Here is a 288,358-nt window from a genome sequence, read left to right as displayed (position 1 = left end):
GAAGGGGCAGAGACAACCATGTGTGACTGACAGCTGCATAGCTGACTCTGAAATCCTCCGCTTAAGATGGAGGTCAGGATACCTGCTTTCTCTCTTGGATGATTTTGGTAGATATTTAGGACCACGACCATTGAGGATCTTGCACCTAAAATCCTCTGAAGATAATGCCTCTTCAGCTGGCTTCTCACAACTTTTCCCTGAGCCTCTAGCTTTAGAAATGTCCTGAGATGATATTTAATCTTACCTTAGAGGCTTTATTTTTGCCTGCAGAAGAAGGTCGTAGCACAAGCTTGGAGGAAGAGAACACATAAGGCACCAAAGAATAGCTGGCATATATTCTCTCATCGAACTGATCATAAGTTTCAGCCTTATACAGACAAGGGAACTGGTTTCGGGAGGTTTTGGTGAGACCCAGGGCTTAAGTAATTTTGTTTGGGTTTCATATCATTTCCCAGATTGAAGGAGGAAGTCATTCTTCCATTTATTTTTGAGGCAGTATTGCCCAGACAATGTGACAACTAAAGGGATTATGCAGTATTGCACAGTCATTTTGAATGTGAGGCTATTTTACAAGCCCTTAGAAACCTAGACTTGGCAAAAATCAGTGTTCTCATGTAGAAAGAAGTGGTCATAGAGAAGGTGCTAGCCTCAAGTGGCACGGAAGACAGGAGATGTCAATAGAAAAAACTTACTGGACAAACACAGGAGATTGTTTATGACCAGGTGGAAGAAATGTCCGAGAGTTCAAAACACAAAGATGCAGGGTCATGGATTTAGAAACAAGTTTTATTTTTAAGAACTAGAGCATGAATCATCTCTGATGATGCTTAAATGAGCTACAAGCTGAGCAGAGGAGAAAAAGACAACAGCCAGCCTACATGGCTGGTGGGCACAGAGACTTTTGGAAGGATTTCAAAGATATATAGATGTATGTTGATTGATACCTTTTTTATTTTGTGAGTTTTTAATATAACATAAAAATCCTTTAAAAAACACTTAAATGTTTGTGAATTTTTTATTTGTACATATATGTTTGTTTATTGCATTCAATTATTCATAGCACTCCCCAAGCCTGTATTTTTATAATCCAGAATAAAGAGGGTTTAAAAAGTATTTTATTGTGTTCAGTTAAAAAAAATACAGAGACGAACATTAGGATTACTGAAAATTGTTAATATATTAAACTGAAGGGTACGTGTAGATCAGAGGGCATTTTGAGGGGCCAGAAGAGAGTGTAAGGTTCTTCATTAAACAGGTTGAAGAAATGAAATAGTAAAATGTACATATTCATGTCCAAGTGTCCTTAGAGATATAGGGCTCTGGGAAAATATTGATTATAAATATTGATCAAATGAATGGAAAAATCCAGTTGTTTATTTTTCCAAGTTCAATACAATAAAATATATTTCAGATCAACCATTAAGGCAGGTATTATTCAAGAAAAAGTTATAAATAGGTATGGGGTGGTGAAAGGAGGACATCAAGAGGTCACAAAGGTTGCAGACAATAGTTTATACAAAAATATATTTATTATGATGCATTGAGTGACTTATAAAATTGCCGGAAAGGCTGCAGAAGCAGGTTCTAGCTTGTGACTCCAGGGACCTGTACCAGTGATGGGGAAGCTTCCACCTGAGCTGCAGCAAGCCATCAAATTAGGAAGCTGCTAACCAGTTTTACATGGCCTCTCGTAATTTACAAGGGCAAAATGAATGCCTCATGCCTCTCTTCCCATGTAACTCCAAATATCAAACTGCACCAGGTTGGTAGAACATAAATCATATATGTAACTCTAGCTGCAAGAAAATTAAGAAATGGAGCTTTTAGCTTTCCAGCCTCTCTATTTTGTGAAGACAGAGAAGAATGGAGTTGGAATGGATGCCAAAAGAGCCAGTGCATAGAATCCACCAGAGTTGGGGTATAGAAAACCCACTTCATCTCTTACCTTATATTGTTTATTTATTCATATTATAATATTTATTAAATGCCTGCTATCTTTTAAACACCATTCCTTGGTTCAAAAAAATGAACAAGATAAAAAAATAGAAAACACTTGGGTCTTTTTCTCTTTATTTCTTTCATTTCTCTTTGGAAGTGGAATTTGGGGTAATATGATTTAGGGCAGAGTGTGCCTTCTGCAAGAGGTGGCTTTGTCCCTGGAAAAGAAAGGCATGCCAAAGAGTGGTCCAGACCAGGGGAACAAGGGGCTGAGTGGGAGCTGGCTGCTTAGAACTGGCTGCATTCTCAGCATTAAGGGTGGAAGGTGACAGGGATCACGAGGCTGCTGCATTTTCCAGCTCCATGCACCAGGGTGAAGAGAAAGAGATTTGGACATAATCCTGCTGAAGATAAAATTTATTTGTCTATAATATCCCTTTCATTTTATCTCAGAAGCTAAGCTTGGCCATAGCAGCTAAAGGGAAGAAACTGGAACACTCAATTGAGAAGAAATGCCATGCAAACCCTTAGATGGCAGGCTGCATTCCTGAAGGAATCAGACAGCAATTGTATATCTACCCCAGGCTGGGTAGTTTGGATTGCTGTGAAAGGCAGTGAGGAAAATCATCTGGTGCCAGTAATTCACTGATACATTCAAGTGGACACAGTGTCTCAAAACATAAAAGAAAGCCAACTATTTCACAAGAAGATTTTTTCCTATAAATGTTTCATTATTCTAGTTTCTGGCTTAGGCTAAAAATACTTAGTAGAAATTTGGATACTATTTCCAGAAAATATGTGGCAAACTTAACAAAAAATAGTCAAAGTTTGGTCATATTTTAGGGTTTGGGTGAAATAAATTATTATTTTTAAAAGACCAGCTTATTCATTAACATCCAACTTAAATTTTCTTTTTCTTTTTACTTTTTGGCCAGAATTCTTAAAGAACTCTGTTAAATGGAATTGTCCAAAATGTCACCAAAGTGCTGAAGCTTAGTAACACCTTCACATCCCTTTTTTAAGATAATGGAGATCTTGTTCTCACTGTATAGCTTGGAAAACTATGGAGACGGAGAGATTCAGTGGTGGGTCTAGTGTCACACAGTAATACTCACTAGCTTTTACTGATAAGCTGTCATAGGGTAGGTGTTGAAAGTCCTTTACTTTCATTATAGTTAATCCTCATAACCCTGCCATGGTAGACATGTCTGGCCCCTTTTATGAATTGGGAAACTAAGATAGGGAGATGCTAAAGCAACTACCAGCACTTGCAAAGCTAAGTACTAGAGCCAGCATTTAAACAGGCTTGTGTAATTTCAAAGCCCATGATTTTTTTCAGTGCACCACACAGCTATCACCAAGACACAGCACAGTTGTCACCAGAACACCACTCTGCTATCACCAGAACTGCTAATAGAACCAAAGTCTTAATATTTACAGCAGCACTTTACTGACTTGAGCATAATAAATACACACATAAGCATTCATATATATATTTTTTGCACTTTCGTACACCACCTAGTTACGTCCTTCTCTCCTTGGAGTTTCTACTCTCTTCATATTCTTTCTCCTATTTTCCTCAATTATAAATTCAGCTGCCAGGCTGTTCCTTGCCTTAGAAGAATATACTGTAGCCATTTGGATAGATGAGACTGTTCTCTCAGAATACTAAACTTTCTTGTTGCCTATTAATGTTTATACAATATCTTGATGCATATAGCCTCTGCTACCAAGAGCTGGCATGAACAATGAACTCCAACATCATACTTATTGCAAGTGGTGGCCTCCCTAGGTGGATAAGTTTAGACCCACAAGATCATATTTAAGTCATATAGTTGGAACTCAGAAACCATTACTTTTTTGTAAACTGATATTCAACTGTTGTCAGTGGTCAAGGGCAGGGATGGGAAAGAATAGCTCTTGGTAGAGCAGAAGAATTGCCACGCCCTATGGTTGGTCCCAGTGCTCCTTCAGTGGGTCTTCCCTGGCTTATTCCAACAGCAAAACCACATCTCCAGATTCTCCATGGAAGGAGACTGTCCAAACATCTATCTAACACCCCAACTATTATAGCTGCCATCCAAAGGACTGGCTCCCAAATCACCCAGCTCTGGGAGCTGATTGGGCTTGACATTCATGACTTTCCCAGGACCACACAAAACAAAGAGGTGGTTCTATTTGAACACTCTAGCAATTCCGGTAACTATTTCCTCTGGCTCAGCACAGACTGAGAAAGCAAAACTAACCAGCTCTCAGTTTCTCTCTGAGAGGGGTGAGGCTGCATATCTAACTCCTGACTTTCTTTCCCCTCTGCTCACTGAAGGTTGAGCTTCAAGTTAGTCTTCACTGGAGAGCAGATAAGTCAGGCAATAGTCACTTAGGAGCCTGAATGGGCATATTGGCATTTCCCATGCCTTTGGGACACTGAAGGGCCTTGGCACATCTTTACCTACTGGGAACCACTAAGGACAAAGATGGCGGCTTAGGCAATCACAGAGGTTTGAGGGCCATCAGAAACTCAGCTGTGCTGACTGAAAAGGTTAACCTACATGAGGCCAGTCTGTAAGATTAAGAAAGGTGGCTGTTTTATCTAATGCACAAAAGCATACAGAGTCGAAAATAAAAAATATAATAAAGAACCTAACTTTATACCTCAAGCAACTAGAAAAATAACAAACTTAGTAGAAGGGCAAAAATAACAAAGGTCAGAGTTAGATAAGCAGAGAATGGAAGGACAGCAAAAAAGATAAATGATGCAAAGAGCTGACTTTTTGAAAAAAACAAACAAATGAAATTGACAAAACATTAGTTGGAGTAACTAAGAAAAAAGAGAGAAGACAAATAAAATCAGAGATAAAAGGTTAGGCATCACAAGTGTAACACAGAAATAGTAAGGATCATAAGAAACTACCATAAACAATTGTATGCCAATAACTTAGACAACCTGGAAGAAACTGATAAATTCTTAGACATGAAATGTTGCCAAGAATAAATCATAAAGAAATAGAAAACCTGAACACACCCATTACCATGAGGAGATAGAATCAGCCATCAAAAACCTCCCAACATAGAACAGTCCAGGACCAGACAGCTTCACTAGTGAATTCTACAAAGCATTTAATGAAGATTAATACCAATTCTTTTCAAATCTTTTCAAAAAATAGCAGCAGCAGAAGAAACACTCCAAAACCATTTTATGAGGCCAGCATTACCTTGGTATCAAAGCTAGATAAGGACACTACAATAAACATTTACAGGCCTGATGGTCACAGCTGTCATGTTCCTGAAGACTACAAAATAGATGTAAAGCTCAAAGCAAGCAAAACTAAATCATTTACTCTTTAGGCATAAATACACATGTGGTTAAACATTATTTGAAAGAAGGGGATTGATATACACAAAGTATTGAATGAATGTTATGGAGAGGGAGTAGAATCTTCTGGGCACATAGATATCGAGGTAACTGATGAAGTCGTTTTCTTTTTGGTGGTTGGTGAGTACATAAGTGTTTGTTTTAACGTTATTCTCTAAACTGTTCTTGTGTTTACATATATTTTTTATTTAGTATTTCAAAATAAAGGAAGTATTCCTGCAACAACAATTTAAGAGATTAAATGCGGCTAATTTTCATAATAATGAAAAATCTACAGAATAAAGAACAACATTATGAATTACAGGAATTTGTCTGTTTCTATTGTTTCATTTATTTTATACCATTCAGATGTCCTGAATTATTTTTTCAGGTTTTGTTTTTAAATTCTCTTTCTCAAATTCATCAATCCTCTCATGTTCTGACACCTATAATTATGGCCTAAGATGTATTTAGTTTCAAAATAGCAATTAATCCAAATAGGACTATATGTGCAGATTATCTTCCAAATTGCTGCTGGGATATTTTCATTAATCTTTTCTCTAATTTTGAAGCTAGCATTATTTAAGTGCCCTAAGCCAAAGATATTATTTGGCAAAGTTTTTCATAACCAAAGATAGCTTCATCAACAAGAAAAATCACAAGGGTCCCAAGGCTCAAAGACATAACTAATTAATCTGTCGAATGTCATTGCCTGGTCTCCCAAGTAACGGTGAATTTCACAATGAGATACTGGCTGGCCTTCTAAGCCTGATTTCCAAACTCTTTCCTACATGTCTGAATTTACTCCTTTAGCAAGGAAGGCACATGGTTAAATGTTAAAGTTACACAGATGCATTTATTTTTTATTTTAAGATTATTGTATAAAACACATACACATTATCTAGCTGACTCAGTGGCTTCTCCTCATTGCAACATAAGGCAAGAAACAAGTTTTTTTAAAGTGATATTCACGACAAGGTTTCATTATGATGTTTGTGAAAAAAAAACCAGGGGAAGGAAGCTATTATAGGAGGTTTTGTCTGAAGAGTGGTCACTGAAAGGCTATAAAGCTGACCAAGAACACCTGCTTCAGTGACAGTGATTCAACTTACTCTCTGGCTCTCTAATTGGAAACAGATGCTAAGATTGCCGGAGCCAAGCAGCAGATATGTTCACTACTACTCTTAAGTTTTTTGAAAGTGCAGCATACAGACACTTGCCCTTCTTTGAATGATTGTCTTGTTCTCCATAACAGTTATTTAGCAAAATCATCAGGGAATTGTAATAGCTTAAGTTCAGGACACACATGGTAGTGTGCCAGGAATACTAGCCACAGACTAAATATAGCACGTCATTAAGGAGTTTTAATTTTACCCAGAAACTTAGAGGTGAAAATTTAGATAATTTACTCTGTTATGAAACTTAAATCATTTTTACAAGAAAACAAAGACATATTATGGGAGGGTAGTCACAATTTGCATGCTTTTTTAAGGATAAAACTTCAAGTATCAAATGAATTTTATATTTTTATCCAACCCCGTTAGGGCTTTCAGACCCTGTAAACTATCTCCTTTGGTAATGTGTGTACCTTCCCCTGCTCTGTTGGAAAAGATTTGAAATACACTTTCCTAAGTTATTACTGAATTAGAAGACACTAAATCACCTTCAATGATGAGTCTGTGTTAGTATATAAAGGAATAAGCCAGGGCACTCCAATTGACTGTTATTGGGGATTGACTTTTTACTGGAAAATAATTCTTCATTTTCCTACATTGGGAAACATTTTACTTCGAAAGTTCTGTACACTTGTGCTGATAAATAATTAGTGGGAAGTGAGAGAAGCTTTTTTACCTAAACAGTGGGTATGGAAAAAAGGAAGAATTTTTTTACTCATTGACGTCAAGAGATAACCGCTCTTCTTAGCAAATGAGTCCCTCCTCATAGATGAAGTCAGCCTTTGAAGCACAGCGAGGCATCCCATGATATATTCTATGTGGAGAGAGGGGTGGTCTGCATCAGTGTGGTGGAGGCAAGAAAATAGTTTATTTGGATGAACCCATGGTTGCCACATGGTGGGGAATGGCAAGGTGTGGCCAGTTACTGGTCAGGGTTGAGGAATAGATGATAAAGATGAGCTGAGATGCTACCTGTGGATCAACTGGACTGTGGATCAAGAGGACTGACTGAAAGAGAGGAACTAGCAAGAACAATTCTTATTTATTTAAACAAATTATTCAAGACAAATGAAATGGTTTGGGAAAAATTTTGAAGTAGTGGTGCCTATGTCTCAATTTCTTCATTTAAAATGGGATAATGCCTCCTTTTTGGGACCATGTGGGTTTACAGAGATAATTCAAGTCATCCAGATAATGTCTGATATAAAGCAGACACTCCATAAACAAAAGCTACTGTTACTGTCATTGATATTTAATTGTATGAAATCTATATTGGCTTACATGTGGCAAAATAAACCCAAGGGTTTAATGACCCACGTAGAAAAAAGTGTGCAAACTGTCAATAAGACACCAGCTATGAGATGTAAAATTCGATGCCATGAGGACCAGTCAACGTGCCAGGTCTCGCGTGGGCCAGTGTGCAGCCACGATCAATCAGGAGATGTTTTCTTTTCCTTTTTCTCACCTGCTCAGTCCTCAGGTGGTTTCTAGCAATCACCTCCACTGAACTTCGGTGAAACAGATGTTCATCCTTAAAACTCTCAGAAATCTAAGAGTGATTTTATTTATAACAAAGTATCCCTTTTACTAAGGATACCTACCTATCAAGCTATATAAAACCCTGTAAACTCTTTCATGCTGAGAAGGGCTGCTAAATTGTTAATGGCTCACATCTGCTTTGCATTTGCTCCCAGTCACAGGTCATTATTCCAGTCTTGATATTTCCTCCCCAGCCGCAAGGATAGCTTTAAAAGCCCAGGCTTGTAGACACAACGTTCTTATACTAATACTTTTCAGAATTTAATGTATATAAGAATTGCTTGGACATCCGGTTAAAATGCACATTGTGACACAATATGTCTAGGGTAGAACCTGCGAGTCTACCTGGAGAGCACACTTTGAAGAGCAAGGACTTAGACTAGAAGAAGGCAAGTGAGTTATGTTTCAGCCTCATCAGCTACTTTCTCACTTCTTGAATTTTCTATTACCTATGAGTATCTCAGTGAAGCTCCTACATTGGCCCCCAAGAGAGTCTTACCTAGCTATAATGTTTTATGAGTATTTAAACACCCCAAAATCCAAACTCACTCATGCTTCGGGGAGTTCCGGACGCACACTGGGTCAGTAAGACCATTATGTGCATTTTGCTGATTGGTAAGGTCTACCCTTATACCTGTTTATAGGGAAAATAACATGCATATTTTATGGAAACACTTTGAATTTTGTGATTACAAAAGATTAAGAAGAAAGTCAAATCCAAAGAAAATTGTTTGTCAGCTACTAAGAATTTAGCTGAATCATTTCTTCATTCTTCATCCCTTTCATCTTTTGAAAAAACTTGCCCAGCTAACCACAAAATGGCTCTGGGAGATTCAGCTCTCCATAGAACAAGGAGACAAGTATTCTCCTCTTTACAAAACTGCCTTTTCTTTCAAAGGTATTTATTTAAAATTTCTCTTTGCTATTTACGCATCAACCCTGAAGTTATTTTCCAGCAAGTGTATATACATTTTAATCAGCATTATCTCAAGAGGAAAAGCTATACTCTAATTAATGGCTCAAGCAAGTGTGCTAAGTATAACAATTGCCTGACAGTCATAGCTTCGTGTTAACTATATGATTGCTGTTTGTGCTTTGTTTATTCAAAAGTCATGTTATTATCATCTTCAGATAATCAGAATTTACTTTCAGCAGTCAGAACATAAGTGAGGTGGTTCCATATAGGCCAGTGACTTGGTTTAACATGACGCATTGCAGCATTTTAGCCACCAGTGCAAGGAGGTCCTGCTTACTTGGTATTACTCTGTGTGATGGAGATTAAGATGATGACAGGTTACATTTTGTGACGCTTTAGGGAAATGTAACAAATTAAAGGGAAATGATGGTATGCCCAATATATTCTACAAGACACAGTACTTTTCCTGTCTCTATTCTCATTCTTCCTATATTTCAGCCTCACATGAGAGAAACCACCTCTGGCTTATACTGAATATGGCATGCGGAAAGAATATTGAAACATAAAACATCAGAAGGCAATATCATTTACCAGTGCTGTGCTGAAGCCTAAGGCAAAAGGAGAAATCAGTAATACTTATGCTGTCTTTATTTAAAATTTTCACTATGGATTTTTGGCTTTAATTTTGATTTTAAAAAATATCGTATTAAAATATTATCTTCAGTACCAGTTTTTTAACACCCTCCCCCCAAATTTTATGCCCAAGATCAGCAGCTAACCTAAGTCTTGGCCATTGGAGAGGAGATAATCTATTTAACAGCCAAGAAAAGAGGAAAACTTATAAAGAAAAGATTGAGTTATGTCACTACATGTTGAGCAAGGAGAGAAAAAAAGATTGGGTTTTCATGAATTGGAAATCAAAGCTAATAGGGTGTGCATGTTGATTTCTGAAGCTGCAGCAAGGAGAGGAAATGTTTTGAGCTTTCTCAGAAGGCTCTTCTGTGTCTTAAAATCATCACATAAAAAAAGCCTTTGTTCAGATCTGACTTTATACGATAGTTTATATGTGTCTTCTTTATCTTAATAGGTCTTCTATGTTGTAATTTGCAACTTTCATCAAAGTTGAACTTTTAATGCACATGATTTAAATGCTGAGAAGCAAGTGTGGTAGTTACAGGAGGTAGACATTCTACCCAAATGCTAGGCATAGGATTGTTGTGTGCTTACTTTTCTTTATTCTGGCAATTGTTGTCTCCTTTTTTATTTTCATCTTAAGATGTTTCTTGGCACAAACATAGCTAGTAAGTTGTTTGGAGGAGAAAGCACAGGTTTCTGACTCACAGTTCTCATGATGCTGGACAAGTTAACCTCTAAGCTTAGCGAATCTTTTATGTTATATAGTGGGAGTAATGTGACTGACACACATGGCTTATTAGGTTGTTTCCAAAATAATTCACATGATGTTGTTTGGAAAACATACACAGCCATATTATCATACGCTGACCATTAATTTCCTAAGGTATATATAGAAAACACTCATCTAGATTTATTCATATGTAGGAAATTATAATTAAGAAATACACATAGTTGCAATAAATATATAATAATTTTACCTGCCATCTCTCACCATCTCCTCTATTTAGTCAATTAGAAATATAGATGGGCCCAATCAAGTTTAGTCAGTCTATACCCGGCATTAATTTAGTGACCAAGCCAACCCTCCACCTCCCAACTGGATTATTGCAATGGCCCCTCCCTGCTCAACCTGGCTTCACTCCTCATATACATACCCTTCCCCTCACCTCACGTCCCCATCCCTGCTTATGATTTCTTCTCAACCCACAGCTGGAAGAATGAGTTTTTAAATGTAAGTCAAACCATATTATTCTTCTGTTCAAAACCCTCCAATGGTTTACCATCTCGCTCAGCATCAAGTCCAATTTTTTTTCAATGGCTTGTAAAAATCTCTGGAATCTTCAGTCTCGTTATTTCTCCACATTCATCTTCCATCACCTTCCACTTGTTTCTACATTCCTGCCACACTGGGTTCTTCACTGTTCTTTGTCTTTGTCCTCCCTGTGGGCAAATTACTTAAGTTCTCAGTGCCTCAGTTTCCTTATCTATAAAATGGGCATAAAAATAAGAACTTCAGAAAATTTTTGTTAAGATTAAATTAGTTAAAATACTTAGAACAGTTCTAACACACAGTATTAAAATGGTCAATATTATATTATTGTTATCATCATAATTTGTATTACTTTCATTTTATTTTTTTCAAAGTCTCTAATGATTTGGTTCCTGAACCAATAGTACTCTTCGAGAGGGTCATGTTACTTTGTTGCAGATTCATATGCAACATATTTAAGGACTTTTCCCTGCTGCCCCATCTTTGCAGAAAAGTAAAACTCAGAAACCTCAAATACTATAAAGTTTTCCTGGCTTTATTGCTATGTCTTATGGGCTTACAGTTTTCCCTGAATATTCCTTTCTTTATTCTTTGGGGAAAATTGTTTTGTTTTTCTTTTTTCTCTTATGTTCTTTCTCTCCATTTCAATTTAATGGCATTTTCCATTTGCCTTTATATTCATAATTCAATTTCACCCCACACTTGGCACTCTACCTTCCACTCTGTCTGCAATTCTTTCCCCAATTTTCACTGTGCTTTCCCAATGCTCTCACATGGCAGCAAGGGCAAATTTCTTTAAATTTTTTAGATATCCTGTGTTTTGGTGGGAAAAGACTGGCTTTCTAGCCATGCTGAAAATACAGCAATTCCTTGAAAGAATGTATGTTAGGGCCAGATAGTAACCCCATGAATGGAATTTGGATACAAGCTAAAGATGTCATCATAAGGAAAACAAAGACTCACTCACCTGGTCCAGGGTACCAGGTCAGAATAAGTCCAGTAGCTGGGCTCACTTGATTATTAGCTTCAAACTGCAGATCCATCAGTCTTTATGTTTTCTTAGACTGGGAGGGATACTAGAGTTTAGGCAGGAACTAAACATGTAGGTGGCAGTAAAGCATCCCCAAAAGTGGGATTGGCAGGACTGGGGAGGGTAGTAAGAGTTGGTAGGGACAAGGTGGGAGCATTGAGCTAGTATGTTCACTCATTGTACTGTTCATCTTTTAAATAGAAAGGAGAGAGCTATCTTATTCAGTTTCTATTTTGTGAAAGAATTTAAGTTCGATAATTTTAATACTCAAATCTGCATTCAATTTTTCAATAGCACAATTAAATGGGAAATAGCCTCCTCAGTGGCTCATACCTTTAAGGGGCCAAATGGTTTGGATCAAAGTACTTTTAGCAAAGCACCAGCAATAGCCTGTACCAATAAAATCATAAGGACAGGAAAAGCAATTGAGAGAAAAGAGTGTCTCTTGGAGACAGGTTTTACAAATTCAAATGCAGACATACCTTGGAAATATTGCAAGTTTGGTTCTAGACCACCGTAATAAAGAGAGTATTTCAACACAGTGAGTCATAAGGTTTTTTTTCTGATGGAGGGTTTTGCCTTCCATTTGTAAAACATGCAACACCTGTGAAGCACAATAAAGCAAACTGCTATAAAACAGGGCATGCCTTTAAAGGAGAGTGAAATTTGCAGTATTCAAGACACCAGTCTTTGCTGCTTCTTGCTCATCGAGCCAGGCTTCAGTTTTCTTGTTCCAACAATGGACATAGTAATTACCTAAAGGGTTGCTGTAGGCATTAGATAAGAAATGTCTCCACTATAATACATCCATGTGTTGGATATTAATTTCCTATCAATATGTAACAAATTGCCATAAACTTGGTGGCTTAAAATAACAGACATTTATTATCATACAATTCAGTCGGTAAGAAACCCAGGCTAGTTTCTCTGCGCAGGGTCTTAGGAGGATGAAATCAAGGCATTGGCCAACTGAATTCCTCTCTAGAGACTCAGCTAGAGAATTCCTTTCTAAGCCATTCAAGTTTGCAGAATTCAGTTCCTTATTAGCTTCAGCTGGGTATGGGCTCCTTTCTAAGCCCATTCAAGTTTGCAGAATTCAGTTCCTTACTAGCTTCAGCTGGGTATGGGCTCCTTTCTAAGCTCATGCGAGTTTGCAGAATTCAGTTCCTTACTAGCTTCAGCTGGGTATTGGCTCTCAGCAACTATAGGCCATGCTTACATCCTTTTCACATGGTCCTTTTCATATTCAAAGCCTACAACAAAGAATCTCCCTCATATTTTCGATGTCTGTGACTTTAGAAAGGGTCACCTGATTAGGTCTGGACGACTAGAATAATCTCCATTTTGGTTACCTCAAAGTCAATTGATTTGTAACCTAATTACAGGAGTGATATTCCAGCATATTGATAGCCATCTTAGAATTCTGCCTACGTCAGTCCCCATTAAATAATGGTTATTGCTTTTTGTTACAGGGACACAAATTAAGTAGACTCCCTAAATAGGGATGACACTTCTAGTCAATAAGAGTTCTATATTGTATGATGAGGTATTCCATAGAAGTAAAACATTGTGTATAGATTCTCATAGGAAAGACCACCTGGAAAAGAAAAGGGAATTAGAACTTCTTAACTCAGAGGTCTGAGAGGTGGCTTAATGATGACCCAACAACCGCATGTGAAATCACAATGGCTTCAGATCCACTCTGCACAGAAAAGGAAAAAACATTTACACTAGAAAACATCATTATGGGATTATCTAGAAGGAAAAATAAAGTTCAATATAAAGATCGTAAAACTAAATTTAGTTGCCAAGGGGGCTATTCGGTTTCTGTGTCTGGAAATTTTCTAAACCAAGGTAAATTACCTATATTAGAGATGGTTTGGATCTGGTCCTGCCTGAAGCCAAGGGGGACACTAAGTGTTGTACTCGTTCCTTCCAGGTCTAGGACTCTGTGCCTGAGGGGGCAATCAGCCTATTGAATCAGTGTTCTCCCCAGAATCTATCACGCTGACCTGGATCTGTGAGAAAGACTAGATTTGAGTCAGGATTCCTTGATTCAGACCAAAGTAAACACTGAAAAGCCCATGTATTGCCAGCATAACTTTTGACAGCCATAACAGAAAGAAGAAAGAGTTATACTAGAATAACCACAAAAATAACTTCTGGCCCTCCCTTCTCCCCACCCTCTCAATCCCACTTGGTGATATGAGGATCAGAATTGTGTAGTACTTGGATGTTTTACTCTCACATGTTATTATTGCTTGAACCTTTCCAGGCATGTACAGAGCTCACTGCTCAGGAGATTAACTTTCCGAAGCCAAAATGCTTGACCAACTTGAAATCTACTTGTGGAATTTATTATTTTTATCACTGAACCATGAAAAATAAATTCCACAAGTAGATTCCTAATACCCTCACCCATCATGAAATATCTCTAACTTCTTTAAGTGCCCAAGAGTTAGTGAGAGCTGAAAGATGTATCATTAGTTTAGTCTATTTACGTATATTCTCCTTTTTTATATTTTGGATTTTTTATATCTGGGATTTTTGACTTGAGAAAGAGAAATTGTTATGTTATGTTATGTTTGTTATGTTTGTTATGTTATGTTATGTTTGTTATGTTATGTTTGTTATGTTATTTCTCTGGATAATGTGGTTTTCTCACCAGAATCCTTGAATACTTTTTAACTTGATAGCAAAGAGAAATTATGGTAGTTTCCTTTGACATCACTTAGACCACACATATATAAAATATAAACCAGTGGAACCAGAAGACACTGTGTATAAAGAACAAAACAACTACATTCTTTTTGCAGGGGAGGGGAAATAAGTGGATAAGAACAAAGAACCTAATATGTTCCTCCTGAGAATTTTCAGCATTTGGAAAATTAATGGCAACCTTTGGATAAATTTTGAGAATGATCTTAAAAGTGAACTTCTTATACTAGTTATTTCATAAATAACATATATACAAAAGATGGAAGTATATACATATATACATCTTTTATGGAAGTATATATATTTATACTTCTATCTTTTGTTTATATACAGTTGTTTTTTTCAATTGAGATATAATTGACATATAACATTATATTAGTTTCAGGTGTATAACATAATCATTCAATATTTGTATATACTGCAAATTTATCACCCCAATAAGTTCAGTTAACATCTGTCATCATATCCGATACAAAAAACTTTTTTCTTATGATAACTTTTAAGATCTATTCTCTTGGCAACTTTCAAATGTGCAGTATAATGTTATTAACTATAGTCATCATGTGTATATTATATTTCCTTATTTATTTTATAACTGGAAGTTTTTACCTTTTGACCCCTTCAGCCATTTTCCTCATCCCCCATCCCCCTCCTGTGGCAACCAACAATCTGTTCTCTGTTCTATGAGCTTGGTTTTCTTGGTTTTGTTTGTTTGTTTAAGATTTCACATATAAGTGAGATTATGTGGCATTTGTCTTTCTCTATGTTTTTGATTCTAATGAGGTACATGATTTTCTCCTACCACTGAAAATTCAAACATCTGGTCTTGAACTTCAACAAGTATTTATGACTTGTTGATCTACTTATGGGCTAAAAGAATATTCTAAGAAATGTTGTCCCTGCCTTTAAGTAACTCATTAAAGAGTTAAAGAAAAAGGAAGGTTAATGTGAACATGACAGTGAGTAAAAATTTGTGAATACTGAACAAAAGTCTTTAGATAAATGATCCAACAACAAAAGGAGAGTTATAAATATATCTCAGACTAACAATTTACTGTGTGTTCTAGAATATATTTTTTGGACAGTGGGTCCAAAATGGAAAAATTACTAGCTAGTAGTGGTAAAAAGTTATAGCTTGTAAAATATCTTTTACTTAGATCATCTTAATGGAAAAATGGTAAAGTCAAGAAATGTTTATTGAGAGCTAGCGATGTACAGACACATTGTGAGGCACTCTTCAGGTACTGTTAATTTCTCATATTGATCCTGTTAGGGCAATGTCACCTTAGTTTTATAGGTAATCTCCCAAAGCCTCGAAGTCTTTAAGTGATTTGTTTTTCTGATTACTATTGCTGCATAAGAATTTGTCCTCAAATTTAGGAGTTTAAAACAACTTGTTCTCTCTCTCTCAAGATTTATTAGGAATTTGGAGGGGTTAGCTGAGCAATTCTTACTTTGTCTCTCAGGTTAGTTAGCAGCCAGATGTCAGCGAAGCATCAGTCCTTTGAAAGCTACACTGGGCTAAACTTCCCAGTGGCTCATTCATATGACTGGCAGAGGTTACTGGCTGCCAGCTGAGAACTCAGAGAGGATTGTTGGCCAGAAGGCCTACATGTAGCCTCTCCAGCATAGTGGTCTCAGGACAGCTGGACTTCTTACAGGATGGTGGTCCTCTCCCAGAAGAAGTGTTCCGCAGGACCATGTAGAAGTGATGTGACCCTTTCTGACTAGCTTCAGGAGTCCTAGCATCAAGTCTGCCATACTCTATCAGTTGAGGTAATCAAAAGCCCACCTAGACTTTCCTGAAGGGGACATAAACCTGTATTTTGATAAAAGAAGTGTCAAAACATGTGGGGGCCATGTTTTAAAATCACCATACTACCTCAAAACCAGTCATTAAGAGCACATTAAAATTTATTATAAACCACAAAAACTTCGATTGCAGCTCAGTGTATGAGTAAAGGAGTTTTTATATTTGCAAATGATAGAAACTTTATGCTAATGAATGTGAATTAGACCTCAGGAAACGCAGGATAAATCTGGCTTAGGCAAAGTGATACCAGGTACCCCTGAGGGAGTTTTATCCTTTTAAACTGCAGCTGCTTCTCTCTGAATGTTGGCTGCTTGTCATGCACTGGTGGACCATTATCTTTACAGTAGTCCTAGCACCAGCCAGTGCCTCCCAGAAGGAGGGACTTTTGTTCCTCGGTTCAAATTTGACATTTTGTAGAAAATGTTTGGATGTCTGGGTTTTGTCACATAGACACACCTGTTCAATCCCTATGACAGATCTTACCTCGGTCATGTGGGTAGATCATTCAGTTATTACTAGAAGACTGAGAGTGGGATGGAGAAAAAAATAGTGAAGAAATGTTCACTGTATAGGACTCAAGAGAATTTTTAGTAATTAGTAAGCTACCAATTTCTTTCCCTAAGAACTGCTATGGGAAACTTCTGTAAACATTTCACAGAAATGAATCGGTCTTTAGCTCTCTTTGTTGTCTAGACAATCCATGGAAAACTGACTGAGAGCTATTTGATTTAGCTGATAGTGTAATAAGCCAGAAGTCAAAGCTAACACACACACACACACACACACACACACACACACACACACACCTATATATTGCTTATTGAGTATTTTCACTTGATTATTTCATTTATCCACAGAATAACTAAGTGTTATAGGGCAGGTTTAATCTTTGCTTTGCAGATAAGAAACCTGAGATCAGGGAATTCTAAGTGACTTAATCCCAAACACTCAGGGACAAAGTGGTAGAGCTAGGGCTTAAATGCAGAGTCCCCTTCCTAGTCCAGCCCACTTTCTACTTTGCAGCAGATTCTCCTGAAGTAAAACTTCAGGTTCCTTAATGGCACAGTAGATGGGAAAGCTCTCCTCCATGGGTGTGTGTGTGTGTGTGTGTGTGTGTGTGTGTGTGTGTCTACATGCGTGCACACACACATGCGCAGCCACTCAGCTATTTCATCTTGGAGTAGCTATCAGTTGGAGCATTTGGGCTTCCATAGATTAAATTAAATCTGCCATTTTTAAAATGTGATTCATAAGAATAAATTTCTCTTGCTAATATTATCCTTTTGGACATGTCATCCCCTCTCACAGATGCAGTCAATGGCTTCCCATTGCACATAGGATAGCGTTCAACCTCCTTAGCACAGTTTACAAATCCCTTCATGATCCAATTACAAACCACCATCAGTCTTGTTCGCTTATCCTCACCTTACCCTCTCCAACAGGCCAATCACACAATCTAATGTCTCAAGGGAAACTCAAGGCTTGGTCTGTATATATTGTGTTTACCTCATCAGCTGTACTATTTAGGTAAAAAGGGCCTCGTATAAGTCAATAATTGAAATGACTTCCAGGACAAATATTGGGCACCATGCTTTCAGAGCTAGAAAAAAAACAATTTCTTTCATCTTCGAATACTTTCTATATGGTAATATTTCTCTGGAAAATGTAGAAGCAGTCAGATTCAGAGAAAAAATGTAGCAAAGAAGGATGCAGCAGTTTTCATTTGTGGGCTGTTTATGATTTCAGACATCCAGTACTTCAGTGGGCCCCAGGCGGTGGGGCAAGGATATACTCCAAAACTGATTAAGGCACCTTTATATGTGCATAGCTCATATAAGTTTTCTGAACATATGAATCAACAAATATTAAATAAATACAATGCATAAGCTTCAATTTTCCTGGTTTCCAACAGTACCAGATTTGGTCAGTTGGGTTCCACAGCACAGTGAGGAACTGGCCTTGGATAGACCTCATGAGTTACCTGCAGCACCTGAAGTCAGATGTGGTAGGCTCAAAGCCATTTAGTAGGTTCTCCAGGCCTTGGTTAAAATGAAGCCAAGAGGTCCTCAAAGTTTTCTATGCTCAAATTGGAAAACAAGCTCTAAAATATTTTCTTTTCTGTGAAAAGAACATATAACCACTTCTGTCTCAGTCTGGACTGTTTTCTTGAATGGAGTTGATAGTCTTGGAAGTAGTGGAACATCTACCTTCTCTGTGAGCCAATCTACAAAAGGAAAAATATGAATCAGACATGCAGTGGGGAACAGAAATGCATGCGGAGAAAAGTGTACTTCTGAATTTCCATATCACTTTTCACTTACTGGTTCTAATCCTTGGCTGAACCCCTGCATTTGTATCAACTTAGCATCTTCACCAATATTTACAGCCTATGCTTAAATAACTCTAACAACAGACAACTTACTATATTTTTTTGCTGCCATCGCTGAAAATTCTTATTATTTTCTGTTCTTCTGAAACTCTCTGGGTCCAAAGAAAGACAGGATTTAGGAACTGTTCCCCCTTCCTCTAACTGGTAGAAGAAGAGATAAGGAGGAAAGAAAGAGTATTTTTCTGTATTTCTGCCAGCTTCTTTTGAATTCATTTCTTGCTGATGGCATATTGTTTCTTACTTCCTTTCCAGGATGACTGTCACAGAATTATATCCATTCTCTGCAGTATTGTAATAGAAAATGTAACAACACAAGCCTACAGCCTAATTGGTTTGGAAGTAGTCTCTAAGTAGAAAGAATGGATAATTTAAAATAGAAATGAATGCTAATATTTCCTCATATTTCCAAATTTATGCCTTAGGCTTTCTACTTAATTGAATGAATCTCTTAATTTTTTTAGGTTGTGCCAAAGAATGTCTTAAAATCATGGACTTTCAGATGAAATCAAAAGAAGAACATTATTTAAAGTGTACACTATTGTAAATAACCCCTTTTAGAGTCTCCTGCCTGATGCGACTTTGAAATGACTCGATAAAGCCTGAAAGTGGGTTTTCAACCAATAGCAATGACACCTTACTGGAGTCTGCAAATTTAGTTCTCAAATAATGTTGTTTCATTCAACACTATTTCATTATAACGTTGGCGAGAAAAAAAAATCAATTTTTGGCCTGGGCCACTGTCTGTGTGGAGTTTGCACATTCTCCCCACGCTGGTGTGGCTTTTCTCCAGATCCTCTGGTTTCCTCCCACATATCCCAAAATGTGCAATTTAATGGGAGAGTCTTAATTGTCCCAGTCTGAGTGAGAGTGGGTAGCTGTGAGCAGCCCAGAGATGGAAGGGCCTCCTGTGCAGGGCGGGTTCCTGTCTTGTGCCCTGAGTTGCCAGTCATGACCCTGAACTGAAATAAGAGGGTTGGAAAAGAATTCTACTTGTTTATATTCATCTTCCTTAAGTGTATGTACAGGTCACATTTATTTAAATGTTTAATATTAGGAGCATTTTGGGTCTTTATTTAGAAATTTCATAAGTTTTTGTAATCAGAAAAATGCTGTAAGAACTTAACTCTTCTTTATATCAGTTAACCTATAGTAAAAATTGGTTTCATCATTTTACTTAAAATTTGTTTCCAAGAACCTATCGATGATGTTGAGTACTGACTATACTTACCTCATGGTTAGTGAAATATCCTTTTGCCTGACTTGAAGTGAATTGTCTCCCTCAGCCCTGCTCCACCACCTCCATCCCTTCCCAATCTCTCAGGGTGAACTAGGAGGCCAGATCTGGGTGGTAACATTGTAGGAAGGGCCTGAGTAGCACATGAATGAAGGACGTCCTGGAAGGTGGTGGACAGGTAGAGAAAGCTCAAAAGAATAGAGGCCTCTGGAGCCAAATTGAAATTCAACTTCATGTCACGGTTGTGCCCTGCCCTAGAGCATTGAGATGGGCATTGGAGCCCCACTGTCCCCCATGTCTGTCTAAAATGGGTCATCTTGTACTGGATAATGGAGAACTGAGGCTACCCAATGTGAATAATGATGTCTTCCTTACTGATGCCTTTTTAAAAAGACAAAGGGTAAGAAATTAATTTTCAACAGCCTTCTCAGAATACACTTACTAGGTGACCTTAGTATTACATTTCCTTCACTCACTCAGCTCACCAAAACCATTTCTCTTTAAATGAGTTCCTACTATGGGCACTACTATTGGCTTATTATTTATAAAGCTGTCTCTATAGTGGTACTTAGTGTGGTCCCTGCATCAGCAGCAGCCCTATGATATGGAACTTGTTAGGAGGGAAAATGCTTGCCCCCACCTTCAGATCTGCTAAATCAGAAATTCTGGGTTCAGGGTTACAATCTGTGTTTCAACAAGCCCTCCAGGTGATTTTGATGCCTACCAAAGTTGGAGAACCACCGCTCTGGAGACCATAAACTTGAGTCGGGAAGTCCATTTAATCTAGTTCCTTGAAATAAAACTCTTCTCCTTTAGCAGGCAATGATGAACTATACTGGAGCTTAAGGCAAAAGTTAGAATCAATAAATTGATTCTGCCTTTATTTAAAATTTAGATATTTTGTTTGTCATAAATCTTTTGGCCTTAGATTTGACTTCTAAAAATATTTGTTCTGATTATTGATTCTTTTGGTGACCCTCTAAATTTTGCACCTTGGGGTGAATGTCTCACTTGCATAACCTGCCCCCACCCTTTGGGAAACCATTCGCAACAGGGAGAGAGAACAGACTTTCAGAGCAGTCAACTTAATGCCACCCTGGATTATAAAGGACAGCAAGATGGTCATTCTGGAAGTGGCTTGAAAGACTTGCACCCCAGTTCCACAGCCTAGAACCTTGTGCCCACAAACCTCAGATGGCCCTCAGCTGTGCGCAGTCAGGGTGGAACTTCTGTAGAATGGCAAGGTCAGAAAATATTTTTTCAGGAATTTTAACAATACTTTAAAAAGTGTTCATAACACCTCTCAGACCTCCCTCCCCATGAGCACAATTACAGCCAGAGGTGATTACTAATTCATTTGCTTCTGAGTGAACTCATGTTAATTAGAATGAACTAACTTGATTTAATGTGAGGGTCATGTGTACCCATAGTTACTCTCCATTTTCTTCTGCAGTCACGGCTGATTAATCACTGAACTGTGACAAGGAGGAGGTAATTCATGCTGCAGGCCCGAGACACATCTCCACTTTTAGTTTTATCTACAAAAGGGCAGAGTTGCCAAAGATAGGGACTGACACTCCAGTGATCAATAAACCAACGACCTTATTTCTTGTCTTCCTCCTTTCCATTCCTCTTACATCCCAAATTGCAGGAGAAAGGACAAATGAACTAAATGACTCTTTCTCAGTAACTTTTTATTTTGAAATAGATACAAACTCAGTCCCTCCTATACCCGGGTAAGCTCATTTCCAGGCATTGAAAACTTTGAACCTATTAGCTTGTTCAAGAACCAATTAGGATTCAGGCTGATAGCATATTTAGCAGGACCTGACTCAGCAGCTACTAGAGTAGTAAATACTGTGATGCTCTTCCCAGATTTTTTCTTTCCGTCTGATTCACTCAGTCCCTGACTTCTGGGACAATCAGCTCTTGATAGCTCAGCTGTGGCCCTTACTGAAACCACTTGCGGTCTCCAGGATCACCTTGCTCAAAATTACCCTAGCTCCCAGAGGGTATCCCACAAAAAACAATATGATGGAGTATGTGGACAAAAGGCCTAGTCACTTTGGGGCTCAATTTGGGACATAGTTAAAGACATCTCAGCTCCAAAACTCTCAACAGAATCAGCTAAGCCCTCAATTGCAAGTCAGCTGCTGCTTCTGCTCAATCCTAACTTCCTTAGTTCCTTAAAATTATGTCTCCTGAGAGTCTCCCACACCCACCCCACCCAAGTATTCATCTCAGTATCTGCTGCCAGAGAATCTGATCTAAGATCAGAAGTGGTTCTAAGAAGCAGACTGTAAAGGGGATTTGGGAGACACCATTTGCTGGCTGGCTGGCAATGAAGACCACATTACTAATGGTAGGTGGAGAATGAATAGCCCCTGGAATACTGTAGCAGTACAGTAGTTAAAATTCTCCTGGTGGTGATCTGGGATAGATTTCAGTCAAAGAGTATGCATTGGCTGATATAATATTTCTGATGCTGAAGAACTATGAAGAAAATGATAGCTCTAAGAATCATGGAAAGGAGTGATTGGTGATATCCATCTGACTTTATCACAGGCCTAACTGATGAGTCTAATGGGAATGTGATGGATATCAACACCCTGATGTTTTAAAATATTTCATGGTGAGAATAACCTCTAAAATTTCTAGAGATGAGGCATTGTTTCTAGTTTACTATTTTGACAGGTAAGGGCTGTTACAAGGGCTTTCACTTAAGTCATTCCTGCCATAATTACTATCAGCCTATGGTTAGAGAGCCAATTTGGGCATAAACTAAGCCTATTGGGAGTCCACTTTGAACTAACTCTCTATATAAATGATCACTGTGAGGCCCTACTTTGACTGTTAGGTCATAGTAGCCTTCTGAGTCCCCAGAAATTAGCATTAATTCAGAACTATTATCTAATAATCCCTCAAAGACCAGGGGATCATCCCTCAGTACACTCTCATGCTAGCAAGTGCCTATAGGATTCTTTATACAATAGGTACTTGTAACAATGGCACAGGGTTTGTCCTCAAGTTTACTTGGCGTAGCATTCAGTCAAAGGGCTCTGAATCTGTGAATTGACAAAGATCTGGAAACTCACTGAGAGGCCATGGTTCTTCACTGTGGTGACTCAAGACAGGTTTTAGGTTCTGAATCTAGAGCTTTTTCTATTGTATCAGTCAACAAATACTTTAGTAAATTACCATTCTATTAAATCCTAGGGATAGCATGATCAACTAGCCCCCTGTCAAATACCCTTTACAGGTCAAAGCATTTTGATTGCTGGTACATCTATGTTACCCTTTGTGGTAAATATTTCCACCTTGGCTTTGCAGCTAAGTGTTCCACTTGGTCTAACATCCTTAGAAGTCACTTCTACATATGTTTCCCAGGGTTTCTGTCCATGCGAAAAAACAAAGTCATGCAATTATTTCAGTAAGCAAGTTATTTTTTCCTGGGTTATAATATATTCTTGCTTTTTAGTACATGATGAGATTTGACTATGGGTCTAGTGGCCACAGGCTATGGTTTTGGTGTGTTGGGAGGAATGAGAATCCATTTTCAAGGCTTCTGCCTCAGATGAGGTTGTCACTGAATTTTCAGGCGAAGGTGGATTATTCTCATATACTTGAGAAGAAGCTAATTCTCTTGGTATGGAAGGCTTAGAATGACATGAGGAATGAAGATTGTCAGCTTCATCTGGGTCCAACCAGTTGTCTCATTCTAAATGTCATGATTCCATTCTTTCCTAAACTATATTGTAAATTTCACTTGAGAAACTTGGTGAGACTGTGAATTTATTGTTGTAAGTCAGCAACCCACATAACTAAATGTTGCATTTTATTTTAAGCAATTTTAGCTCTGTGGCTGTAAGAAAAAAGAGACCCATTCAAGACTGTCAGAGAAGCTCTCTGTGCTTAAGCTAAGAGTTAAAGGAACTAAACATATTGTTTTCTTTTTGTAAATGCTAAAGTGCTTTGAAAAAAATTATTCCCAAATCACAGTCTTTGTAGTCATTATTACTGCCATAAAATTCAAGTGCAGCAACCTCTTGGGATCTTAAGGCACTTGTTTCAGTTGGTGCTTCATCAAAATCAAACACAGGTTACAGTTTGATTAATTATGATGCTACTGTAAGCCATGGATTACTATTATCCTGCTCTCTATTTTCAAAGAGCTTGGCACTGCACTATAGCACAACGACAGGAGAAAACCAACCAATCCTCAAATCCCTCCACCGATTCTTTATCAGTCAGGTTCCAGTTTGGAGACTGAAATCACACAGGAAAAGTTGAAAATAAAGCATTATTCATTCTAATGGGGAAGTAACTATATATATGTAAAAAGAACTCTAAAGAATTCCCTAGGGCTGAGAAAGAATACCTAAAGAAGAAAGAAACCTAGAAGAGAGGCTCTCCCTGCCAACAGCTGAGACAGAGACCTTGTCAGGGGTTGAGGTGTGGTTTCCATCCACTGCATGAGGAAGCTCACTGGGTTGCTCCAAGACCAGGCAATCAAGAGACAACCCTCTGAGGTATGGCTGGATGATGCCAATGATGGACAACAGAGAGAGTATGAGGTGGGAGCCCACTTGCCGTCAGGGCAGCACAAGGCCTGAGGAGCATGTTGTCTACATTGAGAGGTCCATGAAGAGACAATTGCCTGGTCAGGGTTAGGGGTAGACCTGCAAACTTGCCGGGGGTCTGAGTATTCCAGGAGGGTGGCTGGGGAAGAGTACCACTGGATTTTCTTCACACACATCACTGGCAGATTTAGAGCTGAGAGGCAATAAATTGATAATTGGTAAGGATCCCTGTCTTTGAGTCCCCTTTCTTGCTTTGAACTTGACCTTTCAAACTTTCCCTTGCTTCCCTCTTCTCCTTAACCACCCAGCCACACATACAACTATACACAATCACTGCTCTAGTTTTCTGAGTTCAATAACTCAGTCACCTGAAAAGGGAGGTTAGAGGGAAAGTAGAGGAAGAGAGTCCCAACACATTAGCATATTATTTTTTTAACATATAATTTCATTATGTGATATTGAGACTAAATCCAGTGGTAAAAAATTTAGCTGTGATCTAATTATCTTTTTCCTCTATTCCTGTACTGTACCACAGATAATACAATTCTAAAAAACTGAAGATGTATCTTTTATTCATTCTGATTTTTAGCAGCAATGATTGGAATTTAGCTCAGAAATATTGTTACAATTACCTGGTTCCCCCATGCCCTGTTGGAAATGTTATCAATTTAACAAGAGCAATTCTCCTAATACTGGCAGCCTGTTTATGTAAGTCCCAGAGGACTGGTGGGAGTATTTGCCCACACAAAATCTGCACTTGAGCTTGTCCTAGTGCAAATCACTTATTTAAACCTTATAACTATTTTTGGGAGATCATCATCAAGAAGAGCTTGCAGAATATTTCTGTGACAAGTCTTTTCTGTTAAATTGTGTTCATTTTGACTACAAATAAACATTTTTCAATGTCTGATTCAATAAGCAATATGGATTTTTTAGCCATGGAAACCATTCTCTTGGACTCTCAAGCCGAACCCCTGCTATTTCTATGTGAGCAAATTGTATAGCAATTGCGGTGTTACATCAGGAGATGATGTCTGACAGAGTTGCCGTAGCAGGTAAAAAAAAAAAAAAAAATACTGGGCTCAGTGTTCTGTGTTGTGGCTTTTATGGCTGTGGTACCAGTGAGGGCTAAATGCATAGACTTTTTTTTTTTCTTTCACTGTTCTTTCATTTTAAATGATTCACACAATTTGTATCAGCTAGAGTTCTTGATTGTAATTTACAGAAAATGTCCCGCAATCTTAAACCAAAAAGAGAATATATTAGAAGGGTAACTGGGACTCCAGAAGACTGGAAACCCAGAGTGAGAACATTGGCAGAGACCAAAGGAGTTCTGGAGGTTAGCAGCAGACACAGTTGATCTACTGCTGCTGCGAAGATAACCTCCAGACAGCCGTGAGACCCCATGTCACTCACTTCAGACTCACAGTTACAGGAGAGTGAGTCTGATTGACTGAACTTAAGACACATGCCAGCCACTGACTCAGGGGAAGTAGAGAGAGCAAATGGCTTACTTTGGAGAGAAGGGCACATGCTTATTCTAATCCTCCAGAGTGTGGGATTTCTAAGAGATTTCAGGAGCTAAGAGGAATGAAGGACTGAATGCTAGTTAAAGAACAACAAACAGTCCTTCAAATAGTCCTGTTCATTATACCCCTTTTTAGGTAACTGGGAAATACAAGTTCCAGAAATTATTCATCGAAGTCAAAGGGTGGTATGTATGCAAAAGGTCAGCTGAAGTAAACACTTTCTAATTGCTTATTTATTCATTCAGTCAGTTATCTCTTCAACAAACATGCAGTCAACATAGATAAAGAGCCAAACCTCTTCTTGATTGTTTGAACCTCACTGGCACCAATTTACCCACATACCTGCCCTTCTTCCCTCACTCCTCTCATTCTTAGTTTTAACAATTTATATAATGGAGCTGAAAACTCCTCAGTTCTCAGTCTCTTGTGGACATCTCCCTCAGCACCCTCCCCTCAGCCTTCCCGTTTCCAGCCATGGTCATTTGGGAATTGGTTTAAAACCATGTTCCGGGAAGGACAGGAAGGGAAATGAAGTAAACTCAGACACATTTTTAGGACTTCTTTAAACAGTTCTGGCAGGATATTTTAACACAGGACATTGCATAAAATATATTTTACAAATTATTTTCAGATTCCAGTGACCTGTGTTCTCCTTGGCCCCAATTGTCAGAGCTAATTGAAAACTGGTGTTGATGCAGTGTCTGTTGGTTAAAGTGGCAGCCACAAGCACTCAGAAAGGCAGCCATTGTGTCAGGGAGAGTGTCGGGCCTAATTCAGCTTCTGGCTGTGCCTTGCATGAACTGTGTGATCTGTTTTCTCGCTTTTTGAAACACAGTAAACTATAATGTGCACATATAAACATTCACATGCATATGCACACACATGCACATATAGATAAAAAGCAGTAGTGGATAGCAGTTAAGCATGTGGACTCTGAATTCAGATGGGCCTGGAGTTTAAATCTGGCTCTTATTCGCTGCACAACTTTCAGTAAGTTTCTTACCTTATTTACACATTTATTTCTGCAGATATAAAATGGGAATGATTATAGTACCTATTTCATGGGGTTATTGCAAAAATTAAGATAAAATACATACAAAGCTCCTAGTAATTGCATAGTATATAACAAGCACTCAATAATAAACAGTAGCTATTATTACGTAGATATATATTCTTGAACTAGTAGCTTTGTAACCTTGAACAATCTCCTTACCTCTCTGAGCTGCCTTTACAATTTAATATTAATAATCGCTTCCCAGGTTTGTTGTCAGGATTAAAGAAAAAGAGTAGCTAACATTCATTGAGCTGTTATTATTGTATATGAAAGGGCTTTATACAATATAAAGTACTAGGAGATAGAAGATTTTACTGTGCACAGCATCTAGTTAGAGGATTCTCAACAGAAGAATGAATTCACATTCATTTCACAATCATCTCTGATTAAAATGTCACTTGGGAAGTACAGACCTTTCATTCTGAAACAATCCACATCACAAACAAAAGGTTAAAAAGCAAGTCACCACTCTGACTTCGCAATCAAAGGTAAGATCAGTCTGCCAGCCTGTATTTATGAGGAAGACAGGGAGCAATGACAACACTCTGAAATGAAGTTCACCTTGTTCAAGAGACACTTTCCTGTGGAACATTGAAAACCAATACTGTGAAGTCTCTGGCACAGCTGAATTCTCTCTCCATGTGAGAGGGGACACAAAGTCACTTGGGAACAATGCAAGGGTCTGAGTGGGGCGAGGGCAAAGAACCTGAAAGGAAAATAGTCATTCAGCCAGTAATTCAACAATGATGAAGTACAACTAAATACCAGGTCACTGAGCTGGCTTTTGGATTTGTGGGGGTTGATTTAAAGAAGCATGAGATACAGGAACATTTCATGAAAAGCTTGTGGATTAAAGGGGCAGTTAAGAGAGCTAAGTAATAACTGTGGAGGGCCAAGAAGCAGGCCACACAGTACTGGGAGAAATCCACAGGGATTGCTTGTGTTTACAGAGCAATTTCTTCTGCTTGGGAATAGCGTTAGGAAGCAAAAGACATACCCCTTGCACACCTAGATTTTCCTTTCTCTCTGTCCTGAAGAATAGGTCGGTGTAATTGAGCAGAAGCTTCCTTCTCTTCATTCCCAGAACAAGGTGGATGCTGTGACTAACTTGGAGCCATTTTTCTCCTGTGAGTTGTCCATCATCTTTACTCTAAGCCAAATAAAAGTGCTGGTGTGTTAGTCAGAGCTCTCTAGAGAAAAACCAATAAGATATGTCTGTCTGTTTATCTAATTATATATATATATATATATATATATATATATATACACACACACACACACATAAAATTAGATAGAGAGAATTAGGATACACACACACACACATTAGGATATATATATATATCCTAATATGTATATATGTATATGTATACCTAATATGTGTATATGTGTATATATGTATATATACATACACACACACACACACACACACACATATATACATACACATATATGAGAGAGAGAGAAAGAGAAAAAGATTTATTTTTATTTTAAGGTATTGGCTCATGTGATTGTGGGGGCTGGCAAGTTTGAAATGTGTAGGCCAGCAGTCTGAAAATTTAGGTAGGAGGTGATATTGCAGTCCTGAATCTGAAATCTGCAGAGTGGTCCTGCAAACTTGAAACTCAGGCAGGGTTGCTTTGTTGCTGTCTCAAGGCAAAATTCCTTTTCCTTTAGGAAACCTCAGTCTTTGCTGTTAAGACCTTCAACTGATTAAATGAGGCCCATCAATATCCTGAAGAGCAATCTGCTTTATTTTAAGTTAACTGATTGTAAATTTGAATCAAATCCACAAATATCTCCACAGAAACATCTAAACTAATTTAACTAAACAACTGGGCACCATAGGCTCATCAAGTGAACACAAAAAATTAACCATTATAGTGGGGAAGAATAGGGACTAATTTTGCTTTGGGTGGTTAAGAAAACTCATAAAGAGAGTGATTATATGAGACTTCATCTTTAAGAAGTAGAGTATAATTTTGTTCTCTAAGAAAACACACAAAAAAAATTCCTGTCAGAAGGAGTCACAAACCCACAGAGGCATGACAAAGAGAGTATGCTCCAGGAAGAGGCAATTTCTTGGTGTGGATGAGCAGTGCAGCCCACAAGGAGACTAGAAAGGTTGTGTGGCACATCCAATTGTAAGAAGGCCATTTTCACCGGTTAGAATTTGTTTTACACACAACTGAAAATCATTTAGTCTTTAAGTATGATTGTGCTTAGATGTTACCATATAAGTCCTGGAATATGGGTCTCAAACTTGAGTGCATACAAGAATCACTTAATAGTTAATAAAAATGCCAATTCTCAGGACATTCACCTACACTTTCGTAGTCTAGAGCCTCTGTTTGAGCTCAAGCCATTGAAGAGATTTTTAACAAGGATCTAATTATTCTTATGCAGATATTTTGGGAACCATACTTTGAGAAGTACTGTACTAGAAAGATAACTATGGCAGCAGAGTGTGAAATGAACAGAGGGGAGCAAGACTCAATGGGCTTTACTCCTGGGCATGACATCTGCTTGGATGTCTTAATCCACTGGGGTTCAAGGGAGCCACCGGTGGCATTATATGGAGATGGAAGACATATGGGCTCACAGTCTCTCTCCTCACCTGGATATCATTCTATTACATATTAGTGGTATAAAGTAATGTTTCATTGCTTCAATATCTTACAGAATCGTCAGGAAAACCATCATCTGACTTTTTACTTAGAACTTATCTGCTCAGGCATAAGTCCATAGAAGGGCAAGGATGGATGGCAAATCCAAGGAACAAAATATGCCAAAAGCAGATTTCTTACTCCTTATCCAACTCTGTCTAAGATTTTGTGAATGGGTAGAACTGAATGCCTTAAGTCTCTTTTTATAGAATGAGTTTGCTCCCAGATTCCTTAGCTCCTGATACAAATAAGTCCCTGATATTTCCTTTCTACTAGTTTATCTCAAATAACTAGATGTTTCTTAATCTCATTGAGGAGTAAGGTTTCAGCTCTAGTGATTCCTCCAGGCCCACATAAATGCCAGTAATTCTGTATAGTATGTGATCAGTGGATTTGTCTTCCTGTGTTTTCCCTATATATTTTCCTGTCTTCTTTCTTTTTTAAGAGCGAATCTGGTCTAAGTATAAATCTGAAGGCTCAGACCCACCATCGAAGTTGGTTTGCTACCAGTGTCCCTAGGATGAGACCTCAGTATAACCTGACTGACCAAGTTTGTCCTCTCTCATTCCTAACATGGTTGCCTACTTTTGCTTGGGCCATGGTTTGCTGATGGGCTCTCTAATTTCTTCCTTGAGACTAGAGCTCTGCCTTGAACTATATCCACTGACTTATGGCCCTAAATCACAGTGGCGCACTCTCCAGCTCCCTCTCCTGGATTCTATTTTAAGCCATGGGGGTCATCCATCAGAGTCTCCATGCTGTGATTTGCCTCACTGTGTGCCTAACACCTGTCTGGAGCCAGACCAGATCAGAGCTCTTGGATGGTGATGTTGGCCTGAGTTAAACCATTTGTTTATTTTATTCCTTAAGATATTGTAATTTGTGCTTCTAGTGATTCCACTTTATGGTTATAATAGTCCCTAGAACAAGCTCTGCCTTTTCCCAGCTCTGTCCATTACAAGACTATGGGAAAGGAGTTAATGTGTTTCCATTCTAAGACTTAATATGACATTCATTACACGAATGATCAAAATGCTGTGCTAGTTCAAAGATATTAAAGTTTAAGATAATATTTTAAGGCAACTCACTATTCAAATCTACATAACATTTTACAAAAGGCTTTAAAGAAAAGTCAAAGTTGTAGGTTGTTTTTCTGGGAAGACTTGATCAGAGCTACCTCTATTCCTGCTTTTCCCTTTAAACTGGGCAGCGTGTCAGTTCCTCTGCAAACCAAACAATCTTAAATTCAAGGGAGGGGCAATAGGAAGCTCCAGTCAGGCTTCCTAGTCTGGATCATGTGCTCCAGCACAGATGTTGTTAATATCCTCCCTGTTTAGAGATTGTTCCTTGTGCATCTAGCTCTTTGGGTTAGGATCCCAGAGAGATGGGGTCAGTGGTAGGATTTGGGTACCAAAACCTCACTCTGAAATCTGAGTATAATTTGTGAGCCCCAGAGCACTCTTCAAATTGTGATGTCACAATTGTTTCAGACTCAGTGTAAATGCACCAAGAATGGCCGAGTGTCCTTGATAACATCGCTTCTTTACTGTCTCTCTACAAGGTTTTGGCTGTGCCCCTTAACTCAGTTTTTAGGAGAGAAAAGATCACTTTCAATGCAGTCCTTGAGAGGATATGGAGCAAGGAGACATTACTAATAAATGCTATGAATTCTTTGGCAAGAAGCAACCATATAAATACTGAATTTCATTATTACTTTCCAATGTTCACATTGGGAACATGTCTGCCCTATCACCTTAGGGGCAGGGAATAAGTGACCATTTTATTAGCATTTCTTATGCTCTGCCAGAGACTCTACAGAAAAGCTGCTGCATTTTGATAGACCATCAATCTCAGCTCTTGGGCAATTTCCTTCCACCTATGCTGATGTGGAAAATCAATCTTGATTCCCAGGAGGCAGAGCAACTGTTACCAAAGGTCACAAAACAATTGTGGTTGCTTTTCTGCAGCAGTGAGTGTAAAAGGACTTCTACCAGCCTTGGAAAAATTTATTTCCCTGCTCTGCCTTTAGCTCCTCTCCTGGTCAATTTAGGAGAAGGAATGATGGCGCCTAAATCACTGATGGTAGGAAAGTCAAACAAAAGGGCTGTCATTTTTTAAAAACTGTAACAGAGGTTAAACTGAACTTAGAAATATGGAAAAATATGCTCTTTCAAGTTTTTCACATATCTGCCATGGGTTCAGCTTAAAGCCAAATCCAGTATATTTCAGCTCTCTTAAACACCCTAATTTCTGACAATAGACAATATCATTCCAGCAGGGCACTTATAATTAATTGGGGCTTCATCTCCATGCTTCCTTTACTCAATCCAGTAGGTTGCCAATTTCTGTCATTTTTTCCCTTTCAGAACATCTCTCCTGCCTATCCTTATTTTTTCTTCTTTCTGGTGAAATAAAAATAGAGAATTACACCTAGAATGTTGAAATAAATTGCTTTAAAAATCTCTACTTCAAGACTCTCCCCCTCTAATCTGTTCATTTAACTCACCATTGTGGGCCAGCTTTGTGTCACACATTTTTTCACACACCTCAAGAAGTACATATTATATGACAGTTTAACTGAGAAAAATATCGAGGCTCAGAAAGGTTAATATGTAGAGCACTCAAAGTCACACACTTAATACTTTGCAGGTCAGAATTTGAACATAAATTTGAGGATTCCATGGTCTGCTGTTTTCCATTCGACCACAACTATGTCCCTTCCAGTTGACTTCTCTATTGACCTCCAACAAAGTGTTTGTTATTTCATAGCTCTCTCAAAAAACTCCAGTAGCTAACCCATTGCCAAATTCTTATCTACTATTAATATAAGCTGGTGCCAAAGCAGCCCAAAAATCTTATATTCTTTTCCTATTGCTTAGAAACTTTTCATCTGAAAATCTGGTCTACGAATTGCCACATTGGACAGTTCATGTATTTTGCCACTTCTAACTATTGTTCTTATTTCTCCTTAACTTGAAATGCTACTTTTTCCCCAATGCTTTTCTACTTATTCAATTCATACTTATCCTTGAAGGCCACGCTTCATCCCCAATCTTCCTAGAAAGTTTTATGATTTTCCTATTCCTAATGACGTTTCCTTACTCTGAACCCTGGAAACACTATTCGTGCAAATGGCTGGATTCAGTTTACACTAATTTAGTCTCATTGTATATGCCCTCTTGGGTTGCACCTTGATAACAAATTCTCACTTCCTATAAGGCATCACTGTCTGGACAGCTTGACATTACTTGTTGATTTCCTAAGCATTACTTCCTGCATTTATACCACTTCCTCCTTTTCTCATGGTATATCTTTCACTGATTTCCATGAGGCTCACTCATATGGAATCTCTTGAAACATTTGGAAAGGAACCCTCCTTCTTTTGTTCCTATTCCAATTCATCCTTAAATTATGATTTTTTCTTTATGTTTCACTCTACTTGTTCCTTCTATCTTTTTCCAAAGCTCCCATCCTATTTAAGTCATTTTTACTTCACCTAGATACAGCATCCAGCATCTAATCTCTATTTTAATTTAATTTTTCAGCATATACCAGTCAGACAAGTTTCCTTCTGTGATGCTATATTCTAAACAGTCCTTAAAGCATGGCTCAGCTCTTTATTTCATATTCTCTGGTTCACCAGTTTGAACATGTATGGCAAGTCTCATTTTGATAAGACTGGGTTATAACTTGCATATGACCTTTTGCTCCTTTTACTTCAAATGGTTCATGCTTCATAGAAACTTGTTGCTTGGATGAACACCATTCTCATCACTTTATTCCTCTTCTTGAAGTTCTATATAATACTCATTGCTCATTTTAGTATCATATTTCTATTTTCTCAGGCTCATTGTTAAAATCTAAAATCAATTCTCTGTCTTGATGTTTCTCAGTCATGCTTTGCCAAACCCCTTCCACATTTGGCCTTATCATAATCTCACTGCTCCCAAAAAGTGAATTTGTATACTGTAATTTACCCTAGCTCTATATTTTACCTAAGAGATCCTGCATTTTTTTCTCTTCTGGATAACTGATTGCTATGAACTGAATACTTATAACCCCTCAAAATTCATATGTTGAAACCTAATCTTCAGTGTGATGGTATGAGGAGGTGGGGCCTCGGGGAGGTGAGTAGGTCAGGAAGCAGGAACCTGTGTGAATGGGATCAGTGCCCTTATAAAGAGATCTCACAGTGATCCCTCACCGCTCCTGCCCAGTGAGGATACAGCAAGAAGATGGCCACTTACAAGGAATGGCTCTCACCAGACACAGAAATCCACCGGTGTCATGATCTTAGATTTCTCAGCCTCCAGAGCTATGAGAAAAAAATTTTTGTTGTTTGTAAGCCACTCAGTTTATAATATTTTTATTATAGCACCCCAAATGGATTAAGACACTGAAGTTCCAGTCAGTATATTCCATAGAAGTTGTGTGTTTATCGTACTCAGTGCAAAGAAAAATGATTGATTACAAACCAGAGTGAAAGATGATAATACAACATAAGCTCACAAGAACAAAAAGTGACGGAATTTTTATTTTATGTATGTTTCCTGATAACTCAGTTAGAAAATGTCTGAATTGATACTTGGCTCATGAATTAAATCCTCAACCCAAGTAGAGCAGAGGCATATTTTATACAGGGGTTAAATTTTAGAGACAGTAGTTAAAGTGGAAACTATGCATAGCATTTCTTAGAAAATGTTGGACTGATACCTAATCCCTCAGGAAGTTAAACATGGCCATTTTTTTCTGTTTTGTTTTGTTTTGTTTTTCAAATTGGAATCTAGGTGAAGTGTTTGTCTTGCATTTAGGACGCATGTAGAAAAGTTGTAACTTTAAATAACTAGCATTGTTTAGCTCTGCAAACTGCTCACATTAAGAAAGGCACCTGAGAAATGATACTGGCCTTGGAAAGAACAGATTTACATTTGTCTTACAGTATTGTCAGGAATGGCGAACTCTGCTCACTTGTAACACCACGCAGAGACTTGGCTGCTCCTTTTTCCAACACACCATGTAGAGCACATAGCAGGTACTCAATAAATGCTTGTGATTAAATTCATTAGTGTCACTCTTGGATATGAGAAATAAGATCCCTCCCTGATCTCTGCTTTTACCATTTTCTCACCTTCGTACCATCAGGCACCTGACTGTAATAGAGACTCCACATTGCCATGGCCCACACAGCGTTGCAGAGCGCTTAGGGCCCAGCCAGGCAGGAGTATTTCCTGTGTGGTCTGGGATGATGGGGATGTTTGCACTTATCTTCTTCATTCAAAGCCAGAAATGTAGAACTGAAGGCTCATCCAAATAGATCCTGTAGGAAAGTGCTTGCTAAGGAGAGGGTAGTTTATGGAAGCACTGCCTGTGATAAAGCTCTTTAATGTTATCACAATTTTATAGGTCTTGTAAAAAACACATTACCCCCATATGAGTGATAAAAGCTCATGGAATCTTTAAATTTCCTAACTCTGAGCAGTATTCATGCAGCGATCATGCCCTTAAATTTTCATTAAGCTAGAAAGAAATGTATACTCTCATCATGTCTATATAGGCTGTCCCAAATTTATGAATAGAGGAGTCCCAAATACTTACTTGTAAGTCACTTCTTTGAAATTTGGAACTTTCCCCATAGGAACAATGTAACCAATGATAGTTCAGGTCCCAGGCCAGCAGACAATGGCCTTTTTAACAGATGATGTAGGTGAAATCACACAGATTAAAAATACTAAGCCTTGAGTAGTGCTAGACTCAGCCTTAGCTCTCTGGGACAAACACTTGGCACCCAGCCCCTAAACCCCTGTTCCTAAGAAGAATTAGAGGCTGGGAGGTCTCTCAGTTAAATCTCAAGGCATCAGGATAAAAGGCTCAAAAAGAAGCTGGAGGGTTGAAGAAGTAGCTAGGGAGGACTTGGTACAATGCGACTTCTCATGCATATATTTAACAGATGCTCAAAATTGCACAGTAGAAGGACTTTTCTTATCTTTTCATGTTATTTTATTCTCTGGAAAGAATAGAGACTTTGAAATTTTCCCTTTCTAGTTGGGCAAACTTTTCTTTCTACTTACCTTTTCTTCATATGGTGCTTGCATTTCCTCATATGGCAAGTTGTAATAAATAAAATTTAGTTGGGGCACAGTAGTCTTTTAATACATTGTAGCTAAAGTTATTATTACAATGATGCTTTACTTACTAAACTATATAAGGATTTTAAAACCTAGGTAGTTTTCATAGGCAGGCAGCTTCACTGTTGTAGTATTTCTTTAAATTTAATGTTCGATATTAAACTAATGTACAGTCAGCTCTGGAGAGGAAAGAACAGAGTCATTTGGAATGCAGAATATACATATGCACCACCTTCGCTTGAGGACAAGTCTGCTGACCTTGCTAATGATAAGCAGCTTCTTTAAATAAAAGAGACTGCCCTGGTCAGAGTACAGGCTCTAAGTTGTTCCTCCATTAGGCGCCTGGGTTAACCAGAACCCTCTATCTTCATGAAGTGGCCTATTACTAAGATCATTTCTGAGATGAAGGCACTGAAACTGTGACTTTGTCTCATTCATCCTCAACGTGATCTTGCCTCCTCCATTGACCTGCTGGAGATGCTGCCCAGACCTGCCTTCTACACGCTAAATCTAGTTTTACGGAATTTTCAGCATAGCCTCTTTGACTCACAGGATTATCAAAACTCTCCTATAAATAAAACTCTTGGTTTCTGATTGCGTTATATCTGGGAGTCATAGAAGCTGCATTTCCTGTCTTGCACTATGTCTGCTGTTCAGGATTCTAAGTCTGACTTTCTTAGTTCCCTGCCAATCTGATCATTTCTACTAACCTCATAGACAGGGCTATCGCAAGAACAACAGTAAGAACCTTAGGAATTGACAAATCAGTGTAGCTGAAGTCGATGCTTGTGATCCTCCTTCTTTTGCTGTTTTAAACTTTTACAGTTGGTAAGCAGGAATCTCCTGTGGCCCATAGATGACAGATCTAAGTCATGAGGTGGTATAGCATTGTAGACTGCCAACTGCCTACAGCAAAGTGGACTCTAATCCTACTATAATTTAGTGTGACCTTGATCAAGTATTTGATCTCACTGAATGTCAATTTCATTATCTGAAATAGAAATGATAATACCTCCTAAACCCATCTCTATGTTGTTACCTGGATCAAATTAAATAATAGATAATAATGAATTTTGAAAAACATGTGGCATATTAAGCAAACACAAGGAATTATAATGTTAATCATCACCATCATTACAAACCTATTCCATAGCCTTTCAGTTGCTCTGAAGAAAAATGCCATGCTGACCTCCACATATGCCAGTTACTTTCCCAAAGGAAACACTGACCTTTTTGAAACAGTTTTCTATTTCTTGGTCTATTGCATTCCCTGTCTAATGGCCTGTGTCCTTCATTGTCAGCAGTAATCAGCTTTTAGCTTTGTTTCTAAACTTCTAATTCTATTAAATTTTATTTTAGTATATATTGACATCAAATGTTCATTGAGCATCTGTGTATGTGTAAGACACTTTACTAGTTCTTGGGAATGCAAAGATGACTAAGGCATGGTCCTTGAACTTAAGGAATTTATAGTTGCTGTAAGGTTGCTATAGGAAAGGGCATAAAAATAGGAGGTTCATTGGGATATTCTCAAGGGTCATGTTTGGGAATCACTTCCACTGCTTTCATTTCACTCTGTTGGCTAGGATCTAGCATCTGACCCCAGTAAAAGAAAATAATAAAGAAGACTGGGAAGTATATTCTTTCTGTCTGTCTACGAAAAGAAAAATGAGATAGAATGTGCTAACTGCTTAGCATTGTCTCTGTCATATGATCCTTTAATAAATATGGCATTAGCTGTAGTGTGTACATATAGAGAAGGCAGCAGAGAGGATGCAGTAATTTAAATCTGTTGAGGGATTTGGGAAACTGACATTAAAGTTAGCCTTGAAAGAGTGCCCTTTGCTAGATGAGCAAAGTAGAGGAAGGGTACTTTTCTTTTTTCTTTTTTTTAGATGAGATAAATCAATTTTATTATCTATCATTATGTTATACAGAGGAAGAGCACTTTTCAGAGAGGAATAATGTGGGCTATTTCTGAGGCATGGAAATGCACATGCTTTTTGGGAAGACAGAAATTTGTAAAGTTGAATTGCATAGCTTCATAGAATATGGCAAAATATAAAACAGGAAAGATAGGTTGAAAGTAGATCTCTAAGGCCCTTGAATGTCAGGTTAGAATTTGAATTCATTTTACCATGCCATGGGAAACTATTAAAAATTTTTAATGAGAAACTTTGACATAATTTGAAGAGAAAAAGTCCTCTGATGGCAGAGTAGAGAGGAAAATTGTAGTTGGGAGACAAATTAAGAGATAAGAAATATCAATGATTTGCAAACCTAGCTGCACGCTAGAATTTCCTGAGGAACTTCTAAAATACACATATATGTACCCTCCACTGGACCAATTCAATCAGAATTTATGGGGCAAACACTGTATTGTTCAAAGCTGCTTACATATACTCCTGTAAAGCCAGGGCTGAACATCGCTGATCTATATTAATAAAATTATAAATGTTTTGAGAGCAGTCCTGTTTATTAGATATTTTAAAATTCTGAATTTGTCAAATAATAAGAGATCACGATACTTTAACTGTTGACTAATGCATACTTCTGGTCACAAATAGAGTTTTCCTAGTGCAGGCCAGTGTGAAACCTTGGTTTGGGCTCCAGGCAGGAATGACTGACTCTGGAGAACGGTTTATGCTGCGTAGAGGAGCACTTACTATGTCCAGACACTGCATTAGGTGTTTTCACACACTATTGATGTCATTCCCAAATGCAATTTTGTGTGTGCATTGTTTGATATTATTAAATAGGGTTCATTAACAATATTCAAACACCTTCTAAACTCTTGTCTATTTCGATATATCTCCTTCAATAACATAAAAAAAACCCCACTCATCAGTATACTTTGAAGTCATTCTTTAAAATTCTGTCACGCCTTCCTCCTCCAGGAATTTATAGGGTTGTTCCAGTTTTCATCCTTTACAACTCTCCCAGGTTCTTAGATCCCCAACCCTCCTGGTCACCCTCTCCTTTTTCCTGGTGGCACGACTGCCACCCTACCCCAGGATGATCACAATCAAGAAGACTGATATGCATTTTCCCTTTAAAGATGGGGTCCCCCAAGTCTGGGGTCCTCCCTGGAAACTATCTAAGCAGATGAGGTCTAGGTATCCTTGAAGCGTGCCTTTTCTCCTTAGATACTCCTTCATGTCTTCAACTTGTCTCTTTAGATGTCCTACTGGCTGCTCCATCACAGGCTCCAAGCTCACTTATACTTCTAAATAGTTCCCAACATCCACATTTACCATCTGGTCCTAGAATGTCTCTCTTCAGCAACTAGATCCATTTGCGATTAGACTGCAGCCTTACTCTGTCAAAGGCAGTATCTCTAAGGATTTCTTAGGGAGAGTTGCAGTGATACACAGCTTTAATATAATGAAATTCTCCTATGCCTCTGTAATTTCACTAGGGATCTAGACTGGTTGTGCCATGTGGTCTCATTCTCTGCGCCATCCCTCAGTTCTTGGATGCTGCACCTTTGCATGGTAGCAAAAAGTCCTTCATTTTTTTTAGTATCTGCAATCCAATATGGCAAGCATTAACATTTCTCTTTACCTACTCCTCACAGGTCACAAGAAACATGTACATATTGGTTGTCTGTAACACCAACAGGCATCTCAAGGTTCCCCACAGCAATGGGCAAATTAAAACTCAATAATTCCCTTGGTTACAGCTGTATTGCTCTATTAACTTGCCAGACTCTTGTGGGGCCTTTGTGTATTTTAAACTTCATACTATGGTCATAAAGTGTGGGGACTTAATAAATATGCTTTAAATAAAACAAAGTCACTAAATTTCTTACCCGAATTTCTGTCAATGATCCCTGGGGAACTGTATTCACTTTATAAAAAACAGCTACTTCCTTATGAAGATAGTGCCAGATGCCGCTTAGGCTGCAGAATTTGCAGCTGTGTGTTAGTGTTCGATAGCTTGTGACTGGTTTGTCACTTCTCTTTGGCTTTTTTCTCCTCCTGGGAGTGTGAGATGTGGGAAAGAACTGCAGCTGTTAGTCTCCAAAGCTTTGCAGAGGTAACTCAATGACTTCTGCTATATTCAGAGGTTGCATATCAGCTGCAGTGTTGAGCAGCTGGAAAGGAAGCTCCTGAAAATTTTAACTACGGTTATTCAACATGTTATGGGTCTTCAAGACCCGAGTCTTTTGAGAAAAACATGAGTGTAATACAAATTGTTGACATCACACTTATATCTCTTGCAATCTTTCAACACTGCTTTCAAAGCAAAAATGTTTCACTTCACAGGAATCCGAAGCTGCCAAGTATGAAGTCTGATGTTCTTATTTGCATATCAGTCCCAGAATGCTTTTCCAGCCTCAGCTCTTCTGAGTTTGCTGTTTTAGGCAGAATTTTAAAAAAAGGCTGAAGTGCACTGTGTTTTCCAGTTTTGTGTAAATTGTGCCTCTGATATGCAAACCAGAGAAGTAGGACATTTTCCCTTTGCCCTAAGCTTAGTGTGACTTCTGATGAAAAAGCAAGAGTTTGGGATAAATAGAAATGGTATTATGTTCACTCATCACTCCTTTGAAATAACCTTTGAGTGCTTGGATTTTAGTTACTTACAATGGGTTTTTTATCTCTCATTTTAGCTGCATATATCATAGTTTCAAAGAGGTTGAGAGCGGGAAAGGATGTTACAGATCTCATCTAGGGCATCCCCAGTTAAAAGGATCATCATCACCTATCCAGTGACTCAACTGGTTACTGCTGTTTGCTCTGCTCTCCATTAAGTGCCCTTGTTGACATTTGCCTCCAATGACAACTGGAGTAAAAATGTGGTCAGCTGGGGCCACATCTCACTGACACAGACTGGCTTGGTGACCAGTAAGTACTTCTGACTAGTCTACCACCAACTGCTTTGTGAATGTATAGCTTTATAGACATGAAATTTCATGTCTCTGCATGATAAAAATCTCATGACTCTACATCCACAGAAATAAAGCATGGAGCTTTTATGATCTTTATTGTTATTGAAAAGGGAAGAAAACTGAGGCCAGAATGGGTACGGCTTCTCCAAGATTTTATGGAAAGTCGGCAGCAGAGTTAAGATGTAAACCCAGGTCTCTGATTCTTAGTTCAGAGCTCTTTCTGCATACCATATAAAGTAATCAGGAGAACCTTCCTTGTGCCAGGCACTGACCCAAGTCTGGGGATACATCAGTAACCAATAAATAGAGAGAAAGAGGGCTACTTCTTTAGAGGACTTACACTCCAGCAGCAAATACAGATGTAAACTAAAAGTAATTAGAATCAATGTAAAGTTTTATCACAGTTGTAATAAGTCAATTTTTTAAAATTCTCTAAATTCCAAGTAGGAAAGGGAAAATTCCCCTGCATTTATTTTTGTTACAGACATCTAGATGAAATGTCTAGTGGGTGAAATACAACCCTCGTGACTCAAATGCCAAAAAGATGATTTTCAGCTTTTCAGGACAGTTGATTAATTAATTCAGTTTATTGGTCACCTTTATATGTCACACATTGTATTAGGCATTGGGAATTCAAAGATAAGAAGGAATCTCTAGAGGGTGCAGAGCATAGCGAGAATTCCACAAATGAATGGATACTTAGGATGAAATGTCATGAATTCTGTAGGAAATAAAGGTTTGTGGGAAATGCTATGAGAACATAAGTGAAAGGGCAATTCAGGAGGTGGGGGTGGGGAGGCAAAGAAGACTTTGTAAGGTAGTGATATTCAGGTGGACCTTGAAATATGTGAAACAGTTCACCAAAAAGAGAGGAGGTAGTGTGCATGAGATGGACTTTAAACAAGAAGAACAGCATGAGCAAACTATAAGTGCAGGAAGTTTGTTCATGGCTCTCAATTTGGGTCTGCAGTCTACTGTTTCAAATCCAACTGTACATATTCCCTGAAAAAGGAACAGAGCCCAGAGGAACAACCTTTTCTCAAAGATCTGTGTGGTAGTATGGTACGGTGGCTAAGAACACAGGCTCTGAAACCGGACTTGCTGGGTTTAATTCCAGCTTTGAAAAAAAAAAGTAGCTTTGTTACCTAAAATTTTCTCTTAGTTTTCTCATCTTTAAAACATGCATAGTAAAAGCATAAGATTTTTGTAAGAGTTAAATAAATAGATGATGTGAAGTACTTTGACCAGTTCTTGGCACATACTCCATGCATGTTAATGATTATCACTTGGGCCGCAGTGAGAATTACCAGTATTTAATGTTTCTGGCTCCTGTTCATGGAGGGTATGTACCATAATCTCATTTCCTAGGGGCCTTGAAAAAAACGGCACTGTTGATCATGGGTCAGTCAATATCTAAGAGTGCCCAGAAGAGGGGAATTTGGTAAATGATAGATCTCATGTGGTCACTGTCAGCCAAGGCTCTACCACCCCCTCCTTGTCCTTCTCAATCTCTCCAAAGTAAGTTTTTGTTTGGTTTTGTCTGTGGTATTCTTACCCCCACCTCTTACTAACATTGTCCATATAAAGAAAGATGCTTTCTGTCAGTCTGTCAGATCCCCAGATGAATTCTTCCTTGGCTTCAGAACAAAAGTGTCATCATAGTTACCATCCAAAGCCTAACTGTGGTCAGTCTTCCTGGATAAGCCTCTTCTGTTATCTGGACCCAGAGCTCCTCACTCAGCTCCCCACTCCATTCCTTTTCCTTGGAGCTCATTCTCTCCTTCCTCCTATACTCTCCTCAACATCATCATCCAATGTGCCAACTCAAATTGTCATGTGACCAAAAACATTCTATAAAAGTTGTATTGGCAATGATTTCCTTTCTGCCTCATAATTTACATCAGATGGAGCTACTTTTCTTTAACCAATTTTTAAGTTTTTCATAAACCCATTATAATAAAAGTATAAATTATTATCTTTTTAAATTCACTTTTTACCAACAATAATTTCCTTCTCTGGATAGAAGTCTTGAAAACCTGATAACTAGGCTTTACCTAATGGTTTTCCAACCCCACCCCCTGAGACCACCCCACACCCCCCACAACCCCAACACCACACACACCTTTACTCTTTAACCATTGGCTCTTCATAGATAAATTTTAACACAACCATTAGCCTCTTTTATTTTTCTTTTTAATTTCGAATTATTTATTTATTTTTTCATAGATTGAGGGATTTTATTTTCATCGAGTTTTTTTCATTGTTTTTTTTAAATAAATTTATTTATTTAAATTAGTTTCAAGTATACAGTACATTGGTTAGACATCTATAATATTCATAAAATGATCTCCCCAATCACTCCCTCCCTCCCCTGGCCCTTGATTTAGCCATCATGTTAATGCTAACTTCATTCCCTCTTACATGGTCCCTGTGTCCAACTATCAACTACTAATTTGTATTCCTCTAACCCTTCACCTCATTCTCCCAGCCTCCCAGCTCCCCTCCCTCTGTCTGTCACCAAATTGTCCACTATATTTGTGAGTCTGTTTTTAATTAGTTTGTTCTTTTTATGCCTTAGATAATGCATATAAGTGAAATCATATGGTATCTATCTTTCTCTGTCTGACTTATTTCACTCAGCATAACAAACTCTAGGTCCATCCATGTCATTGCAAATGGTAGGATATCATTTTTTTAATGGCTGAGTAATACTCCATTGTATATATGAACCATAATTTCTTTATCCAATTGTCTGTTGATGGGCATTTAGGTTGCTTCCATATCTTGGCTATTGTAAGTTGTGCTGCCATGAACACTGGAGTGCATAAATCTTTATAAATTATTGTTTTGGTTTTCTTTGGATAAATACCCAGAAGTGTAATTGCTGGGTCAAAAGGTATATTAATTTTTAATTTTTTGAGGAATCTCTATACTGTTTTCCTTAGTGGCTGTACCAATTTGCAATCCCACCAACAATGTTGAAGAGGAGTGGTGAAAGTGGGCATCCTTGTCTTGTTCCTGATCTTAATGGAAATTCTTTTAGCCTTTCCCCATTGAGTATGATTTTAGCTGTAGGTTTGTCATATATGGCCTTTATTATGTAGAGGTATGTTCCCTCTATTCCCACTTTGATGAGAGTTTTGTCATATATGGCCTTTATTATGTAGAGGTATGTTCCCTCTATTCCCACTTTGATGAGAGTTTTTATCATAAATAGATGCTGGATTTTGTCAAATGCTTTTTCTGCATCTATTGATATGATCAAATATGAGGATATTGAACCAAACTTGCGTCCCAGGAATAAATCCAACTTGATCATGGTGTATTGCTGAATTCAGTTTGCTAATATTTTGTTGAGGATTTTTGCATCAATGTTCATAAGAGATATGGGCCTATAGTATTCTTTTTTTGTAATGTCTTTATCTCGTTTTGGAATCAAGGTAATGGTGGCCTCATAAAAGGAGTTAGGGAGCCTTCCCTCTTCTTGAAATTTTTGGAATAATTTGAGAAGAATAGGTGATAATTCTTCTTTGAATGTTTGCTTATGAAGCCATCTGGTCCAGGACTTTTGTTTTTTGGGGGCGTTTTGATTTCTGATTCTATTTCATTGGTGGTAATCGGTTGGTTCCGATTTTCTATTTCTTCTTGACTCAGTCTTGAGAGATTGTATGTTTCTAGGAATGCATCCATTTCTTCCAGATTGTCTAATTTGTTGGCATATAATTGCTTGTATTTTCTTATGATCCATTGTATTTCTGTGGAGTCCGTGATTATTTTTCCTCTTTCATTTCTGATTTTATTTATGTGAGTCCTCTCTCTTTTTTCCTTGATGAGTCTGGCTAAGGGTCTGTCAATTTTGTTTATCCTTTCAAAGAACCAGCTCTTGGTTTCATTAATCTTTTGTATTGTTTTTCTAGACTCTATTTCATTTATTTTCACTCTGAGCTTTATTATTTCCTTCCTTCTATTCACTTTGGGCTTTATTTGCTGTTCTTTTTCTAGTCCTTTTAATTGTAAGGATAAATTGTTTTTAGATTGAGCTTTTTCTTGTTTCTTGAGGTTGGCCTTTATTCTATGAATTTCCCTCTTAGGACTGCTTTCACTCTGTCTCATAAATTTTGAGTCGCATTTTCATTTTCATTTGTCTCTAGGTATATTTTGATTTCCTCCTTGATCTTATTAATGGCCCATTCATTGTTTAGTAGCATGTTATTTGGCCTCCATGTGTTTGTATGTTTTCTAGTTTTTTTCTTGTAGTTGATTTCTAGTTTCATATCATTGTGATCAGAGAAAGACAGTTGATATGATTTCAATCTTCTTAAATTTATTGAGACTTGATTTGTGTCCTAACATGTGGTCTATCCTTGAAAGCGTTCCATGTGCACTTGAGAAGAATGTATATTTTGCTGCTTTGCGGTCAAATGCTCTGAAAATATCTATTAAGTTCATCTGTTCTAGTGTATCTTTTAGGCCCATTGTTTCCTTGTTGATTCTTTGCCTGGAACATCTGTCCATTGATGTCAATGGAATGTTAAAGTCTCCTACTATGAGGGTATTACTATTGATCTCTCCTTTTATGTCGATCAGTATCTGCTTTATGTATGTAGGTGCTCCTATGTTGGGTGCATATATGTTTACTAGGGTTATGTCCTCTTGATTTATTGATCCCTTTATTATTATGTAATGCCTTTTTAAAAAATCTCTTATTATAGCCTTTTTTAAAAGTCTATTTTATCTGATATAAGTATTGCTGCACAAGCTTTTTTTTTTTTTTTTTTTGCATTTCAATTTGCATGAAATATCTTCTTCCATCCCTTTACTTTTAGTCTGTCAGTGTTGTTTGATCTGAAGTGGATTTCTTGTAGACAGCATATGCATCCATCTTGTTTTCTTATCTATTTGGTTACCCTATGTCTTTTCACCGGAGCATTTACACTGTTTACATTTAAAGTGATTACTGATAGGTACATTGTTACTGCCATTTTATTATTCTGATTTGTTATTTCTTTTTTTTTTTTTTTTTACCCCTTCTCTTTTTACAGAAGACCCTTTAATATTTCTTGTAATGCTGGCTTGTTGGTGATGAATTTCTTAAGCTTTTTTCTTTCTGGGAAGCGCTCTATCTCACCTTCCATTTAATTGAAAGCCTTGCTGGATGGAGTATCCATGGTTGTAGATTCTTGTTTTTCATAACTTTGAATATTTCTTGCCATTCCCTCTGGCCTGCAAAGTTTCCATTGAAAAGTCAGCAGGCATTCTTATGGGGGTACCTTTGCAAGTAATCAGTTTCCTTTCTCCTGCTGCTTTTAAGATTCTCTTTGTCTTTGACCTTTGGCATTTTAATTATGATGTGTCTTGGCATAGGTCTGTTTGAATTCCTCTTGTTTGGAACTCTTTGTGCTCCCCGAATTTGTATGTCTAATTCCTTTGCCAGGTTAGTGAAGTTTTCAGTCATTGTTTCTTCAAATAGAGTCTCAATCCCTTTTTCTCTCTCTTCTTCTTCAGGTACTCCTATGATTCAGATATTTTTTATGCATCATTTTGTCCCAGAGGTCTCTTAAACTATCCTCATTAAATTTTTTTTTTCTTTTTGTTGTTCTTATTGGGTGCATTCAGTTACCTTGTCCTCTAATTTGCTGATTTGATCTTCTGACTCATCCGATCTACTGTTGAATCCTTCTAGTGTATTCTTCATTTCCATTATTGTATTTCTCATTTTTGTCTGGTTCTTTTTTATGGTTTTTATGTCCTTTTTTATGCTTTCATTGTACTCATTTATTCTCCCCATAAGTTCATTGAGCATCCGTCTGACCATTATTTTGAACTCTGACTCTGGTAGGTTGCTTACCTCCATTTCATTTAGCTTATTTTCTGGAGTTTTCTCTTGTTGTTTCATTTGTGGCATGTTTCTTTGTTTTCTCATTTTATTTAGCCTGTGTTCTTTTCAATGTGTCAGAAATATTTATTTCATCTCTCAGCCTTGGCCAGATGGCCTAATGTTGAAGGTGTCCTGCATGGCCCAGTGGTGCAGTCTCCCCGATCCCTTGTGTCAGGAGCTTTGGAGGTGACTTTCGTGTGAATTGTGTCTGATCTTCTGTTGTCGCCAAGCCTTTATTGTTGTTAGTAGATCAGTGGGTGGGATTAACATTTAGGCTAACTAATTGTAGGAATTGGTTGCACTTTCAGGTTGTTGTGTGGGGGCTGACTCTACTGAGTGGGATTTGCCCTAGCTGTCTCATATATTTGTTGCAACCACTTTTTGTGTGTATCACTACTGGAACCAGTCAGGAGTTGCTCCATTGTGGTCTGGTGGCAGCCTCCAGATGTTTGGTTTTGTGGCCCCTTGGGAGGGGCTCCCGCATAGGCCAAGGTCAGCCACTGCTTTTGATTACTCAGTGAGAACTACAAAGCAATCTACCGATGATTGTTGCCTATGCTGGATCTATAGGTAAGTGGAAGAGACAGCACTGTATGCAGCTCTCGGTTATCCCCCAGCCCTGACCTACCGCAGTTTAGCAGAGGGACCAGTGCTTCTCAAGTCCTGAATATGGCCAATCAGCTGCCTGTAAGTCTCTGAAACTTGAGCCTCTGAGTAATATGTGTGTTGAGTGGCACAGAGACACTGGAATCTCCTGGGTCTAGTGAGTAAATTTTCCCCTGCCACTGTAGTGTCAGTTTACATGCCCATGCTGTCTTTCCACTCATAGCAAGGTCAACTGCTGCCCACCCTCGGCCTAAATGCACCACCCCAGAGCAGGGGCAGCTGTCTATCAATGTGCACTCTTGTAGGCATTGATTTCTGTGCAATGACCACTCTATGCTAGCCAAAGTTTGTTGCTTGTGTGGGTTAGGCAATCAGGGAAGGGGAAAGGCAGGGCTGTGTCAGTTCACTGTAAATGGGCAATTTGTGGGTAGGGTGGGGTGGGGTTTCAGAGAGACAATGGCAGTCAGATCAATACAACCTCATTCTTGCTGCAAATTTGGTAACTGCTGTGAATTCCCACAGATGACCCAGATCACAGCAAGACTGGCTGCTGTCTGGGACTGGCCCACAGGTCCCTGATATCTGCCCAAGTTCGTGTTGGCAGCAGCGATCTGCCTGACCCTATCTCTGAAATGGGACCCACAGTGCTGGCCACTGTTGCTGAGATTAGAAACACTGCTCATAACAACGGCTGCCCCACTGTGAATACTTCGCTCTGAATCACTCAGATCAGGGCTTTGCAGCCAAGCAGGAACAACTGCCCCCGGCAGTCTGCAGGGTAGGCGGAGTGGGCTGATCCCCTCAGACCCGAGCTTCCTAATGGCTCTGTGGGAGGGGTTTGCACGATCAAGCTGGCATAGTCTGTAGGTTACCCTGTAGCAGGGACGGACTAAGGCACAATGGTGGCTGCCTTTCCAGCCCTCCTTCTGACTCCAGGTAATGGAGATATTTTCAGAATGAATCCTGCGCACATCTCAGACCCATCGCCAATGTCTCAGATAAGTATCCACCAGTCAGAAAGCCTTTGCATGGGTCCTTCAAAGGGACATCTAGGGGCTTAGTCACCTACTTTCTCACCCAGACAGCTGAAATCCCCTCTAGTTTCTACAGTCAGAGTTATTGGAATCTCCTCTTCCCTGGGCTGGGACCCTGGGCTGGAGAACCCCCAGATGAGGCCAGGACCCCTTCTCCTTCAGGAGAGCCTCTGCAGCCTAGCTGACCATCCCAGTGATCTTTCACCATCCGTGAGTGTGGGTCCAGCCTGTTTTGGAAATTTGCCCCTCCTACTGGCTTCAATATGGCTCCTTTATATTATCAGATGTAGGTGTTATGATCAGCTGGAGTTCAAATATTCTCCACATTGATTATTTTATAATTTGGTTGTAATTTCAATGTAATCCTGAGAGGAGATGAACCTGGCTTTTACCTAGTCTGCCATCTTCCCCCACTTTCTATTATTAGCCTCTTTATAAATTAAAATTCTTGGTCTTAGCTACTTTAGGGATGATTCTAAATTGATATATAATTTTGTAAAGATTAAATGTTTATCCCTTTAGAGGATTTTTACAACATGCTTAAATAAGAAAGATCAGTTGACTATCAAAATACTGACAGTTTAACACAACTGCATTTCATCAGCAATATAGAAACACTATAATTCTACAAACATAGTCTATCTGGAGAGATAACTTTGTTTTGTGCTTTCTAGAAAGCTTATATGTTTATTTTCCAGAGTGGTGAGTACCGTCTTACACAAAAAAAAAAAAAAAAAAAAAACTCTATACAACGTAAGTTTTGAAGATGTAGCATCTCCGAAATGATAAGGATTCACATAACCAGTAAGAAACATGATTAAAGGAATCAAAAAGAATTTTAAACAATTCTTAAGCCTAATAGTTCTCAAGAGATTTGAAATCACATTTTGTCAAATAAACAACTTCAGCATTCAGCATCGTTCTTCCATTTTCTAAACGTGACTTTCAACACTTAGCTTAACAGCTTTCTCAGGTAGATAATGAACTTCACCATGGCCTGTGAAGTCAGAGATGTCACGCCACACACACACTTAAAAGAAAACCCGATAACGAATTCTAGCACATATGCCCTTCTCGTAATTTGCAAGTCCCATCAGTGATTTCCAAAGTTTGGTCTCAAGACCAGCAACATTAGCATCACCTGGGGGCTTATTAAAAATGCAAATGTCAGGTTTTATCCCAGACCTATTGAATCAAGACTCTGAGCCTATCATTCTAGTTTAACTAGCCCTCCAGATGATTCTGATATATCCCAAAGTCTTGGGACCACCGCTACTAATTGATTTACCGAATTTGCTTATCGACTGAATGCTAGGAGAAGCAGAGGGATGTACGATGTCTCACAGGTATCCAAGTGCAGTTTAATGATTAGCAAATTGAATCATTGATGAATCAAGGCCTCATGGTCAATGCTCTCAATATTACTTAGGATCTTCATGGAAACTGGGTTAATTTGCAGATTATATACTTCCTACTATTCAATTGCAATGCACACCAATATTCCATAATGACATCAATGGTCATTTCTAAATCTTCATTTTTTCTTTTCAGCAGCATTTGACACAAATGGCTACCTGTACCTTTTAAAAACACTCATTTATCTCCAAGTCTCCTTTGTTAGTGGCACAGAGGCTCACTCAAATTAGTATAATTTAAGGAGTATATGTTCACAAACAAAATAATTACCAAGATATGAGTAGACTATTAAAAAAGGATAGGGAAGAAACTTGGGGGTAAAAGAAACAGAGCTCATGGGAACATAAAAATGCAAATCCTTGTCTCACTCAAGAATCAGAAACTCTGAGGTTGATGTCCAGCACTCAGTTTAACAATCCTTATAGGTAATTCTGATGCATTCTTGAAGGGGAGAGCCAATAAAGTCATCATATTCCCTTCTTTCTAATCTCCCATTAGGGTTCCTTCCCATGAAGCAAACCCAACCAGAAGCCAGAGGGAAAGAACAGGAGTCAGTCAGGTCCATCAAGATCAGCCTCCTAGGCCAGAGATCTAGGTGGAGAATGTTGAAGGAAGCATCTAGAGGTGCAATGCAAGACACTCAGCACAACCCTACGGCAGCCAGTTTTCCGTTTTACTTCGCTGGCAATTCTTGTTGGTTATTCACCATCCCTTGACTTGTTAATCAAGGATGCCCTATTTCCTATTTACTGTCACTCCCCTTGAGATTTCATACAAACTCCTGGCTTTAAATGCAAAATCGATCTATATACCACAAACAGCCAAAGCATATCTCTAGCCCCAACTCTTCCCCTGAACTCTGGACTAGCAAATCCAACTATTTACTTGACTCTCACAAGGATGCTTAACAGGCACCCCTAACTTAATATGTTCAAAATTAATTTCCAGATCTCTCCACAGCCTAGTCTCTTCTTCCCACATGATTCCCCATCTCAGTTAATGGCAACTCCATCTGATCTTTCACTAGCCCAAAACCTTGGCATCATCCTTGATTCCATCCTTCATCTAACATCCTGTATCCTATCCATAAACAAATTTCTTGGCAGCTCTATTTTCCAAATATATCCAGGTTCTGAGCACTTTTTACCTTCTCCACTGCTACCACAGTATTCTAGACACCATCATCTTTTGCCTATGTTATTGTTGTATTAATCGCCTCCTCATTTGCTTCCTAGCCTCTGTCCCTATCTGCTTCAGTCTATTCTCACCATAGCCAGAGTTGTTTATATATGAGTAAAATCATTTCATTCCTCACCTCAAAATCCTATGGAGACTTCCTGTATCAGCCAAGCTAGGTTACGGTGCAGTATTGGAAACAGAAACATCAGCTAATAGTACCATATAATTTTATTTCTTTTTCAAGCACTATATCTAGTGTGGGTCATCAGGGGCTCTGCTCAGCAAAGTCACTCAGGGAAACAGGATGATGGACGCTTTGTCTTGACATATAATTTCATCATCTCTGCAGCAGTGGGAAGAGGATGGGAAAATACACAGTGGATTTTAAAGATTCCACTCCCACCTAGAACCAACACATTCCACTTCTAATCTCATTTCATTGGCTAAAGCAAGGTGCCTTTCTGTGTAACAAACTGCTACAAAATCTCAGTGGCATGGAAAAATTAGCATTTGTCCTACATCTGCAGGCAGGCTGGGAGTCAGCTGATCTAAATGAGACTAGGCTAGGTGGTCTGTCATCAGGGATAGCTCTATGTAACAAGTTTTTTATCCTCCTCCTAGAGACTAGCCAGGCCATGGTGTTTTGTTTTGTTTTGTTTTGTTTTGTTTTTCCATTGTGATAGCAGAAGCCCAAGAAGGCAAAACCCACTTGGCAAGTACATCTCGAGTCCTCACTTGTATCATGTAGGCTTATATCCTGTTAGCCAAAGCAAGTTGTGTGACCAAAACTACAGCCAAGGGGTAGAGAAGTATACTTTGTCTACAGTGATGCCAGGTCATGAGTGTGGATGCAAAGGAGATGAAGAACTGAGACAAATAATCCAATCTCTCACACATGGCCACACTTAACTTTAAGGGAGCAGGGAAATACAACCCTCTTGTGTGCCTAGAAAGACAATTAGGATTTTTTTGCTAAACACCACTAAAGGGTTTTAGTGGTATAAACCAAAGTCCTTACAATGGCCTAAACAGTTCAATAAAATCTGGCTTCCTACTAGCTTCCTAACTTCCTCTTCTGCCATTCAACCCAGTTGACACTATTATATCCCCATACCAAGCAAGCTCCTTCCTCAGGGCCTTTGTACTTACTATTCATTTTGCCAGAATTATTCTTTAATTAGATATTTGTTCTCATGTTCTTTGGGCTTTTACTTTAGACAAATGCCTTACCTAAAACTTAGTTCCTTTCTACGGCTAATCCCTTTTCTCTGCTTTTATTTATCTATAGCCATAACACTTCAATCCTTCTCACATAGTATATAATTTTACTTATTTATCTGCCTTCCCTCATTTGAAGCTCCAGTGACAGAGATTTTGGTCTGTTTCGTTCAGTATTCCCAGAGCCTATCATTGTCCCTGGCCTATAGAGAAGTAAGTATTTAATTCTTTTTTGTTGAATAAACGAATGAATATCCTGGAAGTTGACATTTTTAAAAATCAGAAACAGTGATCACTGTTGTATTTCAAAAGTTGATTGAGTTGCCTATAAGCTCATTTCAGCCTTATCTGACTATCTGGCCCCTCCATAGTAACCTAATTCTCAATTTTCTCTCCAGGCAATATCATTTGGCAAAGGCAACTATACAGAATAAATGGGAGAGAATGAAAAACAAAATGCGTAGATGACAGAGGCTTTGTTCTTCTCTTTTGTGACTAAATCAAAGTTTTGACAGAAACAAGGAGCAAACAGCAAGAAAAATCACCTGGAATCTAGATGAGCAAGCCATACAACTAGGGAGAGAACTAAGAAATCACCCTGCAATGGGAGGAGGTGGGACTGGACAAGGCTGCGAGGCCACCTGGTCCCAAGTGGCTGAATGAGACAGAGGCTGCAGCGGTGGCAGACACTTCTTAAGGAGCTGTGTCTGGGAGCAGATTTTTGTGGTGAAGGACCTACTCTCTCTGAGCACCAATGATGGGTCGGCTGTGTGGGGAGCACCAGGGACCTACAGGGGGCCACTGAGTTGTCAGAGTGAGACCCGGAGGTGAGGATCTCTCCCAGATGGAAGTGCCAGTGGTATTCTTTGTTCCTCTGTTGAGCCTTCCACCCTTCCATTGTGCAGACACAGCACCACCATAGCTGAGACATCATCAGACTGGATAACAGAGGTGCTCTGCCCAGAGGATTTCCTGAAACTCCTCCTCCCCCAACTCTCAGCTCTACCCCAGCCACATCCAGGTGTGTCCTTGGCAGGTCAGGTGCTCCTTGCTGAGCAGCATTAAGATTCACACTAGTGGCAACTGGCCTCAGTTTCTGGTGTGGCCTTTTGAGGCAATTACATGCACAGCATCTGTGGCTTGCTTGCTGAATCTTAACAGGTGGACCTAGAGGGGCACAGGCTAGGACAAAACTTGGGCTGCAGCTGAACCCCTCTCAGGACTGTGTCACTGGACACCTACTACACAAAACCATGCTAATAAGACCGGGAAAGTTAGTAACTTTGATTAGTACATAGAAATAGACACAGAAAGGCATCCAAAATGGGAAGACAAAGAAGCAGAAACCATATGAGAGAACAGAATAGAGATACAGGAATAATAGGGTTAAGCAATCTAACAGATGCAGAATTCAAAACACTGGTTATAAAGATGCTCAATGAACTTAGGGGAAGTATAGATGATTCGGTGAGAACTTTAATAAAGAGATAAAAAGCATAAAGATGGGAATGGAAATTATAAAAGGGAGCCAGTCTGAAATGAACACATTATCTGAGATGAAGAGTATGTTAGATGGAATAAAGAGTGAATAAAGAAGAAAATTGAACCACCAATATTAAGAATGGGGAAGCCAAGGACATTCAATCAAAACGACAAGAAAAAAGAAGCCACGAATATGACAATAATTTAAGGAGCCTATGAGACATTATTAAATGTAAAAATATCTGTGTCATAGGGATACCCAAAGGAAAACAAGACATCAAAGAGTTTTTTGAAGAAATAACGATGTAAAATTTCCCTCACCTGGAAGGAAATAGACATACAATCCCAGCTCAGAGAGGCAGAAAGAAGAACCCAAAGAGGCCCACACTAAGACACATCATAATTAAAATGCTAAAGGTTAAATACAAAGAGAGAATCTTAAAAGCAGCAAGAGAAAAGCAGTTAGTTACCTACAAGGCAGCACCCATAAGACTGGCAGCTGATTTCTCAAAAGAAACCATCCAGGACAGAAGGGCTTGGCACAAAATATTCAACGTGATGAAAACCCAGGATCTATGACCAAGAATACTTAATCCGGCAAAGCTATCATTTAGAGTCAAAGGACAGAGAAAGAGATTCCCAGACAAAAATAAGCTGAAGGAGTTTATCAACACCAAGCCAGCATTACAGGAAATGTTAGAAGGACTTCTTTAAAAAGAAAAAAACATGTATCGAAAATATCAATAAAGAATGGTAATAACTACATACCTATCAATAAGTACCCCAAGTGGAAAAGAATTAGGCGCTCCAAACAAAAGATGGAGTGGCTGAATGGATAAGAAAACAAGAACCCTACATATGCTGCCTATAATAGATTCACTTCAGATTAAAAGACACACACAGAACAAATGGGCAGACCTCAAAGAAAGCCAGGATTTTGCCATTAATATCACTCTCTAAAGTTCTCACATGGGGATTAATTTCTTCACTTGGGGGCATTTGGCAATATCTGGAGACATTTTTTTTTTTTTGATTGTCGTTAATGGAAAAAGAATGCTATTGGCATTTAGTAAGTAGAGGCCAAGAATGTTGCTAAACAGCCTGCAATGCACAGGACAGCCCCCCAGAATAGAGAATTATCCAGCCCCAAGTGTCAAAAGGTCTGAGCGTGAGAAAAGCTCTTCTAAGGGGAGTGGAAAGATCCTGATCACAATGGTTCTGAAAGTCACTTCAGATAATCAATATTTTACTACCTATCAGTGGTAGAGTATAAATATTACAAGGGTAAGAATTGAGATGGTACATTATTGGTTCATTCCTAGCACCTTGTACAGTGCATGAAATACAGTAGGTCCTCAAAATATAATTGTTAAAGACTCACAAATATAGAGGACAATCCGGTGATGGCCAGAAGGGGGAGGGGTTGTGGGGCTGGGAGAAAGGAGTGAAGGGTTAAAGAAGTACAAATTAGTAGTTGATAGATGGTCATGGGGATGGGGAGCACAGCATAGGGAATGCAGTCAGCAGAAATGTAATGGCTCTTTGTAGAGCCAGAGGGATAATAATTAGAGAGATCGTTTCATAAGCTATATAAATGTCTAACCAATGTACTGTATACTTGAAACTAATAATAAAATAAAATTTTAAAAAATAATCATTGAAAAAATTAATGAAAAAGATGTCATAAAACATTAGATATATTCTAGACTCAATACTATGAAGATTAAGCTCTGCCTTGCTTCCTTTATTCTATTTTAAGATTGAATTTAAACCTATACTATTTATAGCTCTATGGCTTTTAGTCTATTTTCAATTTCTATGAGAAATAAAGGAAAGTCATATTAGCCCAGTCTTGTGCAAAAGCTCATATATTTTATTAAAATGTTTGCTGGAGAAATATGTTTCTTCCTATGTGTAAAACAGGAAATGATTTCAGTTCCTGTAGAATCTAATGGGGTGAGCTTGAAGTACTGGAATTCAGAGAATTATTTTTAGTTTGTTTTTGAATCCATTTTTGGGTAAGCAGTTGACAAAAATATTTCCCAAATATTTCCTTTTTGTGTGTTTTTTAAAAAATAATTCTAAAACAGATTTATTTGTATGCACAAGCTTCCCCTCCACCCCACCCCCCCAATTAATACACTTGCTCCTGGGTTTTTCCTGCATTGCAGACTTCAGATGAGTGCAAGCCGTATTTCTCAGCAAAGCTAATTTTTTAATCTGTACAATTTCTTGTCAGAGTTCTATATCGCATTTGAGTGTCTTCATTTAGGTATGTGTGTATACAGGGACAAGTAATTCATCACAGAGAACTTCAGTTTTTATTTAAATAATAACCAAAATTGTAACTGGTGTTGAGATAAGGTATAAGTGGAAAAAATAGTTTTTCTTTTTTAAATAAAATGAAGATTTCAGTGAATAACTAAGGTAATTTACTCCTATATATTGAAGGCACACTTTTCTGACTCAGAAACCAACAAAGAAAAGAAAAGATAAAACCGAACCCTAGGATCTAGGATTTAGTGAAAAGAATGTGGAAATTTAAAGAAAACTCCTGCATCTCACACCCCTGACCCTCCTAACATTACTAACTTCCCCACTGAGGTGAAAGATTCTAGCATTCACTTAGGAGACTGAGCCTGGATTTTTGGAGACATTTGTGAGTTCCCTTTTCCCCTTACACTCTAAACTTAAAGTTTTGCTTTTCAAATATATCCTGAAACTGCTTGCTTCTCATTTCCTCTTTTTCAGCCTCCCTAGACGAAGCTTCCTCTCCCTGCTGAATCTGTTTCCTTAAGCTTCTACTCTTGTTTTCCTACAAATATATATACAGTGAAAAAATGTTTAACAATTTATATTATTTCACTCACTTGCTTAAAACTAAGGTCTTCTGAACACACCCAGAATCCAAACTCCTTACCAAGACCAATAAGATCCCATATAAATTGGTCCTGCCAACTTCTTCCACCTATTTTCTTATCATTGAGGCCCTTACCAACTCTGCATTAGCCATCTTGCCATTCCTCACACCTCAGGGCCTTTGCACTTGCTATTCTCTTTGCATAGCATGCTCTTCTCCAACATATTTCCACTCATTATTTCCTCACTTCCTTTAGATCTCAAAAATGTTGCCTCCTTAGAAGTCAAACCTTCTTTTCCTTTTCTAACTTGTTTTTTCCTTATAGCACTTATTATTTGAAATTATACACGTATTGATTTTCTGTTTCCACCTTGGTGCAAATTCTATGAAAGCCAAAACATATGTTGTTCGTTATCTTGTTTATTGTTCCTAGTGCCTAGAATTGTTCCTACCTTATAGTAGATGCTTATTATTAATTAAAGGAATGAAACTTGACCAGAATGTTCAATGATGACCTCAGGGTCCATGCTTGGGATTGTAGATGAGAAATTTTGTAAAGAAATTCTTCAGTTTCCCTTCTGTCCAGTGACTTGGACAGATGGTGCTGCAGTGTGATTAATGATATGAGTTGCAGAGGAACTGCCTGGAGTTTACTGCTTGTCAGCCTTGGGTAATTTACTTGGCTCTCTTGTGCTCCTCTTTTTTATCTTTACGAAACATAATAAATATAATAATGTTCCTTAATAATAAAAGCTTTATTCTTTTGTTATTTACATTTTAAATAAATGTTATTTGTTCTTAAAATATTTTTTCAACTTCATAAAACCTATTTATCATTGGGTTATTATGAGAATTAAGTAAATACATGTAAGCTTCAGAAAAATTCCTCGCGCACTGTAAATACTCCATTAAAGGGTGCTGTTATCACAGTCAATATACATTATTTGCAGCATCTGTATTTGAAAATTTGCTACTCTCTAAAATGTAACTCCAATATCAATACATGCAGTGTTTTTTTTTTTTTTTTTTTTTTGCATCTGGTCATTCATTCATGACCACACACGCAGAGTGGTGAAAAATTTGAGTTTTCCAAAGCAATGTTCTCAGCTAAGGTTACACTCTGAACCTTTGTTTCAGATCTCGTAGTATCCTTACATTCTACCTTGTGTCACGTTTTCACGTTTTGTGCATTTTGTTGGTGTTTTTGCCATTTAAAATGGCCTCTGTCAAAGTGCTACCTGGTGTTCCTAAGCACGAGAAGGCTATGACGTGACGAATGGTGAAAACACACGTGTAGATAAGCTTCACTTAGGCATGAATTATGGTGCCATTGGCTGTGAGTTCAACATTAATGAATCAATAATATATATTAAATGCAGTGTTTTTAAACAGAGACACACATAAAACCACGTTATGTATTGCTTGATTGAGGGAAATGTGACCAGAGGCCTCCAGTAAGCTAACCCTGTATTTCCCCTAGGAGCTGTGATTCAGAATTTGCTAATTCAGTGTTTGTGGTGATTTTTTAGACCATACAGTAATTACTATGAATAATGAGAACTGACTGTCCCTTTCTTCTTCCACTCACTGAGAAACTTCTCCAGAAAGTAGTTTTTACTCAAAGCCTCCATTTTGTCACACTTGCATCCACGATATTTTATCATCTGACTCACACCTCCACCACTGGGCATTCTCAGGAGTCAAGAGAGGAATTTGGCTAGACATCAGGACCCACCAGACCCTCAGCTACTTTCTGCATGTGGGTGTCACTCTTCCTTCTTTCCTGTTGCAGTTTGACTTTCCCTAGATTTTTTTGGTCCATGTGGAAAGAGCATGGGTGCCCATAGGCACCAATTTCTACATCCTACCATCTTTGTTCTATATATCTCCTAAGGTAGACTGAGGTCCCAGGTTAGGTCAGGTGCCCCTATTCTGGACACTCAGCTGAGGGGAGTGTGCTTATGTGGTATAGGAAGTGGTTATTATAGCTGCAGCTCTGTGGGTGATGCCTAAGTCACATTGTCTGGTGTAGTAGCCACTAGTCATAATGTGGCTATTTACATTTAAATGTAAATTAATTGAAATTAAGTGAAATTCAAAAGACTTCAACCATACCAGTCACATTTCAAGTGCCTCAATAGCCACATATAATTAGTGGCTACAATATTGGCACAGTGCATATATACAACGTTTTCATCATTACAAATTTCTATTGCACAATGCCATTCTAAATAAAGTGGCTTATCCCATAAAAGGAGTGGAGGTGGGTTAAGGAGGAGAGTTTCTGTGCAATTAAATCAGTAGGTGTCTCCTACAACTTCTCTGCAATACTCTATATAACTGGCTTGGTCCACTTGGAACATTTTCTTCTGCTGGCACTCAGGGTATTTTTATACTCTTGCAATTGCCCACTGTGATCCTTTTTCCCCTCAATCTTCACCCTCTCTTAAGTGACTCAAATATTCCTGTGACTTTTAATAGCTACATGTTGATGACTCCTAAATTCACACCTCATTCCCAGACCCCACTTGTAAGCTTCAGACCCATAGACCTTACTATTTAATATCTCTGACTAGATGTGCCAAAGACCATTTGTCATTAAGATCTCACATTGAATTCTTGATCTACTGCAAATCTCCTCTTCTCCCCATGTTGCCCATCTCAATAAATGGCATCTCTATCTGCCCAGTTATGCCAGAAGCCTTGGAAAAATCCTTGACATCTTCCTTCATCTCCCTCTCAACACCCAATCCATCACCAACTCCCGTCAATCAAAATATTTCTCTAATATAGTCACAATTTTTTTACATGTCTAATGCCACCATCTAAATGCCACTCTCCCACTTTCCTCCTGACTAATATTTGTTTAGCTTTCTGTTTCTGCTCCAATGTCATCTTAAGGAATCCCTCTCTGCCCCTGGTCTAAAGTCTACCTTTTAATGTTATCCCACATTATGCCTTTACTTTTAATAAATATAATGGGTTATTTAATAATTTGTTTAATATCTACCCTTCCTTTCCTAGTTTGTTAAGAGAAGGAAACGTGGCTGTTTTATTCTTTAAATCTGTCATGTCTGGCATAGTGCTGGGCTAAGTAGGCTAATCAGCCTTTATTAAGTACTTAACCAAACTTTTGGAACACATATTTGTGAGCTTTGTAAATTCTCCCCCCACCCCCCATTTTTGTTTGGTTATGAATATCCTTCAGATTCTATTCTTTATCTTCTCATGATTTCCTCTCCCCCATTCTAAGAATGATCCCTAGTTAATATTACAAGCCTTGGATTTTCTAAGAGATATTATCTTTTCTCTCAAAATTAGTCTCTCCTTCCAGCCTCCCTAGTTTTCCAAGGGTAAAATGTTATCTCAAAATTCCAGCTCACAGGACTCCTTCCCCCAGGACCCCCCCCCCCCCCGAAGGCTGACTGACCTCCCACTCAGTCATTAAGACCTTTGAATCTTCTCATTAATCTTTCTTTTTCTTTTTCTTTTTATTCTTATTTATTTTTATTATGATGACATTGGTTAATGAAATCCAGGAAGTTTCAAGTGTACAATTAGCAGTAAGGGGTGTGTGTGTGTGTGTGTGTGTGTGTGTGTGTGTGTGTGTATTGCATTGTGTGTTCATTGTTCATAGTTAGATTTCTTTCTGTCACCACATATTTGACCCCTTTTACCCGTTCTACCTCCCACCTCTCCCTGCCATCCTCTGGTAACCACTAGTCTATTGTCCATGTCCATGAGTCTCTGTTTGTTTGTCCTGTTTATTTGTTGCTTTCAGGTTTATATCCCACATAATGATATCATGTGATTTTCAACTTTTTCTGTCTGGCTTATTTCGCTTAGCATTATTATCTCAAGGTCCATCCATATTGTCACCAATGATAGTATTTCATCTCTTCTTATGGCTGAGTAATATTCCATTGTATGTATGTACCACAGCTTCTTTAGCCAATCATCTTTTGTAGGACACTTCAGTTGCTTCCATGTTCTGGGCACCGTGAATAATGTTGCTATGAACATCGGTGTGAAAATATTTTTTCTGATATGGATTTTCAAGTCTTTGGGGTAAATACCCAGTACAGAGATTGCCGGATCATATGGTAGATCAATTATTAGTGTTTTGATGAACCTCCATACTGTTTTCCATAGTGGCTGTACCAATTTTCAGTCCTACCAGCAGTGTATGAGGGTTCCTTTTTCTCCTCGTCCTCGCCAACATTTATTACTTGTCCTGATTATAGCTATTCTAACAGGTGCGAGATGGTGCCTCATTGCGGCTTTGATTTGCATTTCCCTAAAGGCTAGTGATGTTGAGCATCTTTTCATATGTTTGTTGGCCATTTGTATGTCTTCTTGGGAGAAGTGTCTGTTCAGGTCTTCTGCTCATTTTTTTATTAGTTTTTTTGTTGTTGTTATTGAGTTGTATGAGTTTTTCATATATTTTGGATATTAGTTCCTTATTGGAGGCATTGTTTGAAAATATATTTTCCCATTGAGATGGTTGTCTCTTTACCTTGTTGATGATTTTGTTGCTGGGCAGAAGCTTTTTAGTTTGAGGTAGTCTTATTCATTTATTTTTGCTTTTACTTCCTTTGCCTTTGAGGTGAAATTCATAAAATCCTCTTTAAGTCCAAAGTCCTTGAGTTTATTTCCTATGCTTTCCTCTATGCAATTTATTGTTTCGGGTCTTATATTCAGGTCCTTAATCCCTTCTGAGTTAATTTTAGTGTGTGGTGATAGACAACAGTCTAGTTTCATTCTCTTGCAGGTGGCTTTCCAGTTTTCCCAGCACCATCTATTGAAGAGGCTGTCATTTCTCCACTGTATGTTTTTGGACCTTTTGTTGAAAATTATTTGCCCATAGAAAAGGGGGTTTACTTCTGGGCTCTCAATTTTTGTTAATTTTTCTTGCAGTCTTACTCTATGCTAATAGCACCTCCTAGAGATTTGCAATGTACAATCTGCCCAACCACAGGGAGCCTACATCCTGCCTGTGTCTCAGGTTTCATTTCTGCCTTATTATCTCACCCCCGAAACATTGAGGAGCTTCCCAATTCACATCCCTACCCCCATTCTTCCTGCAGATTGCCGTTTTCCAAAACTGCAGAATTGTTTTGTTGAAAAGGACCTATAGTGAAGAGGAATTTTCCATTCAAAAAGCTAACCTTATAATCAGCTCTTTGTTCTGCTTCTGTAAATATGTGTGCCACACAGACTGAAGGGCAAGGTGACTTCAAAATTAAATAAAGATGCATCCTCTCTTTTGCTTGTTCTGTCTGGATAACAGATCTATTGCTTGAGTTCCTGCCTGAAAATCTCACGCTTTGTAATTCTGTAACTGCCTGTGGACGAATTAACCAATCGGCCCATGCCAACTGGCAAATGTAACTGCACGGATAGGCCCTAAAAAAGCAAGGTTGCATCTGAGCTTGGGGCCCAGATCTTCAGAGTGCTAGCTCTTCTTGGAATGCTAGCATAATAAACCTGAGTTCTCCAACTGTCCAAGTGGTGCTTGGTTTCCTGCCGGTCTGATTTTGCAACATCTCTGCAATGATAGAACATCTTACCCTTCTGATTTTGTAAATGAGGAAACAGGTACAGAAAGTGGCAGAATTTTCACTAAACCCAAGGCCTTCTAACTTTCTCTTTAATGCATTTTGACTCTTGCAGCCCCCACTATGCTCAGAAACCCTTGTGGCTTCCTCTTCTACATGTAAAAGACAAAGAATCCTTTGCTAGCCATCCACAAGAGAATTAATGGAATCAGGTGCTTATCTACCTTTCCAAACATATTACCAATTGTTCCTCTATAGATTCCTTCCCTTTCTGCCACGTTACTCTCTGGTCTTTGAACTCCTCACACTCACCTTTTGTATTTTTCTGGAGGAATCTTCATTCTTTTCTTTTATCCCACCTAGAATGTTTTTCTCCAGTTTCATTCTCTGTGAGCACCTTGTGTTTTGAACCCCAAAGCATGCCTAATTTATAGTGTATTTTAATACATTTTGTTGTTGAATGAATAAATGAAACATTTAATTTAATCAGTTATCCCTGTATTGAATGTGGTTGAATTTCCTTTGATATAAGTCAATAAATACCCACCACCATATTCAGAAGTTTGTACCAAAATGGAAAATATTGGGAAATATTCACTTAATGTGTTTAACTCTTGAAAAGTGGTGCTCTCTTAACAGCTGTCAATTTTGCCTATTAATTGCTCATTTGGGAAATAGGACATTTGATCTTCTGATCTCCTCAAATGAGCGCTTGAACCTTTCCAAAGTAGACATCCATCCTGATACTCTATGACTTCAAGATTGGTGGTTAGAGATGAGTGAAAGAAATGTGGAAGTAACATGGAAAAGAGGAAAGGCTAGAAGATTCTAGAAAAAAAATGAATTTGTAATATGTCCTTGACCAAAGATAGAGGTTAGAGAATATGGCCCAGACTTTAGTTCTTAAAGGAGAATCTATATTATAAGTATTATTTAAAATACAAATTGAATCCAAGATTAATGTTAACATTTAGTTCCTGGCCACTAAAGCTGGCGAATATACAATTTAAAATAATTAAAAGTCAGATGGTTTTATTAGAAAATGAAGATTTCTTGGCCCATAACTTGCTTGCCGAGTATATTAGCCTTTATTATGGACTCAGCTCCACTTTCATCTAATGTGATCTGCTAAAAGTGTCTTAGAGATCTCTATAGAAATAAAGTTTATTTTAAAAAAGATACAAATTAACTTGCAAATTCAAAACTATAACATGAACAGTAAGCATAATGTCTTAAATTAAGCTGTTAGTTGCTTATCCCTTGTCCGTGTCTATTATATTTGGGAGCTAGCCCAGTGTGTTATGTTAAATTCTCAAGGCCTGTGTAGTCTTTAACCTGATCTTTAAAAACAACAGAATTTAAGTGAATGTCAATAAATCCAGTGAATTATAAATATCCTCTCTTTCAACATATTTAACCAGAGCTGTCCATAAATAAAATTGCATTTCCTAGGATTTCAGGCATGAATACAAATATATGAATTTTAATTTAATGTTCTACCAGAAGACCCTAGGAGAATGCAAAAAAGTTGAACATCTGTTGAGTTATTCTTAAAATTGGACACATGCACATTTTAGGAATTGAAATAAAATTCTTAATGTATTTGTACCAAAATACTGCTACACACACACACACACGCACACACACACACACACAAAGTATGGCTGCTATGATTTTTTCTTATATAAAAATCCAAGCTATCTGAATTAACTACTATGCACAGCACACTTGATCCTTCCCCTGTCTGTCCTCCACACTTTGACTCACACATTAGCTGGTATTGCCAATGGTACAACTGATTCTTGCCACATAATACATATGTCTCTACTCCCTTTCTCAAACAACCTAAAACTACTAAATAAAGTGGCAGAGTTTCACTCAACACTATGCAGTGCTGTCCTGTCTCTGGTAGCATAATGATAAAGACTAAGCTACAAGCAAAAGCAGAAGTTCTTGCCGCACCAAGGGCTCTCTTTGCCCCAACCTCACCAACCCAAATTACAAACCAAATTCTATAGGAGTGTAGCCCTTAAACTGGTCTCCCTGAACTGATAACACTGACCTACCAGTTGGGGTGTCCACCTATACAGGAAAAGATACAAGGAAGGGCAAAGAAAAGGGAAATTGCCTGTGATGTTATTGATTTCAGCCCCCTCAAGGAAAATATTGGTTGTGAACTCTTTTAAGTGAGCAATGGCAGAGGAGAATATATTTCATTAAGAGGCCTGAGAGGGAACAAGCAGTCAAACAAAGAAGCAACAACAGAGGCAAGAGAATAACAAAACCCAAGTCCCATCCTTGGTGCCGGGGATCAGGACGGGGACAGAGTAGAATCCCATTGTCAGGGAACGAGGTTTGAGCTCTTTCAATATTCTAAAACCAAGCCCTCAGAAATCCCCCCAACCTGTCACTCAGAACAGCTGCTTGCATTTGTAAAAGCAAGTTTGTAACACTGTACACCTTTTAAGGCTGCAGTTGAGTACTAAATAATGGAGTAGTTTTGTTCAAAAGCAACATTTATTTTTCATGAATATAAGAGGCATATTACATTTGCTATAGAAAACGCTATGTGAGGGAAAGGGTGCATGTTACCGATATAGAAAAAAATAATTCTACTTATGAAAGTGTTCTGTCCTATAAGAATGTATTGAATGAACAGCATCATTTCAGGTGAATGAGCCACACAGAAATGCAGATTTATTAGGGTTTGTTTTGAAATGTAATTTGTACAGTGAGTTTTTATTCCTTTGATGGCAATGAAACAGATTTATTGGCTACATGTTGGAAGTACAACAGATAACAGATAACCAAGGGAGAAGTTTTAATAAAACCCTCAAGAAAGAAAAGAGAAAAGTGAATGAATATGCCTGCTTACATTTCAGCTAATAAATAAAAAGTACAGGTAGGGCTTTAATTGAAAACCATCCTGGTTATTGCAGCCTGGAAAGTTTATTGGAAATTGGCTAGAACACTCCAATTTTTCATACTCACGGATATGATGTAAGCTGAACAAGCGAGTGTGATACAGCACATTTTTATTTTGGTACAGGAATCCTATATTTTCATAGGAAACTTGCAAATGGTCATAAAGAGGAAGAGTGATTCCTGATTATTAGCTCAGCTATTTCTGATTGTGCTCTGGGATTTTGAACAACTGAACAATAGAGTATTTAAGTTTACCACTCGCCCCTTGAAGTAAAAACACCAGACACTTTTAGGGAAATTTTGAAGGTATATCTTTAATAAGCATTGGCCTTTCATCTCAAAGAGCTGAGAAGAAATGAGCTAAGGACAGTTGAGAATTTGGTCCTGAGAGCACCATGCTTAGAAATCCAAGTATCTTAGGCCACTCATCTGACATAGAGACTTAATGAGTTCCTGTCACATAGCTCTCACTCAAATGGTTTTAGTCAGTAAGGCCCTGGACTCATGGAAGAAACCGGCTCTCCTTTTTCCTTTCAAGGCAGAAAGAAAAATATAGTTCTTTCTCAGCAGCCCCTGAGCTATCTTCATTTCAGTGTTGCTCTCTTAAGAGTCTTGCTTTGGAGGATGATGAATCACTTTCTACTCCTGGAGTCAGTCTTCTTTAAAATAGACATGAAGGAGCCACAGAGAAAAAATTACTCTAAATACCAATAATAACCACTAATGCAAATAAAAAAAAATAGTGGTGGACAGGGCCAAAATTGTGCTCCCATAATTTGTACCATGACTTCTTAGAACATGCTCCACAGATCTGTAAAAGAACTAGAGACCCCAGATCTGATTTCACTTAATTCAGAAACAGAAATTCAGAACGGTGGGTAAGTATATGATAGGAGTTTACATCACCAAATCTGAATTGCTTTAATACGCAAGCTTTTAGGCTATAAATAATCCATGATGGCTTGCCAAACAGAAAAATGCCATTGTAAATCCATGTCTGTATAGCAAAAAGACAGGGACACAAAAGTAAAATACATAAAATCAATTCGCACAATTTGGAGAATTTGAATCCATTATTAAATATGGACCCTATAAAAGGTTCTATCCAATTTCCAGCTGTGTTACTACTTCCACGCTTACTTTTTTTTGACTTTTAACTGCCCAGATCTTTAGGAGAACACTATTTTGAAGGGCTCATACAGTGTCACAATGTTATTCTCCAAAGGAGTTACTTCTGTGGAGGGTTTTTTGGAAAGAAAGAATTCAAACTTCTGCTATAGTTTATAAATTGTCTTGTGTAGGATTATAATAAGAAACCTTCTGAGAAATTTTTTCTGACTGGTGTTAAATAAATTTGCATGCCTCAGCAAGATGCATAAAAAGAGGACTTAATGGCTTAATTTCTAAAGCACCTATATTATTATGGCACGCTTTTGGAGGCAGGTAATTACTGTCTATAGAGTTAAGTATGTAGTGTATATCATGGGAAAAGACAGTTTGGTTTGTGCCTTTTCCCCATTTTTCCTTTTGTATAATTAAGATGTATCCATAAGAAAAGCTCATCTGTTGGTTTTTAATACACAAGGTGCTTTCTTTAAAAAAGCAAAATCCAAAATTGTTTTGTGACTCAAAATTTAAAAATAAATTAATCTTCCAAATATTCCAAAGACATGTTTCATGTATTTACTTATCCCTTATTTTGTCAAAAGATTTTAAGAGTCTAAATAACTAACTTTATGTAAGCTCCGGTGTACCCGGTTATATATGCTGAATAAACCAGATGATCTATTTACATGTAGACATGGATATATCCTCAGAGACTATTATTAAATGCAATCCTATATTCTTGGATATAGAGGTTGATGATACACCTTTCTATTTGCCATGGCACTAACAAAGCTAGGCTGAAACTCAGCAACCACTTGTATTCATTGCTTTGCAGGCTAGTAGTAAGTTCTGTTGCTGGCAGGAAAAGGGTCTCTTACCACACACCCTTCTTAAACTAAAGGTTTCTTCATGCTTAATGTAAGTATGTGCACATTCTTTTATCGAGGTGGTCTGGAGCTGCAGATACAATCGCACCGCTCGTGGTGATCCAACTGGATGTCAACGACAGCCATGTGCTTCGCTCTGTCCCTCCTCCTGAAATAGCCAGGCTCAAACTTTAAAACCTAGGACAAGAAGTATATTCTTGTTAGAAATCTCCTGGAATATAACTGAACAGACATCACTTATTCTCTTTGCGACAACTGGATAGTAACCCTTTGAGAATCCAATAAAAACTATAGGCTCACTATTAGAACGCACACGTTAGGTATTGTTACAATCATCAACTCCTTGAAATGGAGGGTCAACTGATCACACAGTAATGCTCCCTCATTACCTACCTGTAGTACCTAGATGACCTCAGGTGTCCTAGCAGGTATTTATTGATAGCTTTCTAAAGGCCTGCTTTGTCCTAAGTGCTGTCCCAAATATTGTATTCTTCTGCCCAAAGCATATATTATGGATAAATAACATTACAGAGCATATTAGTATTTTGGTAGGTAGCACAATGAATAAAGTCAAGAACATAATATGCTGGTATGGCTGAAATTTTGGTTGATGTACAACATTTTGCCCTAATAAAGGTCACTAGCAGCCATAAGCAAATGAAAGTGTGTCTATGTTCTTACATATTTGTTAGTATATAATACCTTTTATAATTCAAAACAGATTAAGCTCTATTAAAATCTCTGTGCATGAATGCCTGTGCATTGTTATAGGATTTTTAAATTAATAAAGTATATCATTAATTTTTTTAATTAGTAAGTTTAAATATATATTTTTGAATTAGTATGTTTAAATAAAAGCTAACTTTTCTCCCCTGCTGTGGCCTTCACTGAAGTCAAAGAGTCATCACATGAACGAATACTTGAAAAATTACATACTCGTTTTCACATATACTAACTATATGGCCAGTTTGATTGCTTCTTTTCTTTATAGTCTTAGGTTCCTGTTAGCCTTCACTTTTGATTTTGTTCTATTTTCCTCTTAGACTTTAAACTCTGGCATAGCAGCACCATACAATTATGGAGCATTTTACAGTTTTCAAAGAATTTGCATAGATGTGCTATTTCTTTTGCCCTCAGACAAACCTTGTCACATAGTAGAAGAGGTATCTTTATTTCCATTTTACAATTAGAAAACTGAGACTGTAAGGAGGCTAAGTGCCTTGTTCAGAGTCTTCTGGTGCCTTAGATCTGAGAGCAGGGCTTTTTCCTCTAGGCTCCTAGAACACTCTGACCTAATGTCTCTACAATATGCCTATGATTTCCTTTTGTGTTCCCATGCGGGAACTACAGTGGGGACCTAATTGGCATTGCTTCATATACGTTGGTCCTGGATGAAGGTTAGATGTGAAATCTTGTTTTCACATCTGCATAACTTTTCATGGCATCCCCACCATTCTTTACAATGGATTATATTCTCAGAAATTTTCTCATCCTCACATTACCCATTTCAAGTCATAAACCATCTACTAGAAAAAATTGGCCTGGAGTCCTTAGTACTCATGCATCATAGTCAGTGTGCCATTTCTTCAGCACTTAGCCATGCTGTCCTATGGTAGTTTTGATGAGAAGAATAAATCACTGCTTTTGTTCAATGTTCAATCACGATAGGGAGCCTGGACTCTAACAAAGAGTGGAACATAGAGTCGCATTCATAGCTGAGCTTTGAGAGAATATTTATGAGGACAAAATTGAGGAGAAAAGGAATAGCCTAAGGGAGTTCGTGAGTGAGGCACAAAAACTCAAGAGTATTTGTTATTGGTAAAGCTAGTCCAAATGACAGTTTTGATAGCTAATTACATTGTTATGTTTCTCCTACGATACTGCTGCACTTACAATATATATCACATAATTTCACATGATTTATTATGCATTCTCTCTATTAATTGGAATATTAGTGCTTTGAGAGTAAAAATAGCAAAAATAATCACTAACATTATTGCCATGCACTTTATAAATGACTTTGCAAATATCAAATTATTCAGACTTCATCGCAACACTATTAGGTACATTACTAATTTTGTATATAGATAAGGAAAGAGAGGAATTAAGTTACAAACTCAAAGTCACAATGCTAGTAATTGGTGGAACCAGAATGAGACTCCATGTGCACTATTTCATGCCCTTACCTATGAAATCGAAACTTCTGTTTGTATAGCTCAGCAACATACTGGAAACATAGTAGCTGCTAGAGAAATGCACCTGGGTGAATGTCGTTGATGAAGCCACCAATGCGGAAGTAAGCCAATATACGCATGTGTTCTCTCCTTTTAACCCCATCCCTACACCTCACCATCCCAACTTCAGTGAACACAAAGGACAAAACAAGCCAGGAAATAAAGCAGAGTCCTAAAGAAAGTGGCCCATGCTTTGGACCCTTTTAAACCTTCATCATTTAGAAATAAAATTTAAAGTACTTGGAGCAGAGTTAAAATGACATTTTCCTTTCACTGCTCCCATGTTCTCTAGTGTTGGGTAACTATAAAAAATAAAAGATGTTGCTTCCCCATGAAAACTATAAGTAAAAAAAGCAATGGTTGAAAAATGTAATACCTTTTTGGGTATTCAATAGTCTTGCTCATGACAGATATTTAAGCCCTACTGTGCCATGTTTGGTCAGCATGCCTTGGAAGGTGTTAGAGGTTAAAGTCCTACAGCTTTGGCAAGAATTCCCCCAATGTGAATTAGCTGCTATTGTCCAAGACTGCTTGTAAGTAAATCAGATCTGGGGGTTGGCAGATGCTGGGGAGGGAAATGATTTCTAAGATGAGTATATGATAAACATTCTCAGTTTAAAGAAGGCCATTATGAAAGCCTAATAAGTTATAATAACTGGCACCTATAAAATCAGTGCTCTATTGATTTGTTTTCCCATTTGATGGCAAACAAGAGTGTGCTTTGGGATGACAGCAGAGCCTGGGCAGTTTTACTAACTCGTCTCCTGATTGTTCAGGGATCTTCACTGTGTTTTATATTAAGCAATGTGAGCACAGCATATATGTGTTTTGCTGATAAGAGAAAAATGAATTGGCAGACAGTTTCCCAGACGAGACAGGAAAGCACTGTTTGAACAAAGTGGAAATTGGACTGCTTTACTGGCTGATCACAGCACTGATGTTCAAAGCTTTCAGACCATATAATAGTCTTTGGTTCAGGTACACAGCATTGAAAGGAGACGAGAGCAAAGCTGATTTGAGAGACTCTGGAAAGTTAAAAGAAAAATGAAAAGCCTTTATCTGAGAAAGCAAACTGGCTAGTTATGGGTTATCTGGTCACCTTTAAAGGGAAGGAACCATTGAATTAATTACAGCCACTGTTGGACATTTGCTAATAGGAACCATCACAAAATGATTTCCTATTTTCTGAGCTATGATTCACAGCTGCAAGCATGCACACTGAAATAAAAATTCACTAAAGAGCAGCCAGCCATTTCTTATCACCTATGGGTGAAAATAGAAACCTTGACTCCTCTTCACCACCTGGAAAAATGCATGAAGCCAGGGAAAGTTGACTTTTACTAAATGGAGAATGACTGAGCCAGTTGGTAGCTTTCATACCATTACACAAAGCCAAAGATGCTCAGTCTGCAAATTACCATATCATGAAGGATATTTAACTATAGCACCAATAAACCACTGAATGAATCATTGCCACAATGCTATTACAGTAATAAAATAAAACCAGGCAGAAAAGCTAAAAGCTATCTGTTGAGTTCTTGTTTATCGGGAATTAAAAAAAAAAAAAAAAGGTTGTTAAGGACTTGTAGTAGTTTCTCAAATCAATGGTTAACATAGGAAGGCAAATACATATTTCAGGGCAAATGTATTCATTGTATGAATCTGAATCATTAAGAGTTTATTTAAGATTCTACCAACTTCCAAAGCAGGCAGTGTTCAGTACACATACAGTTTCTTATCTTAAGGAAAAAAAAAAAAATGAGCTCGATATTTTGCTTCCATGTTGACATCTTTCATGCTTATAGACTATATGAAAAATATGCACAGAGTTCAGGTTTTAAGGACTGAAAGTCCATTTTTCTGAAATTTAAATGACTATAAACAAAAATACTTTGAGAAGAGATGATATATTACTTTCTACCTGGGTAATTGCTTGCCTTGCAGGCAATGGTTGCACCAGAGCCTGGGCCTTGTAGTGGAGGGACATAAGACACAGCACTCAATAAGAAAGACACAAATGACAAGAAGTTCAGCAACATTTTAAGTTGGAAGGTTACCAAAGCTAGGGTTATAGTTAGGTTCTATAAAACTTTCATAAATTTTGAAAATGTAATCTTGACATCTGTCGACATTTACTTCTAATAGAACTTTTCTGTGAGGCCCCTGGGGTTACTATGGGGGTATATTTAGCAGCAGTCCTACCTTTACAGAGCTAAATAATCAAGTGATTTTGATAGTGCCTTAGAGGGTGCCTTCCTATAATGGAAGCCTAGCTTGGCACCAAATTTCAGAGAATGGCATTAGCACTGAGTATCATTCTGACACAGATAAGTCTTGTCTAATAAGGAGTATCATACCTCAAGATAAGTTTGCTAAACTTTGGCAGGGAGGCCTGATGTGAAGCTAGATCTAGAAGGGAAAGGATGGGCTCATTCTGTACATAGTACTTAACTGGAAAGTCCACCTGCTTGGTAGGTGAATTACCAGTGTCAGGAAGTCAAAACGTAGAAAACCAGCCCATGCTCTCAGAAAGTTCTGCTCATATCTGTTTTGTGCTTAACAGTCTTCAGATGCTGTTATTCACCTAGCAGCGCCATGAGGTAAGCAGCACAGGTGTTACTGATGAGTAAATTAACTTTTCCATAAACATTAACTGTTCTGGATCATATCTTTATTCTTTCGCATATACCTAGCGCTTCAACCACCTATTTTTTTATAGTTCTTACACAATTTCAGTAATGATATTTTGGGAGTAGGAAAGAGTGTAAAATTTAATGGCTATCATGTAGTTTCAGGTCTGTCTGGGAACTCAAAATTATAGGTTAAAGTGAGGAAACCTGAGGCCTTGAGAGGTTTTAAGTGGCTCGCCCTAAGTTGCTTCCCATGTGGCAGAGCTAGAACCAGAATCTATATCTTCTCTCTTCTCGTCATATAATGTTTTGCTCTATTGCCCTGTCTTTAAGAGGAAAACATAAGGAAAGCTTGAAAAAAGCTGTCTCTTGGTTTCACTCAAACAAGGAGAAAGGGAAGAAAGGAAAGAAGTAGGAAGATTCTATGTAAGTTCTAGAAATGATATTTCCAGAAAAAGAACAGCAAAGAGATTTTCTAGGCTTTTGGTATGATTAGTTATATCATAACCCAAAATCTTACTGCCTTTACCACAGAGTAAAAACTCTGAGAAAAAATATTTTTTTCTTGTCTCTTTGGTCTCAATTTACAATTTTGGCTAAATTTGTTTTAAAAAATGGATGCTTAAAGCATGTAAAAAACTAAAAGTACTATTTTTTTATCAAGTCTGAAGCTCAACATTGTATTACCTCTAATTAACCTTTTGTTTCACATACAATATCTGTTTATATCTTTAACTCTTAAATTAATAAGTATTTTTAATATAAAATTTAATACATAATATAAAAGTCTACATCAAAAATATCCTCTAATGTTATTTTTTAATGTTACACAGAGACAAAAATGATTCTAGATGTTGTAAATGTGTCAGAAACAAGCTTGTGTGTTTATTATGGTTACCACTAGCCACGTGTTGTTACTTACATTGACATTCGTTAAACTTAAGTAAAATTAAAAATTCCATTTCTCGAGTGCATTACATACATTTCAAGTGCCCCACATCCACATGTTGCTAGTTTCTGCCATATTGGACAGTGCAGATACGAAGCATGCCCATCACTGCAGAAAGTTTTACTAGTGTAGGTGGTCATACCGGGATTGTGACAAAATCACAAGGAAGGACAAAGAAAATTAATTTCTATATTCTTCTCTTTGTTGCTTCCTAAATTTTTAGCTGTTGACTAAAAACTCAGGGCATAGACAGGAGACAAAATGATGAAAAGCAGTAAGTATTAATGGAAAAAGTCACCATATTTCTAAGAAAATCCTATTCCTTTATTATACATTATCTAGGGAAGATGACATTTAGCATCCTCTAATTGTCTATGCAATATGTTTTCTGGAATCTTCCCTATTTAAAAATCACTAACCAAGATATCTTTTATAGCCTATATATTCTAAGACACATAGAATGATTATTAGGAAAAAGGAAAAATACTGTAACAGGATACCTGTAAAAAAAAATACTGTAACAGGATACCTGCAAACTTTTGAGAATAGAAAATAATAAACATACTAACATTATATTGCACAATGAAGAGTGTTCAAACCCCTACAGGAGAAGTAGCATGACCTGTGTAAAAAGCAATGATTTTAGCTTCATTAGGAGCTTTATAACTTCTCTGATTTCACTCCTTAAATGCTGACCATTGAAATATTTGTGGAGAGTTACACAGGCCTGCCTATATGAGGTGTTCAAGGCACCCTTTAAGGATGCTTATCTCTCATAGAAACTCATTTCACATCTCATCAGTTATAACTAGGAGCTGGGGAAGCTGGCTTCTCATTTCTCTGAATTAGGAATACAAACACAGAGCTAACAGAATAAAGGATGATGAATTCTCCCTCATGAGCCTAGCTCAAGCAACCCCCATTTCTGGAAATGAAGCCAGCCTTCTGCATGTTTCTTTCCACAGGACACTCAGCACAGTGAACACTGTGACATATTTCAAGGGTATTTTAGGAGTTTAAGGGAAATATGCCAGGTATGTTTATTCTAGGTATGCAGGTATTGACTGAGCGCATGATGCTGTTTTGTCCCTTTGTCCAGCACTTGGCAGAGTATAGAGCTCTGCAGACTCCTAGAAAGAGATGCTTTAGACAGTAGTTTCAAAAGGATTTTAAACTCGTGTTTAAACATTTTAAACCCATTCATGTGACTGAACAAAGAGATCAAGGGCTTCCCCTTCTACTTCTCAATTGTGAACAAAAATTTACAGGTAATATATGTGCAGAGATTAAAAAAAAAAAAAAAAAAAAAAAAAAACCTAAGAAAAAGACCATCTGGGAGGCAAGAGTCCTTGCGGGTGTATGTTTAACTCTGCTGTTTCTGCAACAGGAATTTAAAGAATCAAGCCATAATTTGGACCTGAGCAGAGTCAAGATAAAAAATACAGCATTCCCCAAATACTTTAAAGGCTGAACTCCAATGTTTTTCCTCACAGTTATGACTAGTTAGAGATCATGTCACTTCCTAGATTATTTTAACTTTAACCAGATTATTGCATTCTGCATTCATCCTCAGGTTATGACTAAACATTACAAAATTCAGCTTCTGAGACACAAGGACAATGCCCAATCTAGAGTTCATCAGGTCATACAAAAATAAAATACAATGAGCATGATAGCATTCTCTAGATACAAGTACTTTTTTTCCTTTCAAAACTGTAGGGTGGAGTAAGAAATTCTCGTGACTAAGAGAACAAGTTCTATGTAGGTCTAAAACAATGTGTTTCCCCTGTGTAAGGTAAGCATGGTCATTGTGGCCTATGACTCTCTGTACTTCCCAAGTGGAAAATAATGGTTATGAGGTATTCATTTTCATTTAGCTTAGAAGCTACCTCCTAACTTATCATTATTGTTTTATTGTTTTCAGGATAACAAAAGAGTTTTATAAAGCTGGAGATTTTATTTAGGGAGCACTCTATATTCTTTTGTTTTGCAGGACACTGATAAACAGCAACTCAATAATTCCTCACAATAATGTCTGCTTTGCATTTTAGTTCACATTTTAAAATATGTTTCTGTAAAATGTTTCACATCTATAAAAAAGCATTTCATATACACTATACTATCTGATTTCCAGAACCACTCTATAAGGGATTACTTGATATATTTTCTTAGTCCCATTTCGCACATGTGAAAACTGAGTCTCTAAATTTTAGCAACTCATATATGATCCCACAGTCAGGAAGTAATAGAGCTGCTGTCAATGTGAGGAGCAGCTCTAACTCCGCTTAAGCCTACTCTTTAATCCTCAATAAAGTAAAAGAGAGAGCACAGTGTTACTAGTGATAAGAACATAGACTCCGGAACCAGTTAGTTGGAGTTTAGGTCCTGGCTCTGTGATTTTTTAATCCTGTCACACTGGTCAACTTACTGATCCTCTGAGGCCTCAGTTTACTTATGTATGAAAAGGGAATAAAAATAGCACTGCCCCCCCAACCCAACAGCACTGTTGATAAACTACTGAGTGAGCTAATGTTACTTATAATAATGTCTGGCACACAGTAAATGCTCATGAGTGTTTGTTATTATTAAAGGTTACTGCTCTCTCCTTAAATTTTTGTTTTCTTATTTCTTTATATTTACTTTTATTTTCTGTATGCAAAATACAGAGCTGATTATCCAGGTATCACTCAATAATATTTAGGAAAAATTAGTATTTCTAGAAGAAAAATGTTTTCATATTTACTGAATGAAGATATATTTTCTAACAATTCATTTATCTTTACACTACTTGAATTTTTAATGATTTGATTGAATTAAAAATTGGCTGTTAACATTTTCTTAAAGCAGCTTAGATTTTGCAGCCATATCTTGTAAATGAATACCATCATATTTCTACAAGGAGGCCAAGTAAACTCTGAAATTACCGTATGATATATTTTATTATATAGTCTAACAAGACTGCTGTCAACCCACATGGTATATTATGAGGATTAAAAATGGAGTCCCCTCTTCATCATAAAGGACTTAGATACTCCCCTGGGCATTTAGCTTGGCAGATTTAGCACAAGTATGATTTCAGCTCCCAATCGTCCCCCTGGCTGGGTGCCCTTGTGCACTGAACAGCCTGAACGATTGTATGCAATGGCCCTGTCTCCTAGCACCCTTTGAATTACATGACTTTTTCAGCTGAAAACTGCTAAATGCTGCACTACAACAAAAATATTTGAGAATGGCTTACCTCATGATATTTTTTCACGGTTTTCCCTGAATTGCATGTACAGGACTTCCAGTTGACAGTTCCACAGCCACAATTTCCTCCACAGCGCTGCACGAGGAGACAACGTGGAAAGAAGACCACATTGGTCAGCTTCAGCTCCTCTCTTAAGTAGACCGAGTAATTCCTGGGAGTGCAACTGTAACGCTTGACATCATCATTGAGCCTGTCCAGGTCAACTGTAGAAAACACACACTGTGTAAGCAAATGCACAATTGTAAGCAAACACACTTGGCACATGTTTTGATGAACAGAATGAGAGGATTCTGTAAGGGCAATCTTAACCCAGGGATTGAATATGTCCTTGGGATCTCAACTACTACTCCAAACACCAAAGTTTGAAAATCTAATTTCTCTTTTGATCCTATCTGCCCTTCAAAAAAAAAAAAAAATCAACAAGAACAGCAATAAAGGAAAATCAAAAAGCCCTCAAAACCTTGGCTAAATCTATATCTTGGCTCAAGTTTCCTTGTACCTTTATTTAATGCAAAAAAAAAAAAAAATGTTCCGAGGAAAGAAAATGAAATGTTCAGCAATTTAAAATAATTGCCTTTATCTTTTAAAAAAATTGCTTTTTGAGTCCAAATAAATCCCAACTCTAAGCCATTACTTAAATATAATTTGAATTATATCAGGGACACATTAGGGACAATCACTCTAATATATTTAACTGGCAATGAAATTTTACAAGTAAATGTGAGAAAGAAAAAGGTTTTAGCTTCATTTTAACTACAAGGTCAATCAAAAAGTCAAAGAAAATGGCATTTTGGGGGTTGTGAATATGATGCATATTTGCGCTTTGGATCCTAGATGGCAGTATAGCTTAGTGGTTAAGTGTTGGGTTCTGCAGTAAAGCTATAGATGGCCTTCACAGCATGGCTATGCCTCCTTTTAGTTAGAAAGTTACTTGACTGCTCCAAACCTCTGCTTCCTCATCTGTAAAATGTAAATAGTATAACTTTACCTATTTCACGGCAATATTTGAAAGATTGAATCTAGTGTGCATGGCACTCAATTAATGCTGGTTATTATTGTTCATCTGAATTAATTTTTATTTTTCCTGTATTTTTTTTTAAAGTTAAATAGTCATGAATTAAAAGAAGAACAAATTTCAGGCCTTTCTCTTCTATTTCACTTTTGGCCATTATTTATGTACATGACTGTCCAGGTGGTATGGTTCCTGGAACTTTTACGAATGAAGAGCATCACCTAAAATTTTCAAATTTTAGTCATAAATATTTACTGGAATTAAATTGTATTACTGTATTACATCATTACATTTTAATTACTGGTCTCAAAATCCATCTAATCATCCACCCACTTGGCATTCAAATCTTCTGACTGATGAGCACATAAATGACTATCTTTTCAGAAGAATGCAATTTAGAAGAAAGTTCCTGGTCTGTGCGGGTCCCACACCATATTCTAATGCACTTCCCTTGTCACCAGACAGGCCACCACAGGAGGAATCTCACAAATGTTAGGCAGATATCATTAGGCTGACTCTGGACTCCAGCCCTAATAAGTGTCTTAGTCTTAAACCAAAACTGCTTGAGGAGCAGTAAAGAGTGCTCTGTTAGGGTAGAGGCCAAAGTCTAAGGTTGCTGTCAGTAGATAGCATCTAAGGGAAACCGAAAGAAAAGAAGGCATGAATTAGTGAAGAGTCCACTTAACCCCATGAAGTCAGCTGAAAGACTGGCCAGTTGGGTGGACGACCCCTGAATAAGGAATTAAATGGCAATTGGATCAGTGCCATGCTCTGAGTGCCTTTTCACATGTGCAACTATGCCTTGATTCTCAAGGGCAGGGCTTTTTCCCCAACTGTTACATGCTGAGCCCAGGACACTGCAGGGTCTGAATAAATCCTAAATAATTATTTTGCATAATTTATTAATGTTTTTTCTTCCTTTGTAAAGATTTATCATAAGTTTAGCTATAATCAATCCAGATTTAAATTGAATGAACTCTGTCTTGGGAAGAGAAGCATTTTATCCCTGGTAAAGCCCTGCAAATAACTGCAAGCAAAGCAGGAAGGATTACATAAATGGATTAAGAAGTGCAGCAATCATCCATTACGAGTGTCACCTTGAGATAAATACTGATGCTGGCCTGTGCATTACTGGGCTCACGGACAGGGCTGATGCAGAGGGCCAAGTCTGCTGCTTGTGATAATGGGAATATATTTTGTCTAACATCGTGGAGTAACGAGGTGCAATTAGTAAAGAAGTTGTGCTGTGCAAGAAGTCAGAGAGGGATAGGTAGGAAGTAATAGTACTGAGTCTCTCTTTAGTTCAGCCTCTGCTAGGGACCTTATACATATGACTGTATTTCATTATTCTCCACCCTTTCCAGGTGGATATTACTTACTCGAAGTGAAGAGTAAGTGGGAAAACTGGAACTGAAGTCCTTTTCCCATTGGCTCTATAGTCTTTACCACATCAAGCAAAGTGGGGGGAAGGCAGGTACCCAAAAGCTGAAGGAAGAACACCTGGTGCTGTATCAAGCTTTTCTGTAGGCTGTTGTACTAGGACTGGTGTGGTGAATGGTTATACCCTTCTCTCTGGAATATATCCAAGCCAAATTACAGTATGCCTTCCCCACAAGGATATAGCTAAATCTCAAAATGCCCTTAACAAACAAGGATATGGCATACATGCCTTACTCGCCTTGAAACCCAACTCTGCATGTTTAACAGTTTACTGACTAGCACTGGTTACTTCCATTTCCTACTTGCCATGAAGAGATTTACAATGCTGTCAGTTTTATGCATCAATTCACTAATGTGACTGAGAACTGTGGCCCAGTGTGACTGCTGTAGAATCCAGCTGCCTCGCTTATCAGGGGATTGAAACCACTGAGGCACTCAATTTAGAACTAGAACTAAAAGGTCTTTCTGACTGGACTCAAATAACTTCAAAGCACAATTGCAGACTTTCTGCAGGGGATATTGAGTTTCCAGTCAAAGAAGAATAATTAGCAGTGCAGCAGAGCAGAGAGCCAGACAAGGGGCTGAGCTGCAATTAAGGTTTCCGGTACTTGGTACTTCGGTAGGAAAGGGGACTCTGGTATGAGCCTGCTGGGAGAGAGGGAGGCCAAGAAGTATAAATCTATGGAGAAGGGCTGCCCTTTCCTTCCCTGCTTCAGTCTCCATTGCAGAACATTATAGGGTAGCAAGGCTGTTGCAAATTTAATTCAAGGGCCCATTAATTTCATGTAATTTCCCTAGTTCACCCAGGTGTATATAATATTATGTAATTCCTCTTTTGCTGTCCTTTTGGATTTGAGCCTTCTTGCATTTTCATGGCTCTCTGACGTCAGTTAAGTTTTTTTGGGGTGTGCACTGACAATCTGTTGGAAAGTCTTGAAGGCTCCAGTGTCCTCAAAGCCTTCCTCTGTACACGTTAATCCAATGTGGGGCCCAGCACAGTGCAGCAGGAGCACCCTTTTTTCTGCAGCGCTGGCCTCAAAGCATAGCCTAGCCACCAAAGTTCCTTGGGCTGTGATAGAAGTTCTGGGCTCTAAGCACTGGGGTGGGGGGGTGTATAAAGCAAGGGTATAGTGGAGAAGGCTCACATTTGTTCATTTTCTAATATGTTAAGGCTTAGATATGGGAGGAAGGAGAGTCGGAGTGGTCTTTTTGATCCTGGCCATCTATATTTCTAAGTACAAGGTAACATGAGACTTTCTGCACATACATGATTGCATATAAGCTTCACAAATGCTAAATAATAAATACCATTATTACTGTTCTTTTTACAGTTGAGAAAATTGAGCCTTTGAGAGGTTAAGAACCAAACTCTCCACAGCTACACACCCAGTCAGTGGTAGAGCCAGAGTTTAAATCCAGGTATTTTCATGTTTCATGCACTTATGAAACTCAGTCTGAAGATTTGAAGAGTGCAAACAGCAGTTTCTGTGAGCCACGTTGAAACCTTCCACTAAAGGGACACTTGCTGTCCAAATGACTTGGCACCGATCTCTCATTTTCAAGATTTGTCAATTATATATACCCAAGCATGTGCTCTTGTGCATGCATATCCATCTATTGGATTCTTCTGGCTAAAAAACAGGCAACTATGAGAGAGCCTACCTTTTTCTTTGGTATTGAGCAATATAATGAGTTTCATCTTTTTCACCTGAGCTGAGGGGACTTTATTTATGATTTTCATTTTGTCCTGATTTCTCCTTGAAATCAGGACAAAATGCTCTCACTTACCTATAGTCTTTGTCATGAAAACCAGTTGGAGGTCCATGTAACAAGCTGGATTGAGTGATAGCAATAATCTGTCTTTAGGGAAGACAAATGCTAGAATCTGAGAGATTCTTTCTATAGGACAGATAAAGCCAACATGTATTTTCAATCCTTGGTTGAGAATCTTCATACTCAGAGGGCTGACTTAGGTTATATACAGATTTTCAACTGTGAGGATGGTCGGTGCCCCTAAAGCCTGCATTGTTCAAGGGTCAACTGTATCACACTTCACATGCTTGAAAAGTGTGGCATAGGTGGTGTTCAGCTTATGACAAAATTTTAAAAGCCTTTTTATAAATCAATCATTTCAATTTTTTTGAGAACACAAAAATTCATCGTGGAACAATATAACATCCTCACTTTGAATATAGGAAAGTACTTTTTTTCTCCACATACACCTTTAATTCACTACTTTTTTTTTTCTTTTGTTTAACGGGATGGTTTCTTTGGGTCAGTCAGTCTCTGGGTGTTAAGTTTATTGGTCAGCTTTCACTGTGCTGGTCTTTCATTGATGTTCATTGTACTATGTGTGTTGCCAGCCTTTTTTTCTTGACCTTTCTGAGTCTGCTGGAATCTACAATTAAACTTCTGCATGTTCTTAGAGGTAGCCAGTAATCACTTTGTAGCAACCAAATCAAGCCTTATGGTGCTAAAATTCTTTATAAACAACTCTTTCAGCAGGCACACACCAGCAGCCTATATATTAGTACACGTTTAGCACATGACATGATGATGGCATGAGGAAAGCCAGTGCTTGAAGCAGAACCATGCTTTTCTTATCACCATGCTTTGTCATTATTTTATCTTCTCTAGCATCTTGGTTTGATACCTCATTCTATGGCTCAAGTCAAAAAGCATGTCCACCTACATCTCCTCTGATCCCTTCGCTTATACTCTTCATACATTCTCTGCCTTTTATTATAGTGCTTATTTGTAGACCTTGCTTTATCATTTTCTTTATTTAAATGCTTTTCTTCCAATAAACTGTAATGTTCTAAGAGGAAAGAGTTAATCATCTTTTTACCCCTCCTCTCTGAGTGCTTTCACCCTACTGGAAGGACTGAATGTGGGTCATTCAAGTCCACCTCTTCTAAAAGCATTTGGTTTTATAGATTAGAAGCAGATTACTGCAAAAGAAACACGTCTTTGTAGTCTAAGCACATTTACTATTTTAGAATATTTGAAATAACTAATTAAACCAATAAAAAAATAAAGTTACTATACACTCCTGGACAAGTGTTTCTGATTTTTTTAAAAAATAGCTATCTTTTGTGACTCTGAACAGATACCCATAAACAAGTCAAGATTACAGAAAGTTTGGGGCATTTATAGCCCAGATTTTCATTGCAAGGAATGAAATGAATGAACTACCTGAATGAATCGAACTACTGATGGTGTTAGGTTAGAAGTGAGAAACTGGGGTTCTCGAACCAGCTCTCTTATGGATGAACCATGATGAATGAAGATTACTGGTACCAACACCCATGAAATCTAGAAGCAGTGCCACACCGGATAGATGATGGCATGAAGAAGGCTGGTCCCTAACGCATATCTCAAGCTACTCAGAAATATGTCATTTGCCAAACAGGGAATAATGTCACATTCTGTCATGTAAAGTGCTAAAAATTTGACTAATGTTACAACACTAAATTTATGGTACTTTGGGTGGGAGTGGTTGGTAAGGAGAATATATCAATAATTACAGTATTTTTATATCAAACAACTGGGGGCTCTTAGCTTTTTCAAGGTTCATAAATTCCCAGAAGGAGTCTGTTCATCTTTATGGACATTACAACCTCACTGTGATTTTCAGATTCCATTTTCTATAAATCAGTACATAACTGTGAAAACTGCTTTCACATTTCAATCCCAATTTAGAGATGCAAATAAATTTGGAAAGAACAATTATTTAATAACTTTATGATGGAATATTAGGATATTTTAAACTTAAAATCATGAATTCCATGACTGATTTGCTGGTTTAATTTCTAAAGAATGGAAACATTTACCACTTGTATTTACAGAAGTCAATCTAAATCACAGTAAAAAGTTCCCAGTTAGACAATTTCTAATATTCAGGGTGTAAAAACAGTTAACCAATAAGTGAATGGAAATATACTGGGTACCTACTATATGCCTGATACTGTGAGAGATGCTTTCACAAACTCAAATCTCATTGAATGCTTACAACAAACACTCGTCTTAGAGACTACTATTTCTCTTCAATAGATGTGGGAACCGAGATGCAGAGGAATTGTGGCTTGCCTAAATTCACTGGACATATAATTGGCATTTGACAAGTATGTGCTGAGAAGCGAATGGATGATTCCATGAATATCGGCTGGGCATGGAATTAGGCATGAAAGCAGCTGACACTATCATAAGGGAATTTTCTGAATTCTAGAACTCATGACATTGGGAGATGTATGAAGTACATTTATGAAATGAAACATAAGAAAACAGCTTAGGAGATAAAAAATCAAGCAGATCTTTAAACATCTCTCTTTCTCTCATTTATTGGAATATGAGTCTCTGGTCTTTAAACACCATTGAGTTCCCCCGTGGCATGGGCTTTGCAACCAACAAACTCAGATTCCCATCATGGCTCTCTACACTTTATAGCTGTCACAAAACCTTTTTGAATTTGTTTCTTTTACCATGTAAAATGAGAATAATAATACTCTCCTGCCAAGGAATTTATTAAGATTGAATGAGTTACAAGTGTCTGAAGCACAGGGCCAAATGCAGGCTCTCAGTAGGTATGCCCCTACATTATTGCTGAAATGAGTAAAATGAATCAATGAAGTAAGGTTAAGAACAGATTCACCTAAACATCTGAGATTCTGAAATTGGTGATCAGCAAGGGAAAAAGGTCATGCCCACCTTGATCTAAATATCAGCAGGCAATAACCCTGTATGCCAGTATAATTTCATGAACCCTAGCACAGTCCTCTGTAAGTAAAAATATTCTGTGAGCCAGATCTCCCAGTATCAGTAGTTTTCGAATGACTGTACATTCTAGGAAAGGTGTGCTTTCTTCTGAAGTCCACTGGAGTAACGAGAAAAGAGATTCTGGAGTGGTTCTCCAATGATTACAGAGAAAACAGGCATGGGAACCATAGCACAAACCCATTTATCTTTTAGAGTGACTGTTGTGGAAAAGGCATATCTGCCCACCCAAACACTAAAAGTTACCATTGCCAAATGGATTTTTCCAATCAATTTGCATTTGAATCATATGCCTAGATGGGAGAAATAACTTTGCTGACAAAAATAGGATTAGCATGTCCACAAAGATGGATGTCCTCAACTAGGAGAAAAGCAGAAGCTACTCTGGCAGTAGGAGGGAAAACAACTGAGAGGATCCTTGCTCCTGTGGTGAAATTTTCTTCAAACATTTTATGTGTGTTGCCCTCGTAGACACATGCAACATGACAAACAACGGAATGGTTTTTATTAACGCTTTCTGGCAAATTGAGCGAGTGGGGAATCTAGATACTTAACAAATCCTATGGGTTATAAACAGTGGCTACAGTCGAAAAGAAAAGATTTGTAAAAGAAACATCCAGCCAGTGAAATGGTGCCATAAAGTTTAAGGGTAAATAGTATCATAGAAAAGTTTAGTACTTGGCAATTATTTTGTAAACTTTTAATGAGTGTACTGATTATATAGATAGTTAAATTTGACAAGATTTGGATGTTCTGTAGGAGGCTCTCCAGATTACTGATAATTATCTTAGAGCCTTCCATGGAAGAGAGCAGAGGAGTTCACAGAAATACCTTGCTTCTGTGCAGAGTTTTGTATTCAAGTAATAATAGTAGCTATCATTTATTGAAGGCCCACTAGGTTTTAGATACTCTGTTATTATTAATTCTAACAGACTTTGAAAAGTGGTTATAATTAGAGCCATTTAACAAACTTCAGAAAACAGAGGATCAATAAGTGACTTCTCCAAGGCCACTAGTCTTAGGATTTGAGTTAGAATCTTATTACAAGTTTATGTTATGACAAAGCCCATGTTCTTCCCACCACAGCATTCTTTCTTTTGCTCCATTTCTGTCAAATATGAAGTAAATAATTTTAGTATTGATAAAGAAAGCTTTTACTTGGTGTATACCACGCGGTTCAGGAAACTCAATAAAGCTAACCCTCATTCAGCACTAGAAATTATAAAAACAAATCCCTTTTGATTTAATGTCTCTGTTTAATTTACAGATAGGTAGTTACAGAAGAATGATATCTCAAGACTGACTTATCTGACTAGTGCCTGCCAAGGGCTTTTTGCAAATTCTTACCTAGCTATCAAATAGGCAGTTAAAGTTACAAACATTCAACTTGTGATGACTTCAGCTTTTTTCTAAAACGTATTCATATCTTAATAAATTCTGAAATTACTTTCTACATTCTATAGCACTACTAAAAGAGCAAAACTGTATATTCCTGGTCAGCATGCAGGGACATGACAAAGAAACAGCTATAAATAACTAATTTAAAAATAAAATATATTCTGACCTAAGACAATTCAGAACCAATTCAAATATTTTTATACAAAACACATTTATTTCATTTAGTTCTCAGTTTCTTCTGCCCGTTAGTTACCTGTGAATAGTTTGCAAATTAAAAAGTCAAATGTTTTAGGTCTTAGGGAAAAATAATATCATTTAAAAAATCATATAGTTGGTATTGGATCCTTGGAAATAGGTTCATAACTATCTTAGAGCTATAACATTAAACCATTTAAAATCTGTATAAATTGTATTCTCAAACTTTATCTTTTGGAATCAATTTAATATCAATATATTTGTTCTACTCAATATTAAAATACAAATTTTTTTAAGAGGAATGCATGGCAACTCTTTTGTAAAGCGTAATTATAGATCAAAACTATTAATTTGGAGTGCCTCAACAATTATCTCCATATTTTTATCATAACGCTTAACCTGTGAAAACAGCCTTCCCCTTGCTATTATGTGTTGGCTGTTTCTATGGTAAACACACTACTGTCCTGGAAAGTCAAGTTGCCCTAGAATAAGTGAAAAAACAGATCTTACATTGTTAATCTTTATAAATTGCTTCTCAATTAATGGCCAGTCTAGTAAAGTTTAAGGCCAATCATTTCTTAATCATTTAGAAATGTCAAATTTCATGTTATGAACTTGAATATATAAACACTGCCCCCAAGTTCAAACGTGTGTGTTATAAAGCAATCATAAAATAGTTTCAGTTAAACTACAATGGTCATACAATGATTTAGAGGGTAATATACAGCTTGTAAAATATCAACGTGATTTTTTACCTAATATATGCAAATCTGTGGTATCATCAACATGTGGTATCATTATCAGAAGAAGTAAATGTAACTTGAAACAATTTTTTTTTTTTTTTAAATTTGGGGCAGCTTTGAAGTTAAAAGCATAAGGCTGAAATTATTGGCAAAAATTCAGTTTGGGAATTGCAGTTAGCTACAGATTTCAATTATCCATGCTATTCTTTTCTCTATTACCTCCTAGATAACTGAAAGTTGAATATATTAACTTATTGCATTATCTTCAGTCTAGAAGCTCTTACAGACAAGTTGGAGCTTATCTATTACTTGTGAAGTTAAAAAAAGTAGACCTTATGCACTGAAGTTCGGCTTGAACACTTGGCGGTGTAATATGCCTCTTTTTTCTCCCTCTTCTCCCCAACCTTTTACTGTCCTCTTGCTTCTCATTCTCAACTCTCTTCTTAAAGAGAACTAAAAACTCACTGTAACCCAATTTCCCTTCAAATAAACAATAGAAGTAGGGCATATAATGTAATTTTAAATATTAATTGTTTCTACCTCATTACATAAGTTCTTCATCCAATGTGTTTGCGTTTTATTTTAGAGTTTATAAAACTCTGTGTTTGACCCTTTGACATTTAAGAGTCATCTTAGGATCTTACTCTCTGATATCAAGAAATATGTCACTTTTGATCAATTTGAGCAAATCAGAAGAATGGTAGCTCAATAGACAGTCATAAATGACATTTGTTTCTGCACATCATTAAAAAATTATTATACTGATAATAGGAAACATTTTGTGGATCTTATAAAGTTCATGTTTTATTTGACACTTAATGGTGCCACCTAATAAATAATGGGCCTCCATTTTCTATAACTATTTATTTTTCTGTTTTCATTTTTTATTTACTGCTCCCTTCCTTATACATCAGAACACAAACCGTGAATTTATATTTTTAAATCTAAAACCTGAAAATAACAGCTGAAATATTAAACCTGATTTCCTTTGCTTTTGTGACACATGCAGGTAGTTCAGGATCACTGGAATGATAAACAATTAAATCAGCACAGTTAGACAAGTGCAGAGACAGTGGTGACTTGCCAGTGTTAAATGAAATGGTACAGCTCTGTCTTAGGATCATTTTAAACAAGAGATTAAGAAACGGAATCTAAGTCAACAGGAGAGAGAATTGTTTATTCTTTCAGAAAAAAAGTAGAATGTCACCTTGAATGCTCTTACGAGACTTTTTCAGTAACCAAATACATTTTTAATAAGGAGCTATGCTCCTTAAACTATGGTATGGGTTTCTATAAACTTTAGAAATATACTAATGCTTGATTATTAATATTTTCAATTCCACAAACATTGAGTATCTAAAATGTGTCAGAGACTGTGCCAAGTGCTGGAGATACAGGATGAACGATCTCTAAAACAGAATCTCTCAACTCTGGCTCTTCTAAGGACAGATCTCAATCTCCTGGGTACCATAGAATAACATCAACTCTAGCCCCACCCTCAGAGATTCTGAGTCAGTGTGTATGGGATGGGACTAGGTATTGTGGTTTTCAAAGCTCCTTAGGTGATTTAATATTCAGCAAGAGTTGATACACTTAAGTCATAAGTCATAGAACCATATTCCCTTAAAAAAATCAAAACAAAACAAAAGTACAATAATAATGCAGTAGCTAGACTTATAAATGTGTGGCATCCAAAATACTCTAAACTTTGTCTGGGGTGATGCACTTCACGGAAAGAGGACAAAGGACAAGGAAGGCTTCACCAGTGAAGTAATGCAAACATATTTCAGAATTTTATGCAGCTATAGGTAGTTAACATTCCTTAAACAAGTACTATGTGTCAGGTGCTTTCAATAGCACCACTAGCAATGCTCAGATGCAGGTGTTACTACACATGTTTGCAATGAGGAAATGAAGCTCAGGAAGGTTGAACGACTTGCTAAAAAACCACAAAACTTGTAAGTGGCAGGGTTAGGATCTGAACCCAAACACCCTGCCTCAAACTCAACATCATTTCTGGGGAAAAAGTAATAAATTTAGATCATTTTAAAATTTTAATATTTCCTAAATAAATAAATAAATAAATAAATAAATAAATGCCAATAAAGAGGCGCTCCTTGAATAGTTGTAGTGGGTAAGATATATGACGACAGATTCACATTTTATCATTTCTTTGTCCAACATTCTTTTTAATATTTTTTATTGGGATTTCAAAACAGTATAAATATTTTATTTGCTTTCAAGTTGGCCTAATAGAGATCCAAAAAGAGCAATGCCTTACAGAAAAGCAATTTCTTCTTTGAGTTAAATCCAATCTGAGGCCTGGGGAGATTTAGTTGGAGAGTTACAGTGATGTGCATACGGGATATCTCTACAACATTAGGGCCACCAGTGACTCTGCTGTCCCCCCTTAGCCATGCATTTTAAGCATGTAAGATTATCACCTAAACCATAAGCAGCAGACTCAGGCAACAGTTAACTAACTAGTTGTTTCGGTCCACATGTTCTAATAGGTTGTGCTTACCAACATAAACATTATCTATTAAAGCAGCCCGGTCCACAGGTCTTAAAAGTACCCCTGATTTTACACAATATAAGAGACGAGCCGTATTTTAGCTAAATGCCTTCACATCTATGATGCAAGCCAGCCTGGTAAGACTTTTAGAGAAAATTTTAATAATAACAAATCTTATCAAATAAAATAAGGATATAACCAACTATAAATTATAGTTTTATTCAGTAAGAGGAAATTTAAAGTTATTTCTCTATTAATTTGAGTTAAAAATTCAAATGAACATTCTCATCCTAAGATCATATCGCTCAGATATAGGATGAGGATATTTACTTTTTAAGAGTTTAAGTATTATTATTTTAACTTATGATGTTTATTCAGCCTGAATGTTCATCTCTTCTCCCCTCATTATACTTTCCTGAATCTCAAAGTTGAATGTGTACCTTCATATACCTCCAAACTATCCCAGACTTCTTTGCTTCTTCAGGGAACATTGACATCCCACGAACCACTCAGGGCAACGAGCATATAGTAATTCCTCATAACAAAATTGTATAATGGACACTGAATGAGTAGAGTTGAAATCTACAAAGAGTTTTGATCTTGGCTTTACCACGAGCCTGCCCACCAACACTGAGTCCTGGGCTAAATTAATATTCATTCGAGATGCACAATAGACTATTACCCAAGCACTGCTGCTGGAGGCAAAGCCCATGATTCTCTTTTCCAATCCATTGCTAACTAGACACATAGGCTTTGGCAAATTATTTACTTCACCTGGCTTTGGTTACCTCCACTGTTTGCAGTGGGGTTAATAATGTTTTACTTGTCTAGAAGCACAAAGCTCGTTTAGATAATTTTATAAGGTCTTTTCTAGCTCTACACTATGGCAGAGCTTTGACTGAATCAAATCTTTCTTACCCCCATATAAACAACACAGTCTGGGCAAAACATAGAACTTTATAAGAAGGTGCTGTGAAAAGATATGTGATAACGGACTGACGATAACCATCCGATTTAAGTGAATTAAATACATTGCATTGCTAATCCTTACTTATAATTACTATTAACACTCTTATCTGCTTATGAAGAACCTCTAATGTTCTGTTTCTTACCTTTTGGCTTCCTGTCATGGTATGACCTGCCTCGATAATGAGGGGTGTCCAAATACAGATTCTCAAGATCTTCTTGCCATGATTCGGGATTGAAGTGCTTGAGCAGATCTTCCACAGTATTGAATTCTGCAACTGTTTTGTCCAGAGCATCCGCAGTGAGAGTGGGATCCGTTACTGATGGAGAGTGATAGGATACCCCCTAAGAGTAATATACAGCTCAGTGTACTCAGAAAAAGCCCATTGCTATGAAACATAACAGTCATACAACTATATGGAAGGAACATGAACAGGATTCTGATTATAAGACATCATATGTGTAAATATTATGCTATAGTACTATTTCTAAATAAGAGCAATTAATAAATTACAGTCATTCACTTTTTTTGCAAATCAAAACCAGGAAAATCATAGAACTTCCACTTCATTTGAACTGCGATCATTAAAAAAGACATAGGCTAGATGGAAATATTAAAACTAAGTCATCCAATTTTTTGATTCAATGTCACAAATTATCCATATCCACATTAACAACTAATGGTGAGCAATTAAATTCTGAACTCCTTCTATGCAAATTTTGCATAATCCACTCCATTCTATCATATTTAGCCTATACATCCTCACTTTACAGGTCACCTAGCATTGTACATGTTGTGTGAGCAGAGTATGAATCTACTCTGAAGACAACTTGATAAAATTTGACACTCTAACCAGCTTATTTACTGTCAATGAGGATAATCAGCTATGAAACTTGTTCACTTAAGAATGAAAAATTCACATGGGAAGCACATGTTTTGCTTTGTTTTTTAAGTGCTGTAGCTTCCTAGTGATCCCAGGTGCCATTAAAACATTGTCAGGAATACTTTTTAAATGGGTAATCCAATATCACCAAAAGTCTGGAAGGGATTATGTATTTTGCCATAGAACATATCTCCACATAAGTTTCCAAGTGCTTACTTCACTAACCCTTGTACAATCTAGAGGTAAATGAGCCATGATTCAAGTATCTCTGTAAAAATTCATGACCCATTAACAAGGAAATAGAGAACACATGGTCTCAAATGATTCCTAAATGTTTTAAAGAAACTGCCAAACAAATAAGATTCCCTCAAGGGCAAATATCTCCTATCATTATAGGAAAATGTAAATTTGTGTTCCTGAAACCTAATTGCAGTATCCTACTGAGAAATAATATGTGCTATAGAGTCACAAACAGCAAAGCCCTCATTTATATTTTCACTCTCAGGTAATGTTTCTCTCTTTAGCCAATCAAGGTCCAAAGATCTGTAAGAGATTCGATGATCACTTGCTCTGATAGGAATGGTCCCTCTTTAGCAAAACTAAGTGTGTGAGGGCATTAACCTACCACTAGTGGCATGTAGAAATAGTTTTCAAGCACGTGCTGTGGGGAACGGGGGTGCAGAGTCAGGATTTGGGGAGATATGCAACAGATTGGTAAAGATGTTAGGCCCGCTCTTTAGGGCTGTGCATGTGCACATGAGAGCGTGTGTGTGTGAGTTATGTAAGCTGAATCCTGATTGAAGCACCCAGTTCTGTCTTTCACTTCTCTCTTGGAATCAAATACTAGAGGTGAATAATACTGAGATTCTGCACAAAAATCAAAATTCCCATTCAAATTGTACTGTCTGGAGAATCTACTGTCTATCTGGTTTATATTCACTAGATGATTTATAATTAGCATTGTATCACAGTAATGTGTGTCTAAAATCCAAAAAAAAAAAAAAAAAAAAAGTAAAATGAGCTGACCAAAATTAGGTGCATGGCAGACTACAAAAGCTTTGAAATTAAAATACTTCCTTTAGTTTTAAAAATAAAAGAAAGTATATCAATTGAAACATTCCAACACAAGCAAAAGCTTCTTACAATGGCTCTTGGGAACTCCTGACAAAATGTTTCCTAGGGTCACTCCTAACTATGCTTAGGATGTCATGTTCATCCAGATGACTCTTCAAGAGAAAGCTGTAGAGGGGCTCCTAGTCCCTGAGGGGGAAGTTTGGGTTTGCTCTTCAGACTAATGTTAAAAGAGCATTAACATTAGTCTGAAGAGCAAACCCAAACTACAGAGAAAATTGTCCTTATATATGAGCTATTTGTCCTTTAAGATTGTAATTTCTGTGCTTGGGTCAGGCATGGGTAGTCAGTTCTAAGTTGTCATGTCTAAGAAGCTTGAGAAGCCGGAGGACTGCTTAACAAAATAGTGCATTAAGTCCTGGTTGCAAAAGCTGCCTCTGGTATCTACCTTCAAATGTCAGTCTAAGGCTGATAACTGTCTAAGCCTCCTGCCTAGCCTCGTGGCTCCACGGCCTCGCCTGCTTTATTTTAATTTTCGCCTGCCTGACAATGATTCCTTACACCTAACTATGTTCAGAGTGTGCATCCTGGATTGTCGAAACCAAACAAATAAAACACTCTAAATATCACTATTAGAGACCTCTCTATCTCTGGATCAGATCATGTTGTTCTAGTCCAGCAGCCACATCAGGTAAATTAAATTGTCACAGAATCCAGAGCTAAAGACTCCTGCCATCTGAGGTAATTAACAACAACAAAAAAATCCCCCAGAGAACAAAAGATAGCATATCACTTTTGGAAAAAAAAAAAAATCAACTCCACTGACTCAGCTACACTGACCCACTTTAGTACCATGGACAAGCTTTCTCCATGCTCTTGACCTTTTAATGAAAAACTGCATTTATTATCTTGTATTTTATTGCTACATAAGTGCTACTCGGGATTGGTGAAAACAATGTCTGTTCTTTCTGTACAAAGCAGATAAGTAGAAAGAATACTGAGAAATGACTAAATTTGGAGAAAAAATTAGGGTCATGGACCATTTTGCAAGTTTCAGTGTGAGTTATGTTTTATTTCCAAGTCAAACTGAACACATGCCTGGTTTGCACTTATGTTATCTTACTGTAAACATTGGGATTTTTTACGTCTGAAAAGATCCTTGAAACGCAAAGGTTAACAGCTTCCCCTGGAATATTCAAAAAGCTATTTCAAAATTCCGCACTTGAGCTTGGCCATGGACCTGTTTGATACATTTGATGTGTTTGGACTGTTCTTTGGTTGGAATGTTCTGCTTTGAAACTGATAAATACTCCTGCCATAGTCTACCCCATGTTCCTACAAGTATTAGTATTTCCTGAAAACTTTCTGAAAGAGGAAAAAAAGGCATCTGATATAGCCCACTATAACCTAAATGAAATAAAAGAACACATGATGCTTGAGATCTGACTTTTGGTCAAGGCATAGGTCCTTAATTCAGCTGACATTGTTCTGGGTTGACCTTGCTACTCCATCAGTTTTTTTCACTGGCAACAGAAAAATAAGTTACTTACTGAGATAGAGCTTGTGACTGACTCCCAGTTGGTCTCTGAAGCTGCTGCGGGTTGGAAATCTTCCTAGAAGGCAAAGAAAGATCCATGTGAGTCAATCAAAACCTCTTTCAATTCACTATATGCAGAATTTCAACATGTCAGCCATCCAAATCTTTTTCCAACTAAGTGACAACAGAAATAGGGACTGCATTCTTGCTGAATAGGCCATTTGTCTTAAGCACTCTTCTCAAGAACTCTTCTCATTCAAGACATGGACTGCATTCACATTTACTTATCAGCACTGGTGAGATGGAAAATGTGTAGATAGGAGTTCAAAGTTTAACTCAGCCATCTTCTGGCTGTTTGACCTTAGGTAACCTCTCTAATCCCTCTCTTTCTTATCCGTAAAAAAATGGTATGGGATGCTTAAATTCCAGGGTTGTTTTGAGAATTGGATGCATTAATTGTGTAATTATAACTCAAACTTAATAAAGTGCTTAAAAAATAATAATAGTTATTATCAGTATTAATGGTTAGTTGGTTTGAACTAGGTTCTGCATCATGATCAATCCTGCCTGCTGAGCTAGTCTAGAATATCAGTGATCTTGTCAAAGATAAATTAACTGATAAAGTGCTATTCCTGACTCTATCAAGAAATGTCAGGAAGAATGGAGGGGGAAGACAGTAACTGTGGGAATGACAAAGTGCTACCCACTGGAAAGAAGGTAAAGGGCAGACCTGAGAAAATTATTTATCTCAGAGAGCCATAAAGGATACATGATAGCAATGGACCTCAGAAAAAGAAACTTCTCTTAAAAGGCAAGCTTCTCTCCAGTACGTATATATGTGACTTTTATGTTAATTACTCTAGCACCAATAAGTTTAAAAAAACACAATGGGAAAAAAAGCTGATTCTACCATTTTTACATGTTACACATGATTTCTTGATCTTGTTAACATAAATTACCTTGGTTAACTTCTTCCAGCCTGATCAGGGAGCAGGAGGTATTTTTAAGATATTGACAAGAAAAATTCAGCCACTCATATATAAGGACTTATTTACCCAGGTATACTTACTGAATGAGAGCTAAATATCAGGACTAAATTTCTTTAACACTTTGAGGAGGTGGAAGTACATTTGTTAATTGCTCATGATGAGGCTGGTTTATATATAAATATCTGTGTTGAAGAAAATTTTAGTTATTTACCAAGAAAGAACAGAGTCAAATGTGGGATTCAAAGAATGAACATCTATTGAAAACTGGCTAGACATCATTATTCTAGTCTTAACCTCATAGAAGATAGGAAAGAAAAAGAAAATGTGGTCTCTGTAGTCTGAAGGATAGACTACGCATGAAAAGGACACTGAATTTCCACAGCAGAAGGATATGTGAAAACGAATGAAAGTTGGAATTTATATGAGTCTTCATAAGCTAGTAAGCAGGTGAAACTGGATAGGACAGCTAATGACTTCTCTATGTCTTGAAGAAACTATTGGTAGGAGGATATATGCTGGATAAGACAGACATAAACACTCCTTAGAATTTTCATTTTCACTCATTCATTATTTGTTAGTCACCTACTATGGGATACATTCTAAGCTGAGGGTAGAATCACGAGGAAATGAGAAATTATCCTTATTCTCGAGGAGTTCAAAATGTAGACACATAAACAGGTAAAATAAACTCATACACGTGCTCTGATACCAGACTAATCAGAATACCATGGAAGTAGTAGAAAATTCTACCTGGGGAGGAAGTGGGCTTGGAAAAATTTCATATTAGAAGGTGACTCTTAGCTGTGTCTTCTAGACTCAGATAAATATATTAATAAGTAGATGTTTACTTATAAAGAAAAAAAAAAGGTAGGGTAGAAGACTCAGTCAAAAAAAGAGTGATTGGTGAGATTGCAAATTGGTAAAGCCTCTACGGAAAACAGTATGTTAGTTTCAACAAGCCAGTGCAAATTCAGCCTTTGATTCTCTTACCTCATGCTTGTGAACTATAATTGTAATATGGTTCTCTCAGTCCATGCCAAGAATCTCTGCATTTTGGTGCTGTGGGTAATTTATTGAGGGTACCTAGGGGTCCGATTCTCTCTCTTGAGAGATGAGCAAACTGAAGCTCAGCAGGCCCAACTGAATTATTACTGGAGTTTGGACTAGAACCCTGTTGTGCATCTCATAGTCACATGCTCTTTCCAGCCCATCAAATATTATATATCATCCTATAATTACAGGTATCTTAAACTTCATTGCCTTAATCTAATAAGAATTAATTTGTATTATTAAAAACAACAACATTCTCAGCTTATGTCCTTCCCTTTAAAGTAGTTTATAATTATATTTTGATAATGAAACTCATTATTTGGCATTTTGAAATGAAATTTCCTCCCTCATTCTCTGCATTTTACTATTTGGAGTAGTTTTTAAAACATAGATATAATTCACAGATCTTCACTTTCGAAATAGCTTTGTATGCATAGTTTGGCTTGTACAAGAAAAGTGTTATAGATTATGGACGTATGCAAAAATAAAATCTTAAAGTACATGAAAATGCATGTACTTTAAGCATGGAAGATATATTTCTAAACATGAATGCAAAAGTCAAAAAACAAAAATTGATATACCTAACATACACAAAATGTTGTACGAATCCAAAAAAAAAAATACCAAAAACAAAATTGAAAGCATTATGACAAACTAGAAAACATACTTATACCAGTTTAACAGATAAATAGTTACCATTCTTAAAATAAGAGTACATTCCATATCATACTATTTTGCTATAAACGTGTATGGATATCCAATCGATAAGACTTAAAACGTATTCACAGAAATACTGACATCGTTGGCACTAAATGATGGATAATTTTTCTTTCTTTCTTTTTTTCTATTGTGAAAATTAATAAAGGAGACCTCAACCAAAATTGGATTCAGAAGTGCCTGCAGGAGGAGCTCTCATGCTGTCCTACTCATTCTTGGTTGCCCCAAACAGGAAGAGTCGTGCTTTGTCCATAGGAAGATGTTTTCTATTCTATAGTACCACCTCAGCAGGAGGAATGAAGATTTTCTCCTCCCCAGGGAATAGCCCAGCCATCGAGAAACTGTCACAACACACCTAATGAAAAGCCACAATACTTCAAACTCTGTTTCCTCCAATGAACTCTTCGTTTATAAAAGTTCCTCCCAGTTTCCTGTTTCCACTATAGAAGAATGTTCTTCTCCTTTGTTCTCTGGACTTGCCTGTGGTTTTTGTCATAGCCTGTATGTCCTGAATTGCAACTCTCTGCTATTCCTGAATAAACTCAGTTTTGCTGCTAAAATCACTAACTTTTATTTTTAAGGTCATATATATATATATATATATATAAAATTTTCATAATAAACATCTCATTTTAACAATAAACTTCTGAAACAATAATGGAAAAGAAAAAATGAATCCAAATGTGTATGAGCATTTACCCTAATGTGTTATGTTATTATATTGAATGGTATTACCCATATATTCCCTGGTAGGAAATAAAAGCCTTCTTGTGGAACTGCTTCTCACTAATTACTAAAAAGATAATTATCAAAAAATGTAACATAAAGAATTCTAGAATGATCACACTTGGCTCCACCTAAATCATGAATAATACAACACAAACTTTTGATGTCTTCAAAAATAGTCATGAAAACATGCCATGATGGTCAGACAGGTATTTGTCTGGCTGTTTGAGGACAGTTTACTCACAGGCTGAAAGCAAACATAGTGAGGGATAAAATAACACTACAGATAACTAATATTTTGAATTATAATTTTTGCCATTAAAGACTGGAATATGAATGGAAATTTCCACGTTTTCAAAGAATATCAAAAGATATTCTTGCTATCAGTCCTCTTGAGCCCATCCTAGAGGACAGGTAGTATAAGCTAACAAGAAAAAAGTCCACTCATACCTCTACCAAGGGTAGCTTACATACATTTAATCATTGCGTACCTGTAATGGATGCCTAAACAAATCCCTCTCTTATCCCTTGATAGTGGAGCTGGGGACACTTGTCTTTTGAGTCTCTGAAGACAGTTGTTGCCAGGCCAATATTCCAAACATTTGGGATGATTAATTGTACCACCTGTTTCTGGATCTCAGGGAGGATGGCTGTTCACTTTTATCCTAGGTGATTATTCTGTACGTAATGAGCCATAAACTGTTCATTACTCACAGGAATGTATTCAACCATCTCTTAAAAAAAAACATATGCAGTTACTTGGAGTTTTTAAAAAGCTTTCAACCAAAACAATCTACTTTACCAAGGATGACTTATTTGGGAAAAGTTTTAAGAGACATTTATTTGTCCAACTATTTTCCATATTTTGAAAAATTTTCTTCTGTTTGCTGTTTTATATTCATTTCTCAGAGGAGGAAAACAAAAAAGTTCTTTCCTATTGTATCTGTGTTTCTTGACTGAGCTAATGCTTAGAGAGTTTCTTTTAAAATGCATAAGAAACAGAGGAATTTGTCAGAATACATAAAACGATAACAAATGTATACAGTATCAACATTTATTCCTTCAGTGAATTCTGCGTTTGTTCATGATACTCTACTCTGGTCAAGACTCACTGACAGAAACCCAAATAATCCTAAACGTATAGGCCTGTGCCCTGGGATCACTCTATGGGGAAGATCCTTTAGAACAAAGACTTTTGATACTTCGGTACATGAATTTTTGGCATGCAGTCTAAGAAATGTACGTGGAAGTAATAGCATAGTGATGTCCTAATGTCCAGAGGAACAGAATAAAGCAAAAATTAAAAACCCTTAGGATCAAACTCTATGATCCAACCAAACTTTTACAAGTATATTTCATTATATGCTCATCATCAAAACAGCTCTTTTTCAAGTAATGTGGGAAAGGCTTTGGCTGGAGACCAGCTTTTATTGGCAACAACATTTAATACAAGGATATCGAGAGTTCAAGAATCAATAATTAACACCAATCAAAGAGCATCTTTCAAAGTTAGAGAATTTGCCTCTCTAATTTTAATAACATATATTCTTAAAGCTATAAGGAGCCCTGAATTATCTCTGGAAATATAATTTTAATAAAATATAAAATATATCTTTAATAACAAATAGCCTCATACATAAGACACACCTATAGAGTTCTGGGGATTTAAGAGTTAATTTTACAACTTTTTTATTTATCATTATGGACAATAAAGTACAATGTTTTAATTGAGAACTTCTAGGATTCATCGATTAATAATCTGTGTAATCTTAATGCCAACATCAAGAGATTTTTCAAGTTTATTTTTCTTATGTTATGAGACAAGGAACTTACGCTTGTGAGTTTCTGATTTCTTCAGACTGAATTAGTCTTGGAAGTTGTTCCCAATAGGATAAACAAAGATTAGAGCAAACACCAGTCCAATGAATAAAGAAGAAAGTTACTCGGTGAGCAGAGAAGAGGTCATCAACTCGAGGGGGCTGTGAGAGCCATACTTGAGAGCTAGAGAATCAAGACATGATTGCAGATAGAGAAAGGAGGTCTATTTGATTGGGGGGAGGGGGAAGAGGAACAACCTGCAATTCTTGCTTATGTACTAAGACTTGAGGAAAACACAATAATCCTGGAGAGGAGAGATGGATGGTCAAAAAGATCGATTAAAGCCTGTGTTTACCAAACAAGGATGCCTTAGCAAGGGGCCATGCAGAAAACTGCAAATTGTAAAATATCACTTTGCTAACTGCTTTCTTTTTGTTTGATACAGACCAAATAATAAATGAGTATTTAATTTACATCTCCAAAAATACTGCCAGAGGTCTCTCTACAATGTGTTGTTGAAAAGCTAGGTGTGGATTTAAATTCTGTGGATAGCCCTTGTAAATAAAGTTTAGTATTAAGAAAATTCCATGATTAATTATTTGGTAGTAACAGCTGCCTTTTATGGAGCAGAGACAATGTACTGGGCACCAAATGGAACCATTTCTGTACATTACCTCATTCACCATTTCTTCAGCTTTAAGAGATGAGGAAGCAGGGAGGCAGATAATTAAGTAATTTTCCCATGGAAACAACTTTTTAAAAAATTAAATTTATTGGGGTGACATTGGTTAATAAAATCATATAGAATTCAAATATAAGATTCAATAATACATCATATGTGTTTTGCACTGTGTGTTCACCATCCAAAGTTAAATTTCCTTCCACCACCAAATATTTGACCCTCTCTACCCTTATCTAGCTCTCCCCTCTCCCCCTTCCCTTTGGTAACCACTAAACTATTGTCCATGTCTATGAGTCTCTGCTTGTTTGTCATGTTCATTTGTTGCTTTTAGTTTTATATCCCAAATATGAGTGAAATCATATAATTCTCAACTTTTTCTGTCTGACTTATTTCACTTAGCATGATAATCTCAAGATATATCCATGTTATTGCAAATGGCGCTATTTCATCTTTTCTTATGGCTGAGTAATATTCTATTGTATATAAGTACCACATTTTCTTAATCCCATGATCTATTGAAAGACACTCTGGTTGTTTCTATGTCTTGATCACCATAAATAATGCTGCTATGAACTTCAAGGTACATATATCTTTACAAAAAAATGTTTTCAAATTTTTGGATAGGTGCCCAGAAGACGGGTTGCTGGGTTGTATGATAATTCTATTTTTAAATTTTTTGAGGAAAACTCCATACTGTTTTCCACAAAACAGTGGCTGTACCAACTTACATTTCCACCAGGAATGTATGAGGATTCCTTTTTCCCCACAACCTCTCTAATACTTGTTATTACTTGCCTTGTTGATGACAGCTATTTTAACAGATGTGAGGTGTTATCTCATTGTGGTTTTGATTTGGATAGCCTGCAAGATACAGCATCCATTTATGATTAAAATACTTAATCAAGTTGATATAGAAGGAATATACCGCAACATAATAAAGGTCATTATTGACAAGTCCTCAGCTACATCATGAAAAACTAAAAACTTTTCCTGTAAGATCAGGAATAAGACAAGGTTTTCTCCTATCACCGCTATTATTCAATATACTGTTGGAAGTCTTAACTAGAGCAGTCAAGCAAGAGAAAGAAATAAAAAGCATCCAAATCGGGAATGAAGAAGTCAAACTGTCACTTTTTGGAGATGACATGGTTCTCTACATAGAAGATCCTTAAAACTCCACTAAAAAACTATTAGAAACAATAAACAAATACATTAAATTTTCAGGATACAAAATCAATGTACAAAAATCCATAGTGTTCTTATATACTACCAATGAATTTTCAGAAAAAAAAAAACTGAAAAAAACCAATTCTTTTTGTAATTGCAACAAAATACCTAGGTATAACCTAATGAAGCATGTGAAGGACTTACACACTAAAAACTATAAGACATTATTAAAAGAAATTGAAGACACAAAGAGATGGAAAGATATTCCACATTCAGAGACTGGAAGAATTAACGTAGTTAAAATGACTTTAATATCCAAAGCAATACACAGATTTAATGCAATCCCCTTCAAAATCCCAATGGCAATTTTTAAAGAAGTAGAACAAAAAATCATCAAATTTGTATGCAACCACAAAAGACCCCAAATAGCTAAAGCAATCCTGAGAAAAAAGAACGAGGTCAGAGGTATCACACTGCCTGACTTCAAATTATACTACAAAGCAAAAAGAATCAAAACAGCATGTTATTGGCAGAAAAACAGACACACAGGCCAATGGAACAGAACTGAGAGTCCAGAAATAAACTCTCAGATATATGAGCAAATAATTTTTGACAAAGGAGCCAAAAATATAGAAAGGAGTAATTCAATAAATGGTGCTGTGAAGACTGAAAAGCCACATGCAAAAGAACGAAACTAGACTGCTCTCTGTTGCCATATACCAAAATGAATTCGAAATGGATCAAAGATCTGAATACAAGACCTGAAACAATAAATAGCATAGAAGAAAACATAGATACCAAATTAATGGACTTTGGATTTAGAGAAGATTTTATGACTTTGATCTCAAAGGCAAGGGAAGTAAAAGCAAAAATAAATTAATGGGACTATATTAAACTAAAAAGTTCTGCACAACAAAAGAAATCATCAACAAGACAAAGAGGTAACCATCTGAATGGGAGAAGATATTTACAAATAACGCCTCCAAAAAGGGGCTAACATCCAACATATGCAAAGAATTCATACAACAACCATTTTAAAAAAGATTAAAAAATGGGAAGAGGACCTGAATAGACATATCTCTCAAGAAAAAGTACAAATGGCCAGCAGCTGTATGAAAAAATGCTCAACCTCACAAGCCTGGGTATTAGAGGCTCTGCAAATTTCTGAACCTGAGGCTGACTCTCCATGCTCTTTCATCTCTGCTAAACTATTCCTCCTTTCATTTATAAAGAATCCTTTTATAAGATAAACAAACATTCCTGATTTCTGCTAATACAGGTTTTCATACATTCCTTAAATGCATTTCAAAAGAACATTTGATTCGCTTCACCAGTAGCCTGAAAATTATTAAAGATTGTACTTTTGATATTGCTAAACTAATCTTAAAGACTATTTATACTCCCAAGCTGAAATGGATGGCTGAGGAAATTATTGTGCTACCTTAGGAAAATTGCAAGTTTGAAATGAAAAGAAGAAATATTGACCTGAATTATTCATATTTTCCTTTCCTTGCACTTAGAACAATGTTTGGTACATAGTGAACACTCTTTTTGTTTTGTTTTTGTTGTTGTTGAGGAAGGAAATACTGTTTTATACTCAAAAGGCATTTCATTTTCATTGGACAACTCTGTGCCGAAATTCATACTCTTAAGAACTGCTAAAGTTCTTTCTACTTAAATGGCATTATATAAGTGGATTATCCTCATTTTGGCCCAAAACTAGTTACATTATTAAAACAAATATTAGAGAAAATGGGAATTACAAACACTGTGAAGATTAAGGCCATGTCACAAATATCCGTTAGCTAAAATTATTTCCTCTATGAACTCAAGTACTTCAATTGCTAATTAAAACTTCTAAGATCTGATGTTAGGGAGAAAAATACCATTTGAAGTCCAATAGACAAAGCCATGGTCAACACAGCTTGACACAATCAATCTCAGGGAACAAAGCACTCATGAAACATTATTTAGCAAACGATATGTTTATAAAGAAAAGGGGAACATCTTATAAGAAGATCAGGGGCAAGTCAGTCATAGGGCATTCAAAAAGCTGTTTCTTTTAAAAAATGTGAATATTGCCTAGGGATGTGATTTTGTGTTGTTGGTCACACATTTTCCCTGTACACATTCATCCTTATTCTTATACTTGACAAGTAAGCATTCATCAGAGCTGCCACCCATCATCATTATCATTTAGCATTAGAGGTTATATATCGAATGTAAAATATTTAACAGCATGTTGATATTGCAGAACTATGTAAATTAACTAACGGTTAATTCAGAGGACAACTTTATTCTTGACCTGACTATACGGGGATTTCCGGACCCATTTTGTGGTTAAACTAGAGAGTTGGTTCATGTAAAGTTTGAAACAAAAGTATAGAACCCATACCCTTGCAAAGCACTCCTGAAAGAAGGTGAGATTAGCACATTCTTGACCTTGCAGTTCCTCTTTCCACTTCCCACTCAACTAGCAACTAATCAAAGCAGCTTGCAGGTTTCGAATCTCAAAAGCAGGCTTGCTGTCTGGGCCCATTAGCTGAATTTGTTGAAGCTGAGTGACAAGTACACAGGTCATGGGTTTAATTCCGATAAGAGCTGGTAGAGCTTTGCACAGGGAAAAGCTCAATACAGTAGTCAGGCTCTGGTTAAAGCCAGTGAAGGAGACCTGGGAACAGATGTGCAACTCAGTCAATAAAACTGCATCTCCACTCCTGAGTAAACAACTCAAAGTCTTCTCCCACTGGTTAGAAAAATCACTTTTAAATGGCATTTAAAGGAGAGATCCTGTGATTTGAATCCTATTGTTCATATCTACGGGGTTCACAGTTCCTTTTTACTTTTGATTATCATCAGTTAACAGCAGCATTTTTTACTTTTGCCTGCTATAACATTAGCAGTATTCATAAGAAGTTTTAGTGAGTGAAAACACTAGGCTTTGCAGAGCAAAACTTTAATACTAGATTGGCTCTCTTTTGCTTCCTACTGTACTTTTTTGGTATTATCACATGCTGTGTACTAAGTGAATGCAACTTCACTGCTGTATCTGTCTACGCCAAATATAATTACAAAGGTAATGTTTGCTGTCAATAAATAAAACAAATAAATAAGCAGAAAAACAAACAAACAAAAAGTGTAATGTATTCCAAAGCCAAAGAGAAAATACTCTAGAAACTGGGTAAACTATTACTTCTCTTTCACTAGATTTGGAAAAGTCAGAGCTGACTGTTTTGTTGTCTAGGCCCAAAGAATAGCTGAGATAGTCCCGCAATATGGATTTTTTAAGGCATATTTCATATGTCATACTTACACCTCAGACCTATTTCTTCAGAGTTTTATTCTTTATTTGACTAAGGTTTTTGAATGACCAAAATATGCAACTCACTGTTCTAGACACTGGAAAATGCATAGAAGCAAAGTTGTACAATTGCCCTTGAGGAATTTATCTAGATTCATTCTAATTCCCCACCCTTGTCATTCCCTTTCACAACAGCAAATTTATTTTCTTAATGGCTTACCGTTATGTGAAATTATCTTGCTTATTTATGTATGCACTTATTTCTGAGTCTGTGTCTCATTAGAATGCAAGTCCCTGAAGGGTAGGACATTTTCTAACTTTTTCACTGCTCAATGCACAGCACTTACAACAGGATCTATTAACTAACATACATTTAGTATATACTAGTTAAATGAAAGAATAGTCACTGCATTACTTGAGGAGTAAATATGATTCAGCTTTGGCTATTGTGTGTTAATAAATATCTGTGGAATGAATAAATTAATACTACAAGGCCTACATAAATAAGTGCTCCATTAGGGCTATAAGCAAAGTTCTGTTGGTCTGCAGAGGAAAAAAATGATTTAAGACCGTCTAAGAGGTTCTGGGGAAGGTCTTAGAAGAAGTGGCCTTGGAGTTGACCTTTGAATGATAATTAGAGTCTTCGGTAAAAGAGTAGACAGGTGGAGGGGAGAGCAGGCACAAAGGCAGAAAGTAGCATGATCTTGGACCTATGAGTATGCCCGAAAGCACTGGGCTGAAAATGAGGCTGAAAAGGAAGAATCAGGACAATCAGAGGGTCTTCAATGCTAGGCTTGGCATTTTTTTTTTTCAGTAGGACACTTAATCATCATTCAGCAAGTACAGATTTCTACTCTTGCTGACTACACAGTTCAAGGTGCTGAAGACACAGAAATGAAAAGAACATCAAGGTCACTGCTCTCTGTGAGCTTTCATCCTGACCATCCTTTGCCTACATACAAGGAAACCAAGTCCTCAAGTGGTCAAGTGTCAGCGTCACTAGCAGATCTGGTGCCTGGGGCCTAGGTCTCTAGACATACTGTACTGCATTGCAGTAACTCATAGAGAGCTGGTTAACATAGCCACATACCCCTTACCCCTGCTCACATTACTCCCTTTCTGTACATATGAAAAATAAGAAAAAAAAAATTTGTGTCTTCTTGACTTTAGTGATCTTAAGCAACGTAATGGAGTTCCTAGAAAACAAATAATAAACAACCGATAGCTATTCTGAGAGATGAGAATAGTGGTAAAAAATCAAAGATAAGATTTAAAAAAAAAAAAAATTTTAGGAATATCCATAATCTTCTAAGGCAACTTTAGAATTAGAAGTGATTCCTTATTTTGGTAATCAAAACCTTAAAATGATAATAGCATTTTCCACTCAAATACAATTTAGTTTTATCTTATCCCTCAGCAGGGTACAAAATTACCTTTCTTCTTCAAAGAAGAGTTAAAATGTTTGCCTGATGAGAGGATTCAATAGATGAGAATCCTTTAAGTACTTTGTGATGACCCCTAAGGTTGGTCAGCAGGGATTGATTTGGTGGGATTACTGGAAACTATCTCTAAACCCAGCAGGGGTTATAGAAATGCTAGAATACAAATGGGCCTGGATGGCTTTCATCAGCCAATCTCTAAGTACAGACAAAATAAAAGTAAACTCCATGCCTTTAAATGAAGAGCAGAGGCACTGAGGCACTCCTTTGCTACTCACCTTTCTAAATTAAGGATTGCAGTAATTCTGGTTGGTAGAAAGATTTGATATTCAGTGTGCTAAAGCATTTTTAAAATGTGTCTTTGGTTACAGCACTCAGAATCTAATTCCACATGGAATATCATGTGACCTTGGGCAAGGTAAATTCTCTATGCTGGAGATTCCTGATTTGTAAAATGGAAAAAACACCCCACCCTCATTTCCAGGTTAGTCGAGGATTAAATTAGATAATTAGATAACTGGCCCGGGTGGACGTTCATTGCATTCTTTCCAAAACTAGGAAGATGGCTAAATTAACACACCTGCAAAATTGGGAATCACCTGTTACATGTTCTGGAGTCAGATTCTCCGAATTCAATCCCAACTCCATCACTGACCAGTTGAAGTTCTTGTACCAATTGCTTAATTTCTCTGTGCCTCAGTATTCTCATTTAAAAATAGAGACAGTAGTAATTCCAATCTCAAAAGAAAGTATTGATGAGCAAATAAATTATTATATGTAAAGCTGTTAGAAAAGTGCTGACATATAGAAAGTCTTAGACTTAATACATTTCACATTTCTTTCCTTGGAAAAAATGTTGATTGATCCATTCAACCTATAGTGGCCTAACATGCTATCACCTCAAATGCACGTTAAGATTTTGACATTTTCAGAAAGCTTTAACATTTTTCATCTCATTTCACTCTCTCTACCACTATGTGAGCTGGGTACAAAACAATTATTTGGTTCTTCTCAAAGAGATCTTCTGATTCCTGACTGATAATTTCTGCAACCATCAGGCAAACGAATATATAATGTCTTTTTGGGCTTTTTTTCCCTGAGAATGCAATGCATTCCTCCAGCTTCATAACTATCTCCAGTAGCCTCCCTACAAAAGTAGTTCTGCTCCATCCCGCAACAAATGATTGAGTGCTTACTGCTTGCTAGGCGCTGTTCCAGGCATTGGGAATATGTGGTAAACAAACTAAACATGGTCAATTTGGTCATGCGAGGAATAGCTAAGATGGGAACAGATGCATGTAAAAGTATTTTGCCAGCTGAAAATTACTATATATATATATATATATATATATATATATATATATATATAGGATTGCAATTTATGCACTCTGGAAAATAGTAAACAAAAAATATTTAAAGGAAAGGACATGCTTTAGAAATAGTTGAAGGAATTTAAATATAAAAGCTATATATGTGTATGCAAACTACTAATTTATGTAGGAGTTCAGTCTATTTCTGAACTAGATCACCTTTTAACCAGTCTCCTATTTCTTGGTAAAACACGTCTACATCCAAACTAATTATTGCTCTCTCTAACTCATGAATTAAAATTTATAATATTAGAGGTGGGAGAGACTTTATATATCAATGACCAGTGCTTTTGACTTACAGGCACAGTGTTCTCTCACTCTGTTGAGTCTCTCTTTTCAGGGCTTCTCCCTAGTGCCCTTCTGGTGGGAGGAATGTACTTCCTGCCCCCTTGACATCAGGCTTGGCCATGTGACTTCCTTTGACCAATAAAATGTGAGGAGAAGCTTTAAAACACATTGTGTGGTTCTCCTATTGCTCTTTTATCTCTTCTGCTTGTCCCAGGTGGTGACGGCTAATCCTTTAGCCTGGGCTCCCACATGAAGAAGATACATGGAGCACAGCTACAGGAGATTAGAATCTGATATGTAATATAAATGAGAAGTCAATCTTTGTCTTTGTAAACCACTGAAATTTCGGGGTCATTAGTTACTATAACATAACTAAGCAAATCATGCCAATTTCAAGAATCAGTGTATAGAGCTATTACTTTTCAATGGGGACACATTTAGCTCATGAGAAAACTAGAACTAGATTCCATTTCTTCTGACTTCTAGTCCAGATGTTTTCCACTGTAGTATATGCTTTAAAAAAAAAAAAAAGAAAGAAAAAGAAAAAAGAAAAGAAAAGAAAAGAAAAAAGAAAAGAATCATTGGTTAACTAGCTCTTCAGACCTCTATGATACTTTTTAGTCACACATTTTCTTCTTTACCAAATGCATTTGTGGCAAGCCATACCACTGCCCTGGTCTGTAGAAGCCTCCCAATCTCTACCCATCTCTGCTCCAAATCTATAAATGTTGATGAAAGAGAAGGACAAACATGTTGGTTTCAGAGGCAATTGACAATATTGGAAGGGTCAGTGGATGTCCTTTGTGAGGTGCACAGGGAGCAGCTGAGGTCCACATGGAAGATAGCCAGAGGTAGTGGTACTCTTGGTTCAGAGTGGGAATAAGATATGCATTCCCCTTTATCCAAGCATTACTTCAAAATTTATCCCAGTCTGTGTTCCAATCCAATAGTAGTTGCAGTGCAGTGTACACTTCTCATAACATTTCAGCCGATATTATCTTAGATAATGTTTACATTTATATTTTTAAAAGGTGCAAAGCGTAATCTCTACTGGATGTATTTAAAAAATACTGATTCTTCTTTCTTCTTCCAACATTAGAGCAATAAAATGAATGTAAATTCCCTCAAAGGAAAACCACTGGCATTAAAAAAAATCCTCTGTAAAGGTAAACCTTATTTTATATAAAATGATACAGAGGCCGTGACACACAGACACTGAACTTCACTCACTCTGCTCTATTTGCATTTGACATGTGAGAAGCCAAGGAAAAGCTATCATTTAGGATGACTTTTTAACAACCATCTTTTAAAGTAATCTTTTGAAGATACAGTAAATATATACTATATAACTCTAATACCTTCTCTTTCATATAACAAATCAAGTTAGGGAGGATATTAGGGGTCACCTAGTTCATAGTCCTACAAAATGCAACAATTCTTTATCATCATCAAAGCGGTTTTAAAATAAATTCGACAGTTGTAAAATTCCCCAAAGTTTTGCACAATACCGTGTATACTGCTATGTTAATAGTATACTTATGGGTAGAAATAAAACAATTAAATTTCAAAGCTCTTGTTTACATGTGAAAAAGAACCTGTTACCTTTGGGAGAACCCTGACAGAGAGGGTGGGGGTTGGGTACCATCTATTGTGTTTAAATGCTGACCATAGTAGTCTTAACCTTAATGTGAAATTCATTGCCCATGAGAGATCTTGGTGAACTCCTGTCATTCTGAGTGACAAGTTGAGAGGAAGCCTCTTCAGTAACAGGAATGCGTGCTCTGAGAAAAATGGGAGACCCTGACACTTCAGCAGCTCCTTGATATCCAGGTATGGGAAAAGAAAAGCCTCTTTCCTCCCCACTGCCCCACCGCCCCTAGTATATTGGAAAGGAAACAGTAGCAACATTCATGGCTGGTCTCAGATTCTCTTTCATAGAACCTGATTCAGCAAGTTGGCAGTACTAAGTGCTCCCGCCTTCAGCACTTAGCTATTTGCAAAAAGAAGAAGGGAAAGGTGGGGACCTTTCTCATATTTCCTTATGATGTGGAGAGAGAACAGTGCAATAACATTTCACATAAAATAGCTAGAAAATATCTGGGTCAGGCAAAACCATCTAATTAATATTATTTTATTCTTAGCTATGTCTAAGATACTTTTTCTATTAAGTTATAGAGGATAGAATGAGGATAGAAGAGGAAGAAGAAAGATTGCTTAAAGCAAAATAGTATCATTTTTAACCAGTCTCAAAGAATACTGGGGTGAGAAAGATAGATATTTGCTTTACTGCTTTATTCTTGTTCATCCTCTGTGGGATTTGTCAACCTCTATAGTCACTATTCAGCCAATGTATATATTAGATTTCATCAGGATAAATTTTTTAAAAATTCCCAACTTTCCCATTTTAAGTGGAAGATACTATACTTTTAAGAGTATCAACAACAATGAAAAAGCCATAAACTTTTAGAGAAGATAAGAATATAAGTTAACAAGAATCTTTGCTCTCATGAGAACACTGCATTATCTTCTGCCAACTGCTCAGCTTACTGATGGGATAGAAAGCTGATGATTTATTGTACACAGTAAAGAATATTGCTTTTGGGAACTGTTTTAGCCTGGGCTCCATATTCTCTTCAAAAATAAAAAGGAAACTTTAAATTGGATTTCTAAAACTGGTTGAGTGTTTTCAGTCTAAAACTATTGAGTAGATTAAGTTTAAAATGAGACATCATAAATACAATATCACTTCTGAAGGGCTACTATTTTGCAATTCTTTTTAGATCTATGTACTGCTGTAAACAAAGACTCTTGAAGCCTTCCCTGACCACTCTCTCCTATTCTCTGAAGGCGGTACTTCCCTCCAGGCCTACCTAAGAAGAGCTCCCACTCTGAAAACCTGCTAGGCAGGGAAATCCGGGTGTGGGATGCCTCTCACCTGGCTCCATTCTGGCGCTTCCCAAACACTGATATTTTAATGCAATAAAATGACATGGTCCAAAATCTAAAAGTTATAAAAAGGATGCCACTCAGCAGCTATCAACATTATCGATTTCTTATGTGTTTTTTAAAGATATTGTAAACCTGTACAAATATATATATATATATATATATATATATATATATATATATATATATATATAGTGATCTCTGAAATTTAGGCCACTAAGCTATTATTTCCTGCTCTTATTCCCTATATTGCTGCTTTTACTGAAATCTTGGTCACTTCTCCACATTCACTAAGGACCGTGGCATCTGTGTTCCTGTATTTGTCTCCAGCTCTTGTAACCATCACCCTGGATGGTGTCAGCATACATGCAAATAATATAGAGACTATCCTTAGTTTACAGGTCCTTGACTCTTTCAAATCTAACGACCCTTCTTCTTATATACCCCATTAAGCAACTCCCTCTTGATCTGAAATCTTAAACGTACAGTATACTCTGTGACCATGCCTTCTATACCCTTGCATGCCCTCGAATTCCTTGCTGCTGTACCTCTCTCCCACTCCTCTGATGCCTCCAGACACTTATATCTCCATGTTTCCCAAGTTATCAGCCCTCTGTTGATCTGAACACAATTCATCGCTTTAAGCCTTCTCTTATCAATACTCCCTTAGGACCCAGCTGTTCTGTGGCACCTACCCTGCAAAAGCCCAACTCTGGAGCAATTCAATCATTCGGCAACATCTGGACTCTTTCATCTGTGTTTCTGCTGGACAAAAATGAGAAACCAGCATACTGCATTGCCTTTTTCTCTTGTATCTTTACCCTTTCCCTCTACTTGTGTGTCCTGTGCAGCCTGTGAAAAAAATTTCAGTTTATTTATTATCTGAAAAATTATCTCCTTGATTCTATCTGGGTATCATTTCTTTAAATCTGTATCTCTTTACACTCATACTTCTTGAAATAGTAGTGTATACTTGTTATTGACTGCAGTTTTGATTCATGCTTCATCCCATGAGGCCTAGTTCTGGTGAAAATGCTTTCATTAATATTTTAATAGCTTCTGAATTACCAAAGCCAATGTACCCTTTCCAGCCTGTGTTTTATGTGACCTCTTTCTTAACGTTGTTGGTGACTCCCTCCGTAATTCTCTCTTCCCTTGGCTTTTGTAATACTATGCTCTAGTGGTCTCATTTTACCTCTTTACCTATTTCTTCTCTGCATTCCCTTTTTTTAACATCTTCTTAAATGTCAGTGTCCCCAGGACTCTGATATTTGATACTTGGCACCTGAGTAAATTCATCAAATTTCTTGGCTTCAACACTAATTTATGCATGAACGATGCCTGAGTTCATATCCCAGGCCAAGAAATCTTTGCTGAGAATCTAGATTATTTTGCCAGGTTCCCGCTGGCCACTTCCCATTGGATGTCCTACAGGTTCCTCAAATAACATGCCCCAAATGCTACTCATCAATGTCCCCACAGAACCTGCTCATCTTCTTGTGTTTCCTTTCCTAGAAAAATATCACCTTCACCTAATTGTGTATATCATACACCCAGGAGTCATGTTGAATAATCCCCTATTAGTCACTAAATCCTTCAGATCATACTCTTTTAACCCTTCAGAACTGTGTTTTCTAACCAATGCTTTAATTCAGGAGTTTATGACATCTCTCCTTGATTACTATCATAATCTAACTAGTTTTTCTTGATTCTCGCCCAATTGCAATCTGTCCTCCATTGGCCTGAATATTGGTCTTCAAAAATAGAATAAAAATAAAAAGTGCTGTATCATCCATGTAACTTCCAAACCTCAAATCCCTCCAAGTTTCTGAATAGTCCTTTGATGAGTACATCAAAACCTTCATGATCTGGCTCCTGTCTTCCTCTCCATCATCATTTCCAGCCATTCACTTGTATTTCCCCAGGCTTTCGCAATTATTGCATGCTTTATCAGCCCTCTTAAATTTGCAGAAATTGTTCCCTTTGCTTGGTAAGTTCTCTCAATGCTTTCTCATTTAGCTAACTCCACCTCATCATTTAGAACCCAAATGACATCACTTCCTTTAAGAAGTATTATTACTTCTAATGTAGATGCTCTCACCTCTGTGTTTCCAGAGTATACAAAAACTTTTACAGAATACCTTTTCATTAACTTTCATGCTGCCACAGAAGTCAGTATAGTGCCTGGGGCATATGAGGCTCTCAATAAAGACTTAAAGAATTATGGGGTTCCTGGGATATGATTCTTCATAAAGATCTATAATCTATCAGCTGGGAATTTAATTAATAAGTTTAAAGACCATGTTTTCAGGTGACTCATTTTTTAAGTTATCTTTATTTGTAAAGGTGGCTTAAAGTTAAAGGTTGGCATATGGGTTAATTATTTCTATTTTTAAACATTTCTAAATGTGGGCCAACTAAAGTTTCTAAAAACCACTTTCTTGGCAACAAGACAGCAGCTGACATTTAGTTTTATCTCCAACAGTGTTTTTCTTTTTGGTAAACTATTGAGATATTGCCCTTCACATGAATGCTCTGAAGGCGGGGTAGTAGGTGACTAGGTCAATTATTTTAAGGCCATGTGAAAAGAGTACCTTCTCTCTATTTCTGTCCTTTGATATCAGAGCTAATCCTTCAGGGGCTTTAAGTATTGAAATTCAAGATATAGCAATGATTCTCACAAATTGAACTCTGACGGAAGGGTCGAAGTCTTTTAAAATGTATTCACAACCAATATTTGGCTTATTTTAAGATGAAAAATATAGACTTTGGTAGCAATAAAATAAGCAGACAAAACAACAGAAGTGGTTTTCACGATATTAATTCTGGAGTTGACAAACTCTACAATTTAAATGTTATGGAAAAGAAACATTATTTTATAAAACAAGAAACATTTCTATTTTAAAAAAGTAGTCTTAGAAACTTAAAAGAAAGTAAAATTTCCCTGATATAGGTGATCACGCCTAATTGATTTGAAAGAAAAGATGGCTGCGCTAAATAAACACACTATATTTTTCAGAGGTGTTAAGTTATTTACCTGACAAAGGTCCTTCAGTAGCTTTGATAACCTGAATAATGTAGATATATAGGGTCCTTGTGGGACAAGATTTAGCAGTGTATTTTAGATGTTCTTTATATGGAAATGTTGATATTACATTAGATACAGACCATCTCAGACTTGAAAGAACATAGAAATTAGTGAAATTATTTCTCTAATAATCAATGATTAATGCAAAGTGTCTGTTATATGTAGTAGGGAGTAAATGATTTTTGATAAAAAGTTGTTATAACTTTTTTGGTATCATTGAATCTAGAAATGTGACTACTTTATCTACAATTTCAAAGTGATAACAAGCTATGGGGGGAATTGTTAAAATATCTTGAAAATGCCAAAACACAAAAGTACTGCATTCTGAAACTAGGAATCAGTGGCTGATCTGTGCGGTAAATGGATAATATGGGAATCAGAGTACCAATCATGTTGTCAGTACTTTAATATAAGATGATAACAAACTTGTGGGAATTTAGAGAACTGACTGATTAAGAGGCTAAGGAAAATGAATTATAAGACAAGATTATAAAATCTAAATATATTGCTCATTGACAAAGGAACTACGTACTTGAGAGCGTGACCTAGGAGGATATGATACAAATTTCCAAGATTTCAAAATGCATCACCATGAAGGGAAAGAATTGTTTACGATGCTCCCTGGGGGCAATAATGAGAAGTCAGGGCATGAAACTGAAACTGAAATGTAGGCTCTGTCTGTACAAATTTTCCCCAATAGCAGTATCTATTAAATTGTGAAATGGCCTCACAATGGAAGTGGTGAAAAAGCCATTCTGTAAGCCATTTCACACCAGAGTGGACAAAATATTCAAACATATACCTTTGGAAAAGAAATCTCCTCCACTGCTGTGATGCACAGTATAATGAACGACCCACAAGAGCTTTCCATTTCTGCTTTTAGGAGTGTTATGTGTTTTTCACTAAGCAACTGTCTTCTATTGTGAATATATTCATATCATGCTTTAGTTTTATGTTTATTATTTCTCTCTTTTATTTTATTTTTCTAAAAGGCCTCTAGTTTGTAAATCCTTTGATTTGTTTGGACAATATTTTATGAAAATCCTATTTGTAGTTAATATCCTGAGCTCTCTATAAGTAAACTGCTCTGAGAAAAAAGCAAGAAAAGCAGTTAGAATGTTAATCCATTTTGTAATGCATCTTGAAATGTATAGATCTAATCCTAAATTCATAGTCTTTGAAAGCTGATGAGAGAGTAGAAATTTTTGTATTTTATTCACTGTTACAAATCCCATATTAGAAATCCTCTCTTTTAATCATTCATAAATACATAACTTTTCCACATTTTACCAAACCCTAATTCTTTTGCTTATGGCCACTTGTTAATACCAATTTTCTCTTATGTGACCATTTATGGGTGATAAATTAAAGGCAATGGACATAAAGAAAAGAAACACTTGATACTTTTTGTACATTGAAAATAGCTGTGTAATCATCTACACTCATCTTGGTTATGCAATGTATATTCTTAAATCTCATAAAATAAAATACTTGGGTAGGTTAAGACTTTGTTGTAAATTTTAAACAATTGTCAAAGAAACAAAAACCTAGGGCATTATCTTTGTGTATGTGTTAATATTCCATCACGTGTAAAATCCATTTAAACATATTAAGGAATTCTCCCATTACATAGCTGTTTCTTACTTCACAATTATTATAGCAGCAAAAGAACACTTTAGTTGCAATATTTGTTAATTATATTAGTTCCAGATTGCTCACTTTGGGAATTCTCATGGTATGAATATACAGCATAAAGTATGCTTACAGTGAAGCTTGAGAGAGGGTCATAGAAGTGAAGAAACGGTAAAGAGAGCTTGCACTTTGAGGAAATTTCCCTCAGCTCTCTCTTACACTGCATAATCATTCCCTTTCCTGCTTTCCCGTTTAAGTATTAATAAGTCCGCTGCTGTTCTCCATTTTTCCTCAAACCTCCTTCTCTAAAACATTCTAGGAAGTCACAGTGGGAACTTTGGGCAGAAAATTGTATAAATGGCTTAGAGCAGGTTCCTCAAACTCAGCACACTTGATACTTTTGGAAAAATCATTCTTTTCTGGGGCCAGCAGAGGTGTAGCCTATATATTTTAGAATACTGACCAGCATGCCTATTTTCTACCCACTAGATGTCATTAATAACCCCTCCCAGTTTTGACAACCAAAAATGTTTCCAGGTAGTGAACGCTATCTCAGGATGAGAGGGTGGAGAGGACAAAATCACCCCTGGTTGAGAACCACTGCTAGAGCAAGGTGGCTGAGGGCAGGAGGAGCCACTTGACTCACTCATTTTTTATTCGTCCAAGATTCTATAGATACCACAGTTTCAGGAAAACTGGGCTGGGATTAGTTGCCAGAAACAATAGCAGTCAATATCTTGGCCACATGAGATCAGAGAATGAGATTATGAAACTCGGTTTTATGAAAACTCAACAAGATGTATAGATATGCACGGCCTCCCTGAGAGGAGGCACTTTATACCCTCTATGTCCAAGTGATAGGTTTATATCTACTTCTATAAGCCAACGTCAGGAGGTGCAGTGAGTTAGTGCAAATACTAATGCACGTTAATACACACATATATACTCACAGTAAGATAAACATTAACTTAGAAGTCCACTAACAGCATCAGTGTGAGCACACTTCCATTTTATGGACTACAGTGTTCTCAACTGTAATGTAAAGATGTTGTGTGGAGAATTCCAGTTTTTGTCTGTCTAGCTTCAATGAATTGGCCAATATAAAATAAATTTTTATAAAAGTCTAGCAATAACAATTCATATACATTGTGTCAGTTACATGCAAGTAGCTTTGCCTGTCTTTAGGCATTACAGAAATCAATAAGACAGGACACTTGCCTTCCTGAAATGTTAGGGTTAGACTAACATGTAAGCAATTAAATGTCATATATTGTTATAGATGCATAGTAGTAGAATGCAAATGTGTTATATGCAGGAGGAAGTGGTCACTTCTAACTGGGGGGCTAGAAGAGGCCCCGACTTAAGAGTTGATGCTTGGGATGGAGTTTTGAAAGATCAGAAGGTGATAATCCTGCACACACATACTATGTACTGGCCTCTGTGCCAGGACTTATTATCTTTGGTCTTGACAAGGATTCTGCAATTTACTATTTGCACTTTATGAGAAAACTCTGGGTTGGAGAATGGAAAGGCCTCACTGAAGGTCGTACACTGAGTAAATAGCAGAGTCAGGATTTGAATTCCAGAGCCTTTACAGAGACTCTTGTAAGCAAAGGAAGCATAAATTAACTTGCAAAGCCCGTAAAGAAGCCACACCTATTCTTGGAAGTACATTATGCTCAGTTTAGTTGGAAATAGGATGAGAGATGGGCCAGGGTAAAGGATAAAGCTAAGAAGCAGGCAGAGAGAAACTATTAAATGCTCTGTTGCCATACTAGTGTTTGGGTTTTATCACAAATAATGGGGAGCCCCTGAAGAGTTTTAGAAAAGAAATAGCATATTTGTTTGGATTGAGCCTTAGAAAGATATCTTAGTCTGCTGTAGGGGAAGAGGAGTTCAATGACGATCCTACCAAGGGCAAAACGAAGGAGGAAAGAGATTCTTGGATATTGCCCAAGAAAGAGGTTATGATAGCTGCATCCAGACAAACAGAAAAACAGAGGCGGGGGGGGGGGCGGGGAAGGCTCTTAGAGAAAGATATTAAGGAGTTAGAAAGGTAAAAAGGGAGTTGCTCAGTAATGAAGAAAATTCATAGTACTTTTCCAAATGGAACAGGAAATGATATCTCCTATACCCTCATTTTTAATGTTCCTTTCTGCTGCCTGAACTGCACCAGGGAGTGGGAACTAAAAATGGTGGGACATCAGAGTTCTGTGGAGTGATGTTCCTCTCTCCTAAGGGGCTGCCATCTCCAACAATGAAGCAAGAGACCACATAGCGCTGTTTGCTTTTCTGTCATAATCCTCATCCTGTTGTAACTGATAATACAGCAGGTGCTTGAATAACGTTTTGTTTTGTTCAACAGTGTTTTGTTATAACATTGATGATATGCCATAGGAACTTAATTCTTGTTTATATCAACTAGCCCATGGTAAAACTGGTTTCATTATATTTCATTTCACTTAAAGTCACAGAATCCATCAACTACATTAAGTGAAGACTTACTGTATTGTTAAGTATTATTTTAACTTTTCTCCAAAAGCTGGGCTAGCTCTCCAGAATCTCCCAAAGTACCAAACGTACAGTTAAGTTCTCTATAATTATTTGTCGAATCAGCCACTTCAAAGCTCTCTTGATAGTTACAGTACGAGTATGTGTAGATGAATCAAATAATATATGTGTTATTTTGTTTTATTTTGATTCAAATATAACAAGTATGTCTAGAAATGAACCTTAATGACAACCTTTCTTCACCTGCAAAGACTGGGAGGGACAATTACCTTCTCTGTGTTTGGGAATAATGGGATATATAGTATATAGAAATTTTTCTTTTCTTTAAAAATATGGTTGCTGAGACCACCAATTTAAATAATAAAATAAGGCAATAGTCATTCAAACTGAAATGTATTGAGAAGCAGAGTTTACAGAAATTACTATATGATTTCACTCATATGTGGGATATAAAACTGAAAGCAGCAAACAAACAAGACAAAGAAACAAAAACTCATAGACACATAGACAACAGTATAGTGGTTACCAGAGGGAAATGGGATTTGGGGAAGGTAGAAAAAAGTAAAGGGGATCAAATATATGGTGACAGGAAGACGTCTGACTTTGGGTGGTGAACACACGCTGCAATACACAGATGATGTATCACAGAATTGTACACTTGAAACCTATGTTTAACCAATGTTACCCCAATAAATTAAAAAAATTAAAGCAGAGATGATGGAATGATTAGGAGAAAAGAAGGCTGATACTGCATAGCAAATGTGCTGAAAACAAACTCACAGCGAAAGAGAGAATGGGGTGGTGGGGCCGCTGCAGCTCCTGTTTGGTACCATATGACATAAATGACATAAAAAGTGTCATTCTCATTGGTAATAGCTGAGCAAACAGGCACTGTTAAGTGTATTTTCTCTAAGCAATTTTTTGTTTGATAATGAAATAAAAGAAATTATTTCTTAATAAAAGGTTGGAACAATGGTATCTTCGAAATGAAATCTAATTTACTGAGAGAAGAAAATAGGCAATATGTGGGGATAGTGTTTATAAGGTAAGGGAGCTGCTTTGTTTTCTTCACCCCCACCTCGAATGTATCAGAACGTGAATACTGTCTTTCAAAGTGGCCACTCTGTGTGCGAACACCCTCCTCTAATGCCTCCACATAAAACATTAACTCGTGGAAGATGCGAACTAGAATGCTGTTTGACTTGAAAGAAGTGAGAAATTAAGAGAAGTTTTAATTAAGAGATCTCTTTTTATGGGGCTTAAATATATTTATCTAGGTGTAAGATTGTGAATTCAGTGGTAGAAACACTTCAGCTTGCAGAGCTTTTTAATGGGATTAAGAAGCACACTCGATAGTTTATTAAAATAGCTCAAAACTGTGTAGGGCACTTACATTTCACAAAGTGTTTTTCCGTATCTTATCTCATTTAATCTTACTATGTGCTTGGTATTGTAAGGCCAGTGCTCCCGGAAAAGGCCTCAAGGACGTCAGGTCCCCGCCCCTAGCTCCCATCTGCTAGCCACCTGAGGCCCATGGACCAATCCGCGGGTGCCAAGACTACATTCGTGGCGCCAAACCGCTGCACGAATGCTTTTGCCTTTTTTGAATCTTCCCCTTCCTGGACGCGACCTCAAAACCCTGCCCTGACCCCGCCCGGGTGCGACTTCTCTGGCCCCTTTCCTCGGACCAGAGAACCTCGCTTGGGACCACTTACCTTTCAATAAAGGACGCCTGTTAATCATAAGTCAGACTGTCTGTTGAGCTGCTGAACCTTACAGGTATATAGTAGGTGTTTTACAAAGGTTCACAGTAAGTGTTCCAGAAGTTTACTGAGCAAAAGCATTAACTCATTCGGGAACATTAACTGAGTAACTACCACTTGCCATCATGAGGTCTGGAAACACATAATATAATTAAGGCTTGTCATTGTCTTTGAAGTGACATCTAAACAAGAAATTTCAGCACACTACATAAGTGCTTTAAATAGCTGGTAAACTTAACGGTATTGAAGAGGTAAAATGAGTAGCAAATACAAAGTAGGGGATGGTATAGTTAGAAAAGAGGATGAATTCTGTTTTATAAATTAAGAATTCTTATCAAAGGAAAATGTTCTTAACAGGGCAGCACATCAGAATGTGCTGAGGAACTTTTTAAAATAGAGTTTTACATTCCCCTGAGATTATGATTTACTAAATCTGGAATAAATTCTGGAGATTTTATATATATATATATACAATTTCTTTAGATAGTTCTAATGCAAAAAGTTGATTAAGAATCATTTTATTGGAACTGTGATGCTTCATGCTATCTAAATTATACTCTATGGTTTAAGTCTGAAATGCCTTTGGCTGATTTTCCTCCTTTTAGCTTTAGGATTTATTGCTTTTAAATGCAAATAACTTGAGATGGGAAAGGCTTTAAGCTGTTATCAGTCAGTGACTCATTTAGTTTAGTTCCCTCTGCTTGGACTGAATGATTCTCCTCCTTGCGTCAACTACTGCTTGCTCCGTGAATCATTTCCTACCACCTTCTCTTTCCCTCAGACACAATTACTTTCTCTCTTCTTGCCTCCCACAACCTCTCAGCTTGTATTTTAGTTACTGCTTATCACATCGTGTCTGCCTAACTTTGTTGTCTTAGGGCAGGTTTCCTATCTTATTTGTATTCCCGGGACCTAGCTTGCAATCTGACAGAAGATCCACAAAAACCTTTGTGGAATAAATGAGTGACCAAATTAATTAGAGAATTAATTTACAGCTTTGTCTACATAAAAGATCTGGTGGTTGCTTGATTTGTGAGAAAAGGACATTTGGGCAGAGGTGGGGTGGAGTTGGGTGGGTCATAGTTGTAGATGATTCCAAGAGGAAATCGAGGTCAGGAAAATGTAGCTCTGCTTTGCCATTCTGCCTACAGCTGGCCTTAGAAATAACCATTCTATTTTCGCATTGATACACAGCACATATTTTTTTTACACAAGAGATACTCTTACAAAAGGTGCAGAAGAAAATAGACTTATTTTTAGTTATTTATTCTAATTGTACCATTAAATCAAAATTAGTTAATGGTCTGAAATTATAAGTGAGAGCTCTGCCATTATAACTGTGATTTTCCTTCAGAAATGACTGCTTGGTTAAGATTTTAATCATATTATTGTATTTTTTAACAATTAAGGAAAACCTTCCCTATCTAGGTTATCCTCCATGACTAAATGAAATAATTTGTTACTCATTCATATTCCTTTTTTGTCTGTTACAGAGATATTTATTATAGAGATTAATATACTAGGAGGTTTTAGTGTCTTTTTCTGCTTGTAAAAATATCCGATTTTCGCATTTTGGAAGAAGAAAATGCCAGTACATCACGCTGAGTACTTGTGGCCTTGAACAACTATACACTTCCAGAGACCTGGCCTGTCCTTAGGCCAAAGGAATATTTTAAGGGCTGCTTGCACAGTGTTTTGTAGAATTACATGATGAATGAATGTCTTTCAATAGCGGTGATATCAAGGAATTTTTCAAAGCCCAACATACTACTAAAATTAGAATTTTCATATTAAAGGTATATTTTAAGAATTTTTCATAAACAGTTCAAAAGGAATGAAGGGAGGGTACATCTAATGTAGTACAGATGAACAGAATGAGAATATTTGGCTTCCTGTTTTCTGAAAACTGACTCGTGATGTGGGTTTCAGCTGGGAAGTGAAATCAACTGCATAACTGCTCCTAAGCCTAACCTTACTCTCAGTCCAAGGATTTCCTCAGTGTTTATCTGATTCCAAGATGCTGTAGATTGACAGTTCGTGTCTGCCTAAAATTAATATGTTGCAACCTAATCTCCAATGTGATAATTTAGGATGTGGGGCCTTTGGGAGGTGACTAGGTCATGAGGGTGTAGTTCTCATGAATGAAATTAGTGCCCTTATAAAAAAGGCCCCAGAGAGCTCCCTCTATCCTTCTGTAATGTGAATTATAGCAAATACATGGCCATTTATGGACCAGGAAGCAGACTCTCCTCAGACACCAAATTTGGCAATGCCTTAAAGTTGGATTTTCCAGCTTCCGAATCTGTGAGAAATAAAGTTCTATTGTTTATAAGACGCTCAGGCTATGGTATTTTGTTATAGCAGCCTACGTAGACTAAGACACAAGACCTCTTAAACGACCTCGGACATATCTCATTTGATTTTAACCTTTCAAAGACATTTTAATAAAAACAGTAATAATAGTAGTTCCTTCTGTTATAAAAAATGTATATCAAACCCATATATTTTAAAAGTAATCCTCAAGCAGCCTTATGAGGCAGGTGGGTCCTTCCCATTTTACAAATGAGGAAAAAGTAGTCTGGACAATTTAAATGATGTATCCTAGGTTTCACAGATAATATACAGATTTGAACTTGAATGTTTCTGACTCATATCTCCTCTATTCACTACAGAAAACCTCAAAAAATCAAACAAATGGCTTTGGAGAACCTTAAAAACCTGAATAACTCTTGAGGTCTCAGCAGCATCCCCAAGGAGTCATAGACCATTGGAATCCCAAAGATCTTTTTACAATTATTAAGAAGCCCTAAGTCTTTAAAGGCTGCCAATGTTCTTCACGAGGAAGGGCAGCTCAGCAGCTCCATCAATGGAGGACCCGAACTATGTCTTCTATGATGTCACAATTACATTCTGAAGTAAGAACCACTGGGGTCAGGCTCTTACTGATGTGGTTATATGTTCCTTGAGGTTAAAACATAGTAGAGACAGATTTCAGAATCAAAATGTCTTGTTCTATTCTGCAGTCCCCTGACATTTGACCCCTACAATAGCCCTTACACTTCCTTCCTCACCCCTAAGCCAACTTTACTCCCAGCCCCTCCAATGACCACTGAGTCCTGGAGCAAAACAGCCAACATCCATTGGTACGTTGGTATGGCTGCAAGATTAGAGTGAAAAGGAACAAGTCCTGCTGGTTCTAAGTCTGAAAAAATATAGTCAAAAATTGGTTAGCATATCTTCTCTTTAAACATCATTGCCTATTGCTTTTATTGCTTTTACTATAAACTATCAGATGCATCACAGATACTCAGCGAATATTTGTTGGTTCAGCTCAAACATTTCCAGACCTGCCTGGTATAATGCTCGGTAATAGACCCTGCAGGAATAAGTCACTCCCTGCTTTCAAAGGGGTTTCCTCTAAGAGACAGAGACACATGTACATAGGTCTTTATGGATTAAGAAAAAAAATGGAAAGAAAGGTACCAAAGTATACATAGTAATTGTATTTTGAGTGATAGAAACATATTTTTTTCTTTTTACTTTTCTATATATTTTCAAAAATATTTGGTATATGCGTACATTATTTCTTCTTTGAAAAACCATAATGTTGATAAAGAATAGCAATCTGGGTGCCTGATGAATGATTGAGGAGGTAAAGACAAGTAGTACTTTTGACATGAATATATCTTTGACAGGTAGAGAAAGGCTTGGATTCTTGAGGAAATTATTTATATATATTTTATATATATTTATATTTATATATTTTAGTTAATATAAATATACATTTTATTTAATATAACTATATATATTTATTCCCAGGGAAAATCATGAAATTGTTGGGCCATCAGGGAACAATGGTGTTTGTCTGGACTGAAAACTATGCATAAGGAGAAGGGAGAATTGAAGCTAGACTGTTAGGTTAAGATCAAAACATGCAAGGCTCTCAGTATCAGAGTGCACTGTTTGAACATTATTCCATAGGAAATTGGAAGTCATTCATAAGTTTTCAGCTGGAAAGTGATTTATCACAGCTCTCCTTTAGCTGGCAACCATGTGCAAGACAGATTGAAGGTACAGGAGACAGGAGGTAGGGAGACCAATCAGGAAGCAATTAGCAGGGCCCAGCCAAGAAGCAATGATTACTTGATTATTTATTCATGGAACTCTTTTTTTCAGAGGTGGCTCCATGCCTTTTCAATCTCTTTTTAAATTTTTTTCTGGCTGTCTGGTTTTGATTTTCAATTGCAAAATAAGGGAAAAGTCACTCTGTAGCTCAATTTTCTCACAGGTGAAAGAAGCAATGTTGAACAGAGGTCAGCCTTAATCTGTCACATTCCCACTGATAAAGGAAACATTAAGGACAGTTATTTTCAAGGCTAGATGAATCCTGTCTTTATGATTGATTTCTGATTCCTTTGTTCACCTGAGAGAGGAGACTGGAGTTTCCCTAAAGTTCCAGGAATCTTCATCTTCCCAGTCAGAATGGCTGAATCTTAGAGAGATGGGCCAGGTCAGCTATTTCTCCTTAGAACCAGACTTGAGTCGGATTAAGTTCTCAAGGACATTCACCAATGATGATCGAAAAACAAAAGCATAAAAATCACTATGGGCTTAGACACTTTGTGGGCACAGAAACCTTTGTTTGCTTATCTATAGGAGGAAATCCTGCTCTCCATATTCCTGCCTCAGCCCACAAATATGAAGATATCAACAAACATTTTTGGTCTCTTTCATCACGCATTTCTTCCCTTCATCTCTTCTTTCATCCTCCCTCCCTGCCTCCATTCCCACCCCATTTCCACATTTATCCCCTGGGCTGCCTACTTCTGACTTCAAACATTGGGGAGGATGTCAACTCTCCTCTACTTCCCGGCTCCATCTGTTAAGCACAGCTGGGCCTGGAGTTGGCTGTCCTCACTGGCTCTCTTGCCTGTTTGTGATTATTTGTGACCAGACCCATAATCTCCCATGTAATGGGAGAGCTGGATCAGTATACACCCAGTCTGTTTTATAGACCCCAGACCCCTCAAAAGAATCCTTGGGTCTGAATTTGCATCACAGTAGCAGTACATACCACTTTGGCTTTGGGTCCTAGTCAAGCTGTCGACTCTAGTTTTACATGAGAGTCCTGAGCTTTGGCATTTCTTAGACTACTATTAATAATCTTTTTGCTTCTTGTATCTCTTTTGCAAAAATAAAGGATAGCAAGTGGTTAGTACCCTTAATCTGCAATATTTTGAATTGTCATCAGGATATTCTGAAATGCCTTGTTTTTCTTGACTATGTGCCTTTATTTAGGCAACACCCTCTTCCCAGGTACTCTTTCCTCTCTGACTCAGTCCAACAAAGTGAAATATGCCTCTCCAAAAGATGTCACTTTATAATGAGATTATTTTATGCTGAAAGAAATTGAGAAGAAGCAGATACAAGAAAAGCCCTCTGCCTTCTCCCTAACTGCTTGGGAGTACATACATTTGTAAAAGTGTCTCCCCGGGAAGGACAGAAGTTAGTCCAGACAACTCCAGACCCCTCTCTGCCTAGAGAGGCACCAGAGGAATCTACATAACAAATTCTACTAATCCTTAGCTTTTATTAGCTTCCACATATATTTATTAACCTTCCCGCAATTTGCTACCCTAGAAACTCAAAGTTCTTTTCCTTTGTCTTGTCACTTCTCTAAAAGTTTAGTATTATTTTAAAGTGTTAATACAAGCCCAAGTTCTAACCTCCGCTTTGAGTTACTCATCGTTGGGTGCTCCCATGTGTGCACGCGATGAATGTGTTAATAAACTTGTTCGCTTTTCTCTTGTTAATCTGTCTTTTGTCAGTCTAATTTGCAGGATCCTAGACATAGAACCTAAGAGGGTAAAGGAAAAAATATATTTTCTTCCCTTACACCCATTTTTGCCCATTTTTGGCAATGCCCATTTTTGCGAGGTTGTGTTCTTCTTCCTTGTGCACCAGAATATTCCATTCACATTTTATCACTGCAATTCACAGCATTTTATAATTGTTTGCTTTTCTCCCGCACAAGACTATCATTTTCTTCTTATTATCTACAGTAAGTTTTTAGAAATCCTTGTTGAATTTATAAGTGAACATTAGGTAGAGATATTTTTTACTAAGTTCACTTCTTCATAGCTTTTTAAGAAATACTGCTCTGTTTTAAGCATATCTTTAATATGCAAACCATTTTCGAATACAAATACTTTTTCCTTCATCTTTTTTCATTTTCTTGATATATATATATATATATATGTATACGTGTGTGTGTGTGTGTGTGTGTGTGTGTGTGTATAGAGAAAGAAATACGGTCATTTAAAATCACTACAGCTTTCTAGTTTTCAAGGATAAAAGTTTACTTGTAGCATGTCTGTTAAGTGCTAGATAAACAGGATACTGGACTGTCCAAGTGTCATTGAACAGTATTCCTCTCGAAGCTGGAGATGTGTTTACTTAGCACATAGGGAGTCATCTGCTCATGTGATTAGCACATGTGGTTTATGAGGGAAATTAATTACAGTAGTAAAGTATCATTTCAAACACATGCTTGTGTTGGAAAGGACTAGTTGACATGGTAGAAAATATTCCAAAAGTCAGATAACACGCAGAGGCAGTATGTGTGGGGTTCTTAACTGCATCTAAGGACTCATAGGACATCATAAATGAGATTCAGGGGGCTCCCTAAATTTTTTGCAAAATTTTAGATATATTATTTTTCTTTGGGAGGGTCCATAGTTTTTGTATCTCATGAATAATCTGTATGTGTGAACTCTGTGACAACAGGCAAATAAATAACCTCTCTGGGACACTGTCTTATTTGTAAAGTTACTTAACCTGTGTTCATTGCCTCACTTGTCAAATAAGAGGATTGGCCTAGGTACTAGGTCTCTAAGATTTTGCAGCTCTAAATTCTATATATTTTTTAAAACCAGTCTGTATACAATGCATAATTCAGTAGCAGCAGATCATTTATGATATGCCAGGCACCGCATTAAACATTTCACATATATTGCCTCATACATTTAATCTTTATAGTAATCCAAAGGGTTAGATATTATATTTTTTATTGTTTTTACTTTATAATATATTTAACATCATCACCATCATTAACATCATCATCATCACCATTAGGACTGTGCCTACCAAATTATAAATTCTATGATGGCAAGAACTTTGGCTGTTTTGTTCACTACTCTATATTCAACATTTATCACAGTGCATGAAACATAATAGGCATTCAATAAAAAGTCTGTTGAATAATGCATTGAAACAAATGCATAACTAGCAAAAATGCTCTGAATTAGATAGAGCCAAATAGTACTATCATAGGATTTCATTCCACCTTACTTTTTTGTCTCCCCCTACTCCCTTAATCCCTTTTTCAACCTTTTCTCTTCCACTCCCCACCCTTCACCTCTTGTAAGAGTCCAGCTTTCTCTTTCCCCTTACCTGTTACCATTTGCTTCTAGACCTAGCTATAACTGTTGTCAAATTATCCTTTGTTCCAGGACTATATTAAATTTTATTCTTAACTATCTCATGAATTTTATTATAAAGTTCTCATTACATATTCAGGTTTTAGGAGAGTAATCTGATTATAATAACTGATTCACTAAACCCTGCCTACAAGACTCCTAGTTCATCAAAATGATCTCTGTAAGTGGTGAATTTTAAAACATTTGTAAACTGTTAAATAAGAACACATAGCTATTCTTGTCTATAAAATGCTGCAACAAGACTCTGTCCTTAAAGATGTGGCTTCAACCAACACTCACTGAAGCTTCTGGGCTTGCCAACATGGTGGCCTACCACAACGACATTTACTCAGGGCTTTTCTTGTATTTTTGGTTGTATTTTTTTTTTAATTAAAATTACTGGGGTGACATTAGTTAATAAAATCAAATAAATTTCAAATATACAGTTCAACAGTATGTCATATATGTATTGCCTTGTGTGCTCACCACCCAAAGTTAAATTTCCTTCTGTCACCAAGTATTTGACCCTTTTTATCCCTGTCTATATTCCCCTTCCCCCTTTCCCTCTAGTAACCACTAGTCCATTGTCCGTGTCCATGAGTCTCCATTTGTCATGTTTATTTGTGGCTTTCAGTTTTATATTCCACACGAATGAAGTCATATGGTTTTTTACTTTTTTTGTTTGACTTACTTTGCTTAGCACGATATCTCAAGTCAGACGTAGGGCTTTTTGAGCATGCATTTGCCTCTCTTGCTCTGCTTTCCTCCTATCTGACCCTGATCATGTCTCTGGATTTGGCCCACAAAATATTCTGTCCCACACTTTGTTTGATATCTTATTGATTCTTTCTTAGTATCTGTCCTTAGCTGACCCCCTGGTTTTTGCTACCTAAAAAAATTTACTATGTCTCATTACTGAAAGACTTAAGAGTTATTCAAAATAGAGATGGACCGAGATGAGGATTAAAAATCTGTTTTCTCATTGAGCGAGGTGAGTAGGCACTGTTCTACTTCCTTCTCTCACCTTGGCTTCCTTCCAGCAGCCTAAATCCCACGACTTGAAAAGAATCATCACCCTTAAAGGAAAGACATCTTCTATTTTCTATTTCAGGGTCTCGGCATTTTCTGTTATTTGTGCTTAAAGCACTTTTCTCTCATAGTTTCACATGGGTGCCTCCTTCTAACCTTTCGAGTTTCAATTCAAATTTTACATACACAGATCTCCCTTGACTCTCTAGCTCTAGCTAGAGAGTGAGCCCCATCCCAGTCATTCTCCATCACATTACAACTCTGTTCTTCTAGCTTTTACTGAACTTCAAATGATTTGTTAGCATATGAGTACTTACTTCCCTATTTATTTATGTGTTTATTGTGTTTCCTCCCACTACTGTGTGAGATCCTGAGGGCAGAAACTCTGCCTGTCTTTCTCACTGTGTCTCCAGGGGCCAGGACTGTGGCTGGTCCAGCTAACAATATTACAGCTCTTCTAGCTCCTGAACCTCTAGTGGGATATATTTGAGAGGAAGAAACTGAGGTAAACAGGTTCTGCTGTGTGGATCCCTGCCTAACCTTGATTGTCCTTGGCTCTAATACAGTCCTGCCTGAAGTGGCTAAAAGATGTGATGTTCAGACCATTCAACGATTTTTATCTGACTATGCAAATAAAGATGGAATTTTCACACATTTAACAGAGAAAATGAATAGGGTCCTCCTTTGTTCTCTAGCTTTCTTTGAAAATTCAGTTTAGAGGAATGAGTATGAATTACGCACCATAATTTTGTTTTTGATGATTTTGTTTCACCATCTGGTAAGTTTTAGGGGAGCAAAATTAGAATCTGCAAAAGTTGCTGTAATTGAGATATTATCTTATTCAACTCCTTGGATCTAGTCTTTTTCTTCTCTTCTTTTTTCCCATCTTATTCTATTTTACATAATTATTTGTCATTCAAAACCATGATTCATGTAGTTTTAATCTCAATGGAAATCTTAACTGCACAACTTAAAGTTAATTCGAACTGCAAAGATATACAGTTAAGTGACTAGTTTAATAAATTTTTTTAATTTTAGTAAGCATTTATAAAGATATTAGCAAATTTCAACTTATAAAATAAACTGGTTTGTTAATAAAGCAAGAAAGTTTTGAATAACTTTAAAATATCTTAATTTTTTATTTTTGAATTTTTTATTTTAAAAAATGTACCTTCCATTAAACACACACACACACACACACACACACACACACACACACTTTTTTAAATGTTTGTTACAATGTATGATAAAATGTTTCTACTTTGCATGTAGGAAGTAAATTACCTTCAGAGGTGCCTGTACATGTGCATGTGTACACATTGACAACTGGGCTTTTTTGTACACAACTGGCATGTTCACTTGTCACCTGATATGCTGTTAATAATAATATCAATGATAACGATAACAATGAGAGCAGTGAATATTCTAGTAATTGATAAGTTGTCCAAGCAGTGTCTTACAAAAGTTATCTAATTTAATCCTCACATCTACTAAATGTCAGGCAACATTATCACCATTTTACAGATAAAAAAAACAACAAAACAACAAAACCCCCAAGCCCTTAGCCAGTAAGCAGCAGAGATGAAATTCATATTCAAGCTGTTTACTTCTCTGCACACCATCCATTGGAGCCCTGTAATTGGACATCATTCCAATTATCGACTTAATGATCTTCAGAAGAAGATCCATTCATTGATTCCTCAACAAACCAGATTTGAGGTGAGAGAGCCTAATTTATTTAGACATCTTGCTAACATGTGTTTGATAATATCCATTCTGCTTAACTATGCTCTCTGAAGGTATCTACTCTCTTCAATGGAGTGAAATTAGGAAAAAAGGCTGAGTAGGTAAGCAAGAAAATGGCATTAGGCAATTATTAATCATAAATAACATTCTTGGGAAAGAGTGAATTCAACAAACACACTATCTAGCCATGGATAAGGCACTCCGTAAAATCCACACAGGAGTAAGATATTTGTCCTATCCTCAAAAAGTTCATTACCATTTATCTGGAAGAGACAGATATATACACGATTAGTGATGGCAAAGATAGGATCATTATCCCCATTATTTAGTGAGCACTTTTGTTATACCCTAGGTGCTGTGCTAAGTATTTGCTAAGTATCATTTAAAAATCTTATTGCCAATTATTATCTTCATTTTATAGATGCAAAAGCAAAGGGAAAGACACTTGTTCAGTAAAACTGAAGAGGAATTTTTCATTCAAATGGCTAACCTTATAATCAGCTCTTTGTTCTGCTTCTGCAGTTATGCTTGCCCCATAAGATGAAGGGCAGGGTGACCTCCAGAGTAACTAAAGACTCATCCTCCCCTTTTGCTTGTTTTATCTGGGTAACAGATGTATTGCCTAAGTTCCTGTTTGAAAATCTCATGCCCTGTAATTGCCTGTAGCCTATAGCAACTCCCTCACCCCCACCTCATTCTCTGTAACCCACAGCAACTTCTGCTCCCATAGTAGCCCATAGCCACTCTCATGCTCTGTTATCACCTGAGGAAAAATTAACCAATCAGCCCATGCCAAATGTAAAACCCTAACTGTGCAGATAAGCCTAATAAAAGTAAGTTTACCCCTGAGCTCAGGGCCCAGATCTTCAGAGAGCTAGCTCTTCTGAGACTGCCGGTGTAATAAACCTGAGTTCTCCAACTCTCCCGAGTGGTGCTTGGTTTCTTGCCAGTCTGATTATTCTGCAACATAACAACATTAGTAACTGGGGAAACTTTATTCAATCCAAAATGAGTTTTACAGCAAATGAGCTCTGGTGCCATGTGGTGGCGCTGCCTTGCCCGAGAAGAGATTGTAAAAAAGGTAGAGATTGATTTCCAAGCACATCAAACAAAACCATAATATAAGAATTGTTCTCAACCGAAAATAAGTGATCTTGATGTTATTTATTAGTCTCTTGCACTTTAGTGGACTAAAAAATTGACTAAACATGTACATTGGACTTAGTATTCTGAAATGTTAGAAGCATGGACTATGTAGATTTGATTCTAGTGTAGGAGTCTATTGTGGTCCTGGGCACCTATTACTCACAACCTCAAGGGAAGTCCCTGTACACTGGAGAGTCACTGAGGCAGAAAACAAAGTTCCATGGGAGGCCCAAGGTGGAAAGGTAGAGACAAGAGGGAAATGGTCTTGACCTATCCAAATAGTTACTTGCCATTTTTCAAGAGCACTTTGACTCTTTAAAAGCTATGATAAGGTTCGAATTTCCCTTCTACCATTCCTTGACACGGGGTTGCAAAAATAGCTGCCTTCGAGCCCTTCAGGTTTTACAGGCCTGAATAACTTTTTACAAATGATCAGTGATATTACCATAAAGAGGCCTTGCCATTTTTAATCTTACTCTCTACTTCTAATTTATACTTGGCCCACTTTGAGTTTTAAGCCCAGTCTCTGTAACATTTGAGTTTATAAACTCTGTTTTATAAAGTCTCTCCAAGTAAAATTTAAACATGAATAAAATGATCTTCCCAATACATTGGTCAAGCCATAAATGATTTTCTATCTCTGTTAATCAAGAATCAAATGGAAGAGTTTTATAAAAAACAAAACAAAAAACCACATAGATCTGGAGTCAATACACACCTAAAGGTTAAGCTCATTCTACCTTGTAGAATGCAGCCACCAAAGCACTTTGGCCTTATTTGATGATATTTCATGCCAAATGCCTTTTAAAAGTGGAAGGAGAACCAGGAGCTATTCTCAATGAACGCAGACTGAGAGGCCAGTAGGGAAATACACACGAAAAAGTTAAACTATCATCATTTCTAAGAAACACAACTGAATGTACTGGTGGAGGTGAATGAATAAGTGAATGGAGTGACAGCAAACAGTTTACATACAAACTGCAGAAGCTGCCCAACACCCCACTTAATACTGGGTAGGAAATGAGTGATGAGTCTGCACCATAATGCAAAGCACTTAAAACAGGAATACCTATCTTTTCCCAAACCTATAACTAAACTGTCTTTTCTATAGAAAGAAGTTATTTTGCCTTAAAGACATTGTATTAGAGTGTTTCTAACTGACTTATGAACCATTCAACTTAATGAAAACTAAAGCTGCACAAAATGTATATACATTTGCACTAATGGTGCTTGATATTTTAAGGGGAAAAAAAGGTCTTTCATTAAGCCTATCCATCGCCATTCCAACATGCCAAGCCTGCTTTTTCCATGAACAATTGAGAGCAGATGCATCATTGAATACATTAAAAGACAAAGAAATGTAGAAACCAAAGGTTCACACTTCAATTTTAATGTTGAGCAGCATTGCATGAGTTTGCAATAATGTAAATCATGCTTGATGGATTATTTTCAAATTAAAACTGGAACCAGTGTCACCACATCCTATTTTTTCATTTGCAGTATTATGATGTAGAATTCATTTAGTGTTTAATGATTTCCAATAATGCAACATAAAACAAAACAAGAAATCCATTATTTAAAAAAAGCAAGATTTGTTTCTATTCTAAATTTAACTTGTAAGAGAAAAAACCCCCACAAATTGACTTAATTTACAGTACTATGTTCCATTTTGGCATCCATACTTTGAAAAGGAAAGAAAAGTACTGAATAAGAGTGCAAAGGTTGCTGGGAGTACAAAATACACTGTGTTATATACAGCTGAAGGATTCAGAAACATTTAAGATATTATATAGGCAAAATTATCCCAATGTCTCCCTGGGCTTAACCTATAGCACCCAGTACTTCTGCCTCATTACTCATCATTCTCACTTGTTACTGCTTTTTAATTGTTTATCGTCTTTATCAGACTACAAGTTCCAGTAGGTCAAGAATTTTGTCTGTCTTGCTTAACTTTGTATCAACAACACTTATGAGGGTGTCTGATAACGAGCAGGAACTTTATATTGTTTTATTAATGACTCATTAATTAAAGAAGTGATAGAGACTGTGTGTGGCCCAACAGGGAGAATTATCTACAATGTTGATTTTGGCTCAATAAGAGATAGAACACTTTCTAACAGTCAGAACCATTTAAAGTTGGACATGGCTACTGACATGTTTAGGTAGAGGTGATACCACAAATAAGCATGGGTGCAGTAAATAAGAATCAAATTCTTGGGTCCTGAATTATACCTAATTATCTTTAAGAAGCTTGCTAACCCTAAGGCTTTATGATTATAACATAAACCCTTCCCAAATTTAGGTGATAGTTTAAACTAAAATCGTAGGGGTTCATTTCCATGATTGGAATTACGTAGATAACTTATCAAACCAAAGGTTCAACTCTCACACCTTCTTGGCTATACATTCATCTTACTTCAGCTAAATCAAAGGTAATATGGTATCCGCTTTACTATAATTTTTTTTTACTTTTTCTACTTACTATGCTACTTACTACTTAAAATGTCTGAGCCCAAGGGTTGACTTACTAGATCCAAATGGTATTCTTTACAAAAGAAGGCTTTAACTTTTTGGCCACAGGTAGGAACAAAGTATACCTAAAGGAATTAATAAAGTTCATTTACCCTCATACTACTGTATTTAATCATAGAAAATGATCTCTATACTTCATGAAACCAGTGCTTTCTCTTAATCATAGGAGTGGTAAAGCTACTTACCACAAAAGAATAATAAATCTTAAATCCAGGTTTAGCCACAAAGTAGTCATCAGACTTGAATGTTATTTTAATTTGGTTTGTTCTTGATGTTATCCTTGGAGGAACTTCCTTGTGTCCGCACCATCGTCCTCTAATAATGGTACTGGTTTCAGATATATCTTCTACTTCCACAAAATCATACCTAGTATCAATATGACATAAATAAAAAATTTTTGATTAAAGTAGACTTTGAAATTCATGCTTTCACTGAGAAATTAAAACTAATATACATGATTTCTTATGACCTACCAGATAAAATAAAAATTGTAACCTACAGACATTTTAAACTGAAAGCTAATCTTTGCATTAGGTTTTCCAAATTCAAACCTCAACAATCTATTCTGAGAGAATCCTTATATACATTTAGCCATGACTGTTCCCAAATCATCAATAATCAAAATAGGCTACTTTCTGAGCATTTGGCTTATAAGATTTTCCTGGAAAAACTAATATTATAATCTATCATCAGATTTTAGAAGATGTAACTCTAATTATATGTCTAAATATTTACTATACAAAATTTTTCAAACAAATTCTCACTTTAAACTAATTTCCCATATTTAGTACATTCTTAAAAATGGAAATAATCTGTATCTATACAGCATATAGAATCAGCATTTTCATTACATAAAATAAATGGTAAAATAGAATAAATCATTAACTTCTCTTTTTGGAAACTGTCTTTTAGAGGGATAATATCATAAAATATGGCTTTTCTCATAATAGAAAGCTTAAGTCTTGGGGTGGGGGGGTTGCTAACCAATATTGGAAATATCTGTGCTGGTTAAACCAGAGTGTGAATGAGCTACAGACCATAAGTTTATCTTTGGCATTGGTCAGAGAAAGAGCGAATGTCTGGATTAAAGAGGACAGGAAAGACCTCTTTAGATATTCCACATAACCATTTGATCCTCGAGGTGCCTCTATATCATCCCACCTTTCCATCGCATAGTAGGACATCTTCAGTGACAGAGTGGACATCTTCTAAGAATCATCTATTCTATTTTCAGGCATCTAAGATCGTAGGCCCTTCTACCTGGTGAGCTGAACTATCTGCCTTTCAGTTCTGGGCATCAGTGTCTCACTCCTCCACTCTACCTCTCCCCAAAGGACTTTGGGTACCAAAATCACAGCACAAATGATGAGCATTCAGGATGAAAAGTGGCAGCACTTTCACATCCACTTTATATTTTCCTGTCACAATTGCCAAAAGTAATCAGCATGAGAAACATTATGTCTGAGTATGAAGAAAATCCAACATGGCTTTACTGGTCCTACCCAAGCACCTCAGAGCTCTTACTGGATTGGGCAGGGTAACCTAAGGAGTAGGTGAACATAATAATGTTGTGAATAAATTCTGTTGACAGTGATTTGTGAGACCCTATGTCCTTTGCCTCAGTTTCCTTATGTGCAGAATAAGAAGACTTATACAATTTTACCAGCTGGATATGTCTCTGGTGTTGTGTAAATTAAGAACTTAACGTTTAGATGGTGCTTAGAAGGTGAAAGGCACTAACAAAGAATCATTACTTAAGCAATAAAATATTACAATGTAAACATTAAGGAGGTTTTGGAACTGATGGCAGGAAATGGATTGCATTTCATTTTATATACGATATGTGTAAATTATATTTACTATACAAAACAGGAGTATACTTGAAACTTGGTTGATAACACAACCATCATTTTTGCTTTTTAAAAACACATCATTGTAATTTTCACTTTGGATCTGATGTCAAGACAGCAGCATTGTGTTTCCCAGGTAGGGTTCTGAGGCAATTTTCTGATCTGTATCTTTCTCTCATTTTCCCTTTTCCACCTTTTACTCCTCCACCTCTCTCTATAAATTTTGAAAAGCAACTCAATTTTCTGTAAGGTCGAAAAAACAAAACAAAACAAAACAAAACAAAACAGAAACCTATCCTAACTTCCTTTTCTATTTTCAAGGCCGGGATGCCAAAAGGACTCACTCAGCTACCAGCATCAAAATTGCTCAGTAGTGGAGACTCTGCTTCACTTCCACATCATCACCTTTAACAATTTTTTAATGGCCGTTGTGTTTTGTTTCTTTCACAATCTCTCTCTCTTTTTTTTTTCCTCTGCACAGACAATTAGTTCTCCCTTTCAAGGTTGAAAAGACACAAGATCTACTCTAGTTTAATCTCTTTGTAAATATTGACTGGCTCTTCTTGCATGTATTTGTCTGTTTTCTGGCATATGTTACCCTCCATGGTCCTAGAAAGTAATAATCACTGCTATTATTCTTGAAAAAATAGCAACGTAATAAAAGCTGTCAGCATAATAAACATGCAACAAAAGGACAGCCAAATTTGAGGCACCCTCTTTTTTTTTATTCAAAGGAAAATAAACCTGCTGAAACGACTTAGCAGTTCAGTAGTTCATTGGCAATGCAGAACAAGTGTGTGTAGTTAAGTACAGAAAGGAAAGAAAAATCCTCCCCAAGTCTTATACATGCTAATTAAGTGAGTAAGATGCTGTGAGCAGACAATCAAAGAACAACAGCCAGAGCTTTTTCTGATAAATATGCTAAAAAGGAAGATTATCAGGCATGTTTTCCATCTAATGCTGATTCAGAAACTCTTTGAAACAAACCTGAGAAGCAAACAGACAGACCCTTGTGTTCTCTTCCTTCTTACACAAACCTGAGGCCATAATACTCTGATTTCAGGGCAAGGCACTGAGATGGTCCTCACTGTCATCCACTCCCAGTGCTCGAGGAAACCATTACTGTGCATAGGTCACAAAGCTGAGGCCAGTTCCTGGAGCACAGCAGGCTGTTCACTCATTAAGCCCGTGGCAGGTTTGGACCAGAGCCACAATACTTTGCTGCAGGTGACCTAGGGTTACTGGATGCATCCGTATGCTCACAAGGGGTATTCTAGGCCTGGCCAAGATGAAGGCCTCCAGATTCCGTCCTTCTCTGGGGGTCACGCAGCCTGGCTACGACAGGTGTGAGAGCGAGCTTCGGTGAGTCAGCCAGGTTACCAGGCCCTCAACAGCAGCCCTCTATGCTCCAATTTATTCTGTTAGGACTGGCATAAAGGTTTTTTGAAGAAGAAGTGGAGCATTTTGAGTAGGTGCAAAGGGCTCAAAAGGGAAGTCGGATGTGATGTTTTAAATCCATCTCTCTTTTTTTTTTCACTTTAAAATAGGACTCTAAAATGAATTTTTTTTTCTCCACTTACCTACAGATATCATTTTCTGCTTCTTCTAATCCAAACTGGTTGTCAAAGGCTAGCTGTATCCTTGTTTTCTCCTGGGAGTGGAGCCGCCACGTCAGAAGCAGGTTCCTAGGGTAGCTGTTTGGGAAACGGGGACTCTGCACATGGCCATTTCCTGTCACCTGGATGGTTTCGTCTCTTCGGTACAAGTCTGTGAGGTGATTGCTCTCTGTTAGTAGTCACAACTTGTAGAAATTAGTATGTTGCTCCAATTACAGGAAAGTAAAAAAAGAACAGTTTAAAAACACATAACTTTTAACAGCATTTCTTGATTTTGTTTAAAAACAGGACCAAATGGTAGCCTTCTGGTTAAACAAACAATATATATATTTCTTCTATTATACCCCAGCTTCCCAAATTCATCACAAATTTAGACTCGATGGCTAATTCTTTGTATTTGGGGGCTCTCTTAATATCAATTTTGATAAGTAAAAATTAACAATTATCTCAGAACTCGGGTTCCTTTAAATTAGAATTAAAATAAATAATTTCAAATAGTTCATCCTTCCTTTTTCATGTAATAAACATTTTTTTTTTACACTGACAGTGAAACAGTATATCTTCAGTGATTAGCAAAAGAGGCAGGTATGCAGTAAATATTGCTGAATGAACAAATGAGTGAAAAACAAGTTAAAATAATCTAATGGTGTTTGATGACCATATATTTTATATTCAGGTGACATTTTTCAGTGGTTTTCCCATTATAAAAATCGTAATCTTTGCCTTAGTGTATGGTGACTTAAAATAGATCCAATTTATATTCTATTTTCTGTGTGTTATAAAATAAGGAATTTGTCTTGTCTTTGTCCTGGGTTCCTGAGAGGAAACTTCTATACTCTTAGAATTTCCCAAGTAACAGAAGTGCTCTTGTTATTTATGGTAGGCCCCTAGGACCACACCTGAGTTTATGCTAATGAGGTGATTTACTGTGGGCCCCAAAGTAGTTTCAGGATGGGTGCTGGCCACAACAGAAAGACCAACATATGATTAGAGTTAGGGCTCTGAGCCTGATATCAGCCAGACTTCCGAACATCCCTGGAGGTAAGGAAGGGATATTGGAGATTGAGTTCAATCATACTGTCAGTAATTCAATAAATTTTGCCTGCAGAATGAAACCTCAACAAAAACTCTGGTCACTGGGGCTTGGGTACGCTTCCTGGTTGCTGGTACACATTGGTGTGCTGCGAGCGTGACTTGTCCATAAGAAATTAAAACTTCATGCTTGAGACTCTCCCTTGCTTGCTTGTGTGTTTCTTTACTTGGCTGGTCTTGATTTGTACCCTTTATAGTGAAACTGTAATTGTAACTATAGCGCTTTCTTAAGTTCTGTGAGTTGTTCTAGCAAATTCACCAACCCGAAGGGTTTATGCGGAACCTTGAATTTTTAGCTAGTTGGTCAGAAGAGCAGGTAGCCTAGGGACCCCCAAACTTGTAGCTGGTCTCTGAAGTGTAGTTTTGTAGGGACCATGCCCTTAAACTTGTAAAATCTCACCTAGCTCTGGTTTGTTTATATCAGAATTATATTGTCCAGTGGATCCATTTTTCATTTCTTCCAGTATTCAAAGTTCTTTGCACTTTAGAGTTGGGCTTTTTAGGCCCCTCCATAAGCAGACTTCCAGCCACAGTCTATTTGTGTTCTGCCTCAGAGAGTTTACTTTGGGGACTATAATTCAGTGAGCCTGGTCAGGGAGGCCTAAATTGCTGGTGGAAACCACTAAAAGGTTGGGCTGCTGAGGGTGGCTCTTAAAGTTTCCAAAATAAAAGAAGGAGGGTGAATAAGGAATCAGCTTGTGAAATATAAAATCTCCTCTCCCTTTACAAATGTCTTGTTCACATGGGAATTTCAACTTTTTTTTTACTCATTCTGCGTTTAATGTGTGATGCTTGTCCAGTCAGTTAAACTTTGTGTGGGAGAGAGGGTCCTAGGAAGAGCAAGAGTGGCTGGAGGATGTCCACACTCCCTGCCTGCAAAATAGAGCACTGGTTCTGTAGTTACATCACCACTTCCAGGGAGCTCAGTTAAAGGCAGCCTCCTAGGTGTCAAAAATAGTTTTGCCAGTTGACCTTCTTCTCTTCCCTTGACCTCGTGCTGAAAATATAGCCATGAAAATTACTTGTCTGCTCATTTTGTCATAAGAGGCTTTTAGTAAATTGAGTAAAGGCTGTTAGGGAGACAAATTTGAGCAATGAACCAGTCAGTCGGCAATCACTCAATAAGCACAGACTCTAAATAATGCATTGAAGTATTTTCAACACGTGCTATCATTTGAGTATTACTTTCACAATTTTGCCATATTTTCTTATCTCGAGTACTACCATTTACTTAATATTTCTCTAAATATTTTTAATCAAAAGTAAATCTATTCTAAAACTTTATATCAATGAGGTAAATAGCAACAAGATACTATTGCTATGAATAGAAGGTAATCATAAATCTAAATATATAACTATTAAATTTTAAAATATTCATCTCAGGTGTTCAGATTTCTTGTCTGTAAAATAAGAAAATTGGGTAGCACATTTTCTCTTAGGTCTCTTTCTGGGGTGTTCAGTGGTTCCATTTTATTATTATTTTTATTATTATAATTATTTTTATTTTATATTTTTATTGTTCCAGATGCTATGTTAGATTCAGACATAATTTAAGAATGTTTAAAGAACTGTTCCTGTCTTTGTAGACCTGAAAAACAAAACTGATGCAGACTACACAAGTGTAAATGATACACAAAGAAATATTAAGTGCTGAGTATGAATGGTTGATCAGAGGCAGGGAGAGAGCTACAGGGCTAGCATGATGAATACAAGGTGTGCGCATGCAGTCATAGTAAGAGGACTATCCTGAGAAGAGTCCAAGTGGGCCCAAGTGGGATATTAGGCTTTCAAGGCCAACTATGGAAATATTTGGAAGCCAGGCAAAAGTACCTGCACTTGACACAGGTAGAAACAGGAGAGCTCTAGAAAAGATAAAAGACTTGTTGGTAATGATGAAGGATGAACTGCAGGGAGAGCACCTGCAGTGGGGCTATATCCTAGGAGCTCAGTAGCCCCCTTATCTGCACAGGATACATTCAAAGACCCCCAGTAGAAGCCTGAAATAGGAGTTAGTACTGAACTCTATACACTATGTTTTTTTGTATACATACATACCTGCAATAACATTTAATTAGTAAATTAGGCACAGTAAGAGATTAACAACAATTAATAATAAAATAAAAACAATTATAGCAATATATTGTAATAAAAGTTATATGAATGTGGTCACTGGTTTCAAGGGATGCCTTACTGAAGTCTTCATATATACACAATGCTTTTTGGTGTAACACGTAGCCATCAATTGTAACATGTTTTCCAGTCATGTCTTCCACCTACAAATGTAATGCTTTTCCCATCTTAACTAAGCACGTATCATGCCCTGTCACCATAACTTTTGTGGTCTGAGGTACAACGGCAAAACTAGCACAGATTTCTCTTATCTTCTTCACAATTTCATGGATAGAAGAGTTGTTCTTACCATTGATCATAGCAACCTCAATATACAACTTTTTTTTCTTTCCCTATTAAGTAGAGAATTTTCAGCTTTTCACTTAAAGGAAGCACTTTAAGTCTTTTCTTTGTTATATGAAAAGTGACAGTGCTCCTAATCTTGCACTTTGGGGCCACTATTAAGTAAAATAGGATTACTTGAATGTAAGCACTGTGATACTGCCACAGTTGATCTGAAAACCAAGATAGCCACTAAGTGACTGATGGGCAGGGAGTGCCTAGAGCATGGAGATTAAATGAGACTCATGAGATTTCATCACATTACTCAAAGTGGTATAAAATTTAAAACTTATTGTTTATTTCTAGAATTTTCCATTTAATATTTTTGGACAATTGACCTTGGGTAACTAAAGCTGCAGAAAACAAAACCTCAGATGAGTGGGGACTATGTAGCTGCTAGAGAACAAGGTTCTGACCTAGAAGGGCAAGCAGCACTAAGTCCATATCAGGGGGGAAAAATCGAAAAGAACTTGTAGTTAAGAAAGGAATGAAAGGGATGAGTCAGAGCTAATGCAATGACTCATGCCAATGCAAAGGCCTGGGCCCCATGCGATAACATCGACACAGGGGCATGGGGAAAGTAAAAGTTTTTGAATAAAAGTTTGGTTTTGATGGAGCAATGAGAAATTCAAGTGGAGGCTTTAGCAGGCTTTGGGGGATATAAGGCTAGACCTGAGCTGGGAGACTAGAAGAGATGAGGCGTCAGTTCAGAGAGGGAATAGGTAGACTTGGGAAGCACCGAGCCCTCTGAGGAATTGTTTTGAGGAAGGAGGCTAAGGCGTCGTGTGTGCTGGCAGACATGCACAGGAGGGACAAGTGGCAAAAGGTTTGCTGGGAAAATTGAAGAAGTGATGTTTGAAAGGGAACCAGGGAACCCACAGTAGTGCCATGTCTATGCCAAGCGGCCCAGGAAAGGGGCCATCTCAAGGCCAGTCAGGCCAGTGATATCAAATGCGGAAGACCAAGGGACAACACTAAGAGAAAAGACCATAGAACTTGTAAGTAACAAAGTCACTGCCATCCTTTACATGTGTAGAGATTTTTACGTGAAGATATTTTTGTAAGAAAGGGACTTCTTTTTTTCTAGATCATCATTAAAGACTAGATTGTCTTAAAGGTACTAACTCTACTTATAAATGAAACACTAGATATATTTTTAAGAACGCTGTGGTGAGGGTGGGCAAGAGGGGCTTTCCTACTTTGATTAAGACAAAATTTGTTTCCAGTTTTATAAAGTTACCACAGACCTATGTTGCTCTATACTGAATTGGAGGCCGAAAAGAAAAAGTAAGTTTTCTGATTTATTTTCCCTAAAAAACAAAATATTACCCAAATCTACATATATACAAGCTAAATATGAATAACGACAAACACTTTTACACTGCTTACTTGGTGCAAGGCACTGTTCTAAGCACTCTGCATGTTTCATTTACAGAATCTAAACTCATTCATATAACCTTGTGTGTGTGTGACCATACTTAGAAAAACTCTTTGAGATAGATATCATTATCAACATTTGACAGATGATTATGAGGCACAGAGAGATCAAGTAGCTTACTCAAGGTCACAGTCAGTAAATGGTGGAGTCAGAATACAAACCCAGACAATCTGTTCCCAGAGCTGATGCTCTTAAGTACTATTCTATAGAAAATGTTCTTCCTTTATAGTCTGAAATTTGCTAGAGGAAATTTTAGATTCTTTGCTATCTGTAATCCACTTTGACTTCTGAATCATATTGTTTACATATAATTTATAACTTCATGCCAACTCAGCCTTATTCTTAGCAGAAGTATTATGATGAATTATAGATACAGAAAACAATGTATCAGCTTAAACCTGAGATAACTACCAAGTATCGTATATAAAGCCACATTCCTAAATGAAGATGTTTACTTGTTCCAGTAACAGCAAACGTTTATGGAGTGATTATTATGTGTCAGGCACTCTAATAAGTAGTTCAAATATGCTACTTCATTTAATCTTTACAGTAATCCTATATAATTAGTAATATCCCCACTTTACAAAGGAAGTTCAGAGTTTAAGAAACTTGTGACCTCAGGGCACAAAGTTGGTGGTGGAATCAAGGTTTTACCCTATGCAATTTATCTTCAGAACATATACTTTTAACTAGAGCAAGGTACTAGCTGTTAAAGTACAAAAATATGATATATCATTTTTCATAAAATTTCTATATAAGTTTATATGGTGAGAATATAAGTTCTTATTTTGCATTTTAATACAGAAGGAGGTTTACAGATCAAAAACTCTCAAATTATTTTTTTACATTTTTTTCTTAAAAAAAAAGCCAATTAAAATGAAAAAAAACCACACCAAAATGTTATTATATTTGTCTAGGCTGTCCCCAACTCTAAGCAAGCTTAGCTTACCCAAGTATTCCTGGAGCTCATAAAAAGTCACTGTAGGCACTATCACTTATCTCTGGAATTTATCTAGAACATTTTCAAAGTATGGTCCCCAGGCCATCATCATTAGCATAACTTGAAAGCTTGTTAGAAATGCACATTTTTAGGCTCCACCTAGATAGATAGAGCTGGAGCCCAACACTACCTGTTTTAATGGCCCTGGAGGTGATTCTGATGCTCCCTAAAGTTTGAGATTCGCTGACCATCTTATACTTTCTACTGGTTTGCTTCTTATTCTAGACTTCCCTGGTTCCTGTACCTCCTTGTTTTCACTCTGAACCTCATGTCTGTTTTTTCACCTTACCTTCCAACCGATGCCTAGTCTTAGACTCACTCTCTTGACTTTGACTTTGGAACCTTTTCCAGGACATCATTTTTGATAAACAATGACCTAGGGGAAGAGGACACCTACTTTGGTGCCTTTGACACCTAACAGCTGGGTCTCACCCTTATCTAGCTTTCCCCACGTCATTGAACAGTCAATAGATGTATTTAGTAATTCATTGTCACACAATGCTTACAGAGAAATAAAATTACAAATAAAGGTGATACTTTTATTTCTTCTCTCTAGATCCAGTTATCTATGACAATGTAAAACTCAAGGGCAAATGCTGAGTTGTTGAAGTAAGGATTAAAATATTTCATCAATGATTCCATAGGACCAAGCAATGATATAGTTGCAGACTGTGCCACCTCATACAAATTCAGTGAAACAGGAAAGGCATATTCACTTGCCCCATTGTCACCACAAGACATTCAGGAGCCAGCAGCATGACCGATAGTCACAAACCTATATTCTGCAGCTACAAGCCCAAAGCAAAGAATGGTCATTGAATCAGGAAATTCCCAACTTGCAAAGAGATTTACTAAAAAATTTCATTTGTAAAATGGCCGTTCCATGGTCATGCAATATATCATAGAAACAGTATTTATCCAGAATGAAGTTGAATGATATATAAACCAAACAATCTCACTTCTGCTGTGAAACAACAACAATGCAACCACTTAATTTTTGTAGGGTGCAATATAGTTTAGAAGCATCCAATTTTGTAAGTCTATCATAAATATAAGTTGACAAAACAGTAGGCAGTATATTTCATTGCTTTCATTCTGTTTTTTTTCTTTTAAATTAAATTTTGTTTTGTTACTTTAACAGGTAATGAAATCAACACAGAAAAGTTAAAGTGATTTGTTGCAAGTCAGAAAGAAAGGCTATATATGTAAGAGCAGAATCTTGAATTCAGGTCTATGATGCTCTAGTCTTAGTGACTTTCCTCTACTAAAACAAATAGCAACATTAGACACACTTTCTGTTTCTTAAATTAACACTTTAGGGAATTGGATAATGTGATATTTAAGATTCCTTTCAGGTCCAAATGACATGACATCTCAACAATTTTCTTTCAAGAGGACAGGATTTCCAGTGGTTTGACTGTGACTAACAGACACAAGTGAGGCAATGATGGGACAATGGAATCTGAAATCCAAAATCTTCAATAAGATAAAGAGACAATTTTTCCATCTCATAATGATATTATATATAGTTGTATGCTGTCACCTAAAATAACAGTACAAATGGATGTCAACGAGTTGTTCAAACACATTATTTAGGAAAGTCTTATTTCTTGTCAACCAGAAAAGTATCCACGGCACATAACTGGCCACTTAGCACATCAATGTGTGCTGAACACATTACAAAAGTATTTAAGTAAACTCTTTAGTGCAGGGACAATGTATTCTATCTTTTGCTCTTTTAAAATCTAAGTAGAGATTTCTCTCTGAGGTTGGTTAGGTATAAGAGATAAAAACTGAAGATACTCAATGTGCTTTATAATTTCCTTTAAAGTTTCATAGGAAAGTAAAAAAAAAAAGAAAATCATATGAGAATTTAAATTCCTTGAGGGGAATTGCTATGCCTAGTTCACAACCTGACTCCAGTGCCTTGCAAGTCTGGGCATATTCAGACATTCAAAATATACAGCATTCCCCCTTATCCATGGGGGATACTTTCCGGTTCCAAGACTCTCAGTAGATACCTGAAACTGTGCATGGTATCAAACCCTATATATACGGGTTTTTTCCTATACATGTATACCTATGATAAAGTTTAATTTATAAATTAGGCCCAGTAAGAGAGTAACATTAGAACAATTATAATAATATAAAAGTTATGTGCATGTGGTCTCTCTCTGGGATAACTGATACTAAGTGACTAATGGGGAGGGTAGCATATATAGCGTGGATATGTTAGACATAGAAATGATTCACATCCAGGACAGATGAAATAAGATTCTTGATATTTTCACCACACTACTCAGAATGGTGTGCAAGTTAAAACTTACAAATTATTTATTTCTGAAATTTTCCCTTTAACATTTTTGGACAGCAGTTGCCTGCAGGTAACTGAAACCATGGAAAGTAAAACAGCAGATAAAGGGGAACTACTGTATTTGTTAAATATATACACGGGTGGATGGCTACTGCAAATAATGCAGACTCAGAGTTCTCAAAAGTTAAAAGGCATATTGCAATTGGATATAAAATAAAGGCAGTTTTATCAGAAAAAAAAAGATGAAAAATATCCAAATATTTTATTTCCAAGAAATTCAATTTTGATGTAGCCAGTGGGCCTGACATTGTGGGAACACATTTCGCGTGAGCATTAAAGGATTATTTTGGGGGACTATCCTCCAAATGATTCTTGTTATCATCTGGTTTAGACATTAATTCTGAAATGACGACCTCCTGTTCTGTGCTATTTCCATCAAAACCAGCACTACCAGGTTTACCATAGCTAGAGCATGCCACTCCTTACAAAGCTGTGACCAAGAAAGAAAAGAAAAACAATGCTGTAATAGAAGCAGGAGAGTTTGTTGTTATATTTGGGAACTACTCTCAGATCTGTTAAGCAACATATTAAATGAGGTAACTGATTAGATCCCACAGGTTCTCATTCTATGCAACCACCTCATTTAGAAGAGTAAGCCCAGCAAGACTGATCAAGAGTCAGCTCTGTGCCTTGCCTATTATTATTATTACTACTACTAAACTGTCTCAAATAACCTTGGCACCCTCTGCCAACAAATAACAACATAGTATAGAAAGGTGTCCTAGGTCACAAAATAGTATCTTTGTTTGTGAGACATAGTGTGGTATATTGTAGAAGAGAGAAAAAGAAACAAGGGAGAGATAGAGAATATAAAAAAGAGTAGGTCAGGAATTCCCTAATTTTAAAATGAATAGATCATTTTGTTGAACAGACCCTAAAATACACAATTGGGATCGAATCTAACTTAAGTATATAATTTTCCACAAGCGATCTCTTAACTTAAAAAGCACAGTGTTTGAGTCTCACCTTGTGAACTGCTAAAGGCGAAAATTAGACTTTGTTAACAATGTTAGTTTAAAAATCAGGGGAAGTATTTTCAACATTGTTTTCCTCAGTGTTTTCTAAGGCACTGCAGCTGCAACCAATGAATAAATTCCTCCTGGGACTATTAGTGGGTCATCTGCATCAGAAATTTAGGGTTAACACCTGACACATGTTCCTAGTGAGACCCAGTCTTCCAAAAGTCCATATCAGCTCTCTAAAAACAATAGTCACCTGTGCTCACTCTGCTTTTAAGTAATTCAAGAGCAAAGCTGATTAAACATCAGACATTTATCAATAATTCTCCAGCAGAGATTTTTCTAAGAACTCAGTAGTAATACAAACCATTTCTGTTTATGAACCTTTGGGGAGGAGAGAATTGATTGACAGTTATCTATCTTTTTTCCCCTAAATTCCAATTCCTTTTGGCACAACCTGAAGTGTTAATGTTTCATAAACAACCCTCCTCATAGTGATCATTTGGAGACAATGTTTTTGGAGAGTAATCACTTGATAATTCCTTGAGCTCAAAATTATTCTTCTTTAAGAATCTGAATCCATAAAAAAAAAAAAAAAAAAAAGGGAGGGGCGGGGAAAGTATCATAAAGTCCTTTTGAATATTTGCCAGAAATAGTCACCGGGAGTGTAGTGATGCTCAATGTACAACATTGGTACTTATTATTCCTCATGTATCTAGATCTTTCAGTGTACAGGTTCTGTTCTGTTACTACACAACGATGATGCGCAATGACCCTCTTTCCTTCAAGATAGCTTGTGTTTTATAGGCTGATTACATAAATGACTATAAAATTATATTAAAATGGAAATAATTTTTGGTTTAGTTCTTAAAAATAAAAAAATAGTGAAAATAAAGATTGCCCTGAAATAGGCATACTATATTATATCACATTAGAATAATTCATATTAATTAATTCGCTGATAATTCTCTTTTTTCTATTGTAGTCTTTTTGTGCTCTTGTTAGGTAGTTAGTCAGACATGAGTGACAAGAGCCAAGGCCCAGCTCTGTAACCATAGAAACTTCCCTTGAAGACCTTCCTTAAATACCTCCCTTTTAGGGTTATAAATTACCCCAAATTCTAGGGCACAAAGGCTATAAAAGCTGCTGGCTAACCCAGCCACAAACGCATGCGCAGAAAATACTGACCGTAACTTCAGCCTCATTTTACCATCATTATAATATCATGACTATGCCTGGAAGTTCACGAATCTAATAATAACAGACTGAACTCTTAGTAAGCACCTGCATGCTAGGCAAAGTTATACAGCAGCCAGGTATCAATCAAGGTGACCCCACTTGCCAATCACTTAGAAATATCTTTGGAATCACCCATCACGGCCCAAATACAAGGCAAATATTCTCACTTCTGGGCCCTTTTTGCCCTTCTGGGCTCCCTTTTTGCCCTCTGGGTTCTCTCTCTTTGGTGGGCTTTTGTGGCCTTTTGGCCTTTTTGTAAACATATTGACTCCTTTGTGTTAGTTACAGAGCTGGGGTACTCGTCTTTTTCCATGTGCCTCTTTAGGGCATTCTTTGTCTTTCTAAAATATACTTTTAATAAAACTACTGAATTTCATCGTTTGAAGAAGAACTGAGGATCAATGTTAACTACACTTCTGCGCTGTCATTATCCTTCTCTCTCCCGGCGACCGTTGGGGCAACACCAAACTCAGAACTCCGATGAGTCCCAAAGGTGACACTTTGATGATGTTTACATGTCAAGGGTGTGTAAAAAAACAATAATATTCACAATTGTGGCAGATGGAGAAGGGCAATATTGAATGCAGTGACAGAGAAAGTAATCCCAAGAAAGTGACATGGGATTGAACAGTGTAGAACAGAGAAGATGACTTTGACATATCTTAATGATTAAAAACGATTTGTGTGTCAAGACAAAAATATTTTCTTAGTCACATCTAACTAAAAGGCTCATCAATTCCTAGGGAAAACTGAGAGTTAATATATGAATCATATGGCTTATTATTTGTGGTTTTTATATACCTATATCTATATATATGTACATTAGTTATATGTCATATAATACATATCAACATTTTATATATATTAATTACACTTCAGTGTTTATTAAACTATATGGCTTTAGTGCTATTTATAGGTTCAGTCATTTTCCAATAATAAATTCTACCAAATTTCAGAACACTTTTTTCACTTTTTTCACATATTAACATTTCAAAATCAGGAAATGTGATTATTATTAAAGGTAACTATCCATTTATTAGGAGGTAGAGCATGTTAGGATATAGTTGTAATAACTTTTGTGTGTGTAATTTTATTCATGCTTAAGAGAGAACTTTTCATCTGATTTCAACTTCAGATATCTGCATTGATAACACCATATATGGATGAATTATAATTTATATTTAGATATCTAGGGGTCACTTAAAATGACTTTATAAAGATTGTTCTAAAATAAAAAAATTTGTGCATGTAAATGAGTACAAAAAAGATAGAAAATGTAAATATAATAAAAAATGGAGAAATGATATCTCATCCATATTCTCTTATGAAGAAATAATCAAGTGCTTTATAGGACCAAAGCTGAGATGATGTATACGATTAAATAAAGCTGAATTCTGGTTTGTCTTTAAGGTTCAAAACAAATTCCCTTTCTACCTCAGACAATACAATTAAGGGCAGGAAAAGTTACTGTATATCTCAGAAGAGGTCAAAGTATTGTCAAAACTCTGAGCTATTGATACAAATAATCCATGTATTGTGATGGTGATAATCATCTATTTCTCAAAAGCTGATAGCTTTCAAGAGAATTATTTAACTCTAATGATATGTAAGTCATGTAAGCTAAAAATGATGTGATAATTATAAAAAAATGCAGATAAATTCCCAGAATTCCTCAGTATTCTTTAAAATTTTGAGCCCTAAAATAACTAAGCTACATCATACTCACACTGGTTATGAAAAAGTTCATGTACTTGAAACTGTGCATTAATACTGAAGGAAGAAGTGTTTTTGAAAACTTTTGAAAGTCAATTAAAAAAAGTTCGAACTTGGACTTTCACTTGGATAATGAAATAAAAGAGGTTATACTTCTATGGATAAATTCATGCTATTACTATTTTATTAAAAATGCATTTTGTGTGCTTTCAATGTAGACCTTTTTTTTTCCTCTCCACAAAAGCAATTACTATATCATTGGGTTTTACAATGAATGTTGTTTTAGAATAAAACGAGCTTTTTGTTTCTTTATCAAAGCTCATGTTAACAAGTTCCTTCATATTGCTACTTGGTCTGGTGAGCCTCCTCCATGGATTACTCCCTTGTACTATGCATAACCATAGAGTGGTATTACTTAGGAGAGGTTAGATTATGCTAGCCCAAATCTCGGTAGTTTTAACAACGAAGTTTTATTTTTCATATTGTATGTCCACTTGGGGTTGGTGGGGCTCTGCTTCATGATTTCTCACTCTGGGACCCAAGCTAAGGAGGTGCCATCATCATAATATTCACATAATATTCACAGCAAAAGGATACCAGGAGATGAAGAATTGCCCGTTGGCTTTTTAAATGCTTATGTTTACATTTCACCAGCCAAAGCTAATCATATGGCCAGACCTAACTCCTAATAAGGCGAGTGCCTGGAAGAAAAGGAGAACTGGAAACTGATAAACAGTTCTAGTGACCACGCAATTTTTTACTGGTTTCCTACATGCTGAGGTGGACATTTGCCTTGTCCTATTGTTTTCCAATTGGTAGCATTATCTATCCAAACATGGAATGGCATCCCATTATTTTACTATAAATCATTGAAATGTTGGTGGATAAGATGGTCAGGAGAGAAATGGATAGAGGAAGAGAATTCACAGATGAAGATCTGATGACTACAGAGGAAAAAAAAAGTGCTAAGGTGCCAGGAAATATATCTGAAGAAGTGACCTTGATAGTCTTTAGAACTTGTTGTCTTGCTAGAGGTGGCAAATAGTTTGCCTCGTAGGTAAACTTGAATGGTGATGGCTTCCTGCTGTACTCTCTTGATAAGAATTCTGAGCCTGTGTCTATATTGAATGGGGAAAAATGGAAATGATTAACAGTGTCTGGCATAGGCCCAGAAACATAGAGATAGAAGCATGTTTTTGTCATGTGTTGTTTATATCACTTATTTTAACGCTAAATCATATTCAAGAATTCCTTGTTGCTCTACCCTTAGCTTTCCTCTTGCCTGTTTAACAAGATTATAAATTTCTAGATAGTACTCTTATTCACAGTGGGTACCTAATAAATACTTATTGAATAAATACGTACTCGGAAGTAACATAGAAAAAAATGGGTGGTTTACCTATATAAGGAGCAAAGAGATCTCTGGGCAAATTAAATTTATGTAGTACAGCATTTACATATTCTTTAGAATATATGCAAATATTAGGTAAACATTCAGATTTTCACAAGATAATATTTACTAAATACATCCAGGTACTACAATAAGCGCTTACTGTTTATTAGTCTATTTGAAGCTCAAAGGAACTTTATACATTAGTCCCCATTATTACCATTTATTCAATCACTTCCTTATATGAAACAGAGAAAAATACTATTCTGTTCTTTATTTGCTGACATCATGACTTATTTTAATTGTATTACCTATTCTTTAAGCTGATAATCAACTATCTATAACCGGTTAAGCAGATCAAGAGGGAAGAACTGAACAAATGAGGTTAATATTCACTGGATTTTATTCTTCTCCTCTCTTTACATATGCAGTTTTTTTGTTACTGGTCACCACACATAGGTAAGCTTATCCATGGTCCTAGAATCATGCACAGTCTTTAGCATCTAGCAGATATTAATTTAAGTATTTGTTGCAGGAGTAAATAAGTGAACAAATAAAGGAACAGTATGAGTTGATACATGATACTGCAGAAGAGACTGTTTTCCATCTTAAGATTAGCCTGCTTACTCCCTATAACTACACACACACACACACACATACACATTTTTTTTTTAGGTAAGGCAACCCTTGGTTGACCTCACAGATTACAAGGACCTTATCAGCTAACAATCTCTTATTTTGTATGCCTATAGCACCTGGTCTTCCTAGATGGTTGGCCATCCAAGTACTAACCAGGCCTGACTCTGCTTAGCTTCCAAGATCAGGCAGGATTGTGTTTGTTCAGGGTTATAACCATAATTTTAAAGCAAAAAATTTAACAGCAAATAACATTATATTTGATAGGAAAAACTAAGTTAAACAACTAACACATTGTCATATGTTTGGAGTATGCGTACGTGATAGAGTCAGACTGTTAACTAGGAACTTGATAGTATTTTAATATATAATATCCTTTAGAGGTTATTAAAAATGCTTGATTATTTTTAAAGTTTATTTTAAAAGCTTACTTTCTTTGTTAAACCACCCCTGTGGTAATCTAGAATCATTTTTTCAGATGTGGTAGAAAAAAAGACCTGGACTTTGATAAAGGACAATTCATATTATCATTTTATAAATATTGAGAATGATGTAATTGTTTGTACATAAATTGTTAAAAGAAATATGTTTGTGAACACAAATAGGAAAATTCAGAGGCCTACTGTGGTTTCTGCTAGCAGACTGGAAAGCTATAAGGAAAAAACTGACTAATGATATATCAGCATCTGTCTGGCTTCTCCAAGAACCCATATATTAATAATAAACAGATACTCTCTAACATGACTAGCAGAAAAGAAATCTGAAGCTATTTTCTGGGAGAAAACCCAAAGCAGACCATCACTCTACAAGCATTTACTGAAACGTTAAAGAGTGTCTGATGGGAATCAGAAACTGCATTTAGGTTCAAGTTTTCATCGTTAGTATGATGCCATGAAGCAGAACCAGCAAGTTCTCAGTTCTTTTGTTACTCTTATTTTTGCAAAGGAAAAAAAATTAACTTTCTATTTCCATCATTTTAAGGCTTCTAGGATATTGCTAGTGTATCTATTGCACTGAACTGTTATTTTATGATATTTTTTATTTTATTCATAAAGCACGAGTAATTGTTTTTAAACCTTACTAGACTTTCTTCTGAAGTACCTTCAATATAATTCTAATGTTTAAATTGAGCCAGATTGCTACAGATTGCATGCTATGAGAAGCCAGTGACTGAAACAAGGTTCTATTTTCTTCTTAGATTGACAAGCTACTGCTTGAAAAAGAAATGCTGATTTTGTTTATTCTCGAGTGGTTTCAGGTGTGAACAAAGCTACATTTTTAAGTTAATCTTAGACAAAGTTCCATTCCAGAGGCATGAAGAACTACAGGTCATTACTTTTGGTACTTCAAAAGAAAAAAGAAAAACAAAGACAACATTGCCTTAGCATCTGGAATATTAAAAAAGAAAAGAAAAGAAAAGGCATTTTAAAGCACATGTGCACATAGGAAAAATACCTATTTAACATTTTCCTTAAATAAAACAGTATATTCAAAAGCACAATTTTCTAACTCGTACATGTGTCTACATTAGACTTACAGAGATATGCAGAACAAAATAGAGTTTTGGGAAGTAGGAAAACTGAATAAATTTAAAAGTACCAAAATATTAGTATTCGTTAAACTATTTAGAATGGCACATTTCACCAAATTATGATGTTATGTGAAAGTTCTGCACGGTTGTCCCATTTAGCTATTCAACATTTTCCATTTCTATTTTCACTTTTGGTTAAAGACCCAAAGATAATACTTTCATGCATATAAAGAGCTCATCTGGAAACTACACTGAACACCACCTGGTTTTTACAGTCATTTTTATGGTTGTGCTACAGAGTCCAAAACCTCCATAGAAATGCATTCTCTCTTGATTTATCAATTTTTGAAGAGTAGTAAGCTTTCAGGAAATATTCGCTGAATGAATCCTTCTGAAATTTTGCACACAGGGAGAGGCCTCTTACTTTATTTGCATAGTGCTGCACATTTAATCAATCCACTGATCTCATAGGCTAATTTAGGCTGCAAGTAACAGATGACCAAACTAAAAATGACTTAAAGAAAATGTGTCATTTCACATAGGAGGTCTGGAGATAGAACTTATTCAGGGTTGGCTAATTCAAGGCTTTGTGATATAGTCATGGCTTCCACCTTTCTGTTCTGCTATCTTGGATATGCTGGCAGCTCTCCTCAAGATGTGACAGATGGCTTCAGTAGCTCCAGCTATCTCCACCTCACAGGGTTGGATTCAGAGGCCAAGAAAGGGCTTTTCTCCACATGCATCTCTTTAAGAAAGGAGAAACCTTCCTGGAATCCCTATGTGTACCCCCAAGCAGGCTTTCCCTCCATTTAGTAGACAGAATCTGGGCACGCTTCCAGGCCTACAGTAGTCCTGAGAGGGGGATAAATTGCCATGACTGGCTTACACTCAAATGACACACTTCCTGGGCTAAGGGCAGCTGAGCCTCCCTTAGGCCCACGTCTACCTGTCAGGCTTCTGTGAGTAAAAAAAAAAAAAAAAAAAAAGAGGAAGAAAGCAATCGAAATGCCCACCAATGGCAGTGACTTAACTGGTGTATTTGTTTGTTTTTATCAAGGTTTAAAAGGCCACCTGAAATACAGATTCAATCAATGTTTTCTGAATACATGCTACTTCAACATGGACAGGGTGCCATAATCACTCCTGGAATGAAAAAATTAATATGACATAGCTCTTGTTCTGAAAAGAGTGTTTATATGTTTGATGTAAAAGAAGGTTGGCAGAAAAATCTTTCCACACTTGGCATGTAGCTCCACTTTAGAACTGGTCATATTAAAATGACTTTTGTAAAAAAAATCTCTGACTTTTTCAGCCCTTGGAAATCTCTCTTTAGTACTATCTGTTAACCTTCTGCTGGTGGTCTCCCTGTTTATTTTATTATCCAGCATACAGAAACAAATACCAAAACATTAGATAGGAAGGTTTCACCTCTATCTATTGCCAGCTGAGTCTCGGTCCACTTTAATCAAACCGCAGTCCTCATCTCCTGTTTTCTCCAGTTCAAGTTTCCAGTCTGGCATTCAACACAATCTTTGTCACTGTCCCGTCAACCGTCCACCCACCCCCATTACAAAAAAGATAGACCATCCAATTAGCAATCTTCATAAATCCCCAGTGCTTAAACAGACAATAACTTAAGTGTGCAAGTCTTCATCTTTTCTCTTACCTGTTTCGGGTTCCTGACATATGTCTTACAAAGACTTATTAAGCTGACATTGCCTACATCTTTATCTTATTACTTATAAACAGATGTAAACTTTTGTGAGGGAGAGCTGAAGCCTTATAACTATACCCATTAGAGCTTTACAGAAAGTAAGTGTACAATATTTATTATGAGTGTTATAGATGGGATTCTTGCCAATTGCTAAACAGGCCTTTTTGTAAAGATATGTCCACTGTCATTTATACTTCCAAGAAGATTTGAACACTAATATAATGACTAATGACTTTCTCACTGGTAAGCAATTATGGGACAGAGGGACGTTTAGGCTAAAATAAATGAACAGACTACTTTATGATATGGTAAGTGAGATGCGGAGAAGAGAAATAACATTTCTTGGATCAGGCATTGTGACAGAAAACTTAAAATGTGCTATTTTATTGACTTTGTCTGACACGCTCATTCTTTTCTGTCTTCCATTTCCCAGACTAGAAGCTTCTGAACAATAAAGACTGTCGTTCACTGTTTTGTCAGGATCTAATGGGAAATAATAGGAGGCATTCAGTAAATATTTGTCGAATGAATGAAATTCAGGATATTCTTAGAGCAAGATACTTATGTGCATTTACATATGAAGAAGCAATAGAGGGGAAATTAACAAATCAGCCCATTTGTTGAATAAGCAGGTTCATTTGCAATGTTAAAGTCAAAATTCACAAACCCTCAGTTAAACCCATGACTTGAGTGCCTGCTAGACTGCTTCTGTAAACTAAGATATCTTTTGTGAGGTCTGCCCAACTCATGTGATATCCCTTTCTCTGTGAATTAGATTACTATCCAAGGGGTTCTTAGTTGTCCCCCATTCCTCAGGGGTGAGCTACAGCCATTATTATTTCCTTACTATCATTGGGCCCTTGGCCCTTGAACATTCTGTCTGCTATGATATGCCCTATTCTCCCTCCTTTTTATGCCCCAATGAATGAATTTAGCTTTGAGTCTCAAATGTATAACACAGTGTCTGGCACAAGATGAGGCCCAGTAATATCTGAGAAATAAATTATTCCCTGATAATAATAATAATAATAATAATAATAATAATTCTTTTTTATAGTCGACCAAATTCTACTACATTATGGCTTATACTAATTTAACCTAAACTATCAACATATTGATTTAGCATTCATTACTTTGTGCAAGGTATAATGGTAGATATTACAGGGCACAAATACAAAAGATATAAATCCTAACAGTGAAATATGGAGAGGGAAAGCGAACGCATTTAATTCAGAATGCCAACTCCCCCCCCCCCCAAACTTATGACACTTTTCCTGGAAGAGCGCATTGAGAAAGTTTCTAAGACTGCAGACAAGCTCTAAAGAGAACCGTATATAATTACTAATGTCTATCTTGAAAATGGAAGGAAGATAAATGGTCATGCACACGTTATATTTTCCACCTTATTATAAAAGGGTTAATATGAATGAGTTTTTTTTTTTTTCTTAAGTATGTTTAAATGGAGTATTATTCTATACTACTTTCTAGCTGTATGTCTTTAGGAAAAAAAATCACCTAATCTAGGTGGCAGTTTCTTCATCTGCAAAGTAATGATAAGATTAATTCTCTGTGGGACTGTTATAAGAACAAAAATAATTCTGGAAATGCTTTACAAAATCTAAAGCAGAAATGAGAGAAATGTAATTTAGTTAAACAGAAAAATAACACAAAGGAGTAAACAGAGAATGAATTCAAAGCAGCAAATGTTATACGAGTTCGGAGAGTGGTGAAGTAGTTTCTTAGTCTGATTTATTGCTTCAGAAAATAGAAGTAAGGTGTAATAAAATGCAGAGACAGGGACATATATTTAATATTTTAAATACGGCTTTCCTTGACACTATTTCTAGCTACGTTAGGCCCCAGAGCTATTTCATTAATTTTTTTTCTAATAAGTTTTAGGTGACTGTCTGTCAACATCATACACTGAAAATATAAACCCCATAAAGTGTGATCTGACTTTATTCATTTAATTTTCCAAATATATTACAAATAATTTATTGATAGCTACTAAATGAAAATAAAAATGAAAAAATGTTCCAATCTAACAAGTTATAAGTTAGACAAGACAAGTTAGACAAGATAAGTATTAATAAAAGCAATAATTATTTTATTATATCACAGCTGTGTTTTGATAGGTACCTTGTATATATTAGGGAACACAATAAAAGTTTCTAGAATATGTTGAAGAAGGCAATAGAAAACATATTTTTCTATTTAAACCTAGGGAAATGATTATATTTTAAGAGTAGTAGGTTTAGGATATTGCATAGTTTGTACTCCATTTGCCTTATGCCTTTACATAACTGCCAAGTTTTATATCTATCATAATATTATATTATTCCCTGCATGAATCTGTACTATTAATGAAATAATTTCAAATAGATGGACATTAACGCCAGTATAAAGGTATTGCATTTATTATGTTTTGACTTCATCTCTGTTGATATGTGTATTATCTATAATTAGTCAAAAAGGTTAAAATCTTGGATTAAGGAATCCATTTTTCTAGACAAGTTCTAGGATAATGCTTCTCAAAGTACCTGTCCCTATGTGATGAAGAGTTTGAGACAGGTTGAAGATCAACATACTGCCTCCTTCATTGAAAATTTGTTGCTACAGAAAACAATTTTAGGAAACTAGACAATGCTCTTAGGACATAGTTAATCTACGCTTGGTACAAGTTCCTTATCTTATTCTAGACTAACAAGGGTTAATGGGAATAGCAGTAGGTCCAGGGATCACATTTGAGCTGCACCAGTCTCGGGGAAACTAGATTGATTCTATTCAGTTTGACCTACTGAATCACTGGTCTTATTAGCTGGAAAATTATTTTAGAGCTTCCTTGCACAGCATCGTTTTGAAAGAGAAAAGGGCACTGAGGCCATTTCTAAAGGGCATACTGTGGTAGATATCATTATTGTTCCAGTTCTTCATCCTTTCATAGGTTCCTCATTTTTTTACCATACGACTTTCTAGTAGATCCTCTGGGGTAAACCACTTCATTTTCTTGTCCCATTGTTGATCAGCCTGGAAATGTGACTCGATTGAGACAACAGAAGGCAGGCCTAAGTGCTAGTATGCCAATTGAGCCTAGACCTGAGGAGTCATCCTGTGTTTCTACTCAATTCTCTTGCATGTCTGCTATTGTCACGAGAAGCACATGTACTGGGGTAGCCTATTAAGTAAAGGATGAGAGATATACAGAATAGATATGGAGCCAACACCATATAAGCCTTGTCTAGGTCTGTCAAACTCCATTTGATCCCAGATGCATGAACAAGAATAATTTTTGTTTTAAGCCACTGAATTTTGGGATTGTTGTTATATAGCTTATTCTGCAAATAGTTAACTAAGGCATATATGAAGGGAAATGTCTAAGAGTCAAGGTGATGGACCATTGTTGAGATGGATAATGTAGGAGTAGGAATACTCACACCCTGGCTATGGACATGGTGGAAGAGGTATTAATAATTACATTTATGAGTAGCACATTCAGGCAGGTGTAAAAACTGATTTCACAAGTGCTGAGGATTGCCATTAGGGCTCTGATACAAGGAAAGGGCCATCCTTTCTTATTTTTCTTCCCCAGTTCAGCAAAGAACAAAAGCTCAGCAAAGAGCAAAAACAGATGTGATGCACAAATGTCAGAAATTTGTTAATGATAGAAGAGTGTTTTAAAATGGGATAAAACAGGCTTTAACCATTTACTAAAGAGGAGTAATTTTAAGCTAATAATAGAACATATGTAGGCTGACATATATAGTTATACTCTTCAGATTGCTTTCTTAAAATAGTTATGCTAAATTAAAAATAGAGTTCTTACTCTACGATGTGGACTCAACTGATTTCCTACTATTCTTTAATTTTCCTTTTAAGTTCCAACTTGATGGACTCTATCAGGATAGTGTTCAAGATTGATATTTGGCCTCAACAACTTAGAGAGACAGTTGTATTAATTTATGCAGCTTTTGTAAGTAGACAGGACAAATAGGATTGCTTTATAGAATAATATTTTCATAATGATTGTTTAAAGTGTGATAGTATAAATAATATATACTTTCTGTAGCACTGATAAAAAAACAGATTTTACTTCTCTGATTTCCCAGGTCAATTTCCAAAATAGTTTGGTGCTAAACATACTATGAAGAAGGAATCTGACCTTAAAATTTATGGAAAAAAAGAAAAACAATATTTTGTATTGGTTTCTGTTTTTATAATGTTAAGTCAAAATTTAGTGTTTATATCTGAGTCTTAACAAATATTTAGTTTAATTTTGGTATTTATACACATACTATATTTGAAGGCCGTCTTTATAGTTGCTGTTAAAGTTTTCTGGATACTATTTGAATAATAACTATATAAAAGTATAAAAACTGTTTTTATTTGTCCAAAGGTTTATAGGTTTATACTTCCAGTTAGTCAAAAATGTAAATTATGAAACAACTGTGGCCCAAAGGAACAAAACATATACATAAACCTTTAATTTAGCAACCATAGCCAAATTCTAAAGCAGCTCACTTAATAAAGAGGCTACAGACATTTTGGGGGGCTCCAGAGGGTGAAATGTTCCACTTTATGTGGCTTTGTATATAATTAAAAATCTGCCACAACTATGACCTTGAATATATTCTGGAATAAGATATAATTAGTCTCTAGTAAATAACAGCTGCAAGATAAGCAATAAAATTGTTTTCCGAGCAGTGTTTTATTTACATCTTTCTAAATTATAAACTTCTTTGCCCCAATGCATTTCAGATTGAAGGTCAGCCATCCTATCTTTTCAAGGAGCTTTTTCTTGATCTCAAAAGAGTCAATCATCCTTTTCCAATTAATAAGGCAAAGTTTCTTCCATCTCACTCAACTCACCAAAGACAGACTTATATAATCATTCCAGAAGCATACCTACCTACTGAGCAGCATTTAAGAGTGTTGATTTTGAGTACAAGAAAAAAAAAAAAGATGGCATTGATTATTCTTGTATCAATAGTTCTGGCTTTTTCATAAAAAGCACACTATTGATCCATTCTTAGCAAATTTCATAATTTCTCCTAATGTCTAGTCTTAATGCCATGTAAAGGCAATCCATGATTAAGAAATGTCACTTATCTTATCCATGAAAAATGTAATGTAGCCATAAAATAAAGATTAAGCAAACATGATCTAAGTAAACGTTAAATAAACACAGATGTTCCGCATTTCTCTTTCAACTATGAACTAGTATCATTGCCACCATGGACTCTCAAATGGAATTTTATAGGTTAGCAAAATGCCTATTACAACTTAGACATTTACTGCATAAATTTTCTTAGAAAGAAATGATTTCGCTATTACATATAAAGTCAAAATTGGGGTGAAATTACCACAACCTGTATTTCTAACATGAGCCATATTTTACTATACAAACATTGTTAACCTAAGCAAAAAAGTTGTACAAACTTGGCACACTTTGACTATTATTAATATAATATCAAATATTTTTCCAACATCTTTGCTTTTGACAGCCTCTTGTTAACTTAAACATATGTGTAACATTAACTAAGACTCTGAGGGTTAAAGAATCACACGGGTGAAGTGTTTTCCTTTGAGACCCTCATGAAATAATAGGTCTTACAAAACACATAATTGGGCATTTAATATCAAGAAAGAATTTTTAACTTAGACTATAAATTTGGATGATAAAATAGGTAAATCAAAAGGCATTAATATCTCTAAGTATAAGCTTAAGAATACATTTGAACATGATGATATGATAGAGAAAAATGAAACAAGACTTTTATTCATTACTTATCATACTGCTAGTCTATCCATATCTCACATGTAAAACAAATTGGTCAGAGAACATGAACTTTCTTCAAAGAACCACAATAAATCAACTGAATTGCATACAAATTACTGAGAGTTAAGTCACTGTCTCTAATGTTTGCTAATATTGTCAAAACAATGAGAGATACACATAAGGCCGCTGTCGAAAATGTGCATACAAATTACCTATTTGCACTTATAAGTGTCAAGCCTGTATAATCTCTACTGAAGAAGTGATTTCAAGAAGTTGTGGGCAGAATATGGAACGCAGCCTTAAACAAGTATCAAACATGATTGATGCTTGAAAATAAGCACCTGAAATCAATGCCGGTGGATTTCTCAGGAGTTCACAGGATATCCATATTGAGATCCTTCTTTAAGATGTGAAGAAGAAATTTATGCACAGAACTAAAAGTGCCAAAGTAAGAAAATGAACTTTGACATAGACAAAGTCCATGCCCTTAAGATTATGTCAAACTGTCTGCCTGATACATTTTATTACATATCGTAATTACCAAATATATAAAACTGTGAGATTTACTGAGGACATTTTTGAATTTAAATCAGCTAACAGAGCAACTGTTGAAAACACTGTTATATGAGCTGTAGAATAAATAAAAGCTACACACCCACATTGAACCCTGATCCAGGTACCAAGATTTGATCAGATGGTTTGAGGCATCAATCTGGTGAGTTTATCTTTCTTTAAAATCTACACGAATTGTTTGAGACTTTAGAAGAAATAATTAGGGAAACACCACACATTGGACACAATAGATGAATAAATACCCCTCCCCCACCCCAATTCATTTTTGATTTGTTTTACCTCAGACACTAACGTGGAGACAAGGATATGGGTACAGGTAGTATTTATTTGGGAAGCAATTCCAGGAAGCACGAGTGAGAAAGTGGATAAACTGAGACAAGACAGGGAGAGAATCTAACAAACACATTATTTCTATGAACAGCTTCAGTTCAACTCCTTATGAGGAACCATAAGGAACATACTTCAGAATTGCTCCCGCAGAAAGATGGAGAAGCCAGGGATATTTATCCCTTGAATTCCATCTTTCACTGTTGGAGAGCTGTTCCTGGGGAACATTAAAGCCCCAGCACTTCCAGGCGGAGGAGACCTGAGCAAGCTCCCCAGGAGCAGAGAAACCAAAACACACAAGCATGGAAATGAGGAAATGGGAAACTGTCACCACCTCCAGGAGCACAAACATGGGCTCAGAGAGATGAGCCAGGGCAGCAACAGTATCTGTTTCAAAAGTACAAGCAACACAAAATCTCAGCTTTCTTTACTCAGCACTACGCTCTTTCTAAAGAACTGATAAACATTCCCAGATAACTGGAAAGCAAAGGTGGTCTTTCTGAACACGCTTTCCTCATTTTGCCCTTCTTCTTGGGCAGGCCCACCCTCATCATCTGACTGTCAGATCCCACATGGACTCTACAGATGCCCTTGGACTCTCTTTGCATTTTTGCCCTTCGTATCAGTATAGTAGGCGGGGAGGCTTGAGTAGGTGGGTTGTGTTCCTGCTGATCCTGCCATTGCTGCTTTTGCTCCTGACTCTGTGGCTGTAGCTATCAAGCTATCTTCTCTTGACTTCCACCCAGCTGAATACTATATTAGGGGAGGCTGGTGTCAGACCATGAATGTGCCATTATTGCATGGCTTCTTTAAAAAGCCTGTGAAGGCTGTTTTCTTTGGACTCTTGCCCTATTTTAACCCCAAACTATGCCATTCTGAAAGGAAGTCTGCCTCTTGGCCATACATTTAAAGCTTCAGACTTAATTGTTATATAATAGTCTAAAATGTGATGTTCTTGTACTTCAAGATCCATTAGCAAGGGTGGGAAAAAAACAGTAGAAATTTTATTTGTATTCATTTTAAATGATTGATTTAAGATATCTATCCTTTCAATTTTTTTATAATGTGATATAGTAGTACTACATATAATTTATAAATATACACATATTGGGAGTGTGATCAAAGTTAGTTTTTTTCTTTTTAACTAATGAGATTTACCATCAAAAAAGTTTCAAGGTCCTGCTTTGAGAGATTGCATCTATTGTCTCATGGTCACAGGATAAATGACCTCTGTCAAAAAAAGCGGTTCCTCAAGGAAACTTCTAGAGGGCTACTATTGATTGTGCTGAGAAGTCCCCTAGGTTTGCAAACCTCATGGCCTCATGGTTACACTGTCCGGTCTAAATGATGCTGGGCGTTCACTCTGAGTGTTTAGTTTCCTCAGCTCTGTAATTTTGCTGTGAGGGTTTGGTTAAAATCATAATTTATGGAAAAGGCCATACTTAAATTCTTGCTGTCAACTTAAACAGTTTGGTTGCACACAATATAAGCAGTACTAACTTGATTTACTATGCAACACTTTTCACTCTTAATTATGGTAAACGGATTGTCTTTTCAGTATGTTCTGTCTGCTCGATAATTCTCTAAGCTCCTAATGAGCAGGGACCTTGTTGTCTACTTTCTTTAAACCAGAAAAACATCTTGCAGTCTGCTATGGTAAAAAATGATGTGAGTAAATTGTTGAAATAATGCACTATTAAGGGATTTACTTATTCAGTTTTTGAAGGTTGCTTTCTAGTTTTGAAACAGATTTGATCATCAAGTCTTGCTACTATCCCGGGCAGCACAAAGTGCATGGCCGAATGGAGTAGGGTCTGTTTAAAAGCATAACAGCACCCAATTAAGATTATGAAGGGGTTAAAATTAATCTACATGTTTCCTTCAGGATTTATAAATTCCATCCTCTCTTTTTGTTTTTCCAGATTGTTAATTATTATTTCTTCTCATATGAGGAAAAAATAATTTGCTTAGGTTGAGTGCTTTTCTGTTTACAAGACAAATTCAAATTATCCATTAAGTCCACAGCAAAATCCTATGGAAAAAAGATTAGTGTCTTCACCCCATTTTACATAAGAAGATAATGAAGTTCAGCAAAATTAATATTTTGTCCAAGGACATTCAGATAATAAGTGACAAATTCAGAGAACTTAAACCTTACTTTTATGACTTCTAAGCTACAACAGGCTTTCTATCTTAGTGATTTGTAGACAGTTTCCAGTTTGTGTGTGTGTGTGTGTGTGTGTGCGTGTGTGTGTGTGTGCGTGTGTGTGTGTGTGTGTGTGTGTGTGTGTGTGTGAGACTGTCTTTCCAGAACTGCCGGTACCTAATACTGTTGTTTTACAGAAGGCCAGAATAACATATCTTGATCAAGTTTTTGATGCTAGCATTGAGATGTCTGTTTTGTTGACTTTCTCTTTTGGTCACAGAGGCAGATTGAGTCAATATTTTCAAAGAACAGAACTCAGCCTTCTTTGTAAGAAGTGACTCACTTAGAGCCTATTTTATTAAAAGTATAGCATGATTTTTTTTTCTCTAATTGGAATATCTTTGTGTCTAGGATGATCCTAGTTATTTTAAATGAAAAAAATCAATACCATAAAGGATCGATCTTACCTAGGATTATAAAAGAGAAGATAGACACCTGAGGCTAACTGCTGGATAAATTTGCTACATATATCGACAAACATAAATTACTTCTACTTTAAGTTGTTTTCTTCCCACTCCCACCCCAATGTTGGCTTGCTGCAAATTCCAGACCTGATGATCTTTTTAGCTATAAACTTTTCTATAAAGAAAGAAAAAAAAGGCTCTATAAATACTCTGAGAGCTCAATTTTAATATCAGAAACCATGACTACAGTAGGGCTCCACATTTTGCTGTGAATCTAATGCCAGTAGGTTTCATGTTGCATAAGCAGTAATTTACAAGTTATCCTTAGAACATTTCGTCTAGCACCTCTTAGCCACAGGCACAAATGGCCCCCCACATTCTATATTCTAGATGAAAAACCCTACAGTAGAACATAAAACCAAGTTTTTGGTCAAAATTAATAGTTTTAAGTTGCTTTGATGAAAAATACGAAAATACAAAAAAAAATGAGACTCGAAAACAGTTTTGTTAGAGTTGCCTAGACAGTCCTGTTCCATTTCATTTATGGTTTGTAAAGAAAAAAAAATCAATAATTCTATCTTCTTTCTCTTCAACATCAGAAATTGTGCCTCTGATTTTGAAAGCCAAAGTATGTGGTTACTCTGATGAGTTCTTGTCCTCTGGAGGCCTCCAAAATGAGACTAGTTATGTTCTGTGAATAAATGCATCGAAATATTTTACCAATATGTAAGTAAACAGGAGCATATAAGCAGTTAAACACATTTTATGAGCTGAGTAAAACAGAACATTCATAAGTGAAATGGAAATGATAATGGAACAGAGACGGGCATGGGAATTTCATGTTTCTCTAGATAGCCCGCGGAGACAAGAACACTCCCAAACCATTCGAACAATAAGAAGGAAAATGCTCTGGACCTCATTTCTTTAAGATGGTCTTAAAAAGAATTCTCCTTGTATCTAGGCTGCTAAATTTAATTTACTGAAAAAAAAAATAGACGAGTTGATTTTTATTTGCTATTTCTTTTTTAAAATACAGCTTTTGTTTATCATGCTTTGTTTCTCATTTTTAGGGTTGAAATACAATTAAAGTCTATAGACAGATGGGCTTTAGCCATGCTAATTACTGTGGTGATCAATTAACTCAGCTGCTGTATAGTACAGAGAAAGCTGTATAAACAACAATCTGGAAATTTTGTCTTTTATTAGACAGTTGTAGAAACATCACCTGTCATGCATATAATTTAGGAAATATCCAAATGACCATGTGTTGTGGTACAATAGGCTTTTTCGATTATTTGAGATCTTTTCACTATATCTCTCTCCTGTCAGAAAACTAATATATATGCATGCTGCAAAAACAGTTAACCCAAAGTGTCACCATAAATAAAGTGATTTGCCATATAACTGCCTTTGGTGGTGGCATGGCCAGTGGCTGGAAGCATCAGATCCTCTCTGCTTGGGTGGACTGCCTAGTATTACTCTGTACCCTACAGTTAGAAGTTTCATCTGTCAGAGGTGAATGCATGTGGATAATATGAACACTGTTTACTTTCAGAAAGCTTTGTATTGTGTCATAGATATGTGTGTAGTTCCATCAACACCTTTTTTAAAATTAAGAGTATATCTACTAATTTTATATATTCATATTAAAAGCAACCATAAGGACTTTTGGAAATTCCTGATACAGCTTCTACTCATTTTCTAATAAAATCATCTCTACAGACTAGAGAGTAATATAAGCTGAAATGGATTGGCAATATATGCCAAAATCTTGAAGGAATGTTCATTAACTCTAAAGCAGATGCAGAGGGACTGAGAAAAAGACCTACACAGATTTCAATTCAGGCACTGCACAGGCTTTTCCTCATGAACTAAAGTTTGCCTCTTAACTATTAGCCTCTGTACCAGAAACAAACATGAGCATTCTTTCTGTTTGAGCTTGTGTGGTTGCCTGTATGAACTTTGGAGCTGAGGAGACTGCTTTTTAAGAAGGCTACACCGTTCCCTCCCTGCACCCATCCTACCATCCTACCACATCCACTGGGTTATAGCATCCAGAGGGGATTAATAACGAAGAGTAAAATATATGTTTCTGGGAGGAGAAAGGAGTTGAGTGAGGAAGGAGTATAATACCACAAGGAAAGAATTGTTCCTCTAAAGCCAGGTAGGTAAAATTTAACGATGGCCGTGATCAAATCATTCTTCCAGGCCTAACTCAGTGAACATTCCGCATAGTCCTATTCACTCCCTGCACTGCCCCCTCCCTCAAACAAGTAACCATTATCTCTTCTAAGCAAACACAGCATTTTATTTACATATCTATTATTACTCTTATTTGTTTCCATCATGTAAACTAATTCAGAGTGCAAGAGCAGAGTCTCATCTTCCCTAGTAGATATCTCATTCTTTGAAGGAGGAAAGTAGTTCCTGTTCATCCTTCAGTCCTCAAAGCCCCTAGTCCACTGACTCATTCATAGGAAGTGGTCATTAAATATTTACTATGAGAAATTATTAACATGTTTCTGAGTGTATCTCCAAATGGAAGAAAACTTAAACATATAAATACAAAGCAAATCTATAACTTTTCAAATATATATACTTCTGGGAAATTAATGAAACCAAACAAAGACACTTCCAAAGAATGATATTGCTCCCCACTGACTTCCCAGTAGGAATGACTATACTGGAAGGACAAACAGCACAAAAGCATAAAAATCACACAAAAAAATTAGACCTAAATCCAAAACAAATACAAACAGTGGTTTCAAACCTTAGCAGCATCCTCCCGGCAGCAGTGAGAAAGAACTCATAAAGATCTGGGATTTTAGTGCCACTCTGTTACATGGATTCTCATTCAATAAGTAGGCCTATGGTTATTTTGCCAATTGCTCAAACATTTCTGATTATACATCATGATCAAGACCCTGTGTTAAAGCTTTGGACTTCAAGGTTGAATAGATAAGAGAGCTGACATCCAAAAAACAAATGGAGTAAATGTCTCATGCAAATAGTTTTAATGAAATAAAGATAGAATTTCTAAAATAAAAATATAAGAAATTGAATAAAGGTGCTGACTTTCAAGCCTCTAGTTCGATTTTTTAGTCTAATGTTACACTATTGAGCTTGAAAATTAAGGAATATGCTCAGAAATATGTCTTTCTATCAACTACCCTAGAAAAGATAGGTATCTTGAAGGTGCTCAAAGGTAATACTTTATTGATTAATTATTAATGCCTCCTGAAACAGCTAATTTTCTCATTTTCGGGACCACATACAATTACCTAAGTGCAATGACAAATTCATATAGATTACGAGCATTAAAATTATGACAAAGAAAAATTATTTTGACGTTATTAAAGTGTACTTGAACTTATGAATGAGTCACATTGGTATTTGTAAACTACAGTGACAGTGTTTTTTAAATGAATTGATTACTATAAGAGTAAACAATACAAAAGTTACTATAAGAGTAAACATTGCAAAATGATTTGAACGATTTTCCTCAATCAGAGCTCAATTCAAAATGAAAGGCTCTATTATCATTACTATTAATGTTTTCTGTTACACAGTTATTCTCCATAGCAGGAATAGACAGATAAAAACATCCTTTTTCCAAGGTACACAAGAAACAAGCATCTGTCAATTTACAAAGTCATTAAGTCTCTTTTATCCTGTTTTTAATTTGTTACATGAAATTTATTTAATTTATAAATATTTCTCTCACAAATTATAAGTAATTTTCAAACTTTCAATAACAGGGTCTGTATCTCACAGATCAGAGTAATTTTTATATGAGTAAGACATGTGAAGGGAGCATAAGGCAGAAAACTGTAGCAGCAAACTTTCTTAAAAATAAGTAAATACACACATATGTACATTTAGATTTGGAAAGTAAATATTTTTAAAAAGCCAAAAGTTATCAAGAGATTATGCTATACTATATTATTTTCGACATGCGATCTATAATTTAAAATGCATCTCATTTCATGGTACAATGTTAAAACTAATAATTTATAAAATAAAGCAATAAATAAAATGTACTATAAAAATATTTCCTGATGGAAAATGACATAACCTTTTAATTGCACTTTCAAAGCAATTGAAAACATGTCCTGACTGTGCTCACTCTCTTCTTGTTCCTTTTTCCAAGTGCATGTGTGGATGCCTGTGCCATGTGCATGTGTGTGTGTGTGTGTGTGTGTGTGTGTGATTTGTCTATATTCTCTCTCCTTATAATGAAGAAAAACTATTAGCTAAGTTCCCAGCAGGTTCATACAGACTAAATTCTTAGGTTTCATGAGTTTCTTCACTTACATATCTGCTTATAAATTTATTTAAGAGGAATTGTGATGGTGTTTAAGCTTCAAAGACAAGTAATACTAAACCTTTTCACATGAGAAACCACCAAACATACAAATAAAAGTTTGAACTTTCATTAGAGCATTTAAAAAATGTCTATTAAGTAATGAAGAAACAAGTGTTATTAATTTACGACAGTTCTGGAACAATTTATTGTACTATTATAAAGTAAATGGAAGAACAGTGGAAAAATTGGTTGTTTAACCTAAGAATACAGCTTTAAAAACTCTTCATCTTTCCTAAGTTGCACTGAAAATCTCAGGTATTATTTTAAGAGTAATATCAGTCACGTAAAGGAAGAAATTCAAACATAGCAAGCTGATACTCTTGCTTAACATGTTTTAATTATTGTTTGTACTACATAATGACATTTATGCAGCTACTCTTTTTTTTTAATAGAAAAGGCATTTATTTTTCTCTGTAAAGCAAGAGAAAGAGATAGTACTTTAAACATCAACTGACTATACTAAGTGGAACCATCAACTATCTGGTTTATTTTTCTGCTTTAACTTTTTATAAAGAGACAGATCATGAAAGGTCTTATTGTAGATTTATTTCAAAAAATAACTTTGGGTTTATTTTCTTGGCCAGTATAAAATCAGTGTCATCTTTCCTATTTTCTGGGTATTTAGGCTATATGATGAGAATTGATTTTCTGAGTGATAGCCTGAGAACCTGCAGGAGTCTCACTTATCAAAGAAAGATTCAATTATGTTCCTATATTGTACTTACCAAGGAAGAAAGTAAGAGAATATACTTCACAAAAGACTCCTCAAGAAAAGCTGCAATAACCTTCAGTTACCTAGATTAGTACACCTCGATAATAACTCAGAGAGCCCATTTCTCAGTGATCTCAGGGATTTATGGTATAAACATTTTATTTTTAGCAGTATTTATATGTACTCCCAATGACCCCAAGTTTATTACATAATCAGAAGAGGTTTTTAATTAAAATTTTGAGGTAAGAGAATTATATATGTGGTAGTTGAATCACCAATAGTGCAGAGTAAAATGAAAGAATCAAGTGAAATATAAACAGAAGTTCTAAATATCCCCAGGAGGCTGTGTTTATCTTTTCAGATTCCAGGCTGTTTTGCAACAGAGGTTTAAGGCCTGGAAGGATGGACAGACTAGAGAATCCGAAGGGTCCCTGCCAATCCCGACATCGTTTGATCTGTGGAATGATGAAAATTAACTGGCCAGACCTTGAAGCTCTTTGCTTTCCATGTGTGTTCTCAGTAAAGGGTAAATTAGTAAAAAGCACGCAAGTGCAAAGTGCTACCTAAAGTAAGGACTTACAGCAAGATGATAAAACACTGCATAGAACTTAATTGTGTTCAGCATCAAGGAAGGCGATAGTAATATATTAAAAAAAAAAAAAACAGCTTCTTTTGATATGAACCCTGAATTCTTGCTTTGCCAAAAGGAAAAAAACAAAAACAAAAACAAAAAAACCAAAACACTTTATTCTACAAAAATAACTTAATCTACTGTTTAAGAAAACAAAAACAAAAACCCTAGTATTATCTACTTAATTTATTAAGGTTTTAAGAACAAACTGTCCAAAGCTGATTGGGGATCAGGAGAAGGAACATGGAATGTAAGCCTCACTGGCTTCTCATCTGTTCTGTAGCAAAATAACTTGCATGTGACATGTCTCACATCATAATCGTTCCCAAACTCAGGAGAAACCATTGTTGATCTCTGATGAACTTACAGGATGTTAAGAACCAGAGAAGAAATTTATTAACTTAATATTTTGGGGTCAAAGGGCATTCACCTCTATAGACAGGAAAAATTAACTCTAAATAAGTCATAATTTTCTACAGGAAATTTAAAATGCTAGATTTTTTCCCTCCCTAAATTTCATAAAGTCCTGCACATCGTGAAGTGCTGCCTTTTGAGTTAAAGGCTCTAAGTCTGGCCTTCCTTTTCTCAGCCTTTGTTTCTCCATTCTGGCCACCTCCGTGTGGCTGACCTCTTGTCACCATTCTAAGCCAGACTCTTTCTGGAAGCCTTCCCTGACTGACAATCCTTACCATCTTTTTCGTTTGTTCTCCAGATATTATTAATTTCTCCCACTCTGTGACAGCTTTTGTGGTATTGTTTTTAACCTGTTGATTTGAATGTGTGCTTATGCATGTGTCTTCTTTTAGACTGTGAACTCTTTTAGGAACACAGCCTAATTTTAACATTACTCGTGTGTGTGTATCCCTGGAACTTAGCACATGCATCACACACTGTGTGTATTTAGTCAAAATTTCCAATATAAGTAAATAAAAATATGGACACTTTATGATAATTAGGCTCATGAATGAGATACAATTTTCCATCTGAGACAAACACATGAGAAACAGGAGCCAAAAACCCCAATTCTTTAGGCTGATGTAATATCCTCCTCTAAGTAATGATACAGGTGTTCTGACAAAACTTGAAACAAGGCGGGGGGCGGGCCGGTATCAGGCAACGGATGCTATCTTTTGGTTCATAATTAGATACACCTGGGAAGATCATACCAGGGAAGCCTGAGCTCTTTACAGTGCAAAATACTTTGTGAAATATAAAGAAAAGGAACTGGCACTCAAGGATTTCTATCCAATTACTATTTGCCCTGAAGGCTCTCTTTACCCTCACTCTGCTAGCCTCTACCCTGGTGTGTGTGGACTTGGGTGCAGTGCCCTAGGGTCAGGGAGCTAGGCTATCCAGCCTCGAGTGTGTCATCTCGATGCATTTTATACAGAATTAAGGTCAAATTGGTCTCCTCAAAGGTTCATCTCACTCATCCATCCAGGGTAATGGCCTATTCTTCTCACCGGCCCCTCATTTTAGAGACCTTTTGTGTTATGCACACACTCTCCTTTTACACTCTCCACGCCCACGGATAAACACGTCCTATCCATTCTACTCAAGAAACACTTTTACCCTTCACAGTGGCAGCTTCAATCTTCCTTATATTTTCATATTCTAGCAATAGATCTCTCTTTGAGCCACTGAGAAAGCATCTACTTGTCCCTTCTGCCACCATATGTGCTCCATAAGATACAAGAAACTTGTCCCTAACGTCAATTAAATAAGAAAATGCACAAATACCTGCTTCCATTTCCTTTCCTTTCTCCTTCTGTTTTACTTTTTTTTTTTTTTTTTTTTTTTTTGAGGAGAGAATCTTGCTTACTGATAAGATTTAAATTCCTTGGATTCATATATGACTCTGTAAATTGGATCTAATCATTTCTTTTCAGCTTCATATTCTGCCATTCAAATTCATACACAAATTTCTCCTGTTACATTGAATGTTTCCCTTTTCACAGGAAATAATAGGCTTTGTCATGAATTCTTACTTTTGTACATGCAATTTTTTTGTCTGGAGTGACTCTCACCATTTTTCATATGGAAAATGCTCATCCTTCAGCATCCTTCGACATCCTTGCCTCTGCAACAGCCTCTGTGCTGTTGGTCCCCTTAGTATGCTGAATGTGTCTCTGCAAAAGCACTTATCTCCAGCATTATGATTTACCCATTTACCATCGACCCCTCCCTAGAATGTGAAATCCTCAAGGGCAGGCACCGAGTCTGACCTCTCTCATATAAAGGACATAGCATGCCTCTTTCCATGTAGGTAAGAAACACCCACTATTTGGGGAATAAGTAAAAGTACAAAGATTACAATTCTCAAATGAACAAGAGGAATGTTTATATGTTGTTTAGGAAGAGTTGAAATCGTTTTCATATTATGGGTTAAATAGGCTTCGAAGAGCTAACCTTAGAACCTAATGGACTGGAGTAACGTTGTTTCTATGGGAATGGCCATTCTAAGTTCCAAACAGCCACATACAAATGGACTTTGGAGCACAACAGGCTACCTAGAGGTTCCAAGGGGCCAGGCAGCAGGCGCTGAGGCTGGCAGGCAGCCCCCACATTGGTGAGCCTCTTTGAGGTGAATGAACTTAAACAAAGGTACCCAGTTGTGAGGAGCAGCTGAGCAATTAACTCAGACCAGCTCCAGGCACCCAGTGGATGACCAATGCCCTCCACCCACTTGGCCCTCCTGGGCCCATGCCATGCTGGTCACTGTGTACTGTGTGCGGAAGGACCTCTCCGAGGTGACTTTCTCCCTCCAGGTCAGCCCTGACTTTGAGCTTCACAATTTCCGTGTTCTTTGTGAGCTCGAGTCTGGCGTCCCTGTTGAAGAGATCCAGATCATCTACATGGAGCGACTCCTCACTGATGACCACTGTTCCCTGGGCTCCTATGGCCTCAAAGATGGTGACGTAGTGGTTTTACTTCAGAAGGAGAATGTGGGACCTCGGCCTTCAGCACGAACATCAAGCCTGCCTCAAATAGATTTCAGTGGGATAGCCATGCCCGGGACATCCAGCTCACGGCAGCCGCACCACCACCAGCAGTATCAGCGTGCACAATCGGCCCAGCAGTCCCGTGGCTTAGGCTCTGGAGAGAAGATGACATCTGCTGAGGGTCTGGACAGCCCCGCTTTGATTCGAAGCATGCTGCTCTCCAATCCCCATGATCTGTCCCTGCTGAAGGAACACAACCCCTCCTTGGCAGAAGCCCTGCTCAGTGGAAACCTTGAGATGTTTTCTCAGGTCCTGATGGAGCAGCAAAGGGAAAAGGCCCTGAAAGAGCAAGAGAGGCTTCACCTCTACTCTGCTGACCCATTTGATTTGGAAGCTCAGGCCAAAATAGAAGAAGAAATTCGGCAGCAAAATGTTGAAGAAAACATGAATATAGCGATGGAAGAGGCTCCAGAGAGTTTTGGACAAGTGGCCATGCTCTATATCAACTGCAAAGTGAATGGACATCCTTTGAAAGCTTTTGTTGATTCAGGTGCCCAGATGACCATTATGAGCCAAGCTTGTGCTGAGAGATGTAATATAATACGGCTGGTGGACCGAAGATGGGCTGGGATTGCTAAAGGAGTGGGCACACAGAGAATTATTGGCCGAGTTCATCTAGCTCAGATTCAAATCGAAGGCGATTTCTTACAATGCTCTTTCTCTATCCTTGAGGAGCAGCCCATGGACATGCTTCTAGGGCTAGATATACTCCGGAGACATCAGTGTTCCATTGACCTGAAGAAAAATGTGCTGGTGATTGGCACCACGGGCACACAGACTCACTTTCTTCCTGAGGGAGAGTTACCCCCATGTGCTAAGCTGGTAAGTGGTACTGGGCAAGAGTCTTCAGACAAGGAAGTAGCAGATGCTGTTAAATATTCTGTCATGGACTCAGGACGAAAAAAGCGTTGAAACAAGATATAATATGCCACCAACTTGAGGGAGTCTCAGGTTCCGGGAAATTATAAAACAGGAGCTCACTGGCAATGTAATCATTAAAATCATCAGTAACAACTAAACCTGGCCTTGGACCAAGTTCTCAGATCTGTAACCATGTAAATTGTGATTGCCTGGTCTTGGCCCCTCTTCCATTTCCCTTACCCATAGATCACTGAACCGCATCCTGGGAAGGCTCTTGAGGCTCCAACTGACTTCCAGATAATCAATAAAAGGAAAAGCAGCCTCTTCCTTTAGAGACACTGTCCTATCAGGTTACAGGGCAGCTTGTCCAAACCAGTCACTATTTTGCAGAATTTGCTGAAATAAAGCTTTGCTGCAGACCCCACAAGGGGTGGGGGTGGGGGTGGGGGGTTCAAATCATAAAATTGTTTCAGATCAGCATTAACAATTATTTGTTTCAGAGAAATATATCTATTTTTACAAGCTTTGTGTTCTTTGGGAAAGTTATTAGAAATGTTGGGTCAATTAGACTCGAATGCTTATTAATGTCTGTTTTGGACAGCGGAAGGACAGATTTCCTCATATTTTATACCTTCCCTTGGACTTCCTTGGAGTCATGTTCACTGCAATCCACCCCTCAAGGCTATTTTTGGCATATTTGAGAAAGTAGATTTTTCTCCTAGGATAGCTTAAATAATTTACTCTTTCTTTGCATTCTGAGAAAACCTGGTTGTAAAACAAAGCCAATTAAGTAGTTTTTAAAAAAAAATTTATTTTATTTTTTTAAATAATGGTGCTTCTTGGGAGCATAGTGGTTTTATTATGGTGAAAAGGGGGAGGTAGGGGCAAGCCATGGTCCAAGTCCCTTAACACTCATTTCAACTAGATTATTTTTAAAAGTCTGCTTTACATATTACACTGCCACACAAATATTGTTTGGAAAAAAAAAAGCTTTTGCTGTTAAAATATTTGAAAACTTTTGAATGAGAAGATCTCTAAGGCCTCATCCAGCTCTGTGATTCCTCTGACAAAGCTACTCTCCAATGATAGTGGGAAACAGAAGACCCTAGACTTAATTACAACCCATGGCTAAAACATATGAGAGAAAAGGTTCAGCTGCCTGAAGCCATCAGGGAAAATGTTTCAGGGCAATAACCATCAAAACTGATATTAGAAAGAGCAGTGGATTCAAAGTGAACAAATATATGTTCTGATTCCAGCTCTCTACTAACTTAGGCAAATCGGTTCACATATTATACAACTCAGATTCCTCATCTATAAATTGTCTCAGAGGGGAGAGCAATTTTCAAGTACAAAGATTATATTATGATCTATGGTATCTTTTAAGTTTTTCTATTTTCCCCAAAAGATCTAAAGCCACTCAAAATATTCTCAAAGGCTAGAGAAAACAAAACAGAACAAACTTTTCCTATAGTCGCTATATCCCTTCATATCCCTTTCTTGATCTGCTTATTGGTGAGATTAATCATCTTCTTCCCAAAGAGTCACCATTTCCCCTGCAGTCATCATCAGTTCACCTCCCAGTTTTCTTTTTTCCTATAGCTTTTCCTATGCTCATATTCTACATTTGCATCAAGGCTTATAACTGGAACTGCTAAAAATGACCAATAAAGACTTCTTTTCTATTTTTGTTTCTAATGAAGTATTCAGGACAAATGTAATTAACAAAGTAAATAAGTTTAGAGCCAAGTCAGGAATAGGCAATTAAATGTTTGTGAATGGATGGGAACTGAACTGATAAATTCATGGATACCTTCACAGATAAAAATATACGAACTCCTTAAAATCTTCTATTGGACTTGGTATGCTAAAACCAGCCTCACATATATTATTAGTACCATTGATTCTCAAAATAGACCCAAATAGTTATCATTAACCACATTTTACAGATGGGAGATTCAAGGCTCAGAATCAGGAAACAGTGAAATGTCCTCTGGCTTAGTGTCTGTTTTAACTTGTTTTTTACATCAATCTACGTTTTAGACTGTGACCCAGTTTCCCATCACATCATATCACATCTCTCCCTCTCTCACTCTCACACATACACACGCAAATGTGCACACATCTAAAATAACAGGAAATGTTTTATCCTTTCCTAGGATATTTCTTTGAAAAATTATGCTTTATTAATTTGAAAATGTGTTAGACACGTCCCACTAACTGTATCTCACAAAAGTATCCTGATCCACAATTTGAAAACATGACTGACCTATCAGGTTGCCCAATTCAAGTCTTTGCTTTTGAAAATCAAGTTTTGTTTTGTTTTTTTTTTCACTTTATAACCTTCTTTACCTGACACATTTTAATTCTAGAGACTTGTGGAAAATTTTATTTTATGGAAACTACCAAGATCCTTTGAACACAGCAGCAGTAATCAGAATACACTCGACAATTACTTATTGAACACCCATGTCATGAGCACTGAGCCAGGTTTTTATAAACATGGGAATGAATTAAATTCTAGTTTTAGACCTCAAGGTTGATTACATCCCAGTAGGGGTAGGAGACTATCTTGTCATCGACTAAGAATAAAAAGAATAGACATGAAATTAGTAATATGTACAAATAAAAGAATGAATTTTAATTTAGGGGTTATTTTTAAAATAAGAAAAAAGCCAGTAAGATGCACTTTCAATGTGTCTAAAATGACTACCACTGAAGCTGGAAAAAAACAAACAAACACACTCTCCTCTGAAAGTTCAGGTTGCTAATATACAATTTATAAGTATCCACTATCGAAAATTCACTACCTGGAAAATGATGAACATAACTTCATTTTCTTTCTTCCTATTAGAAATCATGATGAAATAGACTGCATCATGAAATGAACCTAACCCATTGAAAATAACAAGGCATTTAAAACAAAAACAAAAACATTAAACCCTTGGTTTCACTTAAAGCCCATTTAAATACCATCTCACCCAAAAGAAAGTTATTATTACTGATTAGCATGTATTTCTAAACTACAGTAATGCATTCTGCTGCAGTTAAACAAGAAGACTGATGTTTGAGATTTAGTAGAGCATATAATTTTAACTTCTTTCTTAAAATACTGGGTCACAAAATTTATCTTGTTTCTAGGGGATAATCCATTCTCCTAAAGAGAAAAAGACAAATGGATGTCTGCATGTATGAATTTATCTTCACTGCAGGTACTAAATGTTGCCTTTTTGAGAGAACACTGCTCTTCTTTAAGAGGGCCATTTGCTGACTTCCAACATTCCATAGAGAAACACTTGAGTAAATAATGGGAGAGTGATCTGGGATTCACACATGGGAAACTGCTGGTGAAGATGTTAATCAATGAGAACATTCTTTGAGGTTAATAATGGCCTGGAAAACCAAAGAAGAGGAACAATGATAAAGAGAAGTAGAGGAAAAAGGGATAAAAAGTAAAAGAAACCTAAAAGCTTGGGTTACTTTAATCAATTCTCTCTGGGTTTAAAGCTGTTTTATCAAACGTGTGGGGAGTGAGATGAAGGATTAGCTACCATCTCACAACACTTTATCCATCATTGGCAAGTTACCTAAAAACAAAAGTATTTTCACATGAGCGCCTAAGTCGAACTTGGTTTTGAACCCCAGTTTGTTTGTGTGTCTGGGTCTGTCTGTTATCAGAAAATTGGGGTTTGCAGTCCTGCTGTGCCTTCTGTGCTTTCCTCACAGGTTCCATGTAACAGGCTGTTGAGATGGGCGCAACTGGGAGTAGCTTTGTTTCTTGTCTGGACTGTTAGTGTTCTGATGATTGCTCTCTCTCTCTCTCTCTCTCTCACATTTTTTTTTTTTTTTTGAGAAAGACTTTAATGAATCCAGGTTTTCTATATTTCTAATCGGTAAGGCTTATTTTAAGAACATCATCAGAAAGATCACATAATAATTTCCTCCTCTGTTAAAGTTCACAGGAGACGACATGGGCCTGCTCCAGATGAGGGCAAAGTGTATCTTTTCCTTTTGTTAACTGATATATTTATTGATGTGTTTCCACATAAAATAGATGATTACCAACATAAGCATATTCCAGGTAATCACTTTAATCTATCAAATTCTTACCCTATAACAGCAATCACCATTCTAAAATCTCTACCAGCACTTTATAACAAGGATCCCTTGAGATAAAGAGGGAAATTAACTAAAAATTACATTAATTCATACATTCTCCTTTGAAACTCATGCCATATCTAGGGATTCAGTTAGTCTATCAGTCAAAAAGCATCAGTGGTTTGCATTCAATACACTTTTTCAAGAGTCTTGTCACTGTCCTACGTCATGCAGAGAGACAGGGAAATGTAAGTTATAGTTTTTTCTTTTAAAAACTTAAAGGTCTAGTTAGAAACTAGAAAAAGTACAATGTAAACAACTCAGAAATAATATTTAATTCCATGTTATATCATGAAATGCTTTAGAATATCAGTTCAGGGGAATGAATGCATGCTTCCCATTTGAGATGCTAGCTACAACACTGCACAATATATTGGACAAAATTTTATTGAGCACCTATAATATGTCAGGCATTGTTTTAGGTGCTGAATTTTCTTAATGCAGCAACAACTTTCTAGTGCTCGACTGGTACTATAAGCTGCAACCAGGCATATAGGAGAACCTGTCACTTTCTCAAAGATGAGTCATTCAAGATCCCTTTGAAACTAACCAAACTAGAGTTAGCATATGCCATATTCTCAGGCTAAACTTAAAGGTGAAGTTTGTGGTTTGTTTCTGCCTTGACTTACAGTGGCACCATGCTTAAGCTGTTTCCTCTTATGAGCTTAAATTGGGAGCATAGTTCAGCAATTGTAAACAAATACTTCCCTCACAAAATAAATGGAAAGGGTTTGAGACCTGCACCATGGCTGGACAACCAGTAATACTGGTACAAGAAATAACTACTGGAGATGAATCAATTTGATAGGACATTTGTCACATTAAACCCCAAGGGATTAAAAAAAAAAAAAAAAAAAAAGGATTCTCATGGACAACAAAATATCAACCAGATGGCAATTATATAAATGTTTGGGCATCTGGAAAACCTGGAATGGGCCCAAAATTACTAACAAAAATCTAGTAAGTGCTGGGATTTTCTGGAGTGGTCATACTCTCATTCAGAGTTATATTTTTAGTCCTTACTATTTTATGTCAGGCCAACAGTACCTACTTAATAAATAAGATTATATGAATGAGAAAATGGACAAAGTTCCATGTTAGTAATAAGCTGACATAGAGAAAGTGTGGTGTTTTGTTTAACTTAGTTTTCATATAAAATATATAAGGTAAAATGAAATATCTACATAGTAAGATTATCTTTGTATAATTAGAATAAATATGTTCTGGGTTAACAACATGACTGATATTTACTTGTACAGATTTAAATGTAAGTGACCTAAGAAATAAACCCTTAAGGTGTTTTTAATCTGGTAAAGTTGTCAACTTTCAGGGTAATTTGACTATATTTGCAGTGCCAAGTCATCCCAGTTTGTCTGGGATTGTCCTGGTTTTAAAACTGATAGCCCAGTGTCCTGGCAACTCCATTAGTCCTAGGCAAACTGGCATAGTTGGTCACCCTAAAATGTTAGAAGTGGATTTTTAATTTAAAGCACATGGACATGCTGTGGGTACCTTCAAATAAGCTGCAAATGTAATAGGCCTGAATAATCAACGATCCATGTTTCAGTATATGATCAAATATTGAAAGTAGAATGTCCCAATCTATTTCATATAGGAAAAATAATCCCATTTAAATTTATTCATCACATATTTCTAGGCTGGAAAGTTAACCATCTAAAAAATTATAAGAAAACCACATTTAAAAAGAAATGCTAAAATAATTTAATGAATGAACCCTATAATTTTTTTTCAAGAAAATCTACAGTATAACTAAAGTTGATAAAACTGCTTTAATTTTCAATACTCCTTGGAAGTGGTATATATTTATGCAATTAAAAAAATAAAATAGAAATTTACCTTAGAAAATGGGGTTGTGGGGTACTAAAAAATATTTCAACTATGTATAAACTTGGATTAGCCTGAAAAAGCACTGATAGATTGAGTTTAAGTCTTTAAGTAAATCCTAGGTTTTGACTTTCTAGGAAAATATTTGAACAAAGGAGCAGAAACTTCAGAAAGCAGCACAAATAAGTAATAATTATCACCTTCACTTTTACATTGTCATGGAGCTGTTGGAAAGTTAAGATGCAATGAAAAGGATGGAAGGTAGGATTACAGGATGGGAAGCAGTAAAAGACAGGCAGGTTTTTGACAAAGAGTCGCGCTTATAGATGCAGATGATACCCAGAAGAAGCAGCTTTGCTGAGCATATGATTGAGGAATGAGGGAAACATGGAGGGCCCCTAATTTTTTAGTGCAAAGCTGTACAGAGTCAGGCTGCTGGGAGATAAGAAGAGGGAGATATAACCGGATTATGGTGTTGCCGTGGGAGCAGAGGTCTGAGAAGGTTCTAAGGAAAAACAGGCCAGCCACTAACGTCCAGTGTGTCAAATATTTTGAAGTAAAACAAAATGGCAAAGTGAAGGACTGTGAAACCTGTGACAGCGGAAATGAGTAAAATGCTCTTCCCCCAGACTCTATCTACCCTAATTCCAGCCTGCTTTTCTCCTTTTGCCTTCAGGCTAATAGCTCCTGCTATTGATATGCTAAGTACGTAGAGACATTTGCTTGAGACTTGAGTATTTTGCAAAAACAGCCCTTCTCAGAAGGTGTCTCTCTTAACGAGGTGGGGAAATAAGTACAAAATATTAACTGTTTATCAAGGATTTAAAGGAGCCTCAAGACCAAACTCAGATCAGCGGAGGTCAACAGACTGAACAAGGGGAACAATGAGATTTAGAGCTTTTGCACTCTTTCTTGGATCCTAGTCTGCACCTAGCTGTCCAGTGGTCCTCACTCACCTCTTGCTCCACCCCTCCTTTCTTCCCTTGACATAAAAGATGCCCGAATTGGGGGCACTCATAAGATGAATTTGCGGAAGCATTAAGTCTCCTTATCTTCTCGAGCTAGGGCCTTCTGGATCAATAAACCTTTCCTTATTCCGTACTCTGACATTTTGAATATTGGACTTTGAAGTATCAGGCTCACGACCCTTGAACTGCTAACAAGAGTAGTTCCATAAAATTGAGGGAGGGTAGCATGGAGAAACTGATGACATCAATGGAACATCAGAAACATATGAAAGACAACTTTTCTTATCAGTTGAGCCAGTTCATCAGTTCATTGTTTAATAACTTCACTTTTAGCCATCTCATCAAGAATTTAGAATTAAATGATATTAAGAAAACTTTTACATAAACATACGGGAGCCGGTGCTATAAGCTTCATTCAATCAGAAATAATTGCATAAAGTTAAAGCAACAGATGGGCAGTTAGAGTAAAACAAAGATATTTGCTGTTCAAACACTGCCAACTGCCATCATTTGTTCTCCAAAGAAGGAATTGACAGAAAACAATCTCATTGATCTGCCATAAGCTATAGCAGTTTATGTCCCCATATGGCGAGGTCTCCAATGTCAAAGCCTCATTGTATAATGAATGGCTCAAGTCTTAGCTGGAAGTGTCTTCGTGAATCCAAAAATCTAAAATTGTGCTTGCTCTTTTTCTCTAAGTGGTCGATAAGTAAGAAATCGGTTTACGTTTTATGAAAAATGCAAAAACCTTCTCATGCTCTCCAACTGCTTTCTGTGATTCAGGTTAAATCATTTTTTACTTTAACTGTCTTAGCAAAAATCCCAAGAATAGTGAGAACAAACTTTTAAATTCTTTCTCCTTTTTAAAAACATCCCAAACATTTTTCTGGTTGTAGCTAAGTGCTATAACGGCAGATGTGGAAGTTTCAAATTTCCATTTGCACTATAACTTTCCATAGTTTTGTGAAGGTCTAAAAATTTGGCAGCCAATTAAATTTGTGAGTTTTAAGATCCTACAGGAAATTCAGAGAATGGGTTAGTGATTCGTGATTCTTTAGTCGAGATGCTATAAGGAATTGGTGAAGGTGATTGGTCAGATTAAAGGCATTATGCGCATTTATAGTTGGCCCAAATGATTTTAGTACGCTACTAAAGTAAATCTGCCATATATTTGATAGTGACTAAGAAGCTGACTTATTTTAGACTACCAAGATACAAATAAATAATCTAAACATTTTTTAGAGGACTATAGAGATTCCAGGACCCCATATGTAATATCGCATCAGTAAAAACCTGTATTTCTTTTACAGGAATATTTTCCATATTATATTTGGCTATATTTTAATAACTTGATAATTTAAAAACAGAAGCATTCAAAAGCTCTATTCCTAGGAGAACCTGTCTTCATTTTGAGGGTGACATAACTGACCCAGAGGAATCTGACCAACTTGGTAGAAAATACAACTGTAAATAGAAAATATTAAAGAACAAATTTCTAAAGAGCATTTAAAAAATGATAGGAGCAAACAGGTAAAAGCTAAATGTTAGAACACCAATTCTGTCACTCATTTATTTTTCTATCTTTTTCCTTGAATGAACAGAGGTAGTTTTTTTTTTTTTTTTTTTTTAACTTATCATTAGTTCATCCTTGTTCCCTCTATGGCATCTGTGTAACTAGAAAGGTCTTAACACAAACCAACCTATTTGGAAAGCTGCCAAAACGCTAATGATAAGTAGGCGGATGTGAGTCATATTTCACAAGCTTTCTAAGTCACTTTTAGCTTCTAAAAGACTAGCCTTTGTTTTGATACAGGCATTCTCAAAGCTACTTTGTTTTCAGACAACATAAAAAATAATTTGAGGCTATGCTGAGACATCAGTCCAATTAGTGGCAAATTACTCATTTGTTTATTCGATAACCAGAAATTGAGAGCCAACAATGCACTAGGCATTGCTACTGCTTCAGGAGTTATAAAAATAGCAGCACACAAGAATGACAAAGTAATTTTCCTCTTGAGGTTTATTTTCTAATGGAAATTTCAAACAATGATAAGAAAAATAATACTGTCTATCATTTACATAGCACTTACTAGGTGAGTCATTTATTCTAAGCATGTTACACATTTTAAATCATTTTATCTTTATAACACTCTGTCAGAATTAAACGATATACCATTTTAAAGTTTAGGACACAGGAACAAAGAGGCTAAGTAAGTAGTAAAGGTCACAGAACTATTAGGTGGCTGCATCCAGCAATTTGGGATCTAGAGTTTATGCGTAATTATGTCACCCTTCAAAAATAGGAAATAAATACCTACATATCAAATAGAGATACATATGAATAAGAGTAAAGCCCTATAAGGAGAATAGGAAGTGATGGAGGAGCAGAGGATACTACTTCAAATAATCAGGGAAGGTCTCTCCGAAGAGATGATTTTTGAGGAGAAAGAAACCTGGATGGTGAGAGAGAGGAATGCTTGAGGAAATCCAGGCAGAGGGCATTTCAGAAGGAACAGCCAATGTAAAGACCCTGAGGCAGAAACAAACTAGGAATGTCAAGGAAGAGTAGGAAGGTCAGTGGTTAGGGTAGAGCAAGGGAGTAATCTTGAAGGGGTTAGATTAGGCAAGGCCTTGTGGTTCTAAACAAAAGGTTTGGATTTCATTCTAAGTGTCATGGGAAGCCATTTAAGGGGTTTCAAGGAAGGGAGAGACATTTGATTTATTTTTTAAAGCTTTCTCTTGTTGCTTTTTTAAAAATAGAAGGGCCAAGACTGGGCCCTTAGGAAGTGCAGTATCTGCAGGCTGAGCAGAGGAGGAGGAGCAAGCAAAGGAGCCTCAGAAAGAGAAACCAATGAATAGGAGGAAAATATAAATATAAAATATAAAAACATGTCTAAGAAACCAAATGAAGAAAACATTTCTTGAAGAATAGTGTGGTCAATACTACCAGCAGGTTAGAAAGAGTGCTGAGAAGTCGCGGCTGGATTTGCAAGATGGGGGATGTTGGTAATTTTGACCAGCATGGCTTTGTGGGTGTGATGGAGAACAAGAGCTTCTTAGTCTGAGGAGGCTGAAAACTGGAGTGAAGAAGGTGGAGGGGGCAAGTACGAACACCTCTCTCAGGAAAGAATTAGTTATTGCTGGGAGGCTGAGAAGCACCATAGTAGATAAGTGAAGAGCTGTGACAGCATTTGTTTTACTATGAAGGTGGGGAGTCCAGTATGTGTGTATGTTGATGAGAATGATCCCAGTGGGAGGGAGAGACCAAAGAAACAGGAGAACAAGGATAACTTAAGAAGCACAGTCCTTGTGCATAAGGGAGGAATCGGGCCTTAGAAGCAGAAAGACTTCACTGCTTATAAGAGCAAAGCAAGCAGAGCTTATAAGTATAAATGTAGCGAGGCTGGCAGATCCGAAAGTGTAAAGATGAGCTAGTTTCCATCTTCTATGTTCGCAGTGAAATAAGAAGCAAAGGCACAAATTAAGAGTGAGATAAAAACAGGGAGTGCCAAAGGACGAAGGAGTAAGAAGAAAGTATACAATAGTCATTTTAGAGCGTAAAAGAGTAAACTGAGTAGGAAAGTTAATTGAATTTCAGACCAATACTGAGGGTCCACTTAAGATTTTACCTTAAATATTTTAAATGAAACTAGCTATGCTAGAAAGTGGACAAGGGAAGTGGATATTTTGGTTCTAACAACAAAGCACCAATTTTGCCACTTACTGCATATATGCCTTTAGGCAAGGCATCAAACCTCTCTGGCCCTCAGTTTGCTCATCAAGTAGAGTGAGAAGGTTGTGGATCTGTACCACTTGGAGACACCCAGAAATATGTGGGGTACTTTGGGTTGTCCTGGAGATTACTGGCATTTAGAAGTCCAGGTACCAGGATGCTCCATGTCCTTCACCATATAGAATAATCCTGTAAGACAAATGACTGTTCTTCCTAAATCTCCAGCAGTGCCCACCCCTGGTGACACTGAACAAAGGATCACATCAACCACCCTCCCGACCCTAGGACACTAATTGTAACCTCACGTGTTGATGTCAGGAGAAGCTAGTTTACACTGAGGGATAAACCATACATTCATTTAATTCACAACTATCCTTGCCCTCATCCCCAAAAGCATTTTTTTTTTTTTAGGCTGAAAATAGGTTGCTAGCCAGGCAAAATGAACAGAAGTTGAATTCTTCATTATTTCCTCAGGCCTTCGAGGTACTAATGAGCAGTGAAATAGTCCACAGATTACAGCCAGAAAGATGAAGAGACAGCACAGGGTGATCCAGAGATGAAAAATCAGCTCTCTTTTATTAAGGAAACTGTTGTCACTATCATAATAATTAAAAAGAAATGCTGACAGCCAAAGCACCCAAGAGTAGCAAAGGAAGTTTGGTACTCAGATGTCACCAGCATGGTGTTAGATAACATCTCACTACCAAAAAATGACACAAATTAATTTTAATTGCATTGGCAATAAGGCCCCCAACATGAACTGAGAATTAGTTGACAAGGACAGGGCAATTATTAAAGGCAATATATCAAATTCTACTCAAATGATCAGTGGGGTTTTGCAGGCATTGCTGTTAGTGACCTTTCTAGTTGACACCTTCATTAATGGTGTGTAAGAGGAAGACCAGAGTGTGGATGGATTTTCGAAAATGATTGCACTGTGGGAGTTATTCCAAGTGCAAACTTCCAACATCACAGTAATAACTTAAGTAGAAACGAATACAGAGCTTCCTGGGAAGACTTAAAAGTCAAGGCAGGCAATTACACAGTGAGCTAACACAGACAGATGGGAAAAATTTTGGTGAAAATCTTAAGTAGCAGAATGGCAAGTCCTAAAGAAAAAATAAAATAAAACAGTGATTACACAGTTCTCAAACAGTTTTATTAAAGAAATTTCTTGAATAAAATAAATTCAATAAATTTATTTGAATGCCTGCAGATAAAATAAACACTACTGTTTCATCTGTCGAATGTAATTACATATAGTAAAACATACAAATAGTCGATGTGGTTTTTTTTGACTTTTCAAAAAATTAAACAGTTTTGGTATTTTTTATCGAGATAAAACTTATGTAACATGAAATTAAACACTTTTAATGGAACAATGCAGTGGCAATTAATACTTTCACAATGTGATGCGACCATCAAATCTATTGAGCTCCAAAACATTATCACTCCCAAAGTAAACCCAGTCGCATTGAGAGTTGCTCTGCCTTCCTGCTGTTCCCTAGCCTCTGGCAACCATAAAACCTCTATTTTGTCTCTATGGACTCATGTGTTCTGCATATTTCATTTAAATAGAATCATAAAATATGTGACCTTTTGTGTCTCACTTCATTCACTTAGCATAATGTTTTTGAGGCACATCCACCTTCAAGGCTATATTAGTACCTCCTTTCTTTTCCTTTCTCAATAAAAAGCACATGGTTGAAGTTCATGTGCTTTTGAATTACAGTGTTAATTTCAAAGTATGGCATGCATGCACCTACCTCCCAGTTTTGAGTGACAGCAATAAGCAGAATCCAAAAGAGATTCAGTAAAACTTAGCCTATCCTGATTAATACAATCTTAAAAAGAAAAAAGAGTAAAAAAAAAAAAAAGGTTATTTAATTAATTTTGCTACCAGGAATCATTCATGAAACTGAAAATGCTGTTAGAAAGCCCTTTCTTTACTTCTTAAATGGCTTTTAGATCTTTACTAATGAGACATAATAAACATTCATTAATTATTGATGAGCTGGAAGCTTTGGAATTCCCTAGCGAGGATGTACAAGGTGCTCAGTAAATGTCTGTTGAGTGAATTGCTGTAGGAATCGAGACTGGTTTTTTTATTTGCTTTTTTGTTTGTTTGTTTGTTTGTTTGCATTTGCTTATTTGTCTTTTTCTGTCCAACTAGGGCTAATGCAATATGGTTGACATGAGCAGAGGGAGTAGTTTCTTTTTCTAGTGTCAAGTACACTGATTCGTAAAGTTACCAAGACTCCACTTCTAATCTGGTAGTCTGAGCCACACTAGGACTGGTGGAATAGGTTGCTTTTGTATGAAGTATCCCAAGTAGCTGCAGAAAAAGTCATGATCTTCCTTCTTCCTTTTTAAATCTACATCTTCAACCTGTGGGATCTTGGCATCTCTAGCCTAACTATATCCACAGAATTTCTATGTTTTTATTCACTGTCAGAGATGTAGTGAAATCATTAATGAGATTTACAATATTAGTCTTAACTATAATTTTCCATGCTATAATCTTAAGTCATATTTTTCCTATTATTTGGTTTATATTCTTATGATTTAATTAAACAAATACTTTCCTATGAAACTAGAATGGCGAACTCCTTTTAAGAACCTCGGTCCATTGAACTGAAGTAGGATAACAATCTAACTTGATTTTGTAATGATACCTTTGAGGAAAAAAAAAAAAACAAGCCCTTTTTATATTGCAAGAGTTTTCAGAAAGAGTACTAAAAAGCTGAGAGGTCATTTATGATGTCTAAATTTCCTCCAAAGAGACATTGTTTTGTTCCCTCTTATATTTTAGTTAGGCAAAAACACTATGCATATGTATGTTTTAGTTAGGCAAAAACTCCTTGCATATGTATATCTTTTTCATAAATATATATTTTGAAAACTATAGTCATTTTACTTACTTAATTTAAGTGAGATGGCAATTCATTCCTGCAGAATTCAATAGCTGCCTAAAGAGCTTCTGGAACATAATTAGCTTATTACGAAAAAGGTCTAGATCTGTATACTATTCTTATAAATGTGTGTAAAATAGCTGAAATAGCTATTAATTAAAAATAAATTATTTACATTCCTTGATGTAATTATAGTCATCTATGAAAACCAACTGGCATCCACATGAAAATAAACTTTTGGGGGCCAAATCAGTTATTTAGAATATAGACTGTAATAGAAGGTACAGAACAAGTACATATATTCAACAGAACAGGATTTTATAAACTTGTATAATTCAGAGAAATCAACTCAGATATGATGCTGAGACACAAAACAACACATGCTCAGTGTAAAAATTGATGAATCTATAAAATTGGATGGAACAATGTCCCAGTCTCCTGAGGCTTCCAAATTGCAGTGCAGTCTTGGTTACGATGGTACTTTACCACGCAACAGAGATCAAAGAGATTTACAGTGTAGCAAAAAGCCAAACAGAGATGTTTATGAAGGTAGAAGATTCATGAATTAAAAAGAAGCAAAAGAAGCCAGCAAAAAGGGAGGCAGGAAGCTTTTCACAAGATCAACTGGCTGGAAGCCCACAACGTCCATCATCTCAACACCACGAGACAGATCAAATACTGCATCAAATACTGCAGCAGCAAACACTGCCACACACAGATTATAAGTTTTCTTCATAACTAGATTTTGACTATTGGGAAAGAAATTATTACTGGAAAAGAGGAAGAAAGCTTCACATTTCTGGGAAATAAGGCAGTAAAATAACAGCTGCCCATTTGTACAGTATCCTTCAGAGTTTGGTTGGTTGATGTTTTCATCCACACATACACTATTGACCTTTACCAAGGATAGTGTTTTAACTTCTCAGTTCTACCCAATGTTGGTCAAAAGGTGATGAAATAATCTGTTTTTCCCAATAAATATGTGGTAATTTAAAAGAAATAGGACAACCATAACAAGAAAATAGGCAAAAGTTTTAAGCAGGCAGTGCAAACACATAATGGGTAAGAAACAAAAATTAATGTTAAATCATATTAGAAACAAACACAGGCAATGAAGTATCATTGGTAATAACAGATTAGCACAATCTTTGGGTAAAGCACTTCAAACAGAAAGGGAGAAAACAAGATTAGTTTGGTGGGGAATAAATAGGAGAGGAGAAAAGTAATGGCAGCAAATGCAGAGAATGTTTTCCAATTGTTTAGTTTCAGGGGAAGAGAAATAGAGTACTAGCTGGAGGGAGATAGGAGAGTGAAGAGAGAGTATTTATTTATTTGTAATTAGATTGGAGATATTTGAGTAGGTTGAAATGCAAAAATGAAACCATCAATGAAGGTTAGAGATTGGAAATAAAGAACTGGTGCCAGGTAAGAATCCTGGAGAGGAGGCGATGACATAGCAGCCTTAGATGGAGAGGTGTGCCGCAGGCAAGACGAGGACCAGGACTCAAAGGAAGCAAGTACCTTAACATTAATTACTAAGCCAAATTTCTTAGCTTTAAACTAAGAACAGTCATATCTTTCACTTAGAAAACATTATGCAAATAGCATCTGGCATATAAAAATTTATTTTAATTTAAAGATTTTAATACGAATACTGCCTATTTCCACCAAGGGTTTTTTGCAAATATCACATAAGTCCAAAAGTAAATTCTCTGGCAGGAAAAAGGATGAGCTACTACATTGTAACACAAAATAGAGATTCATTTAAAAGAATAATGATAAGAAATTAACATATACATAATATAAACATCACTTAACATGTAAATAACATATTTAACATAAAAACATATTTATATATACTATACACACACAGAGTCTGGCAGGCAGAGTCAAATTCAGCAGCAAGTATTTACCGGAAAGAATATAGATCTTAAGATGTGGGTCACACAGATGTGGGTTTGAATCCTACCACTGACAGTTTTTAGCTCATTCTTGCTCGTTACTTTATGTTTGGCTTTCAGTATAGTGGCTGGCTTAATAAATATTTGTTGTAGTAATAAATAAATTAAGTTTTTTGATTTCTTGAATTTCAGCTTTCTCATCTATAAATGGAACTAATAATATGTCTAACTCAAATGTATTACAAAGAATAGAAATAACTGTCTGGCCCTAAGTTGGAAGAGCTATGTGGTAAATAACAATCTTTAGCAGTAATAAGAAAAAAGTAATTATATGAAGAATTAATAGAAAGGTTAAATAAATCAGAACTTTGTTATTCTTAAAATCTGAAATACACTATTAATATGATCAGTCTAAAATGTTTTTTACTTGGAGAAATCATTCTAGAATTTTAAGCAAAGTGACATAACAGATGTCGATGTGTTATTTTCCCAGTCTGAGTCCTTCAGAGGTACTAACCTCAGTGCTCATAGAAATTACTACCGAAGCACAAGCGTAATAAAACTGTTGCCATAGAAATAGCATTTCTCAACTTCTCTCTCGTCATTTGAATATGCTTCCTTTATATGAGAGTAAAGAACACCATGAAAATAAAAACACTAAGAGTAATTTCTATTTCTCATTTAAATTTTTGTTTTTGCCTTTTAAAATAATATGTCTAACAAAAAAACCCAAAAATCAATGAGCAGAGTCAGAATATTCACTCAATCTCAAAATTAAAAGATTAATCCATACTCTAGATATGAAATTGGTTAATATCTTGTTTCTCCAAAATTGATCACTGGTTTTACCTATAAAATAATCTATCAAACCAAAAAGATTTTAAAAATGTAGAATGAAAAAAAGAGACGGGGTAATCTATATACATGTAAGATTATCTACAAATCTATCATATGTCCAAGTTGTGTCTTTTCTACATTCTTTACTTGTGTTGTACATGACATGCCTCCATTTGCACACATCTTTGTCTGGACATTTGTGGTAGGTTGAATAGTGTGTCCAGGAGGAGATATGTTCAGTCCTAACTCTGGGTAGCTCTGAATGTGACCTTGTTTGAAAATAGGATCTTTGCAGATGTAATTCAGTTAAAGATGGTCTCTAAATCCAATGATCGGCGTCTTTACAAGAGAAAGGAGAGTAGACGATATGGTACACAGAGACATGGAGAGGAAGGCCACGAGAAGAGAGACAGGTATTGCAGCCACAGGCTAAAGAAGATCAAAGACTGTTAGGAGCCACCGGACACCGGGAGAAAGGCGTGGAATGGAATTCTCCCTCAGAGCTTCTGACAGGAACCAATCATTCAACATTTTGATTTTGGATCTCTAGCCTCCAGAACTCGGAGCAAATAGATTTCTATTGTTTTATGTCATCAAGTTTGTGGTAATTTGTTACGGCGGACCTAGGAAAACTAATAAAACATTCAACAAGGAAAGAGAAGTGAAGGAAAGTGACTATGCTCCAAAAGCCATGCTAAGTGCTTTGCATTTAATCTTATTTAATATCACAAAACCAAGGTGGGGGCAGGAGAGATTATCTCATTTTACAGAAGAAGAATTTAGGGGTCAGAGATGGAACTTTCTATAATATTATTACCACTCTTAGGTTCTAAAAGAACGCTGTTAGGTTAGAGTGGAAAATATTTTTGTTTGAGTGGTATAATAAATGTCACATGCTTTAGTAAACATATTCTCCCTCATTAACATGACAGTTGCTTCTGAGAAAACATCAAAAATTTCATTTTAAAAAAATCCTTTCCATATTTATATTTTTAATAAAAATTTAAAACAATTATTTTATATGAAAAGCAACTGTATTTTAATGTACTAGCAATGAACATTCAGAAAAAAAATTAAAATTTTCAATATCATCAAAAACACAACATTCTCATGGATGAATCTAAAAAAATATGCAAGATTTGTATGCAGAAAACTATACAACACTAATAATAAAAATTAAAGAACATTGGATGAGAAGACCCAATACTGTTAAGATGTCAGTTCCTCATAATTTGATATATAGAATCAAAGCAATCCCAATCAAAGCCTAGTGCGATTTTTTTGGTAAACATTGATAATCTGATTCTATATTTTACACATAAAACGAAGGACCTAGAATAACTAAAACACTTTGGAAACAGAAAAACAAAGTTGGAAATTCCACAACACCTAATTTCAAAACTTATTATGCAGCTGCAGCAATCAGCATAATTTGGTGTTAGCATAGTCATATTCACCCACAGAACACAGCAGTATCCAGCAATGAACCCAGACAAATATGGTCACATTTAATTTTAAACAAAGATGTCAAAATAATCCAATGCAGAAAGGACTGTCTCTTCAACAAATGCTACAAATGATACCAGAACAATAAGGCAGTCATGCAACACACATGCACACACATGCACACATGCACATACCACAAACCTCAAATTTGATCATAGATCTAAAGGTGAAGCCTATAAAATTTCTAGAAATAAACAGTAAAAAAATGTCATGACAGATTAGGCAAAGATTTCTCAGATATAACACTAAAAAACATGGACCATAAAAGAAAAAAAATGATAACAAATTGAACCTCATCAAAATAAAATCTCTCTGAGAAACACTTTAAGCAACTAAAAAGACGAACCTCAGATTGGGAGAAATTATTTGGAAAATGTGAGAATGCACAAAGAAGCAGGCACTTTAGAAAATGTTTCATTAGCTTCATATAAAGTTAAAATATACATACCACACTAATAGGTATTTATGCCAGAGAAATGACATCACAGACCTAGACACAAATGTTCACAGTTTGTAGCAGTTTTACCTATAGTGGCCAAAAGCTAGAAATATCTAAAAGCTCATGGGCATTTCCATGGATAAACAAATTACAGAATCTGTATACAATGGGAAACGACTCAGCAATAAAAATGAATGAACCATGGATATATGCAACAACATGGATGAATCTGAAAAGCATATACTAAGTGAAAGAATCCAAATGCACAAAACTACATACTGCATCATTCTATTTATATGATATTCATGAAAGGGCAAAACTATAAAGACAGAAAACATCAGTGGGGTTGGAGGAGGGGACTAACTACTGAGAAGTTCCAGGAAGCATTTTCAGGTGATAAAATGTTCAGGATCTTGATTGTGGTGATGGCTACACAACTGCTTAGCTTTGTCAAAACTTAACCAGTACACCTAAAAATGGTGAATTTTACTATGTGCAAATTATAGATTGAAAAATCTCCCTAAAAAGTATTTCAGTGGCAAAAAGGAGGATTTTGAACTAGGGAGTTTTAGAGTAGCTGTAAAATCGTATTTGTCTTTCTGAGGTTTTATTATCACAGGTGTGTTCTTCAAAAAGTCTGACACTCCTGAGTAAAAATAAATCCTAAACATCCTAAACATATACAATTTATATAGGTATCTTTTACTAAAAAAATATATATATACATATATACTTAAAAAATAACTGTCAGCACTATCATTACCACATAATTCTTGAACATCCTTTATTATACATTGTTTTGATAAACTAAGCACAAATTACCTCTTTACAAGTGAAACACTCTGATCCCAGGTGAAAATAGCCCATAAAGTTTTAGATTGATGTTGCAGTATTGTTACTATAGTTGGCCTTCAGTATCATTGGGAGATTGGTTCCATGACCATTACAGATATCAAAATCCACAGATGCTCAAGCCCCTTTTATAAAATGGCACAATATTTGCATACAACCTATATTTACATATAGGCTACAGAAGGGTATGCCAACACATCACTTCATGTGGATTCGGCATAGTGCTCTGCTCATGGCAATTCAAGTTTTGCTTTTTGGAACTTTTTCTTGCTTTTTGTCCCAAATATTTTTGATTAATGGTTGGTTGAATCCTCAGATGTAAAAACTCACAGATAAAGAAGACTGACTGTATTTTAAGATCAGTTAATTCAAATCCAGTTCTCTAATTTATTAAGCTTTTCCAATTTATATTGTAAAAATTCCCACTTGATAGCAGTTCCCTATATACCATCCATTTTTTCTTCTTTTCTCTTGAGACCTCGTTAGTCTAAGGAACTACAACCAATCCTTCAAGACTGTTCAAGCAGCCCTCCTCCCTGAATGCTCTGCCACTCTGTCATATTGATTCACAGCCTCTCCCCAGAGCTCCAGGGCATCTAATCCATTTCCAGGACAGCACCCCTCTGACATTCGTCTCTTCTACTAAAATGACAACAGGTATTCTAGTTTATATATCTTTATTTGTCCGACTCTTAGCAAAGTGCCTAATACCTAAAAGGTGCTAAATATAAATCTGCTTTGAAAATAAGTCATTTTGAACATCAGTTGTCATTTCACTGTATGAGATTTCGCCTCTGAAATAGATTGACCTAAATGGGAGATAGCTCAAGGAGAGGTTTCAGAATGAAATGGCATTTGAAGGATAGCTGACTCAATCTTAACTTGATTTTGCTTCCCTACCATTGTTTCTTTTTCATAAAGGTATTGCGCCATCCCCAAAGACCTACCAATAGGGGGCTGCATCAGGAACATGCAGTGTTAGAGCTGCAAATGATTGTACAGATCCACTACTTATATATGAATCACATTTTGACTCTGTTCCACATGTTCATTTCTAGATCTGGGTTTGACACAGATCAGCAACCCAGAGAGGCTACATGTACCTAGGGGCCCTTGGGTGTAATTGTACCTTTCAGATTTACACATGCAGGCTGACTGCATTCTGATCCACATGACTTCCTTCTACCTGGGCCAGGTTTTATTATCTCCTATAGGCCAAGTGACCACTGTTTTCTGGGCCAGCTGACTGGCTCAGAAGCCTCAAGGAGCACAATCCTATTTACACTGGGCTCGGGTATCCATCTGGGTGAGGTGAACGTAGAAGAGGTATCACTCTCTCCCAATGCCAGGATGAGAAGGGCTAAAAGATTTCCTCTGGGTTAATTTAGATCTAATGACACTGCCCACGGTTAAATGCTGGGAAGGTCGGCAACCAAGAGGAATTCTGACTGGCTCACTAGTAAAGATTCCTGTACACACTTCTGGACATCCAGCTTACTTGTAGGGCTCTACATGCTTAATCCTTATTTTTAGATGAATGAATAAACCTACAATGTGCCAGGCCTGTTTCAGAAACCACATTTCCCCTATGATGTATTTGTGTGTGTATTTTTGATGTTTTCAATTGAGCTTTTCTGGTGTTTTATTATTTCAAGTAGTTACAGCTTGAATATTAACATGCTGAATTTCAGGTAGGTCCTGACCTCTCCTATCCTAGTATGATTTAGGCTTGTGTATGCCTCTGTTTTCTGTTCACATTCTCTGTCATGTTTCATAGAATGGTTCCTAATTGAGGCACCATCCGCTTTAATCAAAGCTAAGCTTTTCTAAGGCAGGGCAAAAAGAAAAAAGGAAGCTTTTCAATAACATTTTGTTTGAACCTGGGGAATAAAGACTAGGAACTGCTGACTCCATTCCCAACTGTGATGATCATCCAGCTCCCACATAGTGCCTAACGTTGCTCTGTCACATGGAAACAAATACCTTCAACCAGCATTCCAGCTAGAACCATGGGCCAATTCTTCCTGGATGATTCTCGTCCCTCTTGTTCTTTTTGGCCACAGAAAAGGCAAACTCCTCCATCTGTTCTTTCCAAGTCTGTCATCTGGCCTGACTCTGTGCATCCTTCCACCCTGACTCCATCTAATAAGAAAGATTCTTCTGCATTCAAACAAAGTATGAAAAACTGCATAATCAATGTTATCAACTTGATATGAAATGGCTCATTTATGTTTTGAATTAAATTATGTTTTTTTTAGATTGCAAAAATATCCAGGTAGCAGCTCAACACTGCAGAATATCTTAGAAATGTCTTACATTAATTGAATATGCTTATCCACCCACCTACATATTCAATTTACTACAGCACTAACCAGTAGGGCATTGACATACAAAAGGAATAGATTCTGGTACCACAAACATCCTCTAAATGGCTGTGATTAAAAAAAAAAAAAAGTAAAAAGTAAATTCAAACATACTTCCTGAGCACAAGGGGGCATGTTTGAAAATTCATATTAAAGGGCGGAAACAAAAATGTCTTCAATCAGATTAATCTCCATTATCCACAAAAGATTTACTAATGAATTTGCTGATCAGATATGCAGGCTTCTCTAGAGGTACAAATACAGAGGACCTGGCAGTGCGATTAATTTTATCTCTCACACATTCTTACAAAAGTTTGTGAACATCTATTATCCTTGAATTAAGCAACAAAACAAAAACCTTATAATTTCAAACCTCCATGTATTTGGGTTATATAAATACTTCATGAGGAGCTTCCCCTGAGATTTGGAAAACTAGGGCAGTTGCCCCAGGCTCCAAGCTTTGAAAATCACTAACAGACATCAATTCAACTATGTTGCTAAATATTACAGAATGAGAGTGGAGAGTGGAGGCCAGGCTGTTGGGGATAAGGAAGGTAGTTTTCTCCTAAAGCAAAAGATCTTGAAGTCTTTCTTCAAATACACTCAGGAAATAGACTCCAATATCACCACCATTAAGCAAAACAGGACATCTCTCAGCAAGTCATTTAACGATTCGCCTTCCCTTCTTTGCTGTTTTATATCTGTGTGCATGAGTGTGCATGTGTATGTGAGGGGTGGGGAAGATTTCTGCAATAATTGGATAGAGGATCCTGGGAACATTACTCACAGACCTCTCATCTTTAAAATTTAAGTGGATTTATTAAAAATTAAAAATTCAAAGGGCAGAGGAAGAGTAGAGTGGAAGGCCAATGAAGAGAGGGAGAGGAACACAGAAAAAAAGTAAGTAAGTTTAAAAAATATGGGTAACTTTTTCAGGGCTTTATGGTAAGTGGTAGAGACTGGATTTAGTGTCCAGGTAGCTGGGCTGCAAAGCCTTCACTGGGCTTCAAAGCCTTCAAAGCCTACTGCGTACGGGCCATGACTTTCTAATTTTTTAACATGAAGTCAGTGATGTAAGTACAAGTACATTAATAATATCCAAAATATACCCTTCATGATCGATTTCACTATGTTTATAAGACAGAAAATAGAATAGTGTGTGTGTCCTTTCACTGAGCCCAACCACTTCACAGATATCACCTAAAAGTGACCCTGTTGATGTGCTAGTTTTATTCATTAAATTACCATATGACAAATACCTTGACTGAGGTTATAAGGCAATCCAATGGAAGGGCTGATGAACATGCCATATAACTTATACTTCCAAGCATTCTTTAGACAGATGCTTAATGCACTACAGAAGCACATGGGAGCAATTATATAACTGTCCTTTCTGCAGAGCAGGTAGATGCATTCATAATACCCTCCTAGGCAGAAAAACAGAATCAGTTAGAATGTTCAAAATGTCAACACACTACATAGAAGAAACAGGCAAAGCGCTTTCTATAACTGGGGTTTTATTTCCCAGAATGTATTTTGGATTTCGATGAGTTTAGACTATTGTATTTATGAAGTAAAAATAGGGGGAAAAAAGAGGCAAAAGAGAAGTGAAATAGAGGAAGGGAAGGAAATAATAAAAGTGGACATCACTCTACATAGAGACATCACTCTGGATCAACAGCCATGTACTGGTCACACTGTATTTTTGCATTTAATCCTGTAAATTTTGCCTCTTTGAACACTGCATATTATGATTTTAACTTCAAACTGAGGCACTTTATAACTGTTCTCACTGCAAGTTAACAGAAACTAAGATTAATATAAAATACAATTACTGGGGCACTATTTCTAGAACTTAGATATTCATTTCTTTAACATATTCAACAGCTTTAAAAAACTATTGTTCTGACCTCATGCTTTACTAAAGGCTTACATTTTTTAGAAAGTTCTTAGCATTAAAAGAATTCTCATGGGACATGAAATTTTAAACTTAACATTTTTTCTTATAAAGAACTCATCTAAGGGCTACTGACAAAGAAATATAAATAAAATGAGCATAGAATACATAAAACTTCTTAAAATTGAATTGGCTTTTTAAAAATCTGTCAAAAATTAACTGGCAATGGAAACTTGCTCATTGCCACTTACCACTTAATTAAATTCAATATGGTAGGAACCATTCAAAATGCAACAGCTGAGTAAAGCCTAATGTTTCTGTAATTCTTTGTTCTGCCTTCTTTATTAGTGCTGTGGAGAACGACCCTCAAATCATTAGAAAACATAAAATCTTGACTCCTCTATACATTGTGCCTTGTATATTTGTTAAAACAAAATTTTGTTAAAGTGCTAGAGACATTTCATTCTGTCCTGAAGGCTCTACAGCAAATAGTTAATAAGTACTGAAGAGACAGAAAAAACAAATCACTTTGATCAATAAATAAAGTGTAGAAATGCAAATACCTGAACTGTTCTAAACATTCTAGATAAAATATCCGACTGGCTAACTAAAGTATTTGAATTTTTATTTTGAAAATCTGGTATCATACATACAAATTCTCACGACTTGACAAGATATAAAGCAGCATGGCCACTATGAATGGGGGAAACAACTGACTTTTGTAGAGGAATGCTGTACCTTCTTTATGTTCTAGAGCTTTTGATATACCTTGACAGGAATTATAACCATGATTTGTTAAAAACACCTAAAATCTTTCCCCAAGGGCTCTATAACAAAACCATAAAATAAACTTTTTAAATGGTGAAAAAACCCACAGTTGAATTGTATTGGATGGTATGTTTTGTTGTATATAGTTGTAGAGGTTGGAAAAGATCCGGTGTATCAAGGATAAACAGTGCTAACAATGTCTTTTAGGAATCAAAGCTGGGTCTAGTGTTATTACTGTAAAATCTGAAGAGTAAGCCCTCAGTAAAAGTATTAAGTAAGATGACACAAACACTGTCTAGTAGCTTTCAGACAAGTAAAAAGAAATATCCACTTGCATAGTAGGTTATAAACTCCTTGAACTCACATCCAGAGATAACACAGTAAAAAAAAGTGTTCGGATAAATTAATACCTGTTATATTCTTCAGTGTCTATAATGGAATCCTGAGGGTATCTGGAGCAGATTTTCGTGCATATCTCTGGAAGTGACATAAAATCTCTCATATCACTGTATAAAATGCTGGGCTCCATCAGCATCACTGATTAATCCCAGATAGTACTGACATAGTTCATATGATGAAATCACACTATCAAATCCCACTCACCCTTTGAGGATTAGTGTAACCGCAGAACCAACTCAGAATGGTCCTATCTTGTTTAAGGAAATACTGAGTAGCTTTTCAGAGACAACAGACCAAAAACGCAAGTCATGCAGCGGAAGCATGCACAGAGGAGGGAACTTTGACCTCCAGCTGCACCCGGAACCAAAGTCTTATCCACAACCCATGAAACCAAAGGACAAGGACATAACAGTCATTTTCAGAAGCAAGGGTCCAGGGGTTTGTTGTCAAGAAAGATATTGTGGTGATACCCCTTACCATAAATGGCCAAGCTCCTAGGTCCTCCAATTAAAACTTGCCCAACAGGCACTTACACATTCTTGTTCCCCCTGTACCTTAGAAACCCACATCAACCCTGGATCAAGGAGTTTGGACTTTTAAGCATTAGCTTCCTGTTCTCCTGGGTGGTGCCATTCATAATATAATTGCCACTCCTCTCCACTGCAATTCTCAGTGTTCAGTGTTTGGCTTTGCTAGAGCCAGGTGGACAAACTCTTCCTGTTCTAGAACATTAGCTTCCATATTCCCCTTTCTTGAAGTTTTGAAGTAAAAGTACTTCTGCCACCAAATCCCAGGAGAACTTGGTTGCACATTCCTAAGTACTTACTCTTGTACCCTAATACATATATTCTAAGTCATTCCACAGTTATTGAGAAGAAAATAAGGATCAAGCGTTGTACTAGGTGCTGGTAGGCAAGAATGAGTATAGTACACAGCTGGTATCTCATCTAAAGACTTAGAAAGATGTATGCTGAGTGTATATACGTATTGTAAATTAAATGAAATGTGTGCATTAGAGCCATGTCATCTGTCATGATTACACACACACATTCAAACATTTCTCTAGAGACAAAACATACCTTAAACTAAAGGAGATATTTCTGTATATGGACATTCTGGGGAGTGTAACAGATTTTCTTGGGGCAAGATCAAAAAAGACTTCATGGCGTTTCCAATTATGCGTTGAAATCTATTTCTTTTCCAATAATAGATATCAACTAAATGTTTCTTAATGGATCGAATAATTATTCTGACAATATAAAACAGCCAGTTGAAAAGTACACTGAGCAGTATTTCTTGTTTCATATATATTAAGAAAAAAAGCAAAGGTACTTCAAAATTAAAAATCTTTTTATTGGAAATCAACCAAATCACACAGGCATGCACGCACGCACATACACACAAACACGCACCCACAGGCATGCACCTTTAAATTCAAAGTATTATCAAATATACCATAAGATTTCTCGTTAGTAAAATCTAAGACTGGAAGAAACCACAGTCAGCAAGATGCACTGTCTACTTTAGCAAGCCAGTATAATTCTAAAGAATATTAGATTACAGGAGAAAACAGAAATTTTAAAAGATTTGAAGGATAAATGGCCTCTGCTCATGCCCATGGCCTAACTAGAACTAAATGAATTTCTACCCTTGAATTTCCTGCAGTTTCCTTTCTTTGATCAACTAAAAGATTTTGAATACATAGTGCAGTTCTGATCATCTGGTATCTGCAGCAATGGCAGATAAGGAAAATGTATTAAACCTGAGTTAATTAAAATGCTTTTGCTTTATTTCTTTGGTTGTTTCATGGGAATAATGCTAATAAGATTGCAGGGGAGAGAATTATATGTGTGAAACTGCCACAAAAAATTCAGTTAAATGAAAGAGAATCGCATGTTATCGCACACTTAAATGTTTACATATTAAAGAATAAGTTTCTTTTCCATGCGGTTATTTTTAACATAAGAGATCAGAAAGCAGCTAGTTGGATTGTATCTCTTCTCCATTTAGAAAACTGAAGCAATCACAATGATGATAACATTGCACTTTTTTTGATTATCTGGTTAAACCATACCCTCGTCCTATGTGGCAGAGATCAAAGTCTCTAAGAGAATACGTACAGAATCAGGAATTGAATCAAAGTCTTTCTGGATCCAGAGTTTTTATAATGAACCACCAAACTGCTTTGTTTCTGACTGTCTTCTATAGGCAGTGGACACATGCTTAACCCTAAATAAGGAGAACAATCAAATGCTAATAGTTATTTCCTTCTTTTTGCTGGGACTACTTTCCCTCTTGTAACTTTTGTAATTTGGGATTTAAAAAAGTCTCAAGATTTCACTGTGCACAGTCAAGCTTTGTTTCCAAAGTGGGGCTGGATCCACAGTACAGTAATACAATACAACAATGCAATAATAACATAAGCATCTGGGGATATTCATAGGGAAGGCATTAACTGTCCACAGATTATAACGTATTAAAGAGTGTGACCTTCAAAAATCTGTGTTTTTGTGCATATTCTAGCAATGACTAGAGGTAGATGGCAACTAATGCTCCATGGAAACCTCTGGGGTTCTGGGGAAAGACCAACCCTACCCATTTATACAAAGTCTTATTATTCCAAAAGCAGAAAAAGGTCAAGATCTGGGCCAAACCAAAATCTCACTCTTAAATTTAATATCGGTGGTAATCAGTAAATGGCTATCACAGCTATTACACAGTTTCCTCATTTTACATGCTATTAACTTGGGATTGACCAATACTGATTGATTCATTAAATGTATTGCTGGACAATAGAAAACACACATTTATATATTTGCGGATCTAGCGCTCTTTCAAATATTTGAATATAATGTGAAAATGACAGAAAAAAGCACAAAGAATTTATAAATACCCTTCATATTTGACATTTTATGACATTTGCTTTATCCTTCTCTCTCTTCCCTTTTTTCCTTATGTGTATTTGTGTATTTTTTCCTAAACTTTCAGAGTGCCCTGCAGATGTGATGGACCTCTACTTCTATTTCAATATATATTTTCTAAAAGCAAAGAATTCCCTTACATAATCATAGTACAATTGTTAAAATCAGGAAACTGACATTGATGTAATAGAGTTATCTAATCTACAGATGTGACAGACTATTCAATTTCTAAGTTTTCCCAGTAATGTCCTTAAGAACAAATGAAAGTCCAAGATCATGAGTCGCACTCAGTTGTCATGTCTCTTTGGCTCCTTTTAATTTGAAGTAATCTCTGAGTCTTTCTCTTTCATGACACTGATATCTTCGAAGAGCACAGGCCAATTATTTTGTGGAATAAGCATCAATTTAGGCTTGTCTGCTGTTTCTTCATGATTAGATTCAATCTGTGCACTTTTGGCAGGAATACCCCAGACGTACCATTGTGTCCTTTCCAATGTTGCATTTTCAGGAAGATAAGGCTGTCAATTAGACTCCAACTGGCAAAGTTATTTTTTATTATTCGGTTAAAGTGATCTTCACCACGTTTTTCCACTTTAAATTTATTTTATTATTTTGTGATTAATATACATCTTACTAAGATATTTTGAAGTATTCTGTTACTTCTTAAATTTTCACCCCTTTCTTTTAGCATCCATTTATGTTTCTTGCCTAAACCAATTATTACAATGGCTGACAAATAGTGGTTTTCTAATCCCATTACTCCTATATTTATCAGATGGCTTTCTACTGAAACAAGAGCTTCTCCAGATAGGCTTATGGAGTGTAACTTTATTTAATAATTATATCCTCCAATATCATAGTTTCGACATTCTTATTATCCCAGATTTGGCCAGTGAGAACCTTTTCATGTTGGGCCATGTGTCTTTTGTCATGCCCTTGTCATTCTTGGAACACTTCTTTATCTTTAGCACACAAGATTTTCCAGGCTAATCTTGCACTTTCCCTGCCCCAGCCCTGGAATCAGCCATTTCTCCAAAGGACCCTGGTCCTTTTAGCAGAGAATGGTATATAGAAACCAAGAATTAGGCACCAAGTGTGTTCATGCCTACTATAGTATCATGAATTCTAGGTCTTTTCATAAAACAGAGCTAGAGAACAAATGTATCAAGCTATCTACATCACAAGCCATTAGTCCACACTGATACCTTAACTACAAATACAAAACCACAGGGTTCATTCTGTCCTTTCTTCTTTCTATATTTGTAACTCCCTTCTCCAACAGTGAGAAACCTGGTTACCATTATCTACCATATATTTACTTATTTACTTATTTGCTCAGTCACAGCATGAATACAAAGTAGTTTCATAAGGTATATAAGAATACTTGGTTTTAAAAACCGTGTGGCAGATTGATTGGATTAATCTTATCCATACTTATAGTTAGTACACCCCGCACCCAGTGGTCCTTCCTTTGGCCAAAGGTCCAGTAGAAACCTGACATAGCAGAGGCATGAAAAATGCTCGCCCATCCTCATTTGGACTCCTGTTACCACAACATTCACAATGTCCTACTTCGCAGGAGGATGAGTTCAATAGTTCCAGCTGCGTGGATCCTAGACCAATCAGTCTCAGGTAATCCATCATTTGGCCACAGATGCCCACCTGAGCCCAACTGAGACAAGTCAATCAAACTCAGATCAGCAGAAGCACCCAGCTTACCTGTGATTTTGTGAGAAAAATAAATGGTTGTTTTAAGCCTTTAAATTTTAAGGTAGTTTGCTTTGTTGTCGCAATAGCAACTGATGCAAAGGCATTTTAAATGTTAGGGGCATTTTAAATGTTTCTTGGTGTAAAGGTCTTGAAAATGCTATGCTATTTCCAACAGAGCTTTTAAATTTTAAATGAAACTTGATAATGCGAATATAAATGTAAATATATAAGTAAGGAACCACAAATATACCTGTAAAGAAAAGCAAATACCAAGGCCGATTATGAAGTGTAGTAAAGGATCTGGTACAAATGACTAACCGAGGAAGAGTAGAATAAGTTGCAGTGTTTTCATAGGAATCAGTAGGAATTAACTAAAGTAACAGGCAACGATATGGTTGTATCTTAGTAAAATAAACTAATTGAAAAAAATAACTCCAAAAAGATCATTCACAGTGTGATACCTGTTTTATATAAGAAATAATTTTCAACAAGGTCACAAAAAGAGGACATAATACAATGATGAGCAGGAGGTTGAAGATGCTGATTTTCTTGGATTGGTTTAAATAGATGGATGAAGAAATTATAAAGTTAAATGTAGGTCATTGTAAATCTTTTAGCTCTCGTTTTTTTTTTTGTGTGGTGGATTCATAAATTCTTACTATATTATTTAAAAGTAAATACATAAATTTAAAGTAAACAACTAATTAAAAGCAACTAACTAAAAGTGCTCTGCTACCTAAGAGCACTTATTCCATATTGCATATCATGTACTGTGATATGCAACATATATTGGAAGCCCTCTAACTTTCTCTTAATGACCCAAGACCATCATTTTGTAATGTGATAACATGAAAACACTGCTTGTAAATATGGCTGAGATAAAAACTGTCACTGGTTACAGTAATCTGGTCTCTTAAAGAGTCCATACATCCTGGCCATTATCTTTATCACACACAAATAAGTTACATATGTTATTGATGAATCTGCAAACGTCATTGCTCTAACAAACAACTGGCTATATTTGGCTTTATAAGCAGAAGCCTTTAGCAAAATATATTGTCTATTTACCCTTACCATTAGAATTTTCAGCTTTAAGAAAAAAAATCATACTAAGTCTGAGGAACATGCTTTTCCTTTCTTCCCAGTTACTAACTAATATGAGACTGTGCTTATGTGGTAAATAATTCCAATACTTTAGAAACCTTGGTATATGCGTCCAAGCCAGGTTGTCTACCACATGCCCCTTTCCGTTGTGCTGCCGTTAAACCTGTATGTGTCTCTGCCACACTCACTGTGATTGTCTTTTGTCTTTCTCTTCTCCTAGACTAGCTCCATGAAGATTTCTCAATGCCTCATCTATCTTTATATCAGTAGCATTTAACACCTAGATTATTGCAAAGGCCTCTTAATGGGACTTCCTCCTAATAGCTCTGTGCTCTCTGTATCCACCATTAAAACTATTCTCAGACTTACTATTTCATTATTATTATTTTATGATGATGACAATGATGGTGATGATGATAAGTATGATCACATCATTCTCCAGCTTAAAACCTTCAAATACATCCTATCAGAGGATAGAATACTATTTCTCCAGCTTCTTACAGAAACAAGTTTTAGGGGTCTACAAGTTCTCTTTGAGAATTTTTGAATTTCATGTTTTCATTTCGGATTCATCTTTGAAAAAAATGTAAATTTATTTTGAATTATATATGTATCATTTTTTCCTAACCTTGAATCATACTACAACCTCCAAAGAGGATTTGAAAAAATATCAGTCCAAGGAGGTCCACACTCAGATATTTCGATGTATTTGTTCTAAAAGGCTTAACATATCTCACTTAGGAATTTGGACAATATTCTCTAAGTAACTGGCTGTTGTAGAGGAATTTTTTTCAAAGAAATGGCAAGACAGAAGTAGATTTACATTTGAAAAAGCATTCCTAACAGCTCTAGATCACCTGGAGACAAGCCTAGAGGCAGGAGGGCCAAGAAGGTACTAAGGACAACCAGATGAGAGGTAAGGAGAGCTGTATTTAAAGCAGTCAAAGTGGGCATAGAGAGTAAATTAAGAGAGACATGTGAAGGAGTTAAGAAAATAGAGTTAGAAGGACTCTGTTTTAGGCAACTGGTGGTATCATATCACCCTGAAAGAGAACAGCAGAATAAGTAGGGATTTGGAGAGACATAGGTGAGAAATAATAAGTTCAATGGTCAATACAGGGATTTTGACATGCACGTGGGACACTCAGTAAAGAAGTCCAGAGAGATTAGAATTAAAAAAATATGGAGAAATAAACCTTTACTTGCAGTGTTCATGATTGTACAAACTATTGTAATTTTTTCCTTCTCTATAATTGATCTAGATTTTCTCATGATTCCCTCATCCTAAAGGATAGCAGAGAAAAAAATTCTCTTGTTAGTTAAATATATTTTGGTGCTTGCGGTGAGATCATTTTTTTGTTCTAATCAACCTATTACAGGCAAATATTCATTTAATTCAAAGTTCAGATTCTCTAACAATGTTCTTCATGGGATTTTTAGAAAAAAAATTTCTCTCTTCTTCAAAATAGCATCTGGATAAAGGGGAAAGCTTATGGGTCTTGGGAGCCAGGCTCGGGGCTGATCCATGCTGCCTTAATGGTTTTTGCAGAGATGCCCCTTTGTTCCTCTTATTTCTAAGCCCTGGTCACTGGGCATATGCTGTTGACGTCCTTAGCCCTCTCTGTCCTGTTTACATAGGTTTGTACCTGCTGCTGTGGACTTTGGACCTTATTGTCTTTGAGACGCTAAGCCTCAGTGTCCTCCTCTTCTGACCTCAGGTCTGCACTAGTTGGCTGGTACACTCAGCAGGTCCTTATGTTTATGGCCAGGAGGATGAGTTGGCCTCTGTGTAATGGGGAACTTCTACATCAAGTGCACAACACATGTGCACCATCTAAACCAGCAGCATTGACTCAAGCTAGTTATATGGACATCTTCTTCCATTAGTGCTTCACTATTTCTTTGAGACCTGTTGGACAGTGTCTCTGTAAAAGGCTGACACACCCACCAACGCTGTGCCCCAGGATACCAGCCACAGAGTACCAAGTTTTCAGATTCCTCCTTTTCTATGTAGGCTGTCTAATCTGATGGTTTTCCCTACCTCCTCTTTCTTACTTGCTCCCTTACCTCATCACTTTCTTTTACTTTTCCTTTATGTCTTACAAGAGCTCCCCCATATTTGCCTCTTTCCCAAGGCAGTGCGTTCCCTCCCCTATCCCTGTGGCCATATTGTATATGAAGTACAGGCAGAGAACCAAACTTACCTATTGAGATAGCATAGGACATATTTCGAAATTTAAAAATATCCTTATCATCCTCACAACAACTTTTAAGTAAGTATTTTAAAGCTTATTTTATAGATGAAGAGAGACTCAATGTGAGTAAGGCACTCTTTACTTATAAAAATCAGGTTTCAAAAACGAAACTAGGTATAGTAGATTTCAAAGGTGATTTATTTCCACAACCTATGTTGTGTTTGGTTAACCACAGAGGTAGGATATGGCTGGCTGTGCTGCTCTAGCTCCACTACTTAACCACACACACAAAAAAAGCATCACAACTTCAGAAGGATTTGGTCATAGCACTCGCCTCCATCACTCTTACACATACCCATTTGTTGCCCACACACAGTAAAGATGCTCAATGCCTTTGTGGCCCTAGCATTTTAGTGAACACTTGCTCTTTTTGGACTATATTCTCTATTTTGAAAGCATGTATTTCTCACTTTTTTTCCTTCTGGGTAATTTGTTAGGTATTCTGTGTGGTTTAGGTCCTCTATCTGAAAGTCCAATAAAACAAAAATATTACTTCAGTTTAAAAAGTTGATTATATTTTGATTTAAAAAAATGCCCTTTAAAACAAGTGATTATTCTCATAGTCTAAAGTATTTAATGTTTAGGCAGCCAGCTGTTTACCAACGAGGGCAGAAATATTGTGAAAAGTCATTTATTCACTTTATATACATTATTATGTTTCCCCCAAAATGTAAGATTTAACATTACCAAGCTTACTTGTACTTTGAGAAATCTTTCACTTAGCAATTTGGCAGATTATGAAATGTTTTTTCATGTGATGTTTCACAAGTTCTAATTTGACTATTGCTTAAAAACAAGTGGTTAAATTGTTATTTTCACATTAGTAGACAGCATAATTTAATTTTTCTCAATTATAACGATATCAACCATAGATCTGAAAATCTGAAAAAAAAACTCATTCAATGAATTCAAACCACTGTAGATGCATTAATTGAATAAATCATGCTCAACTACCCAGGCAAGTATAATAAGCTGTCTTAGTATCTTCCATCTTTAATCACCTTAGCACAATGTGTAGGTGGTAGCATTTACTCAAGAAAGATCTATGAAATTGCAATAATCCTATTTGTCACCTTACTCTTCTTCTAAAATAATTAGGTTGGTACCCTGGATTCTTGAACTGATATGCTAATTCCAGCTTGAGGGACGCTTTCTATTTCTATCAATGATTCCTGTCTGAATGCTCTTTCCAATTTTCCCAACACATGATAGAGTGATTGTAATCTAAAAAATGAATCTTTGCATAAATACCTACATATTACCACATGCATTAATGAAATATTAATGGCAAGAATATAAAGAAGGCTGAAAACATGATTTATGGCATACATGCATAGTATAAACTCACATTTCTGAACAGAGCAATATGCCTCTACAAATGTATATATTTGTACATGCTCTGAAGTATATGTCATATTCTTTGAATGAAAAGATAATGGTGCTGACAATATTACTGCCTATGCACACAAGGTGGCTCAAAAGCCTGATGAGTTCCTCTTCATTTTTCCCACTAATCCACAATAACTGGGGTTAAACAAAGTAAAAAGAGGATAGATGCTGTGAGTCATCTACTGAGAAAAGAGGGTACTTTTTATGTCTATATCATTAAAATCCACCTTTAGCACTGCTCTGGCCTAAAGGCAGAATTTCCAAAGACTGCAATTCATTACCTCTGTGGTCTTTAACCACTATAGCCGTTTGATTACTCCAATAAGAGATTAAGTTATGACAGATGTGCTTATCAACAGTAAATAAATAATGCTTAAGTTGAAAAATGTCCCCTCAAGTGATGTCAACCATCACCAGACTTGAACTACAGGCCAGAAATTCAAGTACTTTAAAATCATACATGGCATTCAGTAATTCAATTATTATATACAATTCCTTTAATTCATTTATTCATTGAACAAATATTTATAGACATCTGCTCTACTTGAGCATTGCATTATATGTCAGGAATATAATATTGAATTAAGCACTGTGGTTGTCCAAAAGAAGCTAATAGACTAGTGAGTTCCAAAAATTGAAGCAAGTTCTATGCCAAAAAGGGCCAACTGTGTCCTAAATTATTCACCTTAAATAGGAGGGAAGGAAGGAAGGAAGGAAGGAAGGAAGGAAGGAAGGAAGGAAGGAAGGAAGGAAGGAAGGAAGGAAGGAAAGAAGGAAAAAAGAGAGAAAGCAGGGAGAAAAGTTGATTTAAATGAAACCATTTAAATAATCAATAAAAATGTACTGTATTTGGTGTTGGAGGGAGTCTAAATAATAACTGTCTTATAATGTTTTATTGTTTAATTATGAAACCAAGAATTATTCAAGGCAGTATTCAATATAACTGTTAAGTGGGTGGTACAAGCAGCAACTTCTACAAAAAATAGCTGAGAGGGTGATCACTGGTGTTCTTTTATCATAAGTACAACAGTATGACTAATATTTCTGTCAATAAAAGCAATAATGTTGAGGATTACATGAGAATGAAGAACCGAAGCAGTAAATCTTCAATGTATTAAAACCAATTACACTCTAATCTAAGATCAATGAATGACAAATTGCAGAATTGGATTTTTTAATTTGTGAATTTTCTCTTCCCGAGAGATAATATAGAAAATCATGGACATGAAATGCTCAACTTTTATATCATGATAGCTTATCACAGTAAGATAACAACCAATAGTAAGTTACTTATTGAGCACAGATTTATTTAATCATATTAACTTGACAAATCATTACTGAGTCTCTCATGTATGACTATGACATTTTGAGATAGATATTAGTAACTGACATGAAAATAGCAGAGAAAAACTATGGAGGGTTTTCAGACAGGTCTGTTGTTACTTCTAACTACCAACCTCTCTCTCTCTTCGCAACCCTATCCATTCCATGATGCCTACCCGACCAAGGGCGGACAGGAGTTGGGAGGAAAGAGAGGATTACTGAGGCAACATGGAAAGGCTTTGTGGAAAACAAAGCATTTAATCTTTGTTTAGAAATATGGAAGAATTTAGACATATGTAGATGAGAGGTGAATGAAAAAAACTTTTGGCTATGGAGAACAGAAAAAAAAATGAAGATTTATAGGAACAGAATCAAGACTTAAGCATTAATAAAGAATAATCTGACATTGCACCATTTTAATTCAGATATTTAGAATTAGTTATGCAGTCAAATTGTCTAAAGGAAAGATTTTGCTAAGGGAAAGTACTTCTCAAACTTCCGTACCAAAGAATCGTTAAGTTAGAGGAGAGCGAGGTCCAGGCAGCCTGACCTAAATCTGAGTTCTTTTGAAAGTCTTCTAGAAATCACACTTAAAATTTGAATTTGACTCCATAATATACCAATTATGCCCTAACATTAAAATGATGGCTTAAATATCTTCTGGAAAACAAACAAATTATGACATTATTTTGGTTAATATACAGGATACACACACACACACACACACACACACACACACACACACACACACACACACAGTCAATATGTCCGGAAATTGAGTTCATTCAAGAGATTTGACCTTCATTGCATATCAGTTCCAGCACTCAGAAAATTTCTTGTCTCCATTTTGGCATCACGATATTTCATGAATGTACTCCGATGTGTATTGGAGTACCCAGCCTCTAATATGTCCCACCATGATCCTTGTTTACTCCTCTTATGTAGTAGTATCCTCACCCATCGAATAAGGGTGACCTGTATGACAAGCAGATATTGAGGAAGTGATAGTGATGAGAATATGCTATAAATGATATTACAGCTTCCATGCTGGCCTCTTAGATTGCTTACTCTAGAGGAAACAACCTGACATGTCATGAAAACGCTTAAGTACTCTGTGCAGAAGCCCACATAGGGAAAAACTGAGGCCTCCAATAAACATCTGCAGCAACTTGCCAGTTATGAAAGCCAATTTAGAGGCTGGGTACTCCAATACACAGGTAAATCTGCAGATGACTATAGTCCTAGATGATATCTTAACTGAAATTTCATAAAAAGAATTAGAGTCAGAAATGCCCAGTTAAGCCATCCCAAACTATAGAAATTCTAAGAGATAATACACATTTCTTTTTTCTTTTTTTTAAGCCTCTAAGTTTGGGGATATTATGTTATGTCTAATAGATAAATAATACAGAAGTCGAATTATTTTTTACTTCTTCATGAACTAGGTCAAGGCAATACGTGAAAAGAGGTGTGTAATAGTAAGCTGGTGGAGTTATATTTTAAGGCTACTATTGACAGAAAATTCACTGAGTTAATCTTCTTGGTAAGAGGTAAAGTTGATTGTTTTATGCGACAGATTGAAATATTCTCTGAATCACTATTCAGTCTGGATTTTAATGTCTTGGAAAAAATAAGTCATGAAAAGCTATTTTCCTTTCACCAAGAAACCTATAATTTCTGTCAGATCCAAATGAATGAAGAGTCACAGAGACTACATAGTCTGTATGATAAACTCTATTTGTCCAACTATAGAATTTTATTTTCATTACAGTAATGTTGATAGAAACAGTAAAAAAAGCTTTGGTTTTGCAACTACAGTTATTGATGAGAATACTATTATAAAAATCTGTAAAATAAGCCAAATTTATGAGAAAAATGAGATAGGCTATTTATCTTGGTATTTGACTTTTACCACAAAATCCCATTTTTCCTTTCACAGAAAAGCCACAGTGCAAAACCAAGTTTGAACATTTTACCCACCTTTCTCATATCAACATATATATTCATAGAATAAGTTTTTGACTTCATCTTGCAATTCATCACAAATATGTCTAAAATAATAGGTATTTGAAGCACTTGATTTTATAAAATACGTTTTTTAACTATCCCATTGAAAACACTAAGAGAACCATGAGCCAAAGTCTTTAAGACTTCATTCTAAATGACCTTGATGCAGTTGAGTTCCCAAAGTTTTGCTTTTTATAGAGCTGTCAATTATTGCCAAACTAATGCTCATTGATAGGACAATATAAAATTTAGTATATTTTTGCTGATGTCATTATATATAAACAACAGCCATTAAAGGGTTAACTTTAATAGTTCTAAAACAATATAGATCTATGGGCAAGAACTCAAGCTTTCAGCTAGTTATTTAGGTACATTCTCTGATGATGTTAGATAAGGATGCCTTTCTGAGTGGCTACCTCTTTTTGACCCAAAAGAATTTCAACCTCATCTATGGCAAGGTTTCAAAAATCTTCTCCCGTCATGTGAATATCACTTTCAAAGTCATTCTGAAATTTCCCTGAAAGGAAGTGCTAAAAAAAGTGTTTTCTGGGTTTGGTTGTATTTTTTACCATATAGATGATAGTTATGATTTTTTTTTTCTTTTAGTTGCCAGCAATACTGGTGATTTTGCTCAAATTTCACATGGTTGAATTTTTGGTTAATACATTTAAAGATCACTTCAAAACACTACAGTTTAGAATTACTTGTACCTCTACAATTAATTAAAACTCTTAAAAATTCTTTAGAACATCCCACTAATGTCTCTTAATACAAATATACTAGTTGTGGTTGATTGTAACCATTTTCATGGTCCTCTTTTTGTCAGTCATGGCCCTATGAATTTCAGGTTGCTATAACTTGCCCTTTTTAATGTACTAGTTTTATAATATATTACTTTCACCTTTATATTGCTAGTAGAAAATAAATCAATGAAAATTTTAAAAACTAGATGAAGAATTATATAAAGTGTTCAAAAATATCTCAGTATCTTTGTCATTTTTTAATGAACTGCAGAGATAAGTGGAACAAACAATAGATAATGGTTTGCAGACAAAATATTTGACCTGACCAAAGGTGAGGAAAAGCTGAAATGATATGTGGGAGCATATTTTTAATAGAAAGTTTTAAGTACCTGTTTATAAGAGACAAAAGCGTAATTCAAAAATTGTCTGTGAAGATTTTTGAAGACATCCTAAGAAATGATACCATTGTACAATAGGCTGAAGTTCCATTAGCTTTTATTTTCCTGAGGCCTGATCATTTCTACTCTACAGCTTGTGTTAATACCACTAGATTTCCCAATAACAAAAGTATCAAATTTTCCAATTGCTAATTGCTCAGAAAATTTGTCTGTTCTCTAGGTTTTCAAACGACTAAGAACCCAAATAAAATATGGCATCATCCCAACATAGAAAGAATAGATCATGTTGATTTAATTATAGCGTGCATGTGACAGAATCTTGGAAGACTGCAAAATCTTAAAACATATCCTCAAACTTCTACTCAAACACTGACGGTGTTGGAAGATGTATTGTATTGTTCTGAGCTTCAGATATTTACTGATATACTACCACTCAGGCAAGTTGGTCTACCTCATTTTGAGAAGAATGAGCATAAGGTAAACTAGTATCTTCTTGGGTAATATTGCTAGATAAATAAAAGACAGTTAAATTTGAATTTAAGATAAGCAATAAGTAATTATTTATCCAAATATCATATGGAACATATTTAAAAATTACTGTTTATCTGAAATTTAAATTAGTCTGTATGATGGTTAATTTTATGTGCCAACTTGACTAGATCCCTGGGAACCCAGATATTTGGTTAAACATTATTCTGGGTTTCTCTGTAAGGGTGTTTTAAGATGAGATTTCAACTAGATCTATAGGCTGAGCAAAGCAAACTGTGCTCCTTAATGTGGGTAGCCCTCAGCTGAAGGCCTGAATAGAATGAAAATGCTGACATGCCAGCAAGTAAGAGGAAGCTCCTCTTGCCTGACTGCCTTCAGGCAGAAGGTGTTGGTCTTCCTGTGTCTTCCAGCTGCTGGCAATGGTATTTTCCTACCTTTAGACTTGAAGCAAAACACAGATTCTTCTAGAATCTCAGGCCTTCAGACTCAGAACCACACTGTTGGCATTCCTAGGTCTCCAGCTTGCCCACTGTAGATCTTGGGACTTCTCAGCTTTCATGACCATGTGAGTGAATTCTTTAAAATAGTAAATCTCTTTATATATGCATATATAATCTGTTGGTTCTGTTTCTCTAGAGGACCCTAATACAGTCTGGGTGTCCTGTATTTTTATTTGCTAAATCTCACAACCCTACCTCTAGGTTTGCAACCTCTTCAATAGTGTGAGTATTCAAAATAATACTAAAAATACTGACACTTCTATTAATAATAAAACTGAAATCGCTTTTCTTTCTGGTTTTCTCAGAAATCAAGAATATATCCATCTACTCTGCTGGGCAACATCTTTTGCTGTAGGGATTTCATTGTAGGAAGCTACAGGTTCAGGTATATTTGAGTTCCAGTTACAGATTGTAAAAGAAAATGTCTACAAAAGACTTGAAAATAGTAGGCCCTCCTGCTACTCATATCTAAGCATTATCACTAGACAGACTGGTATGGGGGAAGGTAACTTTCATAATCTGATGTTGGATGAAAATTTAAGTAAAGGAAAAGCATTTGTCAGGGAATACTGTAAACAGTAGCTATCTAGAGTCTCCTGATTCAATGTGGCTCAACTAACAATGACTCTATTGAATCAGTTTTAAGATGCACTTTGTCTCAAAGTTTAATGTTTCCAGTCGTGGCGTTGCTATAGTCAACATCAAAAAGAAACTTCTCTGATGCCAGGTATAAGCGTGAGTTGTGACCTAGCTGAGACTGACTAGACAGGTGTGAACTTAGCTGCATGAATTTATTGCTGCATAGAAACTTAAATTATTTCCTTCAGGAATATCACATAAATTAAGATCTTTAATTACTGCAGTGAATGCTCAGAGAAAATGCCTATATTCATAGGGCTCACATAAATCTTCTCAAATAATCACTTAGTAATCTAGCACTTGGAATGAAAGACAAGTTCATTGGAAGCAATCAAAAATGCCAGATTTCTCAGAATTAGTGAATGGAATCTGAAAACTGGAAAAAGTAGCTCTGAATAATCTATATATTGAAGAAAAAATGTATTATTCAATCACTAGATTTTTGTATTCAAAACTTCCCATATTATTTTCAGAGTAATTGTGTTTTCTGTCAGGCACACATTATTACGGTTAAAACACACACAATAAAACCCACAAATTTAAACTAGAGATCATAATTTGGGCACCCACAGAATCTGACCCAAATAGACATGTTGTTTCCCTCTATACTGTTTTTTCTAAAATTTTAGATTAATTGACAATATTCTAAAATTGATGAGTTTCACCAGAGTTCTAGATTCTTGGCCCTCACAAGAAATATGGCCATTATGATCATTTTCATATAGTGACTTTGTTCTGCTCTCCTGTTCCCTACCTCAAAAAGTCTTCTCAATTTACACAGACTACCTTGAATCCTATAGGAGTTTGAGTTTGTAGATTCTAGTTTTACAAGAAAGGAAGTGCAGTTAAAGCTTAAGAATTATTTAATGTGCTTCACAAATGTGCTGTCAATTCTGAAAGTTAAGATCCCACACCCAGGTTATAAAAACAATCAAGTTACTGCAACCTCATCAAGTGAACCCTTTAGACTTAGATCCGCATGTGAAGAAAGCTTCATTCCAAACTTTGACGTGACAGTGAAGAATATGTATGGACTAGTGCATTCACTCAACAAATATGTATTTAATTCTTATGATGTTTCAAGTGTTATTCCTTGGACATCAGTGAATGCTCAGAGAAGATGCCTCCTAGCTCACAGGCAACAAATGAATACACAAACGAGAAATGTTAGGTGGTAGAAAGTGTTAGGGTAGAAATCGAAGAGTAGAAAATATAGAGTATGGCTGAAATCTGCTTTATATTACTTAGTCAGAGAAGCTCTTTCTAAGAAAATGATGCTTCAGCTGAGATTGAATGATGGGACAGAATCAGCCTGAAAGAGATCTGGGGGCCTGATTTTTAGGGAAAAAAGGGGGTTGATACAAAGGCCCTCAGCTACATGTAATGAAAGAACAGAAGGAAGAGGAGTGCACTTGAAATATAATAAGCAGATGGAGGAAAGTTTTGAAAGGCAGGCATATACATTCTTTTCTTCTTTTTTCCCCCTTCTTCCACAGCTGCTATTAAATTGATGGTGCATCTTAAAATCAATAACATCTTATATTTAAGGGACGGTACTTCTCTATTTCATTATCATTTAAACATAGATTAGAACTAAATGTAGATGTTAAAGGCAGTTTTATAATGAGGAATGCACAAATGTTTAATGATTCCATTTTCCACTCCATGGTGCTGGTACCTTAGGTAGAAATAAACATAGCAGAGTTCAGACCAAAGGATATTAACTTTAGGTAAATATATCACCCAAACTCTGTAATAATAGTTACTTTTTTCAGATACTCATCTTGCTCAATTTCCTTAGGGGATATTATATAAAGAAAATATTTTATTGAAGTGAAAAGTCAGAAATATGTTTGGATCCAGATGTAAACAGAGATGCCTCAGTATCAACAACAGATAATTAGAGTGTTCCCTGTGTGCCAAATAATGGTCTTATAACAGAGAAAGAATGTCTAAATCTTTCAAGAACACAATATAAACACAGTTAGAATTAGTAGTGTTTAGCTTATAATGCAGTGCTCATCATGCAGTTAGGGGAGAGAGAGAGAGAGACAGAGACAGAGAGAGACAGAGAGATTGTGTTCTCTTGTATCTCAGCACTTCAGCATCTTTTTTCCTTCATCTTTTCAATGTAAATGACACATAGTATTAAAAGACAAAATCTATTCCTAAATTATCTTATTATTATCACACAGAATCCACAGGCAAGCTATTTGCCCACAGATTATTGTTTGCTCACCACCTCCTTATTTTCTCCTGAAAAACTATTCAGTAAGAGTTTAAGTTCAGGATGCCCAGGAATAATTTTTGAAATATTTTACCCTCAATACAAAAAATCTTTGCTTCTATTCAGGGGCTTGGTTCATGCCTTGGTACTGTACCACAGCCATGTAGGTATTAATTATGTATTTTAAAAAAGACCTATGACATTTTCATTTGGAATAACAGGCAGGGAGACCTAGAATAACTTATAATAAAGTTCCATGATGTGGCTTCTTACATACTTGATGGTCCCATCATACTGAATAACTTATGCCTTGAACATGCTGTGGTCTTTTACGCCTTGTACCTGCTCAGTGAAATCTTAACTTTCCATCTAAAAGAAACTGAAGCTTCACATTCTATATGAAGATATTTCTGTTCTTCATAGAATTAATCAGTTTATTTCTGTGCTTCCATTAGACTATGCTAATAATTGCCTCTTGATTATACTCAAGTGAGTACAGTGAGCAGAGTGAGTTCCTTTATGGTAGGGCCTGTGTCTTGTTTATCTCTGTGCTACCTGCAGCTAGTACAATCTCTTGTGCATGGCAGGTGCTCGGTACATTTTCATTTTAAAAACGCACACATATACACATGCACATATATACACATGCACACAGGCAATTTTGCAAACTCATAATTATAATTAAATAAACAGTTACAAGTTCATCTGTTTATTCTACTTTAGTAAAAGTTCTTCAAAGTGAGCATTATACAAAAAAGTGTCCATACATACCCCCATGGAATTTAATAGATCATTTATTGACTGTTTAACAATTTATTTCTAAGAACTCAATTCATCTCTTCATACAGAGAACCTTCATTACCTAGAGCAACAATATACAGGGTAAATGCATAGGTACATAGAAGCACTACATTGAAGATTTCTGAAATATAAGGGATATCATGATTTTTTAAATATGGCATTTCAAATTTAAAATTTTTGAGTGTGGACGCCTTGTCTGGATATTACAACTTGGGAGAAGCTATGCCTGAATAACAGATGCCTTCCCTCTGGGAGAAGGAAAGGCAGACTGCTCCAACAAAGAAGGTTGTTTTGGGAAGGACTCAACAGGGAACAGTGATGGAGAAAGGTGAGACCTTCTCAGACCAGGTCAGCCACATTGGCCTTGAGAATGAATGAGGTTTAGAGGTATCAGAACAGCCAGAGAACTCTCTCAGCTGGTAAGCACTCTTAGAACTCATTGATTAAAAAGTTTTCCCTCTATATCCAGAAAAGTTCTAAGGGTACAAATGACCATAGCTCCTTCAAGTAGGCATGAGTATGAATTTGGAATTAAGAACTATAGGCAAAAAATTCAAGAAGGTTAACAAAAGAATTATAAATGCTACATCCATCTTTAAGGAACTCCAAAAGCTAACGTTAGGGAGGCAAGACAAATGAGATAATTAGAGAGTAGTAAACATATGAATACATAAGCGTCAAATGGTAAATGTGAATCAAAGACTGCTTTCAAACATGAAGCAGACAATGGGCATTGGAGTCATCAGAGAATATTTCCTGAAGAGACTAGGTTTTAAATAGGATCCTGCAGTATAGGAAAAATTTCAATAGGTGATGAAAATAGTTCATTTATGGGTCAGGGGATTAATTCACACCGGCTTTGGAACTACAGGAAATAGGGCAAAGTCTAGAGAGCATCTTCTCTCCTCTGAGGGGCACACAGCGCTTGAACCCTAGGAGGTAGTCACCTCACTGCTGAAACCAGAATCCCTAAAGCAACACTGTCAAGCAGCAGTTAACAGGTGACCACAATGTTCTTGGTTTTCTAGGAACAGAGTATTATGCCCTTTCTATGTGGGGTTGATGTTGAAAATCCCAAATTTATACAAAATAAAAATTCAATTATAAGAATGGAATAATATCACACAGAACTTTAATCATATCAGCTTAAAATTTAGAATTTACTAAGTGCTACTGCAAGAATTATATCAACTGATGTTCAGCAAACTCCATGGGAAATTTTCATCTCCACCTTGTAGATGAAGAAATGGGTTAAGAAGTATGTTTGTGGTTTGCCAGTGAATGAGAGGACCGAGACTTGAAATTACATTTATGTTCTATCACAAGATGTGGCCTTCTTAACTTTAAGAAAGAATTTACCAAAGAAAGCTTTAAATAAAAGCTTTCCTGATAGATGTGAAGCATAATCTATTTGTCATAAAATTTACACAACTTATTTGTAACACACAGCTATCATAATACAGCAAAGGAAGCACAGATTGTACAGATTCTGTTGGAGATGCACACTCATTCTAGAAACAGAGATTTAAAAGTCAGTTCACCTGCTCAGATCACGACAGTATAGTACAACATACGATTCCCTGCCCCCAAATTAAGATCAACAATGAAAAACTGTTACTGTTTCTATTAATCACATCTATAATGGAATTTCTAGAAGACTGATTGGAGTGTCTTCTCTTCCTTGACAGACAGCAGTGGAAAATAGAAAGAAAAAAATCTTAATTCTATATCCTCCTTTTTCCCTCCAAAACACTTTTCTTGTAACTATATTATGACACCAACAATAATAAAAAAAACCTGTGAAACTTACAGAAATCTATTTTCCATTTTTAACATTTGGGTTTGCGGCTTCTAAGTCTGTACAAAATTTAAAGAAAAAAAAACACACTATTTTTAAAAATATAATTTTTCAAGAAACATCTGCCTGCAATGGCGAAAGATAGAGAAATGGGATAAATGACGCAGTTTTTCTGTTTCTGTCCTATGTCCCAGGAAGGCCCAGCAGCTAAGAAAGTGCTTTCCCCAGAATGTGTTGCACTATGTATCTCTTGGGTCCCTCCCAGGCGCAATCCACTAGGAAACTGAAGCCTTCACTGTGTCTATGATGCAATTTATATTATGGCTTTAAAACAGATGTAGTGACTTGGACTGCAATTAGTCTTTCAAAAATCCCTTAGGCAAACTACCGGTTCTAACACTGAAATTCTATAGCATTCACCAGGGCCCCTAGGCCAGCTAAAACAACAGAATCTACAGATATAAAGCTGATGCCTTAGGTGTGAAAAAAGAGGCATTATAATTAGAGTCTGACAGTTTTTGGACAAAACTGAGTTTGCTCATATGTGTATGAGCATTTTGTAGAAATAGTTTTGTAAATGATATTTAAGTTGAATATATTTAAAAGTTAAACTCATGTTAACTATTTTTTCTTTCTTAAAAAAGAAATGGTTAATAATGCAGAATCAACTATAAAACACTGTCTTTTATCTTAAGGGATAGATACCATTAAGTTTAAGAGAAGCCTCCTCTATCTAATACATTTCCATATTTCAGCCCTTCTCTACTTCTGCATGACCTAGATGGAGTTAGTCCCAGGAAATACTTTACCCAATACGAATGAATGAACAGCCTCTGGGGTGCATATTCTAAAATGATTCACATTTCATTCTCTCCAGCAATAGGGTTCTGAGACACACACTGTGTATTTACAGGGGAAAACCTGACAAGCTGTCTTTAATGAGTCAGTTTTCACCGCTTGCTGAAAGGTTCCCTGACTATGCCCTTCAGTGAGAAGTAAGTAAGGCCTACTCCTTAGTAGTTAGGGTTTATATACTTAGAACAGACCCTACATTCTTTATATAAATAATAATAATAATAATAATTACTGTTATAAAAATAATGGCTTCATAATCTTGATTTTGACCTGTTCCAAAATATACATCTCATTGCGAAAATGATCTACTATTCAGGACTTTGGACTTGCAACAGACCATGAGGACTAAACAAACTGTCAGAAATAACTACAGTTATATCTGTCAGGATGGAAACAAATCTGACTGGCAATAAAGGAGAGGCTGACATTATATAAGTGTCCCCAGCAACTATTAAACAGGCCTTATATATGATGTTCTTCCATATAGTTAATACACATCATCCCATATAATTGTCACATCAGCCCTACGAAGGAAGGATGAGACTATTTCTAGTGTAAAAAGTAGGGGTTGTAAGCCAGTAAGATTGAGGATGCCAAGGCTCAGAGAACAAGGTGACATCCATTCCTAAGATCAGAAAAAGTAGGGGTTGTAAGCCAGTAAGATTGAGGATGCCAAGGCTCAGAGAACAAGGTGACATCCATTCCTAAGATCACAAAGATAGTAAATGTCAGCACCACATTTTGAATCTCTGGAAGTCTGACTCAAAGACAGTGAGTCTTCAGCTGTACAATGTGGCCTTCCCAATAGGTTCGATAGCTCCTTCATATGTTTTAACCAGCTTATGACTGCTGCTTATCAGGCAGGAGCAGAAGTGTTTTGAGTATATTCACTCATTAAATCCTCACAACCATCTTATGAGAGAGGTAATTTTCTATTCAGATCTTATAGAAGAAAAAAGTGATCATGATCACACCCAGAAGAATTTCCCCCTGAGCCCACTTCCTTAACCACTATACTATTCTGAACCACTGTGTACAAAGAAAGAGAAACAAACTACAAATATGACCTATTACTTTTATCATTTTAAAATCATTTAGCCTGACATTCTGAAAAATAATAGCTTTTCTCACAGATTAGAAAATGTTACTGCCAAAGAACGTATTTTTATAATCAAAACGTCTCCAGAAAAAAAAAATGTACTATTTCTGATCTTCTTGAAATAAATGATTACACATCACGTAGAGTTATATCACTTGCACATGGATAAGTAATTGTTATCAAAATTTTGAGAAACATAATCCCCCTTTAAAAAAGGTGCACCTTGGTGTTGGCTTTTTCTGACATGAGTAAATGCTGGATTATATAAAAAGTAAATAATCAATAGTGGTTATAGGGAAAAAACAGAACACAATCATCCTGGCTTTTAAAAATTTGTCTTGCACTCATTCCCTCTCATGTTCCTTGGGTGTTCAGGTTCACCCAAGAAGAGAATGAGTCACTCTACAGGTGGGCAGGGAACATGCAGAGCCAACATTTTCCTGTGATATTAAATTAAATAATATCTTAGAAAAAGCAAGTTCAATCTACTATAAAATTATAAAGTTGATGTAGTTTGTCATGGTTCTTTTCCCACTTGCTTTGAGTGACTCTCTTCTGCGCTCTGTCATCTCCCAGGTCCCATGTGTAGGCATTTGTCTTGCTTTCAGTCAGCTGAAACCTAAATGCTTCTAAGTTTCACAAGTAAGTAGATCTTCCAGGAGAATTTGATTTTTCACAGGAAATTCTATATGTCTTCAAAGTGAAAAAAGAAATTTTAGTGATAAAATTTTAGGGAAAAGTGATAGGAGGGTGATGGGAGATTTCAGTCATGCTACATAGGTCAGTCCTAGAAGAGGTTGGCACGAGTGCACGCATATACACACACAATGACAGCAACTCACTGCTCAGTCTCTGTTCAGAAGCCAGGAACATTTTCCCTAGTGAGCATGTTTTCAGATGGAGTGTTTTAGGGCCTGGAAGTTGCTCTGGGGCAGCGGGAAAAAATGGAATGGACAAAACTCTTGTTCCTCTTCTCTCATCTTGAAACAAAACATCTCTCTCTCTCTCCTTTTTTTTTTTTTAAATCAGTTTTATGTATAATCTGTGGAATAGTTCTCAAACGGATACACCTCCTACAATAGTCTTCTAGTAAGTTTTCTCTTTTCTCTCTCAAACCTCTCAAATCCTTTCACCTCTCACTTTTTGTGGCCAATGGCTTTGCTTCTCTCTTCATTAAGAAAGTAGAAACCATGAGAGTTCACTTCTCTCATCTGTTTACATCACCAAATTACAAACTCTTATGTGTCTCCACTCATCTTCTCCTTTGTTAACTAAGGCCAAATCCTCACATATCTCTGTCTCACATTGTTTAACTCTCTTTCAGAGGTCTTTGCTCTTTGGGTTCTCTCCTCTTTCCACAGCATCTCCCTATTTTAAAAGAAATTCCTCTTAATTTCCTCCAGCTATGGCCTGATTTCCAGTTTCTCCCCTCCTTTTCAGAGAGAGTCTATAAAGACTTGTCTACAACTCTTTCACTTGTCAACACTCTTTCACTCACTCAATTCCTTTTTCACCTTGCTCATCTTGTATCAGCTTCCACTACTCTATCAACTCTTCTACCTTACATACTACATGAGCTTTATGTTGTTCAATTTAATTGAATGTACTTTGATTCTTTTTTTTTTTTTTTTTTAGTTGTTACCATTCTTTATTCCTGTTTTTGGTATACGTTTTTTTCTTCTTAAAGAAGTCCCTCCAACATTTCCTGTAATACCAGCTTGGTGGTGATAAATTTCTTTAGCTTATTTTTGTCTCGGAAGCTCTTTATCTGTCTATCAACTCTAAATCATAGCTTTGCTAGATAAATTATTCTTGGTTGTAGATCCTGGGTCTTCAACCTGTCAAATATTTTTTCCCAAGCCCTTCTGTCCTGTATAGTATCTTTTGAGAAATCAGCTGCCAGTCTTATGGCTTTTCCCTTATAAGTAACTATCTGTTTTTCTCTTGCTGCTTTTAATATTCTTTCTTTATATTTAAACTTTGGCATTTTAATTATGATGTGTCTTGGTGTGGGCCTCTTTAGGTCCCTGATTTTTGGAATTCTCTGAGCTTTCTAGGGTTTTGTGTCTATTTCCTTCACCAGGTTAGGGAAGTTTTCCATCATTATTTCTTCAAACAGCGGTTCGACATCTTGATTTTCTTTAGTTATGCTGATCAAATGGATATTTTGACTCTTAATAGTGTCCCATATGCTTCTTAAAATATTTTTATAATCTTGGCATCTCATCTCTTGCCATTCTTATTGTGTGTCCTTGGCTTTCCCATCCTCTAGATAGGGTATTTGATCCTTTTCTTTATTCACTTTGTTTATTCCTTTGTTTATTCCATTTAAGATATTTCTCATCTCAGATAATGTGTTCTTCATTTCAGACTGGCTCCTTTATTATAATTTCTATTTCTATTTTTATATTTTTTATCTCTTTGTTGAAGTTCTCACTAAATGTATCGACACTCCAAATTCATTGAGCATCTTTATAACCAGTGTTTTGAACTCTGCATCTGTTAGATTACTTGACTCCATTATATCTGGATCTCTATTCTGTTCTCTCGTATGAGTTCTGCTTCTTTGTCTTCCCATTCTGGCTGCCTTTTGTGTCTGTTTCTATGTACTAAACAAAGCCCCTAAGTCTCCTGGTCTTATTAGTGTGGATTTGTGAAGTAGGTGTCCTGTGGCACAGTCCTGAGAGTGGTTCAGCTGCAGGCCAAACTTAGCCCCAGCATGTGCCCCTCTGAAGCCATCTGTTAAGATTCAGCAAGCAATCCACAGATGCTGTGCATACAATTGTCTCAAAAGGCCACACCAGAAACCATGGCCATCTGCCGCCAATGAGAGTCTTGGAGCTACTCAGCGAGGAGCACCTGATTCATTAAGGATACACCTGGATGTGGCTTAGGTGAGGCCGTGACTTGGAGGAGGCACAGTTTCAGGAAATATTCTGGGCTCAGCAACTTCTGTTACCCAGTTTGATGACATCAGGGCTATGGTGGTGCTGTGCCCAGGGCACTGGTAGTGAGAACGGTTCAACAAGGAACAATGGATGCCTCAGACACTTCTGTATATAGCGAGTCTTGCTTTGGCCCTCACTCTATGTCTCCCTGTAAATCTCTGGTGTCCCCTGCGCACAACCAAATTGGCACTAGTGCTCAGAGCGAGCAGGTCCTTCACTATGAAAATCTGCTCACAGATGCGGCCCCTTTAAGAGGCATCTGCTGCTGCTGCCGCCACAGCCTCCTTCTCACTTAGGCGCTGGAGACCAGGCAGCCCCATGTCCTTGCCCCGTCCTACCTTCTGCCATTGCAGGGTGCTTTCTTGGATTTCTCCCTAGTCGTATGGCTTGTTCCCTTAGATCTCAGGCAACTTTTCCTTGCTGCTGCTCCTTGTTTCCATCACAACTTGGATTTGGTTGCCAGAAGGATGAACTGAACCTCTATCATCTACGCCATTTTTTTCCCCTCCCACTTTGATTTTTAAATTACCAGCTCTCTCAAGAACATTGGGCACATTAATCACATCCTATTATCTTAATATCAAATGCTTCTTGGTCACCAAATCAGTATAACTTCTTGATTTTCCTTCAGCCTTTCCTGGCTTCTCCCTGCAACCTTTCAGTAGCATCTGCTGGCTCTTCCTCCTCTAACCCAACTCTAAATGTTGGAATTCCTTAGCAATCAATCTTGGCCTGCTCTTCTTTTCTCTCTGCACACAGTCTCCTTAGGTTGTCTCATCCATACAATATCACTTCTATGTCAAGGATGACCAAATTTTTATCTGAGGGCCAAAATAAGGTAGCCAAAAACTTACATGAGATATAAGCATTCCAGACTTAATTTTTCCTAAATTAAACTCTTTAACTTCCCCCTCAAAGCTTATCTTCCTGTTCAGTAAACAGCATTATCATGTACCCAAATAAAAACCTAAGGGTCAACCTTGAGATAGCCCTCTCTGTCGCTATCCTCATCCAATTGTTCGCCTGTCCTGTCCAATCTATTACCTATTACCATAGCCACATACACCTTTTCAGCTTTTTCCTCAACTGTACTGCTGAAGCTTCGGCCATAGCATCACCCCTTACACGGACAAATGCAACAGTCTCCTACCTGGTGTCTCCCATGCACTTTTCCCCCTCCAAGCCAAGCTGCCGAGTGACATTAAAATATACATCGAGTCATGACAAATTCCTTTTTAAAGCCCTTTAATGACTTTCTACTAAATTGAAAACAAAATAAGAACTCGTAAATATGCCCACCAAATTTTGCATGATCCGACTCCTGCCTAAATTTCCAATCCTCCTGCCAGATCACAGCACGCCAATGAGACTGGTTTCCTGCCAGTTACTCAAAAACATATCTAAATCTTTCCTATCTTTTTTTCCTAACATCTATTTCTGGTCACATCATAACTGAGTGCCTTAGAGATAAAAGAAAAAAAAAAGGACAAAAAGAAAATGAAAAGTGAAAGAGAGGGAGTAGGAAAAGAAAAAGAGAAAAAGATTTAATTTTTGCAGTTGAAGTACATTTGATGTGTAAGAAATATTCTTACTATTTTCCTTTTAAGATTTAGTCTATAAAACACGCTCCATAGAAAAGCCTATCATCTCTGTAATGAATACTTGCAAATGCAATTCCCATTACTGTTAATGTTTGGAAAGGCCAGATATACAACTCTAATCTTTAGAAGGAAGCATCCTACAAACTCTGGTCTCATATTTATATCTTGATATATTTCATACTAGAAATAAAATCCCTCTTACTGATATATGAGGAGATAAAATTGCAAGTTAGCTCTATTAGTTCTGGAGCAGATGATTTCACAGCCTATACTTTGAAACAATAACTCATTCAATTTTTCCCCCAGTGGCATGAAAGAATTAATGCAATCTGCAGATGTGCCTAAACATATTCTCAAGAGAATTACTTAGGCAGTTGGAGAATCTGGCATTAAGTTCTAAATCTCCCGTTATTATTACAGTTAAGTTTTCTGCAATGTGTTCCTTGAAAAGATAATCATTTCCATCTAAAACTACTAATTGTAATTTATGAAATGAGCAGCAATTTGGGTTTTCCCTAAGGACTTGTTCCAAATCCAAATGTCCAATAACCGTCTTACTTTCCTTGCAAAAAAAAAAAAAAAATACTAAAGAAGCTCTATTACCTATAGGTACCATAACACGAGAAATGATTAAACTATCAGAAATGATGAAAAAACCATGAATGAAGAGCTTTACATTTATTGTGTAATTTAAAGCTAAATGTTAATGAAAAGGAGTATGAATGGTGTATTTATTTAACTCTTGATTTCACAGTAGACTTAGAAAAAAGAAGTAATGGATAAATTACAGTTACCAACTCCATTTCTTCATTCAGTAAACATTTTTAGACTCTACTAAAGCTTGGAATGACAGAAGATACACATATCATTTTATTCAATATGTATCATGCGTGCAGTTATCCAAAAAGCATCTCTTTCAAGTGTCTTATTCTGTAGAAGTTTCCAGGACCACTGTTTAAGTTGCTTCATTCAGGACCAGTCAATATTTAACAAACTGGGGAACAGTTCAAGCTATCATTTGTAACTAGGCACACATTAGTATATGGGAATGGTGTAGAATGTAATTATGGGAGAAGATAACCATGGTACGATTTGAAACTCCTCCAAAGGGTATATATAAAACTCAAGTTGTGACATGACCAAACTGCTAAAAGGAGATGAATTATGTGATTAGGACTTAAATAATCACCATTGACATGAGTGAGGTTACTATTTATTTCCTTCACACAACTTTTCATATTAAATAGTTTGACTTTCAACAAGTCAAGGCCTACAGTACAGTACTTTGAAAACTGTCACTTCTCTACTCTTGAAAAAGAGGTAATGAGGTCAAGAAGTTTGCCCCAGACCTCAGAAATAGCATCACACTCAATGGAGCTGTTGATTCTTTGTGTAGTATTTAGATGATAACTCAGATAGTTTCAAAATAAAGTCATATTGAGGCTTTTATTAGGGTATTAGTACATCAAGTTTTTATATAACAGCATTTGCAAAAAACAGAAAAAAAAAACAAACAAAAAACCAAAAAACAAATGTGGTTGTATCCTCTCAAGATGTCACATATATAGGAATTTCCAAACCATTAAAATGTAGTCGTCTGTCATGAACATTTTCATGCTAATCAGAAACTGAGACTTTGCATTCCTGTGTTCTTACAGCTCTTCTGTGACAGGGATATAATAACAGCTACCAGTTAGTGTTTCTGGGAAAAGAACATGAAGCATCTAGAACAATGCCTGGCATAAGATAGCTGGTAAGTAAATGGTTAGGATCCATACAGTTCACAGATGCTACTATTATATAGAAACTATTTTGACACTTCGTAACAACATTAATAATGTTAACATATTTGTAAAGTAGTAATTGTGTTCTTTAATTGTGCTAAGTGCTTTACACAAATTTTTCTAAGAATGCTCACATCAACTCTTGGAAAGGTACTGTTGTTTTCTTTATTTTTAGAAATGAAGAAACCAAGGCTTAGGGATATTAGGTAATCTATCCAACCGGTAAGCAATAGGGCTTTCACCTGTATCAAATCTGTTTTTACTATAAACATAACTCTACTGCCTCCTCCAAGTGCACACCATTCATGAGCGGGGCCTACTGTAATTCTAAAGCAAATTTTAGACACTTAAAAAATAGTGGATCTAATCATGTTAGAAGGAAAACTCCAACCATGCTCTCTATGAGTCTCAAAAACCTTCTTCCTGCATAAAAATCACTCTCAATCATTAACAAAAGAATCTCCCCCTTAAGATGCCACCACAAATAGTAATTTGAATGAAAACATTTTTATCATAGTTGAGAGGAGTCACCAACTCTATTTCTTCTGAAAACAAGCTCGTTCAATCACATACTTCTGTTAAACTTGTAACAAATATACACCTGATGCCTACTACATACCCAGCTCTGGCTAGGCTTCTGTTTGGTGAGAGAAAAGCAAAGGATAGGCATGGTAACTTCTCTTGTTCAATTCTCATACCTGTTTGCTGGGCTTTAAGTTCTCTGAGATGCCAAGGAAACTGGACCATCCAGAAGAAATGAAAGAAGAGGAAGGAGGAATAAGAGAGATGCATGGTGTGTCTGTAGCAGGGTGCAGTTCCCTTTAATTTACACTTTTACCTGCTATGATAAGAAGTATTTGTTTAATTAAAGCCAGTCTGAAAGGCTACGAATCATATGTATGGAGAGTAAATATTTTTCTTGTTTTTCTTAATTTTATTTACCAAATACAAAAAGTAAGGAAAATGTAATATGTTACACAGAAATGGGAAAGTCATGCAAAAATTATAAAATCTGTTGAAGAAGACCCTTGTCCTATTTTTGAGAACACAGGTGAAATTCCTCATACAAATTACTGAGTATTTTTACAAAATGATCTTCTTAATAAAAACAACTGAAAACACTGAACATTAAATAAAATATCCAAGTTCTATCATAAAGAACCAGATTACCAAAAAAAAAAAAAAAAAAAAAGTAAAAGGATAAGTCACTCAAGTTCTAACTGTCAAATACGTAAATATATGAAACAGGCTCATACTCTGCCCACAGCAAAAGTATAAATGAAGGTTGACACATAGTGTGTCTAAATATTTAGAAGTATAAATTATTCAATGAAACATGTTTCATCATCCCACCTTGAATATACAGCTTTAAATTGCGTTATGACACCTACTATACAAAGTCATGCTAATAAGACAGGGAGACTTAGGAGGTTTGATTAGTACATAGAAACAGACACAGAAAAGCAGCCAAAATGGGAAGATGAAGAAGCAGAAAACATATGAGAGAACAGAACAGAGATCCAGGAATAATGGAGTCAAGCAATCTAGCAGATGCAGAGTCCAAAACATTGGTGATAAAAATGTTCAATAAACTTGTGGAAAGTGTAGATGAACTCAGTGAGAACTTTAACAAAGAGATAAAAAAAAAAAACATAAAAATGGAAATGGAAATTATAAAAGGGAACCAGTCAGAAATGAAGAACACATTATCTGAGATGAAGAGTATATTAGAGGGAATCAACAGTGGATGAAGAGGATTCAACTACCAATGTAGAAAATGGGGAAGCCAAGAACACTCAATTAGAATGGCAAGAAAAAGAAGCCAAGACTATAATAATAATTTAAGGAGCCTATGGACACAATTAAATGTAAAAATATCCTTTTCATAAGGGTACCTGAAGGAAAACAAGAAGTTGAAGAGCTATTTGAAGAAGTAATGATGGAAAACTTCCCTAACCTGGTAAAGAAAATAGATATACAACCACAGGAAGCTCAGAGAGTCCCAGAAACCAGGAATCCAAAGAGGCCCACATTGACACATCACAATTAAAATGCCAAAGGTTAAATACAAAGAGAGAATCTTAAAAGCAGCAAGAGAAAAGCAGTTAGTTATCTACAAGGAAGCACCCATAAGCCTGGCAGCTGATTTCTCAAAAGAAACCATGCAGGGCAAAAGGCTTTGGCACAAAATATTCGATGTCCTGAAAACCCAGGATCTATGACCAAGAATACTTTATCCACCAAATCTATCATTTCTAATCGAATGACAGATAAAGAGCTTCTCAGACAAAAATAAGCTAAAGGAATTTATCAACACCAAGCCAGTATTACAGGAAATGTTGGAAGGATTTCTTTAAGAAGAAAAAACATGTATCAAAAACAGAAATAGAGAATTGTAATAACTACATTCCTATTGACAAGTACCTCAAACAGAAAAGAATTTAGTGCCCCAACCAAAAGATAGAGTGGCTGAATGGATAAGAAAACAAGACCCCTACATATGCTGCCTACCAGAGAATCATTTCAGATTAAAAGACACACAGAGACTAAAAGGAAGGGGATGGATAAAGATATTGCCTTAATGAAACTAGAGAGTATTGTGCTGAAAGAAGTCAGATAGAGAAAGACAAATACCACATGATTTCATATACATGTTAGAACAAAATAAACAATAACAACAAACATGGAAATGAACTCAAAGATGCAGAGAATATTTTGAGGGCTACTAGGTGGAATGGGTTCGGGGGAACAGTGAAATAGGGGAAAGGGATTAAGAAGTACAAATAGATAGTTACAAAATAGATATGGAGATATAAAGTGTAGCATAAGGAAAATGGTTAATAATATTGTAATAAACATGTAAGGGGGAAGAGGGATTCTAGATTTAGTGTGGTAATCACTTTGTGAGTTACACAGATCTCTAATCACTATGCTATACACCTGAAACTAATATATTATTGTACGCCAACTGTAATTGAAACAAAAAACTCATTGAATGTGCAATGTAAGTATGAGCAACTAATTGTTATATTTCAATAAAGCTAGAAAAAATCTATACCTAAATGTATGAAGACATTACTTTATATTTTGAAATCTTAATTAAATTATATTAAATATTTGTAATCATTATAAAATAAAACTATTTGCAAATTAATATTTCATGTCTACCTAGTCATCACATAGGTGTCACACTCATGTTCATTATGTCTAAACTTATATATATATTTTAAAGGAGAGCTTTGTTTTCTTTTGTGAAATGTTAATTAGTTCTGACTACCACAGTAGATCATTAACACCTCTCCAACCTCAAATTGGAAAATGAAGAGAAGGGAAAAAATGGATGCCTATAAATAATTGACAATATGCTTTTTTTTTTCATTGCAAAAATCTGCTGAATGCATGCCACCTAAGAAGAAGGGTTTGACATATTAATTACTCTTCTCCCTTACTGAAACATTCCCACAACTTGAATCCTCCAGAGCAGTGTCCCTTTGCCATTGGCAGTCCACACACCTCTGGGGACATGCAAGTGCAGATGCCTTGCTGAGGACTCATAACTAGAAATGTCTAGAAGTGGTTCCTGGGGCCTGAGTGGACTGCAGGCCACACTTTGCCGGCACAGACCAGATGCTCATGTGATGTTTTACATGTTTTTCAATGTGTGCATGTGACTGGCTGGGCCCACTAAAACACAGGGCCTAGGGCAGGGGTCTGTCTTGCTTGGATCTGAAGATAATATTATTTGAAGATATATGAAATGGCCTTTTTAACTGGTATAATGACTTAAAGCAAGGTTTCTGAAGCCACACTAAAAGACTTCAAATTCCTGTTCCCCACAGATTGGTCATTTGACCACAAATAAGTCACTTATCTTTTCTGTGCCTTAGTTTCCTCATTTGTGAAATGGCAGTATTAATAATAGTGCCCACTTCGCAAAGTTGTTTTATGAGGTTAAATAAACCAACGCATGCAAAGTGCTTAGATGAGTGACGAGTATGTTGTAATGAGGACATAAATGTTACCTTTCTTCCTCTATAAATATAACCAGTCTTCTTTTTTAGTCTATTCTGTATGTTTGTTAAACTCCTAGTTGTAAGTACCCATTTGAATCTAAATCTTTCACCCAAACAGATTCCTTTTCCTTTCTCAATGAGCAAAATGTCTAAATAAAAACTAAAAATTTTGTGTATATGCGTGTATGAAAAACTTTGTGAAAATATTCCATTAATGATTTAGCACACATCTCCACAGACACTTCTCTAAAACAGAAGTGTTCTAAATCTTTAAATGCTATGCATCACTGGAAACAGGTGGTAATATTCAAAAGTACCTTGTAAAACAGCTGTGTGATACCTCAAACACTGGCTCCACATGCAAATTTACGTCTACCTATTGGAACACCACACAGGAAAACTCTTAGTCATTTTCACTAATAAGGACTTCCTTCTTGCTGCTCGCCATATGTGTCAGTATCATAAAGATAAAATTAACAGTTAATGTGACTTAAATAAGCCATGCAGCAATCTCACATAGGGCAGCCTCCATAAATATCATTTTATAGCATGAGAAAACAAAGAATAAGATCACTCACGTGGTGATCTGTCCAAGATCACAGGGAGTTAACAGCTGGGCTGGTATTTCAACCCAGGTCTCTGATTTGAGGCCTATATGCAGTTACAGCAAGGATGAGGTAGAGCTAAAGTTGTGACTATAATTTTGTTCTCACTATGACCCACTGTTCATTATATTATGTTTTGTTAGCATTAGTTTTCTCAAATTACATGATCTAACTAACAAGTCAAGGTCACAGGCCCTACCTAATAAAATGCCTGCTGGATAAAGTCACCTCACTTAGACAAGAGGTCAGAGCTGAGAACAAGCTGTGGAAATCAAAAAAATAAAAAATAAATTAAAAAAAAATACATGTCTACATGGGTAAAGGAAAGTATTTGGTTAGTTATGTATCTAACCCACATAAATTATTGCTGGGAAAAAAAAGAGGCTGTCTCTTCAATTATTCAAACTGTCTTGTAAATATTTTGATATTTTCCAAATGCTTATTCAGCTTTACATGCCATTCTCTCTATGCGGAGTCAGTGATATTCTGCATAGAGGTGATGGCTCATATAATTCAGCTGTGCAAGCCCATAATTTCCAAAATGACAGTAGAAAAATAATGTCACAATAGGATGAAGGACAGGAACAGTGAAAGTAGATGAAGTATAAAGTTATCACATAAAAGAATTCCTGAAAATTCTTCTTGGATTTTGATGGAGAATTCAAAATTCTTCAAAGGAAAAGTAAACTTTTCAGTTTGTGATATGCAAGTAGATGTTTGTATATCATGAATTAGAAAAATGAACTTAAATTTGAGACAATACTATGAATATGTCCAGAATGGTATATATGGTTGTCAGAAATTCCTGATACAATAATTGTAAAAAAAAAAAAGGGGTGGGGGAGGGGATAATGTTCATAAAAAAGTAACTTTAGAAGTAGTGTTAAATCTTCATTTAAAAAATTTGATTAGTATCACAGGGATTTTTTAGTCATACACATATTAGAAGCACACATTTTTGTACTGAGGATCAGAATAAATCCTTGGTAGATGACCTTAAAGCATTCAGACAATGTGCCTAAGTAAGCTGTGTAATCTCAAACTTCCATGCAGCCCAGTTGTAAACAAGATGAGGTAATTTCAATTTTCAACACTTTGGCACCATTTGTTTGCAAAGTTTTTGTGAACCCACTAATTGATAGCATATGCTTACATTTTTCAGCTCTGAAGAATGTTTGCATACCACCAAAAAACACAGCCAGAATTACAACATGTGCTTTTTTTTTTTCAGGGACCAAATCACTACCTCTGCATTAGCATAACTTCCAAACAGTGATAGCAGAGGCCCTTGTTTCTATTTTTAGAAATAGGCATAATTTATATTAATATTGATCATATGCCAATATGGATGGTGTGCGAGACACTGCAATCGACAAACAAAAGATAAAAATTCCATACTCCTTCAGTCACACAGCTAATATTGATCACCTTTTCTATGCAAGGCATTGTTACATGTACTGGGCAAAGCAGTCTGCGAGTTCTAGGCTTTTGATAACTTAAGGTACAGCTGTAGAGATAAACAAGTGCTCTTTATTTTAAGTTGTGGAAGCCAGAATTCTAAGGTGAATGCAAATGATTCATGCCTTTGTATAATCCACTTCCCCAATGTGGACACAGCCAACGACTACTGAGGGGATATCGCTCCCACAATTAGGTTACAAAATATGAGAAAGGTAAAAGAATTCCGAAGATGTAAGTAAGGTTTCTAATCAGTTGACTCTAGATTATCCCAAATGGACTAATTCAGGTGAGCCTTTTATAAAAAAGGTCTAAAATTTTAATAGTTGCCAGATGGGAAGTAGTGATGGGGTGGGGGGGTTGGGTGAAAACAGGGAAAGGATTAAGAAGTACAAATTACTAGTTTTAAAAACCATCACAGTGATGTAAATTAGAGAATAGAGAAATAATCAATAATATTATAATAATTATGTATGATATCAGATGGGTACTAGACTATCAGGGTGACCAGTTCATAAATTATATAAATGTATAATCACTATGTGGTACACATGAAAACAATATAATATTGTATGTCAATTGTAATTAAAAATTCTAAAAATAAACTAAATAAAAAAGGTCCAGAGTTATAAGATAAAAAGCAGCAGGGACACTTTCTTACTGGCCCTGAAGAAGCAAACTGCCATGTAATGGAAATGGTCATGTGGCAGAAAATGGTGGGTGGCCTCTGGTTGCTGAAGACCTTGATCCTACAACCACAAGGAATCAAATTCTTCCAACAACCAGTAAGCTTGGAAGAAGACCCCAAGCCCCAGATTAAACTGTAGCCCCAGCTGACACCTTAATCTGTATTTGAGCAGATGATCCAACTAAACCATGCCCAGACCCCTAAGACACTGATGCTGTGCAATAATAAACATGCGTTGTTTTAAGCTGCTAAATTGGAGATTATTTTGCAGAAATGGAAAATGAATACATAAATCAGCATAAACTAAAAATGCCCTAGAAATGATGAAGTCTTGTAAAATTCAGAGAATAAGACTCTTTTTTCCTCAATCACAAAATTCACTCTTGTTAGAGTAAAAACACTCGAGTCACTTAATAGCTGTGTGACCTTTGGCAAGTTATTCAACCTCTTTTTGCCTCAATTTCTTTATGTATAAAATTGTGATAATATATGAAGTTTGTGAGGGTTCAGTGAGAGAACACATTTCTAACGCTAAGACCAACTCTTGTCACAGAGTAAGTGCTCCATAAAATGTTATTATTGTTATGGCTATAATTATTATTAGCAGTATTATTAATTAAAGAAAACATATCTATATAGTCCACTACCTACCTACTTAATATCTATCCCATGCCGATAAATATGAATAAATAAGTAAATAAATGGGAGAGAATTTTGGAATGGCTTCATGAAAATTGCAGATAATTGTGATTTTGGCGGTCAGCAATATTTTTAAAGCATTTATTCATTTAAATAAAATTATTTAGCCCTTCAGAATCCTTCTTATTACAATGTCCAGGGCAGGTACTACTAGGTGAGAGCTGCTGTGATTTGAGATGAAACTTATATATCATAATTGAACTAGAGACTGGGCTGAGATAAAAAGCCTAGTAAAGCTTCGAAAGATTTTTAAGGATCCAACAACAATTTGGTTGTGGTTTCAATGGGCATAAGAAACCATGAACCAGACCCTCCATGTTATGTGATTTCCCCAACCTGCTGCTCTCTAAAATTTAGTGCAGTTACTTTGAAATTCAGTGCAGTTATTCTGAGGGTCAGGCTTATAATTTAGCATACATTTAGGGGGCGACTGTGATCCTCCCCAGAGACAATGGAAGACAGCTGACCTTTCCCTAGACCTATCCTTAGCCTGCTCTTAGTCACCAATATCTCCTTGGAAGGAACTTATACACACATCTGCTGCCCCTGCTTTTGCAGTTGCCATCTGAGAGATGTAGCCCCAATCACCTGGTTTTGTCAACAAGGCTTGAGTTTGGGAGTCCCATGGGACCATAGCAAACAAAAAAAAAGTCCTTAATGGGCTCAAGAACACCCCTGCTTGGCTATATACCTGGACCCAGCACAGAAGGAGCAGATAAAAATTCCCATCTCCCTAGAAGAGGCCTAACTACATGCTTTCCCGGCTGCTGCCTGAGAGTCCAGCTTTCAATCAGGTTACATCTAGATGCTGACTGCAGTCCTTTGCTTGGGGACACTGACAGGTCTAGACATCCTCAACTACTGGAGTCACTAAGAACAAAGAAAGCGGCTTGGAAAATCACAGAGGTTTGAGAGAAACCAGAAGCACTGGATGGGCTGACTAAGGAGGCCCATCTCCTAAACAAGATAACTCTGTCAAGACTGGGAGAAGTAGCTGTTTTATCAACACAGAGTCAAAGAAAATGAAGAAACAAAGGAATATGTTCCAAACAAGAGAATAGGAGAAAACTCCAGACACAGGTAATAAAATGGAGATAAAGTGAGTTATCTGATAGAGGGTTTAAGATCATGCTCATAAAGATGCTTCAAAGTCAGGAGAACAAACAACATATGAAAAAAGTGGGAATTTTAGCAAACATAAAACATTTAAAAACTACCAAACATAATTTAAAGAGCCAAAGAATAAAATAATCAAACTAAAAAAAAAAAAGTGATAGGGTTCAAAAACAGATCAGGTCAAGCAAAAGAATGAATTGGTGAACCTAAGACAGTAAAAGCAGTAGAAGGGAAGTAGAAGCCATCCAATGAAGAGAAAAAGGGGAAAGAAAAGACCGAAAAAGAGTGAAGATAGCTTAAAGGCCTTGTATAACACAACAAAGTAGACCCATAAACACATTGCAGATGTCTCAGAAGGAGAAGAGAGACAAGGTCAGAAAGCTTATTCAAAGATACAATGGCTCAAAACTTCCCTAACCTGGATTTAAAAAAAAAAAAAATGTATTCAGATGCAGGAAACTGAGAGTTTCAAATAAGATGAATGGAAAGAGATGTTCACCACTATAATTAAATGTAAAAGTTAAAGACAAGGAGAAAAATCTTAAAAGCAGCAAGAGAAAAACAACTTGTTATATACAAAGAAACCCCCATAAGACAATGAGCAGATCTTTTTTTGTAAAAAAGACAAGAGGTAATAAGTGTGGGCAAGAATGTAGAGATTAAAAAAACCTTTCCTTGTGCATGTTGGTGGGACTGTAAATTGGTTCAGTACTATGAAAAACAGCATGGCATCTCCTCAAAAATTTAGCAGTCCCACTTCTAGATATATTTCCAAAGGAAGTGAAATCAGGATCTCAGAGTGGTATCTGCATTCCCATGTTTATTGTAGCATTATTCACAATAGCCAAAGAATGGATAAAGAAGATATGGCAGATAGATAATAGATAGAAGATAGGTAGGTAGGTAGGTAGATAGATAGATAGATAGATAGATAGATAGATAGATAGATACATACATACATACATACATACATACATACATGCATGCATACATACATACATAATAGAATAGTATTTGGCCATGACAAAGAGGGAAAGCATATCATTTGCAAAAACACGGTCCTTGAGGGCATTATGCTAAGTGAAATAACTCAGAGAAAGGCAAATACTGTACACTATCACTTATAGATAAATCTGAAAAGAACATTTGTCATAGAAATAGATACTAGAATGGTGGTTACTAAGGGGTGGCAGGTGAGGGACATAGGGAGATGTTGGTCAAAGAGTACAGATGCATAAGTTCTGGGGAAAATGGAAAGCATGGTGATTATAATTAATAATACTGTATTATGCACTTGAAAGACTTTAAAAGAGTAACTTTTATATGTTCTCACCACAAAAAAGAAATGGTAAATATGTGATGTGATGGAAGCATTGACTAATGCTCTGGTGGCAATCATTTTGCAATACATACAAGTTTATCAAATCAACACAATGTACACTTTAAACTTACACAATGTTATATGTCAATTATGCCTAATAAAACTGAAAAAAATAAAATTTACTGCACTGATATTACAGAACTCTGATCAAGGCTTGGGAATGACAGCATCTATGAGGTTAATTGTTTGGTGTATTTGCATTTTTGTCCTTTTCAATGTTAAAAGGATTATGAGAGTTTTATGAAAGATTTCAAGAATAACTAGGATCTCATGATAAAATATTTGCACAGCAACAGAATGGAAGATGGTATAAAGGTAAAATAACAAAACAAAAACAAAACAAACAAACAAACAAAACCCTTAACCAATACATACTTCACCAAAAATACTTTTTTTATCCTAGTGGAAATTGTTTCAACTCAAGAAATATATTGCTTTTGTTTATTGAGTGAAATCTCATAGAAGGAAAATTTTCTCATAGTAGCTGTTATTTTAAAGTACAAGAATTCCAGCTATTTATCAATAGAACAGTAACAGTGACTATAACCACACAAACAGCATGATTCCTAATAGACTCAATGCTTATTTCCTATTTTCTCTAATTCTTAAAATTTCCATTCAGGAAAAACTAAAATTCTACACATGAACAGCAATAGCAACAAATCCAACCAAGATCTGGTTATTTATTATTTTTCCATGAACAATTAAATCTCACTCTCCACCATTCTGCTTTCTGGATAAATTAGGCAATATTCTACTGAAAGAAACTCAGCCTGGGAAAAAATAAAAAATGCTGATGATGACAAGGAAAGTGCAAAATTTAGACATACGATTATTCTACAGTTTAGATTAATTATCCATTTTAGGAGTTATAGGGAAGCAGAGGAAATAATAAGTGATTTATTGACATATATCCATCCAATATGGATCTTAAAATATAAAATCCATAAGTAAGTGGGAATTATAAAGTTAAGTATGGTTAAAACTCCTGGTAAAACATCTCAGACATTTAAACATTTATTATTACTGCATCTAATCCTACTTCAAGAAATAGCTTGAACCTATATAACTTACTACAGAAATATACTTCCATAAATTTTAGATTTTCATCTTAAGGGTTTTATTGGTCACATCCTAATTACAGTCTCAAATAAGCATGTAAGACCAATGTGCCTTTCAAACATTTTTGTCATCTGCACGATGTCTGTCACTTCATAAAATTATAAATGCAAAAATATTTATTACATTTCCTGGCTAATTCAGTTAATGAAAAAATGTAAAACACAATCAGTAAAATGAGAACCCATATTGTGATTTAAAAAATAAAAAAATAGGACCTATAAGTAAAAGAGGATTCTATTCAGTTGGAATGTTTGGCTGGTATTTACATCATTGTTTAGAAGGAACAACTTAAAAATCAGTTCTGTGGCGGAAATTGTCTATATCAAAAGTTATATGTGTCCCCAGAAATCAAGAAAGTATTATTAATTCATTTTCATATTATTAAAAAACACACACACACATTGATTGAGCACTTTTTTTTTACTTGACACTGTAGTGGGCACTGGGGATGCAGGCATGTCCAAGCCAAAGCTCCTGCAGGAAATCATCCCTTCCATCTTATCATTTACAGGCCAGTCTTTTAAAACTATTTATGGAACAAACAGGGCCAGATATAATAAGGATGACACTTTGCAAGTATACTGAGAGACGAAGAGGGAGGAAGGAGAAAGGATCTATTGATTATTTGATTCCAACAGGGAAAATAAAAAATGACTTCAACTTTTCTTATGGCTGAGTAATATTCCATTGGATATATGTACCACATCTTTATCCAATCATCTATCGAAAGAGACTTCAGTTTTTTTGTGTGTGTCTTGGCCACCGTTAATAGTGCTGCAATAAACATCAAGGTGCATATATCTAACTGAAAGCAACAAATGAACATGACAAACAAACAGAGACTCATGAACATGGACAGTGGACTAGTGGTTACCAGAGGGAAGGAGGGGGAAGAGGAGGTAGATAAGGAATAGAGAGGGTCAAATATTTGGTGGCAGAAAGAAATTTAACTTTGGGTGGTGAGTGCACAATGCAATATGCATATAATGTATTATTGAGTTATATACCTGAAACCTATTTGATTTTATTAGCTAAAGTCACCCCAATAATTTTGATTTAAAAAATAACTTCAAAAAGCAGGCAGCATTACCTAGACTATGGAATTGAAAGGTTTTGGAATGACAAAGGATATGTTAATGATTATCCTCAATCAGTTTTTTCTTTAACAGGTATTACACACTAAACAACAGGTGTTTAAAAGCACAGAGAAATGAAAGAGAGAGCTATATTCAAGGAGGAGAAAGTAGTCAAGTGACTAAAGTAAATATTACATGTCAGGAGGAGGGGACTGTGCTGTGGAAGTCCTCCAATGCCTCCCTGTGTAAACTGAGATTGAGATGAAAGAGAATTCTGAACTGGAGCTGCTCCATGATCCCTTATAAGTTTACCAATATAGAGTAAGTTCTCAATTCAAAGTGGTATCAAATGCATATTTAAAACAGGTTTCTCAAAAGTATATTTCAGAATACTTTGACTTAAGCAAACAAGGAGGACAGGTGCATACCTGACATGAAAAAAACTATTTTGCATTGAAACAACAATACATATCTTAGAAAAGTTATTTCTAAGTGATAACTCCACATCTTGCTCTCATTTAGAGGTTTCCAAAATTTTATATCTTGAGATTGCCAAATATTCCTGCAATTTCTCCATGCCCACATCACCCTTCCACCAATGAAAATCTTTCCCAAGTTTTTCACCAAATTTGAGAAATTCTATCTGCAAAGATTAAAAATCCAAGTAAATTAGTTAATCGTTTTTACATGCTGTCAACAGATAAATATTGGAATATCTACAAATACTGAATAAAACTCTGTCAATCCAGAAGAAAAATACTTTTTCAGAAACGATGGAACATTTTCTTTCTCTGAGCCTCATCTTCCTTATTAGTGAAGTACAGAAACTATTCCTGATGTTCTGTAAGTTGAGTTACAGAACATCAGCTGAGTGAGTCATCAGTTCTGTGAAATCTTCCACTTACGGCTAAGTGAAGGTTCTGATCCATCCCTTTTTGCTGCATCATTTTCTTTTCCATTTCAGGCAACATTGTTCTCTATTTTTCTTTTGTGTTTGAAAAAAATTAATGCTAACTTGGTTAAATGACAAATGGATGGGAATGTGCAAAATGACCTATTTTAAATCGAGCCATGGCTACAATAAATTGAATTTTAAAAAAAGCAGAGAGAGACACCTGCATTAAAGATGTCAACATTAGCTGAATATAGAAAAGGAAATAAGAAAGCTTCTTTAAACAGTAACAGGCTTGAACTGTAAAGCTGGGGCTTTGAAGGTTGTGATGAGAAGCCCACAGGAATAAATATTTTGACCATGGAATATGACCTGTTTCCCAGTAATATGAAAATATTTGGAACTTTAGGATTATGGGTTTGAAAACTTCAAAAACAAACAAAATAACAGAATCCTGCCAGGGTGTGGAATCATGTCCTATCAGAAATGTTTTACTGAGAAGTAGACAAAACTTAAGAGTTCCTCCTTAGCAATGGCTTCTTCCAAGGACCTGAGAGAGGCCCTAGCAATGTGTTTACCAAGTCGTATGTTCCAGAAATATTTACAAAAGTAAGATATATTGAATGCAATCAATTAAGATTGTTGTCTCTTTTCATTCCTTCTTATGCTCCTTCAGACTCTCCCTCGTGTCAGGTGGTAACGGAGTGTGTAGAGGCATTGTGAGTCCTGCTAAAGAAAGTTGAGTTTAGGTTCAATTTTATGTGGTTCATAGCCATGTCTTAGTATCGTCAAGTTGTTGCCAATGTTTTGTTGTAGGAATGGCTTCCAAAAGTTTCCTACCACCTACCATGCTGACTCCCCATGCACCTGCTGTCAGGACATAGAGTTGTAAAGCCAAAGGTTCTGTAGAGATATGAAAAGGTCTTCTGGTGCCAGTTCCTACAAAAATAGAAGTAGTGTGAAGGAGAATCAAGGTTTCAAATGTATGGAATCAGCAGCTGGACTATGGAAAAATCTTTAAAATTTCCAATTCATATATGAAAGACACTTGATGGAGGTTTGCAACAATCTTAAAAATTTACATGACATGGCTAATAACAAGTTGTGATGCTAAGAGAAACTTTTTCAAACTATCAATAAATGAGAAGAAAAAATTTTTGATTAGCCATACTAGAATACTGTATGACATCTTTATCGTTTTTACAGAAAATGAAATGATAAAATAATGACTATATAAAGAATCTAAGAGTATATAGTCAAAAATATAGAAAAAAAAGCATTATAAAGACATGTCAGTCATTTAATTAATAAAAATTTTATATTATTTTTCTAGTTTTTTAGATATCAGTGATACTTATTTGTATTTTTGTTTATTTCTTGTTTTTAATTCTCTCATTCTAAATACATATTTACTTTTCTACCTAAATTTCTGTTTTTATTTTAAACAGAAGTTCCTCAAATTGTATAAGCTTTCACCCATACAAAACCTGGATTATTCTTTGCCCTAAGGTCAATTTGTGGTTTGGTTCTCTCTTAATGATTCATATAAGAAACTCTGATGGAAAATTTTAAAAATAATTGTTTAATGCCTATATATATAATAGAGGGGTTGGAGAAAGGGAGAGATATATATGTTTCTAGCCCTCTGTTCAGTGATAAATCAATTGACAAACACTTTGGGAAGAGAACATCATTCCTGAATCTGGGATAGAGTAGAGGGGTACGTCTTCTCCTGGCTGAGCTGGTGTGGGTGTGTTAGAGGCCAGGAAGGAGGAAACAACAGCACTGTATTTGATAAATGCCTACCTGTATTCATTTTCCATGCTACAATATATCATTATGAACTTTGTGTTTAATACTATATATATATTTATATATATATATATATATGTTATATTGTAGTTCTAGAGTTTAGAAGTCCAAAATGGGCCTCATTAGGCTAAAATCAAGTTGCCAACAGAGCTTCATTCTTTTGGAGACTCTGGAGAAGCCATTTACAGTTTGTGGAGACCTCCTACATTCTTGGATCCTGGCTTTCTTTTTCTAACTTCAAAGAAAGCAATTTCAGGCCAAATTCTTCTCAAGCTGCCATCTTTCAGGCTTTCACTCTTCGGACTCCTTCTTCCTTTTGTAATGACTCATGATTACACTGGGCCCCTCAGATATGCCAAAGCTATCTCAAAGATTGCTGAGTAGCAACCTTAATTCCAATCTAACTAAACCACCCAGAGCAGGACATTTAAATTACAGAAAGTGGTATTCTTAAGAGATAAATGATTTCTTCTTTTTTTAATTATTTCAATTAGAATTATATTCAACATTATTTTATATTAGTTTCATTTGTACAGCATAGTTATATTACGAAGTGATCCCTCGATTAGTCTAGTACCCACTTGGAGCTATCCATAGTTATTACAATATTATTGACTATATTCTCTATGGTGTACTTCACATTGCCACGAATGCTTTGTAACTACCAATTTGTACTTTACCTTTTCACTTTTTTCATCCAGTTCCCCAAACTCCCTTGCATCTGGCAATCACCAGTTTGTTCTCTATGAGTTTGTTTCTGCTATTTGTTCATTTATTTTGTTCTTCAGATTCCACATATAACTGAAACCATATGGTATTTGTCTGATTTATTTCACTTAGCATAATACACTCTAGGTCTATCATGTTGTTAAAAATGGTAAGATTTCATTTTTTTACATCTGAATAATATTCCATGGTATATATGTGCCACATCTGAAATCATAAAGCTCCTAGGAGAAAACATAGGCAGTAAATTCTCCAACAGTGCTCTTCGTAATATTTTTTTCTGCTATATCTTCTCAGGCAAGGGAAGAGAAATAAAAAATAAACAAATGGGACAACATTGAACTAAAAAAGGTTTTGCACAGCAAAGCAAACCATCAACAAAATGAAAAGACAACCTACTGAATGGAAGATATTTGCCAATGATATATCTGACAAGGGGCTAATATACAAAATTTCTAAAGAACCCATACAACTCAACACCAAAAACAATCCAATTAAAAATTGACAGAGAACTCGAATAGATATTCCTCCAAAGAGGATATACAGGTGGCCAAAAGACAAATGAAAGGATGTTCAGCACCACTAATCATAAGAGAAATGCAAATTAAAACCACAATGAGATATCACCTCACACCTGTCAGAATGGCTATCACCAATAAATCAAAAAACACCAAGTTCTGGCGAGGATGTGGAGAAAAGGGGGCCCTCGTACACTGTTAGTGGGATTGCAAATTGGTACAGCCACTATGGAAAACAGTTCGGAAGCAAATAATTTCCTTTTTAATTTAACAAAAGCAGTTGATGACATGAAGTGATAGCACACATCACCATCATTTTGTAATCTCCTGATGCTTTAGATTAAAAAAAAAAATCTTTGAATCCAAATAAATTAGATTTCAAAGAATAAATTGAAAGTTAATTTGATTGTCAACAATGTAGAAACATTCCTTTTTTCCTCGGGCACCTTAACATCCCTTTTAATGCAGGTGATGATGTGAATAAATATTAAGGGATACCTTGGAATTTTCATTTAGAGAAGCCATTTTCACTAAATCAAATGTTTAAAAAACATCCTTATCTGTTGTGAGTATATGTCACAGTATTCTGAAGAAAAGTGTATAGTTCATCTAGAATTAGAGAAATTTAGAGCTAAGAAAACTATCTCAGAGGTCATCTGATCCAGAGGTACCCAAACCACCTGTGGTGAAGAAATAAATTTTTCTTTTTTAATTTTCAATCTGCCATTGACCAATAATTTTGTAAAACAAAATGAAAATGAATTACTAATAAATGAAATAACAAAAATTGTAAACATATAAGAACATAAGCTCTAATTTTTAATGATTGGAATGAACAAATATTAAATTATTATGGCAAATGATGTAAAATTTATAACACATACTCTCATTTTCTCAATTTCTGTACTTATCTCATCACAGACGAGTTAGTTCATTAGTCATTACTGGTTCTCAAACGATACCTGACGTGGTACTGACAAAGTACCCTTATTTTATAGAAGAGCAAATTGAGAACCATAATAATTTCTTTCTCCCCCTCCCATCCTTCTTTCCTGCTCCCTCTCCCGCATCTTTCAAGCACTGTCTACATGTCAAGCACTGATCTAGATTCTTCACGTATATTATTTTACTTAGTCTTCAAAAAATCTTTCTTAGGTACATACTATCCTCATTTTATAATTGAAGACACTGAATTCCATAAAATGTGTCATCTGATAACACTGTTACTTTTCAGCAAACCTGGGGATATCCAAGTATCTTTATTCTAGTCCTATGTGATAGCTAAAAGACAACCTTCAATAAATAAAATTTGTTCTTTTTTTCCAGTCAATCAGAAGTTTTGCAAAAGGAAAAATAAATGCCTTAACTTCAGTTTTGGAATTTGCGCAACTTGGAATTAACTGTACCTTGTTCCTGATGATTGTGTATATACAAGAGAAACATGGAACAAAAGGTTAGATGGAGAAAAACTAATATAGAAAGGAAAAATTACTATTAGTCCAAGCTGGGGCACATACCCACAACAGTTGTTGGATCACGGATCTCATCTACACTCTACACAGCTGTGTTTATATTTTTTTCCCTACTAATGTTAATCTCAACAACTTAAACCATTGGGGAGTTTGGGGAGTTTAGTTATTTCACTCCTTCTTTTAAAGAATGTTTTCTTGGGGACTTTCATTATAGTAAATGTCTATTAAAAATAGTAACTTATTTAGGAAATAATTCACTTTTATTTCAAAAAAAGCCATAAACAAATATAGACATTATATATATATATATATATATATATATATATATATATATATATATATATAAAGACTACCAGCATAGCATTTTAAAACTTCTGACTAGAACAGTGATTTTTTAATACCTAAGAGTAATGCTCATGTCCTAATTATTAGCCCAGGTCCTATTTTTCAACAAGGAGATCTTTTTGTTGTAGTTGTAGTTTATCCTATAAAATGGCCTTTAAAAGAGAAAGACAACCTTATATTCTATCTCTTCGTCTGCATGTAAAAAGCAAACAGGTCATCAGAGATTTTATCTAGCCAGTTCAAGTAAAAAGTTCTTAAATGTCTAGTTAATTGCCTCAAACCACTGCTTTAATTGTCTACGGAGATAAAAACTACAGTTGCTTAGTGAATGTTAAATAATGAGTACAAACATCTATTATTAATAAGTTTTCTATCAATTTTTAAACCTAGTAAACCATGAGTCAATAATATCCTGAAGCCATGAATTCAACTAATTAAATATGTTTAAAGTGGCATTTGTCTTTATTTTGAATTCATGAATTCAAAAGAAAAATAAATAACTTGTTAGTAAAGCTTGCAATTTTAATGTAGACTATGAAAGGTTTTTCAAATGCCCTTTGTTTTGTACACACCTGTAATCTTTTGTGTTATATTCCTCCTGGGATTTGATATTTCTCCAATACTACCTTTCCTTTCTTTTTTCTGTCTCTACTGTAGACACTGGGTGCTCACTCCAGATAACCAAAAAAAGTAATAAAACTTTTGTTTCTAATTGGCAAGGCTCACTCATACAGTCCTTCTGTAGCTATTCACTTTTGCGATCTTCTCTCATCTTTGCTTGGGGAAGACTAAACCAATCCAAGCAAAACTAAACCAAGGCTCAGTTTAAAGACTAATGCAGTCACTGACTACTTAGTCTATATCAAACTCCCTGCTAGGGAAAAGATGGTGAGAAGATGAAAAGGTTGTACATTACTCATGGAATTGACAGTTTATATCTATGAAAAGACACTGAGCTTCAGTGCAACTGTGGAAGAGGGTTAAAGGCCCTTAAGGACAGCCAAGACAAAGCAGAGGGTTTTTGCAGAAGTAAGTGTGCATGAAAGATCTAAGTTAGAAAAGGGCAAGGAAGATGCAAGGAACTGAAAGGCTTCATCTCAAGCCCACATGGAAGTAAAAGAGAATAGTATGGAGCTGGGTCATGCAAGGCCCATAGTGAACAGGTTAAAGGAAATAGGAGCCTAGATAGCAATGGTTGCAGATGGAGAGAGAGAGCTTCGAAAGCCATTTATAAGATGAAATAGAGTTTATTGATAGATAAGATAAAGGGAGGGAAGAATCAAACAGGCCTCTCATATATCCAGCTCGAGCGGTTGGCCAAATGGTAGAACTGCTCAATAAGATACAAACATAGAATATATAACATATTTGTCAGGAAAAAATAGTGTTTTGTCACGTTGAATTATATAACCTGCTAAAATTTACATGATATTGGTGAAATATGCAGGTAGAGACGTCAATAAACAGTTAGGGAAGTCTGGCTGCGGAGGCATGCATAGGAATCATAGTAAACAGATGGTAACTGCAGGGATTGGCATTATTATAATTACCCCTGAATAAAGTATGCAGAGCGGGCAAGGGGTTAAACAGAATCCTGGAGAACAGTGACCTGAAATTTATCAAACCTTTTTTCTATATTGTGTTGAGTGCTTTCAAGTGGGCTGTACCAGGCTCCAAATGCTGTTTTCCAGGTATTTTGTTTGTAGTCTCAGGCTAACTAAAGTCCTTACCTTCAGCCTCCCTTCTCATCTCAGCAACAGAGAACCTCTGTGCCAGTCTCCTTTAGCATAAATATAACAAGTATAAAGAGCCAAGAACAAAATAAATATCAATATATTTTAAGAGCTTTCAGAAGGGAGGAAAGGGTCATTCTGTATATTCAGCTGTTAAGTGAGAGCAATCTGTAGGCATTTTTTAGGAGGTAGTTTCCACTTTAAGGCATGAAAGAACTTTCTGACTTTTGAGGCAACAGCTGTGAAAGGCTGCATGATATGGTGGTGAGTCTCCTTCATTAGAAGTCCTGTATCAACAGCCATTAGACAAGTCACAGAGGAGGTGTCCACGAGTAGAAGACTATCAGATAATCTTTTAAGCCTCTTGTGTTCACTATCTATAATTATCATATTTATATTCATTAAATCAGCTGTGTTCATGTTCATTTGTTTCTCATGTATTCAGAATAGATACATAAAATTTATTTCACTTATCAAAGTAGCTAGGAAAAGTTGAGATGCTTTTTAGTAGTTTAAAGTGAAGTTTTGATAGACAGATATAATTGTTTTAATGACATAGTAAATCTTTCTCAGTAATGGCTCCAGTTCAAACCATACTCTTTCCTACAGGCTCCACAAAAATGAGGGTTTTCTTCTCCAGAAAAGCTATAATCTACCCGCAGGCTTTCCCATCACATAAAACGTTTAAGAATTTAAAATAAAGAATCTTAAAGAGTCCAGACAAGTCAGTAAAATAACTTTGTATACATCTTCAAGTAGAAAACAACAAAAATGATCATTGAGCTAGCATTTCTTTTAAATCAGATGAGTCACAAACACAAAAATTATAATTGCCTTTTACTGTTAAAATTGCTACAACAAAGCAGTACTCTGATAATGTCCATTTTCATTACTGAACTCTTGATACCGACTAAAGAATTCTAGCTTCATCTGTGGACAGTTCTACTAAGTTTCAGGAATAACCAGAACTTTTAAAGTGGTCATGGGAGAGAAGACTAGATATGAAGGTAATAGGTTGGTTATGAGCCTCAATGATGGTCAGAAAACATGCCCCTTTAATAGTGTGGCTTAGAATTTAAGAAGCATGTGCTCAGGTATCTAAACTTCTTGCTTACCAGCTATTGGACCTTGAACAAATTACATAACTTCTGTACATTTTTTTATCTGATAACAGGATGAAATATATACCTCATAGAGTTGTTTTCTGGATCAAATAAAATAATACATATAAAAGGGCTGCACATAACAAAAAAATTTCATGCATATTTTTTTTGTTTTCATTAATGCTAACATTATACCAAGAGGATTTCTACTTTAAGTGCTTGTGAAATATCAACTTCATATTTTTTAAGTTGTTCATATAAAAACTATTAGGGACATATTTACTATAAAATAGTAATTATATATTACATATTCAGATCAAGGTTCAAATAAAACCACAGGACATTACCCCAAAATGTTCCTTGTTTACACTCTCAAGAACATCCCACTCTTAGGAATATTTTAAGAATCAAATTATATGTTATTACATTACTGTATTTACCACCGAGTCTTCATAAGAGAACAAAAAATCTCAAATTTTATTAGCAAAGATATCAAACTCCTTATAATTTTGTTAGCAAATGTACAGCATGAGTATTCCTGATGCTGGCGTTAGGTAGCATATAAAACTGTTTGTACCATGGCCAACAGTGCATTTCAGGTGGAGGGTGTTCATTTCAGGACCGAGAGTAACAGTGACACCATTACAGAGCGTGGACATTCGTAATCCCATGCCTGTCATACAATGAAGACCAAAGCTCAAAGGCAGAGGGTATAGCTCCGCAGAATGACTGAGCGATGTGGTTGTGGTGGAGGGGGTTCCTTTTCCACCACTCCAGATGTTTCCTTCCATGTAAAAATAGCTCCACGAGTATGATGTCCCTGGCCTCTCACTGCTCCCTTACTCATCCTCAAACAAGAGTAACCTGGTTGTTGCTTAATGGGTTTGATACAAAGAGCTGAGCATGCATAATCCTCACTGTCCTGCCTAGAGTACACTGCGGTGGGGCAAAGAGAAGGCCTCCCCAAAAGTGCCCGGATCTCAGACTGGGATTCTGTAAACACGAAGAAACTTCACAATTAAAAGATATCTTCCAGTACTAGTTTTACCAGTATTATCTGCCTAGTCCTTTTGTTTATTTCACAGTGGTTTCAAAAACTAGATGGGGGAGGCAAGTACTATTCATTCGGTCTCTTTAAACTCAAACGAGTTCAATTGTTATTCGGGGGATTTTTAAGTGGAGAAAAACACCTTTGTTGAGCACATACCATATTATGTCCAGGCATTATGTTAGATGTAAAAGAAATAATTAAAATGCAATTCCTGTTCTTAAGGAGATTAGGGTCTAGTAAGAGAGGGATACCCATACAGAGCATGTTAATACAATAAGGCAATTGCTATACATCTGACACTCTCATGCCTGCTATTTGCACAATTCTCTGCTAACAGAGACTGTGAGATATACTTATTTACAGGCACCAGCTACAGCTCTCTCTATCCCTCTTCCTCCTACACAGGAATATACATGGCAGTGCAAGAAAAAAGAGTTAATGGGAATACTTGTAAAAAAAACTTCTAATATAGAAAAAAAAAACCTGCACAGGAAGACTTGGTTGAAAGTGAAAGTGCTACAGTAGGTTTAAATTCTGCTCTTTGGAGGGTTTTGGTGGAAGAGGGGAGTTCTTAAAAGCCTTCAGGATCTTAAGTCCCTCTAATAGTATGAGCCCCATGCCCATCAATACACCAGCTCTGTTTTTTTCTTATTTTACACTATGATTCCACAAAGGAGTTCTTCTTGGAAAAAAAACAAAAAAACTGAAGGAGATAGGAAAACATCATATAGGAACTTAAGTGTGATGCAGGAAGTGGCAAGAGCTGAGGCTGGAGTGGGAGCTGGAGGCCATATAAAGAAGCTACCATCTTTCAGGTGACTAATTCCTAAGTTTTGGTGCACACTGGAATTGCCTGGGCTTCTTCAAAAAATACAGATGTCTAGATCACACCCGTGGACTTTCTAGTTTAATCAGTATGGTATAATCCAGACTTTAAGATTTCTGAATTTTCCAGATGATTCTAATGTACAGCAAGTCAGAGAACCACTGTCACAGACAAAAAGGGATCGAAGTGACAAACTAGATTCATTTTTTAAAGAGGTCAAATGTGTGTTGTGTGGAAGCCTAGATGCTAATCTGGTTCTAACAAGTATTTAATATTAAAACATTTATTAAAATCCAAACTATCTATGTAAAGGTAACTGCACAGAACAGCTTTAAGTGACATGTTACAGTCTTGGTACAGATGTATACTAGCCAAGGACTTGTTTGCTGGTTTTGCAAGAAGTGTAAATGATTATGGCTCAATTAAAAAATATATGTGTGTGTACATCTGTGGTATATGTATATAGATTATATATAAATATATATTTATATGTATGTATATTTATATGTGTGTATGTGTGTGTGTGTGTGTCTGTGTGTGTGTGTGTGTGTGTGTGTGTGTGTGTATATATATATATATATATACACACACACATAAAACACAGAGAGCTTGAAAACTGAAAGAATATGTACAACCAATGAATCCTAAGACTTCGGGGAAGCACTGAGAACTTCAGCACAAAAATTCATGGATCTTCTCCTAGTCAACAGCACTGCCATTTGCTTATTTAGTATTAGTATTATTATTTAGTATTATAATTCATTTAGTCTCTGTGCCTCTCTCCATTCCTGTTACAAATTCCAAGAAAAAAAGGTAATTAGCCTAGCTTTGGTCATAGGAATTCTCATGGATTAATCAGTCATGACCAGAAACTATACTCAGATATTGTCATAAACTGGAATATTCTAGCCTCCCAATACTCCCACCCCCTGTTTCTGTCCACCACAACTTGTTTAGTGTTAAATCTCTCCTGGTACACCTGAGAAAAGGGACATGGGGACATTACCTTTGCTCACGACATAGGTTGATGCAGGCTATGACCTCATAAATAAAGGGAAAAGGAAAGAGATTAAATGGTGGTCTATAGAAATATCAAAAACTGCCACACTGTTTAATTTAAAATTTGTGCCCAAAGCTCCACCCAGAGAGCAGATTCCCTTCTTCTTGGCCCATGTCCTCTAAATGCCAGTGGTATGCCCATTCATCACAGAACCAACACACTACTCATGTTTTCAAACATCTATAGCATAGAATTGTCACTGAGACCCTCTGAGTACATTAAAAGGTTCGCACAAATGGATGACTCCATGCATGATTATGAACGTATTTCTACTCTCTTTTATTAGCCTGCCATAAACAATGAATAAAAGATGTTTATTATTAAAAAGTTCTGATTCAGAAGAAGCAGTATAGAATTGTTTCAAGATGAGAAAACTATGTTGTAGAATTCTGGTTTTTTCTTTTGGAAAATTTAATCTAGCGAACTCTAAAATGAGGGCAGAAATCATACATACCTGGAAGATTTACAGTGAGGATCCAAGGAGATAATGCACATAGATAATGCACATTAAGTTCTTGGCATTGTCCTACCACATTAAAATGTGCTCAATGAATGGTGATGATTATTATTTTTGATGTTTCTGCTATTATGGTTGGTCATAATTCTTAATTACAATACTGAATTCAGAAATTAAATTATCCTATGATGATCTAGAAATGCAAACACCCAGTGATTCAGCAGTTTCCAAATAAATACTGGATCCATTAGTTTTATAGTCAGCATTGCAAACGTTCTGTAGGTGTATCTTGAAATGTTGAAACGAACTAGAAACCTGCATAAATCTTAAAAATATGAGACAGTAAATTTCAAGGAACCCGGCTGGCAGGGCACATGCAGAAAGCCATGTCCAATTCGAGCTCTATATTTTCTCAAGAACTAAGGCCTTGCTCTATCACTGTCATCATCTGTTTTTATTTTTCCTTTCTCTTTTTAGCAACTTCGAAAAAAATTTTTTTTTAAATCTTTGCAGGTAGCATTGGGTGGCAGCTATTCAGGCACCCTGGAGAGTGGTTTAATGATGAGGAAACCCTGGAACACGTATGTACCTTCCATCTTCTGAAAATAACTCAGCATGAAAATTTTACAGCTATCCCCTTAATCTGCAATATTTCCTCCTGTGATTATCTTGAATTATGAGCAGACACATGAAAATAAGTACATGCCTTCCCAGTCACATCCCTAGGAACATGTTCTTTTTCTTTTTTATTTACAATGTAGAGAAGAAGGAAGAAAGAGTAGAATAAAACCTTGATATCATGATTGCAGGGATCATTGTGCCCCAACATTCAATGTTTTCTTAAAGCAGCAGGCATGCAGAATTTGTCATCTTAAAAGTTGGCACCAGAATTCCTCATCAAAAAGAAACTTCAAGTTAAATACCTTGATCAGTTTCTTGGAGGTAGAAGGTGAAATGTGAAGGCAAGAATTTAAAAGAAGGAAGAATTTAATAAAAGAAAGAAATGGCTAAATGATTCAGCATTAAAGGGAGGGGGGTTGGAGGGAAGCACGATAGAAGACAGAATGAAAGAGGGGAGAGACAGGTGAGGGCTGAAAAGTATAATACGAGATTGCAGTCTGCAGAAATTCACGTGGAAGCAGGCTTATGAAGGGTATACGATAAGGCAGAAAGAAAATCCTCTACATTTTGTTCTTTTTTAATCCTCTCTTTCTTTACCAAAACTTCTAATGACAGCTGATGCAGCCATACATCCTTGTGAGCCGAGGCTGTGGAGGGAGGCACAGGCATTACCAAGAAACAATAGGAAACAGAACCTTGTAGCTGTTGATGAGGGACAGCTGTTTGGGTCTCTAGGCGGCGACCTGACACAGAGAGATGAATAATGGCCATAGTAGTTCTGGAAGTGGCACCAAGAAGTAGCAGAACTGACTAGGGGTGACTAGCCTACTTCTCTCCAAAGGCCTAAACAGGCGACCTCAGCTACTAGAGGAAGGGCAACATCTGTGTTACATAAGTTAATGTCTCTGGCGGCTGAATACACAACAGGAGACAAACATATCCTTACAGCAGCCTTCCCTACACTCAGCTATACTAGCCTTATACACTGGCTGAATAAACCATGTGCATTTACCCTCAGGACTTTTGACCTTGCTGTCTCCAGAATGCTCCTCTAGGAGCATGGCTAATTTTTGTCCATTTAAGGTTGAGCACAAACATCCTCAGAGAGACCTTCTCAAGTCATCTCTCTACAGTACAGTCTCTCCTCTCAATCTAGCCATTTTCTAGAACCTAATCCTGTTTTATTATTTTCATAGATCTTATAATCACTCAATAACTTTTGGTTAACTAATTGTATTTAATTGAATCCAAGAGGTAATTAACTATAAGATGTACTATTATTTCATGTATTCCTACAAAGCAAAATGCTGTCGGTTAAACTAAACACAATATTTTTTTACCATTTTGAGTTCTGATTATATACTTAATTAAAATCGGCTTTTTTGGTCTTCTTTAGACATTTATTTTTTTATCACATATCACTCTTTTACATACGTAAATAGGAAGATAGAAATGAAATATGTCATTTATTGTCTTGCAGAAAAATACAAAGATGCAGTCATTCTTTCAAAAATAAGTATTAGCTTCATTAATATCTAATTTAAGTTCTCTGTTTCTGGCTTCCTACAGCAATAATAACTTTCGTTTTAATGTCAAATTATAGTCTAACCTTCTCAAAGACATTTTTAATGGCAACTAAACTCAACCTGTGTACACACAGCACAATCCCATTGGCAAAAAACGCCCACCTTTTAAAAAGTTTGGGCATAAGCAGGAAATGACAGCTATGTCAGACTGCTCTCTGGCCAACGGTTGAAAAGACACCTTCAGTTGTGAGCTGTAGCCGACCTAAACTTGGTAAAAGGTGAAAAAAAATGTGTATTATCTTAGAATCAGAACAATAAGCTAACTGATGATTTATCATCTCTCTCACAGTATCTTCTTCTTGAAAACATAAAATCTACGACAGCAGGAATCTTGCCCATATATCTCCACAACCTAGAACACAGTAAGTAGGCACTCAAAAAATACTTATTCAAAGAATGAGATGTGTTCTCTCTTAAAGCTGATGCTTTACCATCCAGAGTGATGTAGGAGGAGGTAACAGTTGTAAATACAATTTCTTTGTCAATTTATAACTGGTATTTCTGGTAACTTAAAAGTTTGCAGCCACCAATGAGAAGAAATGCCATCTAATCTCCTTAGACAGAGACACTGTTCTAGTCTTTTCCCTTAAGTATCCTAGATGATAATGAACTGTAAAAATAATGGGCTGCTTGCTAATCTACTCTCTGATGAGATGATCTTTAGGCTGAAATTCTCATTTTCAGAAGCCTGGTCAAGGTAAAACTGACAAGTGGCACCAGGATGAAATTTTGGATGTACATACCACAGAGAGTCCATTAGAAACATATTAACCCCATTCGGGTTTAAGAAATTGAGAGGTTTAAACACCACCTGAGCATACAAGTATCAGAAATTCAGATAGTATTAGATAAAACTCTCATCCTTTTATCTAATTGGATGATTTAATTCGCATCACTTTTTCTTAGGTCAACTTCTCACTGTTTTCTTTAAAGGTCTCTCTTTGTACTTCCTTCATTATAGTATACTAAATGGATGAGAGCTTTGGTAAAATTCAATAAAAACATGCGTTGTTTTTCAAAAACCCTGCACAAGTAATGTAATCTTGACATGTATATACCCAGATGAATTTAAGATATTACTATAAGAACTTCCTGCTTTCTCACCCACCCCATCCCCCTGTCCCCTGGCTTTGTCAGAGATATAACAATATACTTACCTATCTTCCTATAGACAGAAAATGCTCAGTGACCTCAGTTTGGGTTCCCCGTAGCCTCTTTTACAAACTTTCCATGGGGAGCTCCTCTTTCATGCTGATTTTTTCCAGGTGTCTCCTATTTCTGTTATCTTTTCAATTCTCTTTACATTTACTCTAATATGAGGAAAGCATTCTATAAGAAAAGTAGTCTAATGAGCTAGTTACTATAGATAATATACTTTTGTACAGCATTATTCTAAATAATTCTTTTTGCTGAATATTTATGCTCTTGCTGAGACCATTACCTTTTAATGTAACCAATGACTAGTCTATGTGATGATTTCAATAGTACAATTAGTGGATTTGTCAAAATATAACATACTTCCTTATTACTAAACCTACATTTCCATGATGTTCTGAGAACATACCAAATGAACAACATGATTGCACAATATATTATGCAGTCACTGTATTAGTCAGAATAAGATAAATTATGTTGCAGTAACAAAATAACTTTGACATCGCAGTAGCTTAACTCAAAGTTTGTTTCTACTCACATAAAATCAAAGGAGTCTGGGTGACCCTCTTGTAGCTCCACCATTGGAAGTTCGAGGTTGCTAAAGTAGAAGAACCTTATGGAAAAGACACAATGGCTCAACTGCTTCAGCCCAGAATTTCCCAATTCCACTTTGACTACTGTCCACTAGCTAGAATTAGTTATAAAGATTAAATAAATAAAAAACAATAACTCTTAAAGTACTGCCTAGTCTACAGTAACATTTAATGACGTTGTTATACTAATATTATATTTAAATGTTATCATGTTAATTCATTGTTATTATATTAATATATCTAAATAGTACCATTTTATTATTATTATCTCAATATTATTATTATTATACTTAATAATTCAGTTTTATGGATTGATTTTAAATCCTGGGCATTTTTAATATTATTTCCCTAAGTAATAAAAATAGAGTAATATGAATAAAAATTTTCTTGAAATCAATATTACATCCTATTTTAATAACAAACAAGACATAAATTCTTCAATTTTACTCTTAGTTACTGAGCTACAACTAATGGGAAAATATTGTATAAGTGCTTGTAAATATTAATTATTTTTTCTCTGCCAGTCAGTCACTTTCATCACAATGCTGCTGTTACCATCAAATAATGGTAAAATATGAAAATGAAATTTTACTCTAACCATCCTTGTAAAATCTGTCATGCACATACTTGAGGCCATGCACAGCTCTAGAGTTGCCAAGAGCCTCAAAATGAGGAGTCTTGCTAAAAGCTCATAGAAGGAGTGCACTGATTAGTACTATCCACATATTCTCTAACCTATTTTCTCAAAATCCACCAGAAGTATTGACTCAGCCTATTACCCTTACACACAGTCTTGATTCCTTCCAGTTTAGCTGAAGATATCTAAAATATCTTAGAAAAACACCTTAGAACTAACCCATTTCATTTGATGATTTATTTATTCTAAAAATAAAGACAGAATTGTTAAAATCTATCCAAATGTAATTCCTATCAACAGAAAGAACACAAATAGTTATTTTGCCCTTAATTTTATAGTTTTACTTAACACTCAGATCTAGATACCTCCTCTGTCCTTAGGTTCCACATTCAGTCCTTTAGTGAGTTTTGTATTTTGTTTAGCTTTCCTTCCAGAATACAATGTTATATAAATGTCTAATCACTATCTGAAACTAATATATTATGTAAACTATAATTAAAGAACAAAATTGAAAAAATAAAAATAACAAAAACAAAACAAAACAAAAAATATACCATCTGAATTCATCTACTTCTCTCCACCTCTACAGCTTCCATCATAAACCAAGCTGCTATTCTTTCTTGTGTGTATTATTGCAACTGACCCCCGATCAGCTTGTTTCCACTCTTAACAAATCCATACCTCCTCCCCATCATAGTTTATTTCCCCAACAGTCAAAATGATTCACTTAAAACTATGCAACACAGGACCTTTCCACTTCCTTTGTGAAAAAAATCCAATTTAGCCCACAATCTTCACTAAACCCATTCCTTGATATAATTTGCATCTCATTTCAAGTGTCACTTCCTGAGAGTTTATTCCTCTACAACTCACATAATACTGCCACTATCTACCCCACTTACCATCACAACTCCTTGTTTTACTTTTGCTAAGGTCCTTCTAACTTTTGGAGACCATCCTGTTTACTTAGTAGTGTTCATTGCCTCTTCTCTTTAGAAAGCTAATTCCATGAGAGTAGGGACTTTGTCTTTCTTGGCCATTGCTGTATTCCCAGGACCTAGAAAAAACTTCTGTAGCTGAACTTCTTTTTTTCAGTTTTTTAAAAGTCATAATGATAAGCTAAATTTTTTAGTTATCATTATACTTCCAGCTTCTATGCTGAAGAGAATACAGTAAAGATGTCCAAACATATTTACAAACTTGTATAAGTCTAATATAAATGATGGAGATGTTCTAGTATATTCAAGAGTGATGGTGTTATCTGTAACAAATGCTCTAATTTTCTGCAAATGTTCAGAACCTCATTCAGGACCTTATCAACATGGTTTACTATGTGCATCCAAGTTTTACTTCATAGTAACTAATTAATCTCTCCTCGAGTTAAAGAGTGGTAATAATCACTAGCATTTATTGAGATGTTGCTGTCATAAAAAGCACTGGACTAGACTAGACTGGTCACATAATGCATGAATGCAAGATCAGTGTTACACATTCCATTTCGCAGGTTAAAAAAACAAACACAAATAACAAAGAGAAAACTGAGGCTCAGAGAGGTTGTTTAACCTATTATGTAGCAAAACATCGACCCCTGGTGTATCCTGAGGGTCTGTGCTCATCATTCATTAAGGACATGACCTGGTAAAACTGAAGATACCTAGCAGCCACCAGAATTAATAACTCTTAACTACTTATATGACCCCATGCCAGGATAGACAGCTGTGTGGTTACACCTATAATTCCTCCTCGTTTCACCTAATGAATCTCTGACAACCACATGCACTTCTGCAACATTAATCATTCCTATCACCTCCTAATAAAATATGCAGGAAGCATGAAAGTAGCAATTACATATTTTAAGACCTCTGTTTTCACTAAACTTTTGTTAAGTATAAACCCAGCTATGTATATATGAATGGGTGTTTAGGGGTTACACACGGAGACACACATATACATTCATGCACATGCACATGTAATACCATTTCTGTCCAAAGTCCTGAGGCCAATGGAGCAGGGCAGGGGATCCACTGCCCTCGCAATAGGAACTGTGATTAGTCTTTCAGAGAAGGGTCATGGGTGAAGCAGGTAAGCTGATCACTGTGTCTGTTATATTAGTAATTAGACAACCACATTTAGATGGTATAATACCTATAAAACAATACATGGAACAAAATAATTTTTAATAAACTGTGCCTACACTTTTCAGTATCTATTATAGTACACAATGTTAGATGTTATGGGAAAAGCAAGCCCAAAGTTCTGGGGAAAGATTCTCACAGAAGGCAACATTGGATTTGAGCTGGAAAGAGACAAAGGAAGCCCCAGGCAGAAGGTGCAGTGGGTTGGGGCAATGGGGAGAGATACTCCCAACAGAGGGTAGTAAGAATGCAGAGACAACTCTGTGGGCCTAGCTTTAGAATGTGAAAAAGGAGGATATAGGGTACTACTACTCAGTTCACTTGTACACAAGACCTAAAATTGTCTCCATGATTCAGTCCTTGGGGACCAGACAGCCAAGCGAGCCAAGGCTATACATGACTTAATGCCCTAGCTACTATATTATAAAGGGTCTATAAAAACAAACAAATAAAAATCTCTAAAAAGACATTTTCAGGCTTCCAGTTAAGCATGACAGATTGTACAAGCATGTTTACCTTTCATTCCTCAGAAAAACCCACAAATTATCAGCCTCCAGCATAAAAAAGACCACAAACGATGTCTAAGATTGACAAATCTAGAAACAGCAGTAGATGAGAAGAAATAATAAAACTGCCAATTAAAGAAAAAAAAAAGAGTGATCTGGGAATTGGGACTTATACATAAAAAGGGATTGGAAGGACCAGTTTTCATTATTATAAACCCTGAGAGACTTCTATTTGATTTTTTTAAACTATATTCATGTATTACTCTGGTAAAAATAAACATTTTATAAATTACAACATCGATGATATGAGAATGAGATTCAGCTTGCATGTAACTTTTCACGAATACACCTTTTCCAATAATAAATAACATGAAAAGCATGATTATGCCACACTAACTCTATGTCAACATTTGCTCTGCCAAGCATGTTCACTGTACCAATACCAATCTGTCATCAACTTTATGCTTTATTGCAGATAAAATATAAAGAGTTATACTGCCTGCCAGACTAAGTGCTTTTAAGAAACACTCAAGCATTTGGGTCAACTTCCTAAAAGATTTTACAGTCATACTTTACTCACATACATCATAAAGTTTTAGAATTAGAAGAGGCTTAGAGTGTATCTAGTCCAGTGTCCTCATTTTGCATATGGCAAAAGTAAGTATCATACTGGTGTATGTGCTAGAGGTCAAACGTCTTGGCAATGGCTGTGCTCTGACAACACTCCAGAGTTCCTTCTTTCCACTCTCTGTTCTTCTACACCAGCATTTCTCAAGCTCTGGCCTACTGAACATTGATTCATTTTAACAAATGGCCTGTACAAAATATTAACACTATTGTCAATGTTTAGCGCATTTTTAAATTTGTCCATTGTTTAAAGATCTTTAAACATTGGACCAACACGAACTGCATCCTAAATGAATGAAATTATTATATATGAGTAAAAGAGGTTCAATCCTTGCCCTTGGTTGTTTGTCAACATACATTCTAGCAGGAGAAGGAGAATTAAATAAAAATACAATAAAGTATCATGATTGCCACTAAAAAAAAAATGAGAACTGAACATTCTGCAAAAATCTAAAATCACAATTATGTCTATAGATACGAAATTTACATTGTTGTTTCTAGAATAAAAGTTAAGCACATCTGGTAATTTTATCATTGGTACAAAGAAAAGCTATAGCGCTCCAAAATGTATTGAATCCCTTTAGCATTCTATACATTATAAGCTATGGTTGATTTGATAAATTTCACTTTGTTGCCATAGACTAGCTAGGCATGTTGACTGATTGATGGTGCTGGCCGACTTCCACATAATAAGTTCTGTAATGATTGATTGTGATCTTCTATTGCACCTAAAATTATTCTGCTAGCGACCTACACCTTTTCGTGCCTTCTTAGTTACTGAATGTGCGAAAAATTCTTTATCTTGGATTCTGTCTGCCTTTCTTGCCTGTCCCAACAGGCCCACTTAACACCCAGCTCAAGCCACCTTCTGCCACTTTTGTTAACCTCCTCCTGCCCTGCCTCCCACATCCACTCTCCTTTAAAGCTCAGAAATTCCCCTCTGCAGAGAGCTCCCAAGGTGTTCTCATTGCTTATGCACAAGTTTGTCTCCCCAGAAGAAAATGAGACCATGCCCACTCCTCTTTATCCTCCACATTTAGCAAATCCTTGCTAAATTGTAGGCTTCCCACAGCCTGGCCTATGTTATGGAGAAAAGTATTTTCTGAACATTTTCTTATTAAGAACAAATGATATAAATCTATAAGATTTGTAATAGCTAATGTACTGTAATAATTCTATGTGTTAAAGTAAAAAGATGAAATGATGTATATTACTTCTTAAATTACCATGTTTATTGAATAAAGAAAAAATAGACAACAGATTCTAATTTATACATAACAACTTCTTCATTTTAAAAAAAATGTTTAAAAAAATCCAGTGAGGAAATCCAGATTAACAAAGCAGTTATTTAAATAGAAATTCACATTACAAAGGTATCACTATATAGCTCTTTAAAACAGCAAAATCTCTGGTTAGATTAATTTTGTTTTCCAGTTTTTAAAATGTGTTGGCTCTCTAATTGGGTTAAATAAATTTATATGTTTGCTCCTAGCCATATATATATTATCAAAAATGTATCTAGGTCCGAAAGTGATATACACTTACATAAATATACATTTAAAATTTTCTATTATTTGATTAGGGAGAATTAATAAAGTGTAAGTTCTTTAGTTCCTTGCCACTAAATACATGGTTAGCAAATGAACAGCATGGCCATCATGTAGAAGCTTGTTAGATGCAGAATCTGAGGCCACCATAGATCTGAATGTGCATAATAAATTTGATATGCACAGCTTTAGTCCACGTATCTTTCCTTCTTTGTGGTCTGGATGTGTCGCTTAAAACAAACAAAACAAAAAAACAAAAACGAACACCTTAAATTATCTATAGTATTAAACATACAGTACAGTTATACTGTGCATTTTATGGTATTTCAAATTTTTTCAGACTACTTTTAAATACACATGATCCCCTTTGATATTTTCATTATCTGTTCTAATAATACTACAGAACTATATTCTTTCCAATTGACATATGACCCAGGTGGATTATATAGTTAGCGAGATAGTTGGTATTAAACATAGGGCAGCTAATTCCTAATACAGGAATCTGATGTGCCACACCACATCCTCAGAGCATAATATATGGTGGGGAAGAGGGTATATAATTTGTAATGAAGTATTGAAAAGTAAAACAAGTAAAAGTAACAGACAATACATGGGAAAAGGTGAGCACCAGGTGTCCCCAGAGAAATTACTATCTGATAAGTGGTAAAAGAACAAACAGGTTTATATGGATCTGAAGTGAACTAGAAATAAGCTCCAGGACAACAATCCAATCACAAACACTAAAGACTACAGACTGGCACAAAAGTTTTATGCAGAAGTTAATCTTTCAATTAGACAAATGATAATCCAGTGATTTTGCACATCAAACAACCAAACGTCATGTACAATGACATGATTGGAATCAATTGCACATTTCCTTTCTTAATAAAGAAAAATCTCCTCCCTAAAAATCAGTGTTAACGCTACACACAGTGACAGAGCTTTGGACTTTTGCCATGTCTTAAATAACTTGCTCTGTACAAAAATAAAGGAAAAGAAATATCAGGATAGTCAACTACTCATGTGCAAATTAAATTCTAATTAAACTATTTGAATATCAGAACAAATATAGCACAAAAGTGTAATGTCAATTAGCATTTTGTTTATCAGTCATTACCATAAAACAAAGAGCAAATATAACCATGTTACTTTAATAAGGATATAATTAAAGTAAATTACTTTAGCACAAAATGCAGAGTCATAGCGAGATTCACACACTGGTATTAGAACAGACGACATAAAGAGATTGAACTCATTTACAGTTAGTGCATGAAAAATCCTATAAATTAAATAATCCTCTGCTTCAAAAAGTGTACTCTTTGAAATATAAGGAAACAGATCTAGGAAGGTTACTTCTATTTTTCTTTCCCCAACCCCTAAATCAGGAGTCCCCAGCCCTGGGGCTGTGGATCTGAACCGGTAAGTGGCCCATTAGGATCCAGACCACACAGCAGGAGGTGAGCGGCAATGGAGCGAATGAAGCTTCATCTGCATTTGCAGCTGCTCTGCATTGCTAACATCACCTCCTCAGCTCCGCCTCAGATCGTCAGGCACTAGGTTATCAGAGGAGCACTTGTCCCTGATGCCAAAAAGGTTGGGGACCACTGCCGTAAATGAAGGAGTCCTCTAAGATTGTAACCTCGGAGATATTCTCTTCTCCCCCTTCCCTTTCTTCCGTTTGGAGCCTCATCCCTCCATTTGGACAACTCTATTGCCAAACTCTCTCTGGAAACCAACTTTATATTTCTAACTGCACCCTTCTCTGCACATTGTACTGGCAACTGAACATCCAAACCCAATCATCATTTCTACCTTCTAATTTCCCTGTTGTTGTTAATGTCCCAACCTTTTTTAACTTATCCAGACAGTAAGAACTCTCGTTAGTGGAATGTAAATCCAATCAATTCCAATCTCTGTTTATTGATTTTACTGCTGAAATCTCTCCCTTTCTTTCTATTCTCATGGCTAAAGCTGTATGTAGACTTTGGTGATGTTTCACTTGAGTTATGTTAATAGCTTCCTATCTGGGTCTCACTCATTCTCCAATTCATTTTAGAATGGCTGCCCAGGAGCAAAGGGCCTCCAACTGACCCTTGCTTGATTCTTTCCCTTCTCCTATGCACCTGCTGCTCCCTGATGTTCCTCCTTATTACCCAACGTAACTCCTCTTTCTTAGAGAGGAGATACCTCTATATCTCTGCTTACTCTAGATTCTCGGCCTGCAATTCTCTCCCCAAATTCAACTTTTAAAAAGGTTCTTATTTGTAGTGGATTGAACGGTGACCCCGAAAAGACATGTCTACAGTGAAACTTGTGAATATTACCTAATATAGCAAAAGAAAAAAATGTAAATAAGTTTGAAACCTTGAGAAGAGGAGCTTATCGTGGATTATCTACATGAGTCCTACATAAAATCTCAAGTATCTTTATAAAATGGAGCCAAGGGATATTAGACACACAGATAAGGGGAAGGCAATGTGACCAGGCAGACAGAGAGTGGACTGATGCAGCCAAAACCAAGGAAAGCCAACAGCCAATAGGAGGTGTGGAACGGATTCTGCCCTACAGCCTCTGTGGCCCGTGTGGCCTTGATGACATCTCAGTTGTGCACTTAAGACCTCCAGCACCATGACAGAATAAATTTCTGTTGTTCTAAGACACCAAGGTTGTGGTAATTTGATACAGTAGCCCTAGGAAACTAATATAACATGTTCGTAGTCTAGTTTAAATGTCATTTTCAGTTCCATAAAAGGATTCTTGACTCTCTGGGTTTGGTGACTCATCCTAGTTAGAATTGTTCCAGTATCATATTTTAACATTCACCATGTTAACACTACCACATTGATAATACCACATATATTTTTATGTTGTATGAGCATATTTATAATATGTGTAACATATGATATATCTGAACATATAAATAAGTGTATATGTATGTGTACCTAAATATATACATGTAAAATATTATCATGCATCTGGGTATAGGTGTATATGTGTGAATACACACATAATATATCACTCAATAATCTAATAGGTTTTTAAGCCTAACTAGTAACATATACTCAGTAAATATTTGTCATATCAATCCATGAGTACTTAAGTCTTCTGTGAGTTCTCTTGTCACCAAGTGCCCAAGTTCTTGATGTAGTTAAACGAGAGTTGGAGATGTGATTGATCACACTTTAGAAAAGTCTCAAGCCCTAAGAATTTTTTGTGACTAGAACAAGGGAGAAGTTTCCAGAAAGTGATTAGTATTCCTCTAAATTTCTCCAGAATATGCAGACTGTTCATAAGTCACCCCAGTATGGCCAATTCCTTCTGTGGAATTCAACAGAATGATGCATGAATAAGCAACAGAGACCTCGGTATCACACCTCCCTTACAGTTTCAGAACCTGCTCCCAGGATGTCCCAAGTAAGGCCAGGAAATCATTTCTGTAACTATAAGGAATGCTCCAGGGAAGAGAGCTGCTCCCTGAAAGCAATGTGCCTCAGGCTTCCTCCCTGGTACTGAGATCAGCTTCCTGAAGGATGATGGCTTCATTTTTAGGGAGTTTTTCTTTATAGTGCTTATTTAAAGAATAGGCTTTTATTCTCATTAATATTTTGTAAGGAAAATGAATTGCTTTCTCCCCTAAACATGCTGTTTTGAAAGGTCTGCTGTATTTTTAAATGTAATTTTTTTTTTTTTTTTTTTTTTTTTGAACAGGAAGCTGTAACTTCCTCTTGGTATAAAGAATACCTCCAGATCAGGAATTGTTTGCTGGGGCTATTTTAGAAAATCACTTATTAGATAATAGAATTATACTAAAACCAATGTCTGTTTTAGCCTACACTTTTCTGAACATGCTGGAGGGGAGCAAACATGAATTAGAGTTCTCGAGTGAATATTTGTAGAGTAAATAGGAAACCTTCTCCCTCTTGGACTTATTTGATTTTGGCCACCATGAAAATCTGGCAGCCGATTGGAGTTTAAAGGTTAGATTTAACCTATATCTATTATCTATATACCTATCTATCTATCTATCTATCCATTTCTATCTATCTTTGGAGGCATCATTTACATTTATGGCAAATCAATGCTCTTTGTGGAAGAGGTCTTGGGGAGCCCCCTCCACCAGGCTTGAGATTGGAAGCCCTGCCTTGGTATTCCTTCCAGCATGTTCAGCTCACAACCTTTACTTCCGTGCATGTAATCTACTGGTCTCAAAAGTCTCCCCACCAAATGGGCTATGGCAGCGGAGAATCACGTCTCTCTTACTACAGTCTCTTGCAGGTCAAGTGCCTGGTACATAGTAGATATTCAGTAAATGACTGATGAATCCAAACTCACTCCCAAAGTGCTGCTTAAAAACCGGAAAGAATTTGCATTTTTTTCTTTGGTTACATTATAAAACTGATTTGTCCACTTTTCAAATCCCTTTAAGATTATTTAAGGCAGCTTAAGTTTCTGTCTTGCTTCTTAAGACTAGTTTATATTTGCAAGCATATTGCTTTTAGACTTTAAAGAAAGCTTTGACTGGCAACTCAGAAATAGACTTTTATCTTAACTTCCAACTTCATTTAGGTGCATGTTTTTATATACAGAAAACAGGTTGCTAAAGAGTCAAGCCTCTCCTGAACAGGCTGCACACTGGTTTGATCTACAACTTTGGCTTGACTATACTCTAGTCAGCTAAACACTGAAAGTTAAGATTATAAATAAAATAAAAAATAGCAACCCAAAAAAGAACCACAAATTCTCAATTCTTATCACTACTTTTTAGTTCAAAATACTAAAAGCAAATATAGCCATTATATTTACCATAAAAAACCCCAAATTCCACACAACTTTGGCATGAAAAGGTAGACATATTGATGATAGAACCCAATAAAGTGTTGATGAAACCACTTTCTTTTATTCTTATAACTTCTTTACTGAGATTGGCAACTGTCATTCCTAACAATAGACAAGAGTCATCTGTGATACTCTGGTAAGAACAACAGATGATAGGCAGAACACCTGTACTTGAATCTCAACCCTGTCATGATCCACTGTGTGACTTTAGGCACTTCTCTGTGCCATGATGTCATCAACCAAAAAGCAAAAAGGTGGCCCAGACAAAGAAGCCTTCAGGTGCTAAAATTTAATGAGTCTATGAAGTCATCACATAAACATACTTTAGACATAGCCATTACTACTACTTACAGTAAGGTACAACATTTATCATTTAAAGCAGTGGTCCCCAACTCCCGAGCTGTGGACAGGAACCAGTCCACGGCCTATTAGGAACCAGGCTGCACAGAAGGAGGTGAGTGTCGGGTGAGTGAGCAAAGCTTCATATGTATTTGCAGCCGCTCCCCAGCGCTATCATCATTGCCTGAGCTCTACCTCAGACCATCGGGCATTAGATTCTCATAGGAGCCCCCATCCCTGATGTCAAAAAGGTTGAGGACTGCTGGTTTAAGGTATACTCTCAAAAAATGTTGAAACTTAAAAAAAAAAACAATAAACAACTTAAAGCAAATATCTAAATGCTTTATCACTTATTAAGTGCCGTTTCTGAGCATTAGTATAAGAGCTTTATATATAGGAACTATTTAATATTCACATTCACTTTATAATGTAGGTGTTTTTCTTTTGTTGTTGTTGTTTTGTTTTGTTTTGCTTTGCTTTGCTTTTAATCTCTGAGGCTGGAGAGGTGTTGAGTAATTTCCTAAGAATATATAGCTAGGAAGCAGTAGGAGCAGGATTTCAGTTGAGGTCTTGTTACCCTTAATCATTATTCCATGCACCGTCTCATCAGGTTAGATTTTCTTCTCATGTTAATGAACTTCATTAACCTTTGTTGGTCTAAATTAGATGCTCTATTATAGAGTACATGTGTCTCTTTAAGACATTTTTTTCTATACACACAATGGAAGCTCTTGTACGACATCGTTAAAACAGTACTAAACTGATCAATTTAAAATGCCAGTTTTACATACTAGTTTAGCTTAAAATATATAGATGCATTTTTGTGACCAAGTTCTGAAGAAGCATAAAGATCTTTGAGAATGTCTCATACTAATAAAATTCTTTGTAAACTTTCTTGCATAAGCCATGTCCATAACTTCTCCTTAATTTCCAACTTCTCTGTCTTGAAAGTAAAGAAAACTTAAAGACACATGTGAAGCCATTTATACATGCAGCCCTTCGCATTCTTTAGATTTATTTCACTTTCAGCTATCTCACTTATACCTGACTCAACATGTTTTTTAACAACTCACTATCAAAGCTTGGATAAGTGTTCAATTAAATATTTCGGAAACAAAACTCTCTTTTTACACTCATGTTTTCTCGTGTTGCATAATACTTAAATTATGTAATTACATGAACATGTACAACAGGGAACAAAATACAACAGATTCTTGAAATACATACGTCTCAGTGGTGGAAGCAGAAATGCGTACCAGGGAAGTAACCCAAGAGCACTACAGTCCCTGAGGGCATCAGAATGTTTTAAATTAGGACTAATCTGTATGGCTAACCCAGCTCTTGGGGTAACAGATCTCCTGCTGCATTAATTTGTTCATCTGGTAGAGGATATTTTCACTTATCTTCAGAGCTAAATTCCAATGACAAGATGTGCACCTTAATACCAGGGAATGAGCCAAATTTTGTGGGGTCTGATGCTTACGCAGTTCTGAATATTCTAAATACTCTAGAATGTCTTGACACTTACGAAGCTGTTGAAGAGATTCTGAGCTCATAAAGCAGTTCTTTCCTTAGAACAGGCCTTTCTAATCTTGGGTGTTTGTTTTGAAAATTAGGTACACTGTGCTGAGGTTCTCCCTGAGATGAGATATCAAAATGAGCAACTCAGGTTGAGCCTTCCACTAAAAGAATAAATTTTACAGCAATGAAAGTTTTACAGGGCATCATTACATATGGGCCTCTCACAGGAACATAATGCAATGAAATGTTCCTAAAGTCAGTTAAGGGGAAAGAGGATACCCTTACAAGACATTTTACTTAACAGAATGTTTTGGCTTGCCCAAATGTATAAGCAAATTAAAAGACCATGCCGATGAACAACCAACTAAAAGCCCGGCAGAAATATGTCACTTAGTAAAAGCAGGAATGACTTATATACCTGTAATAAATTCAGGGCACAGGGTTAGTGGTAGATCTGGGATATCAAAATGCAAAACAACAGTTTTCATAGCATTTAATTTTCCTAAAAATGCATGCTCCAAAATTTTGCTGTCCAAGGCCTCTATATTCAAGGAGATATGAGTAATTTAATAAAAATCTGTACCAAATATAGGTTAAATTCCCCACACACAGCAGAATTTTGTTTTTCACAAATCTTTTCCTGATCATCCAGAAAGAGTAATTTTAAAAAATGGTCAAGTGATAAAAGAGAACATTATCATTACTGAAGTCAAATTAAGCTGTAAATTAGAAGAAAAACCAATGCTGGTTAAATACAGCTTTTTTCTATCCATGGCAGAGAAATGAAGTGCCAGCTGCTGTTTTCATAAGATGCTTCTCAAATATCAGAAATTTTGCACCTGGCATATAAACTGAGTAGCCTGGCTGACTGCTAGTTTAATAGATGACTATGATATTTTTTTTTTTAAAAAAAAAGGAATACATGAAAGTAACCAGATACATCAACTGTATCAATGTTGATATAACAAGAAAACAAAATATAAACTGCATAAAACTTTTCCATGCTGGACTATTAATCCCCCTAAAAAATGACTCTCAATTTCAATGCATTGCAACAAAGAACTAGAGAAATAGTTTTAAAAATTATATAATTATTTTTTACATTGGAAAATGACCAATGAGAACTTGTGCAGGTCTAAATAAATGATTTTAAGATATCGTGCAGTCCAAATCGGTAATGACTAGCCACATGTGGTTATTAAATACTTGAAATGTCGCTAGTCTGTAACAGGATGTGTTGTAAGTAAATACAAAATGCATAACATATTTTAGAGACTCAATATGATAAAAAATTTTGTTAATCTCAGTTTTAAAAATATTTACTAAACATTAAAATAATAACTTGGATACAGATTGGGTTCAATAAAATATATTGTTAAAATTATTTTCATGCTATTCTTTTTATTTTTTTATGTAGCTACTAAAAATTTTAAAATAACATTTGCTTGCATTATATCTCTATTGGATAATGATGGACTGGAGCAGCAAGGTTGGGTTCAATTCAACTAAGGGAACTGGACCTAGAAATTCAACTAGACTTTGATTCTGTCTTACTCCAATTTCAACTAGACTTTGATTCAACTAGACTTTGATTCTGTCCTACTCTAATTTCCAATAATCCTAATATTTGTAAATATTTCATCTAGATATATCTCTTCTATGTTCCATCACCTAATATATAGTATCATCATTGCATTAACACATTTCATATTACATCAGCATACTCTCCACACTAGTAATTACTCTATGGATGGTCGCTATTATAGCATAATTATCACATGCTCAATCAGCAAAATATTATCATATCATTTTAAACTTTCGCTCCAGAACCTGATATGGAAACTGATACACAGTGGACTCAGAACAAAAATTTGTGAAATAAACAAATGAATAAATGTATTAGCCAACAAGTGCATAAATGACATATTTGGGTTAAGGGAAACTTTTCAGAATCAGTAAAAATATAATGAAATAGTATCATTGCCCTTTTCAACATGTCAGGAATTAATCTTATCTGAAACACAGATAAGATTTGGAGTCAGAATTTTCTAAATATTCTGATGTAAAGCTTGTCTTACTAGAAAATTCTCAGAGATCTAAATGCACCATTAAACTATCAATGTAGATTTACTGGCCAATTAAATTTTATAAATGGTTAGAAAATTGTGTTCAACAAACTAGGCCATTTCATGTTTCATATCAAAAACCCTTTGTTAGTTTTCTGTAGGTGCTGTAACAAATCACCACAAACTTACTGATTTAAAACAACATACATTATTCTCTTACAGTGCTGGAGGCCAGAAGTCTGAAATCAATTCCATAAACCAAAATCATGTTGTAGGCTGTGTCATGCTCCCTCTGGATGACCTAGAGGAGAATCCATTCCTTGCATCTTCCAGTTTGTAGTGGCTGCTGGCATTCCTTGGCTTTTGGACACATCACTCAAATCTCTGCCTCTGTGGTCAAATCTCCCTTGGTCTCTCTCCTATAAAGACACTTGTGATTGTATCAGGGCCCACTCACATCATCCAAGATAATCTCCCCATCTCAATATCTTTAGCTGAATCACACTTGCAAAATATTTACCATATAAGATTATATTTAGAGGTGCCAGAATTAGGATAGAAAATCTTTGAGGGCCATTACTCATCCTAAGTTAGGCCTCAATAAAGAGATTTTCAATCTTCATTAAAAAATTCACTAAAAATAGTCATTTTTATATATATCACTTTGTAACTTTTATTAAAGCTGGATGAGCACAGCCAAATTTTTTATGTAGGAGTTCCGTGTCTAATGCGCACTCATTTTGCATCTTGATAGTGAGTTGCCTATTTCATGTTCCCACTTTTTTATGTGCTCACCAATCTGCCTCATGTCACCTAAAAATTTCAGATACTGCAATATTCTGAGAAGATGATTTCTCACTTCTAATATTATAATAATGCTTTTCTCCCCCCCCCCCCCCCTCCAAAACTTACTTTTGATAAACCCATTCACTTGGCAAGTAATAAGGAGTCCCCAGGGACTTTTGGCAAGTCCAGAGTGGCCAACTAGCTCGTCGTGTGTTGAAAGGAAATTTGTCAGCCAGTGGCCATGCACATGCAATTGTTGCTCAGAAAATAATTTTCAACTAGCCAGTTTTTTAAATCAAATTTTAACAATTTTTTTACATGAACACAACAAACTAGATGTGTAAATGATACAGAGCAATAAAGTAGTCATGTAAATTATTCAACAAATTTTAGTTATATCTAAAATTTGAGATCATAAAGATAAGAATAGTTGTATATTAGTGAAAGATCACCATTATTCTTAAAAATTTTTAATATATTTGGAAAATATGAAATTTCCCTAGATTAATTATATTCCCAACCAAGAGGGGGAGTAAAAAAAATATAATGCATAAACCTGTCTTTTTTCTACTGCTATCCAGTGATCAAATAATCATATTGCATATCACATATTAAAAAGTTAAGGCATATTGGGCAAGTAAATAAGCCTGCATATTTGCTTTTGTGTTTCAGGAATATTTAGCTTAATATCTGAACACACAAAAGAGGAAACCAAGAAAGTGACTCACAATTCCACAATTAAAATTTACATTCCTTCTCATTTTAATTAATATGATTATAGTAATAACTAATAAGAGATTAGTCTTTTAGTCTTCAAATAATATTGTGCTCAACAATAGCTTAACCAATATCATTTTTTTCTGAACTGTATATTAAGATAGATGATTTGTAATTATAATTTGGTCAACATAATAGAGTTTAAAAATAAAATGAAGTAACCTAATGGCGGGACTCAGATGATACCACCTGCCATCTCCTCGGGTTTACATACACATTGCATCTCTTCGGCCAAGGTATAAGCTTTATCGGGGTAGAGACTGTGCCTTAAGCTTAGCTGTTCCTGCCTCAGTGCTTCATCCAGACCTTGGCACAGTAAGTACTCAGTAAATAGTTTCTGCAAGAATGCATAGCGTTTCTGTTTATTGGAATTGGGTTTGGTGAAAATTACACTAAACTTTAATAAACTAAAGAACTGAATCAAAACAATATAAAGCCACACTGGCTCTTCCAGGGGTATTTAAATAATCTCCTCATACACTGGACTTAAATTTCAAATAGCTCTCACTCCATTTTCCTTTTTAAAATTGACAACTGTCTAAAAATCCTGTAATTCTATGTTTAGCAACTTTGTCAGTGGACTTTTTGTTTTCATAGGAAATGTACACTTTTTTGTTCCATTCAATAGAAACTCTCCTGTTTAATCCTCAGTAAAATAATATATGGTGTGAACATGTTCTCTCTATATGTCAGTCTTAAACAGAAGAGAGATGCATTAATCTTTCCTTAGTCCTCTATACTTAATCATCCAGATTGAATCTTAAGAATTGTTTTCTAATCCTTATTTTTACTTCTTTCTTTTGAACTTCCATTAAGTAGTGGAAATTTCATGTAAAAGTACTCAAATACTAAAACCAGCAATGAAAGGTATGAAAAAAAGGATTCATTCTAGTCAGAGTACGTATGGAACTTTTTGCAGGGTGGTGGTAGAGGTAAGCCAGTTGAAAATTCTCAGCGTTTCATTGATATTAGTTCAAAATTCATCCCCGCCCCCAAATGCCATGCTTATGCCTAAGACAGTAGTTTAAAGGTACATATGATCTTGGCACTCTCAACAAAGTCTTCTAGAAAAATAACCAACTCTTTACACCAAGCCACTGTTTATAATGGCTATGTTATAGGTACTCAAGAAATAGCAGGTATTATCATACATACCCACGATCATAAACAACATTTACTTTAAAACATTATAATACATAGCTGAATACTTTCTGTTCATGGTGCACATATTTCATGTAAATAAGTGCTTCTTTCTTGCCTCCCTGTCTCTAGATTTCATCCATATGAATACTGCACAAGTTCCTAAAGCTCAAGTGTCCACAAATAAATGTTCTATTTCCATGAGCTTCCCTTAGGTGCTCTTCCTCTTCTATTCCCTATTCTATTCAACAATATAAAAAGCCTTCCAGACAATTAACAGAAACCTAACAGTTACCCTAGATTAAGAGTTTAAGCATCCTTTCTCCCATTCATTTACAATCCGATAGTGAGAGGGCTTATGTGGCTCAATGATCAGTTATAAAAAGAAGACATTGATTGGTTGATTTACTGATTCTTCAAATCTTATTGAACTTCTCCTATGTGCCAGGCAATAAAGTGGATAATGAGGCTGCTTGCCTGTATTAAATACAGAGAGTATGCTCACATCTGAATATGTCAGATAGGTAAATAAATACCATAATAAACTTTATGATGGAAATATGGGAAAATAAAGTAGTCAGTTCTAAATCGTGGGAAGGAAGTCAGGAAAGGCTACACAGAGAGGTGTAATTCCTGTGTCTAAAATGTGATATCAAAAACAATTATGATGTGTCTGGAAGAACAACAGTTTAGGAATTCTCTGTGGGATGAATATCCTAATGTTTTTAAAAAATAATTATTTTTTTACTCTGAGGCTTACTGAATTGAAGTTTCGTATAAATGCCAGGGGGATTACCCATTGTAGACCTCAAGTAGTGAAGTAAAAAGACAGGTGGAGAGCTTAATAAAGAAGCAGAGGCAGTAAATGTACATTTACAGGATGTTAGCACACAAGGAGCAAGTGATCCTTTTGACAAAATCAAGGTCCTCTAGAGAGTATTAATGGTAACATGGGAAGATAAGGATAAGGTCAGAGCCTTAAAAAACATACCAGTATTTATAGGGCAGACAGGAAGATTAAGACCCAGCCATGGAGAGGAAAAATAACTTAAAGAGTACTCAGTGATATAAGGACAAAAATGTATGTGCATGTTCAATGTCATATTTCTATAGTTATAAATATCCTTCTATTATTTTAAATATAAGTTTATATATATATACATATATATATATATACATATTTACTCCAAAAATGTTGTAATCATAGAACTTGATGGGTTGTACAATGACATAATTTATCTTCATTCTTTCTTTTTATAATCACAAGATCTTCCTTACATTTTAAGATCTTTCCTGCTTCTTTCACCATTCATAATGGCTACAGGGAGAGAACAGAACATAAAATATACTTTTTAAGGCCTTCTCTAATCTTGCTTCTCTGAAGAACATAAAATAATTTCTTAGTTCTGGCTTTATTTCTGTCACCATTTCAAACATGTCATGTAGGGAGGGTAGTTAAGGCCAAGGAAGGACAGCGTCAAGCCAAAGGAAGAGAACGTTTCAAGGGAAGAGCTGCCGATTACAGAAAAGGCTATAAATCATAGTGACCTCACCCAGGGCAGTTCAGTGAAGCAGTGAGGATGACTTTAAAATGAAAAGGGTAAAGAAATGAGGAAGGGGGGACAATGAACCATAGTGAGGCCGAATAAGTTTACATGGTGATAAACTGAAGAGAAACAGTAAAGCACCTTGTATATGTTATGGAAGGATCCAAAGAAACTTGAACATACATATTGGGTGAAAGGATGGAGTCAATAAAAATAAATATATGAGAGTACATAGTAAATTCTGTAGGTTCAGGTCACAGGGTTAGGTAATCAGAAGGAGGTGGAATCATGCACAAGAGAGAGATCAAGAGCACAACAGCCACGTATACGACTGACTTACAAGAGCACCGTTGACTCTCTGATCCTGACATAGTTATTAATACTAATACTAGGTTTACATTGCTAATGTTATTGTAGTTTAGCAACTATACCACTTTTTGAAGAATAAGCTGCGTTCAAATAAACCATTTAGCAGATTAAGATAGATACACACATAGACCATCTATCTATCATCTATCTATCATCTAGCTATCTAGCTATCTAACATCTATCATCTGTCATATAATCAATCTATCATTGCACATGTTGATGTTAATTCAAGTTATTCCATTTTACAATTATGTAGTTGCTTTTATTGTCTAGCCAAAGAGCCAGATTTTGCATTTATGTCTGTTGAATTTCATTTTGATGTGATAGGCCCATCATTTCAACTTAACAGCATGTGAATTCTCTAATTCAGTAATCATCAAACTACAGTCTACAGGTCCATTGCCTACTTTTGTAAATAATTTTTATTGGAACACAGCCACACCCATTCATTTTTGTAATTTCTATAGCTGCTTTCCTGCTACAATGGCAGAATTTAGTTTTTGCAACAGAGAACTTATGGCCTGAAAAGCCTAAAATATTTTCTATTTGGCCCTTTACAGAAAAAGTCAGCTCATTTTGGCATCTAATCCAATCTATTAATTATTTTTTCCAGCTAAAATATGCATATTTTATAGATGTATTTTCCACATCTTCGTTCAAATTATTAAGAATTCTAAAACAAGAAGTGTCTAATATAAAATACGAATAGAAATTCCTGCTCATTTCCCTCTAACAGAAATTTATTATCACTAAAAGAATGATCATGACAATTTATTATCATCCAGGCTACAACTCTTCTTTTTTGCAAGGTTGTCAAAGTGAGCACTGTAAATTTTCTGATTGAAATCCATATACACTTAAGCTAATACCACTTCTAGTTTATGATCCTGGTAAACCTATCGAACATATTATCCAAGCTTTCCTTTATGAATCAATGGCATCATTTAAAAAATCAACAACTTTACTGGGTTGCAATATAATAATTCTCTGATGACACAGGGAGATATGTTGTGTCTTAGTCCATGTCTTTTGGCTGTATCCTTATATGGCAGGAGGAGTAAGAGATCTCTCTTGTGTCTCCCTTGCAAGGGCACTAATCCCATTCATGAGGACTCTACCCTCATGACCTAATAAATTCCCAAAGGCTCCACTTCCTAATGTCATCACATTGGGGGTTATGAATTTTAATATATAATTTGGGGGAACACAAACATTCAGTTCACTGCAGACTGGAACTATTTTCACTGTATTCAACATGAAGCTTATGCCAGCTGTGCTTGCTTAGGTCTTACAAATGCTTTTCAAAGCCTGAAAATATAAGAGGAGGCAGGAAAGCTACAAGCTGTCACTTCTCAATGCTAATACTGTGATAACTTGAGTCAGTCCTTTCTTTAACCTAACAGCATGTTCCTATTCTGCTGTGGGTATGGAAACCACATAAACAAATGGGATGGAATTACATGGAGAGTAAAGGCAAATGTTCTTTTAATGTCTACCACATGAACTTTATGAATTCATTTACAAACTTCGTGACACTGATTTGGGCTTTTAAGTGAATTCGTTGCATATTTATTAGTTCATTTGGTTGCTTTTTACATAGCTGAGGTTGCTGAATAGCTATAAAAGTAGGCCGTTGCTATATTGCTTATTAAATGTTTTAGTGAAACGGAAAACTTGTCAGCAGCTTCTCACAATTAGGTCTGAAATGACTTGTTTAAAGCTGACAGCATATTTATCCCATTCTCACGGTTCACACCCAGCAACTGTCACTGGGCTCCTTCATACGAAGAAGGCATGCTGGATTTCAAATTTCAAAAATCAAGACTCCTAATACACGAAGTTTTGAATCATGCTTAGCTCATTTTTATAGGCAAAGCACTGCATCTAAAGCTATGTCTTCACATACATTCTACAAAAAAAATACTTAAGTAAAAAACCTAAAGTCAGAAAGGATCGCTGCTTGCAATGAAAAACAGCTATGTGCCTGTGCTATGGCACTTTCACAGACCTGTCTCCCAATTATACGAAACCCAATAATCTGTACATGGCACAAATCACAAGAAAACACAGTATTAACCTATTAATATTAAAGCTAATATAACTGATGTCCACATATCAAGGTGAAGAGCAGAGAAAAGATATTGTTTTATGAATCATCAACGTTTGTAAGAAACAAAATTTGCTTCATTCCTGTTCTGAAAAAATAACCCTCCAAAGAAAATGTCTTTTCCTGTCTGTGCACTCGTATATGGTAGTGTTTCATGGGCTTATTCCTTTATTTGGTCCTGAAATACTGTAGTGGGAGGTAGAATATTTTTGCTATAGCATTGGTCTTGGATAATTTTCTTTTTGCTGTTATATATTATCCCTCTGTAGCTTTTTGTTGAAACTATCTTTCTCACAAGAGTTAATGGAAAAATGCTCCCCTTTATATTGCATTAATTCTGAAATGTAAAAGTTTGAAATAACTTAAAACATTGCCAAACGCTAGATGGGCTACTTTCATGATTTACATCACCCTAAAAACACTCAGATAAAGTACACAATTTCCAAATCTAGTGTGCTGAGATGTAGAGGGGCTTCCAGGGTGAGGGGACTTCAGTGATGCCCCAAAGCACTGGGCATCTAAATTTAAAGATTTTAGACTAGGAAAGTCAGGCGTGTCTTCCACTATCACATTAAAAATGACATAATTCTGTGTCTGTGTCCCATAGGCAGTGGCAGTGTAGAAAGATTGGTCTCTATCACAGCACTGGCCAGGCTGACTTCTCAGAAGCACTAGCACTCAGTAGTCAAACACAGAACAGGCCACATCTTTCTCTTTCACTGGCTTCCCATTGCCCTTGGCATGACTACCGAAATCCCTAACATTACTTCCCGGGCCTTTCGCTAGTGGACACTTGCTTAACTATGGATTCTCATCTCCAAACCTTGGCAAGTGCTGTTCCCTGCAATAGGAAACTCCCCACTCCTTCCTCACTGCAACCAGCATTTTAACTCCTACTCGCCCTTTAGTCCCAGTTTAGACATCACTTCCTCTAGGAAACCTTCCCCAATCCGTAAAACTATATTAGGTACTACCTGTAAATTCCCATCTCCCTGTTCATTTCCTTCATGAAAAGACCTAACACACTACACAGTGCTTTCACAGTTTTTAAATGGCAAGATGTATTTTTTTTTTCAAATAAGAATCTCATGATGAATTCGAATATGTGAAACATAAATGTGGATATACATGGAATTATTCTGTTGAAGAAGGGGTGGAGAACATGGAGCTGCACACTTAAGCCTTCCCAAGACATCTGTGCCGACCTATATGGCACTTTTGGAGAATTTTGGGACTCTCCAGAATGCATCTAAAAAACAAGTACAATATACTGAAACTAAGTACTTTTTTTTCCATATTGCCCACTAGACTGTAGGCTCTAAAAAGGCAGGGACTATGTAGATTTCTCTCATAATGTGCTTGATAACTGAGCATCTAGCACAGAAAATGGCAGATATTAGAGATGCAATAAATAATTGAACAAATGAATAATACATACAGCAGGGGTCAGCAGCAGAGCTCAGGATAAATAACTATTTGTCCTTTCATCTTTAGAGGACAGTCCAGATCAAGTAAAGAAAGACTCGAAAAGAAATAACCTTAAAAGAGATCAGGTAGTGCAAATGGTAGCTCGTCTCCACCCTAAAGCCACCTTGAGCCTTTGTGAAGATCAACGCATTACCAAAATAACATAGCATAGAAGAGTTAGAAACATCCTATATCTGGTTTGCTTAAAAGATGTTCTTATCTTAATACAAGGAAGAATTTTATTAAGGTGTTTAGAAAGTGCCTTCTTATTCTGATCTGATCATTACACCAAAGAAAGTTCAAGAGTAAGTTCCAGGAGGAAGATGATTTTACATTTTGACTCAACTCTCAAGGATGATGACACAAATATGCATATCCTTCCAGACTCAGAATGATGAGATTATCTGAGACCACATATGCCTAAGAGTCTCATGAGACAGCATGCTTATAGCTAGTCATTAGTGATCAGTAACTCTTGGGGACATTGCTCCATTGTTTGAACCTATTGTTCTGAAACAGTTTTGCTTTCATTTACCGAAAATCCTGTAGACAAAAATTAGTCATTCAATGAACACAGCACTCACAACCTAGTGGCATCTTCCATTACATGATATGTGGACACCTGGCTAAACCAGCCTCTTTAAAAGAACCTCTAATAAGTAATATAACCTACTGTAGCAAGTCAAAGTTATGTTTCATATAAAATATGCAATCACCGCTATGCTCTATAAAATTATGAGGTTTTAATGCCCTTAGGTTTGAAAAGAAATATAAACAGAGAAGAACATATGATTTGGACACTAATCTGCTTCTTAGCTTTATGACCCTTTAATTTGTTAATATCGTTCTCTATTTTGTCGCCTACCCTTAAAACTCTGATCTTTGCACTAAAGTCAATGTGTTGTATGTTATCAATGAGGACAATAGAAACCAATGTTATTTAAGAAACGAGCTTGACTACTTAAAAATCTAAGATCACAATTACTAAAATTGCAGGCCTGTCACTAGATAATGATAATATAATAGATGATTCAAGTACTGGCATATTAAACAACCAAACAAAACTAAATATATATGTTCGGAACTAAATTCAGAATCATTGACTACAAACACCTGCACTTTCTGAAAACAACAATAGGTAAAGAAAATGCAGAGTGATTCTGTGTTCTTGACCCCCTTTGCCGAATGTTCTACCTAGTTTGATTTAAAAATAAGTAAGTCATACTGTCAGTTAATTGCTACCTTTATATTTCTTGATCCACACTCAGTTGTGGCCAGTTATTATTACAAAAGCACCAAGTGGATAGGCACTAAAATAAGAATATGTGGATGCTACTGCCAAATGAAGTTTTTCTCCGTGCCAAGAGGTGGATCAGGAAGAGATATCAAAAGTAAATTGGTTTGAGAAAGAATAATAAATATACATATGTAAGCATAAATATTTATTAAGTACTGCAAACTAATTTTAATCCTTCTTAACTGTAGAACCTAGATTCCTTTTAGATACAGAGACCAAAATCAACCACCCTCCTCCACTGGGTCACCTTTAGCCATCCTGTAGGTATCTGGAAGAGCTCTATAGATATCCCTTTTAGAGTAAGAATACAGTTAACTCTTGAACAACATGCCTTTGAATTGTGTGGGTTGACTTATATGCAGGTTTTTTTTTTCAATAATGCTATAAATGTGTTTTCTTCCTTATTATGATTTTTAAAATAACATTTTCTTTTTTCTAGCTTACTTTATTGTAAGAATAGAGTACATAATACATATATCATAAAAAATATTGTTTATCGGTAAGGCTTCCCGATCAATGGTAGGCATTTAATAGATAAGTTTTAGGGGAGTTAAAAGCTAATATGCAGACTTTTAACTGACAGGGGGTTGATGACCCTAAAGCCCACATTGTTCAAGGGCAAAATGTATAACGTAATGAAGAGTTCTGGAAGGCCAGGAGATAGCAGCAGACCAGTCTGCTACACTATGTAGAATACGACTATTATTTATCAACCTTTTATTTCTGCATCGTTTCATAGCTGCTCCAGTTATCTGGAGCTATTAAGCAAAGGTAGATCAAAAACAAGTTTGTTTGTTTGTTTTTGTATCAAATTGGGCAGGATCCAACAAGCCTCATGCCCAGAACAGGATGCCTGCCCTCTTTATTCCTTTCTTAACCCCAACATTAGGTAGCAGATAACAGGGCCAACATAGAGAAATCAATGGAATATAAGTGTAAAGATAGTTCCATCATCAGGTAATGGTTTTTAAAACCCTTATTCAAAGGCCAAGTCTAATTTTTTGTTGTGATTTCTTATCATTTGTAATCTGAGGGTCTGATTTTCTAGAGACCCTAAATTAATGTTTGGAAATTTTTATCTTCTACCTTTCCCCTTTTTATAGTTCATGTCCATGCCCTTCCCAAGCTTATATCCAATCTTAATCTGATAGTCGAAAGAGCAAGAATGTTGTCTTCTTTAATGAGCCATTAGAGAATTTTGGGAGAAAAAGTTGAAAATGTCTGGAATCAGAACAAGGGTTTAATTTAATAAATTACTGCTTTCTCTTGTCAGCTCAACTGTTGCCATTAAGATTTTCCAGACAATGTCTAAACCTTTACAAAGACCCTTTATTCTTAGTCCCACACCAAAACTCTATGGCAATGTTTCTCAACCTTTTTTTCATTATTGTTAATGCCCACTTAAGGGGCCTTTTTAGACTTTTTTTTTTTCCCTAATCGTGTCCCCTCCCTATGAAATATTAACACTACAGATATATTGTTTATCCATTTGTATGTATTGGCCCTTTGGAGGATCAAAAATCATTGTAACATTTAAGATTTTATTCACCTTCTAAGACCCCTTTGGGGCAATATTGTCTCTCTTTGAGAATGCATGCTCTATAACACTTAAGAATAAGCTGTTTTATTGAAAATTCCCCAAACAACCATTATGAGTATTAAATTTTTTAACTCTGTATTTTATTTTAATCTCACTACCTTTTCTCTTTTTCTAGTGTTGTCTATAGAATGAGATTGACATTGATAAAAGTATCAAACAGTATGAATTGATCAAAATGTGTGTGTGACTAATGTTAAGAGAAATTGCAAAACCACTTTAGCTAAAATATGGAGAAATAAATCCAGGTAGTTTTAAAATTTTCATAAGATAAATCAGTTCTCATATAGACTACATAGATGTACAGAGTTTCAACAGTGAAAAGTAAAATAAGATTATTCTATTCCAAAAAAAAGTATTATGAGTTGCATGACTTGGTTTTGGTCAGAATCTTGGTTAACGGGCAATGATTCCATATTTTTCATATTCTGTCCTTGACTTCTTGTAACTGATACTGGGAGGCTAAGGATTACAAAATTATGGCTATGAAGTCATGAAAAATATAAATGGCATTTACTCCATCAGCTGAAAGGGCAAACATTAACAAATCTCAAAATTCAACCAGAACACTGTTCCTGATGGAGACATTAATAAATAAAACAAAACTATGAAAGTTTGGTTTTAAGCCTAAACTTTTTTTTAAGTTTAATAAAAAAATTTTATGCTTTAACTAAGTTGGAGTTATTAAAAAGGCACTGCTATCATATTTTACATAAAACACTGTGAAAAAGTATTACTTGACATATAGGGGTATCTTCTGGCCAGGAGTTTGACTCTACATCTGTACCCTCCACACACCTACACCACTTCAGAGGATGTGAGCACACTGAAATCCACAGTCTACTTGTCATCAGAAAATATAGTGAAGTTTTTTTTGTTGCTTGTTTCAAAGTTTAAAAGCCTTTCAGTGAAATCTAAATTAAGGAAATATCAAGAGAAAAACTAACAAGGGAGTAAGATGGCTAATATGAATTTACCAGAAAACAGTCAAGTGTTGCCAGCTCACACAGTGAAAATATTAAGAACGGCATGGTGGTGATGTCCTTAGGGGATGTGTTAGAACTTTAAGCAAGCAAAGAAGAGAACAATATTAATGAAGAAAAAAAGACCTATGAGTCAGTTCAGGTAGATAGCAGAAACAGCTGCAAAGTATTGGCAACATCAGCTGTAGTTGAGAATTGAGGAATAAATCAACTTCAGATTTTGGTGGAGGCCCAGAAAGTAAATAAACTCAATTAAAGTCTCTGGGACCCAATGACCCAGGTGTCCTCTAGAGTAAAGGAAAACAAACAAGTCTGCTTGGGACCTTGCTTAGGATAGCTGTTTAAAGAGCTTTGCTTTTTGCAAACAGTTGCAAAAAGACTGCAAAAAAAGACTTCTGTGTAAAGAAACTAATAGCAGAAGCCCCATCTCCCTGTGGTGAAGATGAAACCCCCAAACCCTTACTCTCAGACCCTGAGTTTCTGGCTACTTAGGACCTCAAAGGGAAAAGTCACTCTGGGGAGGAAAAGGCAACAGGCTGCATACGGCCATCTCCTCAAAATAAATATTATATGAAAAAGTCGTCACTCTGTTCCAGACATGATTGTGACACTAAAACGCATTGTTCTCTCTCCCCCCACTACAAAAATAAAAATATATCACCCAGACAATATCACTCCTGAGTCCTGCCACCTATCACAAATACCCCATTTATCCTAGTTTTAAGGCCAAAAGGTTAAGAGCGTGACCGATGGGCGGCGCAGCCTGCAACTTTCTGCAACCCCGTGGTCCTGGTATGACTACTGAATACCAAAATGACTTCTCTAGGGTATAGAGAGATGAGCCACCTGACCCATTCGATCGCCTCCGGCACAGGTCTCACACCCCTCAATCCCATTCCGGAAAAAGGGGGTCTCGCAGGACTGAGAACAGGCCCGAACCCCTCCTCCTCTCCCGCCCCCCGCCACCACAATGCATTCACCAGGGTTCATATGAAAGATGGGGGAGGGGGGAAAGGGGGGAGGTGGAGGGCAATGACAAGAAAAAAGTGATTTTTATAAACAAACAAACAAATAAATAAGTAATAAATAAATAAATAAATAAATAAATAAATAAATAAATAAATAAATAAATAAATAACTAACTCTGAGTCTCTTACCATCTCGCCTAAGGTTGGAGTTGCGCAAAGCTTTGATGGATGCGCTCTGCGGAGCTGCAGAAGTGTCCCGGTAGCTGCAAAAGTTTGCGCAGACTAGAGTGTAGACGAGGATGAGGCGGTGCATTGGGATCAGCGACCTAGGGACAGCGTCGCTCCAAGAAAAATCCGGGAGAGGCTCCCGGGACCGACGCCGCGCCTCGCTCCTGCCGCCTGCGCTCGCCCAGCGATTACCCTGGCCGCTGCGCTAATTGCCGAGCTCTCCCCAAACTTCCTGCATGCTGAACTTTCTGAGCGCGTGTGGGTGCCGCACTTCCTTGTGGTGCTAGAGTTGATAAATGGTGACGGGACAAACAACAGGTTGACGTTTGTTCGCCCCCTCCGGTGGCCAGCAGCTGCAGCGCAGGCTGCAGGGGGCGGGCAGCACGGCGTCCACCGGCTGGTGAGCGGAGCAGCTGGGTCCCCGGCCACAGCGGCTGCAGCCCCAGGACTGCGCGCACTTGAGCTTTCAGCAGCCGCAGGAGCATTCCAGCTCTTCAGGTCAGGCCGAAACGCGCTCCACCACTGAGCATGCCCAGTTTGACAGTGGGCCAGAACTCTTCCCACCACCTTGGACTTAACCCTAGACGTCAGACCAGAAAGAGAGCAGAGAGCAAGGTGGCGGGACAAAGTGGGAGGAGGTAGAATCTCACCACTTTTCCAGAGGTGACTGGCTCATCCACCCGCAAGACATACCTCGTGCTTTGGTGATAGTGGGATTTGGATAAGGGGCTGGAGTTAGAAGTGTTTAGTTCACAATAACCAAGGTCAGATTCTACTTAGTCAAAATTTCACTCTAAAGCGGGAAAACGCAATGGCAGAGGAACTCGATTCTGAGCTTTCCTTTGAGCTCATGGCCCTATGACCTTAGCTGAGTCAAGGTTCATTTATCAGGGGGGAAAACATTCAGTCTTTTCTAGCTCACAGGGCTCTAGTTGTCAGGGGCCCATGTGGTGAAATGTACAATAAATCGTCAAGGCTGTTTTTATATGCCTCACCCCCACCCCCTGCACAGTAGAAGGGGCTAGAGATCAGGGTGCAGTTGAGGAGGATACAGACTGGTAAAGTGAAGTTGTTCTTTGTCCACAGAAAGAGGCCCTGAACATCCAGGGCTTTGGGCCTCCCTACTCTGAGTATCTGGAAACTCTCAGGTCCAAGGGAACTAATGCCTTTGGATTCCAGGAACTTCTACCTCATGCATCTATCTTCCTGTTTGGGGGGATTGTATTTGGAACAGGAGTGGATGTAGACTCTGCTGTTCATTAGCTTTGTCACCTTGAGTAAGTCATTTGACCTCTTGAGCCTCAATTTCTTAACTCATAAAAGTATTAATTCTTAGTTTGTGTGGTTGTGGTGGGAATTACATGAAATAATTTAGTATATTGTTTTGTTCGTAGCTGAATCCAAGTCCAAATTTACGTAATTTCCTAATTGCTCACCGATCACATATAAAAGAAACATTTTTTTTTCCTTCTCCTTATGGCCTCCTAGCTTCTGAAAGTCTGGGGGATGAGAAGTAAGTGATATCCATATATACAGAGCTGGAAGTGGCTAGGAAGGGTAGAAAATTCAGAAATATATAAACTTTACAATTAGCATCCAGTGCTGACTAGGATACATGTGTTCTTCCCATGTACTGGGAAGAACACATGTTATTCACCTCTTGGCATTGTTATCTAAAATAGTGTTTTACAAACTGCAGGTTTATGGGTCCTAAAAATCAATTTTTAGGACCAGCATTATTATTTTTTACTAACACTTTATATTTTAGAGCAATTTTGGGTTTACAGCAAAATTGGATGGAAGGTATAGTGATTTTCCCTACACCCTCTGCCCGTACACATGCATAGCCTCCCCCATTATCAACATCCCCACCAGAATGGCACATTTGTTACAAATTTACCTTATGGTACACTCTTGGTTACATATGTTACACAAAAAGGTTACATTTGGTTCACTCTAGGTATTGTGCATTTTATGGGTTTGGACAAATAAATAACCACATATATTCATCGTTAAGGTATCACACAGAATGTTTTCACTGCTCTAAGAATCCTCTGTACTCCAGCATTATTTTTAAATAAATGGTATGGAATATGATAGCTTAGAGATTTAATTATCAGGGTTCTTTGTAAATAATAATGTTATATATTATTTCATGAATATTTTATTTCAGATACACACATGCTGGGATGTAAAAGTTATTTCTGTGGGTGTGATCACAAAAATTGAAGCCACTGAAAAAAAGGTCTGATCACATTATCTCAAAATATAAGCAATTCCTGGAAGAGTCACGAAGGAGAGGCATACAATTGGGTTTGCATTCATTTATTCATTTAAAAAGTATTAATTAAAATTTAGGTTTTCCCTTTTGCCATAGCCTAGTCTAAAAATCCTGGGGCTAAAATAGTGAACATGAGAGATAAGGTCTCGAATCCCTTGCAGTTTACATTCTAATGAAGGAGATGGACAAGAAACAAGTAAATTCATATCTATATTAATAAGAGAAGAGGATCAGAGATTGATGAGATTGGAGTGGGGGCTAATAAAAATATATGATACTATTTTTAAAAGTGGTTGGAAATGCTCATTAAAATTTCATGCCCAGCTCCTGCCATGAGACTATAGAAAAAAATGAGAAAACTGTGCTAGTGGCTTATGTTATTACAAGCCTTAAAATACTAAAGAGGATTATTTATTTAAATATCATATTAAATACTGGATTTGAAGCATTCAAAGTATTGTTGTCCAAGATACTAATAAATACTGTGTACTCACAAGGCATCGTGAATTTATAGTATCAAATAATTTAGCTGAGAATAGTAAAGGACATCACATATAATCAGCATGTTCTTAATTATTGTTAATGTCAGTAAATATCTCAAATTAAAGATAAGGTCAAAAAATTAGGCACCCAAGCCTAACCAATTGCTCTGAACCTGGTTTTAAATATCATCTAATAATTGATTCTACAAATTACATTGACTATATCAACTAAGGTATCATTGTATGTAATAGGTGATTAATAAAAATATAATGAGAGTGAAACTTGTCTGGCATAAAGGTAAAATATGAGATTGTTTCAACTTACTTTTCATATGTATCTCAAACAAACTTAACAAAACATTGAATTTGCCACTACATTTTAAGTACCTCTAGGTCAGCTAGAAAAACGTGAACCAACAAAATGAAATCAGATTTATAAATATTTATTACTATTTGGAATAAATAAATCAACTATTCTTATTTAGCTATTGTTCAATGGCATTTATATAACTATAAAATATAACTCTATTATTTAGAATTTTTTAAAAAAATATGAGAGCAACTTATAATAGGTTGATTTAAAATGGCATTTATCCCAAATATTCCAGCAGTAATAATTTGATAAAAGGGTAGTTTAGGATGTGATACTATTTTTATTATATATTATTTTCATTACACTAATAGAACCTAAGAATGATGTTTTCCATTAAATTTTCAAATATGCTTGACTTCTTTCCCTAACTGATAAAAATTATGGTAGAAAAGGAATAAAATGTGATATGACTTCTTTGAAGCCTTCTCATTTCTGCAAGTGGTTCATACCAAAGCATTTTTTTTTAAAGTGAACTTCTACAACCTTTGACTTATAATTCATTGCAGGACCTTTCTCTTGACTATAGTAGCCATGTTGTAAAGCCTACTCCATTCAAAGAAAACATCCCTCTGTTATCCATCCCCTCTTCACCAGATCTCAGGAAAAGCAAAATACTATGACGTAACATCCTAATTTCTGCTCTGTCACTATATTATAGAGTTTGGTCAATATTGAACCTGTATGGGACTTGAATCCCTTCTTGTAAAGTACGAACATTATACTAGATTATCTTCAAGACTTCTTTCAAAAATCTGAATATTTTATTTTATTCTTTAAATGTTGCTTTCACTCAAAATTTCTTACCATGTGCTATAAATGTAGCTTTATCACACTTAAATATGCATGTTAAATAGCTGTTAGAAAGTCTGATTATATACAAGAATAAAAATTTTCTACATATTTTAATGAGCTGATATTTTGAAATTCCAATAACTAATATATAATAAAATGATAGCTCTAACATTAATGATTATGTTTATTTTCAAAATTATATTTTCTTCTTAAAAATCAATGGTTCAAATGTATTTTGAAAACAAAGGTAAAAAATGTGTTCTAATGGTAGAAATAACTATATAGATGATTAAAATTATGCCAAATTTAGAAAAGAAATTGATTCCAATGCTTTAAGATATTTAGCAAAATGATTTTGCTCAGAGAACCTAGGTTAAATTCAATTTGTTTCCACAATTTTATAAAAGATAGTATTTGAATATTTGATGCCAAAGAATGAAATTAAATATTGATAGCATTACAACTGTGGCAAATTTTTAAATTGTTCCAAATGATTTGAAAGACCTAGAATACCAGTATGGTTATTTTATATAAAGTATGTGCAAAATATATTATTAAATTATGTTGACTCATCAAGAAGCACACCATTTTTTTCAACCTATCTAATGACTGACTGTCTTTTAACAATTAAAGTTATCTTTTTCTTGAACTCATAGTTTTAACTGACTTGTTTGCCACATGTATCATATTTATTTTATTACTACCATTTTTAGCTTCTTAAAAATGTTAAATTCACTGTGTTTGAGGAGGGAGGAAATTACTCTGAAATTAGGGCTCTTTGGAGGACCGAAACTCAATGATTTATTTAATTTGTTTCAAATGGCATTAATTTACTCTTCTTTCCGATTATTGACTAGGGACCCCCATGCCCTGAATATCACCTTTCCTCAATACGCCATGACACCAGGTTCCTTCTTGTTAAATATTTGTCTTTAAACCTGTAACTTCAATGGCACATACTAAATGTATACTGTAAAAATACAAGATGACTGTAGTGATGTTTCTTTCTACTGGGTAGATTCAAATTTCTATTTCATATAGATGCCTAATTCCTCTTTTCCTGGTCCTAATTTAAAGAAAATCTTACTATATGGTAATACAATCATAAGCCTAGGTGTGTTCAATTGACACCACACTATTATTTACACATAATATATTACCACATTTTATCTAAAATCCTACATAACAATGTCCAATAAAATTTATCCAGCTATAGTGCTGACACATTTTGAACAGTAACTTCCAGATTTGATCTTTTAAAATTAGTTGTAGGTGAGGCTATCAATTTGACTTTTGACAATTAGCAGGTCCACTCAGATTGTTCTGCCAAGCATTTTTTTTTTAGCTGCATTGAATTAACCAGTAATTCAGCTCAATAGAATGAGTCATTAAATTAGAAGTCTATCACATAAAAGAATCCCTATATCTATACTTTTTCTTCAAGTTAGTTATATTTTTATTTTCATTTATCCATCCTTCAGCTGCATTATTTAAATGTAAGGTTTCAAAGATGAATATGTTGCCTATACTGCAGGATTTCTTCCTTAATTGATCTGGGATGTCTGCCAATCTCCTTTAGAATTATGCACTTTTATCTTTGTAAGATTGGCTTATATCCAGTAAATTGTTATACTTTGAGTTCTTCTCTTACCTTGCCATTTCTTGAGCAAAAAATTGGTATTCAGGTCTTTAAATGTTCCTTTCCTTCAGAGAGAGTTTTATTTCATTCAAGAAAATCTCTTGTTATATTTATATCCCTTGGAATTCTATATTACACGTTTATTCTCCTTTTTAGTCAAGCCAATACTGAAGTTTTTAAGGGGACAGTATTTAAAACTTTAGTATTTGATCTTTATTAATGAGCAGATTCTTTTTTCTCCCCAACTAGTATAGCCTATGCGATGTGTATTTGCCTCCATCAAGTTGTTGCTTTTAAAAATCATTTTTTTGTGTTTTAAAATCTTGTTGAATTTTTCAGACTTTCCTCTTTATATTTAAGCTACTAAAGAAAATAAAATTGCACTGGGGAAGAGAAATAAGTATTGGAAGTGCGGTGCAAAATGAACAGTATAGTTTATTTTGAATAAGCTAACTTGTAGTAGAAAAAAAAAAAAGCACATCGTTAAACATTAATCCTGATTTTTCTCTCAGATTTTCTTTCCTTTTGAGGCCACAAGGAATTTGTTTCCTGTTCAGAAGACTGGAAGTATCCCTCATTTGAGAATTTCGAACTTCAAAAGGGAGACCATTTTTATAAAGGGTAGATAATATCACTTGTTTTGTCAACATAATCTTGTGTGTTTTTCAGTATTGTATACTGATTGACAAATTAAAGAATCCTCAGGTCACCCTATCATGTGCATCTTTTAAAGGTCACAGCATATATTTTATGATTATATTCTTTATGTTTAGGATAAGCTGCTTTCAAAGCTATGAAAAGCTACCTCTAGTTCAAACTGTTCGTTGGACATTTCTTATTTAGACTTGCCTGGAGTGAAACTTTAAACCTCTCAGGAAGCTTTGAAAAAATAAGCAAGCTTATTGAATTTATAGAAACAATCAATGAGATGCATTCTCAAGAATGGACTAGACAAAGGGAAAAACAATAAAAATGTGACAAAGAAAGGATGTTGGAAACCATAGGAAAGAAGTAGGTTATTTCAAGGTAACAAAAGCAAAAAAAAAAATCCACTCTATTTATTTATTTATTTATTTATTTATTTATTTATTTATTTATTTTATTATGGAGACATTGGTTAACAAAATCCAGTAAGTTTCAGGTGTACAATTCAACAGTAATGCAATACACACACACACACACACACACACACACACACACACACACGAAATATATATATTATATAATACATATACGTAATACATATACATGTATTATATAATATATATATTTTGTGTGTGTGTGTGTATATTGCATTACTGTTGAATATAATATATAAGACATGAATATGTATATATATAATATATATTTTGTGTGTGTGTGTGTGTGTATATACATATATTTATATATATTGCATTTTGTGTTCATTGACTATAGTTAGATTTCTTTCTGTCGCCACACATTTGACCCCTTTTACTCCATCTACCTCCCATCTCCCCCACCCTACCCTCTGGTAACCACTAGTCTATTTGTAATTCCTTAAATGGCTTAGCTTTAAAATCTGTCTGGACACAATATATAAATGTAGAAAAACTAATATTCATACTGATGAAGCCACAAGTACAGTGAAAATCGTGTGTGGAAATCATGTCTTAAGAATTGTGAAGGTAAAGGCTTGAAATGTATGGGAGTAAAAAGAGAGTTGGGGTAGGGGTGAAGGATTATCTTTGAGTACTTGAAGATTTGGAGATCTGTTGAATGGAAGAGTAAATAAACTATTCTTATAATGCACTTATTGGGAAGCACATTCTAATCAATATACTTTAAAAATATTAATTTGACCTAAGAGTGGAATGAATTGTATTTCAAGACAGAAGTCATTTTTCTTTTTAATTTTTTAATTTTTAAAAAATTTTTTAGGTGAGGCAACCCTTGGTTGACCTTACAGATTGCAAAGACCTTGTCAGCTTACAATCTCTTATCTTTTTATTTTTTATGCCTACCGCACCTGGTCTTCCTAGGTGATCTCCTGTCCAAATACTAACCAGGCCCGATCCTGCTTTGCTGCTGAGATCAGATGGGATTGGGCTTGTTCAGGGTAGCATGCCATAGACTCTTTTTAATTATTAAAAGCATTATCATGGGAACTGCATAAATATCAGTACTGACAATGAAGC

At 36.2% G+C, this 288,358-nt stretch overlaps 2 protein-coding genes across 4 annotated transcripts; one reads left to right on the top strand and one right to left on the bottom strand.

The window, feature by feature from the left end:
* Window positions 1-64,581: 64,581 nt before the first annotated feature.
* PDGFD (platelet derived growth factor D) lies at window positions 64,582-280,929 on the bottom strand. Of its 3 annotated transcripts, none has more exons than XM_016163672.2 (7): window positions 280,597-280,929; window positions 135,448-135,634; window positions 132,203-132,383; window positions 92,613-92,675; window positions 89,254-89,452; window positions 76,054-76,268; window positions 64,582-67,179 (listed from the first exon to the last, which is right to left on the bottom strand). In XM_016163672.2, the coding sequence occupies exons 1-7, from the start codon at window positions 280,718-280,720 to the stop codon at window positions 67,054-67,056; spliced, it is 1,095 nt and encodes a 364-aa protein (XP_016019158.2). In that variant the 5' UTR covers window positions 280,721-280,929; the 3' UTR covers window positions 64,582-67,053. The 3 variants fall into 3 exon arrangements, with proteins under 3 accessions (XP_016019158.2, XP_016019157.2, XP_036076128.1); XM_016163671.2 differs by having other exon boundaries at window positions 135,448-135,652; window positions 280,597-280,926; XM_036220235.1 differs by lacking the exon at window positions 280,597-280,929 and adding an exon at window positions 194,652-199,336.
* Window positions 170,724-171,929, top strand: DDI1 (DNA damage inducible 1 homolog 1). Its single transcript, XM_016163670.2, has one exon. It carries the CDS (start codon window positions 170,724-170,726, stop codon window positions 171,927-171,929), a length of 1,206 nt encoding a protein of 401 aa, XP_016019156.1.
* Window positions 280,930-288,358: the final 7,429 nt, after the last annotated feature.

This window comes from Rousettus aegyptiacus, unplaced genomic scaffold, assembly GCF_014176215.1.
Source record: "Rousettus aegyptiacus isolate mRouAeg1 unplaced genomic scaffold, mRouAeg1.p scaffold_m13_p_5, whole genome shotgun sequence".
NCBI classification, from domain to species: domain Eukaryota; kingdom Metazoa; phylum Chordata; class Mammalia; order Chiroptera; family Pteropodidae; genus Rousettus; species Rousettus aegyptiacus.
This window is presented reverse-complemented; position numbering and strand designations above follow the sequence as displayed.

What these genes read in the sequence shown, in the direction of transcription:
- PDGFD (XM_016163671.2), bottom strand. Translation starts at nt 280,720, where the DNA reads ATGCACCGCCTCATCCTCGTCTACACTCTAGTCTGCGCAAACTTTTGC. An exon ending in AGATTTATTATTCTTTTGTG is followed by an intron (nt 92,676 to 132,202) that starts GTAAGTAGCTTT and finishes TTTGCCTTCTAG; the next exon opens with GAAGATTTCCAACCCGCAGC. An exon ending in CCGTGAAAAAATATCATGAG is followed by an intron (nt 67,180 to 76,053) that starts GTAAGCCATTCT and finishes TTCTTGTCCTAG; the next exon opens with GTTTTAAAGTTTGAGCCTGG.
- DDI1 (XM_016163670.2), top strand. Translation starts at nt 170,724, where the DNA reads ATGCTGGTCACTGTGTACTGTGTGCGGAAGGACCTCTCCGAGGTGACT.